The sequence below is a fragment of the Varanus komodoensis genome, unplaced genomic scaffold (assembly GCF_004798865.1).
Source record: "Varanus komodoensis strain SLA01 unplaced genomic scaffold, ASM479886v1 scaffold8, whole genome shotgun sequence".
NCBI lineage: Eukaryota > Metazoa > Chordata > Lepidosauria > Squamata > Varanidae > Varanus > Varanus komodoensis.
In genome coordinates this window covers 38327678-38616035 of record NW_025336481.1, presented here as the reverse complement: position 1 = coordinate 38616035, position 288358 = coordinate 38327678, and the positions used below count along the sequence as shown (strand labels likewise).

Genomic DNA, 288358 nt, shown 5'->3' with positions numbered 1-288358 from the left:
CTAAAAAAATAAAGCTGATTCCATCAGTGAGTGGATGACAGATGACAGATAACACCTGGCATACCACTGAATGCAGATGGAATGTATTTCCCAAAAGTTCATAACATCACTGATTTGGAATGCTGTCAGAAGACTTTTTTATTTGAGGGTGTGTTCTGTTTGAAAGGCTTTCCAGTCCAAGTCCAGTTTAAAGGTCATGTTTGGTTCCAGATGAGGGTTTTTTTTTTTTTTTAAACCATGCAAGTCCCTTGCCTCCATCACAGAATTTTCAGGTGAGGACAGAAAAGGGTGCCTTCCACTTGTACCCCTCCTGTGTTCTCATAAAACTTCTTTCCACCTTCTTTCTTATTAAAGAACATCCATTCAGGAGGTAAAAATGAAATAGTTGTAGAATGTCTTTTGATTTGATAGAGCTAGGAGCCTTCAAATCTAGAAGCACTCAGAGAACTGTAAGAAGAGAGAGCCCAGAAGCTTGGAAGCAACCCATCAACAGTTGATGGTGGAGAGAGGATTCCTATCTTTGACAGGGAGAGCCAACTTCAGAATGTCTCTCCAACCTGCTACAGAAACTTCTGTCCCCCTGAACATTTTTTCCAGCTTTGAACCTGCCATCTCCTCCTGCTGAGATCTGGGAATTGCTATATCAGTGAGGAAACAGTGATCTCACAGGTGACTCCCAGGGGAAGGTGGGAAGGATTATCCCAGCAGTGAAACTGATTTGCTTGGCTGTGGAAAAAGGTGGGTGGGTTCCTCACAGCTCTTTGGGTCCTTCTGGTGTTTAGCCAATGCAGGTGTATGTTGCAGGAGAGTGGTGAAAGGCTGAGAAGTCAGTCTCCATGAGCACAGTGGGAGTTCACTGTGTTGGTGTATTGCTAAGAACTCTGCCTCTGAAGCTGCTCCCAAATCTATCCTGAAGGTTTGTCAAAAAGATCAGCAAGCATTATCCCTTCATTATTTGCATGAAGTTATAGAAGTGCTCTTATCCATTTGCTAGACGGGTAAACAAAGGGATAAGAAATGTAGGCATAGTGAGAAGGCAGGCAGGGGGATGCAATCTATCCTAGATCAGCCCCAGAGGAGCACAACTGAAATAGCTGCAGGATTTCTGTTTGACCTTGTGCTGCCTACTTGGCATGCTAATGCCACGGCCTTTCCATCTAGCTGTTCCATTCTGTGGCTTGACTAAGAGTCCTTCTACACATTGTGTAGAATGAGGAGGTAGAGCTCTGGCTGGAGTGTTCCTGTATATCCTCATTTATGTGCATGGCATTTGTGTGTATAGAAGGAACACTTGTTGAATGGATCCTTAGCCTAGATCAGGGTGATGTGCAGAACTATGCAACACGACTTTCCCCCATAAAGCATTCTTCTTCTATCTGGAAGATCCAATCAATGGCTTCAGTCAGGGATGGGGAACCTCTAGCCCACAGAGCTGCCTGAGCAGCTCCTCTCACTTTCCTCAGGTACCTCTGTTTGTCTCACATCTTTCTATTTGACCTTTTAGTTGGCTTGGTTTCTCCTTTGATTCTTGAGGTCAGAAACAAGATTGCTGGTTTTCTCATGTGTCCTGACTTTGTTCTGACTCCATGTGACCTTCTGGAAAGTGCTTTGATCATTTCCATTCCCTTCCCTTTGTTTCCCCCTGCCCCACCTCAGAGCTGGATTGTGGTTCCTCATTAATCTCTGGAACTCTAGTGCAACTTCAGATTGTCCCCCTCAGCCATGGCAGACCCTTCTCACTGGGACACCACTGTAACTTAGTATATTTGCTCTTTCATTCTGAATGGAAGGCACACTTGGGCATGACTAAATCTTCTGATAAATCAATGAAAGAAAGTGGGAGAGGAGCTTCCGATAGTATCTGAAAGTTTAGTGAGACTTACTTCTGAGTAGACTTGCATAAGACCATGCTGTGCATTTCTGACAAGCAAGCTTGAGTCTGTTATTTTGCTTGGATTTTGTGTCTGCAAAGTACCACCAAGATTACAATGGTAAACATCATGTTGTTGGCCCTGCCTACTGCTGGAATGCAGAGAATGAGAACTTCCCACTTTGGAATTTCTTCTTTGGGCTGAAAAAGCAACTGCTGATGTGTAAACCATGGTGGGATCTTTCTCTAATCCCTTGCTTCCCACCCTTGGGTAAGTGCTTTCCAGTTAGAGTAAGTAGCCTGGAAATTGATTGCTACAGAGGACTGAAACAGTATTTGCAATCCCTAGACATTTGGATTAGCTCTCAGAGAAATGAGAAAAATAGTGCATGACTTATTCTAAGTGGTCATCTTACAATATCATGATAATAAATGTATTTGATACTGTGTAGCTTCACCTGCTTGCACATTCCATTATTTAATTTATTTTACCCTTTTCAAAAGATGTCATGCCTATCTACATCCAACTGGGTTTCCACCCGATCTGTGTTTTTTCAGAAAATGCTTCTTTGTAGTGCAGTTACATAGTGTATAATTTACTCTGATACTGGCAGAAATAAGTGTCATCTCTCTCTTGTTCTGTTTTTGTCTTGTTTTTAGATGCTGATAGGTCTGGGTAAAAGCTAGGAAATAAAGGGAGAAACAAGGGCTTTGGAAGAAAAATGTGACATGAAGATCATGAAATAAATAGCAAACATTCTCAAGGAACATCAGAGGAGGCCTGCTGGATGAGACCAAGTTGTTGTTAGTTGCGAAGTCATGTCTGACCCATCGCGACCCCATGGACAACACTCCTCCTGTCCCTCACCATCCCCCGGAGTCCACTTAAGCTCACACCGACTGCTTCAGTGACTCCATCCAGCCACCAAGACCAAGTGGAGTGGAATCAAAGTTCACAGGAATGTAGAGCCAGCACTTTTTTATTAGTGGGATTACTGACATGCTCTGCCACCTGTTTCCTCTAAGTTTAACAGCAAATCTTCCATCAGTTTGGGGGAAATAAATCTTTCCAAAACCAGCATTTTGCTTTCTGCTGCAAGGCAGTATTTTAGATTATGTGTTCTTGAATGGCCAATTAAGACCTAGTAGCTTACAAACAACCTGTTTCTGATGGAGATGAAAATTGCTCAAACTGGTTTATTAACATGGATCAATACAGCAGCCTAACTTTTTGAGCGTTCCTGGGTCATGACTATGCAGATGGTCATGATGAGTGCCTGCATTTAAAAATTTACCACTACATCACTGGCAAAGATCCATCTAGCCCAGCCTCTTATTTCCCAACCTGTCCATGTGATGCTCACAAGCAGAACTTGGCCAGGACACAAGCAGGACTAGCCTCTTCCTGATGTTGTTTTCAGTGACTCATATTTTAAAAAATGCTGCCTCTGATCCTGGAGGTAGATTATAGCCATCACAGCTCAAGGACAGTAATACCCTTCTCCAAGAACATGTCTGCTCTCCCTTTAAAGCTAAGTTGGTGGCCATCAACATAATTTGCAGTAATAAATTCTACAGTTTATGCCAATTGTGAAGAAGAGTTATCAGGAGAAAACTCTTTGAAAAAAGAACACCATTACCAACAGACTGTCTCTAACTGCCTTTGCTGAATAAGCCAAAGTAAATAGGTAAAAGTCTGAATATTGCTATAGCTTCTCTTTCTCTTCCAGACCTTCCCAAGCACTTCTTGGAAACTTTCTCTCATTGTTAACTAACTAACATCAGACTGCCAGTGGTGAATCAGCTGATGAGTATAAGGGAGAAGGCCCTACATCTCTCAAACAAGCTTCTTCAGGGGTTCAACAGTTTCCCTTCTTCAAAGGTCTTCAGGAAGTCTCTGAAGACCCACTACTTTTCATCAGCCTTCCTGTAATGCTGATTTTATTGCTAAGTTCTGCCTTTATTGATTTGTATTGGCAATTTTTGTTTTATGGATATTTTTGAATGCATTCTTATAGATTTTTATTGAACCTACTCTGTGTGGTTCATATCTTGTAAGCTGTCTTGCAAGAGTTGCATCCTTTTAGGTGGCCTAAAATAATGTTAAATAATTCAAATTCTTTATTTAATTTACATGGAGCAAGATTAATACTTCACCTCCAGGCAGAGCAGAAATTTGATGTTATTTTCTACATCTTCTTTATCAAAATGTCTTTCATCCCAAACCATGAGATTCTCCCAGTAGGGAAAACAGCTTTTCCGTCAGAATTAAAACACAGAAGATACACTATAATCATCACAGTAAAGTTGTTCTTCTTGGTGCCTTATTCAGACACTCGTGGTGACTTTCACAACCTTGTTTGTTATTCACAATTCTGTTCTGTACCATAATTTATTGATAGCATCACTGGGACTAGTTAAGGCATCCTTGCTTTAGAATAATGTCTGGTAGAAATAATCTGTCAATGTAGTACCACACGTCTACTTGTTCATACCCTTTTTGCCTTCAAGGGATATATGTATATGCTTTTGGATTAGAAAGGTCAAAATTCCAGGAGAGTTCTTCTGCTTCATTTTGGGATTTAGATCATTTTGTTTGTCTCCTTGGAAGCTCTACTGAAATATTTACAGCAAATCCTATTGCCAACTGTTGCTTCTTTCATTTAGATGCACATGTCCATGTGAAAATGGCTACCAAGCTGTGGTCAGTGGACCCTCAGCTATATTGAAAATGCTCTTCTGACTTTTGGAGTGTGCCATCAGAAGTAGATCCTAGGTAGCAAACTACCTGATGTTTCAGGTGGCCAGGGCATCTGTCTGGAGGTGGAATGAATGCTGGTCTGGCCCTACCATTAGGCAAGCCAGCCACTTCAGACAGCAGATGTTGGGGAGCAGCAGTGATGTATGGGAGAACAGAACTATGGAGGTGACTTAGCCTGCTCTTTCACCCCTGTGCAACATGGCTGGAAAGTTTTGCTTTTCCTATAATTTTTATCTAATATTTGATTTTGAGGGAAAGTACTTATTTCAGCTTATTTCTCTTTTAAGTTTCTTTTGGGCACGTTGAATGGGAAAGCGTGTGAGAGACACACAATTATATTAAGATGTAGTTATGGCCACCAATTCGGATGTCTTTAAAAGGGGGCTAGATAAATTTGTAGCTAATGGTCCTGATGGGTATATGCTACTGCCAATATCAGAGGCAGTGGGACTATGAACATCAATTGCTGGGGAACTTGAGCACGAAGGTTCTGTTACACTCCTATCCTATCCTTTTTATGGGTCAGCCAACTGGCTGTTGTGTGAACAAAACAGGCAAACATGTGCAGGATTTCAGCCTAAAAGTATCTGCCTAACAGTGATGTCCATTGGCCTGCGAGACCTGCTGTGCAATATTTGATGTTTAAGGGTATGGTGTTAAGGGTATGATTGAATGGTGCTGAATGCCCAAGTAACATTGATTTTGAAGGGAGGAACTAAAGGCATGTGTAAAACTAAAGGCATGTCTCCCACTATCTGATGTATGTCTACTCAGAATTAAGGCCTTCCTCCCACTGCCTGCGCTGATCCTAATCTTTGATTCTCGCGATTCTCATGGCATCTGTTTACTTCCATCCAGGGCCAGCCCAAAGCATTTGTTGCCTCCTGATATAACCCCCCTCCAAAAAACAAAAAAACCCAAATCAGGATGGAACACCTTCACCATTGCATATCATGAAGGCATCCAGATTGGCAGATGTATCTTACTTTGCTTCTGCATCTTCCAACATTTCATTGCAGTTCTCCATGTCATGGTGACCTTTACCTGAGGAAAATGCCTCAACATGCTTAACGGCAGGACCAATCCAGCTTCTGACCTAGTCCTTGCCAAACTGCTCTGAATCCTGCAAAAATTCCAATACTGAATCCACCAGTATTGATTTTGATCATTCATTGTCTAGCTTCAAAAGTTTGGGATCATCTTCTCCCATATGCATCTCTCTGTGAATTGATATCAGATAGTGAAGTCTTTTCGTGAGTGCCAGCACAAAGTAGACCTCTACCAAGAAGAGCGGTTGTTTGGTACTGCTTTTTTGTTTGCTGAATTCCCTCCCCAAGGGATACTTTCAATTCTGCTCCCTTTCAAAAGTCTCTCCCTTTGGGAGGAGAGGGCCAAGATTACTGGGCCATAAATTGTTGTGGTAAGAAGGAACGCTGTTTTTTCTCTTTACATTTATTGATCTTTTCAGTTTGCCATTCTAATTTTAAATTGGGTTTCATTGCCTTTAAACAGGCTGTGAATTGTTTTAGAGAACTTGTAGATCAAAAGTGAGGTCTTACTAGGGAAAAATAAATAAGCCTGAACAACTCTTGATCCCGCCAGCCGAATAGAAGGTCAGAAGGAACAGGACCTAGGAAAGAAGAAAGGGAGGGAGGACATAGGCTTGCCTTGTAAATGGACAGATGGTAATACATGCTTATTTGTTTTTACTGCACCAGAATATTGGGCATAGATCAACAAGACTGAGGACTCAAGGGAGTGGTGCAATAGCGTGAAAACGACTCTTTTATTTGTATTTGCCTTGATAAATTAGATGCAAGACCTGGCAACCTAGTTTCGTAATTATCACTGCTATCAGTGCTAGTGCTCAAGAACCCATGTGAGTGCCTTCGTTTCATAACAGTTCACTCAGTAGACTAAATGGTTCACCTCTTCTGCCTTTTGCCAACTTGCCATGCCTCAGAGAGAAAGCAAGAGAAAGCACGTCTTATGTTTTTCAGACTCATGCTCAGCCAGCTGTCCTTAGCACAAGAATTTGGCTTTCCCATTACTGTTTTTGTGCCCTTTCTAGATCCCAAAGCACTTTAAAAAATAATGATTCCTCTAACGAGCAAAGAAGTGAGCAGAAATGGGGCTCTGATCTTTTGTTTCAGCAGATCATGGAACCTGTCTCAGTAGAACTTACCATAGCTACATTCTGAACAGATTGTAGCTCTTCTTGGGAGGAGAATGTGGCTAACGCTGGCTGCATCCGTGTGAAGGCTTTCTTCACTACTTGTTCCCTCCACCCAACCCTGTCCACATACACACAACATGCACAGCCATATGAAAACTATCCATGCAGAGCTGGTAGGACTGGGAAGATGGTTGTGGGAGGAACCCTCTGTCAATGACCCAGACCCAGCAGGGTTGGTGCCCTCACTCACTGGAGCTGAAGGAATAGCAAAGGGCCAGCACTAGAAGAACTTCCAGGTCAGCGCCCTTTAAAATCAGGTTGCTGTCAAAACAGCACCACGCCCATGTTTGAAGTGTGGTGATAGGAGTGTGCTCAGCATTGCACTTCGAGTGGTGCCGAGACCGTGGGGAATCTGCTTTGAACACACAAAGGAAGAAGTTGGAAATCCAATAACTGCGCAGAGTTGCTAGAAGTCATAAGAGGGCAAGCTCGGTCTGAATTTTGCTTTCTTCTTGGAAGAAAGAAGGGTTATTTCTTGTACAAGACCATTCTAACATTGTTTTTCCCTCTTCTAATGATTAATCCTTTATAAGAACTGCTAATTTAACAGCTACAGCACCACTTTAAGATTTGGCACTCAAGTTTGCTTGGGATTTTTTTTTACATCCTCTCCCTTTATTTCCCCTTCTTTCTTGTCCTCTCCTTTTTCTTCTTCTTAGATTGTGAACCTACAGACAATGATTGTCTTATTTTATTGAATTGTTGCAAACCACCCATCTTATCTATTGGGCAGAGCAGAAATGGGATGAACAAATGATCTTACATAAGCCACTCTGGGAAAGAGCAGAGTAAAAAAAGGCTATAATAAATTAATACATCAAGAAAATCTGAAGATTAAAGATGCATTCCTACACATAATTAGACAGATAAAAGGCATACAATTCCCAGCATGCCCCAGTCAGCCATGCTCGAAGAGTTGCAAGGTAGAGCTCTACCTTATGACTGAACAGGAAGAAAATGGCAGCTGTTCTTCTATTGGTGGTAGCAGGTGAAAAGTCCCAAAACAAGGCAATGGGGTAGGTAGGAGTTGGCTTTGGACCCACTGGCGCCCTTGCACAATACTTGTGCACCAAAATACTCTCAGGTACTGAACCATTGCTCTACCTTGTTGGCTGTTCAGGCTGATGGCTCCAACACCCCCACCTCAAATGGGTGCAGCACCACAGACAGCTCCTTCAACTGTCCAACTGTGACCCAGTGTTCTTGAGCTGCCCTACTGATGCTGGAGTCAGCAGCCCCCACCGCTTGTTGCCTTATATGCCAATCCTCAGTAGAATGATATTGGTGCTCTCCAGCAGGCGGGGAGTGTATATGGCCAACGAGACCAATGGAGAAACACTGGCTACCTCCCATTGTTGTCGCTTTAATAGTCTAAAGATCTACACTCCTTCTCTGAGCAAACTAGCCAGTGCCTCCCTTTCATGCATGGATGGTGCTGTTCTGGATGCAGAGGGCTCCACCATCAGAGGCTGGCTCTAATACCCAAAGGACTGCCTCTCCTTCTAATTAGATCTAATGTTGCAGTCCTGCAGCTGATGACTTCAGATGAAGCCCCATCGATCCCAGTTGGGCTTACTCTGGAATGGAGATTCAGTCTCTCCACCAGCAGGTTAGGATGCAATCCTGTGTGGGTTGAGATGGGAAAATGTCCCATAGCTCCCAGCATGTGCCCCCAGCCAGCTGTCTCCGCTCCAGCCCATATGCTACCTCTTCACATATCTGGTTTCCTTCCTAGAAAGGCTGCATTAGAATTGTGCACATATTTTATCCTGCTGTCAGTCACTCTCTTTGCACCAATATACCACACTCCTCTCTGAGTACAAAGATCTATCTTTATTTGTAGCTAGAGCTGAATACATGGCCCTATAGTCAGAAATCTGAGTCTTTTTCTGCATTTTCATATTCTACTGAGTGGCTACAGGAGGGAAAGCAGGCTGAGCTCCCCTGGTTGGAGCCTTGCTGAGGGTTTTCTCTTCTCTAGAGAGTGGTACAATGGTGTATTTGGTTAATTTTAGTATCTGGACTTAGTCCTCGTGTACTGATTGGGGAAAAAAATATCTGCCCCAACATGTTTGTGGAGGTATTTTATTTGTTGTTGTGATGTGCCCTCAAGTCATCTCTGGCTTATGGCAATGAATGCCTTTGAAAGGAGTCTGTCCTGGCAGTGCCACTCAGCTCTCACTCAAGCCTGTGGCTTTCTCTTATGGAATTGATCCATTTTGTATTTTGGTCTTCAAGAAACAAACAACCGTGCTGCTGCAGCCCTAGTTTTACTGATGGAATGAATGTGTTTGCTTTAAGGAAGCAATTATATGTATGATTACTTGGAAACCATGGCCAGTAATGCAGTGGACTTACAGCTGAAGAAGTGTGCCTTGGATGTGGCTGAAAGTCCATTGGCTTCCTAAGCCCTTCATGCACTGCAGGGGATTCAGCTGAAGAAAGAAACCTAGGCATCTGTATTCAAGCGAAGGGCTGCTTCACCATGGCCCTGTTGCATGGTCGAATTCTGGCAGCGGGTCCTGCAAGGGAAGCTCTTTAGGATAGGCTCTTTGTTAACACTAGAAGAGATGAAGGGCTTGTTATTCACACAGGGTGCGTGTGTGTGTGTGTCTGTGGGTGCGGGGGGGGGGGGAAGAGCAGGATGGTAAATGCCACCACTCTGTCTCCTGCTGCACACCAGTCTCAGAGCTGCCTCCAACTGCTACCGAAATCACAAGGCAAGGTAGCAGGATGGAGGAAAATGATCTGAGAAAGGGATGAAGTGGGGACCCATGAAGCGAGGGGGTGTCAGCAGGCAGGTCATACAGATGGCAGGTTGGCCTGTCTTTCCCATGCGACTACTCTAAGCAGAACTAACACTGGGTACAAGCCACTCTTTCCTCCCCTTTGCAGCAATCCAGACCCCAGCCACGAGAGCCAGTCTTAAGTATAATAGCCATGTGTCCTACCTTGCAGAGGGCAGTCCTCTGTTTGAAAGACAGGCAAAAGATAGTTATTGATTTGAAAGGCTGCCCAGGCAAGTTCTGGTTTAACGACAACCCTAAGAAGGGAGAACAGTGAGAAATCTGAAGTTGCCCATTGCACTGAGCACCTGGACGGCAAGCTGAGCAGGACACACAGGTCACCCAGTCACAGTCTTCTCCATAGTGGTGATAATTAATGCATTTCTGCTTAAATTAGGGTGACAATGGCTTAATTCGAACTGCTGTATCAGCATGTGCAAATTTTACATGCATTGCTATCCTCTTTTTTTCTCCCCTCTTTTTGGCATCTCTTCTTTGGTGATGTGTGAGAAGGACAACCTAATTTTAGGTAAGAGTAAGTGACATGGCTGAGGACTTTTTGTATCCCTCCATCACCTCTGCCACTCCGAGCAGAGTTCTCCAAAGCACAAGTTCAGGACCTTCTTGCACAGTCACACAATCAGATAAAGCACGACATGACTAGGCCTGAGCTGAAGTGAAGTGAAGTTTGGGTTGAATTAGAGATCACTGCAGTGGCAAAAGGGAAGTCAATGCTTCACTTTGTTATCTTATTTTACCACCCCTGTATTTTACTATTGCCTCCTTTTAGTAGCAGCAGTGCTCCTTCTAGTAGCTACCAATTGGTGTTGCCATTTTTACCCACAATCCCCTCTAAATTACAGCATATCAAAGTATATCACTGAGGAGTGGCTGCTGCTAGTTATTATGACGAATTCCATGACTGCTGTTCTCACCATCAATGAGCTTCAAACACCCTGATTTTGTGTTCCATCCACTCTAAAAGATCGCAGGAATGGTCTCATCCCGGTTCTCCAATCCAAGGCTGGTTCAAACCCTAAATCCCATTCTGCATGTAGTTTGACTTTCTTGGTGTTTGAATTCCACTTCTGTGGTGAAATATATTGTATGAACAATTTTCCATGTTCTTTTGATCATATGAATTTTCAGCTTTCTTGTTGGCTTAACAGTACCGTCGATATTTTAAGGAATGGTTAAATTGGTTAATTGTCTTCTGTGTCATTTGGTAATTGGAAGGAGAAATCAGGAAACACAATCTATCTTGATGGGCTATATAGAATATGGACTAATCTTAGTAACAAACACTTGGGGTTTGTGCCGGCCTGTGCACACTTTGCTGGGAGCAAACCTCGTTGAGCATATTGAGTAGACAAGTCTTTGGCTAAAGCAAACAAATTATACCAACCTTCCTGGAGTGGAGAACATCACTGGGGAAATGTAGGAAATATAATTTTAGGTGAGTTTGTACAAGAACTCTAAGAATTAATATGCATATGCAAAATGAATAATAACACTGCATTGCAATTATATTACATTTTATTATGTCTTATAGCTGCTGTAACCTCGAATATAATGTGCGGCTGCTATAGGGTTATTTGTGCATTTATTATTGGTATTTAAGTAACATTTTTGTGCATTATTTATGCTTGATTTTAATTGCTGATTTTTGTGAACTGTTCAGAGAGTTGGTCTGACTAATGGGCAGTATAGAAAATAAATAAATAAACTGACCAGAAAGAATCATGGATCAGAATAGGCTTATATATTGAGATATATCATGTATACTACATGGATGAGACATAAATTTGACATCAATGGTTAAAATGATTAGGATTTAAGATGATTCCATGCCACATAAATCAACAGAATTGGATTGAATCCTTACCATTCATGCTGGTTTATTTGTCCATGATGCCATCAGCATCCCTGAAACATCTGTGCAACTTTATGGGCTGCTGGTATTAGCATGTTGTTTGTAAAGACTTTCCAGTCTGTTAACAATTAAACCAATTATCGGAAAGGTTATGTGAGCTTTGCAGTCAAATAAGCAATTTGATAGATTGGATGATGGGGGTGGGGCAGGGATAAGAAAGTGGGGTGGAAAAGACTCCTACAACCTTTTCAGGCTGTTACCACATTCTCTGGAGCTAAGATAAGTGGAAAATGTCAGGCAAACCCACTTATTTCTTCAGTAGTGGGTGAAAATCAACTGAGGGGTGTGGTGTCAATGTTTCCCAGCCACCATTGGTGTGATGTTGTGTAGTGGTTGATGTATCAGACTAAGTTTCAAACCACCATGCAGTCCTGACATTCAGTGGATGGCATTTGACATGTCACTCCCTCCTCTTCCTCTTCCTCTTCCTCTTCGTCTCTTTCTCTCATTCTGTTCCACTTCATGGGGTTCTTGTGATGATAAAAGGAGGGAGAGCAGGAAGAACCATGTTGTCGTCACCAGAGACCTTGGAGGAAAGGAGACCTGGAAATGTAGCATCAGCTACCAGCAGCCATGATGTGTGTGATGTGATGGTGGCTTGTCAGCCCAACTTGAGTGCATAACTATAAGTTATAAATGTTTTACATGATAAAAATGAGTAAGTGAATCAAGTGAGTAGCTTAGGGCATTCTTATGCCACAAATATGAACTGGATGGATTATCATCATTCCTGCTTTCACAGGAATGGCTTATATACTGGTATATAAGCTATACTGGCTTTCTCTCGCTTGAAATGTCAGGGTTCTCCCCAAAGAATCCTGGGAGTCTTATTTTCCAAAGAATCCTGGGAGTGCTCACAGTTCACAGAATACCAGGAACCATTTTCAGACTAAGGCCAACTGCAAAGGCTCTGAAGGAACGCCATGGATTTCGCACCTGTAAAAGGATGCACATGAATTCAGCAAAATGGTAACTGCAAAAACAGGACCATTAGGCCACTCTTGTTACTCTCTGGCATTTTCTCTCCCCCAAGCCCTGCCCTCCCCTTTACAGTTGTTTCCCTTTCCTCCACTGTCTTGCTGCAGCATTTGTGGTCCATTCCCTTCTGCCTTTCTTGTTATGAAAACATTCCTTCCCCACCCTGCCTCACTCCAGTTTTGCAACATCTGGAGTCTGCAATGCCACTGGCATTCTATACCGGTCTAACAGATGATATCACCAAGATGCTGATTACAGTGATGGTATCTGGTCCTAGTTGTTGCCATACATCATGAAAGGAGCAGCGTCTGGATGCTGAGTTACATTCTGAGGGCATCAGCCTTCAGCTGCTGCTGGTTCCCACAGCAGACTTTTCCATCTAAGCAGTGCAGTAAATGTTACGTACAGTAAAAATGCTGGAAACACAGAAGGAGAGCTAATTTTCGGCTCACAGTTGCTGGTAACTGGTCAAAGACAAAAAGGCAACTATAACAGTGAGGAGAAGAACAACATTAATGAAGGTTATTTATTTGTTTGCTTGCTTTTATTTCAGAGGATTTCTGTACCACTTTTCATTAAAAAATAAAAATCCCAAGTCAGTTTGTGTTCATTTTATTGCCAGATGCTGCCAGGCACAAAATCCTATACTGACTTTTATGAATGAAAAACTGGGACAAGTTCCAAATGTCCTAGTCAAATACCAACATCTGGAGAACCTCAGGATGTCATTGCTGAGAACATTTATGGTCTCTCAAGCTCACAGCACAGTCCTATGCATGTTTACTCAGACATAAGCCCCACAGTGTCCAGTGAGACTGTCTCATTGCCACTCCAAGGATCACATTCCCTTGTGGGTCATTTTCCAGGGGCTGCATAGCCATGGTGGGCAGAGTCAAAGCCATAACTCCACTGTGTTCACCCACATCCATCCATCCACCTGTGCCAGTTCACATTTAGTGCCAGCCTGTATTCTTTCCACCTCTCGCACGTACACCTTGATCTATCCACTTACAGCATCTATCTATCCATTTCAGAGATGGGAACCTGTGGCCCTCCAGATTGCAATGCCAATCAGTCCTAACCAGCATAGCCTCAGGAGAGGGATGGTGGAAGTTGCACTTCAACAACATCGGGAAGGCTATATGGTCTCCTTTCCTATTCTGCTCCTTTTTTCATCCATCCACACACTCCATCCATCCATCCTCCCACCTATCCATCGAGGTGCTCCTCTTACCTACTCTATTCCCAACAAAAAAACTGCTGCTAGAACTGCTACAGCCTCTTGGTGAAGACTGGAGATGAGGAAATGATGGAGCAACAGCTACTTCTCAGTCTCCTTGGCATGCCACACGTGGTCCATTCCTCATCACATCCATGTGCTCCCAGGTCCCATTCCCCCAAAGAGTGTCATGTGACTAGCTGTGCTCCCTGCTGCTCTCTTGCTCTGAGTCCCTTGGCACTCCCCACAGGCCAGGCCTTTGCTGGCACACCGTTTCCTTTTGCAACATCTCACAACTTGCCACCATTGCAAACATCTTTTGATTGATGAGTTGGGACTCCCCAGGGGCTGTGGGGAACTATATTGCCCCCCAAATCCAGCCCTAATGGTGCCACTGAAGGATGAGGTAGCCTACACTATAAATTTATTTTGGTATGTTATGCTGGGAAATCTCCATTAGCTTTTGAGATGACAATGAAGGTTTCCATGTCAAGGAAGGAAATGAGGTTAAAGATGATGCACACATTTGTCCAGGGAAGATTACTCCAGATTAAGACAATTGTCTTACAAGGCTTCTTGCACCAGTAACTCAGGCTGCCCCAAATCCCTGGCTGCTATTGTTTTTTAAAGGGGCATTGCACTGGGATGTTCTCTGCCATTTCCCTCTCAACAGCTCCACCAATCGGTCTCAGGCTGTCTTTGGTGACTGTGTTCTTTCTTAGCCAAAGGCATCGAGAAGACTCAGGACCATCTGGACCCTGGGCAGGGTGTAGTAGCTCTCCAAGGGCCTTGAATAGCTGCCAGTCAGGGAGAAGAGCTGCTTGTAGCACCATCAAATATCAGCCCTCGCATGTCAAACGCAGCCCACTGTGTCAGCTCCAATAGCACCGCCTTTGTGAGAAGAGCATGCTTTGAGTTTCCTGTTAAGATAATGACTGCCCACTCTCTGGAAACATCATTTTTCACCTTGACGCTCACAGGAAAGAGCCTCATACAAATCCGTCTTGCTCCATGAGAAACAGAAACTGTCTTAGCGGGATGTTCCATGGTGCCACGATGGAAGCTCGAGTGACACAAAGGGGCACTGTGGGAGCCACATAGAGGCTACTGAGAAATAATTAAGTGGGTGGAGACTCCATGCCAGTGAGAAGACCCCATGTGCTGTGAGTGTTGGGCGGCGACTTAGGAGGCCTGGGTCAGGGCTGTCTTAACAGCATTATGGGCCCTGGGCAAAGCAGTGCACTGGGGCCCCTACGACAACTACAACTACGGTTAATTTTGGAAGTTTTCCAACTTTCCAAGGGTTAACATACACAGATTAGTATGGGGCCCATGGGCAAGTGCCCATCAGGCCCATGCGTTAAGACAGCCCTGGCCTGGGTTCTAGTCTGCACTTGAGCATGATGCTGGATGATCTTGAGCCAGTTACTGACTCTCAAGCAATCTCAACTTACATTATCAACCCTTCTACTGGTGGCATTGCCCTGAAGCAAAATCAGAGTGAGGGCAGGAGTGGGAAGTGAAGCTTCTTGGTCGAAGAGGAAGGCATTGGAGGAACATCTGATGCAGGGTAGGGAAGGGATTGGTGCCGAGAAAAAGGAGGAGAAGGGGGATGAAATGAAGACAAAGATGAAGTCATCCTCACTCAGCTTTCAGGAAGCAGAAAAACCCAAGGGAGGAAGTCATGGTTAAGTTCTCAAGGCAGCTTTTCAAAAAAAGCTCAAGCAACCAGAGAGGCTGATGGCTCAAGCACCATCTCTCAGCCACTTCCTTACAGCAAAGGAAACATTGAAATTCTGCACCTTGAAAAAAAAAATCCTCCAAAATTCTCATGCTCAGCATTTTTGGGTGCAATTTCTTTTTGGCTCCTCGGTAATGGACAGTCCAAAAATAAATAGATTAAAAAAATTGACACAGTGTTAATTAAAATGAGTTAAGGCTACAATCCTGTACATTCTTACTTGGCAGTAAATCCCATTGAACTGAATGGAGACTAATTTCCAAGTAAAGAAATATACCCTTGCATTAAGAGGTTTGTTTCACAAATGTTGCTTTTGCTCTTCTTTCATGAAGTACATTGACCAGAAGGTAGATTTGAATCATTTTTTTAAAAACAGCTCACAATTGTTTCTTTGCTCACATTAAATATGTGTCCAGAACTGACACATTCCTGGCTTAAAAGCTCATATGAAAATGCATGGATATTCTGCTCACTCAATGCCCTTTGGATGACAGTTTGTCTAAACCTGCCCTCTCCTTGTAGTCCTCTATACTTTGGATGATGTGGGTCATTTAGTAGGGCTGGTTCGTGTCATGCGCATCACTTGGCTTTCTCTGTGTTTGCTTCCTGTCATGCAATGATTGGTAACTCAGGTCCAAATGACAGAGCATTAGGAGACACAGGGGTGTCAGTTCCCCTGTATCTCCCCTGTAGTAGCCCAGCAGCTCAAGAACTGCATTCAGTTTTGGAAATTCCCTTTACAGACATTTGCACAAGACACATGGATGTCAGGGATGGGGGTATGTGACTCAGGTGATTTGGAAGTGGAACTGCTGGCCATAGCCTTGTTCTGGCTTGTGCCTTCAGCTAAACTTCAAGCAGACCATCTGAACTGAAGAAACACTACATTTGCAGCTTTCCCCCTTCCTACTTCCCTTTATTGGCTGCTGCATGCAGGGAACAGAGAAATGCTAATACAATGCCATCATGTCATGCTTTTCCTCCAACTACATGATGCAAAAGGTCAGAGGGGCTTTATGTAACGCATCAGAACTTGAGGCAAAGGACATGATGGCACCTACTCCCATCCAATGTACAAAAGCAACTGGGCTGGCAGTGGACTACAACTGCAGTACTCAGAATGGGACAGCTTCCCTTCCTACCTACCCGTGAAGGCAGCCGGCTTGTCTAGGGGGGCAGGGCAGGCATCGTAGCCCACAGCAACTCGCTCACCATGTGAGGTGACACCATCCAGCTGCCAAAGGGAGGACCAGCTCTATAAAGCCCTAACAGTGAGGACCACCAAAAAGTATTTTGTGTGAGGTGATGAGAGAACGTGATTAAAACTGGGCTGGTCCATTTGCACTTGCGACTCAGTTGTCACCACTGAGTGACGGTCCACATGTGCAGACCAGCTCTGTAGCTAGATGATATTTGGACACTGGTGAAAGTGGGCAGAAATAGATGAATACTAGATACTGGGAAAACTTTGTGGAGTTCTGGCAAAAATCCATCCACTTATATCACTGAGCTTAGAGTTGCAGTGTTGGCATGAGGATATGAGGACTAGCTACACTATGCCTAATTTCTATAGCAATTTAATTGTCATAGCTTTCTGGCCCAGCTTTAGCACATGGCATTCTTGGGCAGCCAGCAGGGCCTCAAGAGGACCACACTTGACACCTGCCCTGGGCCCTCTTTTCAATGCCAGGCAGTTGAGTCTGAGGAGCTACTGTTATAACTCAGAAGATCCATTGCAGGTCACTGCTTAAATTTCCCACAATGCCCTGCAGTGGCTGCATTGGAGTGACTGATGGAGTGACTGATGGAAATTAAATTGGCAGCTGATGCTTATGAGAGAATCCTTCTGCATGGTTGCCACCAGGAAAGTCTCTAAGTGTGTGGAGGGGCCCACCAAACATAAGATCATGGGCAGAGACTTGCTGTAGCAGGGCAAAAGTCCATCTAGTCCAGTACCCACTCAGTGGCCAGTCAGAAAACCTACAAGTAGTACCTGACTACAATGGCACCCTCCCACCCATGTTCCCCAGCAACTGGTATACATAAGCGCACTACCACTGAAACTGGAAATAGCATGAAGTCAGCAGCTCTAGTATCCACGGATAGCTTTCTCCTCCACAAATGTCTCTAATTCCTTTCTAAAGCCAGTTAAATTGGTGGCCGACACTTGTTCTTGAGGTAGTGAACTGCATCCTTTAAGTATGTGCTGTGGGAAGAAGTACTTCTTTTTATCGGCCCTGAATCGAAAGGCACTGGGCCAACCCTGTCCCTTCCCTCACCAAACCAGAGCCTGCAGCTATGGCTACTCTCAAAGAATCCTGGGAGTTGCAATTTGGTAAGGTCCTGAGAAGTGCAGCAAAAGATTCTTTGCCTTGTCCACAGCACCAAAGTACCAAGAGTTTTCTGGAACAAGCCCATGCCTTTTACATATTTAGAAGATGCAGTTCCTTCCAGGACTAGTCAAAATGAAGTCAGACCACATGTAGAACTACAAATGTGGAGAAATGTTTCCCAGTGCAAACAGAGGGCTAAAAAGGAATGAGAATTCTGTGCAGCAGCTGTATTAGAATTAGGGGCTGCAAAGTAGAGTTGTCAGAAGGGGTGTGTGAGAATCATGAATGTTTGAATAGCTAAAAAATTACAAAGAAGAAGAAAGGAACTCGGGAAAAACTAAACGTAAAGAGCATGAAAGTTTAACCACACAATGTTCCAGTAACTGTGTTGATGCATCTCCTTTACCTTTCGGCCTGAGGGCCAAATTCAGTTTGAAGAAATGCTTAGGGACTGCATTCCACAGCTGTATGGGGCTGAAGGCAAAGGGTGAGGGGCCAAAATAGCATAGCCAGCAACATACTGTAACGTAAAGCTCTTAGTTCCAGCTACTAAGCCTCAGGAGAACCTTTTGGAGCTGAAAAATGTTCAGAAGTTGGGAATAACTGGGGGAATGAGGTGTCACCTCCGAGGGCTGGAGAGAAACCCCAGTGGGGCTGGGTTGGGCCCCAAGGTCTGAGGTTGCCCTTGCTCACCCTCACCATATACACTGTATGGCTATCATATTTAAGGGACTGTTACACCCCAGAGCATGTACAGCAGCATGACCAAGAGATGGCATGATCCCTCCATGAAAAGTACCTCACCAGTGCCTAGAGGAAGGCTGAAGCAAACTGATTATGGTCTGGAAGCCAAATGGTCCATGGGAGTAGCAATGCTTGAAAGGGAAGACACACACAATCATGAGGACAGAAACTAGAACTGGGACTGCAGGTTGGTTGCAGTGTGTCTCATTGCCCCCAAGGTCCAGTGCAGTGTACTGAGTAGAGTTTGGGGTTGGGACTGCAGAAGCCCAGGTTCAAGTCCCTGCTTGGCTTGGAAGCTCCCCGGGTGACTTCAGGCCAGTCACCGACACTGTCAGCAGCCTAACCTATTTCATAGTTTTGTTGTGAGAATAAAATGGGGAGGAGGAGGGGGCCATTCAGGTACACTACCTTGGGCTCCTTGGAGTGAAGGAAGGATAAACCTTCCTTCAAAGGATAACAAATTAACAAAAAAAGTTCACACAATTAGGTAACAGCCACATGACATTTTCCCCACATAAAGTTTGTAAACTTGATGTTGTGGGCATTCATCCCTCCTTTGGAGAGGAAGGGAAGAGCAGCAGTGACCTTTGCCTTCATGCCCATCCTGTTCTGCATTGGATGCCAACAAATTCTGAGTGTGGACAGCCATGTTGGATGGTTGCCTAATATATTTAAAGTGTCATAGTTGTACCATTACTAATAAAATGTGATTTTACTTTTGGAAAATTTGAAGAAAATTGCTGAGCACTTCTCAGTCAGTTCAAAGTCTTGGTCAAAAGAAGGAAATGTAGAGCCACATTTCACTGAACAATTGCGTAAAACCTTATTTCCATATTTTTCTTCATATAACTACTACTAAAAGGACCAGGGGCTTAAAATAAAGCTGAGAAATTCAAGGGGAGATCCTAGAATATCCTGGGGGGATCCTATCCCCCCACAGCCCCCTGTGGCTACAGTCCAAGTGTTCTTGGCAATGCAGAATCAGAGCATCTTTGAGTGAACCCTCCTCATTTGTATAGCCTGAGCATCTGGTCCTGAGAGGTATTTCCTCTAAATATGGAGACTCTACGTGTAGTATTACAGCTACCCTTGAATAGCCAAGTGCTCTGCTTTACAGAAGGGCAGCCTGATAAAACAGGGGACTGTTTGAAGAGCAGTCCAGCCCAAATCCTGCTTAATGAGTGGGAACCATAGACAGAACTGGTGCCTTGCAGTCACCCATCCGTGGTGGGCACTTGCATAGCTGATGGAGCAGGCATGTGGGTGATGGTGAGATGGATTGCCTTACAGTAGCTACATCCAATCTGCATTCTCTATGGAGTATATATTAGCATATGCAGATTTTATGAAACCCTGTGTTTTCATTTTCCCTAGATATGCCAGTAGCTACAGCAATCTGCTGAAAGCCTATGGACAGAGCTCTCCCACTCCCTAAATAGGATTAACCTGTTTTAAAAGCTGTTTAGAGTCATGACAGTCACTGCATTTCTTTTAACAGGCTCCATGGGTTAATGGCATGAAGTAGTTTGTTCTAGGGGAAAATATGTTTGTTTTAATAATATGTTTGTCTCTCCCATCTCCAAAGTGCTCAGGCTAGTGCACATAGTCATCCCCACTCTTACCTTCACAACAACCCTCTGAAGTAGGTCAGGCTGAGAGATGGCCAGGCTGAGAGACTTTGTCACTAGATTTGTGTGAATCTAGGTCTGACTACTGCACCGCAATTGCTGATTGTTACATGCATATTACATTTCAGCTAAAGGCTACCCCTTGTAAAAATAGTTACCTTTTCCTAAAATGCAAACACAATGCATGATAGCAAAGATGTGGACCAACCTGGATGTATTTTGAAGGACAGCAGAAAGACCTATACAGGTGTGAGCAGGGAGCATCTGTTATGGACAACCTGGAGTGGTCTACAGGTGCTCCAGCCAGCCAGACCATGCCAACATCTTATAAACCTCTTAGACCAGGAAGTGGAGGGGTTCCCTGCTCTTATTTTAGCAGGCCCAGCAGTGTGGACTGTTTTCAAAATGCAGTTTTTAAGGTTTAATGTAATTCTTGGGATGCTTTATTGTTGCTTTAGTTTTTGTTGTATTTTATTGTATTTATTAATTGTTCACTGCCCAGAGAGCTTTGGCTATTGGGTGGTAAAGAAATAAATACATACTTTTTACAATCAATTGTAGCAATCTGCTAAAAATAGAAGAGATACTAATATCTACATGCTAGAAACTGGCATTGCGATGCAAATACCTGGCTGAGATAGTCACTGAGCAAACCCAGTGGCTGGTAAATTGCTCAGGTACCAAACAATGAGGAAACTTCTAGAGCCAATCTCTGGGCCAAAGCTGAGCATCATGCAGGCTAAAACACCTGATTCTTTTGGAAATGTCCAGCCAGGTACAGAGAGGGAGTGTGGAGTCTTTTGTTGGGTACAGGCACTCAAATGTAGGTCTTCCAGAAAGAGAGGGAGGACCTTGCAGAGATACCAGTGGAGTTGCATAACATACATGGTTTTTCAAAGAACCATGTGGACAACTTAATGCAAGGCCGTGAATAGCTAGATTGTGTGTTTCTGTTTTTTGTTTTTTATCCCAGAAGAGGACAGCTGAAGCAATTTCATCGTATTCTTCTAGTCATGATATTAAAGGTGTTTTAAGCTACAACACCCATATGTCCCAACCATCAAGGCCAATGGTCAGAGATTATGGAGATGTAGTCAAAAACATCTCGTAGGCACCTGATTGACACCTGTTTCAAAATATGATGAGACTGCAACTTTCTGCTTCTGCCCTCCAGTGCTATATTTCAAGGGCTTCCTTGGGAGCCACAATCTTGACAATCTTGGTGCTCTTAATTCAGCCTTGGGTAAAAACGGTTTTCCCACCAATCATTGCTCCAAAAAGGTGCATAGACCTACATTTGAATTAATTGGATTTGTTCTGAGTAGATATGTAGAAGGTTCTACAGTCAGTTAATTAAGGTATTTAATAAGCCAGTACAAGGACAGCCAGCCCATATGGTTTGAGAAATGGAAAGCTGCCCTTCCTTTTCTCTCCCAGAATTCATTACTAGGTGTAATCTGATACTTACAGCACCTGCCAATAACTCATTCATTCAGTCTGTAAATATCTATTTTGGGATAGGGTCTCAAACCTCATGGCCACAATATCTTTTTTATATCTTTTCCCACCACCTGCCTTTTGTACCATGTAGACTGATGAAAAGTTTCATGGAGAGCATGAAAACTTGCACATTTTTGTGTGATTCCTTCTTTGTGTAGCACTGTGGAAGTCCGCGTGACTGCCATGGTCTCTGTAGGCAGTCTCAGGCTGCCATCTATGTGCTCTTTCCTTAATGCACATTCAACGATGCTGCATGGCAAGTTTCTGTCTTTCTGCCTCAACTTCCCACCTAAATAATGTAGGTCTTCCTTTCAGAATTTCTGAGATAGAATAGGAATTACTCTGAACACCCCAGAGCACCATAAACAAGAAATATTATGATGGTAGAGCACATGGCATGGCGACACGGCTGGTTGCTGCAATATGGGAAGGCAGTAGGGGTGTCTCCTTCACACTGCTCAAGTGGTTCCTTTGCTCATCTTGTTTCTCACTGGCGATGGGCTGCAGCTCGTGTCCTGCTTGCTATAAGGGCTGCTTCCCAGAGGGTATATATCTGCTGTCACTCTTCCCAAGCCAGAGCCCTCCAGATGCCCAGCACCTTCAGCCAACAGGACCAATGTGCAGAGAGAGGGTATCTGTCATGGGTGGAATGAAAATGGGCAGATCATGGGTCCAACTCCTTTGCCAGGCTTGGTGGTGGTGCTGAGGGTGGTCTCACAGATTTCAGCTGCAATTAAGGTGTGGCGTATATGCAGATTGTCATGCATGCACAATGTATTATGTACAGAAACTGCAACCTACAAGTTGCAAAGAAGGTAATTATTCTTCCTCAGCTAGCACATCACTGTGGGAATTTTGGTATGTGTGAAGCAGTCCTGAAACAGTGTCACTCAGTGGGATCACTAAAATCCTCACATGAGTGCCTGCTTACTTTGGTGAAATTGCATGGAAATTAGCAGGGCCCCTTCTCCTTAACACTATCTATAAATACAGTATTGGAGGCAAATTGATCATGTTCTATTTTAATGTTTATTGGTGTAAATGTTTTATTGCTATATCATGGTTAGCCACCCTGAGTATGGGAAAGGCAGGTTATAAATGACTTGCTGTAACAATTGCTAATTTGCTTAATTGCTAAATAATTAACTAAATACATGACAGAACTCCTCCAGTGAAAGCAGAGTAATTTAATCTGCTCTAAACAATGCAGACCTAGTCAAAAATAGGCCTCATTAAATTCAGTGGGACTCACTCTTAAACAAATGGGTATAGTAAAAATGCTATCAGTAGGATTCCCAAGTTTTTACCTGCCTGTCACATTCTGGCATCAACAAGAATTTAACATGCAGAAATTAAGCAAGCCCATACATGGACTTTAAGGGTGCAATCCTATACTACTTTAGACAGAAAAAAGGCCTACAACACCCAGCATGCTTTTCTTTCTTGTTAAACTTGCATAGGATTGCACATTAAGTGGTGCAAGAGCAGTTTCTGCTGCCCAGGCTACAATCGCAAACTTGCTTTCAATTATGCCTACATAGGATTACACCGTCAATTTCTGCCCAAAGCTCGTGCAGTTAAAATGCTAGGATTGAATCTGTTAATGTTGCAGCTGTACTCTCTAAATCTTTATTTGCTCTCCCCACTTAAACATGTCCAGAATTGATTAAAATAAATTACATAAGTTTAAAACGCTTAAAATAAATGCAAAGACAAATATGTATTGGTGCACCTCTCCACTAGATCAGAAAAGATGTTCTAATTATTCATGGGGGGACCAAGGTGACCCTTCTAGCTGGGAAAGAGCCTCATTCTCTTCTTATGAAAATGTCTTTTCTGCAAGAGACCTGTGATCCTATTTTGAAAGGCATCCTTAGCATTTCATAACCCTGTTTTAAGGATGCTTTTGGCAATAGCTTGCCCCTGGTTTTTCTCTGTGGAGGAAGTTCTACTGAAAATACTGAGTACAGGCAGAGGGAGAACAAGAGGACCAGATCCTATTTTGAAACATTTCCTTAACATTACATGATACTTTCTTCCAACCAGCCTTTCTCAACCTTGTGCATTCCTAGATATATGGCAAACTGTAATTCCCATCACCCCAACCTTGCTGGCTGGGGATGATGGAAATTGTAATCTGACCCTCCCCTTCCCCCAGGGAGGAGGCAACATTCAGAAAGGCTGTCCGAAGCTGTAGATGCCTGTGATGGGTCCTTCCTGAATCCTCCTAGGCTTGATTCCTGATTTAGAAGCTTCTCTCCCCACCCTCTCTTCACTACAGGCCTGTGTGGGCGCGTCTTCTCTATTTATGGAAAGCCAACAAGCAGACAGCCTCCAATGTCTTATTTATTCAAAACCTGCTCCCCCTCCGCCGCCGCCCATCCTACTTTCAGGCTCTTTTTCTACGCACAGGAAATTAGTATAAACCTTGACTGGTAGTTTTACCCAACGTTTCGACATCGACATCATCACCAGCACCATCTCCTCTTTCTTTTAAAAAGGGGAGGAGAGGGGACAAGCAAGAGCTTGCCAATGGAACAAGCTGTATTTGCATGCGGTGAGGATGGAAATAGCAGCGGTACGGAGTGATTTCCCCCGAGAGAGCAACGTTACTACACCTTGTTAAGGAAAGGAAAGGAGGAAAGGAAAGCTTTTGGCCTTCAAAACAAAACAAAGACTCTCCAGGAAGCTTGAAACGAAGATCGAAACCATTTACGATCTCCTTGCAAATGCAGGCATGAGAACGACCCCGGCTTCCCAAACTAGCCACTCCCCACCCCAGGACCGTCCCCACAAATGCCCGCCCGCCCCCGACGCAGGCAAGGTTCCCGCACGCTTCGGCCGCGGCTAACCTCACCGCCCCACGCCGCACCGAGGCGCCCTCGAAACCCCCGTTGGAAAGGGCCCTTTCAGCCAGCCGTTTCGTCCGTGTTTCCATTCAATTCCATTTATTTATATGTTCGTTTGTTCTAAAGACCCCGAGACACGAGCCGTAGCCGGCAAAGGCGAGCTCGCTAATTATAGCCGAAAGAGAGGGAATGATTCATAATTCATGGGCGCCAGACATGCACCGAGGCGGTGGAAAGCGGCCCGTCACCGAAGAGAGCGGTGCTTCTGGTTCTTTGTACAAGCATGGGGAGGAAAAACCCCGAGAAAAGGCGCCTGGAAATACTTGTAGCCCAGTGTTGACGGTATATTTCCATAGTTTTTAAAAGAGAGGAAGCTGGTGTGAGGGTAAAGAAAAACAAATCTCGCCTTGCTGTCACATTAAAAAGAATATCCGTCTATTTATCACTACAGTCCCATGAGCGGAAAATTGGGGGTTTAATCCCATGGAACTCAATGGAACTGACTCCCAAGTAAACATGCACAGGATCCTCCGGAAATTCGCATCCATTGTTCAGAGGCGCCTTTCGACTCCTCTCAGCAAACTAATCTAACTCTGTCCCTCGAATTCGATTCTCTGCTCCAACATCAATGTTACTCATCCATCACTATGCCCATCCTTTTTCCCAGCCAGCCACCCACCTGTTCAAGTTATACCTCCTTCCCCCCCAGATCCTCTGTTTCTTTTCTCAGATGAGTTCTTCCTAGAACTGTAGCCGCCCAGTCCTTGCTAAACTTGGCAGCGCACTGAAGACCCTCCCTGGCTTTTCTTGCCAAGAGAGAAACCAAATTTCATTGAAATCGCTCCGTGTGTGCATGTGGAATTAACCAATCAGAGTACGATCATCTTATCCTCTACTGGTCATAATCATGCTTTTAGAAATAACTGTATACATATAAAAACAACAGACTTTCGGGGCACCTTAAATATGACTAAGACATTTATTGTGGCATAACAATCCGTGGACTTGAGTCTACTGTCTCGCTCTTTCAAACTATTGCTGGCAATAATAATTATAATAACGACAACAACCACAGTATTGACATAAAATTAGTACGTATACCAAGTACAATGTGACATCTTCCATTTCTATGGCACCGGAACTGCAACCCTCATTTCCTCGCTCCAATTATCCCTTTCTTTACAGGGGTTCTTCTCATTTATACGGAATTACCCACGCGTGGTTTTGCGCGCACGCACGCGCGCACACATCCCTGGCTTTAAACCAACGCATCGGTGATTTACAGCATGTCCGATGCCTGGTAATCTAGGGGAAACTCTAATCGAGTTCAGTGGGACTTGCTGCTCCATAAGTGCGTATGGGATTGCAGCCTAACAGTTAATTCTGCATGGGAACAAGTGGAGCCGGGGCTGAGGTGGGGGGGAGGTGGCAAATCCACGTTGCCACTCGCAAGGAGCCTGGTCTGCGAGTCCAGAAAATATTCCACGAAACCCCAGACTCTCTTGGCACTGCGGCTGGGCCAGACGGTCCGACTATTACCGGACGGGCCCGGGCGGTGGGGCTGCACCGGTTTTCTAAGGCAGCCGGGGCCCGGCTCCAGAGCCTGGGAGCATGTGTTGGCTGGGCTGGGCGCCCCGCAGTGCTTGACTTATGGAGTCTTAGGCCCAGCTGTGGCTCATGCATTGCACAGCCTGGCCTGGTTAGAGGCGACAACCCAGCCGGGCCTTCCGGCGGCTTCCCGCAACTCCTCGCCGGGGGGCGCGCGTGCGCAGAGCCCAGCCCAGCCCAGCCCAGCCCTTCCGCCTCTCCCATCAGAGTTCAAACAGGCGCGCGACTGCAAGAGCAGAATTCGATAACTCCGCGACGGGCAACCCTCGAGCCTCGCGCAGAACTTTCCCTTTCTTCCGGTGAAGAAAGGAAAAGGCCCTTATTTACCCTTTGATGTTGCCTTCATGAGAGAGGCACCGGGAGGCTATAAATAGACGAGGTTACTGCCGACTCTGCTGTCGGATCGATAGAAGCTCTTCTCTGTCCCCGGGTTTATTAATTATGAAAGGCCTCGCCAGCGCTTCCTTTGCAAGAACTGCTAGTGGCGCGCCTTGCGCGCGCGCTCCTTCCCCTTCTCCGCACAAAAGCTTATAAATTCCAGGGTGGGGCTGAGCCCAAAGCATCGGAAGAATGGTTTCTTGTAACACACACGCGAGGCAGAGGAGTTAACTTTAGGATACACGAGAGCTAAATTTAACGCACCTTAAATCTAAATATAGGCGCTTAGGCTGCAATCCTATCCACGCTTACCCGCGAGTAAGTCTTATTGAACTCGGCGGGGCTTACCTCTGAGGAAACCTGCCTTGGATGGCATTGGGAACGGCTCTGCCCCTAGTTGCACAATCGCTGGAAGAAGCAAGTCCTGAGAAAGGCCGCAGAAACAACTGCTAGTTAGGTATAAAACCCCCAGCCCGCATGCGCCAGTCATTGAACTGAACAGGGCGCAGTCCTGTGTGTCCTTAGCCCCCAAAAAGAATTATATATGCCTGATGTTTTTAACTGTGCTTAAAACATGTATGAATTGCGTTCTTAATGCCGCTCTATAGAGACAGATGCAAACGACCTTTAGCGGGCAGCGGGAGGGGCAGAAGCCTATCTATACTCGCGTGTGTCTCAGCACGTCATAATTTCCTTGCTTCTGGTTTATTATAGGGTATTTTAAAAGAAACAATGCAAGCACTCTCCAAATTCACTGCTCCGAGGAGAGGTTGCTATATATCCAAGCGCAGCTCTTTGCATGTGGCTGCAATCCCGCCCTCGCCCCCCGCTCCCCAATCTGTCACGATGCCCCGGCATCTATCAACACAATAGATTTGAGGGAACGGCCTGCTTTTACTGTTCTAGGGTTTCCTCTCACTCTCCCAGCCCCCCCTTTAAAAGCAATAGCTGCGCAATACTAGGGAGCATTCTTTACGCAGAAGCAAGCCCCACTGAAATCAAGGCAACTTATTGGCCCCCTTGCCTCCGCTCATCAGGACGCTGAAGGCTGGTATCTTAGTAGGAAGTCAGTGAAACGAAGGAGGCTCTCCTCCCGGTGCACCCGCTTTAGGATTATTGTATGCATTGTACCCAGCTGGGTCATGGAATAATACCCTCCTGGGAAGTAAAGGGCACATAACTTCTGGGAAGGACCTTTTTATTCAATAGTATATAGCTGGCGAGCGTGTCCTCTAGCCTTACCTGATCTGGTGCCCTTTGGATGCATTGGACTATAACTCCTATGGCTGGATGGAGGTGATGGGAGTTGTAGTTCAACACATCCGGACAGCAGCATGCTGGAGACTACTATACCCACTGACCTGGGAATGAGCACCATTGACCTTAATTGGTTGTATCCAAGGTTAATTCTAATTAGATTCCATTCATTGCAAGGGAAACTAACTTAAATATGGCTAACATTAAATCCCACCCAATGCCACTTCTGAGTAGACATGCCTAGGACTGAGCTTTTGCATCCAAGGAAGCTTGCTTAGGAAACACACACAAAAGAAGACAAATTTTGGGGGGAAAATATTTCCCTTTCATCTTTTCACATTTTTTAAACTCAAGTGCATCAGGCGCAGGGTCTTTTGGATGTCGTGGGTTCCCTTTTCCGTTTGATAGAGAAAACTGCTTTATACTGTCAGTCAAGGAATCACTTAAATATTAAACATAAACATATACAAAGCTCTACATTTATTTCCATGAAAACGTACCATCAGCTTCACTCACAGAACTCAGTGAAAAAATGCCAGAGTTAAGCCTTAATTGTTTAAGTATGACCGAATCCACTGAAAGCCAAGATGCTCTACTGAATTAGCTCATGAATCTGACATTTCCACCTGCCAGACGCCCATTGGTTGTGCCCAGCCACGTCATTGCCTGGTTAATGCCGTGATCCATTTCACTAAGTCTCCACTCTACATTAGATAACTGGCCCACTTACTTGAAGAAAGCACCTTTCAAAGACTATATATAATATAATCATTATATATTATATATACTGTTCTCAAAACATTATATATAATAATTTACATTGACATTGTTAAAAAATAGAGCTACTTCCTCATTTCAAACAATAATTTTATTTTATACTTTTTTCTATACTTTGTACTTTTTTCTATACTTTGTAGCAAATCTTTTATATTATTTTTTGCTGAATCGACTTTATAATAAACTTTCTTAAAGTACATTTTTCCCTTTCAAAATCAGGGCTCTTTTAATATTATCCCCCACCCAATACTGTGTGTTTTTCTTTTCTCTTCTTTAACGTTAACATACGAACCCCCCCTCCCTTTCCCCTCCTGTGATCTACACTGTTAGATGGTCAGATATTTTACGGTAATGATAGTATGCAGGAAAAAAAAAAAAAACCAAAGAAGAGGGGGAACTAATAAAAATAATAACAGTAAAAGAATTAAAAACTGAAAAGGCAGTGAAACGTGACAAGATGCCTCGACAGTTAAGTAAAGCTCAACTCTCAGCAAATGTAGCAGCATTCATTGGGTCGACCCTTTAGCTAAATCTCCCTTTTCCCTTTCTTGTGCCCTCCCCGCTTTCATTCGTCCTCCAGTTTCTCTCCCCCTCCACGCTTAAGGAGGGAGGCTTCAGTCTTTGAAGTGGAATGACCAAAAAATTCTCGTTCAACCAACCAACCACGAGAGTTTCCTAGGAAAGATGATCGTCTCTGTGTTAATTCACCATCGAATGCTTCTTCACACACGTGGCCAAGTTAAGGGGGATTCATTTCCGGTGCCTTCCCCCCTCCCCCGTTCTCGTTTCGATTCCTTTGCTCAACTCATCCTTTCTGCTGATGTTCCCCAGAAAAGCCCCTCTTCTGTTGCCGTGAGCAGTATAATCAATAGTATCATCATCATCATTATTACTATTATTATTACCTATTAACGCTTTATTAATATTCGGTGGTGGCTCAAAGCCGTTCCTGAGATTCTTTTTGCGCACAAAAAAAAGAGGGCTCAAGTTGACCTTGATCTGAAGAGAGGAATAAAGCTGAGGTCCGATTTTGGCTGTTGGTTGCTCACCGTTTGGTACCATTTGGCAAATCATCAGAACGCGAACAAAAGGGGACTGAGACGAGGGGCGAGAGAGACGCGCGTCGTGGCGAGGAGTGGCGGTCGTTTCTCTCCCTTTCCCCACCGTCCTTCCTTCAGATGGATGTTGGGGCAGCTTCCCGGAGAATTCACAACACTTTCCCTCCCCAGCACCCTCCCCCGCCCACCCGAAGACAAGGGACGGAGACTTTTCCTCTATAAATCCAGTTCCTGGAAAAAGAGAGAAGAAGCGGTGGGAAGTGGAGGCGGCAGGATGGGGCGGGGTGGAATCGTGTCGTGTGGATGCGTATGCTCTCTACACGAAGCAAAAGTAAGTCGCCAGCGTGGCCGAGAGAGCCAGCAGCAGCAGCAGGAGGGAAGCGGAGGCCGCCACGGACGAAGCTGCCCCCTTCGTTTTGCTGCAGAGGACGAACAAATTGCCTTCGTAGTCGAGCTTTTTGGATTTCTCTTTCAGTTTTTCCCAGACGTCTGTCACCCCTTCTTGGCAATCCGTGAGGGCTGTGAGGGTGCAGGCGTGGAAATCGTCCCAGTACCTAAGGAAAGGGTGGGGAGGGAGACACAGGACAGAAGCCGGTCAGGAATGCTTGCTTCCCCGAGGGCTTTCCCCTCCCTCCGCCGGCTGATCTCGAAAAGGACAGGTGGAGGTGGCCGCAGGTCCAGCTTTCCCGTCAGAGAGGCCCTGTCTCGCCTGCTCGCTGGTCAGGATCCCAGCCAGCCATGCCCCGTCCCCGCGGTTCCATTCCGTTCCCTTGCTGCCCTCCCGCAGTCATCAGCCGGCAGCCCTCGCACACTGTGCGTGCTTAGCGCTCATTGGACCGCTCGGGTCCCCTCCTCCTCAGCTGCCCCCCTCACAGAGACTATTCGTAAAATCCTGGAGATCCCTGAAACCTGCTCATCCCAGCCTCTTGTCTATCCATGGTGCCCTTTTGAGCATACAAGGATTCACTTTCAGAAAAAGAGTTGATGCCTTCCCTAAACAAAAGTGTTGGATTACAGCTCCCACCATCCCCAGTCTATGCTGGCTGCAAAACGGTCCAACATGTCTAGAGGGCACAGGTTTAATGGATGCCCCCCTTCCATAAACCAGTCAGATGCCTTTAAGGAGCAATCCTATGTTGGGAATTGTAGTTCTGCCTAAACTTGCATAGGGGTTCCTTAAATCAGACAGTATATTTTCAATCAGATTTTAAAATATAAATTGAGAAGCATTCTGAGTCCAGTGTGAGGACAAGTGCTCCTAAGATAAAGTTTCTTAGGGCACAGGTGTGCATAGTTTTGCCTGCTGGGTGGTGCAGAGTTGTAGCAAATGAAAGGAAGGAAGGAAAAGGTTTCTTTCTTGCTTCAGAAGTATAGATGTTGCATGCAAATATAACTGATGAAACTCAGATGATCAATCTACAACACTGTTCTAAGTTACAGCCCCATTTATATGGGAACATATCAAGGATAGTTCTATAGGTTTTTTGCCAAGGTAAGTGTACATAGCAGCATTCCCTAACCAGATGCCCCTCGGATGTGTTGGGCTATAACTCCCATCATCCCCAAAGAGCATGACCATTCAAGCTGTGCTGTCTGGGAATGGTGGGACTTGTAATCTAACACATCTGAAGAAATGACTAGCCCAGTATGTTACTTCCTCCTCGGTGCCTGCTACTGAGCATATACTAAGAGTATATGCTAGGGAAGAGGGAGGTCTACCTTAGCCCAGCATCCAATTTCCCAAAGAGATCTTTTAAACTAGACATGTCAAGGTCTGACCATCTGTGTACAAAGCACTGATGAATTATGGGCATTTCCTACCCAGGGATATTTCCCCCACCCGCCCACCCACACTATTACAAGTTTTTTAGGAGAAGAGTTAGCTGTGAATATATAGAGGTGATAGAAAAACATTTTGATGGTGCCCAAGGTATTTCTGCACAGTGCTGATTTCAGGAAATGTGAGGTGTTTGGAAATCTCTGCTCTAAGCTGTGATGGCCTTCCCCTCTGAAATGGCAGTGGAAAGTTATGATTACTCGGGTGTGAAGGGAATGCACTTGGCACATGTTCAAAGGACATTCTTCTCCATTATTTCCCATCTTCGAGGACTGAGCTTATTAGTTCAGAAACGCAGGTCACAGGCTTTAATTATGCCTTAATTATACCTCCAAGGTGTTGGAGGGCTGAAGAAACCCAGGTTCAAAAGCACATTCAGATATGAAGCTCACTGGATTATGCTGTGCAAGTCACTAGCTCTCAGAGTAGCCTTCCTTGCAAGGTTGTTGTGAGGGATAGGGAGCCACACAAGCACTCCTGATCTCTCTGGTAGAACAATGTAACGTAAATGCAGAAATATAAACACACAGTTTCTTCCTTTCTTTCCATTTAGCAGATACTGGAGCTGAATCCAGTTACTGAAAATAGCTGCTGGATCTGAGCCCTAGAAAGCTTGGACTATAGTGGCTGCTATTTTTCGCATTACTTTTGGAACAAAAGATCACAAACCCCTCACTGTCAATGTTAAATTCTCTCCCTCCCTCCCTCTCTCTGTGTTTGTGTGCGAAACAAGGCAAAGAGGGAGTCAAACACGGTAGTAGAAAATACAAATAATGGGAGGCCCTAAAATAAGAAAAAGTGGCCTCTAAAATAATGCGGCACTATAACAATGCAGTTGCACAGAGAAAGTCAAGTGCAGCAAAATGCCGTTCTATCAAGTAAGATACAGGTATAACATCTGCACAATAACAAGACATGACACAAATGCAAGCAATTACAGGCAATCCATAAACCTTCAGCCCAGTAATGCAGTCACATAGCTCCCTGGGAGACTAGTCAGAAAATGCATTAAATGAAAACTTAGGCATGAGCATCAGTAGCGCTCGGAAGGTCTCTGATATAGAAAAATGCCATTTATTTTCTAGCAGTCTCTACCAGGTATGTGCCCCATTTATTAACACTTGAGCAGACTGCTTTAACATGTCCAATAATGGTGCTAGCAATTCCTTTCTCCCAACCAAGCCTGGCTACTCCTTCATGAAACCCTGGTAGCTCCTTTCCCCTTTGGTGCAAATGGACATCTTGGGCCTTCAGTACTTGACACTACAGTACTTGGAAGTCCAAGCTCAGTCAATGGAAGTTCCTCCTAAGCCATTGTGTCCAAACTCCAGCAAGAGGAAAAGGCTGGAGGATTTGGAAGCAGTTGAAGGCATAGCACTGAGTATCTTAGCGGTCTAGTTGCGTTTGGCCTCATTCACACTGCAGAGCTATTGCTTCAGTGCCTCTGTTTTGGTCTGCTTTGGTGAGCTTTATGATGGAAGATGATCTGCTGCTTCTTATTTTGGAGGGACTAGATATTAAACAATTCTTAGGATGCCTGTGGGAAGCATGTGATCAGTTTGTACTGTAAGCTGCATCCATGGCACAGAGAGGCAGAACTTTTCAATGCCTGGAGGTGTGAATAGCCAAACCCAATAAATGAATATTAAACATGAATAGCATTGACCAAGGGCTTCCTAGGAGCCTGCATTCACCATGGTTCAGCCCTAGAATCTCCTTTCAATTCCAAGGCTGATCCCTGGAAATGTGGCATTAATAATAATGTGCCTCTCTCCATCAATTGGTGGCTTCTTGTAAGTTGTATAAACACTCTGTGTGGTCTGATGCCAAGATATCTCACCAGCACATAATTATGATCCACATGCTCTTTCCTGTGACTGGTGCTATTCAGTTGTCCTTTTCACTTCACTTAGCCCTGGGTACATGCAATCTCAACTTCTCAGGGGTGGCCCTACCATGAGGCAAAGTGTAGCAGCTGCTTCAGCCAGATGGTTTTGGATGTCCAACAATTTGTTGGAGATCTATGTATAATTGTCTTTTTACAGCCAGGCTGAGAAAGAGGCACCAGTGGGAACTTCTGCCTCAGGTTCCAAACAGCATAACCTGCCTTGGAGCACTTACCATGGAACACTGGGCAGCAGGGACAGAGGGAAGGCATGTCTGCCTCCGAGAACCATCTGGCTTGTGGCAGCACGGGTGCTTCCTTTGTGGAACTAGTCCATGCCTGCACACCTGACTCCAGCTCGGATGGCCATCTCCCATTTTTGTAGCAGGACTGATAATAATGCTAATAATTTATACCATTTTTATGTTTTAATTTTTTAAATGGCTCTAAAGCAACCAGAGAACTTCAGCTGTTGGGTGGTATAAAATGAAAGAACGAAAGAGTCCTGCTCTAGCTTCAGTACAGAATTCTAGTCACAGAAGAGAGCCACATATGCGAATGCAGGCAAGCACAGGAGTCTTCCCCAACCTAGTGCCCTCCGGATGTGTCAGACTACAACTGCCATCATTCCTGACTAACACCATTGACTGTGCTGGCTGGGAATACTGGGAGTTGCAGCCTGACACATCTGAAGGTTGAGGAAGGCTAGCCTGCATTGGCTGTTATGTCTTCTCTTACTTCACCTCAAATAATTTAAACAAACATAATTTAAACAATAATTTAAACAAACATAATTTAAACAGACAAACAAAATATCAAATAAACCCCTAAGTCATCTATTAGGCTTGGCTTAGTGATGGTTCTGGGTGTTTTGAAACAGATTGTGGCGCTGCTCCACATCCTAACTTAGGAGAGCTCTGAAATGGTTACGGAGTCCAATGCAGAACTGCATTTGTAATAAATAATGAGGCATGGAGATGGCAAGAAGGCTGAGAGGGCGCCTCTCCTGCTGTGTTTCTGCTGTAATTGCGTCTCCCAAAGGAAAACTAAATCTTATTTCAACACACATAAGAGCAAGCGAGCAAGAGCAGAGAAGGAGCGGCAGCATGCAGGGGTGATGGGGAGAAAGGATGTGTTATCCAGTATGCTGCAAGGAACTCAGCCCAGGATCTGGGTCAAGGCCTCCTCGTTTGGTCTCCCCGAAAAATGAAGCATATTTTGCTTCTTCCTCACATGAGGCATGCTGCAGCTCTTGTAGCTCACCAGTTGTATATTCCACTAGGATGCCAGGCAGACATTTTTCTTTTTTCCGGGGGAAACAATGGAGGTTTCCAATATCAGGGCAAAAGCGGGAGATGGGAGCAGGCAGGGGGTTCTTTCCACACTTTAGCAAATGTATTCTCTGCTCATGCATATTATTATTATTATTATTATTATTATTATTATTATTATTATTACTACTACTACTACTACTACTACTACTACCACCACCACCACCAGGGGGTAGTTTGTATTTATTAGGTTTCACACAGAGGATGTTTAGGTTTTTGTTTCCCATCCCTCTCTACCAGCATGCTGTTGTCCAAATCCAAAGGCAAAGATCTAGCAGAAATGCAAGGAAATCAAAGGAAGGGTTTCTAGGAAACAACTCGAAAACAAGACAGAAATTCTCACTACCACATTTATGTGTATGGTGTGTGTGAGGAGGGAGAAACAGATGAAGATTTCTATTTAACGTTTTTGTGCTTGCACTTGTTCAAAAAATGCTGGCATTCTCAATTTTAAAAACACAAGCAAACTCAAATCAGTAATACCGTCTTGATGCAACCCACTTCTAAACACAGCTATTTTAATGGGACTGGCAGCCAAATGAATGGATTTTGCATTAAGGTGTGAAAGTGTAGCAGCCAGATTCACTCCCTGGATTCAAACTGATTGGTATCTGGAACTTCAGTGCTTTTAATGAGGAATTCTGCTTTCAACAGAATTTATTTCCAGCTAAGTACAGTAGGCTTAGGTTCATCCCAATACACACTGGACAGATTGCATTGAGATTTGAACACTAAAGTCCTAAACATGTTTACAGTTCAGTTCTACACAGGAAGGCTTACCCAGAAGTAAATCCCAGCAATTCCAATGGGTGCATTTGATGCCAAATAAATTTGTTGGAAGATTGCAGCTTTGGCATTGGAAGTATTTGGAATCTGCTTCAAGGTTAACAAGTTGTATTTGGAAATAAGTCCAACTGAAATCAGAGGGACTTGTTTCCAAGTAAACATAAAACACTTTTGGCCATACATCAGCTTTTCATCTGAATATTGGATTGGATTAGTACAATCCATTTCAAAGTCATTTGCACAGAATTACATTTTATTGTTCTCAATCCAATCCTCTCGCATATTTGGAATTACAGGCTTTTAAGTCTGCCTAGCATATGTGGCACTTTTGCCAATTCAGCCTATAGACCAAGTCAGCATTTCAGAGTTAAAATTGGGCTGTCCCTCTCAAAATGTGTAATATCCCATCAGTTTAAGGCAAACACAATGACTTCTATTCACTTTAGAGCAAACTGCTTCAGAAATGGTTTGTGGCTTGCAGGACCACATCAAAGTGCTCAATTGCAATGCAAACCCTTTGAATGGCTTCATTTTGAATGCCCTGAAAAGTCACATTGGATGCAAAGGGTTCAAATCCACATAAGGGGAAGTGCAGGGGAGAGAAATCCCAAGATATTGCTCTGCCACACCACCATGCCCTGCTATTCAATTCAATAGGGACAGCGTTACATTATAAACACAAGCAGAGCACATGTCACAACACATGGCAGAGGCAGAAATTGTATTGAAATGAAAGTGCCCCGTGATGCCACGTTGCAATATTACATCCCATTCAAAGGCATTATCAGTGCTCAAGAAGCGTTTTAAAGCATTATTGATCCCCCTTGACTCATTTTGGGGAGCTATTTCCTACTGCTACCTTCAATGAGCTATTGGGAAAATAGGATAAATCCAGTTTGACAGAAAAACTTCCCAATGGACTGCAGAGAAAAGGGGACAGAGAAAATGAAGCAAGCCACCTTCAAGTCTGTTGGATGCCTTGTTCTTAGTGATCCATGCATTAAAAGCCACCATTTCAAAAGAGGAAAAGTCAGTGATTTTGATGGAGGGATGCATTTGACTATCCATGGGCAAGAAGGACCATTAATATTATCCAGTCAGTTAATTTTTAAAGCCCCCACATAAGAAAAAGAAGGAAATAAAAGAATCACCATACAACAATTTCCTAATTGTAACAGAGTTCTGTGAATGCAACTCGGGGGCATTCGGGTTTTTTCTTGACTTTAAAAGAAATGTGAACTGCATGCACGATCACATATATTGGGAAACAAAGCCCACTGACACACTCATTTGCAATTCCAGGTTTAGCACTGGGGAACTGAATGTAGATCTTTCCATCTACTTTAATAAGATGAAGTCTGCATTCAAGTGTTCTTGCTGGCTTTTTATGACTATGCTTAACTTAGCATTTCAGTCTGCTTGGAATGAAACTTGTGGAGTGTGGGCAAACCACATACAAAATAACTGCTATTCTGGGGAGCTGGTAACTCATGTGGCATCAGGTCGATGCTACAGCAGTATGGAGAGTCCTAATTCAAGCCAAATGCAATTAGAAAAAGAAAAAGAGACCCTATAGGTACATTATAAAGGGCAGAAGCTTGAGTGACCATGAGCCGGCATAACAACGAAAAACTGAACCTACCGGCATATTGTTTCAAGATTTCTCTTGTCGTCCAGGTCTTGCGGATAGTTGGCAATGTTATGGCCCATCTTGAGCACACAGTCCGAGAAGCCCTTAAAGACCGCATCGCACTTGCCCGCTGCTCTGACTGCTTGCACCAGGTATGCTGGGGAACAGATCAGCACCAAATCAGCCGGACAGCTCCTAGCAAGGTAAACCGCACGTAATGCCCAACCCTGGTTTGACTTGAGAAAACGGTGTGATCGACGGGACTTTCTGTCCGCACCAGGCACTCATGTGCATCCAAACTGTAACAGGGTCGGGATCCGCTCTGCCTTCAGCTAGGCTTACCCTACAAAAACCATTCGCACCCCACTTTTTGAGAAGTGGGATGGAAAACATTTTAAATGAAACAATGTCACCTCAATTCACAGAGAGATCGTCCTATCTTTGGTTGTTCTTCTTAAAGTGTCCCATACATAAATAAATTAGTAAATTAAAAATAATAATAATTCTCCATTTCATGCCATTTTGCGCTTAAGCATTGTCTTATTTTTATTGTTATATTTCTTCGGAAAGATATAAAATTTGGAATTATTTTTTCAGTGCAGGCTGTAACATTTTTTTTCTTTTGTTTCATTTAATTAAAAAACAAAAGCAAAATGAAAACTTCGAGAAAATGTCAGAAATGCTAAATTCATTTCAGCAAACGATTTAGAAACATTTAATGATTGCTATGGTTAACCCTTAAGTCTGTTGCGCCCATCTGCAAAGACGGAGGAGGGTGAAATTCTAGGATGACTCCCCCCCCCCCCATGTGTGTGTGTTTATAAAAGCCCATTTCAGAAAACTAGAGTTGCAGTGAATTTGTCCATAAGAGTTGGATAAAAAGGAAGAAAGGAAAGAAAGTCTGAATTACAAATCGTGAGACACAGAGGTGGGGGGTCTTCGCGTCTACAGTTTGCTTCCCACGTACATCTCCCCGCGGCCCCCGCGTTGCAGCGAGCGGACTCGGTTAGCGACTGGCTCCGGAGGGCCCGCCTCCTTTGGAAGGCGATGCAGTGCGATCGCCCTCACGAAAAGTTACTCACATGAAAATCCCTGAATGTGCAACTTGCCTAAGTGAGAAGCTAAAGAGCGGCTGGCGTGTTCTGTGCATGCTTAATCCCTTCCCTGTGGTCTCTCTTCCTCCTCCTCCTCCACGAGGGACCCACCCAGGTTCTCCCACTGAATGCAGAAGAAAAGCATCGGCTGGGCTTCCCCCGCCCCACTGAATCTCCTCACCAGTCGCCTTCCCGTGTTCCCCGCCGCCCCGGCAGCGCCTGTGCTGCCGTCCCTATCGGCCACACGCATAAGCGGCGCTTGTTCTCCAGCTACCCATTCCTGCCTCTCGCAGTGAAAACCCCAAGCCGCTAGGAAGGATCTGCAGGAAGACTGGAACCAGTACGGTCCTCCCTCCCCCGCATTTCCCATCGGGAAGGCGGGCTTCCAGACCTCTCTTTCGGGTGCAGCCTCCATCAAAGTCCAGGGGAAACTCCCATTCATTTGAATGGCTTTGTTCTTCCTTCCACATTTCCCCAAAGACTAAGGTGTTGTCGCCCAAACCGTGAAAGGGAAGGGAGAAAAGCGGTTTGATCAAAATGGATCTGGTTTGCTGTGGAAGTGAAATCCCACCCCCGCCCCCACCCCCCGCCGTGCGTGTGTGTGTGTGTGTGTGTGTGCGCGCGCGCGCGCGCTTGTATGTGAGAGAGAGACACAGAGAGAAATTGTGCTATTTTGGCTGGCGTGTTGGCCAATTGATTCCATTGCTCAAATACACAAATGCTCTAATACAACCAGCAGCCGCAGCTCCCACGTCTCTGGCTTTGCAAAAGCAGGTGGATGGATAGAGAGCAACATACGGGGAATTTATCCCTATCAATCCTGCAGCAAATGAAAGGGAATTAGCGACTTGTTGGTTTAATTGATCACTGGCTTGATCCCGAGCAAACCCTTCGCTACTGCTCACATCCGCGCTCTCCTCCCCTCCCCCCCCCCCCGCCTCGCCTCGCCTCGCCTCGCCTCGGCAACCTTCAGCAGCGACCGGGGAAGGGAAAGTGTCCACTTTCTTCCAACAGGCCAGTGCGCTTGCCCAGCCTCGGGGACATACAGTAGAGACCGGGCTTGCAACTGGAAGCGGGACGTTTTGTATTCAACTGCGCTCGAGAATTCCGACGTGAACGCTTCGGCTGGCTGAGAATGCGCGCCTGTTTAAAGTGGAACGGGGAAGGAGGGTTCCGTCGCAAAATAAAAGGTCTCCTCCCCCAAAATCTAATGCGGGCAGATCACTCCCCCCCCCGCCCCGCGCTATATTGTTAACCTGATTTAGCAACCTCCCCCTTTCTTCTCTAACCCACTCCCCAGCACGTCAAAACACGCAGAGGCTGTCGAGATTGGCTACCATACGGAACCTACAAACAAATAACAGACACGGAAGACGATCCCTGAAGTAAAAGCGTGTCCTATAAAAAGGCGCGCTTCAAAACCGCCCAGGCTTGTCGGAAACGCTGTGCCGAAGCAGGCACGTTCCTAAAGGGAAGTCTCCGGGCCGCGGCTCCTCTTCCCTCCCGCCCCTTTCACGCTTTGGTGCAAAGGGTGGGGGGTGGCGAGGAGGATGAAGATGAGAGGAGTGCTAAAAATAAGCGCCTCTCCCACCTGTTCAGGTGACCTGGCCAGCGCTGCCAGAGGAAGAGAAGGGCCGTCCCAGGAAACGGGCTGAGCTGCCGGAGCGCCCCAGAGACGCTCCTCGCAGCGCTCAGAGACGCGCCTTTGTGCCTCGCTCCTTCCCGCATCACACGGCCAGCCACCTGCGCGGTGAAAAGGTGACAAAACCTCATTCACGGTAGCGCACACTCGCGCGCGCCCGAGGCCGCGCGCGCGCGCGCCCGGGCGCACACACACGCACACACGCTCGCACATGCACATGCACACACACGTGATTCCCCCTCTTTTAGCTGGTGATTTTTGAATAGCGCTTAAGAACGCGTAGATAGGAAGAATTGTGTGTGTCAGTCTGCATGCACTCTCTCTCTCTCTCTCTCTCTCTCTCTCTCTCTCTCTCTCTCCCCCCTTTCGTCCTATTTTCAAACAGCTTCCGTTCCCGCAGTCCTTATTTCCTCCCCCTTCTCTTCCAACAACCTTGTTTGCCCCTATTCCGGACACATTCCAGCCACATTAGTGGAAAGAAACGCATGCATTTTGATGGGGAAAAGCAATCATGGGGGATTGCTCGTTTCCAACCCAAATAATCCAGAAACTGCAGAACATTTCGCCCGCGCCCATGATCTCCAGATGTTTAAAAATCCACAACAACAGTGCAACCGTGCTGGCCAAGCCCTTGAAAAAAAGCTTTTGAAGGTAAATAAACTGGAACCGAACGAGCTGAAGAATTTTAGCAGGGCTTAATGATCAGTGTGTGTCATCAGTCCCTCTTGATGCCCTTCATTAGTATGCCCGTCTTCCATCCCAATTTAACCTTCCCAGTTTCAGCATTATCGGTGTAAGAAAGCACTTGGATGCAAAGCGTGAAAGAAACAAAAGGGCAAATTCATTTCGAGGACAGTCCCGCTTCTCTCGCAAAAGAATTACCTCGGCTCACAGAAGCAGAACCAGAGCTAATGTCTAAATCTAAGATGCACACCTTTATTTCATACAACTGAAATTCCGGCATAGTCAGGGCACAACCGGGGTCGGGAATCGGGGAGGGGAGCGTTATCCCCCCCCCCCCCAGTCCCGGGATGGTGCTGGGAACCATGCGGCTGTTTGCCCAGTTCTCATTTTCACTGCAAGGGCCGATCATGCCTCTGCCGTATTATTATTTTAGATTGTAAAGGTGTCTGTGATTCTCGCGTCTCCCCTCTCCGCCCTAACCACCTCTGTTCTCAGAATGCTGCAGGGACTTGAAGATTTGGGACAGGAAGCCTCTGGGGTGATGGGGGTAAAGCATTTCCAAAAGGATGTTTCGTTCTTTAAACCGACCTCCTTGACAAAACGCTAGAAGGACAGTCTTCTTATGAAGGTCCCAAGCAAATTTGCCTTTTTTTCTTTTTTAAATCACAGAGGTAAAGTAGGCTTCACCCATAAATTTACTCAAAGCAGAACCAAAGTGGTGTTAACTTCAAAGGAGCCTCTTCCTTGCCTTAAACTCTCAGCAAAAGAAACCTCAAATCATATCAGAGAAAACCAGGAACAGCTCAAGCCCCCAGCCACCAGTGTAGAAAGAAAACGGGCTATTTTTAGCAGCCCCCCAAAACCGTTCCCTATTATTATTATTATTCATAATTTTAGTAAGACTTTTAGTGAAACAGACACGGAAGACCAGACCCAGCTTCGCCCAATTTGCTTGCCTTTTCCCTCCCTCATACTCTTTTAATCCAACACAAAATGCTTCCTCCTCGTCCTACAATATTCCTTATGAAACGACTGCAGTTGGGACAGAAACTTCAAACTGCCTCGAATGGGTCTTGTCTTTTGTTTTGCAAATCAGCATCCCAGATTGACAGACTAGTTATTCTGCATTTCTTTTCCCCTGTCTCCCCACACCTCCTTTCTTCTTATCTCTCCGAAGTCGGAGAAACACACACACACCTTGATCTTTTGAATGAACCGGCAAATCCAGAATTAGACTGGATTTCTAAAAGAAAAAAAGAAGAGTCCATTTTACAGACAAGTCTACTTCATGCCTACAAAGAAAGCCGCATATTGCACAGCCCTGTTACCGACTAATGACAATCATTTACCATCGCTGTAGTCATTACTGGTTGGTGTGCGTGCTGTTTTTTCTTTCCTTTTCCTTTTGCATGCATACAACGATGCATTAAAGACAACAACCCCCAAACGCGTGTCCCCCCCGGAAATCTCCAGCCTGCTCCCATAAGAAGGCGTGCGTCCACTTACCTAGTTGTACTGCAAGGACCAGAGAAATGTATCTGCCGTTCAACTTAAGTCCCATCCTATAATTAGTACAACCATTTGCGATTGCAGATCTTGGTATTTCTTTCTCTCTCTTGTTCCTAAAGTGTGAGTTGGGGAAATGTTGGGGGCTGCTGCACACCAGGCATTGCCAACAAGTTCCGAGCAAACCGGGAGACTTTCTTCTTCTTCTTGGCGTGCGCACACACACGCATACGCACACCCCAGCTGGAGGGACGGCTGGAGAAGGAGAGATGGGGGGGGGAGGGCGGCGAAATAGAAAGAGAAGGCAGGGAATGGTTCACTCCATTAGGAGGGGGCGGAGGAAGTACAGCCTCACGCCCACAGCAGCCCTGACGTGGGGCATGACTCTGAGTGATTTTTTAAAAAATGTTTTTGTATTATTATTATTATTATTATTATTATTGATATTATTATTATTAGGGGAAAAGGTGCCTTGGAAGAGAGAAACGCCACGCACAGACATGTCAGGCCGGACCAGCCAGGCGCCTCTGCTCCGCCACGGTTCGGGGCGCGCTCTGCCCCCCCCCCCCCCCCCGCGGCTGCGGGACCCGCGGGGAGCGCGGCGGCCTCTGGGCGCTCCGCGCAGGGACCAGCCCCGGGCGACGCCGGCCCAGCCCTGCCGCCTGCGCGCCCGCCCGGCCCGGCATGGCCTTGCCGTCTGAGCACGGTCCCACCTTCGCCTCCTCGGCCAGGCTGCAGACGCCCCTGCAGGGGGCGCGCTCCCCGCTCCCCCGCGCGGTCTGCCCGCGTCTGGCGAGCCTGGTGGGCCCGGTGGCCAAGCGGCAACAGGCGCCGGCGCTGGGCTCGACCGGCGACCCCACCGCCGCCCCACTGCGGTGCCTCAGAGCCTTAGATTCGTGGGGACTCAGGCCGGGGAAGGAGCGCTTGTACTTAGGGCGCAGGAGAGGAAGGCGCCCCTGGCTCCGACCTTGGGGGGACATCTTTCTATTAAGTAGATATATATCAACGCGTAAAAGAAAGAAAGAAGCCACCCCCTCCTTCTCCGCCACGCCGCCCCGAGGCCTGCCCAGCATCTATGCCCTTGCTTGCTGACTCCGAAAAGGCTGCATTTGCCGCCGCCCGCCCGGTTATGCAAGGCACGCAGCATCCATAAACGGGGAGGCACAGATGCGGGGGAAGCCTAAGCCCACTACAGGGGAAGCGACGGGAGGGGTCCCTCGGGGCGGCTAGCCGTGTTGAAGGAAACCCCGGGGGAGGTGGTTGCCCCAAGGCACGCCTTGCCTACTCCAAAGTAAGCCCCATCGAGTTCGGGGGCTCTTTCCTCCGGCGAAGTTTGTCGGAGGATTGAAGCCCCGCAGCCGGACTTGCTGATGAAGCACGCGCAGGAGCGGGCGGCCGTCCTACGAGTGTCTCCTCAGAAGTAAGTCCCTGTGAGTGCAATGGTACTTGCTCCCAGGGAAGTGAGTACGTGTAAGTGTGTTACGGGTCTGCGTGTATTTTAGGGCAGGGTCTTGGCCGAGAGTGTTCCCCTCGGAGCGGCGACGGGCCGCTCTTCCGCTCTGCATGCATAAATCAATGGGGGAGTCCTCTGAATTACGATTATCTCTCTATCCATCTATGTATCTAATCGATCACGTTGCGACAAGCAGCGGAATAACGCCTGCTGTGGCGGGCGCCTGGGCTGGTGCCGGCTGTGCGAGCTCGGCGGCGTGGCCGCAGCTGCTGCAGCATGGAGAGAGGCGGCGGGAGCTGGGATATCAGGTGAGGCTCCGGAGCGCCTCGGGGAGGGGGATTACAGAGGAGGACCGGGGGGAGCTTTGCGGAGAGCTCCAGGAACCACAAGGGAGGAGCGGGGGTAGAACACGAGCGTGAGCGATCGCCCGTCTTCCCCTTCCCTCGCCGAGGTGGGGAAAGCACTGTCGAATCCCCGTCCCCTCCCCCGCCTCTGCAGCAGCTTGCGGGGGCGGCCAGTGCCTGCCGCTTTTTGCAGGATCTGGCCAAGTCCGGCCCCTGCAGTGAGGAAGGAGGAGGAGGAGGAGGTTTCTGGAGGCTTTCCCCTCCCCCACACGCCTGACGATGACGTCACCCGCAAGTGGGAGCGAGCTGGTTTGTCCCGGCTGCGGCGCCTGCTCGGAATTTTAATCGGCCTGCTTGGAGCCGCGGCCCGCTCCGCTGCCTCTCGCTGGCGCTGGGTCCTCTCCCTCTCTGCGGCGCGGGGCTGCGAACCCCCCGGAGGGTGCCGGGAGCCCCCCCCCTTCCGCTTTTCCCCGCAGGAGGGCTGCTAAGGCCTGGAAAAGGGGAGCGCGGCTGCGGCGGGGGCCATCGCCTGCCAGGAAATAGGGAACGAGCAGAGAGAGAAAGTCTTCAGAGCAGGTGCATGATGCAACCATCTTGCCTTTCCCCAGAGGCGGGAGCATGCAGAACCGCAGCCTTCTGGATGTTGCTGGACTCCAGCTCCCATGTGCTGTAGCCGGCTTAACCAGCATCAGGGCTGATGGAGTTGGAGCACAGCTGCATCCTATGGGCCAAGTCAAGTGAAAGGGGTCTGGAAGAGAGGCTGTCTGGCACGGCTTACTTTCCATGCATGGCTCTACCTGCCCAGCAGGGCATTTTGTGGGGGATGACGGGGAAGGGGCAATTGCAGGGCTCAGCACGCATGACTGGTGCTTCCTTTGGACTGAATCCCCCCCACCCACCATCCGCAAATCACCATGCAATCTTATGCAGTGTGCAGTCTGGCGAAGACAGAGGTAGTGCAGTCCCCTTAGCATTCATACAATCACAGAAAAGGAATCCTACAGGCTCTGCAAGGAGGAATTGAGTACTTAGCACCCATTCTGCATAATGCAAGAGAGGGGCCTAAGTTAGGTGCAAGCTGGGAAAGATGCACAATTTGCAACTACAATGGAAGAAAAGCTCCCACTGATGCCTAGCCCCCCACATCACAAGCCTGCTGCTTCCTTTAAAAAAAAAAAGGCATTATTTTTAACCATTTGAGCCTACAATGAAACTGTTTTCAGCATGGCAGTTATAGGCAGCCTATAAATACACACACAAACCAGTTGCACAGAGAGTTGTTCATCACAAGTGCAGGTGGTGATTTTGCACACTGCACCATAACTAGATCTTCCTTCCAAGATTCAGACTGTTGAGGCACTTGTGGGTGTGTGGGTCTGCAGGAATAGAAAGGAAAGCTATGACTAGGAATACACATGGACTGGAACAAAGTTTGAATAGAAGCCAGATTTTTTATTGTATTTATATCCCACTGTCCTTTTTTTGAAGGAACTCAAAGTGGCTTATACAATTCTCCTTTTAATCTTATCCTCACAACAGCAACCTTGTAAGGTAGGTTGGACTGAGAGGCGGTGACTGGCCCAACATCACCCAGCCACTCCATGGCTGAGTGGGGGCTAGAACCCAGATCTCTAGCCCCACATTCTTAACCACTGCACTAGAGGATAAGGATACTTCAAGCCATGAAATACCAGCCAGTGGCCTGCCAACCTGGAGGTCTACTTTGGTCTGGCTTCCCAGAAGCTCACTGATCATTTTTGCCGATCCAGTGTGAACACAAACAATGCGCCCTCTAATTGTATGGGAACCAATGTGAGTGCTCCAGGGACAGCATTGCAGATTGTGTAGCAGCAGGGTGGCCAAACATTCAGGATTGATTTAGCCCAGCCTTCTCCAACCTGGTGCCCTCCAGATGTGTCAGACCTGCTCGTTGGGGAGGATGAGAGTTGTGGTCTTCCATGCATCCAGAGGGTGGCAGGTTGAGGAAGGCCTGTTTGGCCTTTGCAAGAACCAATTGCTCAAGGAGCAGGAAGATGCTGGCTACCAAGTTCTCTGAGCCACCCTTTCAGCTTTGTCAAGGAACCAGCCAATCTGTCAAGAGGAAGAAGGGAAAAATATTATTTCACTCGGCTGTTTTTCTGCTTATTAGGTCCTGAGCTGTGATCTGAAAAAGCCCCAGCAGTAAGATGTCTAACTAAGTAAAAGCCCCATTTTGGCTACTAGAAAAATTAGGCCAACCATGTCCAAGGTCTCCAAGGTCCAAGTGTTTAAGATGTCTAGATCTCTTAATTAAGAAGCAAGTTACAAAAAGCAGTTTGGAGGGGAATGGGAACTGGAGGGGCTATTTGTAACATCTTGTTTGATTAAAGAGATCTGAAGGTCTCACAAGTTGGCATGTTTTTGGCAACCTTGGTATTAGTTAAGATACATTTTGGAGTGCTTAGTCAAATGTGGCTTGAAAGAATAATACTAATATCTTGGTGATAGCACTTGTTTTCCTGTTTTAATAGTACTTCTGTGTCTTCTTTCTCTAGCAGGCTGACATCCAAATGTCTATGGAGATTTCCTCTCCTAGTTGCAACCCTGTCTCGGCTATGGGTTATAACCTTTTGCAAAATCCTGCTGCATCCAGAGTCCATTTTCACCATTGTACATCCGAGCTCCCCACAGTTCCCTGACTGTCATTGCCAGCAATTACCTAGTTATCACCGCCACAGCATAACCACTTTCTCCCAGGGCTCATGCTACCAAATTACACCCTTCTCCCTCTGTTTCCCTACTACAAAATTACCACCTGTACTTTCAGCTCCTCCCTTGGCTGTATAACACTGTACACATAATTATGGCCCTTCACTCATATCCCATGGTTTAAGCAGCAGGTTGCAGCCTCTGGAAGGGCTGCTGCTGCTGCTGCTGTTTGCCAGTCCTTGCCTTCCTAATGAGTAAATATAATGAAGTCGTGCTACAAAAGCATCAAGTGGCATGCAATAGGTCCCTGCCCTAGATGCACTGAAAAGAAGACTAGTGTTGCTTTCCTGTTCTTTTTAGCTTAAGAAAGAAGCAAAATAGCTTTACAAATCCTGAGAATGAAATATCAGCAGGTCAGCTGCAATCCTGCATGTTCTTGCCGTGGGAGCAAGACATGCTGAACACTCACTCAATGCAATGTAGTTCTGTGCAGAGGTGTATCAGATTGGACTGAAAGACCAGAGTCCAAAATGCACTTGCTAGAGAAGTAAGTTTATTCAGATTTATTTCTAAGTAAAAATGGACCAAGTTGCGCTACAAGGCTGCTTTATCAAGTAATATTTCCCCCGATCTTTCTTATTTATTTATTTGTTTGTTTGTTTGTTTAAAGCATGTTTACCCCTTTTGTTGGCAACCAAGCTTTGCAGAGCAGCTTACAGAGCTTACAGAGTCCCTGCTTTGATATCTACAGGCATGACCCATGAGAAAAAGATGGGATAGGGAGGAAGCAAGAAGAAGAGGGGAAAGCATGCTTAGGCCCCTGTTTTAAAATTACTAAAGGGACATTCCTGTTTAGCAGAAGTAGTCCTACAGTTATGCTGGCTGGGAAACACTGGGAACTGTAGGACGTTTTTGTGTTGAAACATGCCTACCTTTGTGCTCTGAGTGCATTTGAAATTTGCATGTAATTTTCACTTTGGCCAGAACGGTCAGTCAGCTCAAGATTTTGCAACTGTTGGATAGAACACTGGAAGGAAGGAAAGTGGGGTTCTTGATCTTGAATAATTTTATTTAACTTGAACATGGGCATGAGTGCACACCACTTAGAATCATAGATTAGTATAGTTGGAAAGAACCAAAAGTCCATTGGGTCCAACCCCCTGCTATTGCAGGGCACTAAGTTACACCATCCCATTTAGATGACTGTCCAAATGCTTTCTGAATGTCTCCAGTGAGGGAGAGCCCACCACATCCCCAGGTAATAGGCTCCAAAATGACACAACTGATTGTATCTCCCATGACACAGGTGATGTGATGGCTGCAGGGAGGAGACTTGGGACAGGGACCAGCTGACCAGGCATCTACACCTTAGTAACAGTTTTTCCCTTTGAATGCCAGTGCATAGCTGGTGTGAAATTCAGGAGTCGGCTTGCAGCATGAGCTCTGCTAACTGGCAATAAGCCCATTGATGGCACTTGAGAAACAGATATGACCTGTAACAGTAATCAGTAAACTGGGCCATTTTATATTTTATGGATTTATTGAGTAACTATTGCCAGAGCCAGTTCTGAAGTCAAGTCAATGAAAATCTAAAGACCACAGCCTGAGTTTTCTTTCTGATGGTCAATACTGCTCTTACAGAAGGCACCTTATGAATACAGCATGGGATTAAGGTATAGCCGGTCCCCAAATGCCTCGCAGACAATCAGTGTCCCCCCCCCCCTCAAATTCTTGCCTTTTGTATCTTCGTTCTTTAGCAGTTTATCAACACTTGCAGGGAAACTTCAGACTGCTCCACAAACCCAGATCTACAGTGGGACGACTGCCAACATCACAAAATAGTGAGCTAGCTTTCAAGTTCTTCATAATCCTTCATCAGGCTAGATGTTGAACTAAATGAGGAGGGGAGATCAAAAGCTGGTGTTAGATTAGAAGTCTGTAGTAGTAACAATTTAAGGTGGAGCCTTTGGAGTGTTCTGCAGGATTATTGTGCAAATGCTGGGCAGGTCTACCAGCAGTAAAGCTCAGCGAGTTCAAGACTGTGTAAGACTGAAGCCTTCATTATACTGGCCCTATGCTAGATCAGGTGCTAGCAGATTTCAGCTTGCACAGAGGACTGCTGAGAGGCAGCCATGGCAGCTGCTTTAAATTGCCCTACTGCAGAGTTTATATGTGTTTTTAAATAGCTATTTCCTTGTTTTGTTCTGTTTTTTCCCAAAAGAAAAGAAATTGAAGGGTGGTTAGTGGCCAGTGCAAATGCACCCATATTAGCGAAACCCAGAGACCTCTTTAAGGGTCCAGGCACATTATATATGATAGTACAGGCCTTCTGGACCAACAGTTCCCATCATCTCTCACCAATGGCTATGCTCACTAGGGCTGATGGGAGTCGTAGACCAACAGTCCAGGGGGCCACAAGTTGCCCAGCCATGCACAAGACCATTTGAGTCTGATGGATCCTAGACAGCCAAATGGACACTCAACTGCCACCATGAATAAGTACCCATGGGCCCTGGCCAATTTGGCTACTCCATATGCATATTTTGGGCTCTTCTCTCCCCAAACAGGTTTCCCCATGTATTCTGTTACAACAAAGCAGCCTTGTCCAACCTTCAACCCTCCAGTTGTGTTGGATAATGATGAGCATGAAAGGAGTGTTGCAAGCACTTGGTTAGGGGAGGATGAAATAAAGGATGAAATAGGTTGCAGAGCTAGTGGAGGGAGTTAAGCACCCAGCTGACCTGAGCTCAGTGGAGACCTCTTTGTGAGTTGAAAACTGGGGCTCCACTGCAAACCTCAAGCATAAAAATAAGGTCAGATGATCTATTGCAAGGATGCCTGACTTGGGGTCCAAACAATGGTTTTGATCTAATTCTGAATCTTGCCTTTTTCCTTGTTGTCTTCCTTTGTGCCATGGCTCTTCCAAGCACATGGGAGACTCAGTCCTTATTGGAATGTTAGTCTGGCCACCAGAAGATCTCTTGCCCAAGGTCTCCTCAGGAGGCAAAGAAAGGCCCAACTGCAGACAATGAGAGAGCAGACCCAAGAAGAGAGACATCTGGCTACATATATATGCATGTGCTTATTATTCCATATGTACCCCACCTTGATTTACTCCTGCAAGGAACTGAAGATGGCTTACAGGGTCCTCTCCCTCTCCATTTTATCTTTACGGACTGGCCCACAATCAATCAATGTGTTCCATAGCTGAGCAGGACTAGAATCTGGAACTTCTGAGTTCCAATCTAACACCACACTGGCTGTCATAGTGGAATATAGGCCCTCACTCTCTGCTCAGACCTTTGCTGGATTAAGAGCTTCCATTGAACTCAGGAGGAGGAGGAGGAGGAGGAAAACAATTACTTGGCAATGTGCTGTGTGGCCCAAAATCTGGTTAAGAGAGGCCAGAATGGAATCACAGAATAGTGTAAAGTTGGAAGAGCTCAGTAAGGTCACTGGGTCCAACCCCGCTGCTCAGTGTAGGACTCCATTAACGCATCCCCAGTGAATGGCTGTCCAGTTGCATCTTGAATGCTTCCAGTGTGGGAGAGCCTACAGCCTCCCTAGGTAGTTGGTTCCACTGCCATACTGCGCTAATAGTCAGTTTTTCCTGATGTCCAGCCTGAATCTGGATTTATATAACTTGAGCCCGTTATTCCATGTCTTGTACTCTGGGATGAGTCGTCCTTCCTCAAGGCCAAACATGCCCTCACAGGGCTTTGTTTCCATTCTCTTAATCATTTTTGCAGCCCTCCTCCGAACTTTTCTAGTCTCTTTGCATCTTTATCAAACTGTGGTGCCCAGAGCTGGACCTGGTACTCAATGCAGCCCAAAAATTATTGTGGTTTTATTGCAGCCGTGTCACATTGTTCACTGTTTAATTCATGATTAATGCCTGGAATTACATTTGAGTATAACAATGCACATGTTTTCTTGCACCAACATGCCCACCACTGAATGCTATGCAAAGGAAATGGGGCATCCTTTCCACTAGGTTGGTTACCAAATCTTACAACAATATATCAGAGTTCCCTGTAATTAACTCCAGGTTGGCCCAAATGTACTAATGTGCATTGATCCTAATCCTACTGACTCCTATCTCTGCCATATTCCTTCACTCGAAGTAGCTGTTAATTGCAAGTGGAATATGAGTCAGGAATCTGATATGGCAGCAAAAAAGGCAAATGCTATTTAAGGGTGCATCAACAGAAGCATAGCTGTAAAATCACGAGAAGCAATAGTTCCACTCTACTCTGCACTCTTCAGATCTCACCTTGAATGCTGTTTCGTGTTCTGAACGCCAGACTTCAAGGCAGATACAGATAAATTGGAACAAGTATAGTGAAGGGCAACAAAAATAATAATGGGAGTAGAAACTAAGACCTACTGGGAAAAATTGAAGGACTTGGGTATATTTAGCCTTGAGCAGAGAAGGCAGAGAGGGGATATAAGTGCACTTTTGAAGTTGTCACAAAACAGGCAACCTGTTCTCTATCATTCAGGACTGAGGACACAAAGTAACAGGCCTGTTCCAGGAAGGAAGATTTCAGCTGAACAGAAGAAACGCTTCCTAATGGTCAGACCTATCAGACAATGGATTCTTGCACTGGGTGGGTGGTTGGACTTCAGGGTCTGAATGGCCCATTCCAGCTCTATGATTCTATGACTTCATATCTTCCAGTTATGAAGTGGCCCTGCCATGAACAAAATGAAGCAGCTGCCTGAAGAAGTAGATCTGGGATACCATCACGGAAGGCAGACACCTACAAGACACCCGCAGAACCTTTGCTGGGAAACTCTTGTTCTTTTCACATTGGCCTCCACTGGAGAATGTCCTGGTGGAATGTCCCCTGTTTGCTTCTGGGCTAGGATGACAGTTGCATTTTCTATCTTAGGCTCTGAAATTATTTCTTCACCTTTGATTGCCGTTACACTTATATCCTGCCCATTTTCCTCAAGTCAGCTTATGCAGTGCTCCTTATCTTCACAAAAACCTGGTGAAGTAGGCTAGGCAGAGAATCAGTGACTGGCCCTATTTCTTCCTGTTGAGCATCATGACCAAGGAGGGCATAGAACTTGCATCTCTTGAGTCCAGCATTGTAACCATGAGGCCAAACTAGCTCTCTCAGGGCTGTCTGGCATGTAACAGTAGTGATGGGTGCCCCAGCAATGGCCTGTGCTTCAGCAATAAGGTATGTGCTGGTGTTACCTTGACAGAGCAGTCTTACAAAGCACCATATAATGAGTACTACTTTGTTAAAGTGACATCCCATAGGACTGGGCCAAAGAGAGCGAGAGAAGGGTAGGAAGGGAAATGACGAAGATGGTGATCGGCACATTCTCACTTCATTATAGGCACATCCTATAAATATATCTCCCTAATATCCTTGTTTCTGGGTTAAAAACTGACTAACAGAAATGCCATAGTTAAAGTATGACAGCTGCTGCTCAGGAGGTGGCAGGCAGAAATTTCAAGAGTCGTTCAGCATCCTGTCATCTATCTAAATTGTCTGGCAGCCTCCACGGTTTGTGTCTGAATTTTTTTCTTTATGGAGTGAATCAGTACAATAATGATGTAAGAGGATGGACATATGCATGGATCTTGCTTGCAGCTTTTAAGATCTTGGTTAAGGTGTGTGGTTTCACTAGCTGACTTCCAGAGATCTCTTCTCTGGAAAAGCTGAGGCAGTTTGCAGTACATTCCAGGTGGAATCTGCAACCTGGTTTCACAATAGGAAAGATTTCCGCCTTAAGAAAAGTCGTATTCCCATTATGTTTATTTACTTATGGGCCACCTTTGAGCCACTGTGGCCCCCAAGGTGGTGTATAATAAAAAGGAGGTCCAATGATTTGCAATTACAACAATTCGAGTCTGCTTTTTGAACGATAGGCCAAAACTCTATAGCAACAGCAGTGGGACAATTGCAACTAACAAAAACAGCAAAAATAACTCAGAGTTATTCATCAGTTTCACTAACTGATGATGATACAGTTAAAATGTAAGTCTTCAGGCATACACAGAAAAAGAGAGGAGGTTCTGTAGGAGATTAACAGACTGTTCCTTGTGGAGGACAAGCCCTGTAGCATCCACAACTTAAAGTATTCAGATGCTGCCAAGGAGCACCTTTTCTGGCAGGTGTTAATGGTGGGTTGGGCTCATACAGGTATGCTTTCTGAAACTGGTGCACTGTGTGCAAGACTTCAACATTGCAATACAAAGTATAAAGCAGCCCCTCTCAGTCTGGGGTACTCCAGAAGGTTCAAACTAAAACTCTCAGAATTTCTGGCCTTTGGTCATGCTAGTAGGGACTGATGGGAATTGAATCCCAAATCATCTGGGGGGAGGTACCAGGTGGGATAACACTGTTATAATGCTTAGGCAACTAGCTAATTATAGCAAGAAATAGGCAATGGTATGATATTGTTAAGGAACAATGTAGGAACTTTTAAATGGTATGCTGGCAGTCTGGAGTTACGAATGGTTGAGTTATGAACAACTCATACTTACAACTGAACTGCCGTAAAGCCTGTTAATTTAAAAAAATACTGTGGAAAATTGCCATTGCCATAGAGAAAGAGGAAGTGAAAGAGGAGAGAGGGAGGCCTCCAAAGCATTGTCTTCCTGTCTTGTCTGGAGAGGGAAATCTCTCCAGCATCTCCTTGCTGCAAAGAGGAGGTGCTGGTGAGTTTGGAGAAGGGGGAACTAGAGGTATTCATGGTTTTTCCATTTTCATGGGGGTCCTGCACCCCTAACCCCCATGAATGTGGAGAACCGACTATACGTGATCCAACTTAAATACATATTTGACTTAGAGATGGATTTCTCTGAATTTTACAATTAATTAATTGTAATTGTTATTATTTTGTATTTATTTCTGTAAGCTGTCCCGAGGCTATGTAGCAAGGGGACGGCATATAAAAACTTTAAATAAATAAATAAATAAATTCCATTTTCTCAGGAACACAACTTGTTCATAATCTGGGGAGCACCAATATATGCAAAGGTGCTTCTCCAGAAGCTTTGCATTCTTTAGCTTTCTGAAAGGGTAGTATTCAAAGTCACATTAATCTATCAAAACTATCTATGGTCCATCTATGATCTATATACTTTGGTCTTGCTGGCTGTCACTTTTATCTGCGCTGAGAACTGAGCAAACTCCCAGACCGATTGCTATAGGAGATCACATCTAGGCAAAGAAAGGGCCGTATTGAACTGATTCAACTGAGAGTTGGCCCAGCTCTCAAGACTCTGCTATTGGACAAGGGCTCTAGCTTATTTTGTATAATCGCTGGACAAGTGATATTTGAGACTGAAGCAGAAATACATTTCTATGATTTGCAGAGTAGGCAAGCAAAGCATGGCAGAGTAGGGTGACATGTGAAGGGACACCTGTTTATATATGTTAACTTATAGGGAAGCTGAACATTCAGAAACTATTACATCCAAGCATGGATGTGACCCATGTTCCTTGCTCAGTCTGCTGCCCAGGTTTGCTTGATGAGCTGGCTCTCTCTCCTGATTAAATTGAGGATGCCTTCTAAATTGAGGACAATCCTCTTGCAGCCATTCAGATAAAGGACAGCCTATATAAGAGAGGACTCATGGCCACCCTGGGTGGGATTATCAAACAACCCAGTTGGAAATAGGAGAGATGCCAGAGCAGTCTTCAGGCTGAATTGTCTAAGGTAGACCTGACATTAACAACGTCCACAGTGGTAACATTAGCAACTTCGTATAAAGAAAACTTGTATAAAATGTTTTATAGATGGTATCTGTCACCAAATCGATTAGCTAAGATGTTTCCAAATATGTCAAATGGGTGTTGGAAATTTAAACATAAATTGGGTACTTTTTATCATATGTGGTGGACTTGCAATAATGTGAAAAAGAATTGGATTAAAATACATAAATGGCTCGAGGAAATGTTACAAAAATCCTTAGCTTTTAAACCTGAAGTTTTTTTATTAGGCATTATACCGGAGGACACTAGTAAACAAGAAATGAATTTGATTTTACATGTAATCACTGCGGCGAGGATTGCATTCGCTCAACACTGGAAAAGTGAGAAACTACCCACCGATGAACTGATTCTAAAAAAAGATTCTGGACTGTGCAGAAATGGATAGATTGACATTATCACTGAAGGAGAAAGAAGATACTGACTTCTATCAAACTTGGGACTCTTTTTATTATTGGCTAGAGAAACGGGACTTGGCTTAGATTTAAATACGTTTTTAAGTTACCATAAATGGAAAAAGAAGGGTGTGGGGGCTGACCCAGCGGGCTTGATGTTTTTGATGATAGATGTTGTTTGCAGTTTCCTTTTGTTTTTTTAGGATTATAATTTCAAATAAAACTTTTTTTTAAAAAAACAATGTCCACAGTATAATACTGTTACCTGAACACAAGGATAGACACAAGGATAGAAATAAATAAATAAATAAATAAATAGACTGGGCTAACTCACAAAGGGGAATGAGAGAGAGAGAGAGAGAGTGCATTGGCCCTCTGGGGTTGCCATCAGAACAGAAGAAGGAAGTTATTGGTCTTGTCCAAGGTAAGCAGTGCTAGTCCAGCTCACAGGGTACTTGCATCAAACAACAGTTGAAATGCAAAAAGCAGGAACCATTAAAGAACAGTATTGTGCGACATTCTCAGAATAACATGCAGCCATGCCCCTGGTGACAGGCTTGTGTGTCTGCTCCTTTCTCCACAAATAGAAGTTCCAGCCAAACCAAAGAACATACCTCCTGCTCTAACTGAAACGTAACTTCAGCTACCAGTGGGTATAACTTCTGCATCAGATGTGGCCATTTGTGTTCTGGACCTCTGCTTGAATACAGTGGTGGGTTGGGTGAAGTTCAGTAAACTGAATTTGAGCCCTGGCAAGGAGGGAACACTGTGTGGGTAGGTGGATCTCAACTTTGGGAAACAAGTCAGAGTTGTCTCTGCTGGATGGGATTGCAGTTCCCCTTGAAGCAACAGCTATGTGGTCTGGGGATGCTCCCAGCCTCATCTTGACCAGTGGAGGCTCAGGTGGCATTGGTGGCCAGTCCTTTTCCCAGTTTTGCCTGGTAAGGCAACAATCATTCCTCGACCATGATAGCTTAGTTATGGTGGTAACCTCAAGACTGGATTCCTTCCTTCCTTCTTATATTTACATCCCACTTCCAATTGCATTTCCAACTGTGGAGCTCAAGGTGGCTACATGCAGTTCCCAGGTGGTCTCCCTTCCAAGCTAAAGCCAGCCCAGACCTGCTTAGCTTCAACATGGTGATGTCTTATGTGCCTTCAGATCATAAGACTCTGGGCCAGTAATGCACTGTTTTCTCTTGGTCTCGGTCTGGAAGCTACAGCTGATGCAGAAGATAGCGATGAGGCTGCTAACTATTCAACAAACATTTTCATGATTTTGCCTATGTTGGAAAATGCACATTTAGAAGCACACTTTCCCTGCTCAGGGTAACAACAGCATAAACACCCCATGTGGAAACAAAGTCCATCTAACAGGGTAGTGATCCTAGAGACACCCACTTCTAACAAAGCCACTCTGATTCACTAAGACTTGACAATCAAATAAAGTGTGCATGGGATTGAACTGTCATTGTAGTTCACACTTGGCAGGCCATGAGAATGAAACTTCCTAAAGTCGTGACACCACTCAGGCTTTCTCCATCAGGATACTGGCCTGTGGACCTTCTCCAAAGGGAGCAAATGTTGCACAATGCATGGGACGTGGGGTCTAGTGCAGGCAAGAAAAAAAGATGTGTAAAAAGACAGCTGTAAGTGTTTTCATCTAGATAAACAGATTCATTCTAGAGCTCCCCTTCATATTGCCCTCTATCCACTCAGCGACGGCCCACTTGAAGACTGATTCATGTCTGGGTCATTGGTTTTTTCCTTAATAAGGAAGCAAGTACTTTCTCTGTGTCGTTGTATTGGAATAAAGAACCACCTGCCTGGCATGGACTGTGCAGATCTGAATGAATGAGCCTCTGCCTTCAGAGGACTGATGGTAATCCTAATCCTTTTACATTTTGCAGAGTAGGCAAATGGTTCCGAATGGGGATGTATGAGAATTTTGTTCTGCTTCATTTGCAATTTGAATTTGTCTGTTCAAACCTATGAAGATGAACTCATTGTTGGGGGAGAAGTTTGGATGTTCCTGAACTTGCATTTGGAAACTGAGCACTTTAGAAAATGAACGTTTTCCATACAACAAGCATTTTCATGCCTGTCAATGTTGCAAAATGCACATTTAGAAGACATTTAAAAATGCACCCTTTTCCTGCTCAAATGAAAAGAAAAACAGATTGCAGTTGAACACAGGAGTGATCCTAGCTTCAAGGTGGACTTTGGGGGACCTCATTGATTTCAAATAGGACTGATTCTTCCGTCTCTAGTTCAGAATGACAATTAACTGAGTGAGAAATGCTGTGGGTTTACTCTCTGGTCCTTTCCACCATTCCTAGTCTAGAAACGGAACCATTTGCCCATTATTACAAGCAGGCTCAGTGTATGTGCAAATGTGTGTAGATATTTCAAAGTGCCTGGGCTCGGAGCCACTGGCTTTGACAACCTGCAACAGCACTGTTTTGGCGACCTCATCTGGGGCATTTCACACATTTCAAAGGGGACACCCCCAGGTTTGCCCCCAAGTGAACACTCAGCCGGGTCTCCCTGATCATGCATGTGTTTTCAAACTTCTTTCACACTTTTTAAAAAACTTACAGCACCACACTTACATTCTCTTCAGTGTACATCTCAAAAATGGAATGTGCGACATGACCCTGAGAACTGCCTGATGTATAAATCCTAGCACAGGTTATGACTGTGAATGTTTGAGTGACTTGATATGACCAGCTTCCATTTTAAAAGAATCCAGTACCATTTTCAGAGACCACAAAGGGTGCAAAGCAGTGATATGTGCTGTATATTTAATTTCCTGTGTGGGGATCCTGCCTGTCATACAAAGACAGTAAAGTTGTAGATTCTCTTTAGTCTACATTTATCCCTTGGGAGTCTCAATATAAATGTTAATAGGCTTTGTTACCTGGTGGAGGTGAGATTACCCAGCTCTGCTGTAGTATGTCACTCATGACCTACCCAGTTATAATTGACTCAGTGCCCTGAAGCATGGATGTCTCATCCAGTTATCAAGCTAGAAGATCTCAGATTTAAAAAGTACTGAAATTTCTTGCAATCTGTTTCTCTGACCCTTTGGTTCCTCCCTGGTTTCAGGGGATATTCCTGAGCTGCTTAGGAAGGTAGGGAAATCCATTGCAAATTGCTGGGATGCTTTGAATGAATAATTCTAGGAATGACAATTCATTAGCTGCCCTAGATAGCTACATCTAAGCCAAACAGAGAAGAAATGCATTAGCCCAAGCATACAATATCTGTCTCTCCCAGAGTCCCAATCTGGCTCTGCTGAAACTTCCCTGATGTCACATCCCTTCCTTTGGTCCCACCCCTTCCCCTCATCATTGATTATTGGATGTTTTTCTGACCTTTGCAGTCCCTCCCCGCCCAAGTTTACAATGCCTTTTCTAAATCGTCGTCAATGCCTGTAAGAGCTTTCAGCCAAAGTATGTTGGCATTTTTAGTATTTCTCCTACAACCTTTTGCCTTGAGCCTCACCTCTGGAAAGTGCCTGCAGAAGCTTCTCCAAAATAGTATTCAGCTCTAAGGCTAAAAGAGTTTCTGCACCACTGCATTATCCTAAATAACTCCCTGTTTTGCTACTTCAAGTGTAATTTCCCTCTACAATAGAATATTTTTGTGCAATAAGCATATTGTCCCAAGAATATCTCATGAGAACTCACATTTTACACAAGAGACTGCCTAGATTGCATTTTCTTGAAAGGGGTCTGTGTTGAGAGCTGCCAAGAGGAAAACAGAATTCTCCCACCTCCCATAGCAATGAATTGTTTCATACTTTCCAAGCCTAACAAATGCATTAAGAAGACAGGAACATCCCTGCAAGATAAGACTAAAGACCCATCTATCTGAGCATTCTGTTTGCAGAGTGGCCAACTAGATAGACATGAGAAGTCTAAAAGCAGGCTTGAGAGCAACAGCACCCTCCTGCCCATGTTCCCCAGCCACTGGTATACAGAGACACAGTGTCTCCAGTACTGGAGATAATATAAAACCTTTCATCACCATTTCCCTTCCTGAATATATAAGGGTCTCTGCCCTATGCCTTCAGCAGTGAAGACAGCACCTTAACAAATGGGTGATGGAGTTTTTAGAAAAATAGCTCTGGGGAAGAATTTGCGCAGAAAAACAATGAGCAGGTATTTAGCCCTCAGTCTGAAGCTTCACTGTTTGCAGAGTCCCCATGGGGTGGGGGAAGCAGCTTAGAGGCTTGAAATGCGCTTGCAGTGGGCCAAAAGAGTGAGCTGGCTAGAAAAATCCCCCTTATCCTACACTTTTTGAAAATGACGATGGTGGCATGGCTGTATCAGCCCCCAGAAGGTCTCCTGGAGAAAGGTCATCCTATGTTAAAGGGTGGAAGAATCTTTCCCCACTGAACTGTTTTGAGTGTTCACATGACTTAACAGGGAGTGGAGAAATCCAGGACAGAGGAATGGGGACATGAAGGCCACCTCCACCACAATGCCCACCCTGCACAGAATCCTCACAAAGCTTCAGGTTCAAGGGTGTGCAGTAATCCAGGCTGCAACCCACAGGACTGAGCCCTTAGACTGCAATCCAGTATCCACTTACCTGGGAATAAATTCCATGGATTTCAAGTAAGTAGAACTTACTTCTAACTTGTACACATTAGTTGCTGCACAAGCTTGGACACAAGTGTTTAATTATGGTGCAAATGTACCTGTAGGCATTAAAACAGGAAAAAGAAGAATAAAACATTTATATCTGATTTTCTTTAGACAGTGTTCTTGGGTTTACTCATATGTTCGATAATTCTTTTTCTGGAGGTCCCAGAAAGCAGATTAATTCACTTTTACAGAAATGGGTGTGACAACTTAGGATGCATCTTGTGCCTGCATGTGTGGAAGCCTCAGACTGGTGATAAACTTGACAAGCTATCCTGAAACACCAGGAATCTTGCAGAAAGAGTAAAGGTAGGGCACAAAGTCACCTCAGGGTTAGGATGGTTTCGCACAGTGGTGACTGCACAAAGCATTTATGGTGGCAACTGCCAAGGAACCCTGAAAACACATCCTCAGAGGTAGAGCAGACTCACTGAAAGGACTTTGGCGAGTTGAGGTCTGGGTATCCCAATTTTGAAATGTCATACTTTTGAACTGGTACAAAGATAAACTTGAAGCATTACAAGTACAAAGTGACTGAGACTGAAAAATAACTAGTATTCTGAGGAATTGCTCGGAGCAATCTTGCTTTGTCTGCTGGCCATATTACTGTACCTTCAAGGAGCTCCAGAACTGAAATATGCCACTTCAGCGGTTCTCAAACCTTTTTTTCTTTCTTTCCACAGACCACTTGAAAATTGCTGGAGATCCCAGTGGACCTCTTAATAAACTTATTTTTGTTCTGCAAATCAAAGTGCATGCATAACTCATCTTTTAATAACCACAGTCTTCCCTTGCTAATGCAATGGACGTGCCAGTTTTTGTGAGCAAAGTTCTGCAAAGTGGGGTGTAATGTTGATCAAACTGAGTCTCAGGTCAAGGTCAGCAAAGTTACCATTCACTGGTCTTTTTCAAAGGGAAAAATGAGCAGATATCACCAGTACCATGGTATGAAAAGCACAGCAGTAGACCAGAGTCTCATTAGCCCGTTTGATAATCTGGCACTGATCAAAATGATCCTTCTCACCATGGTGAGAAAATCAAGTGCAGGACAGGATTCTTCTGGACCAGCAAGATGGGGCTTGCAGTCAGTGGTCCAGGAACCCCTCTGTGTCTGTATAGCCATGACGTCAGCAAGAGAGTCTTGTCTGCAGAAGTCAATGCCACATGGAGATCCTCTTGCTGGATTAGGAAGTACATGCTTATGACTGGCTGCAGAGGTCCATTCAGTACACATCTGGCTGTAAGGCATAGTTGGCTTTGTTCTCATAAAAGTTATAGTTTATATTTTGGAATACAGAAATCTTTGCCTCTCTTCCTACCCACCCCCCAAATCCAGGGTTTTTCCTTTCTGTGGGAAAAGGAGATGAGCCCCACGATTTGCATATAGATAGTGTTGCAAATGTAATCTTGCTGCAAATCACAGACAGCTGCTTCTCCAAGTGCTATTCAAATACTGGACCAGTTCCCTCATTGTCTTGCTGGAATTTCCTACCTCAGGCTGTAAAAAGCAAACATTGAATCCTGTTAAATTCTGTAACTTCTGATCCTTTTATTTTTTTATCTGCCAATGCATCATGATGTTTTCCTGATGTTTTCTGATGATTTCTCTGTGTGTCTGTATTTTCCTTTTGGGCTTTTATATTGTTCTTGCATATCATTCATTCAAAGCGTCCTTCCCTTCCCTGCAATGCGTGCATGACACCAACTCATAAAACACTTGGTGCATGCTTTGTTTCCTTCTAGTCAATCTTAAACTGGCTACTCCTCAGTGCTGTGGTAATTTACAAAATACCTGTTCGCTGTAAATAAACTGTTGAATGCTTGACTGTATGCTCCCTTTTGGATTCAGACATTCATTCTTTGCAGGTCTGAAATCTTGACAGCATTCACTTGAACTGTCCTGACATGTGCCAAGTGTGTGGCATGCAGAGGATGCTAGTGCCTGTGAATTTGCTTCCCTCATTGACCCGTTAGTAGTGACCAGGTTTTGCAAAACCTTAGAGGGAGGCTTTGCACCAGGGTAAGCTACCATGCATGCTTCTGATGATTTGGACTATAACTTCCATAGTCTCTGAGCACTGGTCATGTTGCATGGGGCTTATGGGCACTGTAGTCCCAAACATCTGAACATAGAAACAGAGTGAGTCAGACGGGGTCTCCCAGGCCATCTAGTCTGACCCCTGGCTCCAGCTGGCTCTGCTCGTGAAGGGCACCAAGTTTCTTGTCCCTGCCTTGTGCAATAGGTCAGCACACCTTCAGACCAATTTTTGGTAGGTGTTCATCCCTCTGTTCTCATTCACGTATTTATAGATTTGCTGTTTTTGTTGTGACTGTGTAATGATATATTTTTATGGTTCGGTTTGATTATGTCTTGCTCTACATTTTCTGAGCCACCTCAAATCATGGGGTTGGCATCACAGAAGAAACACAGTAAATAAACACAGAATAATATGATCTGTTTTTCCTGCCTCAATCCCCCTTAAAAAGGTAGAAAAACAGTGTAAAAATTGGAGAAGCTTCATGCTCCAAATCTTTGACCAGGATGGGGAGGGCGGGGGAGAGAGAGAGAGAGAGAGCACAGTCCCAACCTAGTGATAAATTCTTTGAAAATCACCTCTCCCCGTCTTCCAGTTCCTAAGGCAAATCTTTGGAAAAGGCATTTCCCCTTGGGATCCAGCAGGCTCTTATTAAGCAGGAGTTTAGGGAACTGCTAAGCATGGGCTGCGATTCTCAGTGTAATATAGCCATAAAACAAGTGCAACTGACCACAGGAGGATTTCCCTTGTAAAGGAAAGGTATTCCCCAGGCAGCAATGAGCAGCAGTTTAAAGTTACATTACTCAGCGTTAGGGATGGATTGGTCTGCTTCCACACCATGTCAGTTCTACATGCATTCCATCAAAAGTCTGTTCTGCCCCTTTTTCTGTAAATATTTTAAACACACATCTCCCCCACAGATATGCTTTTGTACAACATTCCCCTGAGCTTCCCCAGGTTTGGATGCCAGCTTCCAGCCATCAACCGTATCACAAAATTGTGCAATCTGAAAGATGAAAATGAAATTAAAATCTCGTACGCCCCTTCCAAGGGTGTAGTGGGGGGGGCTTGGGGGGTCAGAGTGCTCCCACTTATTTTGGAGTGGGCCCTCGGAGGGGGTTGGTGGATCCCTGAAGCCAGGTCACTGCCCCTCTCCTACCACCACTCAAGAGACTTAATTTCGCTGGTTTGTGGCTGGCAGCTGCCACTGTCTCCAAGACCTGAATTTAACGGCTGAAGAAGAGGGTTGTTTTTTGACAGTTCCCAACAGTTCCTGGGAACTCCCTATCCGGAGGGGCCTGCCAGGCATGCACAGGTGTCTTCTGCGACTCTTTCCCTCACGGGTAGCCTCTGCTGCTCAGCAAGATGTGGCCAGCTTGCCCCTGCTGCTCCAAAAACTACCTCCCCTCCCACTTCATTCACACCACACATTTAGAACACTTTCATTCCACTTTAAATGGTCTTTCCTTCCCCAGAGCATCTTGGGGACTGTAGTTTGTCAAGGATACTGAGTGTCATTGGTGGACACCTATTCCTCATGACGAGAGGTGCAGTTTCCAGAGTTCCTGGGGAACAGGGATTGACTGATTAAACCATTCTGGGGAGTGTGGGGTATCCAACTGTTACAATGCTTAGGCAACTAGCTAATTATAATACAACAAAAATAGGCAATGGCCTGATATTGGTAAAGAACAAAATAGGAGGTTTTAAATGGCATATATGCAAAGGTGCTTCTCCAGAAGCTTTGCATTCTTGCACTTTCTGAAAGGGCAGGATAGGTACAAGCAGGTACAAGCCTGCCCAACCCTCCTCATCAACTGCTGTATATAGGCATGCTGCCTCTGGTAATGGAAGTAGCATGTAGCCAGCAAGCCTAGTAGCCACTGATAGTCCTTCTTCTCCATGAATCTGTTCACTCCCCTTTTTAAGCCATCCAAATTGGTGACCATCAACACTTCTTATGGCAGCAATTTACATAGTTTAACTATGCTCTGTACAAAGAATTACTTCCTTTTATCTGCCCTAAACTTTTCACCAATGAGCTTCATGGGATGACCCTCGTTTTGAGTGGTGTGTGTGTGTGTGTGAGAGAGAGAGAGAGAGAGAGAGCCCAAGTTCCTTGCACCTTGTCCATACCTGGTCCTGTTCTCCAGGCCCTTTCCTCACCTGCTACAGAAAATAGGGCTCCACAGATGGTGAACAGATGAAATGGTGGTATCACAGAAGGAATGGTGCCTTGTTGTCCACAGTAGTGGAGATGTAAAAGACTGTTCCAGCCTCAGCTTTCAAGATGGCAACTCTCTATTTGCACCCAAAGCAAAGAATCAACACACTCTCTCTTTTCCTTAAAGCTAAGCTCAGTTGCTCATAATGGCACAAGGAGAGACAAGATAATGGTACTGTCACTAAAAAGTGCTGCCCAGAAAGGCCATTTCATCTTGCTTTGTGGAACTGCTGATCATGTTCGAAATAGCTCTCTTTTGCTCCGGAACAGGGGTGCCATTCAGTGAGTTACTGCTGAACATAAATAAGGGATATAAAGAGCCTTCATTGGGGCCCTGTCAGATCAGCACTACAATAGCTACAGTCCGAACTGGTCTGCAGGAATCCAAGCTGCTCTTGTTCCTATATAGCTCAGTTCTTTCAGATGGGCTGTGACTTTGTAGCAGTGTCTTTCCTCAGGCTATGGTTCCATGGTGTTCTTATGTCCTGGCTTGCCTTTTTCATGACCTTCAAGGTCCTAAGAATGTCCTCAGGCCAGTCCTCTCCTGCTAGAGATGGACGAGGCCTTCAGGGAAGTACCTAAGGCGGCCATTAATGAAGCAACAAAAAATAGGGAATGCATTGCCCAAGCAAAGGACAAGCAATGCCATCCGTTTCCATAAACCCACATCTGCTAATAGGCATACATAGATGAAAATCCGGAAAGAATTATTAGGATCGAACTAGAAGTAAAGTATATCTCATTATAGCAACAGTTGGTGTGGTACAGTGAGTAGAGTGTTGGACTGGGTCTCTGGAGTTCTGGGATTTGATCCCCACTCAGCCACAAAGCTCAAGATGTATCTTCAGGCCAGTAACTGACCCTCAGCCTAGCCTACGTTTTTGTGAGGACAAAATGGAGAGAGATGGGTCATGCATGTAACAAGTGAATCATAAATGAATCGTTTGTAGGGTGGAGACCAAGTGACCTGTGTGTCTTGCTCAGTCTGCTATCCAGGTGCTACTGATGGCCCAGCAATTCCTTCCCACTTTTCTTTATCTTTATACCAGACTGGACAGTCCTTCAAATAGAGGGTGCCTTCAAAACAGAGGATGGTGCCCAGTAAAAGAAGGGATATGCCCACTTAAACCATGAGCTGTGCCTGACATGCTTTTATACACCAGGGACATTATTCCTAGATTTCATGACACCTCTTCACATTTTCCTGGAAACTTCTGGAATTAACACTGGATCCATTCTGGATTGTTTGATGGATTGGAACCCATTTTTTCCATAGCTCAGGAAGGCAATCCAGAATAGTACTAGGAGTTTCTGTTTATCCAGCCAGTTTAATGTGATGTCTGTGCTTATATCTCCTGTGCCCACAGAAGCCTACTTCATCTTGGGAAGCTCCTTGTTGAATCAAGATGTTATTTGCATTGATTTGAGTTGAATCTATTAAGGTGCAAGTTTCGAGTACAAAAATTGGTGTGGGTATGCCAAGTGACAGGATGTACAATTGTGTGATCAGGGATTGCTTGAAGGTTTTTGATATCTGTTCTCCCAAGGACCTTGCACAGATTTGGTGGCTGTCAGAAGACAGCAGCAGGTGGCGTGTTAATAGCTTTTGGAAGAGTTAACAATCCAGGGGTAGCATTTCTTAATTGCAGGGGTAGCATTTCTTAATTGCCACTGCATTACCTACTATTATCTGCATGGAACAACAATATCCAGAGCAGCAACTATGGGTAAGTTATATCACAGAACATCCCTTTGAAGCCTAACAATGTAGCATATGTCATGGAATGCAAGCAGCCCGGTTGCCACACACAGTGCTTTCACAAAACTACCGCTGATCTTTCTGTTTTTTTTTTGCCTCAAGCTACCTGACAGATGATCAAGTGGTTTCTACTTTATCATGGTTTCCATCTTCCCCACTCAGTCCTCCCACTGTAGGCACATATCCCATCCACCACTGTGCCTGAAATTCAATCCCAAGATGTAGTATTCCCTGCCTATCTTGTCTGCCTTTTCCTCATTGGTCTGCATATAGAGGCTGGATGGCAAGAGTGGATCCTGCAGTTGAGGCCCTTTCCAAGGGACTCTGTGGAAGTTACACACCAGGACCATGGAAACCATGACAATAAGAAAAGCCATGGTGGTATGAAGAAACCATAGAATAAACTATTATTTCTTATCATGGTTTCTAACAACCAAAACTTACCATGATTTGGTTCAGACAACATCACAGACAGCAACAGTAAAAAGCTACCATGGTTTGTTGTGTTGTCTGAACCCAGCCACTGATTCTGACTGGTTTGACCTTAGGAGATAACACCACCTTCTGTATTTATTTTGCAATTTAGAATTTTCATCCACAGCACTAACCTTGTAATTGCTACTTTGAAGGCCTAAACTGTGGCTCTAGTGTTGTCAGTGATGGAGATATAAGACAAAATGCTTAATACAAATTAAAGAATATATATTTATTCCCATTTCTCTCTCTCTTTCTCGCTATGTTTGTGTATATACTTATAACAAAATTTTCCCTGTTATGTTTTAGCAAATAAATCTTCAGATCTGGAATACATTTTTGACACTTTATGCTCTAAATAAAGACTAGTAAGGATGGCAGTCTGATAGACTTTACAAACACAATACAGGAAAACACTGAGCTTAGAAATAAAAATTACCAATGCATCATGGCATCTTCCGATAAAATGTGACAGCAAAATGTACTTCTTTCTATGAACCAACCAAAATGATAGGGACTGTAACCTTTAATATGATAGCTGAACGAGTATCAAATATAAGCAGTATAATTTATTATTATAGCCCAAACAAACTAGCGAACTAGTGAGGTGGAGGAAAGCACTGTCATTTTATAAAAGCAAGAAATTCTTCTTATGGGTGGAAACTACCTCTATTTGCTTTTAGCAAATCAGTGAGATTTTTGCCATAGAAAACTATGTTGTAAGTAGGGATATGCATTGTATTTGGCTGAAGCCCAAGCCAAACTGGGCCCTTCAAAACCCCTTCTAGTGCTTCCTGTGATTAAACAGGCTTCCCTCCAAAGTTTTCACAGCTGAAGCTGGACCCTACATGATGCGTCACTGGTAGCTTGGCTTTGGAAAGGGGGATGGTGTGTCTCCAGAAATAGCATCTTTTGCTTTACGTGTTTTAAACAGTGGTGTGTGGGGGAGAAACAGATGGGCTTGAGTGACTGGCTGATCCACCTTCTAATCATAAGGTACATTTTACCAGCAACCCACTTGTCACTGTGTTAGGAACTCTGAGACTGGCCATCCTTCCCATGGTGTCATTAGGAAAGCGTGCACGCACACACACACACATTCTTTTCAACCACCCCAATTCCCTAGTTCCTGCATCTATCCTTCTGAAACTTTTAAGGTCTCTAACCTGGAGACACCTCTATGAAATGTGCCCCCCTCAAAAAAAAAAAAAAAAGGCACCTGGAGTGGGGGAAGGGAAGGGGAATGAAAGTCATTTGTGGACTCCCTTGATACATAAACTGACGCACCTATCCTTCCGAAGTTATATACTTTTCTTCTTTGCCACCTGTCATGTTCAGAAGAATGGCCCACAAGGAACACAGGGAGATAGGGTAGATTTTAAAAATGTAGTCTGCTCATGCATAGGACTTGGCAGAAGTCACATCAACTATGCCTGAACATTTAATTTAATTCTTCCAATAAATACAAATATCAAAAATAACAAAATATGAAGATGTATAGCACAAACAACACTGTACCTACTTGCCCATTCAGAATGCATAATGCCCTCCCCTCCAAGGGGCTGCCTGCAACATTAATCCTATTCTGACAAACAGAGCAAAAAAGTTACAGTTGTGTGTTGATTTTCCATATTTATCAACAGCAGATGCAAAGCATTCAGTTTCCAAAATCCACTCAGATCTGGTACCAAGTTGAAATGGAGAGCCTCCAAATCAGTATGAGCAGAACTGGGACATTTTCCAAGGCACTGAACTAGGAGACTGTGCACAGTCTTGTACAATACAGTCTATGTTTAACCAACAGGGAGAAGAAATGCCCCTTAATTTTAAATATAAATGATAGATCCATATTAACAGTAATTTTCAATCTGTGTAAAATGTCACAATGTCAATGTCAATAGTAACGAATGATTTCCAGTGCTCTTGATGCTACACAAATACTGAAATAATTATTTTTTTCATAGGCGATCGCACTGTATTCATTAGCAGGCGCCTGAGAGCAGGAAAGGTGTTTTGCATAAATATGGCTCCCTCTGTCAGAATCTGGGGGGCTCTGGTAGCCAGAACCAGAACAACTACCTCTGTGTTCACAGGATCAGTCCCAAGCCCTGCTGGAGCACTCATTCTACTGAGGAGCAGCAGCTGGGAGTCCTGGGGGAAGAGCTATATAAGAGTAAGCTCTTGCCTCTAGAATTGGCCTTAGCAACATGGGTCTCCTCTGTTGGCAGCAGTGCCTGCACCCTGCCTCTCCTGGTCCCTGCCTCTTGGCTGACCTCTATCTTACCTGACTTGTGTATCCTTGCTGTTGCTAGAAAAAGGCCAGCCATTCTGTAATGATGCTTGCTTGCTGTAACTTGCAAGCGGACCATACACGGACTGTTTCTGTGACCCAGCAACCATGGACCAAAGGCCTCTGGGTAGCCTGCCTTAGCAATAGCGTTGGGGCTGTTGAAAGCAGCTCTTGATTTAGGCTCTCTGTGTTTAAAGCTGTAGATCAATTGATCAGTGAAAGCTTTACATGTCGAAGGCTGCAGATCAGCTAGTCAGTTAGAAGCTAAATTAAGACACCTAGATGCTTGGAAAGTAACACCTGGCATAACCTCAAGTGTTAAGGGAAAGCAGTTATCAGAAAACCTTCACTAACTCTAATGACAAACTAGGTCTGGGAGACATCTAGCAAGACCCCAAATGTCACAGGAAACAATTCTTAGAAAATACCAGCAAAGCAGCTAGCTACAAGACCCCACTAATGACTCTCTAAAGGTGCCATGACACAGGAGGCCAGGACTGGCCAATCTGGAGCTGGAGAGCACTTGGACATGTGCAGTCCAAGCTACTTGCCAATCTAATCTATAAAGACCATGCCCAAACCTTTGCTTTTTGTCAGCTCTACTTTTGGGCATGAGCCACACTGCTGACCTCTCTTGCATGCAAAATAAATGGTTTAAGTCTCTACTTGGTGTTGCTTCCTTTTTCCTGATAATTGAGACCCTCCAGGAAAAAGGCCAGTGGCATTTTTGCAACACTGCGTGGCCTCAGTAACTCAGGACTTACCTTGAGCTGTGGTTCAGCGGCTGCATCTTGCCCAACCCGTGCTGCGTCTGGTTCTTGTTGTCTCATGTATCCTGTTGTGAGGTGCCTCCCACCTTGTTATGCTACCCAAGGTGCCTGCACCTCTGTTTGTCCTCCTGGTTCTTGACCCCTGGCTCGCTCCTGACCACGTCCCTGTTCCACCTTTACACAGTCCCCTGGTTCCTGACTATTGCCTGTACCCTGACTATGGTTTAGGCTTGCCATTCAGCCCTGTGTTTGGACTCTGTCTTGCCTGAAGTTCTGCTGCCCTAGTCCTGGGACCTCTGGTCCCTCTTGTCTTGTCTCTGGCTGCCCACAGCCCAGCCACGGACATTGGCACCCTGAACAGAAGGGGCTCTAGTCTTGGTCTGCCCTTTGTGTTTTGGTCCTACCCCATTTTCCTTTGGCTCCACCCAACGCTGGGATGCAGCCCCCAGAAGCTTCTCCAGAACCAAATGTGGCCCTTTGCCTGAAAGACAACCTTCACCTGTTCTAAGACCCTCATGCCAAAGCAGAGATACAGGCATGGCTCCACCATGATTCTTTTGCAGTCCACCCAGGCCCATCAAGCCGAATCCCACTCTGAACTCAGGCTAATACTACTAATAATGATGTTAAATGTTTAAACTTTGCTTTCAAATGTCCAGGCTGGTGCTTCCATGCATTACCTAGCCGCAACACTTGCAGCCCTCCCCAAGTTCCTATTAATTATCTCCCATATTGCAAATGACAAGGGACAGAAGTTGAGGAAGAAGAAGGCTATGGTTTCCTAGTAGGTTCCTGGGCGAAGCAGGATTTGAACTGGGCATTTGCTGTTCTGTGGGTCAGGCTCAGAAGCCACCGTCTGATGCCCCTTTTGTGCCTACAACTCCAAGGCCTACAACTAGCTGGGACACGCTAGCAGTTATAGGCTTTTAAAAAAATGTGCACATGCACAAGCTTACCCTCATCATACTGCACTATACCAGTGAAATTTTTGAGGACTTCTGGCACGGGTGTAAAGCCACATTTTCTCCTTACTCTTATCTTCCTCAGAGATAATGTCAGGTTGGGAGTTCTGCAGTGATGCAGAATGCATACATCCATGCATAATGAATTTATGTGCTAAGCAAGCATGGATGCAGATATTGGGCACTCGAAAGAATTGCTGCAGCTCCTCCTTTGCTCACTTGGTGTTCTTCAGTGCACCTGCTTTGCTCGCGTCTCTGCTGTTTTCTGGGTGGTTTGAAGAAGGCCCTGTGCTTTTGGTGCCAGGAGCACACCTGTGCCACCCACTTCCTTCTCAAACAGTTATCTCTTTCCTCCTTTCTTCCTCTGCTTATCTATTAATTTGTCATGTATAGATTGTTGCCTAAATCTGGTGGGATATGCTTACAGGGCCATGGTTAGTTAACTGTGTGCTAAAAACCCACAAAAACAACCCTCTTTTCCCCCACAAGACCCTCACCTGGCAATTGGAAGCCAGCCACCAGATGGATTGCAACTCCCATCACCCCCACCTTGCAGGACAAATGGCTGTGAAATAGCACGAGGGCAGCCCGTGTATCCCCCGAGCATGGCTTTCTGCAATATTGGCCATGCTGGCTGTGGATAATGGGAGTCAGACTCCATCATAGCTGGAGGCCTTCAGGTTGGGAAAGGCTGAGGAAAGCCACAGGTCTTTAACAGAAGAATCATAAACCACCTCCACACAAAATAGTTTTCTCTCTTGCTTGCTCTATTTCCGTGCCTTGAAAATGATGGTAAATCCATACAAAGCACCCCATGTTTTCAGGACTTGACTCTATAAACTGAAAAATAAAAATAAATCAAATTGGCCCAATCAGAAGCGAGTGGCAGTTTCTGTTTCAAATAGATTTAAATGGTGACACTGATTTCTTGCACCTTTGGCTTGCAACTCAGTTGCTCTCAGAGTAATTTTGTTTTATTGACTATTGGATGGGAAATCTCCTCCCCATCCATTAAATGGGGAAAAACATTAATCTAGCTGTAAATAATTTTCTTTTAAAAATGCAACAGAATTACTAGGTGCTGGTGAAAGTCAGCTTGGGGGAAACGTCTTTCTTGAAGAAAATTCTAATGTTGATCGTCAAAGGAGTCAGTTTTCCTACTTTAGTGCTTATGAGGACTTTATATGCACTTTGAATCCTAACTTTGTCAATAATAACCAGCCCTAATTTGGACTGATTCAAATCCACAACAGGAAAGATATTAATTTTAAAGGAATGCTATGTTTTCATTGGATTCTTAAGTCTAAAAGAGTGAAGTAGGTTAGTGTGAAATGTCAGCTGGGTAACCTTTGATTTAAACCAAACTTCAGCAGTCTCCTTAATATGGTCCTAAGATAAAACTGGCCTGCATAATGTGAAATTAAGAGTTGGTGCTAGTTTTATTGTTCAGGCGCAGCAGCAGTTTATGTTTTGCCACAAACTAGGAAGTAGCCATATTTATTTTGAAATAAATCCTGGGATTCAGTCCCTTAGAAAAATTATTAGGATTACAGCCTGTAAGGGAGGGAAGCCCAGTTGATCCTAAGGTAGAAGGCCACCTGTGAATTTCTATTTGCATTTTAAACCGAGTTTTGTATGTTGTTTACTGCTGGGTTATTGATTGATAAAGCAGTATATAAATTTGTGAATATAATAACTCTGTAAGCTTCCTTGAGCTCCCTAGAGAAAAGGACAAATATCAATCAATAAGCTGATAAGTTTGGCAAAACCTAGTGGAACAGATTCCTGAGAATGACTAATACAAACACCTGTTCAGGACCCATAGGATAGAATTAGGGAGATCGATGGAACTGCAACCCAGTGCTGAAGCATGGTGAAGTGCTCATGTTTGGTGCCCTAGCCGGCCTGACATGGCCTCCTGAACAAGGTTCCATTCCACATGCTTCCAACCAGTCTCCCATCCTTTCCCAAGTCAATCAGTATCATCTAGCCACCAAGCCTTCTTGGCCTTCATTGGGCGCCTTCTGCAGGAACTCCCCACACTTTGAGGGCTTTTCTTCCTGAAGATGCCTTTGTATTTCAGCAAACTCTGGGGCTCCCCCAGACTTGCCGATGCCCTCCTCTGGAGTAGGGGCAGTGGTCCCATTTTCACTAGGAACCCCACTGTCCTGGAATCTTGTGGAACATTTATTTATTAAATGTTATAGGCCGTGTCTATAGCCCTGTTTATGGATGGTTTCTACATTTAATTAATGCAAGAATAAATAAGTAAATAAGTAATTTTAACCCATTTCCATTAACCAGTTATAAGGAAGCATCAGGTTGCAGACAGAACTATCCAAAAGGTAGCTGGAGCCCAGTTCTAAAGACTGACACCTTCTAACATTGATCTTTGTCTATTATACTTCTCCTTGCTTGCTAAATTCCCAATTATTTTGAGTGAGGACTTGCAGCCATAAATTAGCAATCTGGATGATGCAGTTCTCTGGAATGAGTGCAGGACATCCAAAGAGGAGCAGGTTGAGGTGAGCAATTGCTGAGGACCACACCCCAGAAGGCAGGATACTGACAAGAACTCACTGGACCAGTGCCTCTTCCTTTTTTTTTTTAATAAGTTTTATTCTTAATAAACCTAACAAAAAAGAAACTAAAAACATCAGTCATCGAGAAGATTGGACCTGCTGGGTCAGCCTCCCCCCCCCCCCATTTTTTCTTTCTATGTTAAACTATAAACATATTTAGGGACTGCTGGTGGCGCAGTGGTTTAAACTGCTGTGCTGCTGGGCTGGTTGATCAAAAGGTTGCCGGTTTGAATCTGCACAACGGAGTGAGTTCCCGTTGCTCTGTCCCAGCTCCTGCCAACCTTGCAGTTCAAAAGCATGCAAATGCAAGTAGATAAAAAGTTTCCACTTCGGTGGGCAGGTAACAGCGTTCTGTGCACTTCACTGTTTAGTCATGCCGGCCACATGTCCACGGAGACTGTCTGCGGACAAACACTGGCTCCCTCAGCTAGGAAATGGAGATGAGCACCACCCCCTAGAGTCAGGCATGACTGGACATAACGTCAAGGGGAAACCTTTACCTTTTATAAACATATTTAAATCTATGCATAGTCCTGTTTCTCTAGCCAATGATAAAAAGAATCCCAAGTTTGAAAGAAGTCTGTATCTTCTTTCTCCTTCAGAGACAAAGTCAATCTGTCCATTTCTGCACAGTCCAAGATCTATTTTAGAATCAGTTCGTTGGTAGGTGGCTCTTCATTCTTCCAATGTTGAGCAAATGCAATCCTTGCCGCCATAGTTACATATAGAGTCAAATACATTGCTTGTTTGTTAAGATCATCAGGTATAATGCCTCATAAGAAAACTTCAGGTCTAAATGTTAGAGATTTTTTTCATAGTAAAAAAATCTGCATTGGCAGATAAAAAAAAAAAAAAAGGATCAGATTTTTTTAACATTTCTTCAAGCCATTTGTGTATTTTAATCCAGTACTTTTTTTGCCTTATCACAGGTCCACCACATATGATAAAAAGTACCCAGTTTGTGTTTACATTTCCAACATCCATTTGACATATTTGGAAACATCTTAGCTAACCTATTTGGCGACAAATACCATCTATAAAACATTTTATACAGGTGATGAAGCGGGTTGGGAGATGTCTAGAGCGTAGGTGGAGGAAATCACGGGATGAATTTGACCGAACACACTTGAGAGCTCATTATCGAGCCTATGCTGTGGCGGTGAGGGTGGTGAAAAAGAAATTCTTTTCTGCTTTCATTTCCTCCTCACAATGCCATCCAGCGGAGCTCTTTCGGGTGGTACAGGGGCTGGTTCATCCGGGCCCCAAGAAGGATCCCATGCCACCCACTGTGATGACTTTGCCAAGCATTTTAAGGAGAAAATTGCTCAGATTCATCATGAGCTGGACTCCACTAGTGACTCAGAACCTTCTGGGGAGGTGCCAATGTTGCTGTCTGGGTCAAAATTGATGGATGAGTTTCAGTTGTTGTGGCCTGATGATGTGGACAAGGTGCTGGGACAAGTACATCCCACCATCTGCTTACTGGACCCTTGCCCATCGTAGCTACTTAACAAAGCCAAGCACGGGATAGGGGCCTGGATCCTGGAGTTCATTAACTCCTCTCTGAGAGACGGCTGGGTACCTGCCCCTCTAAAGGAGGCAGTAGTCCGGCCAGTCCTAAAGAAGGCATCCCTGGATCCAGAGATGACCACCAATTACAGACTGGTGGCCAACATCCCGTTCTTGGGCAAGATGTTAGAGAGGGTGGTGGTGGGACAACTCCAAGCACTCTTGGATGAAACTGATTATCTGGACCCATTTCAGTCCGATTTCAGACCCGGGTATGGTACTAAATCTGCCTTGGTCGCCCTGTATGATGACCTGTGCAGGGAGAGAAACAGGGGGAGTGCATCCCTGTTGGGCCTCCTGGACCTCTCAGCAGCTTTCAATACCATAGACCATGGTATCCTTCTGAATAGGCTAGCGGGATTGGGAGTTGGAGGCACTGCTTTGCAGTGGTCTGCTCCTATCTCAATGGTCGATTCCAGAAGGTGGTGCTGGGAGACTATGGCTCCGTGCCATGGCAGCTATGCCATTGAGTTCTGCAGGGATCCATTTTGTCCTCCTTGCTCTTCAACATCTACATGAAATTGCTGGGAGAGGTCATTAGGAGGTGTGGGCTGCGGAATCATCAGTACGGTGATGATACCCAGCTCTACCTCTCGTTTTCCACCAGTCCAGGTGAGGCAGTGGCTGTACGGAACCGGTGCCTGGCCGAGGTAATGGGCTGGATGAGGGCCAATAAATTGAAGTTCAATCCAGACAAGACAGAGGTCCTGTTGTTAGGTGGTTCGGGCTTTGGAGCAGGGGACCTGGACCTTGTCCTGAATGGAGTTGCACTCCCTCTTAGGGACAGCTTGGGAGTGTTCCTCAACCCTGAGCTGTCTTTAGAAGCCCAGGTGAGGACGGTGGCGAGGAGTGCTTTCCTTTAGCTTCGGCTGATCCATCAGCTGCATCCCTTCTTGGAGAACGCTTGCCTGGTGACAGTGACACACATGTTGTTAACTTCCCGATTAGATTTCTGCAATGCGCTCTACGTGGGGCTACCCTTGAAGATGGTCCAGATACTTCAATTGGTGCAGAATAGAGCTGCCAGGCTGCTGACGGGAACTGGGCATTGTTCTCATATAACCCCAGTTCTCCGTCAGCTCCACTGGCTCCCAATTGAAGTCTGGGCCCAATTCAAGGTGTTGGTTATGACCTATAAAGCCCTCAACGGCTTGGGCCCTAGTTATCTAAAGGAGTGCTTGCGTCCATATCTGCCCTCCCGCCCCTTGAGATCAGCGACAGAGGCCCTTCTCTGGGAACCCTCTGTGAAAGATATTAGGAGGGTGAGTACCCGGAGGAGGGCCTTCTCTGCAGTGGCGCCCCATCTATGGAATGCACTCTCCAGAGAGGTCTGCCTGGTGCCATCATTATTTGTGTTTTGGTGCCAGGCCAAGACCTTTTTATTTAAACGTTATTTTAATTGTTGAATTTATTTTATATTTATGCCGGGATGTCTCCTGTTTTTAATGTAATCGTATGCTTGTTTATTTGTATTGGAAGCTGCTCCGAGGCTTTTGAGAGTGGGGACGCATATAAATGTTCCAAATAAATAAATAAAGACCAACAATCACCACAAGGTGACTGTTCTGAAACAAATACCATGGAGGATTAGAGAAGGATGAAAGAAATATTTATTCCTCACTACGAAGCTAACTAAGAAGGGGACTATGTTCAGGTGGCTAACACCAGAAGGAATATTCTTTACCTGGAACTCTACAAGATATAAGTTGGATTCAACTCTTGGATTCAATCACAAGAGTTTTATGAAAAATTTAGAAACGCATTTGAAGATGAAGAATCGAACATACAAAAAGAAGAAGGGAAAGGTACTGAAGCAATGGAAGTAACAACATACCACTCTGAAGAAGGAGAAAGAGCGAATACAGATGTACAAGACAAACAGACATTGGAACCAAAGAAAAAGAGAAAAGGTAGAAGTGTAAAGGCTAAGCAAAAGTAGATAAATATATACTCTTTAAATATGGCTCCTAAAATGGAAGGAAGAATTGAATTGCTCTCTTTAAATGTAAATGGACTAAATGAACCCTCTAAGAGGAGAAGGACCTTCTCTCAACTCCAAAAACTGAAGCTAGATATAATTTGTCTACAAGAAACACATGTCAAGAAACAACACAGTAAGCTCTTGGAATGCCCAAAGCTTGGAAAGCTATTTATATCCTCCGCTACTGAAAAGAAAAGAGGTTTAGCATTATACGTCAAGGAAAAATTAAACCCTAAATATATGTTAGCTGACGAAGATGGTAGGATTTTGATGGTTGAAGTCACAATGAAATCTAAAAAGGTGCTTTTGGTGGCGATCTACGCCCCAAATGATCACCAGGAAATGTTCTACCAAAAACTACATACTTTACTATCGTAATTGGATTATCAGACCATTAGCTTAATGAAAGACTTCAACACAATTGTGGACAAGAAAATGGACCATAAGAGTGAGACGAAGGAGAGAAAAGGCAGGAGGATACTTCCAAAGTCTTGCTTTAATATAATTGAAGAATTTAGACTGACAGATGTTTGGAGACATAAAAACCCAACTTCTGCTAAATACACCTTCTATTCGAATAGACATAGGTCGTGGTCCAGAATTGATATGATTTGGATAACCCCAGACTTAGTACCAGACCTATTAGAAGCTGAAATAGAGACAATGTCTGGGCAGATCATAATCCTGTAACTATGACATTGAAAGGGATGGTAAAAATGCCCGGATGGATGTTAAATAAAGCCTTATTAAAGGATAAAAAATTCAAAGAAGAGATAAATAAGGAAATGGAAATATTTTTTCAAATCAATAAGTCTGAAGAAACCTCTTTGTAAAATGTTTGAGACACAGCTAAAGCCTATGTCAGAGGGCTGATAATAACATACTCAGCAGAAATAAATAAAATGAGAAAGCAGGAACGATCTAAGTAGAGGAATTGACGAAGCTTGAACAGGAGCTACAGAAAGATCCATCCAAAAAATACCTTAAGGTACAAATGAATATTTTAAAACACAAACTGAATCTCTTGGATTCAAATGAACTTACCAAGCAAATGAAATTGACGAAACAGAATTTTTTCAAAAATGTTAATAAACCAGGGAGATGGTTACCTTATAAAGTAAAGAAGGAAAGAGAGAAAAGACTAATATGCAAACTGAAGGATGGAGAAGGACGACTGCAAGTACAAAGTACACATATTAGGAAAATGATGGAAGACTTCTTTGCAAAGAATAAAGAGACTTCAACTGAGAAAGTTAATGAGTATATCCGAAAGGGAAATCTACCAAAACTACCGGAGAAATACCAAAAGCGCTAAATGAAGAAGTAACAATGACAGAAGTAATTGAAGCAATTAAGAGACAAAAGAATGACAAAACTCCAGGTCCAAACGGGTTACCAGCAGAGTTCTTTAAAACTTTTGAAGGAATCTTGTCTATGTCTCTTAAGGATATATAATGCAGCATTGCTAGATGCTAAAATACCAAATACTGGGACAGAGGCAAATATTACATTAATACCGAAAGAAGACACGGACTTGACACAGATCCAAAACTATAGACCTGTATCACTATTAAATGTGGATTAAAAAATTTTTGCCTCTGTAATGGCAGAAAGACTAAAGAAGTATTTAACAGACTTTATACATCCAGGCCAAAATGGCTTTTTACCTAAAAGATGAATGAGGAATAATATGAGAATTACCTTGGACATTTTAGAGTATTATGAGGTACATTCTAAAAAATCAGTGGCGTTGTTATTCATGGATGCACAGAAGGCCTTTGACAATGTTAATTGGCAATTTATGAAGCAACAACTAGTTCCTATGGAGTTTGGTGAAAAAATTATTTATGTGATATTAAACATCTATCAAAAACAGTTTGCTAGGATTATAATTAATAGAGAATTTACAAACATGATAGACATACAAAAGGGCACAAGACAAGGATGCCCTTTATCACCACTGCTGTTTATATTGAACTTAGAATTGTTAAACAGAAATATTAGAGATGATATGGATATTAAAGGCACTAGAATCAGAGATGAAAGCTATAAATTGCAAGCATTTGCAGATGACTTAGTTTTTATAATTGAGGAACCTTTGGTAGCAATGTCTAAACTTCTACAAAGGATTGAAGAATATGGTGATTTACTGGGATGAAAATAAACAGAGATAAGACGAAATTATTAGTAAAAAATCTTACACTGGAGCAGATAAAAACTCTGGTAGAACAAGTGGATCCTCAAATTGTTAAAAAGGTTAAATATTTGGGAATTTTTCTTACAGCTAAGTGCACTACATTGAAAAAAGACAATTATGATAAACTATTTAAGGAAATTAAGAGTGACTTGGAAAAATGGGCTAATTTGCAATTATCCTTGTTGGGAAGAATAGCGCTAGTTAAAAGACCAGTGCCTCTTCCTCACCACAGCAGCCTGCTTGCCAGCCTACTTGCTCCCTGGTTCTCTGCCTGCAAGTGGTAGCAAGGATGAGAAAGTGCGGGGAGAACAACGGCTGCTGGTACGATGCTGGTGAGAAGGTAGACTCACGAGGAAGGCAGTGCCTTGGCCAAGGATGCTCAGATGCTTGGAACTAGCGCTCCATTCGGGCAAGGCTTTCCCCTCAGTTTCAGCTCACGCTGCTTCTCTTTTAAACCTGCATTTCTCTCATTCGTAAACAAGGAAAAGAATGGGCAGGATCGTCCCCTTAAGGTACACCCAATCTCCAGTGATCCAGATTCTCAGAATTCAAGGCAACTCTCCTTGGGTTGCTTGTCTTTAGATTAGTGGTGCCCTTCGTGAGACCTGCAAATAACACCCCCCGCCCCACCGCAAGGGTTGTTACTTACAGGAGTAATTCTGATGAGAAAGCCCTGTGTTGTCTCTGCCAGGCAGGATGGGTCCCATCAGCTCGAATGCTCCAGTTCACATCAGTGTCTCATGGACCAGCTGAAACAGCTGCAGCACTCTCGTGGCTTTCCAATGGCAATCATGCAGGCTGCAAACTGGAGACTCACTAGGAAATGAGTCCATTTGAGAGGATGAGCAAGGCTGGAGAAGACACTGGGGGGTGGGGAGCAGGTGACCCTCCCCTTGAAGATGAGGGACAGTGACCCTGGACATGGAAAAGGGAGCTGCTTATTCAGATATTCTGACACTCATCCACTCTTTTTTGAACAGGATGGATTCATGCAAATCTATTTGACTCCTGACCTCTCATGTGGAGATTTGTGAATGAGTGGGTGAACGACCGTGACTGACCTGTTAACGGGCTGGTTTGAATGTGAGAGTCTGTTTGCCTGGTGTTTGCAGCTGGATTCAGTTTGTTTTATTCATTTCATTTCATTTCTGTACTGCCCAATAACTCAAGCTCTCTGTGCAGTTCACAATGAAGACTCAAAATGCAAAAAAGATACAATAACACACAGTATAAAATTCCAATATACAAATTTAAAACAGCTTAAAATGCTACTTTGGATAAACTATGCTTGAACAGATGTGGTCTTTGCCTCATTATCCTTCCCACGGGAACACTTCCAGATTCCTGAAAGCACTACACAGAATCAGGAGACTATGCCAAAGGGGATTTGCTGTGGCATGAGTAGAAGAGGGTCCCCCAAAATCTGGAGACCAAGCACAATGAGATCCCTTCTTCTCCTGGAAGGCAGATTGTGGATCCAGCCCTTGATATGCCATGGCAATTTTGCACATACCTGTTATCATCTGGCATCAAGTCATACCTACATTCATTTCCATATCATCCTTCCCACAAAGCCATTCACAAAATACACAAACACAATCACCATGTTTACAGCACATTACAGCACAACATTAAGCCAATAGTAGTTCATTAAAACATACCAAACATAAATAGTGAAGCATAGATAACTTAGATGCCATCAGAGACAAAGACCGGTACACAGCCCTTTCTGGGACCACAGTTGCAGGCAGCAGATCATAAGGCGGATTGGATCTGGCTCTTAGTTAAAACCCAGGTGTGCCTTTTTAATGTTTTACTTGCATCAATTTGTCCACCTAGGACCTTGAGAATCTGCATTTCTGCATCCCCTTCTACCTAATGAACTTATACTTGCTAATGGAAACAATGCAGTACATACCAAGAAAGAAAGCTTTACAAAAATATTTGCTTGACAAATTGTAGCAAGCATGACTGATCTGATAGGACCGGTATTCTTAATACCAAGTTTCTCTGCAGAGCTTTTGCCACTCAGACACCTCTGCAGTGCACCAATGCACACACAAAAAAAAGTGCAGTGAAGCTAATCAAAACTGAAGTTAAGAAGTGAAGGAAAAGATCATCTTAAAGACTGATGTCCCTGATTGTTGACTGGTGAGGCTCAAAGCCCACAATGCAAAAGAAGTGGGACTCCACCCTAGACATCAGGTACAGGCAATCTAAAGCCCTTCAAATGCCTTGAACTACATTGCCCATAGCATGTGATCCCATTGGCTATCCTAGCTGGGGCCTATAGGAATTGTAGTCCAAGACAACTGGAAGGTCTCAACCTACCCACCTCATGTTCTTCATCTTCCCAGAGAGCCAGTTGCTGAATTTCATTGCCACAGATACAACTTTCATTTCTAGAGTTGGTAGCTGGTAGGCCAGATTGAACCTCTCTGGGTCGCATATTTGACCTGGAGATTACTAGTTTCTTGCATTTACTTACATCAATAACTAAACCAAATAGTGCTGTGGTTGCTGGTCAACTGGGCATTGCTTTCTACTCCTGCGCTCCAGGTATAGCAGTGGGTACAGCCACTTGCAGCCCTAAGCTGTCTCTGAGAGCCTTGTCCTCTACAGGCCTATTTCACAGAGGACAGTTCTCACTCTTAAGGGTTCTCTCAAGGGTTTGCTGTTCTATGCAAATGCTGGCCTCTTTGGGCCTCTTTTTTGCTGCTGCCTTTCCTCTTTTTTGTGAGGGGAAGAGGAGGAACATGCAAATGGCACTCCCAACTCTGTTACCCTTTTATGTCATGGGTGGGATAGACCTGCTGCAGTGAAGAAAGCCGAATCATCACTGCTTCAAATGATAACAGCTGGTAGGACTTCCAAAATGAGAACACACCTGCATCAGTCCCTTTATCATAGCTGCTATTTTGTATCTTTTTTCATATATGACACTCAACTAGGATAATCAGTGAAGTAAGATGCATATAATTAGAACATAGATTTAGGGCCTCCTTTGTTATCATACTCAAGTGTATTACAGCTTTTTAAAAAATTATTTTGGAAACATACCCAGAGCCAGGAGCAGGGGGTAAGTAAGGAAACAGCATATATGACAAAAACTAGTTGTTTAACATTTACCTCATTTGTCCTTAATTATTTAAAATATTCACTCAATTTTTCAAAATACAAACAATACTAAATCCCTTACTTCCCACCATGGCGACCCCTTAAAATTATCAATCAAAATGCAAGCAAATTATATTAAGCTGTGCAACGTAACGGCAGACCTCATTAAGAGTTAATGATAGAAAAATGAACTTAATTTAGATGTAGATCTTTCAAATGAGGGATATGAATCACTCCACTGACCATGTAAGGCTTTGACAAGGGGCGGCATAGAAATGTTCTAATAATAATAATAATAATAATAATAATAATAATAAAATGTAAGATTTTGATTGTCCAACACAAAGGGCACAATCCTTCTCTAAGAACTCAAGCACATACTCCAAGTCCGATTGCTCTTGCCGCTCCATGAATCTCTGCAATTCTACTTGAAGATGGGTCGCTGCTAGTCATCCATCCCAGATTGATGTTGTGAGGACAATAGTGAGGCTTGGAGTTCCTTGGATCCATTCTTTCCTTTGTGGGTCCAGGCTTTGAAGAACCTGAGCATTAACATGCATGTACTCATGCATTCTGTTTAAAGCATACTGTTTTAATATACTAAAGTAATTAAAACATCACTCCAATGCTCATTTCTAAACCTAAACTGAACTCCACTACACCAGGAGTCTGACCATTTTCTTTTTTACTTTATGTTTTACATTTAGAACCCAAGCTTAGAATGTAACCCTAACCCTAAAACATAGCTATTTGTGCAGCCTGAGTCTTCCCACATCTGCTCAGAATTATGTTCTATTGTTCTCAACCTCAGTTTTCACAGTCTTCAGGACTTAAAAGTGATGAACATTTTGTCAGTACAGGCTCTGTTCCTTTTAGGGATGACTTACTCTGCCAGTGCTGGTTTTTCTCAAATTCTTTCTGTTTTTTCCAATGTTTATTGATGTATTTTCTATTCTGTCTATATTTCCATAGAAAATCTCTAGATGATTTACAATAATAAATACATCAAAACAATTTACAGTACTTGATTAAAATAGAATTAAATCATTCTCATATATATATATATATATATATATATATATATATATATCCATTAAAATAATGGTTAAATAAAAAGGTATTGGTCTGGTGCCAGAAAGAATAAAGAGTCAGCTCTGGATGAACCTCTCTGGGAAACATATTCTACAAATGAGGTACCACCACTGAGAATTTCCTTCTTGTTAAATTCAGTTTGTCTTGAAGGTTTTGCCAGTCTTAAGTGGTTTTCCCCAAATATTGGAAGGGGGGGGGGAGCATTGAAAAAAAAAATTCTGCACACATTTGTCAGGAAGCACTTCCTGACAGTCAGGACCCCGAGGGTGTGGAATGGGCTTCCACGAGAGGTCGTTGAGGCCCCATCGGTGCGGGTGTTCAGGGATAGGCTGGACGTCCACATGGTGGGCATGTCGTGAGCGGAGCCGGATGTTGCCGGAGATCAGACTAGATGGCCCGGGAGACCCCTTCTGACTCGCTCTGTTTCTATGTTTCTATTTCTCCTAATTTTTGCCTAGTTTTTGTTATCAGGAAAATCCTAATTAATGCATTTTGAGATTATTTTCCTCAAAGTACTACTACTAGTACTATTATTTCTATGCTATTCCATTTCTATACTGTCCAATAGTTGAAGCTGCCTGGGCAGCATAGGACTATTGATTAAATAGCGCATAAAATATAAAAAACAGTGAGAACACCATAAACATTCATTAAAGATTTAAAACCAAATTCAAACAACTTGAACATCTGAGACAGGTTTGTACAGCTGACATTTCCTCCTCCATGCATTATTGGAGCTGTTAGATGCCTTGGTATAGCGTGTACTCTCAACCAGAAGCTGAAAGGATAGTAAAGTGTGCAGCAAGTATTTTTGTATGAATATGTTTTTCTCCCTGGGGGACTCTATGGCAAAATTTGGAGGCATACCCAGCTGAAGGAGAGGATGGGGTTATCCTGAAAATATATCGCTAGATTAGGAAAATGGCCTGATGGGAAGAGGTCAAACCCTCTAGGTCAGCACAAGTAATGTTTTAACTGGATCCTGGGTCCTCATGACTACTTTTCCCTTAACAATCCCTCTGCAGGAAATTTTGGCCTTGGATCTTCTGCATCACATGTCCTTTGGGCCTCATTTTGGAGGAACAGCATCAAAAACTGGTCCACAAACTGAATCTAGAGTTAATTTTTAAAACTTCCCTTAAACTTTTGCCCTCCATCCCCAACTGTATTACCCTTTGCTTAGCTTTAAGTATGAGAGGATTTTAAATAAGTAAGCAAACAGCACTTAGTTTTGCTCCCACAAGACAAAGATGCTCAGCACAGCAGCTGAGGCCTATTTGTTATGAATGAATGCTGGTGCTCAGAAATGCTCCTACTCTCCATTTAGTAATACCTTGACATTCTCCCATCCGCATCAGGCCCTGGAGGCACAAGAGGAGCACCGGGACCTGACACAGACTATCTGGAGGCACAATCAATGCAGACACAATAATGCAGAATTTATTTTTCCCTATAGTGCTTTTCTATGAGGAAAGCTTCCTTCCTTTTCTTTCTTTCTTTTTAAAGAAATCCTTTGCATTAACTGCTGGAAGTTTGGTCAAATTAGCTCATAATACAGGATAACTGCATTTATGCCAATGACTTGTGAGCATCCACAATCTCATGATAAATCAATTTGGATCAAATACGACTGCAGTTGACATTAGCATCCCTTTTTTGGATGTGTAGCTCTGTATCATCCTAATGAATAACTACTTTTATACAGATTTTGCTAGTATACATAAATAAAGGTTAATATTTGCAGTGAAGCAAATGGGGGCTCTTAAGGGGTACAGCAACTTAGGCCCACAGACAACCCAAACTGGACCTTTGGGCTTCCCCATAAGCTCCCCTCATCCTGCCCACCCTGTAGCCAACTATTGTTTTGTGCTTCCTGGCTTGCATGCAGCTTTTCCTTTCTATTCCAAAAGGCTGAAATAATGGCAATCCACAAGTAGGTGTGGGAAAAGAACCATTGCTAGGAAGACCTTTGGAAGAAAGAGTGGAAAGTACAGGCAGCCCCACAATTTGGGAGAACACAAAATGCCCACCCAAAGCCGAAAAGTCCCTGCTGTTCATGGCAGGGGGCTCAAGGGGGCAGACATTTCTCTGTATCTCCAAAGTCACTTCATGTGATGGGCCAAAGCGCACCCTTGGACAAAGCCAGATCCACCCCACAACTCCAAATTCCACCTCCATCATCAACCCAGATGTCTGGACAAAATCAGACATCCATTTGAACTCCTTTGGCCTCTCAGGATTAGGCCAACTGTAATGTGCTACAGTATGCAGGTGGAGCAGTGGTTTAAACTGCTGTGCTGCTGGACTGGTTGATCGAAAGGTCGCCGGTTCGAATCTGCGCAACGGGGTGAGTTCCTGTTGCTCCGTCCCAGCTCCTGCCCACCTTGCAGTTCGAAAGCATGCCAATGCAAGTAGATAAAAAGGTACCACTTCGGTGGGCAGGTAACAGCGTTCCGTGCACTTCGGTGTTTAGTCATGCTGGCCACGTGACCATGGAGACTGTCTGTGGACAAACGCTGGCTCCCTCAGCTAGGAAACGGAGATGAGCACCGTCCCCTAGAGTCAGGCATGACTGGACTTAATGTCAAGGGGAAATCTTTACCTTTACCTTTTAATGTGCCACTGCATGTCCCTCCCATTCCTGACAGCTGGGATCACAGGAGCACTGGGATAGGGAGGGATTGTTGAACCCCTTCCCTGCTGGCCATTCTGATGCTCAGAATAAACTCCCCCCAATTCCTTGCACGTCTAGTTTGACCCTCATGTCATTTAATTTACTCCCACAGGTCAAAGGAGAGTGAAATCAAGGAAGGCCATGTGTTGTCTTTTTGGATTGCTGACTTGTCTGAAAGTGATACACAGCTGTTTTGGTTTATGCTTGCACCAAGGAAGAAACAGAGGAAAAAAAGTGAATGGACTTCAGCCCTATATAGCAATATTTTGTTCAGTTTCTGAAAGCGCTGCTGAACAAAAGGAAATCCTTCAGAGCTAAAACAGTCAAACTCTGCTAATGTGAAAGACAATGATTTTAAAGTCTTCTGTCCAATTTCCTCTTAGATTTGAAAATTCTTCTCTTCATTAAAGAGGTTATTAAGTACTGTAACAACACCAGATAGAAATGAAGCAATATTTAAGTGCCAGGCTAGGGGTGGATTCTTTGCTGAAGAGAGTTTTCTTCTACTAGAGGTGACACATATTATGTTGGATCCAGACTTTGTTGCAGAATAGGAGGATTAAATCAATGGGATTTCATAACGACTAACTTGTTCTGTTGGTTTTGGTCTGTCCAAAGGGTGCTTCCAGATGAGGCTTTTATCACACCATCACCTGACTGGCAGGTGAGACATGTACATGATGTAAACGCAAAGGTAGACAGCTCCCCTTCTCTGCAAAACAGGTGCAGGGTCAAGATGGCATCAAACTTCCAACAGAGACTCCTGTCATAAATGTACATGCCAAGTTTCATCATGATGTATCAGTCTTCAGGGGGGTCAGCATTTGGCTTTTATATCTTTCTTTGCCTCTTTGGAAACAAAGATGGGGGAATCAGGTTAGACCAACCCTGACTTGTGAGTGTCATTCACATCACCTTTCTTTCAGACCTTTTCAGCTTCGTGGCATTGCATTGTGTTTTATACCTTCCCTGACTCGTCTGCCTATGGATGTGAAGTCAGCCTGGGGCTGAGACATGAGATGTAGAAGGCGGTCTTTTTGCAAGCCTGCCTCCTTGATCACCAACATGCCAGCGTGCTTTTACTATCCTCTTGCTTTCTCCTTCAGAAGCAGCTAAATACTATTGTGGTGCCATTCTTATTCGCCCCAGAATTGCGGCATGTCTACAGTCTGGATCAGACCTGTGATCTGGATTTGCAACCATTTCTTCATTGTTCAGCAGAAAATCAATTAACCGGGAATGCTCATAGATATGTCGAAGTTTGGGTTTCAGAACAAGTAATTTGCATACCCAGATTATTGTGGTAACATGGTAAAAGAACTAACCTCTCGGGAGTCACTAAAACATGCACACACTGCTGTTGAATATGTTTGCTATGTGCAGGAGGTTTTGAAACTGTAAAGGGTGGAGAGAAGTGAAGGAGCTGTGGAGAAACATCATGGGTGGTATCCAGTGTTAGTCAATGAAGTCCAAATCATTTCAATGGATCTACCATTTCCAGTGGGTCAGTGGGTCTACCATTTTCAGGACTGACACTGGAAACAATCCCATAACAGTTCCTCTCCATCAACAGGCCTGGATATCTCAGAATCAGCAGATTCATGAGAACATCCATGTTGGTGGGTGGTAGTTTGGACAGTGTTGCTTTTTCTGCCTTCTCTTTTCCAGTTGATCCTGCCTTTGTTTGTGAGTCCTTTCTGGTTTGATCCACTTGCTCTGCTAAAAAGTTCAGTATTTTAAAAAAATCAAGAATAGAACTGTTTACAGGGGGAAGCCAGTGCTAGTGGGATTTCTTATCCATGACAGCTATTCTTTTCAGTTTAGAGAAGATTTAGAAGAGCTCTCCATGGTTCTGAACCACACCACCGAATAGATTTGCCACCATGGAGCACCCTGGATAACTTCTATCACATGAAAAGACAAAGCTGCCATGGATAAGTTACCCCTCTGATTTAGGAGTCAGAGCTTCCCTTGATTATATGGTGTCAGCCCTGTGCTGCTGCCTTCCACTCTGGCAAATACTGTTGCTGGTTTCCCATCCATTCAGCCATCCCATGATGAGGCTGGAGGTATACCTAAACACATCTGGGCAGTAGTTCATTCCTGGGATCAGTTTATAGCTAGCGTGTAGGCCAGGGTGGTCTCCAAATCACCAAAGTGGTTGGCTCCCACTTCCTTAGAGTCTTTGAGAAGAAAGGCTTCTGTGGTATGAGTCTTCTTGTAAGTGCAGAAAGTGATTCCAGCTTCAAACACCATAGAAATATGGGAAAAGAGGTCACAACTCGTGTTATGATTTGATGAGACCTTTCTTCTCCTCCTCACACCACCAAGGACCAGAGCTCCACTGTATGCTTTTATGCTACTCTACAAAGTATTGATTATTATAATTATGCCCTTTGAAACTTCTGAAATCATATTCAATAAAATTACAGTAAGTGTAAATGCTATTATACAATATAGGTTCTGGTGCTAGAAAACTGAAATCAAATTAATTGCAGTGAACCACCTGCGCTTTCCAGTAAGACATTTTGTGCTGTAGAAAGCCGAGCTGCATTCATGCTTCCTCCTTCCACTAGTTATGCTCCTCTGAAATCCCTTTGAGCCTGATGAGATTCTAGGATAGGATGTCCCCACTTTAAAAGAGAGAAGAGAATCAGATATTCTGTTCAGGCTTTCAATTTGCCTTTCACTGCTTTTGGAAAATGGCCGAATGAGTCCCCATTAGCTAAAGTCTGGTAATCTTTCTTTGAAATGGGTGTTCATCCATTACCCCATATAGATTATCCCACAAACATGCACGCATGCGCACATGCACAAGGTGCTGAGATAAGTCAGGAATAACTCAGTGATAAAGCACCCACTTTGCATACAAAAGGCTCCAAGGTCTGTCCATGGCACCTCCAGGTAGGTAGGGCTGGAAAAACTCTGGGGAGCTATTGCTAGGGAGTTTAGGCTAGCCTTCCCTAGCCTGGTGCTCTCAAGATGTGTTGGACAACACATCAGTCCCAGCCAGTGTAGCCAGCGATCAGGAATGCTGGGGGTTGCCACCCCCAACATCACTGGTGGGGTTCCAGCTTTCAGAAGGCTCCTATAGGCATACTGAGTGAGAGAGATGACTGACAGCCAGTGTGGTGTGGTGGTTAGAAGGCTGACCTGGGGATCTGGGAGAGCTGGGTTCGAGTCCCCACCAGGCCATGAAGCTCCCTGGGTGCACACACTGCTCTCCGGTACTGGACTGGATCCCTGACAAAGTTCCTGATAAGAGGTCACTGCTTACTGGGAGTGCCCCCTCTGCTGCTGTCAAGCCCACTCTGATCCTTAGTAGGTTGGGGAGCTCCAGTTGATGAGGCGAGCTTGGCAAGAGCACAAATGGTGCAAGACTCAGAGCAGAGATGACTGAAGAGGCTCTGGAGCACATTATCGTGCTGTTGTGCAGCTTATGGAACTTCTTTGCCACCTTCTCTGTGTCCTTGAGGTGCTGTCCAGTGTATCTCCTCTGGGTGGTCTGTGGGCTGTTAATACCCCCAGTGAAGGGGGCCCTGGGGTTCCACAGGATTCTACTTTGCCCCCCATGCTCTCTAACATCTACATGAAACTGCTGGGAGAGGTCATCAGGAGGTTTGGGCTGCGGAGTCACCAATATTCTGATGACACCCAACTCTACCTCTCATTTACATCTACTCCAGTGAGGCAGTGGCTGTACTGAACCGGTGCCTGGCCGAGGTAATGGGCTAGATGAGGGCCAATAAACTGAGCCTCAGTCCAGATAAGATGGAAGTCCTGTTGGTGGGCAGATTGAGGTTTCAGGTAAGTGAATCTGACCTGGTCCTGGACAGGGTAGCACTCCCTCTAAAGTATAGGGTCCGCAGCTTGGGAATACTCCTTGACCCAGAGCTGTCACTGGAAATCCAGGTGGTGGCGGTGGCAAGGAGTGCTTTCCTACAGCTTCAGCTGGTCCATCAGTTGCATCCTTACCTGGACAAGCAGTGCCTGGCGACAGTGACACAAGCACTGGTTACTTCCTGCTTGGATTACTGTAACGCGCTCTACATGGGGCTGCCCTTGAAAATGCTCTGGATACTTCAGCTGGTACAGAATAGAGCGGCCAGGCTGCTAACGGGGGCCAGCTGTTATTCTCACGTAACACACCAGTCCTCTACTAGCTCCACTGGCTTCCATTTGAAATCCAGGCCCAATTCAAGGTGCTGGTTTTGACCTAAGAAGCCCTAAACGGCTTGGGGCCGGGATACCTGAAGGAACGTCTCCTTCCTTATATGTCCTCATGCCCTTTAAGATCTGCAGGAGAGGCCCTGCTCCAGGAACCCTCCCTGAAGGAGGTAAAAAGAACATCTACTCAGAATAGGGTCTTCTTTGTGGTGGCCCCCGGTTTGTGGGATGTGATCCCCAGAGAGGTTTCCCTGGCACCGAGCCTATATTCTTCTCGATGCCAGGTCAAAACCTTTTTATTCAAACATTATTTTAAAAATTAGTATTTTAATGTAAGCCATCCTGAGAGCTTGCGCAGAAGGATGGGATACAAATGTTGTAATAAATAAATAACTAAATAAATGGGTTAACAGTCACTTTTGATTCAAATTATTTTTATTGGTTATATATTGTTTTATTATATTGGTATTGGTTGTTTTATTGTATTCTTATTTTAATGTAAGCCATCCTGAGATGTCATACATAAAGGATGGCACATAATTTTTTTAAATAAATAAATAAAATGGTCTAGCTAGATGGCCAACTTTGAGGTCCTGTTAATCTCCCTTGGGTCTCTATTGATAGGAGTGGGACCTTTGAGAGTCTCCTGGGGTTATACCACCAAAAGAACACTTACAATTTATTCAGACATACAGGAAATACATGCAGTAGGTAGGCAGCTCCCAAATAGACTACCAAGATGGAGTCTGTACAAGATGCTTTTATACCCTATCAGTTACATACACACTTGGAGGAGGGGTTGGGGGTCAGGAGGGAGCTCAGGTGGGCAGTATGATACAGGCACATCAGGGTAAAACAGTAGAGTTGAACACAATACAAAGAGAAGAAGAACCTTCAGGAAAGGTAGACATTAGCATGTCCAAGGTGTGCCCCAAATGTCTTCCCATTCCAAGTCTGGTTTAAAGATAATGTCAGGACTAAATGAGCAAAAGCTTTGCCATAATACGTCTGCTAAAAGCCTGGCACCGTACACACCATTTTAGAGTTAAGATAGGATCCCTGATCTGATCAGGAATCCATGTTACAGGTCTGGCTTCCCATGTACGTCTTAGAAATGCTAACGTCCCTTTCCTGAAAGGCCTCCCCTTTGGGGACCTCAAAGTTGGCCATCATCAGCATCAGAACAGCAGACTGAGTACCCATGCTGGTCAGGGGTTCACAGGTATCCCCATGGGTGCAAGACATAACATTTCTATTGAACTCTTAATAATTATTAAATCTAACAGATACAGATGTTCAGCACATATGCTTATCTTTGGGAGTGAACTTTCTTTCTCTCTTTGGAGAAGTACCACCTTACTCTAACATGAAGAAACAAATCTGGAATCTTTTGCATTAAGGCTACATAGGCCCACCACATAATGTATAGCCCTCAGTGGTTTGGTTCAGAGCTGTTGTTCCATTTTTTTCTCAGCTCTTATCTGTCCTAATGAGGTCCAGGGACTTACCCTTTCCTCTTTTGCTCAGTTTCTCCCCAGCTGAAATGAACTGGTGGGAGCAAGCCTGAGTGACAGCCAGTCTCTTCCTTATGCAGAACAAAGCCTAGGTTGGGCTGTGGAAGTACCATGGGAGTAGACTGTACCATGTCCCTGCATGTAGAATGATTTAGTAGAACTTTCGTCCCTGATGTGCTAGTTTACTGTATGCAGGGAGGTATAATATGGAGGAACACTTCAAAACCAGGATCCTGCATCTACTATCCAAAATAGATTGCCACCAGAATTATAGTTAATCTCTAGGCCACCACACTTTACTCCAAAATCAAGCTGGCTTTTTCTCAGCCGCTCTTGTGTTTCCTGGATCTACACAACCTTCCAAACTGGACCTATTTCATCTCTTTAGATTGTAGCATTTCTTCTTCATACCTCTTGCGTTCTTGATCCAGGATGAAAAATATGTGTTTTTCTCACTCTTTAATTCTTCTGGGGCTGCAGAGTGCATCAAAGCCATCCATTATGGCATCCAGGAGTGAATGCTGCATTGTAGCAGTGTCTGTTCTTGGCATCTCACTAATCTCCTTTCCTCTTGACCTGAAAAGCACCAAAACTGCTTCATCTTCATAGTCGGCTTTTTATCTGCCATCCCTGCAAAATTCATATAAGGTTTCATTCTTCTCTCCAGATCTTTCATAGCAGAGCAAATGAACCTAAACCTTTCAGATTTAAGTTTCCCAATGACGGTTTTCTTTCTGCATTTCCAAGTTCTTACTTTGTCTTCTGCTACTGCATGCTGCCAGTATGTGCTCAGGACCAGCCCTATCATTAAGCAGGGTGAAGTAGCCACCTCAGGTGGCAGGTAAAGCGAGGCAGCAGCCAGCTGTTTGAAGAGAGACCTGTCTCACTGCTTGCCCAGTGCCCACTCAGCTAGCCCACTGCCTTCTAGTACTGTTCTTCTAGCACTGAGTTAGCTCACTGCCTTCTAGCACTGTGTTGAAGAAGAAATCCAGCTGGGTTTGTACAGGAAATGGCAGGGAGTGCCATCTTCTCCTTTTCCTCAGGCAGAATGGAAGGGCAGGTGCCATTTTGCTCTTCCTCTCAATTGTCCCTGGCCAGTGCTGTCTGCTCTCTGTGTGTTGTTGAGAACACTCGTTGCTTGACAATAAATGATCTGATGCCTTCTTTCAATATACCATCCAGTCATTCACCCTCAATGTATTCAGCTAGTATGCTAAGGAAGGTCCCCCAGAAATTCCAGACTTGGCACTTTGTAACCCAGTTTTACAAGTTATATTACAACTGCTGGTGTAATAAAGAATAGAGACTCTTTTTGGTCTCTGGTCTCATGTAGGGATGGATTGATCTGTTCATTTTTTTTCTTCCTCATTTTGTTTTAATCCCCAGTTCTTGCCATCCTGTTTATGGAGAAATTTTGGTAAAATTGACATTTACCAAGTTTCGAATTTATTGACAAATAGAGCAAAGGAAAATGTCAAGAATCCCTACACTCATCACCCCAAAGTATGTTGCGTTTAAACCAGTGGTCCCCAACCTCCTGGGACATAGGGGCAGCATTAGAGTGCCCAGTGGCTAAAGTGGGCCGCATCTTGAATTAAAATGTAACATAATGATTAACCTTCTGATTTAGATTACAAGTAAACATTCAGAGGTCAATGAAGAAATGTTAACTTGACTGGAGTCCATTTTGGAACAACATTTTACTGTAGAATCCTTTTATCTGTTGTGTTTTTGTAAGAAAGGGCCAGCAGGAAGTGGTGCCCCTTGAGGTAGGACAAACAGTGTGGGTCTGAGGGAAATAATTTGCCCAGTATTCATGTACCCTTATATCACCCCACCCCCAGCACCCAAAAACTTTCATTTGTCATGGAGAGGAAATCTTAGAGGCACACCTCTCTTCTCCTTCTCAAGGTTGGATTTAGATTACAAGAAGTATGAGCTCCTTGTGCTGTTGCTGCAGTCAAAATCCCCCTCCCAGGGGCTTCTTTTTAAGGAAGAAAATTTGTGGAGAAAATTGTGGGCCTCTCATGTTCAGTCTCACCTAGTCCTCTTCCAGGTTCCTCATACAAAGTGAGATTGCCTGCACAGTTTGGCAGGGGAAGGGGCTCTGGGCTCTGATTCATGAATGCCTTAGCCGGCGTTTGGCAATGGCCATATTGGTTTTCAACCCATTAACTGACTGCAATCTTGTTGATTGTCCCACTGCTCCTGGGGTCGAAGCTCTTGCAGTCTGAGGGCCAAATTCACTTTCAGAGAAGCATTTCAGTGGCTAAACGCAGACGAATGAGGCTAAATGATAATAATAAGAAAGACCTGGCATATCTTAACTTAAAGCTGCTGTAGAGTTACTTTGAGAGCTTTACTCTTTATAACTATCATGACTTAAGTCATTTCAATCTTTTAGTGGTGTGGGGGGAGAGAATACAGAAGAGCTAAAATCACAATCAATAGGTGGACAGGGGAAATTGGGTGGGACATGGGAAAAGGCCATGGCTCTCTGGGAAATTCTGGAAAGGCAGATTTGGCCAATGGACCTGAGGACTGGCACCCATGAATTAACACATGCAGGGCTAATCCCAGTGGAAGTGGAGGGCTCCAGCATCAGTAAGGCAGTTTATCCATGCCAGGCTTTGTTCAGAATCTTTAAGTCTCTGTCCGTGGTGCTGAACCTGTTTTTGGCTATGGTGTAGTTTTCAGCACCACCCTCAAGCTCTTGGGTTAGATGAGGTGAACATTTTAGTGAACACTCCAAGTTCTGATAATCAGTGCCTCCATATCTGATGACTGATTTCTCCCTATGAATGCTTGAACTAAAGTCCTTTACAGAAACTTTGAAAAAAATGATGCAATCAAATGCTAGCTAACGTCAGACCAAGTTGCCTTTCATCATGCTCTTCCAGAAATATTGGCAGTTTCCTAATGGGTCTGGTCTGGTCCATCAGTGTGTGAATTTTAAATTCTTGTCAACTACATTTAAAAAAGAGAGCATGTTATTGATTTGGAAGTATTAATGCGCATACACACACACACACATATTTCCCAGCATAGAAGCAATTCCTTTTGGTACATTGCATATCATATAGGCAGTGCACTTTCTAGAATGAAAACAGGAACCCTCTAAATTCAAATCCCTGTTATGTAAAGGAGACTCTGCTTCATTTATTTTCATTTTCCAAAACATGAACTCTCTAAATTTGAGAGCAGATGGATCTGAAGAGTAAAATAATTTGCCACATCCTAGAGGGATGGTCTAGGCCTGCCAGTTATTTATTTATTTTATATTTATAGCCCTCCTTTTTTCTTCCCAAGGCAACTTACATAATTTTCCTCCCCCTCTCAATCTTATCCTCAAAACAACAACCCTGTGAGGTAGGTTGGGCTGAGAGTCTGTGACTGCCCCAAGGCCACTCAGTGAGCTCCAGGGCTTGAGGGAGAACTAGAATCCAGATCACATGGTCCCAGCCCAGCACTCTTAACCACACCACCACACTGGCTCCCAAGTTCTGTTCACCAAGCCTGTCTCACTAACTGACTGGTTGACACTTCCAGTAATGATCAGAATGATCATCATTTCATTTGTTTGTATTCCCATTTATTGTCTTCTCTATTGTGAATGAGCTGGGGAAATGGCTTACAGAATTGGAAGGACTGATTGATTTCCATCCCACCAAACTGTGCATAGTACAGCAGGCATCTATTGGAGATCACCAGATCTTTTTGCAGTTTGCCAGTTACTTTGAAACCAGGACTATCAAGCCCCAGAATAACAGCATTTAGAACTGAAAGGGATTCTGGAGGTCATCTGTTTGAGCCTTCTTGGTACCCTTAGGAAGTTTTCTCCTTCAATCCTTATCAATTTCCGACAACATGTTTAATGGTTAGGGATGCTGGTAGATGGCATTTGAAACATCTGAAGGTATTGAGAGCTGGAGAAGGTCCAACTCTCCTATTCAATACAGGAGCCAGGAGTGTGTCACAGTATCTGTAATCGTTATCTGCCAGGTTAATTATTCGAAGAGAAGCAGATCTTCAACAAAGATCCTTTCATAGCTCTGCCTTTTAAGAGCTTCACAGTCAGGAGAATTTTAGCAGTTTTCTGCATGTGTTGGAAATGAGATATTAAGAAATTCTATAGAGACTCAGAACTGGTTAATCTCCTGTAGAGATAATATTTCACAACTCTCTAAGGGTTTGCTTTAATTTTAGTTCTGTATCTTTTTCTTTGTTACTATTATTATCTAGCATTATACTTAATAAATAACTTTGTTATAAATTATTATTTTAAAAGAGAAAAACAGCAACAAATGTCCAGATTTTGTACTTTGGAGTAAGAATGAATGAACCTCTTCTTCTGGTCATTTTGAGAACCATCCAGAGAACTTTGGCTATTTGGTGGTTTAGAAATGTAAAATGAACAAACAAATGTCCAATTTGCTTGGATTCAATCCTAACTCTATTTTATCCCATTTTTGCATCCATGTGCCAATTTTTAAAAAATGCATGAAAATGTGCATTGATTTCTGTTCAGTTTCCCCCAGCCTTATTATTTTGTATGCAGCTTTTCTTAAGTCATGCATTTTAGAATACAGCATTTACTAATACGTGCATGTTTGAACAGTTATTGAGCAGAAAACTCCATTGCAACATTCAGAGAAGCACAGTCCACAGGATAACTTTTGTCCTGATCCACCTGCTGGTTCAGGAAGTGCTCATAAGGTTAGTTCACTTAAAAATTTGGACCAAATGAAATCCATCCCTTCCCCATCTTGGAGGGCATGCAAAAGAATCCATTTGTATGGAAGGCATGACCAATAACTGGGTCTCTGAAGTCAAGCCCATGGGTGTTTCTCTTCGCATGCACCAGGCCAGACCCAGATTTAGGAATTGGACAGCAGGGCAAGAAATCTATGCACAAAGCAGCTATGAAAAATATTAAATTGCCTCCTACCTCCTGGCACCAGGCTTGCACTAAGCTTCCTGCTTCTCCTTGTTCTTTGTTTTATTTCTCATGAAACTGGCATTTTGCAAGGTGGAGTAGCCCTCCAGCACCATCTGCATTTTGATTCAAAAGAGCAGCTTAACCTGTTAGAACTCAGGCCCACCTCCGTCTTGAACATAGGTTCTTAGGCAAGCACCTTGGCTGGCTTGCTTGCTTGCTTGACCACTTGGCTCACTGGGAAAAGAGCATTTTCTAGCGAGGCATGCTGGCTGCCATTTGATGAATGAGCAAGCCCTGGCTTGAGAGCAGCCATTTTGTGAAAGTGCCCACGATGCACTCACATTTTCAAATGTACCCACCAACTCCCAAAGGGCTGGATACTCTTGCCTTATAATGAGTCGAGCTCAGACATTCAGGGATCCAAAGAACAGAGATGTGAGAAAAGATGCAGCTGCTGGGTGGAGGCAGGCAGGGAATGGAGAGAAGCTGGCTCAGGACAGAAAAACTTATCCCTGTACCCAGGGATGGAGACCTCTCCCAGTTCCAGTTTTGTGTTTTCTCATTTTTTTTCAGTCTTAAGTTCAGTGTGTCCCCAGTCTTTTCAAATTCACATTACAATATGCATGCATTGTTCTGCACGTTCCCTGAATGCATACTGTTCTGCCTAATATATACATTTTCCACACAATTTTCCTAATACAATGCCGATTTGAATGTGATTTCCCCTCGAGTAGGGATTTTTGCCAAAGACCCTTGCTGCAAGTCTCAGAGAAGCATGAATTTTGAAGGATAATGGAGTTTAGGTTTCCACTGTGCAGAGCTATAAAATCTCTTTCAGTTAAAGGCCTAATTCCAATTTGGAGGGAGTCCCAAGGGTCACTAAACCAAACAGTGCAGAACCAAAAACCCCCCCCCCCCCCCCCCCAAACACTAGCAGATCTTAGATTAAAGCTCTTCCTGCCAGAAATTAAGCCTTGGGAGCTGCATTTTAACCATTTAGAATGAATGGGGAAAACTGCACAGTCCCTAGGAAATCACCCAAGGATTGGTGACTGAAGGAAAGTGGAGAGAACCAGTGGAGGGGCAGGGAAATTTCTGGATAAACCTGAAAGGCTGAATTAGGACCCACTCAAAGGCCCAAATTTGGCTCCTGGGCCTGAGATTCTGTACCCCATGCATAGTGGCTCAAACCTAAGAAAGGAGGCTTAATGTGAACTGAATGATTCCCCCCCCCCCCACCTGCATTTTCCATAAAAGAGAACTCCAAATAGGTAGTGTTTTTGTTTGGTAACTTCTGAGGAACATCCAGGGCACAGGAGAAGGAGCTCAGGAAAGCCAAACAAGCCCACACCATCATGCCACCATCTTCCTTCTATATTGAATGAATGTCTTCCCCATTCTTACCTGCTTGCTCCCCATCTTTGGAACTCCCTCCCTAGGGAAATTCACCTGGCACCATCTTTATTTTCCTTTCAGCGCCAGGGAAAGAATATCTTTTTAGGATTTTTTTAACACTTAGCTTGAATACTGTGGCCTTTTAAATATTGCTTTTATAGATGTTTTAATTCATTGTGTTTTAATTGGTTTTAATGTGTTTTACTTTGTTAATATGTTTTATGCATTGTAAGCCACCCAGGAAGGCCTCGGCAGTTATAGGCGGCCTATGAATACACATATAAATCAAGCAAGCAGGCAAGCAAGCAAGCAAGCAGCACCCTGCTTTTGGGTATGTTGAAGCACACTGTCCTGCATAAGGACCAGCGGCTTGTCTGGCTGGCACCTGTAGGTAGCATGCAGGGAAAGATATCTTGCCCTTCCCTTCAGGGAGCCAAGTGTCTTGAACTGGCTCTGGTAACACACACACACACACACACATGCAGGAGGTAGGGAAGGACAGAGTCTGGTTAGAGACAGACCTCGGACTGATTTGTTAAGAGCTCCCTACAGCTGGCAAGACACAAAATATTTGCTCCAGTATGGCTTGCTGGTGCCACAGATGAACCTGCTTGTTTCTCAGGCTGTGCTTTGGGGATGCTTCCTTCTCTGCTCACAAAAATCATTGCACTGCATTGCACTGAGGACAGAAGCCACGCAAGATCAGCCTGCTCTAGCAGGATTCTATTTTGCTTGCTATTATTTCTGCTAACAGCTCACTCTTGTGCTATTTTGGCCCAGCCACCTGCTCTGCAAAGCTGAGCATGTTGCTGAGTGTCACAGTACCCTAAATCAGAAGTGGAAACTCCGCCAAGTCTCGTGCAGCAGCGAGCGCTAATGAGCTCTCCACATAAGTTTATTTATTTGTGTGCAGACATCTCAGTTTCTGGTATTAGTATAACAGTACATAGAGAATCTATTAATCTGGCTAAATGTGGCACACTTTTTCAAAAAAAATTGAATATTCTTTGACATTTTGAAAGGAAACAACAGTGCCTGGGTTTCTCAGGCAATTTCTAAACATGTTCTGCTGAATTATACTCTCTCAGTGATCATCCTGTATCAGCCGAAGCTTCCATGTAGAAATCATGGGTCAATACTAGGGGTAGGGAATCTCACAGGCCTTCCACGGCCAATCCCTCCTCCAGGCCATGCCCCATCCCCAGACCATACCCCCTTGCCTCCTCTGCTCCCATGGAAGAAAATCTCTTATCCCCCACCTCTGCAGGTGTGTTGTATGGGGAGTGTGCATGAGAGCAGGTGAAAGACTGTGCAGATGGTATTTTGGCAATCATATCAGGAACCACAGACCAGTCCAACCCACTTTTGGATATGACCCCACCTTCTACTGGCATGTAGCCCCCCACCCCACCCCAACATGCTTGCCCACAGCCAATGTGGCTTTCGGGCCAGAAAATATTCTCTACATTCTGGTTTATACTTTGACTTGTAAGGTCAAATATCTCATTGAAGACAGATGTTACATTTTATTTATTTATTTATTTATTTATTTATTTATCGATTTATATCCTGCCTTTTTCTTACAAAGGGCTCAAGGCAGCTTACATCATCTCTCCTCCTCCATTTTATCCCCACCACAACAACAGCCCTGTGAGGTAGGTTGGGCTGAGAGTCTGTGACTGGCCCAAAGTCACGCAGTTGGCTCCATGGCTGAGTAGGGACTAGAACCCAGATCCTCTGAGTCCCAGTCCCATGCTCTTAATCACTACACCACACTGGCTCTCCAGATACTGGCTCTCCAGACACTTTAGATATTAAGTGTCCTGATGTGAGCTTTTAAAGCATCATTGATGCCTTGAAAACATGTTTACTTTTTCTGTTCTGGATTGAGCTCTGGAAAAAACTGCTTAAAGGCTAGTATTTGTCAGTCCACCAACGTACCGCCTCATCTGCACCAAATCGCACGTATTCTACAATCATTTCTAAACATTTGCATGAATGAGAGGAAAAAAGGCAGTGGGGAAATAAAATATAAAATAGATAGATAGATAGATAGATAGATAGATAGATAGATAGATAGATGCTGCAGCTTTCAGAAAGGAAAGGTTCACCTGTGCACATGCACAGTAGAATCTCAGGAATGGGTGGAAATGTTGGAGCAATGGAGCCTATGGGGGAACATTCAGAATGCTGAGGAACTTTCAGCGAGGTACTTTATCTGCTGGCCACATCCTTCCATAAGCAATGATCCTCCATGGCTTTGCTGTTGGTGTGTTGCAGTTGTCACATCACAGCAAAGGTAAAAAAGTAATAATTTGGAGTCTCTCTGAATCAATGTTCAAGATTGCTACCTGCTTCAATTTGACAGTAGGTAACCCCTTAGCACCATGCCCAGGAGAAACGCCCTGTTTTCAGACCCATGGAAATACACACCTGTGCACTTGCATATGTCCAACAAAAGTAGTCATTTTAATCATTACAAAATATGTGCACATTTGAATAAAATAAAATAACTCAGTAGCCAACCAGTGACAGTCCCTCCAATGTGCAACTTGGGCACTTCAGAAGGGTAGCTACCGGCTGTGAATTTGGAGGCAGTCCCTCTTGGATCCTATTGTGATCCCTGTAAGAAGGGGTCCAAGGAGAAAGGCAATAGCATGTGAAAATGGGCTTGCAATTATGGCAGGGAGTGGAGATAAGGCAACTCCAGCTATCAAGTCCCCTAAGATACCTTCTGGAAGAGCAGAGGGGAAGGAGGGGGAAAACAGTCCATCATGATCCCAGTCATCTATGGGGCACACTGGGTGTTGTTTGCACAACTGGGAAGCCACTATGGCTTATTGCCAGGTATGTTATCATAATGGGCAAACTGTCCACTGCACCAGGCCTGGAAGTAAGGTTAGTTATATACACTTTTCCCTTTAAAATGCTCTGTCACTTTTTTTCCTTTCTGTTCCAAATTCTTCTACATTTCTTTGACTATCTTCAAAAAGTAAAGTGTGTTTCATTTTGCTAACTACTAATAGGAGATGGGGGTAGAGTGGAGAGCAAGAGATTCCAAATTTCTCAGTATTCTGCAAGCATCTTGATGATAAACTGCCAACCTGTGCAAAGGAAACATTTTGAGTCAACTACAACCCAATAGTTTCTGAGCTGAACTTCTCCTACTGGAATCAGATTAGATTTATCAAAGCTACAGTTAGGCATTCCAAGTATTGATTACAGACTAATCAAAAGCAAATACGTTTTCTGGCATTTAGCGGCTCTGGGCTAGTCAGTAAGGTGGGCCCAAACTCAGGCCAGTATGCTTGACCAATACTCAGATGTCCCCAGGACTGCATGTTGATGCAGTGTTCTGCTTTTGCAGGCTAAGTGGTTTTGGTCATACTTTGTGCCAAAAAGCATAACAACATGGCATGTAGTCTGCAGATCAGGAGTGCTTTAAGAACCCATGAAACCGAAGGCACTGCTGGTGCCAGTCCCTGGATGCCTTTCAAGGCCACTAACACATCCCTCTGATGAAAACTGAGTACGGTAGGAGTACGGTAGGAGTACCGTAGGAGGCTGCCCGCAATCAATGGCTTCTTGACAGCCCTTCATGCTGCAGAAGTGAAACCATTGCAGACCCAGTCAGCCCCTTAAGGGGCAGTCCTATGCCATTTTAGATTGTTCGGGGGGGGGGTAGGTGGGGCTAGTGACTCCTCCCTTGGTGGTATTCCTCATCCATGGCAGCTTTTCTTTCCATCTGTGCTCCATGGTGGTGCATCTATTTTGGAGATGGCATTCAGCACCTAGAATGCTCCAATATAGCTGAAAAGAAAATCTGCCATGAATGAGGAACACCACTGAGAGAGGACTCCCCTGTGTTCAGAGAGAAAACATGTCGGACAATGCCCAGTTAGCAGTGCTAGTTGGAAAGTGCTGGAAGTTGTGGGACTCAGTTTCCTGCTGCAACAGGCACAAGGTTGCCTCTATTCTTAGAGTCTAATCTAAGAACAGATGGTATAAAACATCTCAGCTCCCTGTTGATGAGTCTATGATGGCCTTGTTTGAAAACATGCATGTTATCGAGCCAATTGATTAATCAATTAATTATCCCTCCTCTTTTCCTGGAAGGAACCCAAGCTAGTTTATACAACCCTTCCTCAGTTCTTCTGTGATGGCTATATTTGCAGGTTGGGGTGATGTGAGCCCAGAATATTTCCTTAGGGTCAAACAACAGATTAGTTGGGAAATCTGTGTCTGGGACCTCTATCCTGTAAGCCAGCATTCCTCATCCTGGTGGACCTGCTACCAGAAATTTTGGGACTAGCAGTCCAACCCATCTGAAGGGCACCAGTTTTGGAAGGCTGCTGTCAACCCATAATAGAGTGAGAAGCACTTGACTCAATATCTATAGCTTCTGAGGACAAACCCACAGATGCACCTTTAGAAATAATCACTACGATTTCATCAGAAAAGTGATGCTTCCCTCTATAGAGGGACAACTGTAACCAGGTGAGCTGGGTACTGTGCACTGGCTAAAGGTGCACTAGCAAGGTCCTTCTTTCCTTTCATATGGTTCTTGCTCTTGAACCACCCAAATAAAGTATCCATTTATAAGGGAGATAACATGACTGAGGGACCTCTGCACACTGCATAATTTCCCCATGAGGCTTCTGAGTGCTGGAATGTCTACATGTTTGCCCCAGGGAGGTTGTCACCGTTTCTGGAAATGGGCCAGTTTCTCCCACTAGGAATACAGGAAGTTGGGTGTGGACCAGGTAAGTCAGGATGATACAGGGCCAGCCTTCCCAAAGTGAGGCTGGTTAGGCTGCTTCTCTGTCTCTGGAAGGCCACTGCCTTTCCTTCCTTTCCTTCGGCAGTGTGTCTAAATGCAAGCACCTCGAGGTAGAGGGCCATCATTCCCTTAATTTACTTTATAAAGCACTGTGTACAAAAATGCACCTCTATGCCTGTCCTAGCATCATAGGAACATAGGAAGTCACCTTAGTTCAAGAGAAGCTCTCCGTTCCTCTTGCCCAGCCTTCTCCAGTATGGTGTTCTCCAGATGTGTTGGACTATGAGGCTTCCAGTCCAGTGCATCCAGAAGGCACCAAGTTGGGGAAGGCTAAGCTCACTCTTTGTCTGCCTGGGGTCTTACACAGACGTCTTTCCCATTACTTGGTGCTAGATCCTTCTCATTGAAGATGGCAGGAAACTGGGAACCCCCTTGTGTAATTTGGTTCATCCCTGAGGCATGGTATCATTGCTTGAGGTCTATCTACAGCTGCAATCCTATACGCTGGGAGACTGCTGCATGGAAATCCACATGATTTCCTTCTGTGTAGACCTGCAACGTTAATCATCCTGCAGGACTGACCACTGAGAGCAGCCCTTTGCCTATGGTTGTTCAATTTGTTTTTATATTTCTTTAAATTAGGAAGGGAGGCAACTTTTCACATTGTCAAAATGTTTCACCTTTTCTTTCCCTGCTGTTATTTTCAGGTTCAATTTTCATTTGTCCCCTTAGGACTCTTCAACCGTAGCTGAGAAAGGAATAAGAGAACAAGAGCAGAAATACAAGATCATTGACATTTGTGAAAAATGGAGCCACCCCCTAAAGGAGGAAAAGAAAGCTCAAGCTTTGACTCAGCAGAACATCCCTTGCAAAATAAGATGGATGAAAGGGACAGGTGAAAGTGCAGTAGAGATGCGGGTGGCTTGGAAAAGGGAGGAAGATACTTTAGCCAGCATCTTTCATGTGAACCAAAGATGCTTAGAAGCAATCTGCTGCATCACTGAAATTGCTTTTACAGTTTTATTAACTCCATTTAGTTCCGCATGGCTACAATAAACATAGAATTGTTAACCCACTCTTTTTGTTAGCCCTTTTCTTCCTACATGCTGCACAGTTTCATCTCTGTCTGCCAGTGGCATAGAATGATAAAACTGAAGTGCAGGCACTCATCCTGACAGTCCTTACAGCCATGCACCCAAGCAGAGGCCAGAAATGCAAGCAGATGTGTTGGTCTGTACAACGAACTGGTTCTAGCACTTTTATTTTCTCCAGGAACAGGTAATTGTCTTGAGAAATTAATGTGTCAGTGCCCATTCCAGAACAAGCTACTGCAAAATACTGTGGATTGCAACAAGGAAGAATAGACTGTTGCTAGGAAAATGCCTCCTCCCCCCCCCACCCACACACACACAGAGCTACTGCGTGAAACAAAGAAGTCTGAGGGAGGTGGCAGATGAGGTCAGGGGCCCTGCTAATAAAGAAGTCCTGGCATTGCATCCTGCCGAACCCCGACTGTGCTATAGCTCTTCTCATGTAGCCCATCTGCTGCCATTGTCTTATCCCCCAAAGACCTTGCCATTTCCCCAGCATGCTGTCCACTCCTCACTCGATGAGCCCAAATCCCCTCGCTCCAGCTTCTCTGATTGTTATTAGGAACCGTCTGCCAGTCCAGTGTTAGGGGATGTCATGCTAATCCAAATTTCCCCAGGACTCCAGATGCTTTGGGCCACACGTCCCGGCATTTCTGAGCATTGGCCATGCCTGCTGGAGCTGATGGGATCTCAAGTCCAAAATGACTGAAGGGCACCAAGCAATCATTTGTTCTTTCTGCAAAAAATTCTGATGAAATAGCACTGGTATTGAGCTCTCCTGATCTTTGCCAGTGGGCTCATTTCCTCAGTCGACTTGAGAGCAGCTCATTCCACCCTGCTGCAAATGTTCTTAGTAGTGAAGAGCTGCCCGAGTCCTTGTTCAGAAGCAAGTGGGCCCACATGTGGAAAGGGTAACGGGGGCAGCAGCCCTGGTAATACAAGGAGAGCTTAAAGAATGGTAGCGTTGGTGCTTGAATGATGTGGGGAAGCAGGGCAGGGCCTCAATAAAAGGCACACAACCGGAAATTTCAGTTAAAGCATGTGAAAGCCTTCTAGAAACTAGCTGAGGGTCCAGCCTCCCTCTGTACCTGTGTAAGGTGAGCACAGCCTGGGGCAGGACTGAATCTGGGTTCAGCAGTGATGTGAGGGAGCAGCCCAGCAATATCAGTCCCTCAACTTGCGTCCTGCGTCTGGGCTTTCCATGGGCAGCTGGAGGGCCACTGTGTGGACAGAAGGCTGGAAGGGAGGGTGCCTTCCTCTGTCCCAGCAGGACTCCTGCATTCTTATGGATGGAGATTGGCTTCGGGGGCACTGATGGAAATTGACTTCCCCACCTCCTCTTCCTGTGGCAGCTTTGCAGAGAGACTAGGGCCAGCACTGAGGATAGGGGTGGCTGGGCACCCTGAGGACCCTGGCCTCTGCAGGGCCCTGTGGCCAAGAACCTTCTGGAGTGCCTCCTCTTCTTTGCACTGCAAGCTGCCTGCTCCCCCGGCTCGCATGCTGCCCTGTGAGGAAGAAAAGCAAGAGACGCCTCAGCCTCTCTTGTCTCCTTGCCTGTCAGTGCACTAGTGGTGGCAAGGTTGAGAAAGGGGGTGAAGAGCAGGCAGGCGGTGACAGTGGCTGTGAGAAGGAGGGGCTTCTCTGGAAGGGGCCTTGCTCAAGGGCTGCAGCTGGGACTGACAGGGACAGGGCAACCCACTGAAGGTGGTGCTTGTGGTGTGGGGCAAGGAGATCCTCCCAAATCAGGCAGAAAGATCCTCTTCTGGAAGGCAGACCCTAGACCCAACCCAGTATCTTGCGGTGGGGGTGATCAGAGCACCAGTGGCAGAAGCATTTTCCACCCCGTCGCTAGATGATCAGGAAGGAAAACTTCCTGCGCAAGGTGTTCCTTCCACTGCAAAATGAGACGTTCGGACACAGCCCGACATTGGCGCCGGTCTTGCAACCAGAGACTCTTTAGCGCCATCTAGAGGCAAGAGGCCTGGGAAACATTTCTGCACAAAGCTGGTCTGACCTATATAAGCACAGAGAGAGCGCTGCTCCCTCACTCCCGTCAGTGAAGGAAGTGCCTACAGGATGGAGGCTGTCATTCTCCGGCGCAGTCTGTGTCCGCGCTGCTGTCAGAAAAGACTCGCTCTCTGCTCTGAATCCATTGATCTTGCAGCACGGAGCCCAAAATATGACACCAAACGTCTCCATCAGGGGAATCAACGTTTTCTAGAACCAAGGGCAAAACACATCCTTTAAATGTTGCTGAGCACATCACAACTTTACTTTGCAGTGATGGGGACCTTGATTTGCAAGCAAGCAAGCAAGCAAGCAAGCATTGTGTTGGTGAACTAGGAGCTCACATTTTGCCCGCTGCTATGCCACAACTAACCCATTCAGCAAGTTCTCCTGTCTCTGTCAGTGTCTGCTTTAGCTTTTGGGCAGGACCCCCCTCAAGAGGAAGCCCTCCTTTCGTGAGGCTTTCTTCTCAGTTCTCAAGTCCATTGGCACCACTGGTGCTGCTCCACATTCTCCTCCTCATCCTTGTGGCCACATTCTCCTCCTCATCCTTTCTCACCAGCATCCTTGCCTGGTCCAGAGAGAGAAACATCTTTCAATTGAATCCCCTTTCAATTTCACTTTCCTGGACATGCAATTTCAACTTCTTTGCAAAGGAGGAGGAGGAAGATTTGGGTGGATTCAAATTATCAAATGGAAACCAAACTTGCACTCATCTGCCCTGGGCAAATTCACTGGGAATCTGTTACCAATGGGAAGAAGACCATGATGTCCCTGTCAGCCATTGTGGCTGTTAAAGATGAGAAGATTGCCAGAAAAAAGAGGTGGCAATCCTAATTCAGGACTGACATGGTTGAACGCTCAGGAATTCATCCCCAAGTTTTGAAGCATTCAAATATTTTTTAAATCTTAAAATCCTTTTTAAACACTCAGTTTTGGCAGGGAGAAGAGCAAATGTTATTTGTATTATAGAATGATAGAATAGTAGAGTTGGAAGGCCAGAAGGCCATCAGGCCCACCCTCCTGCTCAGAGCAGGACTCCCAGTTAAACCAGCCCTCTCAGATGGCTGTCCAGTTGCATCTTGAGTGCCTCCGGTGTTGGGAGGGCCCACCAACTCCCTAAGTCATGGGTGCAATTGTCACATGGCTCTAACAGTCAGGACATTTCCCCTGATTGTCTATTTGGAATCTGTCTTGGTGTAACTTGAGCCAATCATTCCATGTCCTGCACTCTGGGATGATCAAGAAGAGATCCTTTCCTTCCTCTTTGTGACAGCCTTTCAGGGACTTCTAGAGTGCTCTCTCATCTCCCCTCAGCCTTCACTTCTCCAAGCTAAACATACCCAGTTCTTTCAATCACTCTTCACGGTGCTTTTTGTCCTTTACAACTGAAATAATAAATATGTGTGATCTTCAAAAGGGCAGGCTGTGGTTAAGACCAAGAAATGGAGGGTCTAAAATTAACTCGCTGCACCACTTTCACTATTCTCACTGTTCTCTGGAAATATTTTTGTCCCTTTCACTGGGAAGCATCTGACATGGGCCCAGTGGATGGGGCGAGGAGTTTTCTGTGAAAAGCAAGCAACGCTGCCTATCCCATGGATAAGGACTGATGCGTGGATTACTCATATGTCTCTGTGTGCTTACTGTGCTATGAAATAGCCCCTGGAATTCCCATTTTACTCTTTTCCCAGAAGTGCTTTGGTAAGTGTGGAACTCGAAGTTACTCGAGATCTGAGCCTGGCTCCTACCCTGCATTTCTTCCTCTACTCTTGCTGGTAAAGTGTGATAAAACGAAACTGAGAACAAACTCTCCATGCTCCAGTTTCCACTCTTCCTCACCCCTGCAAGTGGAAACAGTGCAGAAATGTAAGATGGGTAAATAGAAAGGCTGCAGACAGCCAACCTTTCTCCATAAGGCATTTATTGTGCAGTTCTGATTCCTCACAGTAGTTTGTGAGTGCTTTATACAACATCGCCATCCTCCTCCAGGGCCTCTCCCATGCTTTGCAAATGTTTTCGAGCTTCTTTGTGTGTGTTGAGTCTGGTACACCCCTGAAAGGCAGCATGAAAGCCTGGTGCATTTGCAAATTGCAGTGCCATCTAGTGGTTGCAAACTGGAACATCTAGAAAGACTTGGAAAGGAAAACCTTGTGGAATCCGGAAGCAGAAGCCATGGTGAAGTGTTGGGCTAAAAACTTCATTTAGGAAAAATGCAACATTTCACCTGTTTGGAGGAAAAGATGAAGAGCTGTTTTCAGTTGAATCAGCACAGTATTACCAGCTGGCACCTTCAGCCCAAGGCTACAATCCTGCATGGCCTTTCTAGGTGCATTCTAATTCAATTCAATAGGATGCACCTTTGAGACAAGGGCTTTAAATTGTACATACAGTTATGCTTGAATCTTCAGGACTGGAGGAAATGTTGATGCAAGGGATAAAGGATAGATGCACACTGACAATTTGACATTTTGGCGCTTGAGAACCTTGGATTTCCGATATGTTTTGCTTTTTAAAAAAGAGCTTCTTAGTTTTCCCTGCTGATCCCACCCACACCCTGCCTGGCTATGTCATTCATCCCCACATGGATCACCAGAAGTGGCTGGTGGCCCCTGGAGCAAACAAGACACTTCACTCTATCCTTCACATGCCAGATGCATGCGCCCAGCAGGCAACAGACCTCCCTCGCCTCAAGGTCAGGGCGGCACACTGCTGCCTCAGTGCCCCTCAGCAAGGAGACCCCGACGACTCTTCCAGGTGGTGGCAGGAGGCCTTGCCCTGGCCTTTCCTGCAGTGGCTGCGTTTGTATGACATTGCATACAAAGGCATGTGCCAAGTCTGACTACAGACTACAGGAAATGCAGAAATAAGAGGGATGGTTTGGACAGAGAAAGAAGATGGCAGGATGCCGAGATGCCCTGGAATTTGGAAACTGAGAAGTTCAGAAAGTACCCCATGCTTTCCTACTTCTCTGCTACAAATAGCCCCCTCTCAAAGCTGCAAGAAATACTGGATGCTTGCCTATGGAGACCCATGTTCAGCTATAGAGAGCCCAGCCTTCTATTTGAAGCTGTCCCGTTTGAAGCACTGTCGGTTTCATGGCTGGCTGAAAGATAAAGCACTGTGATGTGGGGAAACAGCAGGGACTTCAAAGGCATTCACCAACCCTTAGCACCTGGATGGCAGTCGCACAAGTCATGAGTACTTCCAGACAGAAGGTCCTAGCACTACCAGTCAAAAAAGCACTCTTTTCCATCTTACTGGGAAGAACAAGAGGTTTGCCAGTACAGGGTAAGCCATCTGGACCACCCAGAAAAAATTTCATGAGGTACACAGGCCATCACAAGGTGAAAGCCCCACCTGGAAATACCAAGTCACAATATTTAAATTATATGAATAATTCTTAAGTTACAATGATACATATAAATTAGCACATGCAAATATGCCATCTTGTCTTGTCTCTTTTCCAGGAGTGCCTTCCCTCTTCCTTTGGCAATGTTTATGTGACCACTGTAGGTTTGTGGCAGTCCATTTCAGTGTTTGGCTATTAGTAGTAATTTCTATTGACAAACATTAAGGATACCAAAATAAACATAAACAATTTCAGCTGCGACAGCTGGCCAATCCTTGGCATGCAATCGATGGGAAAGTTCAGAGTCTAGTGATTGGTATGTCTTAACATGGTAAAGTAGCAAATAAAGGTTTTTTTGTGGCTTCAAAATCTCAGGGTGTGCTTCTATGTATATTTAGACAGAAAAAGTCCTACAGGTCCAACATTCTCAGCCTGGGAACTGAACGTGCATACTAAGGGTTTAGCAACAGGCACTTCACCTTTTATTTAAGAGGGCATGCAACCAAAATGAAGGATGGTGAAGAAAGTTCCTTCATCAATAAAGAACCAATTTCAAGTTCTCGTGGATTTAGAAATTGGAAGTGGACCAGCAGACACAACACAATCAAGAGGCTAGAAATGGAAATTCTAATAATCTCTTCTCTTTTCCTCCTTGCTGGCTGGCCCAGAATCCTTTACCCCTTATTTATATTTTTTGCCCCATTTCCTATCTGCATTCCAGGTACCAGGCAAAAATGCCATACTTCTTTATGCACTGACTGTGCAAACTGAAAGCATCTCCCACTGAAGTAATTTGAAAGCCGGGATGAAAAGAGAACTGGGATTTCTAGCTGAAAAGCAGGGCGGAATGAGAAATATTAGTGCTGAAATGCACAATATGTTCCCAGGGAAGGGATAGGAGGGCTTGCCTTGTTGTCTGTCTGTAATAATTATATCTTCAGCTATATGCTCAGTAGTTACTGACGATGGTGGTCTGAAGGCAGACTCACTATGGGATTGGGCCCATTGAGGGCCCTGGGAGCAGCATTATGTAAAGGGATTTACTGAAACCAGAAAGGAATCTGTGTGTCAGCTGCACCACCTGAAATCTTGTTGCAGTTGTAACGTGCTTGTGTGCATAAGGAACAGGGAGTATCTGTAGGAGTAAAATTGGAGTATCTCAGAGCAAAAGGGTTTACAAATTACCATGCCCTTTGAAACAAACATGCCTGTCATACCTGAACCCATGTGACCTGGCTGTCACTCCAGTATGGTTGAGACTACCTTGTGTAAACCTACCAAGGGAAAATAAATTGCATGCATCAGTTCTGAAGTTGTCATACTGCATTTATTGTGTGGGTGCTGTAAGAAAGCTGCTAAGGTAAGCATCGAGACAGAGTGGAAGAGGCACAACCAGGTGAAGCAATTCTTTTATTGCGTTAGCTTTGGTTGATAAACTAGAGGAAAATGGATTTTCTAGGCTTGCTTCAGACAGAAGTGAAAAGCAGATGCTGCAGTGCAGTCGGGTAGCATAAACTGGAGCTCACGTCAATGTCAATGAATCTGCTTCATTATCAGTGGACTTTTGGTTATACGGTATCTCAAGGCATCCTGTTCTTGGCTCATCACTGAACAGTCTAAGATTTTACTCTCTGTCTACGAATCTCTACATCGGGGTGTCCGACCTTTGTTGTGGCCACGGTGAAGGCTCACATGCTGGCATGGAAGAGGAGCCAAACCAAAAGTGGGTCCCCTTTTCTCTTTCTGCTCCTGCTTTCTCTTTCTTCTTCTTCCTTCCCAAGCAGTGGCCTGTCAGGGAAGGAACAGTTTGCTCTTGTCAGATGATGTGGCTTTGATCATAGGAAGAGGGACTTTTGAAATTCACCTACCTCTACCTATATGTCTAATAGAAGTGAGACCCATTGAAATAAAGCATGAATCAATGCCTTTTCAAAATGAGAAGAGGGCACCATTCTTTCTCATTCAACTTGCAGTGTCCTCTTCATATCAGCCATAATTTTCAAAAGGCTTTGAACTCTAGGAACTCACTTGTCCTGAAGGTGTGCAAGAAGACCCAAAAGTTTAAAACTTGCTTGTGCAACCAAGCCCAACTTGCCAACTGGCAAGCTTGTTCTGAGATAATGTCTACTTAGTTAAAAAATGCATTTTTATTGCACACTGTGGCTTCTGTCTCAGCTTCAGAAGTGTGGAGTATCATATGAACAAGAAGTAGTGATATGATTTGCCACTCCATTATCTATGCTGATTAATTTTCTCTGTCTTGCATTGTGGTTTTTGTTGGAATCCAATTACCTCCTTTTGTTCGATGCATATAACCAATTCAGGGTTAAATCTAGACAAAGAAAATAGTCCACAAAGTAAGGGCCCCATATACAGAGAATCCAGCTACTCTAACTTCCTACCCACCTGCATCTTGCTGGGATGGACATAAAAAGAATTCCCAATGCATTGTGCCATATGTGTGTGTGTGTGTGTTAAAGGAGTGATTAAAAAAGTGAGTCCAGGCTACAAGGTGAGAAAGCTACAAAAGCAAAAGCAGCTACTGAAAAGTAAGATACAAAGAACAGTAATTCACGTATATGCACAGAATGTATGCATGTACAACCTCTGGATTATAGCCCTTGGGAGTATGACTAAGGTTTCCAGTAATAAAATTCCTAAAAGACTGAGTTTGAGGGTGAGGCTAAGGAATGGAAGAAGAAAGAAAAATCATTATGCAGCATTCTGGATATTGATGTCCAGTTCTCCATAGACATGTCGCAAGGCATCACAATTCAAGCTTGCAATCAGCTTCCGAGCTCCAGCCCGCCTGGGAATGCATTTCTCTTCCATGTTCAAGGTTGAATTCTTTGGAATCTCTCTGCAAAGAGGGAGAACATAGTCAGCCATCCAATACATGGCACCCTGGCAGCAGCAAAGATAGTTTAATGTTAACTTTTAAAGGAATACCCTAATCAAAATTGTGAAGTTGGACCCTTAAAAATGACTAGACCATCAGGACATCTCAACAGAATTCACAGCTGTTGACCAAGGAAAGGTTACAGTTGGACAAGCCCTGAACATGAGCTCTTGCTTGTTTTATGTTTAAAGTAGCTGTAGAAGATCAGGGCTGTGGTGCTGGGAAAGAGGGTCCCCGTGTGCTCCAGTGCCATTTTCCTGATCTAAGTCTGCTCTTTATTCCACACCTGTTTCCCTGCACAGGGAAAACACCACCTTCAGAGGGATGCTATCAGAAAAATGATGCCAGGGAAAGGGTTAGGTACCATCCTGCGTTGTTGTAGGGTCCCAGTCTGAATATAAATGTTTTTAACTTCATGAAAACACACACACACAATTGGTCCAGGATGTTCCTTTTGTGAGAAGTTGGCCCCTCTGTCCAATTTTTGGAGATCCTCTGCGGCCACGCCACACCATGCCACGGGTCACCCCAGTCAGAAGGGCTTCCTGGCTCTTTGTAGCACTCACAGGGCCTGCAAGGGCAAACTTGCAAACTTCCACTTCCACCAGCACGATTGATCTGATATAAATCTGGATTCAACCTATGGTGGGGGACTCTCTATCCCCATCAAATGAATCATACCTAGCCTGGCCTTTTTATCATTGATATCTCTTAATGGTAATCCATTTTGAAAATGTTTCTGCTCTGTGCTGAAGCATACCAAAGTCCAAGCCACCCAATCCTAGCAACGTGGCAAGAAATGCCTTTGTCAGCGTGGCTTAAAAGTGGTCTTCAGCAATCTCATTTAACAATGAAAACAAAGCTCCATTGCAGAGGACTGGAGGCGGCACTTCTAGTGGGCCCTGGTCTGAGATAATTAAAGAAAACCAAGCCTACATCCCAGAGGAAAAGAACATTATTTTAATTTTTTTGTAATGGAATAAAATTCAACTAATTCCATTTGCCTGGAGTAGACTTAGTGATGGATGATTCTCAGTAATGTGCTAAGCCATCAACGCAGATCTATCATTTATCATCTTCAAAACATGGAGTCAAGCGGGATTAATATTTAAATAATCTGCAATGAGTTGTTTTCTAGGAGTAAAATATACCACTTCTATCCAGTCAAATGAAAACTTGGTTAGCCTTGTTTTATTTATTTGCTAGTTTATTTTAAAACATGTACACCCTATATTATCTCTGAAGAGTTCCAGGCAGCTTACAATGAAGTCAGTAATAGTTCAGTGAAAAAAAAAATCCATTAAATTCCTAGAGTAGTAGGAATCTAATAATGCAACCCAGCTAAGCAAATATTTCAAATGCCCAAAAGAGAAAAGAAAAAGAGACTAAAACAGGATGATTTAAATTATCTACTAAATGTCTCCCTAAAAAGGAAGGTATCTACTGCCCATCGGAAGATTATTTATAAAGAAGTCTAGTGGCTCCCTCTTGGAAAGCAGTTCCAGATCCTAGGTGCAACCACCAAAAGGGCCATGTCGATGATCCCAGCTAGATGTACCTCAATGGTTTGGGGAACATTCAGGAAGGCTTCTGAAAATGATCTTGGTTGGTGGGCAAGTCTTAGTTTTTTTAAAAAACCTCTTTGAAAAGGCAGTTTTTAGTTCTCCTAGTTTCAGAGAAAGGCCTGGAATTTTACCAATTCAGAATTCCATGCAAATTATTATTCAACAGGGTTTAAAATAATTCTGCAGTATTCCAGTATCTTATTTAAAAATACGAAATCTACCTAAGAAAAAAAAGAAGGAGTAGCAGGGGAATGGCAGGTATCAAAGGAAAGGTCCACAAGCAACATGTTGAAGGCCTCAAATTCAGATGATCTCAAGAAGGTATCCCACACTTGGTGTCCATGTGAGTGTTGCTATTGCTCCAACACCCCATCTGGGAAACCAGTGCTATTATAAACAGGAATATTCTCCTTACTTGAAATGCTTTGAGGTTGGTTTCAACAGGCCAGGCCCATCAAGCCGGACCCAGACGTCAGTGAGGTTCTGTTTCAGTGGGTTGGTGAACTCCAGCAGTACTAGCATTTCCTTCCCCACGACTTTCTCACCAGGAACCTTCCAAAAGAATACAAATCAAAATCAGGTAACAAAATGCTTGCAGTTTTCCAACCAGATATGTGGAGCTACAACTTCCACTGTCTCCAGTCAGCATGCAGTGAACTTCTATCATATGTGTCCTGGTTATGTGCCCACAGAGTACAAAGTTGGTTTTGAGAACAGCTGGGAAGCTTCAGGGAGTGCAGAATGAAGTTGTCCTGTTGCTTGTGGGAGAAAACATCTATTCACTTTTATTTTGTATTGGTTTTCAGGCCCAAATTAAACTGCTGGACAATTTGGAATCAAGTTATTTGCACTGATACAAACCTACCTGGGTGTTGGCATTTACTTCTGAGGCCTTGCTTATATGCCCACTTTCAAAAATTATTAGATTTTCAGGCACCCCAGATAGGGTCTTTTCATTGGTGGTTCCATGCTTCTGAAATATGGAATTCCCTCCCCAAAAAGGTACATATGGCCTCCATGTTAATGATTTTGCAACAGGCTCAGAAGACATGAGGTTGTTACAGACTGCTAATGGTAGTTTCAACTCTTCTGCATTTTGCTGCTTGTTTTTCACATTCATATTATCTTCCTGCTGATATGATATAGCAGCTGCTGATACAATACATTTAGATGTTCTTGTGGTTATAGAGTGCAGTTTAATGGTTTGCAATGTGTCATAATGTATGTTACTTTTGTCATGCATTGTGAGCCTTGTCAGGATAGTTAATCCCTGAAAGACAGTCCGATAAAAACCAGAAATAAATAAATATTACATAAGTCCTATTGCTAAATGTGAACTAAGCACAGTTTGAGAACCTTCGAACACAGATGGAATTGCTAAGTGAGGAACTCAAAGTTTTAACTAAACAAGGTCTTGAGTTTCAGGGTGGTGTTTAAATGTCCATGGTATTGCTCACCAATACACTTATGCCAAAGAAGTGCATAAACTTAGCAGTGCCTTCTTTTAGGAGACTCATTTGCTCACAATATGCTCTGCTTGTATATTAAACAAACAGTTATTCGTTAGTTCATTCATTCAAAGCATTTTTACCCCACTTTTCAGCCAAGGTTCTCAGAACAGCTTTTTTCAGAGTTCAGAAATTAAACAATTTCTGCCCTCTCACTAAGAGACACAACACCAAAGGAATAGGAGCTGGGATGAAGGAGATAAAAAGCAAACTCAGGTACCAGATTCTTAGCTGCAAAAGTTCAGCAGATAGTGGAGCTGGATCTAAACACCTACTGCTTCCTCTCCCTCCAATGGACCCAGCAGTGGCAGTTGGCAGCAGGATATTACAAGAAGCCACAACTCTGGAAAGTGGCTTTGGTGCCCCCTAAAAGAACCGTGTGTGTAGCTCACACACTTTTTCAGCACAGAGGATTCTTTTGTCCCTGCATAGCAGAGTAACTCCTTCATGGATCACTGCCTTGTTTTGGCAAAGGGGCTTGCATAGCTCAATGAAGCTATGAGCTATGCCGTGCAGGGCCACCCAAGATGGACAGGTCATAGCAGAGAGCTCTGACAAAACGTGATCCACTGGAGAAGGAAATGGCAACCCACTCCAGTATCTTTGCCAGGAAAACCCCATGGACAGTACCAAAAGGCAAAAAGATATCACACCGGAAAATGAGCCCCTCAGGTCAGAAGGTGTCCAATGCGCTACTAGGAAAGAGCGGAGGGCTAGTACTAGTAGCGCCAGAAATAATGAAGCAACTGTGTCAAAGCCGAAAGGATACTCAGTTGCTGATGTATTTGGTGGTGAAAGGAGAGTCCAATGCTGCAAAGATCTATCCTCCATAGGAACCTGGAATGTAAGATCCATGAATCAAGGCAAGCTGGATGTGGTCAAACAAGAGATGACAAGACTGAACATCGACATCTTAGGAATCAGTGAACTAAAATGGACAGGAATGGGTGAATTTAATTCAGATGACCATCAGGTATACTACTGCGGGCAAGAATGCCTCAGAAGAAATGGAGTAGCCTTCATAGTCAATAAAAGAGTAGGAAAGCAGTACTGGGATACAATCTCCAAAAGGACAGAATGATCTCAGTTCAAATCCAAGGCAAACCATTCAACATCACAATAGTCCAAGTCTATGCCCCAACCACTGGTGCTGAAGAGGCTGATGTTGACCAGTTCTATGAAGGTCTACAACACCTTCTAGAATTAACACCAAAAAGTGATGTCCTTATCATCATGGGGGATTGGAATGCTAAAGTAGGAAGCCAAAAGATAACTGGAATAACAGGCAAGTTTGGCCTTGGAGTACAAAATGAAGCAGGGCACAGGCTGGTAGAATTTTGTCAAGAGAATATGATGGTCATAGCAAACACTCTTTTCCAACAACCCAAGAGACAACTCTACACATGGACATCACCAGACGGTCAACACAGAAATCAGATTGACTATGTGCTCTGCAGCCAAAGATGGAGAAGCTCTATACAGTCAGTAAAAACTAGACCAGGAGCTGACTGTGGCTCAGATCATGAGCTTCTTGTTGCAAAATTTAGGCTTAAATTGAAGAAAGTAGGGAAAAGCACTGGACCACTCAGGTATGACCTAAATCATATCCCTGATGAATATACAGTAGAGGTGACAAATAGATTCAAGGAATTAGATCTGATAGACAAAGTGCCTGAAGAACTATGGACGGAGGTTTTCAACATTGTACAAGAGATAGCAACTAAAACCATCCCAAAGAAAAAGAAATGCAAGAAAGCAAAATGGCTGTCTGAGGAAGCTTTACAAATAGCTGAGGAAAGAAGGGAAGCGAAAGGCAAGGGAGAAAAAGAAAGATGCACCTAACTGAATGCAGAATTCCAGAGAATAGCTAGAAGAGATAATAATGCCTTCTTAAATGAACAGTGCGAAGAAATAGAAGAAAACAATAGAATAGGGAGGACCAGAGATCTCTTCAAGAAAATTGGAGATATGAAGGGAACGTTTCATGCAAAGATGGGCATGATAAAGGACCAAAATGGCAGGGACCTAACAGAAGCAGAAGAGATTAAGAAAAGGTGGCAAGATTACACAGAAGCAGTGCTTTTTTTGTAAAAAAAAAAAAAAAGTGCCAGAACTCATGTTGCCAGCAGTAAGTGCACGACCACACACACCAATCCCAAGCCGAGCAGCAGAGCAGAGCCCCAAGCTGAGAGCAGTGCTCTCACTATCTCACTATTAGATAGCAGATAGCAGACACAAAAGCAGCCTGCAGACACTATGTTAATGATGTTTGCTGCTGATCTGCTACGATTCAAAATCACTTCGTAAAATCCATTGGAAGAAAAGGTGCCGGAATGCTGTTCCGGTGTGTCCTGTGACAAAAAAAGCCCTGCACAGAAGAACTATACAAGAAGAGTTTAACATCCCTGATAACCACAAGGGGGTTGGGGTCACTGACCTCAAGCCAGACATCCTGGAATGTGAAGTCAAATGGGCCTTAGGAAGTCTGAGCAACAACAAAGCTAGTGGAGGTGGCAGTATTCCAGCTGAGCTATTCAAAATCTTAAAAGACGATGCAGTAAAAGTGCTACACTCAATATGCCAGCAAATCTGGAAAACTCAACAGTGGCCACAGGATTGGAAAAGGTCAGTTTACATTCCCATCCCAAAGAAGGGCAACGCCAAAGAATGTTCAAACTACCGCACCATTGCACTCATTTCACATGCTAGCAAAGTTAGGCTCAAAATCCTACAAGCTAGGCTCCAGCAGTATGTGGACCGAGAACTACCAGAAGTACAGGCAGGATTTCAAAGAGGGAGAGGAACTAGAGATCAAATTGCCAACATACGCTGGATCATGGAGAAAGCTAGGGAGTTCCAGAAAAACATCTACTTCTGCTTCATTGACTATGCTAAAGCCTTTGATTGTGTGGATCACAACAAATTTTGGCAAGTTCTTAAAGAGATGGGAGTACCAGACCATCTTATTTGTCTCTTGAGAAACCTATATGCGGGTCAAGAAGCAACAGTGAGAACTGGACACGGAACCACTTATTGGTTCAAAATTGAGAAAGGAGTTCGGCAAGGCTGTATATATTTAACTTGTATGCAGAGCACATCATGAGAAAGGTGGGGTTAGATGAATCACCAGTTGGAATTAAGATTGCTGGGAGAAATATCAACAACCTCAGATATGCAGATGATACCACTCTCATGGCAGAAAGTGAAGAGGAACTAAAGAGCCTCTTGATGCGGGTAAAAGAGGAGAGTGCAAAAGTTGGCTTGAAACTCAACATTAAGAAAACTAAGATCATGGCATCCGGTCCTCTCACTTCCTGGCAAATAGGTGGGGGAAAAATGGAGGTAGTGACAGATTTTATTTTCCTGGGCTCCAAGATCGCCTCAGATGGGGACTGCAGCCAAGAAATTAAAAGATGCTTGTTCCTGGGGAGGAAAGCTATGGCAAATCTAGACAGCATACTAAAAAGCAGAGACATCACCCTGCCAACAAAGTGTGTATAGTCAAGGCTATGGTTTTCCCAGTTGCAATGTATGGCTGTGAAAGCTGGACCATAAGGAAGGCTGAGCACCAAAGGATTGAGGCCTTTGAATTGTGGTGCTGGAGGAGACTTCTGCAAGTCCCTTGGACAGCAAGGTGATCAAACTGGTCAGTCCTAGAGGAGATCAACCCTGACTGCTCTTTAGAAGGCCAGATCCTGAAGATGAAACTCAAATACTTTGGCCACCTAATGAGAAGGAAGGACTCCCTGGAGAAGACGCTAATGCTGGGAACAATAGATGGCAAAAGAAGAAGGGGACGGCAGAGGATGAGGTGACTAGATGGAGTCACTGAGGCAGTTGGTGTGAGCTTGGGTGGACTCTGGGAGATGGTGGAGGACAGGAGAGCCTGGAGGAGTGTTGTCCATGGGGTCGCGATGGGTCAGGCACAACTTTGCGACTAACAACAACAAAGCAGAGTAAAGGGGTCCTAAACCAGCACCGTTGAACATGATGCACAAAGAGTCAGTCACCTTGAATGGGGCTGTGCATCTCCATCCTCATCTGCATCCAAGGTACATCAAGATGGTCCATGAGAACACAGACCTCGATGGCATTGCAGATGTGATGCACACCTCCAGATGTGTCCCTGCATCTGAATGAACTGGAAAGCCAGCACCTAGCTGTAGATTTCTCTTGTTGTGTCAGGGCAAGAGCTGATGGCCCTTTGCTTCTATCACCAGCCCTAGAAATCACTATAGAATAAAAGCTACTTTCCACTCTCACCTTGAGCCTACAAAAGTCAAGAGTAAGGCAGCTCAAGCTGGCCTTCCCTGCTGTAGAGAAGGGGAAAGCTTTGCGATTAGACTTTAATGGGAGCTGCGTGGCAGCCATAGCCATCATTGCGGCAAAGTCTCCAGGGAATGGATGGAGCCTTTTGCCTGGGAGGGACACAAGGAATTAGCACTTTAAAAATAAAAGGAAAGGAACAAAACCCCCACCGTGCCACACAATGCATAATTCATGAAAACATCTGTGGTATGTCACATTTATCTTAACACACGAGAATGAACCAATTCAGCCAATGCTTGTTAGGATTTTATGAATTATATTAAATCTTGATTTCTCTCTCCTAGGACTTTATTTTTTTAAGAGAGGGATCATAGTCTTCTCTCAACTGAATGAGAAAGTTGCTCCATGGAAAGTAGTTGGCAGTATTTTGGATTTACGTATATGTTAGATTTATATCCCGCCTTTTTTTCTTACAAAGAAGTAAAGGCAGATTACATAATACTCCTCTTCCTGCTCTCCTTGCCGCAACAACCCTGCGAGGTGGGTTGGACTGAGTTTCTGTGCCTGGTCCAAAGTCACCCAGTAGATGCCATGGCCGAGCGGGGACGAGAACCCAGATCACCTGAGCCCCAGTCCCGTGCTCTTAACTGCTGCACCATGCTCGCTCACACAGGATTTACCCCCAGCTTTATGAAAATGGGATTTGGTCATTAAGTGTGCACTGAATTCTGTGGGTAACCTGCACTTGAAACAGAAATGCAGCCCAGAAATGTTGACTTGAGGACAGTTCAGATGCAGTGACCAGTCATTGTTTGGCATTATGAGAGCAAGCTTGGTTTGGAGCTATGAGAAAGAGGCTAATCTCTCCTTAGCCCACTCCCTATTCTGGCATGCCCACAAAGAGGAGTACAAAAATGTCCATGTCTATTTTAGATTAACCACAATTTGTCATACTGTGGTCAGCCTTAGTTCTGAATAGTGGAAACAAGCCAACCACAAATGAGAGCTGTCTTACTTTCACAAACCACAGTTAAGAGAAACTATTGTTTAGCTAGTACACTAAACTGTGGTTAGTCTGAAAAGAAACAGAAGCTTCATTCTGGGAAGACTGAACCATGGTTTAACACAGGGGTAAAAAATGAAAAGAAAATGCTATTATATTGTAGTTTGAAGCTTTTAACACCAGTAACAAACCTTAGGAAAGGTATCGAACCGTTAGAATGGGTGGAGAGAATGCACAAAAGCCAGAGGGCCACCAAAGGATCAGGGGTCAGGAGAAACGGGGTACCTGGGAAACCCAAGGGCTGGATTAGAACCTCTCGTCTGTTGGCCTGAGATTCCCCACCTCTGATTTAGCACTATGTCTGAACGCAGCCTTTGCATTCAGATGGGGCTGTGGCAAAGCTCTGCAGAGTCCACCTCTCTTGCTCTTGGGGACTTTCTCTCATGCTCAGCCCTGACTTAGAAAGGGAACTTTCACAGCATGAAGGTTGCACAACTAGAGACCTTCTTCCACTTCATGCGCCACGTCATGTGTGAAAACAGAGGCTGCTGAACAGGACGTGGAACGCTGCCACATGTGCAGCTTTCACGCAAGACTTGATCTTTGGTGACCACCACACAAATGCTGGGACTCATAGCCAAGTCAAAGTAGACCAGAGTCCAGGGAGCCAAACCCAACATAATGGATGAATTTTCAACGCTAAACAGGTTCCTTGCACACCCCTTTATTCAGCTTTCCTTACCTTCCCACATGCTCAGAAATACCTAATAACTCATTTAAACAAAGAATGTAGGAATGCCAGAAATAATTTCCTTCTCTAAAACAAATGGTTTCCTAGGCCTCACGACCGAAGGGAACATTATTCATATTCCTTTCATATTTGAAAAGGAGAAACTGATCTTGGCTTCATAGGCACCATTAGCCTCAGGCAGTAACGCGTCCTGTGAAAATGAATATCTACACAGCGGGTCCCTGATCTAGCCGATCCACAGAGAGTCTCAGGGCAAGGCAGACTGCCCTTCTCCCAGTTACTCTGCTAACGTGATCACCTTGGCAGCAAGGGAGCATTGCAGGACAGGGCATCTCAGCACACCTCCCTCTGTGCCATGCTAGCTGCGCTCCAGTCCATAAACTAAAACCAAGTCCATGCCTCCAGTGGGGTGTCCCAACATGTATTTCAGCACCACTGATAATGACCTCTGGAAAGCAAAGGGAATGGAAATGGCGAAAGTGGCCACAGAATCCAGGGAGATTCACTTTGCTTGAATTATGGGTAAAAGAGTAAGGGTGCTTGAGCGACAACCACCAGCCTTACCCCCCGGTTCCCCCCAGTTTAACCAAAAGAGTAGGTCATGAGAGATAAGGGGACCCCCTCTCCCCATCTTCCTATAATTTGAGCAGTGATGGAAGGACATGGACAAAACGAGATCCTGCCAGAGCACATTAAATGGGTGGATCTGATTCACCAACCTGAGTGCACCAGGAATGGCAAAGCTAGGATCAGACTGTCTTCACGAGCCTCAGAAAGACGTGGAGAAGCCATGCAGGGTGCCTGGAATGGAGGCATACTGTCCTCAGTAACTAAGGGGGCTGTCCTAGATGGTAGGGGGCTTTTGCTGTCCTGTAAGCACAGGGCAGTAGTCCTCTTCTGTGAGCTGTGCTAGCCTGTCCCCTTCTGGAAGCACCAGTTTCCAGTTGCACGAGCAAGCACTATTTCCTCATTGCACTAGTGTTCACTTCCACTAGCACTGCAGTTGCACCAGATACAGTTGCCCACTCCATCCACCCTTCCGTCTGTCCTTCCTTCCTTCCTTCCTTCCTTCCTTCCTTCCTTCCTTCCTTCCTTCCTTCCTTGGAGGCTTAAAATCTGGGCTTCAAAGTGGTCATTTGCTTTTCTCAAAGCTAAAAAGTACATGCAGAAACAAACAGGCGGTACAATTTGAACATTTCCAAAAGAACCCACTTGAGGAAGCCACGAAAAGTTTGACCGAAATACAGATGAAGGTTCAGCCAGCTGGCAGACATCTGCATTCAAGCGATGTCATCCTGGTCACCAGCTGCTTCCTTCAGAAATATCATGCTAATAAAACAGAATTGCTGTAATACAGTTTTTGGCTTTGTGCTGTGTGGGGTTTTGATATTTTAAAAATCCGATAAACTTCCATGAATTTAAAAAAGCAATACAAGGCATAATCTCAACTTCCAGAATGTATACAGCTTTCAGTGGGGCCTGCCTCCTGCATGTTTAATATTCCTGCTTCACAGCAGAAAGGAACACCTAAGTAATTTAGGAGGTTTTTAACCCAGGCAAGCTGGGCTCCGCTGTTCGGCTCTGGCAAAGAATTGAAAGGATTATACATTTTTAAAATGTGGTTATTGAAGATATGTGCTTGAAGCAACGTTTATTTTACTTATTGACCTCCTCTGAGGAATGCTTGGAAAAGACGTAATCTTATTTGAGGACACTGCTGATAAACAGTTGCCCCAGTTAATTAGATACACAAAAGATGGGGCCACTGGAGGAGAACTTTTCAAACAAGCAGCAGTGGTTGAGGAGAGAAAGCTCTTTTCCACCAATTTCCTCTCTCTTTATTTTTAGTTTGGGTTTCCATCCCATTGTTGCACCTTTTGCTGCAGTACATGCCTGTCCCACGGTTGTCTGGACAAGGGGTGTAGGCACTTCAGCACCCCTGAGCACAACCTTCCCCAACCTGGTGCTCCCCAGAAGCATTGTGGCTAAACAATGAACAGATCCAAGTGAGGGCTGGCAGCTTTACTGTTTGGGCCGGCAGGAACATCTTTGCCTCTCTCAGAAAATCCACATAATAAACAGAGATTTCTTTAACTGGGAGGCTGCAAAGAGAAGGCTTTCCCTCCCTCCAGCACCATCTTGATTTCATTTCAAAACAATGGATTTTGAAATCCATTGGAGCTCAGGCCTCACCTCTGCCTTGTACTTAGAATCTTCATTCTGAACTCACTTTTCTTTTAGTCCCACTAGCTTCCCTTCTGGGAAATGAGTGTTTTGTGACAGGATGCAACACATGGGAGCCATTTTATAAATGGGCACACGTGTCCTGGCAGCCCTTTTGTGAGAGCAGCCATGACACACAAACAAAATTCTAAATATGCCCACTGTATCAAAAGGATCAGGAGGCTGATCTATGCCTGTGAGGGTAAATATGACTAAAATGCGGCCAAGGGAGCAAGACAGACTAAGTCACATGATACACTCAGAATTGGAGTAACTTTATCATTCTCTTTGCTTGTTGGGCAATATCCCTGAAACTGACCTTCAAGAGCAGCTGTGGGATTTTCAGGGCAACACTCTTCTGCTGGGCCAGAATCTTTTCTGTTTCGTTGACACGGGCCGTGACGAAGAAATGCAAGTTGGCTTGTTCCACCAACTGGCTCATGTACTCGCTTGACTGGATTAACACCTTGACAGTTTGAGCTGTCAGGAGAAACAAACAGAGAAACACAACTGAAGCCTGAAGTCCAGTTATTTCTTCCAGGCCTGATGAATTCATCATACCCACCGGCCATCATATGCAATAAGCTGCTGTTGCAAAGAGGACCAAATTTTCTGAGGCACAAGCAAGCTTCCACTGTTTGAGCGGTGCCCAGTTTCCTGCTCCTTTTCCCTCCCAGCTGCAATACAAATGTGCTACTGATGTTGGGGGACTTGGATTAATCTAAAACATTAAGATCACTTCCATCCATACAGGTAAAGGTGCTTGCCCTCACCGCTGCTAGAATAATTAGAAACAGGAAAACAACAGGCCCTCACACAGTAATCATTTCATTCAAAAAATATTTCCGCTTGCTGTTTTAGGCATTGCTGAGCCAAACCTTATCAAAAGATGTTTTGCTTTTTTGAGGAAAAACTCCATGGCTCTTTATTTTCCCCTGCCCTCCTGAGAAAAAAGACTGCTGCACTGAATTTACACCAGATATTCTTGAAGCGGTGGCTAGATAAGAGTCACTGAAGCAGTTGGTGTGAGCTTAAGTGGACTCCAGGGGATGGTGGAGGACAGGAGACCCTGGAGGAATTTTGTCCATTCACGATGGGTCGCGATGGATCGGACGTGACTTCGTGACTAACAACAACAAAATTCTTGAAACATTTGTTTTTCTGTGTGGTCGCTACTATTTCATGTTGGTTGGGGATGCTGGGAGTTATAGTTCAACCCCCTGCCAAGTTGGGCAAGGCTATTGTAAGGAGATGACAGGCAAAGTGAATGGGCCAGTTGACAGTAAATGGACCATTTTGCTATCTAGCCCTCAAGTATCCAGAACCACCCTGACAGCAGGGTCACAAACTCTTCTAAAAGGGAGGGAAGAAGAGGAGGTTTTTATTTAGAGTCAGCTCCTTACATGGGCAGATGCTTCTTCCCATATTGAGGAAACCCTCCACTATTTGATTGATACTTTTGTGTAACCTGTGAAGCTTTAATAAAAGGACTGTGCTGCTAAATCCTCACTGGATTCTGCTAGAGCAGAAAAGAGGAAGGAAGACCCCCCACAACAGCTAGGCTAATGCTTATGCTGACAACTAGTGGCCACCCCTGGGAAACCGTTGGACAAACCAAGTGGAGAATTCAGATGGGCCATTTGCACACAATTCTAGTTTTGGGATGCTATTCCTGTCTTCTTCCCTCTTGGTTCATGCAGACCAGCAGCAACTGTAACCAGGATCCTTCTCTTTCCCTTTGAACGTGCAGCTTCTGGCACTGATGAATGCTATAACAGTGCAGTCCAAAATATATTTACTCAAAAGAAGCCACCGCTAAGTTCAATGGGACTTACCCCTTTGCAAGTCCATTTAGGATTACAGCCTAAATCATTGCAGCCAAGCTGAGAGTAATCCCCTTCCCTCCGATTGCACTTGTATGTAATACATATTCACAAGAGCACAACAGGTTAGCTGTATTTACTCTGGAGTAAGTGGAAGATGATTAATTTCAAGGAGCATGCTGATTTATTAATTAAGATGTTGAATAGCTTCTGACCAAAGAACACCACATCTATTCAAATTGTGCTGGGGAATGAGAAAACCTGTTTGCTAATGAAGATTTCTTGCAATCGTTGGTTTTGCATCGCTTCCTCGTCTGCCTGAAAAAGACTGGCATTGTAAGCAGCCTCTAATGGGCATTTGAGAGAACGGTTGCACCAGTATCCCACAACAGGAGTGGCTTTCTCCAACCAAACACGTGGGCATTGCAGGGCTTTCTGCCAATTTCCAACTACAAAAAGCATTTCCAGTTTCCTCTTACAACAGAGGCTTGGAAGTACTCCAGAACTTTGTCCTTCCACCTAGCAGCATCAGGTGGACCAGCGGCAAGACTGGACATGGCTCCTAATCCTACAATAGTTCTGTAGGAGGAGGATTTTCGGCAGATGTAGCCTGCATGCCATTGCGGCAGGTGTAACTTCAACTAGAGAAGCCATGTCCTCTTTTAGAGCTGGCTGCCCTAAGGAGCTTCAGCTAAAGCTATGAAGTGACTCTAGCCCTAATAAAACATCATCAGAATTAATGAAACCTACTAAAAAACTGCTCCATTTGGGTTTGGCTGCTTGGTGGTGAGGAAAGGAAATACAGAGCAGATAGCCATGAAAATAAATTTGAGCTTTTGCACGCCTGCCTTGCTTTTGTTTCATTTGGCAATGCCAATATTCTAACACCTCACTTTTTCCCACATGTGAAAAAGATATGCTGCGTTTCCTCCTTTTGGTGCAACTACATCAAAACGGAGCCCTGGCTTTCATTCTTCTTACTATTCCCTGGCAACCATCTGACCCGGATTTCCAAGACCTGTCAGAAGTTGTTTGAACTGACCCCTGTGCTGCAAAGGAATTACACAACATGCCCTTAAGTCTTAACCTCAGATAAAACTCAGGAACAGCCATTGCAACCAAGGGAAAGAGAGAGAAAGAGAGAACTTAGTTCTGTGATAGGCAAATTATTTTACAATTTGAAAAAGAGTGTGAGCAAAAAGGGAAAGATCAAGTTTGCAGTTCTAACCATTCTATGAGCTTTTCTACACAAATACATCAGTTGTATTTTCTTTTGGTTTCATGAGGTCTGGAATACGTTTGCAAGCCAAGACACTACTGGCCTCTTCTTCTCTCCTAAATGGTCCCCTGATGGAACCATCTCCCCTCCTTTCACAAGCTAAACCGAACAATATAGAATTGGTAGTCCCTTTGAAGACACTTAAATTATGCAGATCCCCAAAGTTGTTTTCTTCCTATGCAACCCCTTGAATCAAAATTTGGAGGGTCACGGACCCCTTTTCTGATCGGATACCTGCTGTGTTGGTGGGAGTGACACTTCATATGCAACGTCTCAGTGGCACATCTTAGCCACTGCAGCTTTCTTTTCAGCTTTACAAGAGGCATCCATGATGCTGAACTCCATCCCCACCACCATGGAGCACCATGGATAGCTCCTATAAACCTCAAAACAAAAGGTGGAGTAGCTGAGGATCCCCGCTTCTGTAGGCATCTCAACAGCCTCCCCCTTCTGTGTACCTCCGTTCATAAGAGCACGAACACATGTGCAATACAAATGCACACTGCGGAGCAGTCTCATTGAAAGCTTATCTAAGGAGCTCACCAACACATCACAAGTTCACACACTGCCCTGCATGTATAGACTATGAATGTGGTGAGGCTTAGGAGCAAGACTCAGGGCAGAATTACCTAAATGGCGAGAATGCATCTGGTCCACATCCCTTCACTTACCTTAATGTAAGCATTTGGGGAGCTGATCAGGATAACTCCACAAGCCAGCCACTTTCCCCTTCAACCCACCCAGCCGCCCACCCACTGCAAAGGCTATAAAAAGGGAAAAGGCTTTGGGGGGCAACTAAAATGGGCAGCCAGAGGCAATGACAGGGGAAGACCTATGAGGGCAGGGGCTCCAGAGTCCCAAACCTTCTGGATGGTCATTGGCCCCACCACCCTGTCACTCATGGGTATTTGCAAAATCAAAATTTGATTATTTATCTATTGAATTATAATATTAGTTACTTATTTGTATTATATATTTAATTTATTTTCTTCTAATTAGTTATTTTCCTGCTATTCATTTTATTGATATTATTGTTTTATTGCATTGTTGATATTTCTGTGTTTGATTGTATGCAAGCCGCCCAGGAAGCCTGTGGCTAATCAGGTGGCATATAAATCAAACAGATAAATAACAAAGGTGCTAGGACACTGATGATCTCTGCTGCATCTGATTTCCCCTGGATTTGTTGGCTTTTCCCCACCTGTGCTTCACTTCCTGTTGCAACAGCTCCTTGAATCTTTCTGCTTGAAGGTTTGCTTGCTCACTTGCTGGTTTGCTGAAATAAAATTACTTCTCCTGTCCTGTCTATTTTTACAAATAGAGGTCCTTAGGAGACAGGGTTCTTTAAACACACACACACACACACACACACAGACGTGCACACATGCACAGATAGAAATTTTAGAGTCTACATCAATTAGTATATGCAAATGTGTTCCTTTTTTTTTCCCAGGTTGAGACCAGATCTGATGGTACCCAACATGGCTCTACCACTCAGAGCACTTTCTATTTCTAGTGCTGCAAACCTCATGCAGCAGGACAACATTAGTCAACTTTTTGAGTCTGGAACTGGCCTTGCGGACTCCGAGCTACAAAGCCAAAGGAGTCTTTGCCCTGGATTTCTGAAGGAGCAGCTATTCCCATATGCACTAATCCAATTTAGTCAAGCCATCATTCTTGGAGCCCCACCCACCACTTTCTAGAATTAAGGGGGGGGGCGGCTGGAGTGGCTCTGAACCTCTGCAATGGTCTGCCCCAAAAATCCACATGGCACCAGGTGAAGGCTAATCAGTTTTAGCACTAGCTAATCACTCTGTTTCTATCATTTTGCTGCTGTTGTCCCTTTTTTGCTACTATTTCTAGACATTTTAACTACTTTAATAATTATAATAATTTAAATATAATTCTAATTCTAATTATTCATATATAACATTTAAGTCACCCATCCAGATTTCAACCAGGCTCGACTCTGCTTATTCTTGATTTTGTTATTGTATGTGTATTATTGGCAACTTTGTAATATTTATAAATCACCCTATATTTATCAGGGATCCCAGGAAACTGTACACAACAAATAAAAGCATATATAAATGAATTATTCAAACAAACAGGCAAGCAAACAAGAAGGCAATCCTCTACTGCTTCTTATCCAACATGAGTCTTTTTGAATAGGCACAGCTATACATTTTGGCATTCCTTACCTTGCATAGGTTCCAGTTTCACCTTAAAATTGTGGTTCTTGAATTCTGCCTTTGGGACTCCAGTATAAAATACTATGTTGCCTGAAAGGTAGGATGTCAGAGTGTAGTGGTTTTCGGTACTGTTTTGGAAAGTAACATTGACATTGAAGTTGCTGCCCAGTAATGCATCTTCCACTAGGAAGTCCATTTCAATGTCTCTACTGGGTATGGCATCCTGTGGGATATTCCTTTTGATCCCATACATCAGGGCAGTCTCTAGGGCCAGTCTTTCTTCTGCTGTGCCTGCAAAGAAAAGGGAATCTAGTTTGAAAAATAGGCAAACCATTGTTGGGCTAAATGAACCTCTCCCAAGCTGAGGTCCTTCCGGATGTTTTAGCCTTCAGCTCCCCATAGCTCCAGCTGGCACAGCCAATGGTCAGGAACTCCTACAACGTAAGATGCATTCAGAGTGCCAGCTCTGAAGTGATAGGACCGTGCTTCCCTGGCAACAATGTGAAGAGGCCATAGGATTGCACCCTAAATAGACAAATAGGCAATAAGCTGTGATGTGAGAAGACTTGAGGAAGAACATGAAGCCCCTTTTGTGTGAGTGAACAAGCCAGGAAGTCTTCAATAAACGATAATTTCCTGTTTCATCTGAAATGTGGTTAACAGCTTCAGAACAAGCCAGGGAATTAAGCCAGTTTCAAACCATGGCTTCACTTCCCGGCTTGTTCCAAAGCTGCTGACCAGAGTTTCCCAGTTTGGGAAAATGGGAAACTATGGTTTGAGACTGCTCAGTTTGTTTGCTTACATTGTTCAAAGCCTCCATTCTATACCAGCTTCTAAAGAAGAAGGGTGATTGTCCCAAAGTGGTTGTCAAGGGAAGTTGATCTGAATAGACCATAAAGGAAGCTACCCTGTAGCTGTGCGGGGCTAGATAAATGCATTTATTATTGAGTTTTGCCATGAAATTACCTTCTCGGAATTTGTACTGGTCAGTGATGTCCTTCATCTTATCTGTTCCCACCTCTTTAGTCACGATTAAGCTGCCGATCTGGGTCTTGTCAATATGCTGAATCAGCCTAGTTCCATTTGTCATTGCTTTTGAGTAGACGACATCACTGTTCACCTCAAAATGGAAGTAGACAAAGCAAACAAAGCCTGAAGTCATCTGTTGGGCTGGCTCAAGAAGCTCTGTAGAAGTGGTTACCAAACTGTAGGCTCTAAAAGAAGAGCTGCCTCACCATGAGAAATACAACAGTGGCAGCAATAATCCAGTCCAATTCTCCTGTGATCCCCAAGCCATCAATCAGTGGAAGCTTCCTGATGGGTTGCTGTGATCTCCTCACCTGGCTTTGCCCATTTTGATAAAGACATCCAAGTCTTTTTCACTGGCCCTGGATTAACTGTATGGTCTCATGCAGCACCAAACACAGAGTGGGTGGGATCCAGAATCTGCATTCTGCCACAGGAAGGGACAGTCCACAAGAAGAACAGCTTCACTCACAAAAGATCCCTGCACCAAACTTTGGGAGATGCCCTCTTCTCCATCACAGCAGCTCACTACATTCAGGGGAGTCTCCCAACTATGTGTAGTGTTTTTAGGGGGTTGGAGGGGCTGCTGTAGGAAGAAGCAGGGGAGGAAACCAACCACCAACAATGGAGTTGCTCCAGCATAACTCTGGATGCAAGCCACTGTTAAATAGTAGCAATACTCATGGTACAGATAGTACAGATAGCATAGAGCAATAGTAGCGCCTAAATTTGTTACAAGCTACCCTGCAAATATTTTGAAAGAAGAGTAGGACATCAATGAATTAAAGACAGCTTAAATATATTAAAGTTGTAACAAATGATATGAATGTCTTACAAAGGCCATTTGACAAATAATATTCAGAGAGATTCATACCTCTGCATAAATAAATGGTGTATCAAACTGGAAGCAGACATGTCCATGCTTAACAGCTTGAACTGAAGCTGGACCACACCGATACATGCCTGGATGAGAAGAACCAAAAGGGGATACATGTCTTGAAGCTTCTGTAGGGTTACCCAGTCTCCTAGCCCAGTTTGCCAGTTCCCTTCACATTTTGGATCTTTTAATCCTATCCACTCAATCAGCTGTCAGCCAGAGGCCATTGCAAAAAAAGCAATGTTGCCAAAAGGTTATGTCATTAAAATAGAGTCAATACATATCACACTGGCAGGCCCTGGTAGCAGTAATTTGATAGCAATACACCGTTATTCTTTGCTTTCCTAAAGAGGAAAAAACATACCTCCAGAACATACCTAAACTCTAAAATGTATTTACAGATGAATATATTAACTAACATTTGCTCAGGTTCTAGATGGTATAAATGGAAAAGATACGGCCTAGTAATAAAAGAGTACTCTTTCCTAAAAGCCCTATAGGAAACATTTTGCATAACAAAATTGCAGTTAGGACATTTAGTTTGCCTTAGGATGTATGAGGAAGTGCAAAAGATCATGGGGCTATCCCTCCACTTCCTCACCTCTGTAAATCCGAATCTTTAGGGCATGGTTCAAACGAGGGATAGAAAATGGGCCCTTGTGAGCTCCCTGTGGTTGGCCCCTGTGGCCAAGAAAATGAGGGTCACAGGGCACCTTCAGTCCAATCCAACACCCTTATCCTCACGTTATTTTACAGCAAAGTCACTTGAAAAAACTCCTTTTGACTGAAATGGATCAGACTGCATCACTAATTTTAACTGCTGACAGGAAGCTAGGTGTTCTTTTGGAGTTAAATTGGTCTAATTGTCTACCATTAGCAGCCAGGAGAGTTTTGTTTTGTCTTTCTCTGCATGACTGAATTGCTTCTTAGATTTGGTATAATATTGCTTGATTTCCATGCCTTTGGCTCATCTCTGAAAGGGCATTTAATATTTTCCTAGCATCCTTGAATAGACATGCTGAAATCTAATGTGGCCCGCTAGTGGTAGATATGAAGAGGAAGTCTTTCCCCAACTTGGGTTCAACAATCTCCTCTTTTCATCCTCTGTGCGGATTGTATTGACCCTCTTTGCTGTAGTCTTCCACTGATTTCCTTTGTTGGGAAGGTGGCTATAACGCTGTTTTAGGCAAAATGTGTTGGATTACAGCTCCCATCATTGCTGATTGGTGGCCATGTTGGCTAGGGTTGATGGGAGTTGTAATCAAGCAATATCCAGAGGGTAGGTTGCCCAGGCTGCCTACTGCTGGTGTAAGGTCTGTCTAAGGACGTAAGAAGAGTCCCGCTGGATTAGACCAAAAAGCCTCTGACGAACCTGGCCTGCAGTGTCCACACTTTTTGGCCATCCTTGGCAGCCAAGCTAAACCTTGTGGCCACTTGGACCCCACCTACTCTTGGTCACTAATCTCACACTGCAGAGAATCCTGGGACATTTCCCTATTTCCTTACCCGTCTCCAAGCTGGAAAGAGAAGATGGTTGATGGTTTTGCTGATGCTTGGCCAAGAAAGCCACCATTACTCATTTGGGGTTTGGTTGGGGCATGTTGGTTGGCCCCCTTTCAGAGGAAGCACTCCAGCAGCCCTCACAATTCAGCAGCCAAGGAAGCTGCCGCAATGCTGTACAGCTCCAGGTGGTTGCTGGGTCTGGCTATTCTAAAGCACCACCACAGCCAAGAGGACAATCTGAGTCCTTTCCAGATTTGGAGTTGGAAAAGATGGTCAACTTATAGCATCTAGCAATGCAGGAGCCTTCCTTCTGCCCTTGGAGCTGGGAAGAGTCCATGCCACTGAGCCATGGATGGAATGATCCCCACTCAGCTTTCCTTCACATTTGGGAAGAAGACGGTAACATGCCACGCTCAGCAGAAGGCATGGCATATTTACCATGGAAAGCTGCACAAGTGAATGAATACAAGACCATTGACTGACAGGGGCTTGCCCTGCCTCACATGGTTAGTTTCTGTTTACAAAGAGAAAAATGCCCCTGTAGGACCTTACAAAATAGCCAGCCATTCAGGTCATATGGATTTCATGCCTGTAACTAGGAAGGATCCCTTGGCTCTTCAAATATCACCATCTTTCATCTGCATAGTTAAGAGCTATTCACTCATTCTTTAGGTCAGGGATGGGGAAACTCAACTCAGGCCCTGAGCTTTGCTTCTCCTCAGATCGCAATCTGAGGTTCTCCAAACTCCCACACCCATCCTCCTCTGTCCCCAACTATGGATCATTTGGCAGTATCCTGGCTTTTGTGTAGTGTCTGCAGTTCTGAAAGGCTGGATTACATCTTCAAAGGCTTGGAGATTGGCAATAAAAGCATTGAGCTAGGCTATTCTTGGGATGTACCCTTGGCCTTTTACATTTGGCCCTGTCTACCACTAGAAAGCGGCCCATAAGAGTGTCTCCAAAATTGCATTCAGTCACCAGACCAATATAACTCTCCACCCCTACACAAAGTGTGTGCATAGACGGATCAAGGTTCCTCAGACTGGTGAAATTGTAAATTCCATCTTTTCTTAGCACTAGAAATGAAAATTTCATATCATATAATCATCATCATGTCTCAAAGGATGAATAAGATATTGATTCTTTTATGCACAAAGGGTGGGTAGAATTCTTTTTCTACTCTGGAAGAGAAAATGGATGTTTAAATTTGATTTTTGTATTAATTTATTTATTGCATCTAAATCTTCCCAATAACAAGTATTATCTGGCCAGATTACAACAGTTAAAAGATGAAACTACTGTATGATATAGGTGTAGTTATATTTCTGTTACATTATATGATAATGAATTCCAAGAGAAAAATGAGTGTATGATCATGTGGTAAGGAAGAAATGACCCGCCTACCGTCACTGTTTTCCTGTGGAGTGCTATCCACAATTTGCCAGCCTCCAAAACCAACAGGGAGGTCAGGTCTTGCCATCCAGGCTTCATTCCAGCAATGGTAATTCCTTAACACAAGAAAAAGAAAAGGAACCCTAAAATTTCAAGGGAAAAAACCGGGGGGGGGGGTAATATTTATTTTTCATTGCAGCAGTTCCATTAATTGGCATCATGGAAATAAGAGTGGCTATTTATAGGAGGATTCAGCAGACCAGAGTCTGGGATCGTATTCCAGGTAATATATATTCCTATTTTGCACGAGTCAGTATTGTAATAGTATAGAATATCTCCAAGCTCAGTTTTTGTTAGTGAGGCCTTCAATCTCCATGTCTGTTATACACCCTTCAACATGCCAGGTTTCTGCTTCAACTCAAAGGGAGCAAGTCTGGTGTCTTGAAACACACTCTCTGCTGTTGATGTAGTGTAACCTTTCCCAACAGGATGTCTCCCAGGTTGTTGGCTCACAACTCCCATCATTCCCAGCCAGCACATGCCTCTTCTAGGTAGTCTTTACTTGCCTTAGGACCATCTGCCCATCACTCAAGAGAGTTCTTTCTCCCATCTGTCTTTTAGCTCTGTCTTTTCCTTTTATTTTTAAAAATCAAGACAGCATTTGGTTGCTGAATGATCTTACTTGTTTTGTTCATTCAGCAGGCTTGTATTTGGATTTCTGGATGTAAGACTGTTATTTAATTGTACTGATGTGTCTGTATACTAGTGTTTTTGCACATTACCCTAATGTTAACAGGAAACTTTTGGTAATTGGGAACTCTGCCAGCAAGACTCAGTAGGCCAAATCTTATATTTCGTTTTCCAATAAACATTTGCACATGAATCAGTTGTTCAGATTATCTGCTCATCTGGATGGAATCAGCTGCCTCTTTTGGGATTTCAACTTCAAGCCATTAACAAGGTGAGTCCAGCTATTAAATCATTTTCTAATTTACTGACATCAGAAATAAACCTTATCATCCCGGTGCTACAAACAACAGACAGTCTCTACCAGAATCTCCAATTCAGATTTCATTGTTCTCAGTTTCATATAAATTGGTGCTTTTACAATCAGACCCATTTTGCAACATCTAATCAGGGGACAAAGCTGCTCTCTCTCTCTCTTTTTGCAATGAACTCTGTATCAGTGCTGAAATCAAAGATTATCTGCAAGCATGAAAAGATATACTAGCTAAAGTAGAATTGTATGGGGGGATATTTGAAAGGCTCCTTGTTTGAGTGTATGTGTAATTGTTGCCTCCCCCCCCCCCGCCCATTCTCTTGCACACAGAAAGATAGAAAGAGGCAGAAACATTATTTATATATTGGGACATTGAGCTGCATTGTTTTAAAAGGGAAATTCTCTGTAAAACCTTCCTCCTGAGCAGATTGGCAGAGTTGCTGACCTACCTCATTCACTTGTTCATAGCATAGTTCAAAAGGTTTTGTTAAATTCTGTGTTTATTGAGCTTTGACCAAGTATATCTAAGCATCTTCCTTTTTTCTTAGAGCAGGACTAAAAGGAGGTCTTCTTGGCAGAATAGCTTAGGATTCCCCAGGTGTACAGACAAAGGTGCTGAGAAAAGAATTACTGACAAAGATATTGAGAAAAGTTAGAAAAATGAAGAATTTGTTTTTGCAGAAAACTCCACCAGGAACAAAAGTCCCCTCTCTTCTAGATCCACAGAAACAGCGTATTAAGGATTTGAACAAACAAGCTAATTAAATGGTAGTGAGGTGAACAGTCTCTGTACATGCTCAGAAACCATGATTCCTTGCAGCTGCCAGAGGGGATGGCAGAGAATTGTCTGCTGTCCAAATAGTCTTGCCCCCCACCTGGTCAGATTCTGTGGTCCAGCTCCATGCAACTGTGCACTTAAATAATGGCTAGTCTGGGCTAGCACCATGCCTGAGAAACAAGGTTTTCCTTGTTTCACACAAGGTGCATCCCTGTATGTTGCTCAGCTCTGATTCTCTCATTCTGGACCTGCAGCTCAGTTTTGACAAAAGCAATGCAGGGTCGTTGCATATAAAGTCTGCGGAGAAGAACCCTCCTTAAAACAGCAACAACAGTGTGTGGTCTTGCAATTTTCATTCCACTGGCTTATTAGGGCTCATGAAAGAGTGAAACGGGAAAGAAAAAGCCCAGAATATATATTTCAGACATGCTTCAAGAGATTTGCGCCATGGCAAAGTAAACAAGATGAAGAAATGCAGTGGTTTTCTCCAAAACAAAAAGCAAAAACCTGCTCCCTGACAGTTGATAAAAAGCTAATTATGTTGCTGCAGCCGCTGTTGCCGATGCTCGGTGCGATATTAGAAATATCATTTCAGCAAACAGGAGGATTGTTAGACTCAGACAGTTTCATTCATAATGGATCGGGAAGAAAGACACAATGAGAAGTCCGGAGGGGCAGGTAGATCTGAGGCTCGTCTAGCAAGACATTTCAAAGAGGAAATGAAAGCCAGGATGTGGAAGAAGCTTGTCAGTTATGCAAGTTAATGCAGCTGGATGTCAGGAAGAGGGGAAAAACATCCCAGAAAAGTGCTTGAATTGTTGGTCTTGCTTGAAATGTTACAATGTGGAATCGTTCTTGCCAGGCCTTACTGGTGGGGCTAGCAGAGCAGAAAGAAAGACCATTCAGACTGGGTGAATTTGGGAAGTTTGCTACTGAAAGAAGAGGAGGAAACTTCAAGAACTTCATGACCATGGAAGAGAGCAACCCTCTTATTTCTCCAAGGCACACTAGAAGCAATTCGCTCTTTGACTGCACAGGGTTGAAGGGAAAGTGCCAAAAAGCATGGCTACCAAGATGTTTTGAAGATGGTGTGAAATTCTAACGCCACTCCTGTATTCTGAATTGCCCTTATCCAGACCTATATTACCTCCTCCTGCTTCAGATGTGGTTTGTACTCACTGATGGACACAAGCAAGGAACTCTCGGCCTTGGTTCCAGCCCCCCAGTCTGCAAAATGGTATTATTAACAATACCTTCCTACCTGATTGAGATTCTGTAGGAGTTACTGAGATGATGTATAGCAGTCATCCCCAACCTGTCGGCCTTCAGAGGCATGTGGACTGCAATTCCCAGAATTCCCATCCAGCAGGGCCATTGACTGGGAATTCTGGGTGTTGCAGTCCAAACGTATGTACAAGGCTCAAGGTTGGGGAAGGCTTGAAGTGCTGAGAAGGTGTAGTGTATTCCTCCAGCTGTCATAACAATTCCAACATGAAAGGCATGGAAAGAGATCAGGCTTGGGCTTGATGGGTATCTTTCAGCCATCATTAAAATCCAGGTATGGATTTCTGTAGTGCCTGGCTTCTGCCTTCAACACCATGTGGCCAGACTCCCTATACTATTAGTTTTCCTTTAGATCCTGCTTGGAACAGTTTATTGATTGGGTTGAAGAATGTATTGGTCTCCTGTCCAACACTCAAACTGATTGGTGTAAGGAGACAAATAAAACAACACTCCAGAAAAGCAGTATGAATATGTACAAACCAACAATTGTCAGCTGAAGAAAAGGCTAAATGGAAGCCTGATGGGGTGGAATGGGCTCAGAGTCATGCAGTTCCTTGATTTGCTTTAAAGTCAACTCCTTACTCTTGCTCTTGCAATCCAATTATCTTTGACTTTGTTAATCAATATGTGGCACCATTCCATTTCCCCCACACCTGCTCTGGTGCAAGAGGACATGGTGGCAGTCAACTCCGATGCCCTTCCAATGTGGTTTTTACCTCTGGCTCTGGCTTGCCAAGCAAAACCCTGAACTTACCATCCAGTTGTGACTTCTTTTCATGTACACTGATTCAGATTATTTGGAGCAGATCACAGTCCATAGAGAATTGCCAGTTGCAATTTGCAAGGTGGGGTTTTTGCAGACATTTTTTAACCTGGCTATGACCCTAATTTGCACCAGTCACAACCCTGTGGGTGTGGCATTTGGGAAAGGCTTGTATGACCCACACATTTGCAATCGCATTTGCAAAATGCATCTTTGAGAAATACTCTGCACTTTAAAAATACAGTTAAGTATTTTCACGCTTTAGCCTTTGAAGCAAGTGCCTGTTTGTGCACTTTGCATACTGAAATGCACTTTTTCCATTCGGTCTCAATCAAAACCATGAGCCAGAACATCTGAACATCACAGAGGACTTTGGAGAATTCCACAGGCTCAAGCAATGCTGATTTCCCCTTCCCTATCCTGTGTGCCATATCCCATACTGGTCTGGAAGGAGGCTTTGGAAGGAGGCTTCATGAGCGGTTGGGAGGTGGTGGATGAGGGTGGGCAGCCAAAATCAGGGATCTTGCCAAACTCAAATGCAACTGTGTTTTGCCAGCACAAACGCAACATTGGTTGCAAGCTTTTTTGCTTTATAATCTAGATCATTTCTGTAGGTAGAGAGGATCAGAGTTAAAATCTCCAATGACAATGTTCCTGAAACTGTATCTGCATGAAATATATCTAGATATTTTGGATGAGCTTCAGCTTTTCATAGACCAAACAACAATTCAATAAAAGTGTTTATCAGAAATAAATATTTTTGGAGAAAATGTATAGCTCAGAAACAACAGCTCATTGCACCATCTATTTCTGGATGAGAGAAATGTTTAAAATAGTGTTGATGATCTTAAAACTGTTCTTTAAAAAAAACCCTTCATTGAAATCATGGCAAGCTTATGATCTAAAATAATTTAGAGCAATGCTTTCATCCAATGCTAGAAAGGACATGAAGAGAAAGGACACAGAGGAGAAATAGAGAACACCGTGGGTTAATTTAACGCATGCCCCATGAGATTGTGTCGATCATGTAGCAATAAATATACTACTAACAGAGGAGATTAAAGGTGAAGTTCAAAAAGTAATCAAGCCCCCAAATGGAAGCAGAGAGGCAGCAAGTTTTAAAAAGCTATGGAGCTTGCTGTTAGCCAATGTAGAATTGCAAGTTCCATTTACTTACATTCTGGCATAGCTTAGAAGAGGTGCCAGAGAACAAAGGAGTCCGTGAAGTAAAAGCCATCCTCATTTAATTAAATGAATACATAGGGGGAGGCACAAACCCATTCCCCGTAGCTTAGAGGAGGTCTGAGGACTTCTGGCATTCCTGGTGGCATTGGCCTCCAACTCCCATCAGCCCCAATAGCCTGAGCAATGGTCAGTAATGATAGGAGCTGTAGTTCATCAACATTTGGAAAGTCATAGACCTCATGTCCCTGGCTTAGAAGATGGTTGGATAGTACATGGCATATCAGCAAAACTCAAGCTCATCAAAATTCCACCTAGATGTTCATTCCATAGTTATTTCAGCTTGCAAACTTATTTATGTGAACATTCATGGGTATTTTCCCAGCTGCACACATCCATTGTGTACAGCTCTCAAGTGTATGCATTCTTTCTCATGGATTAAACAAGGCTTGTGTGCATTTTTCAGAAGGATGTTGTGACAGAGATGGAGCTGAAAGGAGCCCCTTTATGTAGCCACTGCTTCCTTCCAGGACTCAGGACAAGAGCCTCAGTGATATTTCCAAGTGAGGAAAGAAAACCTCAGCCCTAGAAAGCCCAGTCATGCACTTCCCATGGAACATTTATTATCAAAAGGAATTTTACAGAGACAAAAGGAAACAGAGGAGACATAACACAGAATAACAAACCTACAGCTTTAAATTCTCTGATGCACAAACTCCAGACTTACCCTGCCACAAAACTCACCAGAGAATACACCTACCATCCACCTCCTTGTGGGTAGGGGTGCCAGACAGGGTCTAAATTATAACACCACCAGCTATCAACCCTCCCTCCCCAATTCAAAGGAATGGGATCATTCCATCCTTTGACCAGGATTAGCCAAAGGAGGAGGAAAAGGAGCCACACAGGCCCTACCTCATGATTTTCCAATCAAGCAGCAGATGGTGAGTTTAGGGGGAAACAAGAAATGGACCAACTAATAATGAAGAGAAAGATATGTGGACCAGTTCCAGCAAGAGAGGTCTCAACCGAGACTTGGTAAGTTTATATTGTTGTTGGTACACTATATGTTGTTACCCACCCAGAGAATGTTTTTTTGGCTAAAGTGGTGGGATAGGAAGCTCATAAATAAATAACTAGATAAATGAATGAGACCAGATTTGGGAAGCCAACCCCAGACCACATGCGTATTTTCCATGTGCATTGTACAACTTTATGCATGCTCCGAACAGCATCCTTTTGGGGGGGGGGCACAAATCACATTGATAGTTTAGAAATGTGCATTCAAGTCCATGTTTGGTCTGGAAGGTGTGAACTCAATAAAACTGGATGAAAAGCAAATAAAAACACATTTCTCATGCATCCCTAAGGTGGCATAGTTCTGCAGATGAAAACAAGCAGGCCAAACCCTAAAAGTTACCAAAATTGAGGGCCAGCAGGGAACTAAGTAAGTGGAAACTGCAACTTGGAGGAACAGTGGATGACAAATTAATATATAAATGAGGTGCAATCCTGTTGTGATCATTGTAAGCCTCCCAAACTCAGAGGAACAGCAGAGACAATGCCATGTACTCGTTCCCTGCATGTTTCACCAAATGGGTGTTTCTGTCCATCTAGCAGCGGCATTTCGGAAGGCAGGGAGGTGCTGGAGAAGCTTTGGGATAGCCTGCATTCCACCACCAACATGCCCCCTTTCCATTCCCAACCTTGGAGAGCATCCAGCATAGCTCTTTCTGCTCCAACACTGAGTGGGGTGGAACTCCGCTTTTCCAGTCTGAGGTCAAAGTGCTGCCTCCACCTTCAGATCTAGAATCTAAAAACTGGTCAGAGACATAGGATTACTCCCTAAGAGGCAAAAAACTAATCAGTGCTCCCACCAAGGGAGGTGTGATGAGAGGCTACTGGAAAATGGCTGTCTCGGTGGCATTCATCAATCAGAGAAGCCTGCCCAGTGCCTACACCGACATTATTTTATCTCTCATGTGTTCCAACTCTGAACAGTTTTATCTTTGCCAGTTGCATTCATGCTATTTGTAGGCTTCCAAGTGGATCACCTACACATGTGGGTCCACCAGTAATTGTGAGCTCTTGGTACAATGTATGCTGATGCTACTATAGTAATTGCACCCACCCTGTATTTTACAAAAAGTGTAGTCGCACTTAAAGAAACATACCAGATTGAGTCCTTTGTCAGTTTGGAATCCACCTTTCCATTTTCATCCACAAAGATATCCAACTGGAGATTGGCATCGTTATCATGGGCTGAGGAATAGTTGGTGATGATTCTTGCGGGAATTCCAATGCACCTCAGAACTGTCAGAAAAGAAGATGGTGGGAGAAATGATCTGATCTAGCCAGTATGGAGGCATTTGCTTGTAAAACTGTATGAGAATAGATACAGCTTGTGCTTATTATTGGCTTATTAAGGTTATTAAGGTTAAGGTGAGTAGATGTTTTGCCCAGAAAGTTAGAAATATATCCTGGTTGCTTTGTTGGATTGTTGTAGGAAGGCCAATATTGTATATCTGATTTTTGGTGGAAGACCTTAGAGACAGTCAGAATTTTACCACCAGAATAAAGGCTCATCAGAAACATAATGTTTCTATGTTGTAAGCCGCCCTGAGGCTTCGGCGAATGGGGCGGCATAAAAATGTTTTACTAAATAAATAAATAAATAAATAATGGAATGATCAAGATGCCAACTCCTTAATTTTTTGGTAGAATTCAAACTGCTTGTCTCAATCTTTAAAAATGCTAAATAGTCTGGGACTAGGATATGCAAAGGATTTCATTACCAGGGGATACAGGATGTTAAGCCTGGGACTACGTATGTGCATGCAAGGATGTGTACAGGCCCTTCAATTAAACACCAAAGCATTCATTCATGCATTCATTCATTTATAGCTTTTATAACCCGTCCAACCACTGACATCTCAGGATGTTTTACAATAAAAGCAACAAATAAAGCACAGCATCTGACACCTCAGTATAATAAAACCCAGATTAAAATCAATTAGACATTAAAATAATAGGAAAGTAGAAAGGGTTTTGCCTGACACCGAAAAGAATAAAGCATCAATTCCACCTCTGTGAAAAACAAACTTTTACACAATGTATAGCGATAAAGGATATTACTCTTGATGAGTGAGCGATGAGAATGTCTTTTCTTAATAAATTATAGCATTCCACTCTCATATCAAGGGTGGCCAGGTGCCTTGTTTTATCGGGGACAGTCCTCTCTTTGATGCAATATTTAAAGCCAAAGGGTGCCAATTCTGAAATCACCTGTCAAGAACTGGCACTTCCATAGCAGACTGAGCAGAAATGTAGCTCACCCTGTCAATCTTCATCTCTATGGTATTTCATTTGTATTATAATGATAGTTATTATTTCTAAATTTGCACTCATGTATATAAATTAATATATGTACATATTTTATACATTCTTTTGGGGTGATGCATTTTTGAGTTCTTCTATCCTTTTTATACCCACTGATGGAACCTCATAAACATTTCCACTGGGAATTTAGAGGAGACTAAGGAGGAAAGGTTGATGTTGCCACTGGTCAGTTAGCCTGTGATTTCTACCCTCAATAATTTGTGCAGTGAGGTACAGGATGGGACCCCCTTAAAGGGCCTGGGAAGACCTCTTACAGTGGTTTATATGTTGTAGCTTCAAGTAGCAACAATGTAACATTGCTCATTCATTTTAATTGTTCGATGACAAATTACCTGGATGCATCCATTACGCATATGCACCTATTGATTAAGCTTAATTTAAATGCTCTCCCTGACTTCCAGTGCACAAGCAAATGGGGCTCACTGGAAATAATTCTACTGACAATTTCAAGATTAATGGCTTGGTTCCTTCTTTTTCAGAATGTTTTAGCATTTTTAACAGATGACTGCCCCAAAATATTCAATATGGTAACCTTGGAAATCTAAACAGTTGCAGACATAATGCGTTCAAAGTCTTTAAACAGCTGAAATTAAAACCAAAAGTAATTAATGTAACATGTACACATATTACAGAAGTGTATGTTTTAAAAGCTGAATGTAATTGCCACAGAATGTGATTTTTATTGGTAGGCTGTATGCAATCTTTTTCCAGAGTTCTGTGAAAATGAAGTTCTAGTTAATTGAGATTTTTTATAGTTTATGTGTTCTTAAGTATCCATGGTATGTAGTAATAGGAGAACAAGAGATGCTCAAATTTGTTTTTGTCTGTGACCTGTTTTTTGTTTCCATCACATGAGGAAACCACTCATTTTGAACAAAAAGGGTACACATTTCTGTGTGCATTTTCTAAAGTACTATTGGAGGCCAACTGATGCTAGTGCCTAAGATAAAGCTCTCAGCTCTGGTAACTTCTCTCAGCTGGAGCAACTTACATCTAAGTTTAAAAAGAACCAGGTTACCTTCCCAAGCTTGCCTGATCTCAGATTTCTGCTCACACACCCCAAGTACTGAGTATCTGCCATACATAGGGACTGTGGCCTTCTTATTTTTAATTTTTACACGGACTGTTCCCTGCTGGTCCTGTTTTGTGCAACAGGAAGTGTGAATATAGTTCAAGACAACAGTGGGCAACTTGTGGCCTGCTAAATACTTGGGCCTCCGACTCCTGTTAGCCCTATAGCCAAGTGTGTGGGATGACGGAGGTTGTAGCCAACATCTGGAAGCCCACTAGTTGTCAACGTTTGCTTCTCCTTTTCCTACTTCCTGCACCACAGTAGCCATGATGCAAACAACACAAGTGGAGCATGATTGTTTAAGTACTGGAGATGAGCAGAGTCCACAGCACAGCATGATCATTTCTTTGTAGACCAGCCATGGCATTTCGGAACATAGCTAGATCTTTAATTTACCTTTGTGGCATTCAGGTAAATCCATCCTATCAAGTTCTGGGTGCAGATATGAACAGCTCTCTCCCTGCAAATTTAAGGGACTGATTCTTGACTGACTTCATGGCAACCTGAAAGGAAGTATGGACCATTTTGCCTGCTTTTGGGCTGTTCAATGAAATGACTGTTTCATTGAAGAATATCAGAATACCACTGCATGTGATGGATGTGTTTTTTATATATGTGATCGTGGGGGAAGATAGATTAGTCAGGAAGTAGATATGTTTTTAATAGCTGGCAGTACCTACTAATATTGGCATATATGTGTGAAGTGGCAGATAGGTTTGCATTGGAGTTCTGCCAATGGAGACACAAACAGGATGTTTGTTACAGTATGTGTCTCCCACATGAAGCATTATATATCTAAATAGAGATGTACATTCCAACATCTCACACACACATGCATGCACTAAGATCTTGAATATTTATCTCTTGGTCATGTCAGTTGGCAACAACAGGAATGAAAGATTTCCAGCTTCTGCCTTCCAGGGATTTTTAAGCATCATAATGTTTTCTTTCAATGAAGAGAGTCAGTGGATGAGATGAAAGGAAATTGATCCTTGCAAGGAATGCTTGCCATGCCACCTGAAATGATTCAGGAACAAACTCAGTGTTCCTTACCCGCTGTTAAATAATATTATACCACATTGAGATATGCTGTCCAGGGTTTATATTTCTGTTTGCCGTAAGACTCAGTACATGACCTTCAGCAAGCCATTCGCTCTCAATCTGAGCCTCCTTCCCAGTAATTTTAGGGTAATAATATTAGGGTGTTCTTCCCTGCACAACCTGAGACTGGTTGGCCCAGTCCCTGCAACTGCTTTCTGTGTCTCTTTGCTTTGTTGTTTTGCACCGGTGCTCACTCTCAGCAGGAACTCTCTGGATTTGCCTTCTTCTCTGCTTTCTTGGTGGACCAGTTCCTGAAGATAGCCCACATCAGCTCCAGCCAGTTGGTCAAGGATGTTGGGACTTGTAGTCAAAACATCTGGAGGGCATCAGCTTGGGGAAGGAGTCTATAAACTGCAGCCTTAACTTCAAAGGGTGACTGGAACTTGATGTTGTGTTGAATTTGTGCCACCTATGTCGCATTTCCAAGCAAGTAAGAAGACACATGCATGGGGTTGCATGCAATGCTTGCATGCTTAGAGTAGACCCATTGACATGGCCATGGCTTGTTAGACTAACACTGGATCATACAGACCCTGCTGTGATGTTGACTTGTTATAACTTGACCTTCTCCCACTGGACTTCCTCAAATTCAAGGAATGAGTAAAACAAACATAATTCATTTTGTTCTTTGCTGGCTACAGAGAAGGAGGAGCCGAAGAAGTAAGGCTGCCATACGTTTCATATTTCGTCATCCCATTGTGCATTCAGATTTTCAGATTCACTTTTAGTGCCATAATGTACATGTACCTGAAGGCTTAAAAAGAAGTCCTGTGTAAACACTCCTTGTTATAGATTAAGCGAAGATTACATTTTTGGTATTAGCGGTAAGTTCTTGATCTTAAATAACCAAAGGTCCTGGGGGGAAATTCTATACCCACATCATTGTTTCACCACAAAATGAATTGTGCAAGCAGAATACCATTCTTCGTGGCATGTTCTACCTGATACTTACATGTGTTGAAGACTCCAGCAAAGACCCAACATTGACCATACCGTACTGGCTCTTTAGAGCTGTAATATTCCAGCAGAATGTCTACACTTCCGGTCCAAGATGAAGGCGCCACTCCATACTCATAAATGTTGTTCCAAGACCCAACAATCACACCCTCATCATCTTTAGCATTGACCTGAAAGAAAGATAATTTAATAAACAAAATGGTGCAAGGAACTGCACACCATAAAGTTCCAGATCCCCATCACATATTGTGTGATTGCCTGAACAGAAACTGTATCAATTTTTCTTCCTGGACACTTGAGTGTATTGGGAGCATTCCCAGGTCATGCTATGTACCACAAACCTCAGTTCCGAGTGGGTTCATCATCTCATCAAAAAAGTCACAGAATTCTGTTCCTGACTTACAGCATTTCCTGGGAAGTGAACATGTTCTAGAAAGAAATTAATATTTCACAAGAAAAAATGAACAAGCTTCTTCTGTTTATTCCAGCTTTATCTTTTTGCAATTCCATGCATTTTGATCTAATTCCTCCTGAGCAAGTGATCCATGAAAAATACTGGGGTCACTGTTTGCCTATCATGGAAACAAGAAAGATTTTTGTTTGTCTTATTTGTGCTTGGTAAGGCAGTAAGAAATAAGATTTTGCTGACTAATGTCTAAATGGATAGCTATTAGTGGGCAATACATTTCCTCCCAGCAGTTTGAACCAAATCAGTGGAGGCTATGCGGAAAAGCTCCTTTGCTCTGCACCTTGTAATTATGTTAATACCAAGCTGCTACACTCTTGCCAAATAAATCACGACTCTCATTGAAAAGCCTTTGGCTGGATTAAGTACTGGTTTCTAATTAGAAAATTGACTACCTGTGAATCCTGAGACTTAGGTACGAATTCAGGAGATCTAAAGAGGTTTCAGCAAGACTCTAAGCAGCTGTGAAAGATATAAAAAGGACCTTGATGGACCTAACCGTAGTTTGATATCTACACATGTTGCTATCAGTGCAAATCAAAAACCTGCAGATTTGGTGGACTATAGAAGGAATGGGAAGATAGTAGATCTCCAGATGTTTTGGGCTTCATTACTCAGTATTCCTGACTGGCAGGGGTTTATGGAAACTGAAGAATCAAACATCTGGAGATCTACTTAAGCTCAGTTCTAGACTAGCGAAGTCTATGGACATATCTTGAAAAAACTGTAATAATTATCACAAATCATCAGGATTAAATCAGTCATACCTTGTCAGAATTCAGCATAATAATCCCAACATTTATATTTCAAGCATTCAAAGGATTTTACATTGCAATCCTTAGAAAAGCCCTGTAACGCAGATGCCAAAGGCCACCTAAAGTAGACATCAGGGACCCCTTAAATCACAGATACATATCCACTCAGAAGTAAGAGCCATGGAGTTCAATAAGTTTCACTCCCAGGTAACTGAGCATAGGATTGTGCTATCAGGATGCCAGTAAGCTCTGAATTCATCCCCACACCTTGCATTTTTGCTGGGTGGGCCTTTTTGCATGTCCATATGGGGTTTGGGGGGTTTTGGGGGCGGTTTGTGGAGATGTTTTCTGTTTTTTTGTGGAGAATCCAACGTTTTATACAGTGCTCCATTGTCATCTAGGCAGAGTTTGGAATGCTGTTGAGGGCATCAAACTGACAATTATCAATTCATCCAACACAAGCTTGGACAGCAACACTTTTTTATTATTCTTATTGAGGTAGGGTGCTATCCAAATTTTCTTCCTCAGTCTCCAAAGTATTTTGTGCCATCTTTGATTTGCCCTACTACTAAACTCTCTCTTTAGGGCCAATTACTATTGCAATCCTATTTTTTTAATGGTAAAATTCCTCTAGGTTAAATGAAAGGAGAAATTGCTGCATGAGCTTTGTATTCCAAAATTCTATGCTGTAATCATCACACTCTTTTGCATATTACAGAATAAACTGATTATCGGCCTATATCAAAATATACAGTGAAGCCACCAAGAGTGGAGGTCAATTCTCTAGCACTGACATCTATTTTGTAATCTCCCCATTTCAAATAAATATAATTGGTTGGTACAGAAGGTATTTTCAAACAAAGCACTTGAAACTAAAAAAGCAGTATTTGAGCAGCTGTGGCTGTATTTGTTTCAGGGGTTGGAGTTTCCAATGAAGGTAAAGAACACAGAAGAAAGAACACAATTGCATCTTCTAGATTTTATAGTCACTTTACAGAAGCTGTCAAGACACGGTGCTTCCAGATCGAGGGCTCCTAATGAAAAGTCATGGTGCAGCTATCCCATAGTTCCTTCCTGATATGATATTTGCTTTCTTTTTCTTTTCTTTTTTGTCTCTTTGGCTGAAGGGATGCTAAGAAAAAGGTCAGAAGAAGCATTGAGAAAGCATGGGAAGTATACAAATGGAAGATGGCAAAGAGGAAGGAGAGGATCTCTTCTTGATCATCCCAGAGTGCAGGGCACAGACTAATGGGCTCAAGTTACAGCTAGATATCAAGAAAATTTTCCTGACTGTTAGAGCAATATGACAATGGAGCCAATTATCTTGGAAGCTTGTGGGCTCTCCCACACTAGGGGCATTCAAGATGCAACTGGACAGCCATCTGAGGGGGGCTGGTTTAACAGTGTGATCCAGGTGATAAAGTCTCTAGGTTGGAGAGGTGAGAAGAAACCACTGCCTCAGGGCAGACTTCCTGGACAACCTTGGTCAAGCCATTTGGCTTTCAGGCTTTCTTCTGCTGTTTGCAAACTGAGAAATTCAGGCTGTAAAGTAGCGTCCCTGCACTGAGCAATGGCATTATTGGCCCCTTCTAACTCTAATTTTCTATGATTTTGTGATTCCGTGTAATCCTATGCACATCTAGCTGGAGGTAAGCCCCACAGAACTGAGTGGATCTTACTTCTGAGCAGCTATGCAGAAGATTCCACAGTGAGTGATTCACACTAGAAATTGTTGGAATGATAAATATTAATGGACTGTGGAATACTTTATGTACAAAGGTGACTCAACACATCTGGCCTCTGAAGTGGAATATTCAAATGTCCCATCCCTTATATATGGTGGTAAAAATAAAACAAGCTGCATATTTATGAATTAGCTGCTTTTTAATGGTACTCCCAAATCTGTTGCCTGAGGCACAAAGTCATTTTGCATTTCTTAAAGGCAGAAACTATCCTTGTGTTTCATAAACACTGATGAAAGAGATGACATGCCAAACCCTTGTATATTGCACCCAATTTGTGTTGATTGCATACCACTGCAGAACCAACGCGGCTGATTTTGACTGGATTCCCTCTGCCAGAGAGATCCAACTGGGCTCTATCCATCAGATACAGGCAAGCATCCAAAACACCCTCTTCAAACTAAATAAAAGAGGAAAGAGAGAAAATGAATTCAACACTCATTCCAGAAAGCAAACAATAAGCAAATCATTGTTTCTCATAAGAGGATCTAGAGCACTGGTGGCAAACCTATGGCATGCGTGCCACAGTGGGCAAGCAGCACCCTCTCTGTCAGCATGGGAGCCAAGTCGCCCCAGCATTGCCCCAGCAGCCGAGCACCAGATAACAGCGCACATGGGAGCAACACGCATGCTCAGAAAGGAGTAGCGGTGGCAGGCGATGATGTCATGAGCCTTGACTCATTAGCTGCGACTCATTCGAGCTTTCACATGGCTGGTCAGTGCACTGCCAGGGTGGGGGAGAGGGAGAGAGAGAGAGAGAGAGGGGGAGATGCATATATATGTATATATGCATGCATGCATGCTTGGACTGGCTGTGAGTTGTTTTTTCTAAACTAAAACCTCAGTTTTCAGTGTTTTATTGAAGTGTTGGCACTTTACAATAAATAAGTGGGTTTTGGGTTGCAGTTTGGGCACTCAGTCTGTAAAAGGTTTGCTATCACTGGGTTAGGGTTAGAAAAACAAGGTGTCCTGGCATGATTTTGATGGTTGCAGTGTGTTTAGAATGGGCAGAGATGATGAGCTGTGCAGAAAAAGCTACTCAAGGAAGGCTTTTTCAAAATCACATTATTTTCAAAGGACCTTTAGCCCTATGTTAGGGTTAGAGGAGCGCACCAGGGTAGGGTTAGGGTTAGAAAAACGAAGTATCCTGGCATGATTTTGATGGTTGCAATGTGTTTAGAATGGGCAGAAATGATGAGCTGTGCTGAAAAAGCTACTCAAGGAAGGCTTTTTCTAAATTGCCCTCTTTTCAATGGAACTTTTGCCCTCTACTAGGGTTAGGGGTGTGCTCCAGGGTAGGTTTAAGGTTAAAAAAATGAGGTGTCCTGACATGATTTTGATGGTTGGAATGTGTTTTGAATGGGCAGAAATGATGAGCCATGCAGAAAACGCTACTCAAGGAAGGCTTTTTCAAAATTGGCCTCTTTTCAATGGAACTTTTGCCCTATATTAGGGTTAGGGGTGTGCACCAGGGTAGGATTAGGCCAGTGATGGTGAACCTCTGTCACATGTGCCTCCGCAGGCAGTCAGAGCCCTCTCTGTTGCCATGCAAGTTAAGTCGTCCCAGCATCACCCCAGCAGCTGAGCATCGGAGAACAGTGCACATAGGGGCCATGCACATGCTCCTTCAGCTTCGGCTGATTAATCAGCTGCGCCCCTACCTGGAGTACGACTGCCTGGCGACGGTGACACACACGCTGGTGACTTCCCGCCTAGACTTCTGTAACGCGCTTTATGTAGGGCTTCCCCTGAAGACAGTCCGAACACTTCAATTGGTGCAAAATAGAGCTGCCAGGTTGCTGACGGGGCGTTATGCTCACATGACTCCAGTCCTCTGTCAGCTTCACTGGCTTCCCATTGAAGCCCGGGCCCAATTCAAGGTGTTGATTATGACCTACAAAGCCCTAAACGGCTTGGGTCCTGGCTACCTGAACGAGCGCTTACGTCCATATATGCCCGACCGCCCTTTGAGATCTGCGGGAGGGTCCCTTCTCCGGGAACCCTCCATGAAAGAAATTAGGAGAGTAAGTACCCGGAGGAGGGCTTTCTCTGCGGTGGCGCCCAACCTATGGAATTCACTCCCCAAAGAGGTCCGCCTGGCACCGTTGTTACTGGTTTTTCGGCGCCAGGTAAAGACCTTTTTATTTAAACATCATTTCAATTGTTAAAACATATGATCTGGCCAGGGCAACTTCTTCTTCCTTCTCTTTCTCCTCCTATATTTTTATTTTATACTGATAATTTTAATTTTATTTTTGTAAATCAATGTATTTTTTGTATTTTTATATTTAATGGTAATTTATTATGTACTTTTGTATTTCAATGTACTTTATCATGTTGTAAGCCGCCCCGAGGTTTCAGCAAGGGGCGGAATAGAAATGCTATAATAATAATAATAATAATAATAATAATAATAATAATAATAATAATAATGATGCTTGGAAAGTAGCAGTGGTGGCAGGCGATGACGTCATGAGCCGCGGCTCATTAGCCATGACTCTCTTTCACATGGCTGGTCAGTGTTCTGCCGAGGGTAATAAATAAATAAATAAATAAATAAATAAATAAATAAATAAATTGCTTTGACTGGCTGTGAGGTGTTTTTTTAAACTAAAACCTCAGTTTTCAGGTTTTATTGTAGTGTTGGCACTTTGCGATAAGTGGGTTTTGGGTGCAGTTTGGGGACTTGGTCTCTAAAGGGTTCACCATCAGTGTTCTAGAGGAAGGTTTCAGTTCCAGGTTATAAATACAGATCAACCTGGAGATAAATTATACAGTTGGGTTGCTGTGGATAATAACAACAATCAGTTCTGAACAAGTTACCTGAAGATGCCTGAGAAAAAAGTCTTTAAATCTTTATGTACCACACCTGGAATTGGAAACAGACTGGATCTGAAAAGGCTATGCCAAAAGCATTGCGAACTTTGCTGTACATATTCATACATCCATCCATCCATCCTGTCCAGCCACTTATCTCTGTTCACAGGGATAAATTGCTGGACAGAATGGTTTCACAGGATTTTGAAAATCTTGCAAAACCTGCTTACCACAGACGACACTGGGACGCATAGCTTCCAGGGCATGTGTTTCATGCCGTTAGCTGTGTTCACCATACTAAACCATGGTTTACTGTGGCTAGAGTGAGTCACAGTGAATCTCAGGCATGTACATGCCTGTCTCCTCTCTCTTCCTACAGCATTGCTGTATGGCCAAGATCAACACTTTTCACTTCCAGTTGACCATCATTTATTATTTCATAAACCTACATTCATGCTAACTATGGCTTTCTTAAACAAGCTGGCCATATAACCCAAGGCTGGAAGCTGATTTGTTTCAAAACGTAAGGTTGGGACAAAATAATAAGGTGAGGTTCATCTAAACCAGAAGCGAAGCCTTCCTCCATTCTTCTTGCAGTCATACTGGAAGAGGAGTAGCAAGTGTGAGAACCCACAGATGGCTTCCATTCATTGAACAATGGTTTGGTGTGCCATTCAATTGCAGCTATTATCTGTCTTGAACCTCTCACCAGGAGAGGCTGGTGACTCCTTATCCGCTGAAGCTTGCATTCAGAGCTTTATAGGAGATCCATGGTGCTCCATGGTGGTGAACCTATTTTGTAGATGACTCAGTACATGGATAGCTCCAATAAAGCTCAAAGTGAAAGCTGCAATGGTAAAGAGCCCTTCTGCCTGTAACTACACCTATATCTCTCTAAGTCTTTAGGCAGCTTACACCAACAATAGAAAAAAACATAACATTATAATAAGAAATTGTACCCTATTAATGACCCACAAAATAGATGCATTTTGCCAGTAGCAGCATAAAGCCTTAATTCAAAATGTTAATTGCCAAAGGCTTTTAAGAAAAAGTTAAAAAGCAACAAAAACAATTCTCCTCCACTTGCGGAATGGGAACCTAATGGAGCTGGGCCCAACTTGCAGATCATGAATAGCGGCAGAGCTCAAAGGAGTGAAGGCAGACGTTGCCAAGGTTAAAATACTTTAATTTTTGTCATTAAATTTGTGAAGCACAGTGCAGATTGTGGCAAAAGGTAGTTCATCCAGAACCTTAGAAGGTTGACAGCCATTGCTTAACCCCATTGTGTGAGTATGGCTTAATATCATTTGATTGTTTTTCATTGTACACTACTGTGATCATCTTAGCAAGAAAGCATGAGATATAAATGGTTTTAAATGAAATAAAAAGATGACAAAGTCATTGCTATACTTAACCAGAAGCATGATTGGACAGGCAGGGTTGCATGTGAATAGATACAGAGGGAATGTGTGCATAATAGAGATTATATAGGCCATTTTCACAAGACATGTACACAGAGGTTATTCTTTTGTCTCTTGCATGTTTCTCTTGCCTCTCCTAAACAACTCCCTTTTGAAATGGTCAACACAGCTTAGAGAAGCAGTAGCCATTGTGAATTCAAAAAGGCATCCAGCATTCCATTAAAATATTCTGCTGCAATCATGTACTCCAGCATTGATCTCTGACGTTACAAATATGCTTTTCTACAACACAGATGAATACCAAATAGATCTCCAGATGTTTTGGACTTCACCTCATTCATGACCATTTGCCATGGTGGCAGGAGCTTCCAGGAATGGAAGCCCAAGATCTCTAGAGACTGACTTTTTGTGCACCATTGTTCTAGAGGACAGCACTAGCTCAAATTCAATCTAATCCAGATGGGCAGCTTGTAGTGCTCCAGAGGTTTTAGGTTACAACTCTCATTGGCCCTTGCCATTGGCTATGTTGTTTAAGGCTGATGGGAGTTCTAAGCCAAACCATCTCTAAGCCAAACCATCTCTAAGCCAAACCAGGATCATAACTTGCCCACCCCAATCGAATCCCAACATCCTCTCTTCTATCCCTCCAAATATAGTTGGTCATTTCTTGCCTGTCCTCCTGAATACAGCCTAGAAATTCTCACAAGTGCATTCAAAATGAACTCCAATAAAGGATGTTAAATTCTGGAATCCTATGACAACAAGGACAGGAATAAATAGGGGGCAGAAGTGCCTAAATAGAGCAGAATTTATTATGAAGGAGCCTGCCCTGTGATACAGCCCAATTTGCTGAAAAGAAATTGCATAGCAACCAAAAATGACACTGTCTCTGGGAAAACAATTGCCAGAATGGTGGCAAAGGCACATGAATTTAATTACAAGCCTCTCTAAGCGGGGTAAACAAATCAGGTGATTATATTTCTATTGCAAGCTGGACCGTGGCAGCCCTGAAAGCCTTTGTTTGTGCATTCCAGATGGTCTCTGTTTCTTTAAAAATGCTGACTGGATAAAAATAGCAACAAATTTATCATGCCACTGATCAGTTAACATAAGTGACATGATGTGGAGCTATCCAATGCCATTGCATTGGGCATTTATCATAATTAATTTCCTAGGCTTAGTTACCTACCACATTACTTTTCTCCACTTTTAGAATGAAATAGAAGTTCCTTAGTAAATAATAAGTTATAAACCTACAGTAGGAACTTGAGTTCATGTTGGAAGTCAAGACCTACCCAAAGAAAACAATACCAATTTCAAAGAGCTGAATGTTTATTCAAAGGATTGGCCCAATCCAGGAAGAAGAACAACTCACTGGAAATGGCTTCTGCAAAATGGCTCTCTCACCATTGGACATATGTATCTGTTCTAAGCTTCTGAGGTCACATTCCTATGTACATCTGGACAGCTACAAAGTCTAGAACCCTCAACCGCCCTCCAGCAGCCTGCGATGCACTAACTGCAGGACTTTGTTCTGCCTAAGCATGCATAGACAAAGAAGATGACTAAGTAGAAAAGTGATGCAATTTGTTTTTGGAATTCTTAATAAATAGAGTTTTAAAAAGGGCAGAAACTTTTGGAAGAACCCTTGTATTTCTGCAACCTGTGGTCTATAATGCATTGATGTTGCTACAAGAACAGCTTCATTTTGATCACATACATGGAAGGGAATAGAAAGGGAATTATTCTCTTTGAGAAACCAATGAACCAAAGAACTACGTGCATGTCTATTTGGCAGGACGAAAAGCAGAGTTGCTAGGTTGGTCTGGATCTTTAAATTTCCCGACACAGACACATGGACACAGCCTCTCCTGGATATTCCTCCTGTGATTCTACTGTTTATCAATCAGAACAGAGGCATATATGGGCCTCCAAGAGTAATGATTGCAAGAAAAAACTGATGTTATATCAAAAAGATGGTTTCACACATTAAATAGCTCTACAGCTGAGCTTGCTTTTGAAAATACAATCAGCAGGGAGCCACTACCAAGCCTAGCTCTCTGATGAGGGTACCTTAGGAAACCCTAAGATTAGAACTTATGGTCTGTTTGCGAAAGGCTGGGGGCTCCTTAAAAAGGTTTAACCACAGCTTTCATCCAAGGCCAAAATATTGCTTCTGCTTTGAGAAAAATAAATTTTAAAAGGAGTGGCAAATGATAAGTTGAAACCTCTTAGAATCTAGTTTGCTACCTCCTCAAATGCACAACTTTATCAAGAGGTACAACATATTAAATTTGAATTGAATATATATAAAATAATCATGTGTGCATGCACGCATATATTCAATATCTATATAAAAGTGTGTGCGTGTGTGTGTGTGTGTAGGAGATTAATGTATGTGTATGTTTTTCTGGTCAATTTTCCCAGTGTAGAAATGTTCCAATGTAATGGTACCTTTGCAGATTGATGAAATTACAAATGACATTGACAGATAAATAATATGAAAATAAAAATCACCTGGTCCAGATGGATTTCCATTTGAGTGGTATGAAACATTTTCCAGCTCTTCTAGTTCCCAAATGCTATCATTTGTACAACTCTATTTCTGAATTATTCATCAGCACTCAATGTTATTATATTATTACAATGCTGATATTATTGTAATTTCTAAACCAGATAGAGATCATACCCACTGTGCTAATTATTGACCTATTTCATTGATTAATGTTAATATTAAAATACTAACTGTACAATACAGTTATTGTAAAATACAATAACAAGAAGTTATTGCAATGTTAGTCCAGTTGGGATTCATTAAATATAGAAAGAGAACTGATAATCTTAGATTGGTTGTGAATCTGATTGCATTAAATAAGGGAAGAAGCAACCCATCTGCTGTCAGCTCTCTGAATGTGGAGAAAGCCTTCGATAAAATGTATTGGAAATTTACCTTTGCCACACTGAGAAATTCTTAGTTTTCCTCCAGAATGTCAGAACTGGGTTAAAATCGTATATGAAACTCTTAGAGTTAGAATCAATAGAGTCTTGTCTGAGTTTTTTGTTTTGTTTTTGTCTTGTTTTTGTTTTTACTTGAGAGAGGGACAAAGCAGAGATTTCCTCTTTCTCCATAGATATTCAATTTATGCTTGGAACCCCTGACATATGTTACTGGACAAAATCGTAATAGTCATGTATTGTGCATAATATGGAAAATATAAACTTATTCTATATACTAATGATCATCTTTTGTTTATTTTGGAATGGCTTTCATCTATTCCAGTTTTGATACAAACAATGATTTTCAGCGTATCTGATGACTCTGTAAGTCAAACCTTACACGTATTGGAGATAATATACTGTGTTATCTAATTGTCATTTCAGACTTTGTACTGAGTTTATAACTTATCTGGGAATACTTGTCCCAAGAAACATATCACAAATGATTAAGTCAAATTTGAATAAGTTGATGGATGCAGTCTCAAGGACATTGACAGATAAAGTTAAATCAGTGGGGTAGGGTAAATATGCTTAAAATGAATGTAATACCTCAAATTGATTGTATTTTACATTATGTTCCTTTATTTATATCTAGCAAATATTTCCAGATGCTTAATATTTTGTACCATAATTTTATGTGGTTCCATTCCACCATGAATAGCCTTAAAAAGGATGCACCTTTCCATTATTTATTTATTTAAAACATTTCTATGTCGCCCCCATCGCAACAAAGCCTCAGGGCGGCTCACAACATTAAGCATCATAGTACCAAGTTCATCTGAATTATTAGTTTTAATATTGGCACAAATAAATTTAAAAGATCAACTTATTAATGATTATTATCAATAAAACGTGCATTTTAACCACAACTGTTCATAATTTTAAGAGGTTCTTCTAAAAGTGTCAGTTATTCATGCCAATATGAATCTTAACGTCAGCAATAACCATGCTTGGAAATAACCATGATCCTCCATCAGAGAGGGTGGATTTGGACTCACTGACCTTTCCTCATAACATTGGGCCTATATGTTAACCTGCACCAGGTTTGGGTCTTTTCCACTTAGATTACATTCCTTTCCCTGGTCAGCTTTGGAATCTCTTTTTCTTGTTCCTTTTTCCAAGTGGAAAGTTGACTTGTATTCCTGCCTGTTCAGTTTGTTGTCCCAGTGCTAAGTGCTGATAAGCAGCTCCAAAGCCATGACTTTCCCTCCCTATGGCCTATCTATAAACAGGACTTGGACCAGATGGCTTTTCTAATACAGGGTGCCTTCAATAAAGCACTGTCCTCAGGCAGCCCTTCAGATGGAGGACTGTCCTCTATAAAGATTGCCTAAAGGCAATCCCTCCCCTCTCAGGTAGTCCCATCATCTTTCTACCTTTCTGGCTCTAAAAAGTAAATATTGCATTCAGACCAGCCTTTCCTGATCTGGTGTCTTCCAGATGTTTTGGACTACAACCCCCAGAAGCCTCAGTCAGCATGGCCAGCATGGCCAGTGGTCAGGGGTTGTTGTTCTCCAAATACTGCCTACCCTGGCTCTGAGGAAGGGCTCTCCCAGAGCCAAACATTTCAGCCTAGTGGGCTCTCCCAAGAGCCATGCCATGTGCTTCCTTGGCCCGTGAGAGGGTGACTGTCCAGAGGGTGACTGCCCTGGAGAGTCCATTGGCTCTCTCCCTCTACAGTAAATGCCACCACAAGAGAGTGTTTGGTGGGGCTGACTGCAGTGCCCACCGAAGCAGCAACAGGGCTTGGGGAGGACAGGAGGTGTACCTTGCCACTCCTCCCCGTCTGCCACCTAAGGCGAGGGCTTCAACCCGCTTCATGGGTCCGCCAGTCCTACAGAGAAGGGAACTCCTCTTTCTCCATAACTGTTGACCTTTCCATGCTTTTATATGGCAGATCATTTAATTTATAAGCCTGGTGTGAGCAGCTTGAAGGGATGTCGGATCTGCCTGTCAGACAGTGCCTCTTTTGTCGGAGAGGACCCAAGGGGTCTTCACTGCTGAAGCCCCTTCGGCCCCCTGGCAGGTGACATATGAGGCCTGGTTTTTATCACTGATGCTGCTTAACACCCATCAACTATAATTTCTGCTGACAGAAATCATCAAGAGCTTTGCTGATGAGTATCATAAATAAACCAATACTGTTTCCCTCAAGTTCTATATTTCACTAAGTAAGCATCGAAGGGAAGTTTTCTAAACGAGAGTCTTGATGCTGTGGCTGAACGAATGAGCTAAGACAGCCTGAAATTGAATCTAGGCAGGATGGAGGCTCTGCTAATAGGAGGCCCTAGCACCTCCGTGGTCATCTTTCTTTTGACAGATGGATCAATAAACCCCACATCCGATCAGATTATGAACCAAGGGACCTCCTTTGCTCCTGGATAAGCATGTGTCTGCACCAGCTATGCTCATCATTACGGGTGTATTAACCTTCTTGGACCTTTGCTAATCCACATATTTGTAACCTTGCAGAGTGACTACTGCAGTGTGCTCTACATGGGACTGACCCTGAAGATGCTTAGATGCTTCAGCTGGTGTCATAGGTTGCTATTTATCTCCTGCTAATTACAGGGGGAAAGGAGCATGTTCAATCCACTCTGTGGCACCTACCCTGGCTAGTAACTAGCTTTGATACCCAATTCAGGATCCTGCCTTGTTGTGTTGGTTCTTACCTTTAAAACTCCCACAGCTTGGCAATTACATGCCTGAAACTACCTGGAAAGGAATGGCCCAAGAACAAAATGTTTGCCTCTTGAAATCAGATGGGCCAGGCACCATGGTCGAGCATTCCTACTATGGAGGAGCACTTCCCTATCACATTTTATATATAGTGTAGTAACCTACCTGTCATATTTCCAGTGGTGACGCCTCCCAGGGATACCACAATCACTACAATTATCACTGCTGAATTCCAGCAGCAACTGGGCAATGAGAAAACCACTGGTTTTCACTTTGAAATAACACACACGTCATGGGTGCACCTTGTTTTAACACAGCACTGTACTCCTGGAAGCCCTTAGGGAAGCACGAAATTGCATTAAAGCAAAGTTTGTATTCCTCACATCCCTTGTTCTAATATAGAAATGTGGCTTTTTCATTGCCCTGCAGACCCCCAGACTTCAGTGGCAATTTAGTAAGGCAGTGGCAATCTGGGGGTGGCAAAAAAGGACGTGTGCCTATGGACTGCATGTTGCTGTCCCCTGATTTGAACCCTCAGTTGCTGCCTGAAAGTTGCTGAGAAGATAGCCCAGACTTTCCCAACCTGATGCCTCCAGATATTTTCATTGCCAACTCCCATCAGCTTCAGCTAGCATGTCTACTGCTCTGGATTGCTGGCAGTTGTGCCCAAAACATCTGGAATTCACCAGCTTGGGGAAAAGACCAATAGTTCAAGTACGTCTCATGAGTCTGTGTTACTGCTTTTATGGGGTATCCTGGTGTTTTCTGAACAACATTTATAATGCTTCTCATTGCCGTTTATATTTTGTTAGTTTCTTCTTTGTTAGAAGTTGCATTTAAATTAATCAATTAATCAATATTTTCAAGCTCCTGTCTGTCATAATCATCTCAGATGTACGGCTAAATAAATGAGGAGGAGTTGAATAAATCCATACATAGTAAACAAGCAGCTTAGGACTAAGCTACCCAACAAGATTTTGCAAGCCCTTAACTCTTGAGTCATTCCATTAAACCTTAATGTGACTGTGTTGAGAATTTCAGCCAATACTCCAGTCTTTAAAAGTTGTACCAGTATGTCTAGTGGAAGCCCAAGATGGCATATTTCAACAATATTGCACAGCACCATGGCACAGAAAGTCTTTAAAATGCAAGAAACGTGATTGGAAAGCTCTACTCACTTCTTTCAAAAGGACTCACCTGACCATAATTCCAGGTCCTGGTTTTTATACATTTAGCGTCTCCATAGTAAATAACCCCAAGGTCATTTAGGACATATTCTTGCCTTTCTTGTTCATCATCCAGAAACACAGCATCCTCTGCATCAGAATTGTATTTATAAAAGCACATTAATTACAAGTACTTTGTTTATAATGTACATCAGAATTTAATGCTGCCAAATGATGTGACATTAATTAAAAGGTTGCCTTTTGTTCATCTCGCATTGCAGTACAATAATGTTTCTCCCCACACGAAGTTGTACTTTAACTTAAGAACAAAGAACAAACACAAAACATGATAGCAACTGTTAGCTATTTTGAACAGGATCTGTAAAACACAATTAAAATGTCACTTCTTGTCTAGCCTTTTATAAGTATATGTTGCAAAGCTGAAATGTCTGGTGTGCATGATGCAATTAGACATCAGCACAGCAGATCAAAGGACACTTTTGAAACCTCATCATGATGGGATGGGAGGCCTCAAAGTATTTAAAGGGAAAACTTGTACTGGGCTTACAAGATATCGGAGGAAGGGCTGTACACTCTGGTCACTAACCATTTTTATATGAGACTCAGACTTCTTGGTAGCTACTCACCTGGTAGGATGAGAAAAGATGGACCCAGGAAACTAGACAGGGCAGCTTTACAGAAGTTTTCTATTTATTAAAATACCTTGCACCACGAGAAGAGCAATTCTATGCCCCCTGGACAGCATCTACAGGACTACTGGGAAGGTCTGAGAAGGAACGTCAACATTGGCACTGTGGATCCATGTTCCAATCCCCCTCCTTACAGCTGACGTGGAAAGAACACAGCTGCACTTTCAAGGTCATGTTTCTAGCCATGTTTCTATGGCTAAAACTAGCCATGTTTCTATTTCTCACACCAGCAGTGCTTTCTGGCAGGTGGAAAGGAAAACTCCTTGTCCGAGAAAACTCTCCAACTAATTGCTGATTTTGCCTGTAGACAGCCGAGCCTCAGCTACCTATGTGGGTCTGCTGGATGGGACAACTGCAGCTTCTCATCAGAATCCTCCCTGCCTTATAATGTCAGGGAGAGGGGAAGAATTTGTTTGAGGCATCAGTATCTCTTTGGCCACAGCAGAGGGCTCCATTTGGAGGGCTCCATTTCAAGCCAGGGGCTGGAGGCCTCCCAGTCAGCACATGGGAAGTTCCCTGCACTCAGGAATAACACAGAGCATCACAGGGGCATTCTCCCCTTTTGCAGACATTCTTTGCAAGCAATCCTAAAGTGCCGCATGGAACAGTAATCTCTGAGCAAATTTCCAGATGCTGATCCACCAAGGACATCTTCCAGGACAAATTGGCACAGAACCAGCCTAAATCAAGATGTATATGAAAAGATGAAGCAAGTCACATTCTCTGAGGGCTAAGTGAGACCAAATGTGAAATGCATCACTTCCAGTCCATCAAGGAGCTTAAGGCAGCTTCTCCTCCTGTCCATTTTTAGCCTCTTGATGGCTCTCTGAAGTCAGTTAGGCTGAGAGCCACCAACTGCTGCAAAGTGACCCAGCGAGCTTTGTGGCCAAGTGGGGACTAAAATCTGCATCTCTTGAGTCCTGGTCCAGCAGTTGAGCTACTATACCACAGTGGATCTCTTGATTAACATGGAGTCATCTGACTGGGGTGGTGTAAACTGGTGATCTGCAAGAGCAGGGGTTGGACCTGATGGCCTTCTTGGTTCCTTTCAACTCCACTATTCTATGATTCTTTGAACAGGGACAAGGAGATCTTCACCGGGCCACAGCACCAGGGAGGAGGTTAACCCTTCTCTCCTCAATGAATATTTTCCCCAAATGGATATTAGCTGTAGGGACGCCTCCAAGCAAGGCAGAAGGCACATTTCATCATGATTGCAGCACTAATGGAAAGGGCTAACCCTTCCTTCCGCACATGCCCCTTAAGCCTATATGTCATCCTAAACCAGTTGCTGGGGAGCTTAGGCAGGCAGAGGTCTTGCAACCACCCTGCTTGAGGGATTTCAAGTGGATGCTTTGCCCCCATCAGTAAGAGTGCTGGACTAGATGGACCTTGGGTCTGACCAAGCAGGGCTCATGCTGATGACTGATATGGTCACATTACGTCCAGTTTGGCCCCAGCTTTGGGAATGACATGGTAAAGCTATCAGATTACTGGAAGTGGATATGGAGAGACAAGTGGAGGAGAAGATGCAGCTGGATGGACGCCCACGCACTACAGACAGGCAGGCAGACAGACAGTCATCAAAGTGTATTGTGAAAAAGACTGGTGTGCACATCCATAGATGGTACCATTTATGCACTAGGCATCTGCCTGCACGTGCAAGTATGTATAGAATTCTACAGAATTCAGTGGAGGGAGCTTTTCAGGTGATTGTGGTCAATAAGGAATTTGCTATCTTTGAAAAAGAAGAAGTAAAAAGTTAGTTAGGGCAATCTAAATGTAGGCCTCCATAGTACATATGACCTGCTACCACTCAAATGTGATTATGAATGAACTGGACGTTTCTGTGGGTAAATGCTTGACTTCTGCAATCCATCTACTGTGGGGCATATCCTGAACTATTCTCTCTCCCTCCCCCCCTCCCTCCTTCCCCCTCTTCCGCTCAGAAAATTATAGGTGCTTAAATCTGTTTGTATCTCGTTGCTACTCCTGCTTCATAAAGATTTGTAAAACAAGATGGCAATGAATGCATTTTCTTTGTTCAAGTGTGCTCTATTTTGTCTCAAATGAAGTGCTGCTGAAGCAAAAAATGAAAGCGAAAAGAGTCAAAAGGAGCTTTCAATTCTTGCTGAGGAAGGGAAGCACATTGCAGAAAAGAGTGTCCTTGATTTTTGACAGCTATTAATGCATTTGGTTTAGACAGAGAAGCAAATGCTACAGATAGTTTTTGTGTGCTGCAGTACCGATGATGAAGAAATGTTTTATGGATCTCAAACGCGTTGTTTTAAGAAACAAAACTGATTGCTTTCACCTATGGAAGCTAATTCGGTTGAAAGCACATGGTGGCACCAGTCGAAAGACAATTGTTAAAGGAAAAGCTGGTGTCATGAGGATCTTCACTTTCTCCATAGTAGCTCTTCTGTGCAACATCAAGAGCTCCTTCTGAAACCCCAAGAGAAAGTTGGTGATGCAGCACAGAGAAGGTGCACCAAAGAACAGAGGAGAAAAACAGAGTAGGTGATGTCTGGTGAAGTGGGAGGCACAAAATAGAGGGTGTGGGGTGTGTGGGTGGGGGGCAAATAAGGATGACCACCCCGGGGTTTCACTGTGGCACCCATGACACCTGTGTGTCTGTGGAAACCACCTGCCAAAGTGCCTGTGATCTTTATTTTCTTAAAAAAAAGATTTGCAATTTTTTAAACAGGGAACCTGGCATGACAGGAAGCAAAGAGGTTTTGCTTTGGCCTCAAACTAAGGGCTTTGTGTTTTAGAGCCCATTCCCTCCTTTGCTACTCACTCCCTACTTAGGTTCTTGGGGAAATGTGTTGTGCTACATGCCATTAAATTGTATCTGACTTCTGGTGACCCTATGAATGAATGCCACCCAAGATCACCTGTTCTTAACCTGCTTAGCCCCTGCAAACAAGCATTTGGGAATTTTTAAAAATATATCTATAATCTCACCTGTTTGCCTTCAGGGAAAGGGATGTTTTGTGACCAGCCATGTCCCCCATGTCTGACATGTTATGAAAAGACAAGCCCCTCCTCTCAAAATGGCAGCCATTTTGTGAAAGTGCCCACACACTTGCTCAAAATCCCATATATGCCCACCAGCCAAGAGGCCTGGGGACACCTGAACTACACAGTGCTGTTCTAAGATGAGCAAGGTAATGGAGATAAGAGTCCCATTAATGGAGAAATCACATTCAGTTCAACTGGTCTTTCTTGAAGAAGCCATCAAATCACAAATGCAGATTCAGCTCCTAGGAACAGGGTTTTCCTGCATGTTGTAGAGGGCCAAGTACATCGATGACACTGCTTTCTCTGCCACCACCACCTGTAAGCCATCTCTGCATTGCATTTTACTTACCTGCACACCAGGGATTAAACAATATGTATGTATCCGTATCTGGGTTTCGTCTTGTCCTGAGAATGCCAATCTTAGTCAAGACTGCCACGTACATGCGGAATTTTCCCACAATGCAGTCTGCAGCTGGCATGATACGCAGGGTAACTTCCCTGCTGTCTCTGTGGGTGATTTTAGCTCCCCATTTCCTACTTTCAAGCTCTTCAACCAAAGGCACTCGGATGTACGTGCCTTTATTTTGCTGTGGGTATCGTCCTGCAGAGACAGGGAGAGAAGAGAGGAAAACGGACGAGTGCAGGAGATGATCAATTATTGCATGTTTTGACTGTACTGCAAAACTCGGGCTAGAAGAATGCCAGATGTTAGTCTATTGTGTCACAATAAAAATAAACACTATAAGTGACTTCATGGTTAAGGTTTGTGTCTTCAGCCCCTGTTTGCTCCTTAAAACTAAATCACTCTTGTGTAGAATTGTCTATCATTTGCAGATAAATAGCATTCCGACTGAAAGACACAAACACTCTAAACCCGCTGTCAAATGCAGAGCTGGTATCAACTTCTACCAAAAACACACCATATGAAATCAAGCAAAGAGGGTTGTATCCTACCTCAAGCTTCCAAAGTCATTTGCCCATAAAATGGGCCAATGGGTTCCTAAACTACAGCTCCCATGATGCACTTCAATATTGTATGTGCACAAAAGCTCATTTTGAGTTCAGTTTAAAAGAAAACTCTCAGATTCGTTTTCATTAGGATCCCAGGAAAGAAACCATTCAACCCGTACAACTCATAAGCTTCCCGTGCTTTTGCACTGGCTCTTTTATCCTTTTTTCTGTCCATATGTCATCCATTAGGGAGGAAAAGTCAGAGCAGCTGCACAGTGACTTTTAACTGGTTGTGCAGTTAGGGATGTGGGAGGAGTCTCTTTTTGGTGGACTAGCGGGCTCCTGACGCTCAGCTCCCCAGACCCTGGCCCATTTCCTTGAGGTTGGGAGTCTTGACTTCTTGGCGAGGACACTGAGCGCTCACCTAGATGCCCACCAGGGATTGCGCTCCCACGAAAGCTTGTGAGCCGCCCCAAGGCTTTGTGAGCCGCCCCGAGGCTTCGGCGAATGGGGCGGCATAGACATTTTCTAAATAAATAAATAAAAGCTGCAGCACCAGCACCCTGTTTCTATGCATTGGTCTCACAGCCATTGTTTGTGCTGCATGTACTGTAGAAGCATGTTGCTGGTTGCACAGCTGGAGCTTTGTGAGCATTCGCAGACTTCCTCTTGGCCCAGCTCAGTTCCTAAGAGCAGGCTGAGCACAGGAAGAAGCCTGGAGGATCAGGGGAGGGCCAGATCCCGGGGACGGTCATTGCCACCCCAGTTCTGCTAAGAGTCCTCTGACTGGAGGTACCCTCTGATGTTGCACTTGGCACCCAGAAAACCAGGAGTTGTCCCTTTGGACATGCATTTACAATTCTGTTTGAATTTTTGTTTGGCTGCTTGTTTTCTAAGGTTTGTGTGACAGAACCACCTACATTGTCCATATAGCCTAAAATACTTGGGCCACATGGCAAATGGAGAAGACCTTTAAAAGAAGCAGCATAGGGAGGGCGGGAGACCAAATCAATAGCACACTTGAAAAGGGGGGCTTCAAAGTGCATTTAGTTATTTATCTATCTATTTATTTATTTAAAACATTTCTATACAGCCCCCATTGCAACAAAGCCTCAGGGCAGCTCACAACAAAAACAAAAACATACAAAATTATGCAAAAATAAAGTTATACGCTAAAAATATTAAAATCCGGTGCATCTCGGCTTAAAATTTTTTAAAATCCTACATAATAAATTAACACTTGAAATAAGTTTTAAATAAAAAGGTCTTAGCCTGGTGCCGAAAAACAAATAACAACGGTGCCAGGCGGACCTCTCTGGGGAGCGCATTCCATAGTCAGGGCACCACCGCAGAGAAGGCCCTCCTCTGGGTACTCAGTCTCCTAACATCTTTCACAGAGGGTTCCCAGAGGAGGGCTTCTGTTGCTGATCTCAAGGGGCGGGAGGGCAGATATGGATGCAAGCGTTCCTTTAGATAACTAGGGCCCAAGCCGTTGAGGGCTTTATAGGTCTTAACCAACACCTTGAATTGGGCCTGGACTTCAATCAGGAGCCAGTGGAGCTGACGGAGAACTGGGATTATATGAGAACAATGCCCAGTTCCCGTCAGCAGCCTGGCAGCTCTATTCTGCACCAATTGAAGTATCTGGACCATCTTCAAGTGTAGCCCCACGTAGAGCGCATTGCAGAAATCTAATCGGGAAGTTACCAACGTGTATGTCACTGTTGCCAGGCAAGAGTTCTCCAGGAAGGGATGCAGCTGATGGATCAGCCGAAGCTAAAGGAAAGCACTCCTCGCCACCGTCGTCACCTGGGCTTCTAAAGACAGCTCAGGGTTGAGGAACACTCCCAAGCTGTCCCTAAGAGGGAGTGCAACTCCATTCAGGACAAGGTCCAGGTCCCCTGCCCCAAAGCCCGAACCGCCTAACAACAGGACCTCCGTCTTGTCTGGATTGAGCTTCAGTTTATTGGTCCTCATCCAGCCCATTACCTTGGCCAGGCACCAGTTCAGTACAGCCACTGCCTCACCTGGATTGGTGGAAAACGAGAGGTAGAGCTGGGTATCATCAGCGTACTGATGATTCTGCAGCCCACACCTCCTAATGACCTTTCCCATGTAGATGTTGAATAGCAAGGGGGACAAAATGAACCCCTGCGGAACTCCATGGCATAACTGCCATGGCGCAGAGCCATAGTCCCCCAGCACCACCTTCTGAAATCAGCCATTGAGATAGGAGCGGAACCACTGCAAAGCAGTGCCTCCGACCCCCAATCCCACAAGCCTATCCAGAAGGATACCATGGTCGCTGGTATCGAAAGCCGCTGAGAGGTCCAGGAGAACCAACAGGGACACACTCCCCCTGTCCTTCTACCTGCACAGGTCATCGTACAGGGCGACCAAGGCAGATTCAGTACCGTACCCAGGTCTGAAGCCGGACTGAAATGGGTCCAGATAATCAGTTTCATCCAAGAGTGCCTGGAGTTGTCCCGCCACCACCCGCTCTAACACCTTGCCCAGAAACGGGATGTTGGCCACTGGTCTATAATTAGTGGCCATCTCTGGATCCAGTGACGCCTTCTTTAGGACTGGTCGGACTACCGCCTCTTTTAAAGAAGAAGGTACCTGACCGTCTCTTAAAGAGGCATTGACCACCTCCAGGATCCAGGTGGCAATCCCATCCTTGGCTTTCTTAAGTAGCCAAGATGGGCATGGGTCTAGTAAGCAGGTGGTAGGGCGTACTTGTCCAAGCACCTTGTCCACATCATCATGCTGCAACAAATGAAATTCCTCCATTAATTGTGGACTCGACGGCGTCATTGGCATCTCCTCTGTAGAATCTGGTTCAATAGTAAAGTTAAGCTCGTGGCGAATCTGAGCAATTTTCTCCCTGAAATGCCTGGCAAAGTCATCACAGTGGGCCTTTGAGGGTGGTATGAGATCTTTCTTTGGGCCTGGATGTATCAGCCCTTGCACCACCCGAAAGAGCTCTGCCAGACAGCATTGTGAGGAGGCAACGGAAGTGGAAAGAATTTCTTCTTCGCTGTCCTCACTGCCACAGCATAGGCCCAATAATGGGCTCTTAAGTGTGTTCGGTCAGATTCACCCCGTAATCTCCTCCACCTATGCTCTAGATGTCTCCCAACCTGCTTCATCGCCCGTAATTCAGGTGTATACCAAGGAGATGAATGGGCTCTGTCAGGTGGGAGAGGATGCTTGGGAGCGATCATGTCAATAGCCCTGGTCACCTCCTCATTCCACAATTCAACCAGGGCATCAACAGGATCACCAGCCTTGTCAACCGGAAAATCCCCCAGAGCTTTCAGGAATCCATCAGGATCCATCCGGCTTCGGGGGCGGACCAATACAATCTGGTCTGCACCCTTACAGAGGGAAAGGCCACTCTCGAGCTCAAATCTTATGAGGAAGTGATCTGACCACGACAAGGGCGTCAAACTTAAATTCCTCACCCTCAGATCACCCTCTTCCTGCCCCGTCGAGAAAACCAGGTCCAGAGTATGTCCACGTTCATGGGTCGGGCCACTGACGTGTTGAGACAGCCCCATGGCCACCATGGAGGCCATGAAGTCCTGAGCCTCCCCGGTTAGAACCGTCTCAGCATGGAGATTGAAGTCCCCCAGGACCAACATCCTGGGAGTCCTCAACACCAGGTCCGAGACGATCTCTGTCAGCTCAGGCAGGGAGTCTGTTGGGCAGAAGGGTGCACGGTACACCAACAGAATCCCCAATCTGTCTTGGTCACCCAACGCCAAGTGGAGGCACTCCAGCCCCGGCCTCAAGAGGACAGGAAGCCCCACAAAGGAAATAGAAGCTCGATAAACCAGAGCGACATCCCCCCCTCACCCGCCCAGGTCTCTGTGATACAAGCCAGGTCGGCCCTCTCATCCATGATCAAATCACGGATGAGTGTTGCCTTATTTTGGACCGTCTTGGCATTAAGCAACAGCACCGACAGGTCCGGGGGGCAGCTGACAAGTCTACTTGGAACCCGCCAGTTGGGGGAATAACCAGAAAGAGGGACAGGTGTTAACCATCTGTCCCTCCTTCTTCTATGCAGACCCGCTAGACCCCCAACGCCATAACGTCCATTGCCCATCACCACCCCAATGGCAGCGCCCATGCTCCCCAGGCAACATCATAGTAAAGCACGAGATGCACCAATTAATAGCAACCTAAAACCGACAATTAAAATTACTAAAAATATCCTACTTAAAACCATTGCTAGCCCACAAACGAACGAAACCAAGGCCAACCACCAAAGCTCCCGGCCAGCCTAGCCCCCTACTCAGCCCCCAAATGGCTCCCAAACGGCGGCGTCACCACCCTTAGGCCGTTGCCCTTCGACCGCTGGCCCAAGGCTGCCGGCCCCTGGACACCACCGGCGCTTTGTAGGCCGCAGGACCCCTCCCCTTGCCCCACCCCGCCCCAGCGCGTCTCTCACACACGCCTGGGGAAGCAGGCCGGAGCAGGGGCCTGGGCCGGTGGTCCTGGCCTCGGTGCGGCAGCGGCAGCAGCAGGCGGCGGCGGAGCAGCGGCGGGGTCCGGGCGGCGCGGATGGAGGTAGGGCCATCCAATGCTCTGGTTCGCTCCTGGGGGCCGGTCCCAGACGCCACCGGCGTTTTGTGAATAAGGTGTAGAAGACTGTGAAGATGCTGCTAACCACTGGATCTGCAATTTGAGTGCAGACTTGTGCTTCAAACAATTGCTAGATTTGACCTTTCCTCTTTGTTCAGTAGATGCTGGGCTTCAATTCTGATATAGCAGATTGGTAAACCAAAGTTAAAACACAAACAGCTGCTAAAGAAATGGAAATGCCAAGGAAAGATTAACAATGAACACAGATATTTTGGTGAGGACAGGAGAACCCAGAGGAATGGGGTCGTGAACGGTTGGGCATGACTGTGTGACTAAATAACAACAACAACAATTTGGGAGCAGGTTGAGGTATTTTTCTCTTTTAAGGTTCGTGGACTTCGTGGACAGCAAAAGAAGAAGGGGATGGCAGAGGATCAGGTCGCTAGATGGAGTCACTTGAAGCAGTTGGTGTGAGCTTAGGTGGACTCCAAGGGATGGTGGAGGACAGGAGAGCCTGGAGGAATGTTGTCCATAATTTTTTAAAGAAATTTATTATTTATTTATTTCTAAAATGTATTTAGAAATAAAAATTTTAAAAGACTGTGATACAGAGAAAACACTTGAAAAGTGGAAGCTTGACAGAGGTGGCACAAAACCTATGCAGATTTTATGTAAAGTATCAAGGAAAAAATTACTTATGCAGCCAGTTATTTCAGTCCCTTCACTCAAGGGCCAAAACAGACATCAGCTTAAATGTGAGTCAAGCATCCATGTCTTTTTGTTGGGCAAGTGGCAGTGGTAATCTTTACTCTCTCACAAGTGCAAGGGCCCCAGGCTAGATTAGGACTTTAGTGTGGGGAGTAGGAAAACTTAAGATCCAGATTGGAGGCCCAGTTCCTCCTAGAGTAAAATGGGTTGGAGGTGGAAAAGGTGGCAGATACACAGTTTTGGTCCTTAACCTCTGATATTTATACTAATGCAGTAATCCAGAGCTGACTCAGGGGAACGTTTAAAAAAATACTCCTACCAAATTAGGGCTCTTGAGTCAAGTGTTCAGCATCAGTCTTCAGTTTTCTTTAAATTCAAGCTGCATATGCAGTGAGTCCTGAACTCCACCTATTTATGCCTATCAAGATAAAACCTCTTGTGTACGTGACATTTCATTGATCCGTTGCAAGCTCAGATCCCACACACAGCACGCACATTTCTAAAATAAATATTGGTGTATATTTATATTGGCTAGGAAACAAGCTTTTAAATCCCTGGGGAATTTCTTCTAAAAAAAATCCTTTTCTCCACCATTGCCTTTTATCCCAGGCAGGCACACTGCAAAGTTGATGCCCTCCTGCCTGAACAGCATATTTTTAATCTATGGCTGTGGTTCTGTGGCATCCGACAGGCACCTAATAAATGAACTACGATCCCATTGGGTTGTAAACCATCAGTCGGATATCTCCAGTTATGCACAAGGATAAAAGCTCCAGGGAACAGAAATACCTCAAGGAAAGATGGCAAACGCTTTATAAGTTTCAAAGTTCAAGAGAAAGTAGTATTATGGGGTGGGGTGGAGGGCGGCCTGCAGAAGCCTTGGCTCCTGATCCTTTTATCCTCTAAAGAGCATGTGAGAAGAAAGATGTTCCGGTGTTGAGCATATTTTCCTTGCGTTGGAGGGAGGGGAAAATCTAATGTTAGCAGTGGTTGATATAGCAGCTCTGTGCCCAGTTCAAATTGATATCCCTTTAGGTATTCATGGGGGTGATTGTGTCCCCTGCCCCTGTTAGCCTGTTCTTTTAATCCAGAGGTTAGGAATGTCAGGCCCTCATTCCTGCTCCAGTCCTTTGGGGTTCCTCATGACCACACCACTCCTCCCAGCCTCTCCTCTTCCCTTCAACCATCAACAGTTGTGTTTTCCTAGATTTTGTACAGCTTTCCTCCTTTCCAAAAGGTTGAAATACCTCTCCTAAGGCTCAATTGCAGGCAATAAGAGCTTCAAGCCACACTACCCTAGATTGAACCAAGCAAACAAACAAACAAAAGTGGGGGGGACATCTTGTTTGCCTTTCCCCTGTCCCACCACCAGAATGCAGCACCAGACAGCTTCTCCAAAACCTGGGCTGAAGGAACTTCCCCACCTTTCCTCATATGCTTTATCTTCTATAATCCTATCCTCTTTGCTGCCCTCCTTCAAACCCATTCCAATTTGTTTCCATCCTTCTCAAAGTATGGTGCCTAGACACAGTTTGCTTGCTTCTGATTGCCCCCACCTTTTAAACACACTGACAACAGTTTCTAACCCAGCTTCAACTACCATGTTGCTGTGTGCATTTCCATAGCACAGAGACAGACAATAATTTTTAAAGACCATGGAGGGTGGTGTGATAGACCATGGAGGCACATTGCTTCCCGTACCCTGCTTTGCTTTGCTTTGCTTTGCTTTGCTTTTTTGGGGCTATTGGTCAAAGAGGCTTTGCAGGTTTTTGAAGCACTTCCAAAAAAGCAAATTCAACAGCCAAACAAACCAAACCAAACCAAAACACCACGATCCATGAAGAGAGATGACAGAGGTTTGAACATATATGCCTCCCACCCCATGATCAACAAGGTGTCTGTAACACAATCTTCCATCATACCCACTTCATGTCGCAGTTTATGAGTACAGTTCAGGTTGGTGAGCAGAGCGCACCACTTCACACGACCAGCAGAGGGAGCACCAAGACTCAGAACTTCAGCTCTGGGCTGGGTTCCTGTTTTCCTCTCCAAGTGGCAAATACTCCTTAACGTAATATTTTGACGGCAGAAAGGTATTCACTGCTGCAACACATTACACTTAAAAGTATAGCAGGGTTTTCTTTTTAATTATTCCATGCGGCTGCCTTTTAAAAATCTCATTTGCTTTTAGGGTTTTTCCTGCCTTTGGGGAAGGCATTACACATGGTGAAGTTAATGCATTCACCAACTCATCCCCCACACAACTTGATTCATTTATTTTACTCAGATGGACCCTTCCTACACAGCATACAGAAAACACACTAGCTTCCAGGCATGTCTGGGAAATATAATAATTGTGACAAGATGATAAATAACAAGGCTTTCTTTGTCAGGGGGTATAAGTCCAATAGCAGGCGGGTTGCTGTACCCAAATCTTTGCAGGAGGCTGTAAAGTCCCACTAAGAGAAATCTCAGATGTGGGTGGTGAATAAGGCTTGAGAATAGCATCTTCCATTTGCAATACTTGCGGGAGTTGTACTCTTGAGCCTCAGCCATGAGGCAAAAGATCTTAATCTCATCTCAGTCTGGGATCAAGGTTCCAGTTCTGTTCCTCTAAGGAAGCTGTTTGCATTTCTTTCAAGGGAAAAGGATATATTTTAATAGCTTTCATACAACTGACATCACATCTAGCTGAGACCAGAGCATGTTGGCAAAGCAACTTCTATGACAGGGTGAAACGGAAGCACAGGCAGAGCAGTAGGAAGCACTCGATAGTCAGAAACACCCCACACAAACAGATGCTTCAAAGACAGAAATCTGTTGTGGGATGACATGCTTAAGGTCATCAGGTAGACAAGTAGGCAGGTTACCCCCCCCCCCCTTATTGGGCCTGGGTGCAACTCAGCTCAGATCCCGTCCCTTTTGGCATCAGCTCCCACTGCAGAGACCATGAGGGGCAGAGGAAGCAGCAACTTTCCATCATGCTTAGGTCTACTTTTACGGCCTCCATAAGTTGGCAACTGAAAATCTAGAGGGTGTTTTCCTCTTTCCTCCCAATCTCTTTTCCATTCGTGTTGTGTCTTTCAGCTTGCAAGCTTGGGAGGCAGGGAGTGTATTATTTTTGTCCTTTGCAAAATAATCCAGGAAGGAACCATTCTGGCCAAAGGGCAGGGTAGAAATGCTTTAAGTCAATCTTTTAAACTAATACACTGTTGGCTTCTTCAGAGACAAAATCTATTCCACTATCCTATTGAAACAATTCATTGACAGCTTGCTGCACAGAGTAGGAAATGAAAAGCAGATGTGGTTCCTCTCACCCTTGCAGTTCTTTGTCCCAACAAATGGCACTTGCCAAGATGTTACCTTCTAGACAACAAGTGAAGGAGGACCAATTCTGCTCTCCTTCTGTGATCCAGTCCATGCATGACTGAGCAGCAAGCCTGAGTTTACCTGCACATACAATGCACATATAGTGCACATGCTATACATTCAAGTGCATATGCTTTCAGCCCATGTCCACTCACAGTGACAATGTGTGGGTTGTGGAGGCCTGCCAACTCCACCTGGGGGGCTAATTTTGCCCCTGCACTCTAGCATCAAATTCCGAGATGTTTGCTGGATGGTTTGTGGAAACAGGTGATAAAAATACACACCATGAAACACAGTGCATTTCAAAAACCCAGTATTTTCAGTTTAGAACTGGGCCATAGTCTTTTTTCAATCTTAATACAAGTCAACTGGAAAGATCCATTTTGTTGAGCACGGTACAGCCATTAAAAAAGACTGGCTTTCTAATTATGACATTTCTGGTTTTTACAGATAATCAGTCCAACTGCAACTTTCTGTCAAATGAGTATTTCTAATAATAATACAATGGTAAAGGCCTGTTAACCTGAAGACTGTCATAGCAATTTGAGTAAATTGCTTCATATTGTTCTCATTTTCGATGAACAATTCCATCCCTTAAAGAAAGGATTGTTTATGAGTGTTAAACCATGTTTCATAAAATCAGTGGAATGCATTCACTCAGGAAAAACTTGCACACCAGCTGCTAAGCTAGGAAAAACAAATATGTGAGCTTTTTTGTGAAATTTATGCTTCCCAATCTAGCTAGGCAGATCTGTGCACAGAGCCCTGGCTTTCACACTGAATTCTCTTCCTAGATTTTATATCCACATTTGCACTGGATTGCCCATCCAGGCCAGAATGGGCTGATACTTGTTACCTGAGAAAGGACACAGCTTTGCATGGGTTGGAAGAGCAGTCCAGCTGGACTCAGCAGAGTCTTCAAGAATACTTGCACAGCTGCCAGAGGTGGCAACACTGTGATCACTGTGTCTAGTTGTGCCCACTGGCAGCCCAAAGCAGTCCCTATATTGCCCCTAGAGAGCAGGGATCCGACCTCGCCATACTCTGCAAAAGGGCCGACCCATCGCAACAGGCAGGGGTAACTCCTTGGCCTTCTCCTAATAGCTTGAGACTTTATGGAGTGCAAAACTGTGTGCTGGTTGGAGAAATTTGGCCGTAGTGGCTGAAGAGTTTACTTCAGGGCTCAGTCATGCCTGGCACAATCTATTTTTTCTTTTCAGTGCCTGGTGAAAACCTTTTTATTTTTCATATATTTTAACAGATAATTGTTACTTTTAATATTCTTTTAATCATTATGGCAGTTGCGCCATGTGTCAACTTGACGGCAGTCACTGCGGGTTGCTGTTTTTGTTGTTGTATTGGTTTTATTGCTTTATTACTTGTTTATATGCTTCTTAAGTTTGTAAAGCACCCAGAGAGCCTCTGGGCAATTGAGAGGTATAGAAGTGAAATAAATAAATCAATCATATTGCAACATTTAAATTAATCTAAATGAATGGATGCATTTTAAAAAGAAAAGACCCCTGATGTGCATAACCCTCAGGTTGCCTTAATATGGATTCCAAGCACAGCTGTCCTCTATTGTTACGAACAGTGTGTTATGAACAGTCGTGATGAACTTCATTCAAAGCCTGCCTTTCAATGTGTCATTTAAAACAATAGAATACATTAGCATCAGAATTCCCTCACAATCCACCCAAGAGTGGCAAGAAGAAGCAAGCGCCAGCCAGATTGCCCCAGATATCTGACAGGATTAAAAGGGACTTCTCTGCTTAAGTGGGTGCAGACATCTCAAGAAGATTCTGCAGGTGCATCTGTGGGGGGAACTACTGGTGGCCCTAGGGATGTTCGGGACCCATGCATGGTGTCACCTTGGTGGAGGCCAGAGTAGAAGGAGCAGCTAATCTGGCCCTGCTGCTCTAAGCCCAACTATTTTCCGGGACTGGAAAATGGTGCCCTCTCCCCATGCCTCCCCACCTGCTGATCCATCATGTGAGAAAAGAAGAAAAGGAAGTCGGGCCCGGTGTGCTAGCAGATTATAGAAATATGGAGGGAATGCCAATGCCAGCTTTCTCTCAGATGGTTTTGGACTGCAGTTCCTAGCATTCCTGATCACTGGCTCTGCCTGTGGTTAGTGATGGGAACTGAAGTTCACAACATCTAGAGAGTTCAGGTGGGGGGAAACTGGGTCACTGTCAGTGTACCCAGGCACAAGAGTCAGCTTTCAACCTTGCCATAAGGCTTTTTATGTATTGTTACCAGCTTGATAATCTGATTAGCTTTATTTTAGCTTGTTGTCAGTGATTTTCCATTGGCATGTTTTGAAAGAAAACGAATGCATGCTAAAGAGCAGTGGCTGTGACTTGGGAAGATATTATTTATTTATTTCATTTCTATGCCACCCTGAATAGAAACACAAGGATAAAACAAGACAATAAGATGACAGAATCAAAGAAGCATTAAAGCTTTAAAACAGCTAGAAACAGGCCACAAAGAATGGTCTTGTAAAAGATGCCTGGGATGGGTCATACCCCCCAACCGCTTGGTATCCAAGACAGCGCTGAAGGGGTGCTTTCAAGTACCACTTGCGTTCAGTCATGTGCCATATATATGACAATGTTGACCAGACTATGGGAAGATCAGAGATGGCTTGTTTATACCAACTCATGGGTACCGCTTGATTTTTTGGGTCAGTTGCTTTCCTTGTGGGACTAATAGCAAGTTGGCAGGGAAAGGAGTAGTGAAACTGCTTCATGTTGCCCTGAAGAAAAACTAGAAACATTAAATTCAGTCCTGCTTCCTTTTTGGCTTTTACTTAAGACTAGAAACTTAGAGCGAGGAGCATTTCCTTGTTTTTAACAGTTCTGTTTTTCTTTTCTTTTCTGATTTATATCCTGCCTTTTTCCTACAAAGGGCTCAAGGCAGCTTACATCATTCTCCTCCTCCATCTTATCCCCACAACAGCAACCTGTGAGGTAGGTTGGGCTGAGAGTCTGTGACTGGCCCAAAGTCACCCAGTTGGCTCCATGGCCGAGCGGGGACTAGACCCAGATCGCCTGAGTCCCAGTCCCATGCTCTTAACCACTACACCACACTGGCTCTCTGTTTTCCCCAGTCTGTTCCCCTTGAGATGGTTTGGACTACAACTTTCAGCCTTTCTGACCATTGACTGTGATGGCTAGGGCTGTTGAGGTTGAAACTCAAAAATCTAGGAAGCACCAAGATCGGAAAGGCAGGTTTTTAATGTAAGTGACAGATGTTCAGGGACATTTTTTGGATATGTGCAAACATCTGGGGAGCTGAAAAAGTACTGTGGGCACCAGCACAAAATGGCAAATCAGTGGACTGCCACTGTGGCATCATCCTGCCATGTCTCTGGCTCTTAGACTGTGTCTAATTCAGCAAAACGGTCCCTTTTGCAACTACTGGGCACCACAACATCTCTTTAATAAGGGATTGACTGTTCACTGGCACTGCAATACGGAGAATGCTTCTTTTAACCACAGGCTGGGCAATATCCAGAAGCTGCTTCTTTTTGGAAAGAAGTTACTACACCGCTATGTTTTATATTCCCTGACTACTCTCCTATGTTTACATACTTCATGGAAATTAACAAATCGTTGGTGTAAATGGAATCTCCCTGACCTTTTGACACCTAAGATGCTGGTATAACAACACTGCAAACCAGTGTGGAATAGTGATTAAGAGCTCAGGTCTGGGACTCAGGTGATCTGGGTTCAAGTCCCCGCTCAGCCATGGGGCCAGTCAGGAGACTTTGAGCCAGTCACAGACTCTCGGCCCAATCAAACCCACAGGGTTGTTGTTGTGGGGACTAGACTAAGAGCAGGAGGAAGAGAAGGATGTAAGCCACCTTGAGTTCTTTAAAAAAAGAAAAAGGTGGGAAATAAATTTAATTAATAAATAAACCCTCACCTCCTGTAACACTTTCCATATTTGAATTGCTGTCATAGAGATGCTACCATCAAATGATAACTTTTCAGATGTTTGGAGGAGGCCTGTGTATAATTACTAGAAAGTTACCTGCATTTCAGAGGTATTCATTGCTATGGCTATTGATAAATCTAGATACATATATCTACAAAAAAGGAAAGAATTTTAAAATGTGTTTAAAGGTTCTGCAGGAGTCTGTGGGCAGCTGCGGCCATTACAGACACCTATGGATACTTTAGAGGGTGGGGTTATGAGTTCCCTAAGGACAAGAGGACCCCACAACCTATCCGAAAGTGTCTGTGCAGGGGCTGGGCCTGGCATTCAGACATCTCCACATTTTATAACCCTGTATGAGTATTAAGAGCAATAAACAGTGAATAATAAACTGAAAGGGGAAATCACCAGTCCTCAGATCACCATCTTAGTCCAGGGAACCAAGAAAAGGTTGAATTTAACCCAAAGAGCTCTTATGCAGATGTTTGAATGTGCATCAATCAATTGGCATATAACAAAAGTGTTTAGGGGCCAGACCAATATATATGGATTTTACGAAGCTGTTTTGGCAGAGGTCAAATAGCCCCAAAGATTTATAGCTGTGCATAGAAATAGATCATTAATGGAAGGGGGTGATATATAAATGTATCAACAGATTTATTGTTGTACCCAGGAAGATGCTATTAAAAATAAGATTGAAGGGCTCATTAGTAGATGTAATCATTTAGCTGCTTTTTAAATAAGCCATTATTAGAAGAACTCCTTATTTCAGTAAGGAGGCAAGCTCATCACATGATTGTCTGCCACGCTGATCAGTATAGGCAGCGGCTTTTTATCAGCCAAGTTGACAAGTGCAGCCCAATCTGAAGGAGGCAGACCCTGCCACAGGCATGCTTGCCTAGATTATGTCCAGACTGGAGTACTTTAATTTACTCTGGGTGGGTTTGCCTTTGATGACAGTAGGCAAGCCTTGTCTGGCAAAGCATATAAATGGTTTAGGGCCTGGGAATCTGCAGGAACATCTCCTTTCATATACACCTGCCTGAATGTGGAGATCTTTTGCTGAGGTTCCTCTTTAAAGGGTTAGAAGAGCAGCTACCCCAGGGAACGGCCTTTTCTGTGGTAGCACCCCAGAGAGGAGCACCTCGCACCGATGCTTGATTCATCTTAGTACCAGGTGAAAACCTTTGCAGTCACCCAGCATTTTAATGGTAGAATGATTTTATTATCTAATACAGATTTTTTTAACTGCATATTTTTATATACTGAATTTATGTTATCTAATGAGCTGTTACACTTTTGGGTATGTAAGCTGTCTTGAGATCCGCCACATATACAGATGGGATTAAAATGTTTTAAATAAATCTGTAAATACGTAAATACCTCTGTGCAATTGTTTCTGGGAACCAGGTGATTGGAGCATATCATATCAGCTATGCTGGTTGCCAGTTCATTTTCAGGCTCAATCCAAAATGCTGGTTGTAAACTTTAAAACACCAAAGTTGGGACCAGGTTATCAGAAGGACCATCTGCCCCTGCATGCACCTACACAGGTCTCATAGGAGACAGTGGAGGCCTTCCTCACTTGCTTTCCAGCAAGATCAATCAGGCTGACCAGATCAAAAGAGACAGAGACTTTCTGGTGGTGACCCCTTTGGGTAGGGTGCCCTACTTCAGTAAATATATTTAGCCTTTCACTTTCTGCTTTTAAAAGCACCCTTAAGATTGAGCTGACTGAGTTGAAACTGTTCTTAATGGATTGCCAGTCTGTAGTTGAAGAATCCTAATGGCCACTGGTATTTGATTGCTCATACTGAATGTTTTTATTTTTATATAACCAATATTTTATATTTGAAATTGTTTATGTTCTTTAATTTTGTACAGCAGCTTCCCAGTATTTTCTGTGTTGAACAGCCATATACAAATATACAAAGATTAACCACTGCTCCACCAGCTTGACCTTAAAATGGGGCTGTGGGAACACACTACATGTCCCGAGAAACTGGGTTGCACCTGACTGCCCTATACATGTTAAAGAAGTGGGATCTGTCTGGAAGGGAAAAAAGCCATTGGCAAACTTAATTCAGCCCTCACATGGCTGATTATGCAGGGGATCAAATACAGACTTTTTTTTAAAGCTATGCACTCCAAATGAATGAATCTGTTTCATTCTCTTCCACATGCCATTTTAATATCTCCAGCTCTTTATATATCTCCCAATATATCTCCCAAATATTTCTGATCTTGGATCATTTCTAATCAAACCTGAAGCAATACAAAATTCTCACCCATCCCTATTCCAGGCTACGTGCCCATTGCCATTAGGAAAAACTTGTGCATTGTGCTCGAAGATGTTTGTGGAGCCTGTATGGAGATGGGACTTCGGGATCTTGGGAGCTTTTCTGTGAGCGGTAGCAGCACGGAACAAGCAGCTGCTGCCCTGTTCCAAATAGTGAGAGCTTGCCTAGGACTTGTACTTTGAAAGATGGAGGGAGGCATGACTGCCTCCTGAGGACCGCTCCCGAGAGCCACAACACCCAGAAGGCCCGTTCTGTGATTCTCCTGTGGCACAATTCCCGCCTGCAAGAGGAGAATAGCACACACTGTGCTGGAGACTCATCAGGGATTTCCTGCCATTTGTGGTGAAAACCCACAGCCAAATATATTGTGAATGCCAGGAGTGGCCAAGCCAAAGGTGACTTTCCCTGCTCATGTTGCCTTAGACCTAAGAACACCCCCTTTATTTAGCCAAATAAGTTTTGTCCAATTTTCACTGGAATCCAAGGTCATTGAAAAGAAAAATGGAAAACTGTACAACTTCTCACAGTGTACCAACCTATATGCTGAATGCATGCTATTTTACAAATAGGAGATCTAATAAATGACTATGTGATTATTATGCAGCAATAGGAAGTGGGGAGAGAAATCAATGATACAAATGCAAACATGCTGCTAGTTCCCAGGAAGATAAATGAAATGTCAGTTCAGAACCAATTCTCAAGGTGTTTGTAACAGTAAGCTGGGGGGCGGAGGGGGAATTAGCATCAGTAATTCTCATGGAGCAAACAGTAGATCGGCCACAAACATGACACAGGGCATCAGCTTACTCTAACCTGTCCTTCAAATGTGTTGGGACATAATTTCCATCAACCCCAGTCAGTATGGGCATATGAATTCTGGTGCAAATTGCCAGATCTGCAGCTCTCAGACTAATACGCAGAACAGAATGTAATTTCACCCTCCTCTAAATATTGTGCTGTGGTTCTTAGCTTTAAGAAGCTGTCCATTTTATGATAAAATACATTCATAAACTGTATATGTAAAACAGCTATATTTAAAAATCTCTGTTAACTTCTGTGAGAGAAATATGTTCAGAAGCAAGTATGTTGCTAAATGTTTCTGTATGAATTTTCATGTAGATCTTTTTAAAAATATACCACATCTTAATGCAGAATTAGGCTAGAACAAACTTAGAAATGAAGTGGAAATAGTCCACCCCTAGCAGAGACAGAAACTGAAAGGAATTTCCCTCATACATCTCATGGGTGTGATATTCATTGATCGGCTGCATGTGTGAATAAACCATTACAGATTATTCACTGCACGCAGAGCTTTCGTATCTACGGCACAAACCTGAATGTAACAGGTTTGTATCAAGAGGACATTTCTTCTAAATGCTTTTCAGGAGAGGGCACTTCTTCCATTTGGCCAAGAGTGAAATGTTGAGTAATCAACCAGTAATCAATTCAGTGTGTGGCAAGTTTGGGAAAGAGAATAACAATTTTTTCTTTAAACAGTGCGTCACAAACTTGGGCCAATGCATTCCATGCGACTATTAGTTGCATGTGCAATCCTTCAGATGGAAAAAGTTCTACAACTCCCAGCATTCTGCAGCTCCCTATTCATCCTTACATGACTTTAAAGAGAGGCATAAAACACCCATTTATGAATGACAGATCCCTTCATAGGCTTTACCTCCATGTTCAGAGGAGGCATACCAAGATGCTAGACCTCTCTGAGGCCAAGGGCAAGTCCAGTTTCAGAAAAAATCTTGGGGATGCATTCCAAAGGTGCGTAGGGCTGAAGACAAAATTGAGAGTGTGTGTGGGGAGTCTAAGATGAAGAGAGCAGGAGCAAAATACTAAAAATACTAATATATGTTAGCTTAAAGTACTTACTGCCAATTACTGAGCCCAAGAAAGGAACATTCAGCCTCTTAGTTTGGGGGGAAAACTGCACAAGAACCAGGACACCACCAACTAATTGCTGGTTGGAGACTCCTGGATAGGTCATATTTGGCCAACGGCCCAGCAATAGACGTTTGATTACCAGGGGTAACAACAGGGATTAGCATCTTTTTAATGCCCTGTTTGTGAGAGTTTCCAGAGGCATCCAGCTGACCATTCAAAAGTTAGTTAAAGTTGGCTAGTCTTAATTAAGATTGCTGTATTCACTCTATGGAAGTAAGAATACCCAAAGAAACATGCACAACTTCTCACTTTTTCTTTATAATTTATCACACATATTTCTGAATTGCCCCTCTAGTCAATGAACATTCAAGCAAATTCCAATAAAACCATAAAAACATTAACATAGAACAATTCCACACACAACAAAATAAAACTGATAAATTGCACACACTGCAATAAACACTAGACGCACATTGCATATCGAGGTGCCCCTGAATATCTGCACGTAAAAATATAAAGTGTGGCAGCAACTCACACATGCAGAAGTGCACTCCGTGTTTTTCAGTTATGAATATTGTCTTATGAGCTTGAATTGGACATAACATGACTAAATCCTGATTTAGTGTTGCAAGAATTATCCTACGGGAGTCTCAACTTACGCGCATTCTTTCTTATATATATGAGGGGAAAATCAATTTTTTTCATCTCCATTTGTAGATATCCATCCTTCCCTATAACCAGCTTAGAAACTATGGTTTCTCCTCACTGTGGTTAGTCAAGAAGCCAGAATATCAAACCATATTTTGAATTCGTCATTAAAAATTATAATTATAAATTAAAAAAAGCAAGCAAAGAAACCTACAATTCCCTAAGTCTGGACATCATAAAGAACAGTGGTTCATTCTAAAGAAGAAGAAAGTTTTGAACTCCTCCTCATGAAGTACTTGAGAAAAGCACCTGAAGTTCCTCTAAACTCATTTCTGCAACACTAAACGATGGTTACAATTATGTCTGCTGCAGAATTCTACATTTCTTCCTTTTTTTTAATCACTGTTCCTTTTAATAAGCAGTGACACCCTATGCAATGTGCCGGTCCTTCTTAGGAACTAGTTTTCTGGCTTTCTGACTGACAGTCAAACTTTTCACCCCTGTTCTGTTATCCCTGCCATTGCATCCATGTGCTATTCTTCTGCTGTTGCTTTTTTCCATTGTCCATCTGCCACCCAAAAATTTCCCCAGCTTTTGGGGAGTGGATTTTTATTTTGTCTCTGTTGGTATGTGTTGCTTTTTTTTTTTTTTTTTTTGCAAACTGGCATTTTCTCCATATCTCAGGGTTCGTATCACCCAGGAGAACATACTCTGTCCCTCCTCAGTCCATTTTTATACTTCATGCTCTACCCAAGGCACTTGCCCAAAACCGTTATGCAAATATTAGCAGAAGCCACTGTGTTCCACTCACCTATGACATACTCCAGCCAGAATACATCGTTTGCTGGGTCATGTGGGCGGTTGAAGGAAATCCTGATTTCAAATGACTGGCCACGGCGCACAATCAACTTCGAGTTGTGGTAATAGTATGTGTGATGTTCCCGTTTATTAATTTCATATTCAGTGTTTAACAAATTGATTCTCTGGACTTCCAAAACATCTGGAATGAAAAAGATGGAAATGCATTAGAGCAACGGTTATCTGTAGTTGAATCAAGTTTTGCATCTCTTCACAACATTGGCTGAAAAAATCATGACTACTGTGAATGTTATTATTGATACATAAACCTGACATTATTTAATGTTGGAAGAGTTTTGAATCTGGATGACAGTTGTCCTGTTAAAAACCTGGAATATTGATCAGTTTCCTGAAGGCTGAAAATACAATCCTTTGAGGAGGTAAATCCTTTACTGTGGAGTTGAAGAGAGAGTCATTGAAGATTCTGTTCATACAGTACTTCTAAAAATATTTTAACAGAGTTTCGAAATGAGTAAAATGCAGGTACTCTTATCAGTTTTATCACCTATCTTTTGTCTTACATTCTGTATAATAGTTTCTGATGTTGCATTAGCAGCTTTGGGAGAAGTATGTCTAACCTATTTCTTCTAAGCAAGGTGATATCAGGAGTTGGGGAGATGGATACTTCATAAATCATAAGACTTATATACCTTGATCAAGTTCCCACAATTGATTCTTTTAGCATAACCTATTTATTTAGCAAATGCAATACCCCATCCTTCCATTCTAAAGAACACCCCCTGCCACCTGGAAATCAACAATAAATAAAAAGAAACATACTAAACAGGATTATTGAAACATTATAGCAGCAAGCTTCCAGTTTAAACACCAGTTCTAAAAAGAAAATGCAGGGCTACCAATTCTATCCGGAAGTAAGCCTCACTGAGTTGACATATTTCTGAGCAGATGCGCATTGTTAAAGTTCTTCAAAGTCAGGTCAAGGAAAAAGCTCTCCATTTGACCCAAAACATGAGAATCATCACGGCATTCCAAAGATGGGGTGCCACAACCAAAAAGGCCCCACCCATAGTCTTCACCAATCTCACCTCAGAAGACAGGGTGACCTGAAAAGCTCTTCAGCAGATAATTTTGATAATCAGGCAGATTCATATCAGAGGTAGCTTTCCTAATCAATGAAGATAAAAACATGCACTGTTTGTGTTTGAAAATGGAGAATATGTTGCCAACTACCTCATACACTTACTTGAATCTTGATCTTCCTAAATCCTGCTCTGGATGTCCCACCATTTGCTCCACTGGGGCAAAAGTGCAGCAAACGGTTATTTTATGATGCTGTGATTTTAAATTGTACTTTATCCTACTTATGTTGTGAGCCACCTGAGCAGATTTTATAGGAACAGGCTTCTGAGCCATGCTGAGGTGGGTGTTTTTTAATAGAACTCCAGGCTCCACTGACAGGCTCCAGGGACAAAAGAGATAACCTTAGAACTCCAGGATTATGAGCCCAACAATTTGTTTTAAATAGCAGAGTGCAAAATTGAGCCCATAGCAACCCACTCTTGTTTCCCCCAACTTTTTAGATCTAATCGCATAGAGGGCAAGGGCGGGCGTGGGAAGCTATGCTGGCAGTCCTTTTGGCAATCAGAAATCCTTCCTGTCCCCTGGAAATCTACCTGTATTTCCTGACCAAACTACCTGTATTTCCTGACCAAACTTCTACCCTCCAAAGAGCAGCTGGCCTTGTACAAATAAATGGAAAGCAGATAATGTTTAAGACAATGTTTAACAACAACAACAACCACCACCATCACCACCACCAAGAGATGGATTGCAATCAAGGAAGAACAGAGGAGACTCCTCTTAAGTAAAATGGCCCTTCTCCATCTCCTCTCTGGAATAATTCGTTCTGGAGGGTGTTACCAGTATAAATCCCTCTTTGTCTTTCCCAGGATGCTTCTGGCTATGGCAAAAACAAACAATGCAAAAAGAAGAATCCTCTTAGGAGCTGCAAACACAGTAAGAGTTGGATGAAATCTCAACCCAGACAATAACCAATGACAAGTTTTACAGTGTAAGAATCAAAGGAAAGTTCCCTCTCCTTCCTTCTTTCCACAAACAAGGTGGGCTTGGACTCTAGTGGTTGCATCCAAACAGGGGATCCCACACCTCTAGTCTGCAGTGGTACAGTCCAGAAGAGACTCCATAGTTGAACAGTTTCTCCAGTTGTGAGCCAGTGAAGGAGCATGGATCTTGAAGAGTAACACTGCACAGCTCTTGAATCGCTCTAATTATTTACTTATAGTATCCAATAGACAAAGCTTTCTGGGCAGTATACAAATCCACATTAAAAATACAGTATACACTTTAGTATAAATACAGTATACATTATACTGTATGATTACTAGTTTTACTGCTGGCTCCTCAGTTTTAATATCACATTTCTTTGGATACTTTCTCCTGTTGCTTTGGTTTTGGTTTTTGCTTTTGATGCTGTTCTGTTTTGGTTTTATGTCTGAAAACCGCACAAGGGCATTTGTGGGTCAGGTGTATACAAATTAAGTAAAGAAATGGATTGCTGCATTGGACAGAGCAGGGTGGCAAGGATGTTGTCAAGACTGCACCTCTCATTTCCCTCACCATTGCTAATTCTGGGTAAGGCTGATGGGAATTGCAGTTCAACTCCACATCCTGGAGGTCCACATATGTCCCACTCCTGACAGGAGTCAATGCATCAGCTAACGCATCTCACCAAAATATCTGTTTAACTTGGGAACTCCAGCAGTGCTTGTATATAGTTTCTACACAGTGGGGAAGAAGGTTACTTCCCAGCTGTGCTGTAGTGACCAACATTAAGAAATAGGTCTCAGGACATCACATTATATTGGTTATTATCCTCCGCATCCCCATTAAGAAAGATATTTCATCAGGAATATTTATGGTTGGGAACAATGTGTGCTGCTTTTCTCCTTGGCATTCTCCTCAGCGGTGCCTCAAGTTTTAGCATATGATGTAAGTTGGCTCCTTTTTAGATCTGTTTTTAATTCTGCTGCAAAAATGCCATTGGGATGGAAATCAGCAACACATTTTGGCTCAAGATCCAGTGCTCATTGAAGTGGTATTTGATTTAAAGGGTGTTATAGGATTGCGCTTTTAATTTACATTTAGCAGACTTCAACTTCAATGTAGGCAAGGAATCTACAAATGCTCATCCAAATGTTTGCCCTGTGATCTTCAGTAAAGAATTGAATAGCTACCATGGTGCCCTGTTCTTTCATCTTGAAGGAGGAAAAGAACCTGACAAGTTTCTAGGCCTTATGACATGGGGAACTAAAAGCCCATGTGATATAGTGGTTAGAGCAGTGATGGAGAACCTTTTAGAGACTGAGTCCCCAAACTGCAACCCAAAACCCACTTATTTATCACAAAGTGCCAACACTACAATAAAACCTGAAAACTAAGGTTTTAGTTTAGAAAAAAAATACTCAAAGCCAATCCAAGCATCTGTCTGTCTATCCTTGGCAGTGCACTGACCAGCCATGCAAAAGCTCAGATGAGTTGTGGCTAATGAGTTGTGGTGCGTGACATCATTGCCTGGTGCCTCTACTTCTTTCTGAGCAAGTGCATGGCCCCTGTGTGCGCTGTTATCCAGTGCTCGGTTGCTGGGGCAATGCTGGGGCAACTTGGCTAGCATGCCGACAAAGAGGGCTCTGCGTGCCCACTGTAGTACGCAGGGCATAGGTTTGCCACCACTGGCCTAATCCTACTCTGGTACACTCCCCGAACCCTAATATAGAGGTAAAATACCATCGAAAGAGACGGAAAAGCCTTCCTCAGGTAGCTTTTTCAGCACAGCTCATCATTTCTGCCCATTCTAAACACATTCCAACCATCAAAATCATGCCAGGACACCTCGTTTTTCTAATCCTAACCCTACCCTGGTGCACACCCCTAACCCTAATATAGGGTTAAATTTCCATTAAAAAGAGGGCAAATTTGAAAAAGCCTTCCTTGAGTAGCTTTTTCTGCACATCTCAACTTTTCTGCCCATTCTAAACAGATTCCAACCATCAAAATCATGCAAGGACACCTTGTTTTTATAACCCTAACCCAGTGATGGTGAACCTTTTAGAGACTGAGTGCCCAAACTGCAACCCAAAACCCACTTATTTATTGCAAAGTGCCAACACCGCAATAAAGCCTGAAAACAGCCATTCCAAGCAAATATATATATAACCTTGGCAACACACTGACTGGCCATGCGAAAGCTCGGACGATTCACAGCTAATGAGTTGTGGTTTGTGACATCATCTCCTGGCACCACTACCCTTTTCCAAGCATGCGCATGGCCCCTGTATCTGCTGTTATCCAATGCTCTGCTGCTGGGGTGATGCTGGTATGACTTGGCTCGCGTGCCGACAGAGAGGGCTCTGCGTGCCCACTGCGGCACGCATGCCATAGGTTTGCCACCGCTAGGTTAGAGTGTTGGCCTGGAACTTGAGAGATTTGTGTTCTAGTTCCCACTCAACTATGATGCTTGCTGAGTGCCTTTGACTCCTGGCCTAGCCTACCTTACTGGGTTGTTGTGTGGATAAAATGGGGAGGTTTATGCAAGCTGTCTTGGGCTCCTTGCCAGAGAAGGTCAGGATAATAAATGCATGAGCAAGCAAATAAGTATGAATAAAAGTTTTTTTTATATACCATCAGAAGCCTTGATAGGGTTGCAGTAGAAACTTGTCACTCAGTTTAGTACTAGGTTACTTCCCAATGAATCGGAACCAAAAGATCAAGTTCAAGGGTGGCTTGAGCCAAGATTTTAAAAAGAGGAAACAATTGGTGGGGCAAACATGTAAGGACCATTACAACTGGGGTGCAAAGCATATCTCTTGCTGCTCCTCTTCAAAATTCTTTTATTTAAAATGCATCTCTTCTAGAGATATCCTAGCTCATGATAACATAGCATCATTTGGGAGTCAAGTCTGAAAATGTTTTGTAGGGGAGGGCAGAAGGGGAGAGAATGGTACATCCCAGTGGGGTCTGTCATTTCCTCCCCAGAATGTTACAACATTATGAGCTTTTATTGATTTCCCAGAATCACAGAATAGTAGAGTTGGAAGGGGCCAAGAAGGCCATCAGGTCCAACCCCTGCTCTGTACAGAACTGCAAGTGACACCATCCCCCTCTCCTACGGCTGTCCAGCTGCATCTCGAAGTGTGGAAGAGATTGCAGCCTTCCTCAGTCATTGACTCCAGGGCTGTATTGCTCTAACTGGCAGCATTAAAAAGATTTGTATGTCATTTTTAAAGATGGCAAGGAAAAAGCAGACCTGCTAGCAGCTGCCTTCTGTCCTACCTGCCTCCACAGGAAAAAAAAAAACCTTCAGAAATATGCAGTCACAGTGTATGAGCTAATGCACTATGAAGCAATCATTGCCCCCCACCAACACCACCTCCATTTCCTCCACCTCCATCCCATCAGAGCAGGAAACATGAGCGGGCAAAGAGAACAGCAGGACTGGTTGGACCACCCCACCATGCACACCCACACACACACACACAAACCCATGCACAACAGAGCCAACTGACATCACATACCCTGTGGGAAAGAACAGGAAGCATTTTTGCACAATTGGAGCTGGTCAGGCTGTTCAGTTTTATTTTCTGAGCATGTGGTTCTTCTTGTATCTGTTGTGCTTGATAAATATCATAAGTCATTTTGATGATGAGGGTGGCCACTTATTAATGCTCAGCAAAGAGGCATCACCAAGGAAGAGGGTAGTGATCTGCATCAGTTTTGCATGTGCTAATGTATATGCATAGCTACAAATTTTGAAATGACTTCGTAATTTAAATAAAAATACAGTGCATCTCACCATGGTGTGGAAGACTGTGGCCAGGTGATCAGACCATATCTGGCCAAAACTTGTGATATAGTTCAAATAAAACCATTCCAAGGGCAGCTGCAACTACCCAGTGCAACAACCAAATGATTAAAAAAACAAAACTCTAAAGGAAGCTTCTCTCCCTAGTTAGCATTCCCACTGTAAAATTCTTTGAATATTTTAATTCTGTCCTTGTGAAATCAGGGAAATACCCTTTTCATTCTTCACCCAGTTTGAAAGAGCTGGTGAATTTGGAGGCCATCCTGTCTCCTGGTGGAATTCAATCTGGAGCTTATGGTCCCACTGAATCTCTTGAACTCTACCAATTCCACTGCTTGAGTGGGACCCACCAATGGCATGCCAGAGATTTAGCTTGTCTTAGAGGAAGAAATTAACAGAAAAGCTCTTTTCTCAATGAAACAGGTTGGCAGACCTCCATATGTGTGTTCCACCAACCTGCCTCATTTCTGAAACGACAATTTTTCCCTGTTTCCAATTGCCCTGGAAGTACTAAATCTTCATTACATAAAGGTAGGGGCCTCTTGCACATGGGAACTGGTGGGGTATAAGAGAACTAGATCATACCCTCAGACTACCCATCCATTGGCCACAGTAGCCAAAAGATCCACACTGAACAAAACACATTTACATTCCTTGATAAACTAGCCAATTAGTTAAGGGTTTGATCCTATGCGTGTTCAATCTGAAAAAAATCCTACAACTCCCAACACACCCCTGCTGGCATAGGACAAATTAAAGTAAAAAAATTCTGCACCTCCTTATACATAAATCTTACTGAAGCATTCCCAGCACATAACTAAGTGCAGAACTAGTGACTGATTGGATGTATTTGTCTACTGTATAAAAAAGTCCTCATCAAAACTCTTTGCAAAGACATTCCCTGCACAATCCACTACCTGATCCAAGCACTATACTTGCTATGTTGTTCTGATGCTTGTTAGTTTTTGTCTTTATTTTTTCCAATTCTCATCACTGTCCAAAAATACAGCTGAGTGCATGTTTAACATGGAAGAAAGTGTAGAAAGTAGGGGAACAAGCTCTTCACGGACAGGCCACCTACCACCAATCTGGGTTAGCACGACGGGGGTTACAGGCACCATGTATTTGCTAATGAACTGACTATCTATAAGTAGCATGGAATAATGTCCCACTTTACAGGGGAAGTCCTCTGTTTGAAGACATCTGCTATTTGCAGGGCTTCCAATCCAAGTCCCATTTAATGATTCCTACGAAGGAAAATCAAGCATCTGGAAGTTGCTCGTCAACAGCCCGGCCCTGGACAACAGATGGAGGTTAGTATCTAACATTAGTTCTGTGTAAGCTAGACCCACTGAAATGAATAAGGCTTAGGTCAGCCACAACTACCGTATTTTTCGCTCTATAAGACGCACCTGACCATAAGACACACCTAGTTTTTAGAGGAGGGATCCATGGAAAGCTTCCTGATAATCACAGGCACATTCCCCATCACTTCCCCATGGGCTTCATTAAAAGATGGGTTGCCATTTGAGAATCCACACCGATCTGTGATTAACAGCTCTCACCTGTGCCGGAGGAGGGGGGCGGAGCAGGGTGCGCTGAGCGCATGCCAGCCAGGTGTGGTGCAGCCAGGTCGGCAGCATGCTGGCAGCGGTCTTCCAGGCGGTGGGGATGAGCAGTCCATCTCTCCGTGTGTCCAGCGGGTTAAAGCCCGCGGCTCCTCCTCCTCCACACCGCTCCCCCTGAGCGGCACAGCTCTCACCTGCGCCGGGGGGGGGGGGTGGAGCAGCATGCACCGAGCGTGTGCCAGCCAGGTGGTGCCACGTGCGTCGGGCACACACACATTTGCTCTATAAGACGCACAGACATTTCCCCTTACTTTTGGGGGGGGGGGAGTGCGTCTTATAGAGTGAAAAATATGGTAATTTACATTGTATTCCTTTTGTTGGGTTTATTCTATGTAGGATTAATATTGTGCTATGCAGGATTAATATTGGGTTTATTCTATGTAGGATTAAGGCACACAGCTCAACTTTACCACTTTGATGAGATGCATTTCATTTCAACTTTAATTGTAGTCATTGTATTATTTCTGTTTGCCTCTATAGCTGTGTATTAACATAGTCAAATTTTATGCGATCGAGGTCCTTTTTTGGATGGCGCTTTCCAATGCACAAGCAACCAGCCTCCATATACAGCAGCACCTCAGACCTCAACATAGCCAGGAAAGGGCCTAGCCATCGGGCAGGTCAAAACTCCCACAAGATACAGGACTGGACTGAGAAGCTGCACACACTGCAGGATCCTCCACACCATGGTGCCATTTGTTCAGGTTCCAGACATGCAGTTCTGCAAGGGGCAGCAAACGTGGGATGCTTCTGAAGTTGCTGGACTGCAAGTGGCAACAGTTTGAGACACCCTAACCAACTGGACAGATGCTCACCGTGCAGAAGCTGTAGCCTCTTGCAGGATGCTGCATTCCTTTCCCCGCTACTCCTGTTCTCCATTCCCACCACTGCTGCAATAGTGAATATTTGCGGGTGACCACTGAGTATGCTGTCACAGGACTGACTTTGGTTCTCTGCCCCCCACTTAGGTTTTGCTTCGTTTTACTTCTGCCTGCCTCTTTGCCTGCTGATGTGTCCCTCTTGTACATAAATGATGTCTAATATTAGTATAAAATAGACAGAACCGCTCTCCACAAGAACAAATAGGATCTAAATACAGTGTTGGTGGGAGGGGGGTACATAATAGCAATGGGGAATACCAGTATGCCATATACAAGCAGTTCAGGTATTTACACTGCAATGGCCCTTATTAAAAGCTGCCCGTCTTAGCTCAAGTCATTTGAATTTCCCGTTCCAAACTCCTGAACAACCTGACTTATGACCTGACAGGCCATAAATGAGGCCTCATCAAGGATGCAGGCACCGCAAAGCCACAGACTGTGTAGTGGAGGCAGCCCTACCACCTTCAAATTAAATTTTAATTCAACAGCTGAGCGCCCTTCTTGTAACATCAGACCAACCAGCTCTGTGGTCGTCCTAAGAAAATATTTGTCCCCTTAAACTGCAGGCTATTATAGGAACACTTTAATAAGGCTTGTCCTTGGGTGGGACTAGAGAAAGTCACACTGGTTGCTCTCGGAGGATTAATCACGCAGTATCGTTGTCAAAAAGCCACGCTGAAAGCAGGTTTCAGCCTCATCATGCAGAAGTCCCAGCAGACTCTTTCCACAATGCTAAAGCATCATTTGAACTTTGTTCTGCCACCCGCATCAGTGCATGAATCAGATCTACACAGAGAAAAGCCCTTTGTTTTCCAAGGCACAGGAGGAATTCTTAGTAACTCCAGTTCTTTAGGATTTAAAAACCTCCATTTATTACAGTAAGGCTGTGTTCCCAGGCACGCTTACATGCTGATAAGTTCCAGTGGTCCCAGGGAAATGTGCAGGCACCTACAGGAAGGAGGGGAGGGCAATCTATGGCTTGAAGGCCTTACCTTACCTGTGAAGGTTGCATGTGTAGCCAGTTGCCTTCCAGATTCCTCCAGGGGCATGTCTCCAAATGTGAGAGGTTCAAGCACAGCAAAACTAGCTCCAGCAGATGGGTCTGGAGGGTCATCTTTCCGATACACACGATACACGTCAGGGACGTGACCAGGCCTCTAAGATGGCGTGGCCATGCCGTGTGATGTTGTTTTGGTCCCCAACAGGCTAGGTGACCCTCCTCAGGCCTGTGCATACTTTTGGCTGTCTTCCCCTGGCACAGAAAGCTGCAGGGCAGGCCTGACTATTTTTCTGACTAGCTGGCTGCTTTCTACTCTGGCTGGAGGCTTCAGCAAGAGTCATCATGACCCCAACCCCTCCTTCCTTGCCTGAGGCTCCAAGATGCCAGGCAATGCCGATCTTTATTGGCACTTCACAGCTAATGCAACGAATGACAGTTGAACCCAAATGGAAAAATCTCCCCAATTCATTCCACCAGGTTGCACCGTGGTGGACAGCTAGCCAATAAGTTATATGCAAGCCCTCTCAATTAATGGCTTGTCTCTTCCAGTGGCTCATCACAGGATCAGGAACCAGGAATCATGGCTCTCCCTCCCCTCCCCCCCTCCCCTCCCCTCCCATCTCTTCCGAAACTTGTCTGGGAAGCTGTGGGCAACAACCTTGATGGGACTTCAAAGACTCCTGCCCCCCCCCCCTGGATACTCCTCCCCTCTTTCATGGTGTCCTCTGCTTCAGAATCCAGTAGTGGCAACTCTTGGAAAGTTGGCAAAGAATGAGTCTCAGGAGGTCCACTTCTTTATGCTTGTAAAGAGGCAGATTTAGATATAGATACTAGGATTGGAGGGGGGAAGGGTAACTGTATTGTCAGAAAAGTGGCCATAGCTCAGTGGTAAAACATGTGCTTTATGTGCAGAGGCAAAGGGCTCAATCTGTGGCATCTCCAGGTAGGACTCAGAAATCATCTTGCTTAAAACCCTGGAGAGCTGCTGCCAGTCAGTGTCACACATACTGGGCTGGATGGACCAAGGGTCAGACTCAGTGTAAGGAAGTCTCCTATGATCTTAAGCCTGAATTTGGAGAGAGGTGTGTGTGCATGTCAGTGTGACTGGATTGAGACAATACAATTCAGACTCAGGGGTTGAGGATAGGGTGAGTACAGGTTCTAATTGAACCTTGGTTGTTCTTTGAAATGCAAGTTCTTGTATTGTCTGAACTGTGTTGTCAGCTGCACTGGCTTTGAACAACCCACAAAGAGAATACATGGTTTATTGTTGGATTGTGAACCATGGGTTGTCCACCATGGTTTGTTATCTTGGTTGGCTTCAGGTGATAACCCACATTTCAGCAACAACTTACCCTCAACCTATGCTCAGCCACTGAGTGTGAATTAACATGTTGTCAGACTGCTGTGTGTGAGTGTGTGTGCATGTGTGTGTGTGTCAGCCTTCTGCAAAGTGATACTCTCTCCAGTTTTGTTGAACTGCAATTAGTAATCATGGACGATGCAGTCCAATGCACCTGCAGGGAGTCAGGTTGTGGGAGGATGGAGTAGATATTTTCTTCCTTCTACCCAGATTTGTTTCAAGAATATTTACCTCTGATTTTTATTAACTGATTTAACTTATGTTTCTCCTCACTGACAAATGCTCTCAACATGGTTTACTGTCATTTTAAAGCATTAATGGATAAACAGAGAATTTTGGAGATGTGTCAATATTATGTCAAGGAAAACTTGACCAGTCCTTTCTCTTCCATGATCTGCTCACTCACTGGAGTGAATGTTTTGTACTGAAAGACAGTTGATCTTCTGCAGGAACCCAAAGCCATGTGTCCCCCCACCCCACCCCGCCATGCTCAGCGTTTGCAGGGTTTCCCCATGGCCAATAATGAGCCTCACTCCCTGACAGGGACCTGCTCTTGAGTTGCAGAATTAGTTGGCTAATTAGTTCTGAAGCAATTCTTGATTGAAAAATGCCCACAGAGCTGAGCCTGTTGCACTATTTCACGACTAATTCACAGTGGAAAGCAGACAATCATTACATGTTGAGGATACGTGATGAAAGTGCTCAGATGCCATGGTGATCCATGTGGGATGAAAACCAGACAGAACTATTTGTGGATAATTTGCAATATACAGAAGGATTAGGAAGTGCAGACCCCCTGAGGGTTATTTTTCCTGCAGTTCTGAAAGGGATGCTGACTTAAATAGGAACCAGAAGTGATGTATCTATAATGTTCTTCTGTTTTTCATTTCTCCAGTATTTTATGATCTTTGCACTGTTCTCCTCTCTAAAATTGTGTAAGGGTTTTCTTAGTAAGCTTGCCTATCAGCCGGAACATGGATTTTCCTATATCCAAATGACTGGTAGCATCCAGAATTTTTAGAGCTTAGCCTCTGGCCATTGGACATGTTAGCTGGGGCTGATGGTCAGAAACATCTGGATCTAGGTGAGGATATTCATGTTAAGAATAAAATGTTAATTAATGTTATGGCATAAGCTTCATGCCCACGTTTTGACCATTAATAGCCCTAAAAAGGCCAAGGAGTACAGAAACCCACACCAGTCCACTCATTGGCCATGTCTGGATGTGCATCATGGTTTATGTTGAACTGCCAAATTTTGGGGTTCCTCCAGTCAGAGAACCCCTTGTGCTAGCAAGAGAAGGCACAGTGCAGCTGTTTTGTCTTTTTCTTCTTAACACATTTTCTGTGTTAAGGAAAAAGACGGAAGAAGCAGTAAGAAGACATGAAAAGGTCATGGATAGAAGACAATAGCATCTGGACCTCCCATAAACTTCATTCTCTATTAAAGCCTCATCTGGAAGAGATCTGTTTTGTTTTTGTTTTTTGGAGGGGGCAGCTTTTATTCATTTCCTCTTTTCTTTTATTGCTATTTTTTAAATAAATTGGCTCCTTTTTATTGGCTTCATAAGTGTTCTCAGCTTCTTTGACAGAGTGAAGCTGCCACCTCAGGCAGCAGATGCTGGGAGGTGGCAAAACCTTGTTGGAAGAGAGAACTGTGTACCATTCAGCCTATTCTGAACCTCTTAAAATAGCCAGCTTTCTTGAGGTGCGCTGGAGGATGCTGTCCCAACATCAGTGCTGAAGGCAGATAATTCTGCCAGCCCATTCCGTTTTTGCAGACAGAATGCAAAGAAGTGCTTTATTGCTCTTTGCCACAAGCAACAAAATAACTTGGGCTGGCCCTGTTCCTTGAACATTTTAATAGGAACACAGGGTATCTTGGTTTAATAAGAAGTACACCACATGATGTGTGTTCACTCAGGGATGGGCAGACATCCAGATTTCAGGATTTACTTTGCTTTTTTCCAGAACATACAACCAGAGTCTTGTATCAAAGACACATGCTCATAATTAAAGGTTTCTGGGACCCAGAATTGGTTTCAAGTACTAAAAATTAATGGAATTCACTGCTGTTCCGTGAAAAATCCATTTCCATTGTGAGCTGAGCCTTCTCCATTCCAGCAGTAAGATTTAAGGCAGGGGAGAATGATTTTGTGGCTGCAATTGTCAAACAACTGAAAGTCAGAATCCTTGCCAATCTACTGCAAATCACCCAGAGATCTACCAGTATGCCCCAATCCACCTTCTGCCCGTACCTGTATTAAGCAGTACTACTCAATGTTACACAGAAGGCAAGAGGTTGATCCAGAAACAGTGACTTTTGGTAGCAACCCCATTTCTTTGGTGACATCTACCCCTAAGAGAACCAGTATGATGTGGTGCTTATAGCAGGGACACAGAAACTCAGACCCAGGTACCCACCTACTTTCCTCCAACCACTGGCTGGTTACTTGTGGTTTGTGCATTTTTCCCATTCTAAAAGATTGAAATGTCTTTCCCAGTACTTAGTTCCCTGGCAGGAGATCCTGTATGCTAAACATTGCTGGCATTTTTGGTATGTTGCACTGTCCTTCTTTTCCTTCCAGCCCCGCACATCACCAGAATGAGACCCCATGAGCTTCTCTGAGGTGGAATTCAGCCACCAGGCTGAAAGAAGTTTGGTACACCTGGAATGTGACTGGGAAACTCTGATTCTAGCCTGGACTTGGCCAGGACAGTCCTTGGATGACTTTGGGCTGGTCACTGACTATCAGATGTGCCAGCCTCACTTGGTGCTTTTGATGATAAAAGGAGAGGGCAATTGCCTTAGGCTCCTTGGAGAAAAAGCAAAGGTCACAAATACTGAATAAACAAACCAGCCTCTGTTGCAGTAAAGCAATGCAATCCATTTTCAAGGCCATCTAAGGATTTGCAACAGTTCTTTTTTAAAAGGGGGAAAGTGGAGTAGGGGGGCTTGGGAGTCCATCAACTTTGACCCCAGTGTGTTAACTCCTGCTTGGCCAGAGTTCCAGGTGGTCCTTCAGCAAGACAGAAATATATCAGCACAGCATCTCCGGTCACCCAGCCCTCTGGTCTATTCCCCATTTCCATGGCAGCAGATTTTCATGAAAATCACACCCCCATTGAGTCCTCACGCCAGGACCATCTGCTCACCTCACTCACTTGCACACACGCCAGCAGCCAATTTACAACAAGCCTGACAAAATTGTTGATAATTGATATGAGGAAATCCCCGTGGGGCTTTCTACCATGACTATGGCAGCACCTGGAATAATTCTTCTCTCCTTCATTCGCTCACTCGCTCGCTCCCCCCCCCCACCCCATACACACAACTTCTGTACCAGCACAGGCAAAATGCCAGCAACCAATGCACAGAATAAACTTCCAAGTTTGAGCAAAAGGAGAAATGCTGACCAGGGCCAACACATCAGTCCGGCCTTCCTTAACCCGGTGTCCTGCAGAGGGGTTGGACATCTCCCAGCATCCCCATCAGAGAACAGTGCTCCAACCTGTCTGGTGTCAGAGAAGGCTACTTCAGTCCCTGAAGCAGAGCTGAGAGGTTTGACAATTTGGTGAGAGAGGTATTTTTCAAGACATTAAAACGGATTTTTTTTTCTGGGTGACAGTAGCCTGCACATTCTCAAGGGCTGAGGTGTCTGCACTACAGCAGTGCACTGGGGGAAGTTTCTTCAGGATCGCAGCAGGAGGAAAATGGGCTGAAACCTGCCTTGGTGATGGCTGCACCTTGGATCTTCTCACCCACTGCTCCAAGCTTGATGGGATTGGCATCTTTGTGACACTTGCACATTATTGTGCAGGGGGACTCAGGGAGGAGGCCTTCTCAGTGGTAGCCCCACAGTTGCAGGATGACCAGAGGTCCACTTAGGCCAACCTTTGTCACCTTTTTAGCACTAGGTAAGGCTGTCCTTGACTTCCAGGTGCTCCATGCAGTTGATGGAGCATGCCAATTGCTTTAACAGGTAAAGGTTTTTAATTGAAATTTGAAATTTTGAAATATTATGGCATAATTTGATGGAAGCTGCATTTGATGGAAGCTGCATTTTATGCTGATTTTATGCCAATTTTTATGATCGTATCTGTGACTTGCAGTGAACTGTGCAGAAAATTTTAGCTATGGAAATTAATACTTATGCTAATTATACTAATACTAATACTTAGACTGCAAAGATATATTCAATGATATATCTAATTTTGCCAATAGTTTTCATCATGAAATAGCCAAGGCACCTTCCTAAACTGGGGAAAGGTAACCACTGGAGTCCAGCAGGGTTCAGTCTTGAGTCCAGTGTTCTTTAACATTTTTATTAATGATTTGGATGAAGAAGCACAGGGAACACTTATCAGTTTTACAGGTGACACAAAACTGGACGGTATAGCTAATACCCTGAAAGACAGAAAGAAGATTCAACGTGATCTTGGGAGGGCTGAACTGAAAACAACAGAATGAATTCAAGAGGGACAAATGCCAAGTTGTGCACCCAGGAAAAAGAAATCACATGCATTGTTACAAGATGGAGAACACTTGGCTCAACAATACTGCAAGTGAGAAGGATCTTGGAATTGTTGTATATCACAAGCTGAATATGAGTCAACAATGTGATGTGGCTGCAAAAAGTGCAAATGCTATTGTAGGTTGCACTGATAGAAGTATCACTTCCAAATCCCGTGAAGTACTAGTTCCCCTTTACTCAGTGCTGGTTAGGCCTCATCTGAAGTCCTGTGCACCACAGTTTAAGAAGATGCAGACGAGCTGGGAAGGGTTCGGAGGAGGGCAATGAGGATGATCCAGGGAGTGGAAAGTTCTGTGAGAAGAGATTAAGAGAACTGGGCATGTTAAGCCTGGAGAAGAAAAGACTGAGGGGAGATGAGAGATCACGCTAAAAGTAACTGAAAGGATGTCACACAGAGAAAGAACAGGATCTCTTCTTGATCATCCCAGAGTGCAGGACATGGAAAAATGGGCTCAAGTTACAGAAAGCCAGATTCTGGCTAGATACCAGGAAAATTTTGCTGATTGTGACAGCAGTACGACAATGGAACCAATAACCTAGCGAGGTTGTGGGCTCTCCCACACTGAAGGCACTCAAGATACAACTGGACAGGCATCTGAGAGGGATGGTTTAACTTGGAGTCCTGCACTGAGCAGGGACTGGACCTGATGGCCCTCTGGCCCTTTCAACTCTACTATTCTATGATTCTATGAAGTTCAAATATGTGCAACCAGGTGGTGTAGTGGTTAGAATGCCAGAGAGGGACTTGGATGATCTGGGTTCTAAGTCTCCACTTGGCCATGAAATTCACTGGGTGACTTTGGGACAGACACTATCACCCTCACCTACCTCACTGGGTTGTTGTGCAATGAAATGGAGCAGAGCACCTCCATGTAAACTACTTTGCGTTCCCAGCAAGAGGGAGCATATAAATGTAACTCTGTGTGTGCATGCATGCACATCTTCATTCTCTGATTTTGGGTGGGCTACTCTTTTCTCCACTTTCTTTAACAGAAAAACAGAAATAATTTTGATCTACCTTACCTGCTGAGTGAATGAATCATGTAGGACCCCCAGGGATGGAACACGGGCAGCCCCCATGGCCGGTTTTACAGCACAGGGAAGTGGGCTGGGGAATTTTCCAAAAGAGGGATTTCTCCAGTGCTTTATTTCCAGAAAATTTTCCCTTTCATAAGTTCATTAATGAAACTGAATATAGGGCAAACACAATACTTGGAAAGCTTTGCAGTTTCAAATTTGTAGTTAATGGTTTTTGAGTAATTATTCCTAACAAGGATGAGATAATACACACGAGTCATTGAAATACATACAGAGTGAAATTCAGAGTTAAGTGGAACTAAGGAATAATGACAAAAACAAACAAGCAAGCAAACACCCTGCGCCGGCCACCTTAGTGGGAGAACCTGAACTCATGGAAATAGATGAGTTCTTTCTAGAATACATTATCTCTGGTTAACTTTAATTTGGTCAAATTAATATCTGTTGCAGGGCTTTTTTTCTTGTACTTGTCCTGCCACATGCAGTGCCACCTAAGTCCTTCCTAGTACCACAAATGCTGGAAGTTGCAAGACTTTTTTCCATTTAAGCCTGCACAGCACTTCACCTTTAGTGTGAACAATTCTCAGAATGTTTCATTTATATTTTTAATTTTAAATAATATAAGGAAACTGCATGCTATATTTACAAATATTATAAAGGTCTATACAACCTACAATTTAAACCAGATTAAGTATGTGGGTATTTCATATCAAATACTTGTGGTGTATCAGGACAAAAAGCAACATAAGTTACTTTTTAGAAACTTTGTTTACTAAATGCAAATAAAATAACAAGGCCAAATTAGTTCTCTGTAAAGTATCAGAACATTTTTTGAAATAAATAAAAATGTCTCTATGAAAAGCACCCTTATTTGCATTAGACATGACTGGCATGCAGTATTTTTAAAAGTTGTAAAACTTTGTATGCAGATTAATTTTATGTTGTTCAGAAAAAAAATTCTGGGAAATTTTCCTGTTGATATTCTTCTGAAAAACCTATATCACTATTGCAGCTGCCTTGTCTCTGCACACAGTTTGCCACCATGGCAATTTTGCAGACAAATAAATACTTGCAAATGGGAAGTTGTGCCTTGTTCTGGTTGCCAACAAGGAACAGCCTGTTGCCACACCTCAGTTTTTTTGGCAAGCTGGCCACTTTTGTAGCCACAACAAGTTCACCACCCATCTGGGTGGGATGGGGGAACCCCCAGTGGAGCTAAAGTTTCCCACCTCTGAACTATACAGATAAAAGACATTACAGGGCCTTATAGAGAGGCAGTCACCTCCAGATATGCTGCCTGATCAGTGCTTACTCAGAGACATCAAGGTATTTTTTTTCCTGGGAACATCTTGACAAAAAACTCTGTGTATTCAGGAGCTCATATAATGCAGACATTTCATTGATTTCTCTCTCTGTCGTTTTTCTTTTTTAATGATAAAAACCCTTACATAATGCATTGTGAATATCGGTTTGTTCTGGTAATATGAATAATAAAACAGTATGTCATTAGCCAATCTATAAAATCAGAACAGAAAATGTCTCTCTGTGTGTCAGATACTTTCCAATGGCATCCATATGCTAAATAATGATTAAACAGTTTGGGTGATGTAGCACCATCTATTTGGCCTGGCACTTTTCAGGGAATGACACAAATTCCTGCCCCGCAAAGCTGACTTCCAAAACAGCCTTCCCCAGCCTTGTACTCTCCAGATGTGTTGGACTGCAATTCCCATCATTCACAACTATCATTTCCTCCCAGTGACTGTTGCAGTCTGGAGTGCACCAGGTTGGCGAATGGCTGATGTAACCTTCAAAAGAGGGAGAACCAAGGAAGACGCGGGAAAGGGAGATGGGCTCAAGCAGAGAAGCAACACGGACTAGGTTCTTTGCACACGCTGGACTTAGTTGCGGGATGGCAAAGGTAGTTCCTACCGTGGCCACGCCATCTTTTTCAACTAGTTAAGGGTGACGGACCAGGAATAAAAACAACGCTTCCAAAATTAGGAAGCAGCTACAATTTGAAGGCCATGCTCTGAAATCCCCTCAGGCCCAGAAATTCTGCCTGGACTCATATGGCTACCTGAGGGCAGCAGGTGATGAAGCACTCCAAGTCCCACTAGAGTTAATATTGTTTGCTGAAGCACCCTTCTGTTCTTGTTTTTAAAAACATGTCATGGTCAGACAGCAGAGGGGTGGGTTCCATTTTATTCTTGTGGTTGCACTGATGTGTTAAAAGTACAAAGCTGCTTTTTCTCTTGCAGTCATGAGAGTGCAGAACAAGCAGCCAAGTGCAGTTCTCCTGAACAGGCCTTCTGGTGTTCTTCAGATGGTCACACATCTTTAGTTAGTAGCATTTGCTTACTACCAGTAAAAGTTTTAAGTAACAACATGCTGATAGTTTTGGCATTTTGGCCTTGCCTCCATTGCTTTTTGGTTCCATCAGCCACTGGAATGTGAACATCTTAGAAGTGGAATCTGGCCCTCAGATTGAATGAAGATGACATATTAGGAATGCACAAGCAGTTATAATGTATGGAATAAGTGGGCAGAGTGACAAGAAATGTTAATTTTGTGCTTCACAACAGAAGTAAATGGGGGTATTAAATCCCACCTTCAGCACTGCTTCTGCATTGAGGATTCATTCCCATCCCACTCAAAAGGCCCTGAGTTCAGATTTTAAGGAATACTGTGGAAGACTGGATTCTTTCAGAATGTCAACACTTTTCATTAATACTAGCCTAGTTGTATGCCCAGGGCAGGCGTAATTTGCTATTTTAAAAAGCGGTGATTTTTTCCATACCATCCAGTTGAAATCCCCTGGGGACGAAACCAGTTGCTTCCATCGTAGGGATCTCATCTTCTTCCTCATTGGAGACATTGGGTGGGAGCGCTCTTCGCCCACTCAGGCCAGCGGGGACTACCTTTTTCTTCGGTCTCTCAGCAGCCACAGGTTCAGTCATTGCAATTATCTCACTGATATCTTCTTTAAAGAAAGAAAGTAAGGAGGGGGAAAAGGGGGGAAATGCAAGTGAGTCAACACTGTATCACACATGTGATGCTACCAAGCTGGGATTTGGGTAGACTTTGAAAAGATATAGAAAAACAGAAGCCTAAAACTTCCATCCAATGTCAGATTGCTGCCCTAGGGGTGTGTGTGGTTTTTTTCCTGGTGGCTGTTGCACAATAAAACATAGCATGGAAGAAGATCAGCTTTTTAAATGATCTCTCAGAAAGTCATTGAATGCCCAACTTTTCAAAAATCTCATGCAATACAACATCATCATTTTTATTGATGATGATGATGGGGGAAAGGTTATTAGGAAAGTTAAGTGATAGGCATTTAGATACAAACCTACAATTATCCTACAACCCTGGATAAGCTAGTAAAAAAAGCAATATATCAATATATATTTCGCATTTATGCATTAACTAGATGGAACTTGTTATTCCTGTATCAAAGCAGGGGTGTGACCATATGGCATCTTTCTGGAAATTCCTCTGGAAATCTCTCAGAGGATGCATACAAATTGAGAGAAAGGTCAAGCTCCTTTCAAAAATCAAGTCAAGCAGCCATACAAAACACAGACAAAATCCTTAAGAGCATTTCAACATTCAGCTGGCTAGATGAGAGATACCTTGTATTTTGATGATCTCCTCCTGGTTCCTCCCCGGTTTCACAAGTGCTGCAAACTCTGGCAAAAGATAGGGTTGGGCCCTTGTTATATATGGCCTCTGTCATCCCCACCCCTTCCTCTATCCCCTCCCCTCCATGCCTGCAACAGCAGAGTTACTCTCAATCAGCAGCAGCAGTATAGGTTCTTTTCCTACCCTCCCTTGCTTGTCCTTCCACCACAGCAAGAATGTTCAGAGGAGCTGGTGAGAAGTCCTGTTCTCAGAGGCAATTAGAGCAAACCTCAGAGGCACACCTGGGAAGGGGGTTGGAAGTCTCTATAGCCATGCTAAAATACAAAGAACAATGGCTTCCTGAGCCATGAAAACAGCTTTTACATCCCTGTTGGATGATGCGTCATCTATAGAACAAGACAGTCCCAAGACCAGCATGTCTTCAAGGTGAGGTCAGAGGTAGACAAAGCAGCTCATGAATCCAATATAAAAGTCGTCAACCTGACAGTATGTTTGGCTGTACTTAGCAGCTACCTAACAGAAAGGGAAGTGGAATCTTGAGTGAATAGGTCTTTAAGTACCTGTGTGAACACCTTAAAGCAAAGCAAAACAGAACAAAAAAACACAGATGAAGGTTGACCATTGTGATGGAGAATTCAAATCTGGATTTTGATGTGATATTTGGGGCTCACATTTGAAATTCACATTTTTAGACTTTTGCAAACTTTCAGAGGTGGTGGATTGGCCATTTCTTAGTGGCAAAGCTCTGCAAGCTACTTTGTCCTACCTTTTGGCACCAGGAAAATACTGTTTTTATTTCCTGGGCTTCGAAACCTTCAATGATCTTTTTTATTCTGCTTTGCATTTTATTTTTGCTGTATGATCTTGTAATGACATTGATGGGAAGATTCCAGAGCAGAGCCATTCCAAAGTCACCTGGTTCCCTCTGGGCAGGGCAGCTTTTTCTATGTTGGTTTTCTTCCCTTTTATCTCCCTACACACTCACACTGACAATGGCAGGCCCTACCTAGGATCTTTTGCTGCTTCAAGCAAAGGCCAAGACGAGATTCCCACCCCATTCAAAAGTTGACCCAATTGGGGGTTGAGTCTTATTGCATCTTAAGAGGGCCACATGGCATAAACAGGTTTATCCATTGACATTTTAATGCCCCCCTTTCTTTGCACCCCTGCCCCAATATCTGCCACTGAGACAGTTCATTCATTCTGCTTAATAACAGGGCTGGCCCTGTGCAATGAGATGGACTGGGCATACTTTTGATAGATGGGGGGGATTCTGGGGAACATGGGGACCCTGCATCTCTACAGCCTCTTCTTCAGCATGTGGAGTACTACATTCTGTTCCACCTCTCCCCACCAGCAAAGCACTGCTAGCTGGACATCAGTGGTGGCTCAGCTTTCTGCCACCACTCCAGGAGAACCTCTGAAAACACACATGTTATCCTTATGGTTAGCCTCCCTCTTTGCCAATGGAGCTGCATTCCAACTGCATCCTAAGGCCCTTCTGCTGCCCTTCTGGGGACCAGTAGAATGATCCCTTGAGATGTTGTTGCAAAAGTGCAGAAAAGGACTAATAAAATTATCACAGATTGGATCTGTCTATATGGGATTGTTTGGCTTTGAAAAACAGTGCGTAAGGGGAGACATGCTAGAAGTGTACAAATTTGAGCAAGGCATGCAGAAAGTGGAGGGAGAGGCATTTTAATCCCTCTTCTAGAATACTAGAACCTGGGGTCAACCCATGAAACTGATTGGTGGGAGATTTAGGGGAGATAAAAGGAAGTGCTTCTTCATACCATCTATGGAATTCACTTCCACGAGATGGCTTGAAAGGAGGATTAGACAATCCATGGAAGAAAAGGCTATCAATGGCTCCCAGTTCTGATGGCTGCATGCTACCTCCAGTAGGAGAGGCAGTGTATCCAGGCTGGAGAACGGTCCTGTTGCAGTCATGCAGTCATGTCCTGCTTCTAGGTTTCCTATGGGCTGCCAATTGGCCATGGCATAAACAGAGCACTGGACTGGATGGACCTGGCATGGATCTTCCCACATTCCTGTGCTTGTTATTCAGTTTCTGGGTTCAGTTTATGTACTGGTTATTGTACTCTGACATATTTTGCTATAACTCACCCCATAATTTAATGGAAAGCCCTGGGCTTAGTCCCTGGCTTATCTCAGATTAGAAAAGTCTCTTCAATTAGTCACTGTAGAAGCACAGCCCACCAAAATAAATAACAATGTGGAGGATAACTCCATGGTCAGAGCTGGTTTAAGGCAGTCCATATATTAAATCTTATAAGACATCAGCTGTCTAATACATATTAACAATGCATGTTTTCCATCAGATGATGTGTGTTTTATGGCTGTCAAATACCATCAAGTCAGTAAATGCTATTGCATGCCAACAGTCCAACACTGTCAAATAGGATGTCTGTTGTTTTCAAACTGCCTTCTGAAGAAAGCATGGATTTTACAGAAGCTTATCAGGAATTTCTGAATAAGTGAATCAAATAATAGCAGCCAAACATTTCCTGAAGAATGACAGTCAGTTCTATTATGGCATAATGAGAATTGCAAATGCATATTGCATTACACAGGGAATGTTTGCTTTTCCATAATGTGAGATAGGCCTATATTTCTCCTTTATTTTCCTAGTATCAGTGGTAACATTGATACTAGGAAAGATGGTTGAAAGATCTTCAGATCTCCTTTGAAGCTTATCTAAATCCTGCAATGTACAGCTTTCCATTTCCCAGCACAAGTCATGTCAAAAGGACAACCTCCCTAAGTCAGAAATTTTGGGCTTCCCATCAACCCTAGTGACTGTGACCAATGCTCAAGAATGCATGGAGTTCTATCTGGAAACATCTGGAGGGCACTAGGCTGGAAAAAGTTAGTCTGCCATGTTAGTCTGGTTCTGTCTGCAAAGCAGGCCTGAGCCTAAATCAACAGTATTCAACACACATACTCGGAAGCGTGCCCAAGAATAGCAAATTTGGCTCTGTGTGATAATGAGTATACACCACTGGTTCAAAAGTAAATTTCTTTAGTGGCATCACCACCACTCCACAACCCCCTTCCTCAAAGGGTGGGGGGGTCCAAATATCCAGCCCAGCAGTATTTATTTATATTCTGCAGAAGATCAGCTGGAGAGCAGCTATATTGACTCCATAAAAATTTGTCAGCTGAGTTTATTCTGTTAGAAAAGGCCTGCTGCTCATACAGATCTTTGTTTGCTGTAACTGCAAAAGGCAACAATTCACAGACTGTTTCTGTGACCCAGGTACCCCAGCAATGCCCAGACTCTGAACTCAAAGGGCTCTGAGTAGCTTGCCCTAGCAACAAGTAGGAGTAGAACAAGGCATGCCCTCCTGAGCTATAGCTGATAGTGACCTTTAGAAACCTCAGGCCTCTACACTAACCTGGCTGAAGCTGCCTAGCCTCAGCACAGACATCAAAACAGGGACCACTTGGCCTAACCATAAATGTTAAAGGCCTAAGCTCCCAGTTTGTTCTTGGAACTATAGGCTGCTTACCTAGAAAATACCAGCCACAAAATTTCCTTGATGTGAGCCAGAATAGGCACCATTAGAATTAATGTTCAAATCAATTGTTAGCCTGGAAGTACTCTTGACATGCACAGTTGTTAACCTAAAGACTGTATGAAGGAAAGACCCTGACAGGTGCAGTGAAAGCTGATTGTTAACCTGTACCTGTATAAGAGACCATGCCCAACTCTTTGCTTTCTGTCAGCTTTCACTTTTGCTGCTGACCTCTCTTGCATGCAAAATAAGCAATTCAGATCTCATCTGGGTGTTGCTTCCCTTTTCCCCTGGCAATTGAGACCCTCCAGGAAAAGGAACAAGCACATTTTTGTAACAATTCCAAGGCTCAGAATGAAGATAAGTCATGGGGTGGAGTCACACATCACACTGAACCTACAAATAACTTACTGAACAACCCACAGCAAGCTGGTGGATTCTGCGGCTTGTCATGGTTTGTTCTTCCTCTTCTTCCCCTTCAGTCTCCCAGCCCGCTCAGGCACATATACCAGAACCATCTTATTTTCTTGCCCCTGTCCCACATCTCTGGTTAACCCTTTTTGTTCCCCAGCTTTAAAAAAAATATTTTTCAGGGCCTCACAATCTGTTTTTTCATTTCCTTTTATTTTATAATTGCTCTCTTGCAAGGGCACCCTTAGAGCAGTCAGAGAGGTGTTGCTTTGCCTGATGAATTTCCTTGTACATTTCAGCTGTGAAGTGTATGGGCTAATACACTAGGGGACAAATAATAGTAAAGGGAAGGAGGGGGCAATTTGTGCAATTCAGAAGCATTGAAAATACAGAGGGGTGAAGAAGTATGAGCACCAAAAGGCCAGGCAAGACCTTCACCTTGTTTCCCATTAAGTGTCGAACTGACACTTCTCAGCACCTCCGCCTTTGCAACACTATTTCAAAAAGGGGAGATAAAAACCCTCAGAAGGTTGCTGAAAGTATGAAGGCCATCTGGGGGCCAGGCATAAATACTGGTGCTGTCTGCACCTCATTTATTCCGTCTTATTATGCTACCTCTGAAGGGTTAAAAAAATTTTTTCAGGAATATCTGTGCAATTTTTTTGGCCTGGAAAATATATGCAGATTTAATGACTGAGAAGGAACTGGAGGAGAAATATATGCAACTGTGATGGCAGGGAACTGAATGGAAGGGAAATTTCTGCTCCTGCAATAACTGCTCATTAAAAAATTACAACCCCTGTTGCACATTTTTGAGGCACAGAAAAAGTGAAATAAAATGCTGGGGAAGAAGTGATGATCTTTGAGCATTGGTGGAAGGGCAGTCACTGCCAAATTGTAAAAAGTGAGTGAATGGCAGGAACTTTTTGCTGTTCTTACTGAGCCAGTCATGGCAACACTTAAAATCAGTTTCCTGAATACAGACAACAACCTTTTCTGGGAAACATCCACCCTATAACAAGCCATGGCTTCTAGCCAGACACAAGAATCTGCTCTGTACTAAACATTCTGCGTTCAGATGACACAACAATCCATCATCCCATGGTGAGTTCTTGTGTCATGAGATCCTGGCCTCTGGCCTGTCTACTGAATGGAGAGGGGAGATTCTTCCCTGCAACTAGAGTAGGTGCTTAAATTAATCATAGAAACATAGAAACAGAGTGAGTCGGAAGGGGTCTCCTGGGCAATCTAGTCTGACCTCCGGCACCAGCCGGCTCTGCTCATGACATGCCCACCATGTGCATGTCCAGCCTTGTAGAAGTCCATTCCACATGTTCGGGGTCCTGACTGCCAGGAAGTGCTTCTTGGCATCCAAATGGAACCTTGGTTCCCTGACTTTGCTCTGTTGGAGCACGTCCTGCCTTCCTCTGCAGGGCAGAACAGGTCTCTACCCATCTCCATGTGACATCCCCTCACATACCTGTATGTCGCCAACATATCCCCTCTGAGTCTCCTCTTCTCCAGGCTGAAGAGACCCAGTTCCCCCAGTCTTGCCTCATACAGCATCCCCTGCAAACCGGCCACCAACCTTGTGGTCCGATGCTACACTGACTCTAACCTGGCTATATCCTTTCTGTAATGAGGGGCCCAACTGAGCACAATACCCCAGTTGCGGGCTCACCAGAGTCGTATAGACTGGTAGTAATACCTCTCTCCTGCTGGCATACAGTTACTTTGTTTTACTTATTTGTGTATTTATTTGCTTTATTATTAAATCATACGTAAATACAGAAAAAACACATAATAAATGGGAAAGGGCCAAAAAGATGCAAAAGGAAGTTGATATTCATCTCACCTACTGAAGTAAGTTGTTGGGTTTTTACTTTTTGATAAGATTATAAGTTCTGACATCTCACTATAGTATTCACCAACCAATTAAAGGTGGACTCCGTGGTTCCATTAACAAGGGATCAAATCAGAGACACCATATTTATAAGGGAACCTGAATTAGTCAACAACACCAGATGATTAAAATGGGATGTCACCACAGTAGAAGCCATTAGCAGTCTGCTTTCCTCTGATGATATGTTACAATTATGTGTCTCATTTTTCGGCTCACTGACTTCACCACAAAACATTTTCCTACTTTTGCAATAGACACTTAATGAGATTAATTTGGTCCTTGCGAAACCAAAGAGTGTTGTCAAGACAAACAGTAAATCCTGTTGCATGGTTTGACTGGGGCTGTAGGGTTTTATTCATTCCCTCATTACCCAATAATCTCTCTCTCTCCCCCCTTCCCCATGTACACACACGCACATGCATTCACACAAAAGTCACATAGCTAGAAAAATTAAAATAGTCAATTCTGAATCCTCTGCTAAATTCTTGATACATTTGAAGAAGGGAAAATACTGTTCTGGGAGAAACTGTTTCTAAAACATTGATGGATTTGGTAGTCAAATCTTAGGGAAGTATTACATTCCAGAAATTAATTACAAAAGCCTGACATGTTGTTAGTAACTCTGTGACTGCAAATATAACAAATACTCCTTGGGTACCACATTTGCAACGAGATAGTATTTTCAACAAGATAGTAATTCACTCAGAATCTCAGAGTATTAGCTGTGAACTCTTTCAAATGGAACTGCGGCCCGTTCTTGACACCAGGGTGGCAGAAAGTTTAATTGCTTAAACTTGCTATTAATAAACACCAGGTGAGGGTGGCATATTTAGCAAGGTCTTTAAATGCAATTCAGAATGCTGGGAGCCCATTATTATTAGACTTCTTGATCTCATCAAGTTAACAGGATCCATTACTTTATGATTGTCTTGGGGAAGAACTGAGTGGTGGCTTTACATAGCAAGGTCCCAATTGCAGCCTCTAGTTTCTTCACTGAAGGGGTGATCCAGTGTTCTTATTGTACGGATGGGTTCAGTTCTGCCAGTGGAACCAGGAGGGTAATAATTCCCTCTCCTCCTGCAGCTGGCCCCGACACACAGCCTCAGAACCTACTCTGTTCAGCTAGGAACCCTCCAGAGCAGAGTTTTGGGTGACATGTTGGGCTGGTGGCTGGTGGGAGGAGGAGAAGACAAAGACCCACCATATTACTGTTCTTCCATGAGCATGATGTTGGATTCAACTGAAATTGGAGGTCCATTGCTAGCCACCAAAACTTCTCCACTTTGGTGTCCTTCAGATTTCTTCAGGCTACAACTTCTGCATCATGCCCAACCTGCATGGGCAATGGGGATTTGTGGTCCAGTGCATCTGGAGGATAGCCAGCTGGGGAAGGCCAACAATGCATACAGCAGAGAACTGACTCAATACGTATATAAGCACTCTAGTGCCTGTATTTAAGAAAAGTTACATGAATTGCCCATCCAATAACAAAATGATATGTCAGATATATTAGAAAGTTGCCTATGAATAGCTTATGTTGACCTTAATGCTGTCTTTGATATGATCCACAGAAGGACCATGGGAGAACATGTTCATTCTATGGTGGATCATTGTCTTCTGTTGTTATGGTTGAAACTTCTTTTCTACATTATTGACAAAGTAGCAATCCAAAAATAGAGGTGTGAAACATGAGTATGTATTGTGCTGTTTTTTGTGAATTCTCTCTTCTTCTCCATAAATATAGGAGCTGAACTCAGTGGTGGCAACACACACACACACACCTCCATGGTTGGATCTAGGATTGATCTTCTTCAAGCGGAAGGACTCCACTCATGGAGGGACCCTCCACCCGGTGTTTTAGGAAACACTGTCCTTGGGAGGTTGCTTCACCAAACAACAAGGATAAAAGGAGGTGGTAATTTCCATTACAGTTACATAGATACCAATGGAAAGATGCAGATTTATAAATGATCACTATAATTTAAGTAGAAATACAGTTTGCATTGTAAAAGATTATGGATAGGTTACCTGTGTGCCCACCTTTTTTGTCTGTTGTTCAGATTCTGTTAACAGGCAACAGCTTTTGTCTTTAAGTTGGAATTGGACAGGCCTTCAAATAAGAGCATCTTCAACTAGAGAACCATCCTCTGGCACTCTTTCAGAACCCAGCAAAGGACTGTCCTCTGAAAATGAGGACACTGGGCTACTCTATCCCTTGCCCTCTCTATGTAGCATTTCTAGGAACTGGAAGGGCTGCCATGGGAAGGAGGGAGCAGGAAAGTCCACTTCTACCAGTGCAGTGGATCCAACCCATGGTAGCAGATGAAAACTCTCCTTTTTATTTTAGACAGATAGGATATTACACAGGGGCACTTTTGTCCCATATGCAAATTATTTTACTTGCATTTATTTCTTGCATTTCTATACCAGGCAATAGCCAGAGCTCTCTGGGCAGTACACAACAATTAAAACTATGAAAATACTACATGATGCAACATAAAAGTTTAAAATTTTAAAACTACAATATAAAATAATAAAAAGCAAAATGAAATCTAGCAACAATGAAAGATTTGAAATACAGATTTAAAACAACAGAAACTGAAAGACCAAAATGCATAGCAAAAGAACAAGGTCTTTACCTGGTTCCAGAAAGAGTAAAATGCGAGCAGCAGGTAAACCCACCTAGATAGCTAGCATCCCTAGATATTTATTGCTTAAAAGAAAAGGAAAAAGAAGCTGTTAGATATACACTATGATAAAAACTAAAGTAGCAAAGTAGCAGTCTTCACACATAAATCTTTTCTGAATATATGGCAAATTTATTCTCACAGGCATGAACAAATTAAATCATACAGTTAGATAGGAATTTCCTTTAGTATGACTAGGTGGGAAAGGTATCTTGATTAAGTTAGCTCTAGAAGGAATGGTCTGCTATGGGAGACCTAAAGTTCTGGGAAACCCAATGGGGGTGAACAAATTCAACTGCTCCTGAAAATATTAGAAACCAAATTATGTCCACAAGCACTGCATGATACTGAAATATTAGGCTACATAGGAATCACTTGAGCTGTATTTTTTTTTCCAAAACAAAATCTGAAAAGATTAAAAACTCCTAGGGGCACACTGTTTATTCCATTGGGTTCAGAAATGTCATTTTTCCCACCCTGCCCAACATCACTCTGCTAAATAAGGGTTTGTTACATCAAAGTTCCAATTTCATTAATGGAACAACACAGTACATTTAACAGAATACAGACCACTTTGGATTTGTTGACGTCTGGGTGCAGAGCCTTTTTCAGTCCAAGAGCCAAATTCCAGTTCAGAGAATCTCTCGGGGGCCAGATTGCACTGGTGGTCAGGCCAACAGCACAGGGGTAAGGCAGAAATATCAAAATAGCAGCACATTTTAGTTTACTTCTCTTACAGCCACCAACTCAGCCTAGCCTTTCAACCTTTTTGCATGGGGCGGGGGGGGGGGACTGCACAAAAGCTAGGAAAGCACCAGACGATTGTTCGGTGTCTGGGGAGAAGACGTCAAGGGAAGAGGCACTCCCCAGAGCCTCAGGGGATGGATGGATGGATGGATGGATGGATGGACGGACGGACGGACGGACGGATTCTCTGCCTTTCTATCAAAAACTGGCACTCAGAATGGCAAACTCAGAAGCTGAGTGCCTCCAGGACTGGTGGCTGGGAAATTCAGAGATAGATGTTCACTTTGGGAAGTGTAACTTCCCTCTAAAACAGGCAACAAATAAAGCTTGGCTGTGTCCTTGGAGCCAGCACTGTGCCCAGTAGCCAAGATTACTTCTTAGATTCGTTTACCCTTTCAAAGATAGGAACAACCGACCTAGTGTAATTCATTCCTTAGTGTCATCTAAACTAGACTCAGACTTTAACATTCCATGTCATGTGCACAACAGCCTTTGAAGAGTTCTCAGAAAGTTCATCTGGTTGAGAATATTGCCCACTAGAGAACTGACTGGGTCGAGCTGTGTAGTGTCAACTTTAAAACCACTCCACTGGTTTCCAGGCCTGGTTCAAAGAGCTGGTGTTCATTTTGTGTGTCCTGTTCTGAGCACCAAGATTTAAGAAAGATGCAGGTAAATTACAAAGGGCAACAAAAATGAGCCAAGGTTTGGAAACACCTATGAGGAGAGATTGAGGGAACTGGGCATGTTCAGCCTTGAGAAGAGAAAACTGAGGGGGGACATGATATCCCTCTATAAGTACCTCAAAGGCTGTCACAAAGAGGAAGGTCAAGATCTCTTCTTGCTAATGCCAGAATGTAGGACACAGAATAATCAATTCATGTTGCAGCAACCCAGATTCAGGCTGGACATCAGGAAAAGCTTCCTCACGGTCAGAGCAATACGACAGTGGAACCAACTGCCTAGAGAGGTGGTGGGCGCTCCCACACTGGAGACAATCAGAAAGAAACTGGGCAGCCATCTGAGTGGGATAGCGTGACTTGGTGACCTGCAAAAGCAGGGAGAGGACCCAATGGACTTTCATGGCTCCTTCCAACTCTTCTATGATTCTATATTTTTTTAAATCCTGCGTGATAGGATACCTCAAAGATCATTTCCTCCCATACCACCCTACCCATTTTTAAAGATCTTCTTCTGGAGACTTTCTTCAGGGCACCTACTCCAGGTCAAGGTTTGCTTGGGACAGTCATTTCCACAGTGATGCCATTGACATGGAACTCTCTCCCTGGGAATTCCAGGCTATGCCTTCTTTGTCAGCATATTTTAGGCAATGGAGAAAGCTGTGGCTTCCAAGAAGTCCTTTGGGGTCCTGCTGGCTCAAAGGTGCTTCTTTGCCTGACAGCTTCTGATGGTTTTATTTTACTACTGCTTGTTTAAGAATTGTGCATTTCTGTTTTGCTGCTTGCTTATTTTCAAATGTATTTGGGATTTACCTTGAAGATTTGCCTTGATTCTCTCTCTCTCTCTCTCTCTTTCTGTGTGTGTGTGTGTGAGAGAGAGAGAGAGAACAGAGATGTATATGCTGCACACACAAAGATGAATCAGATACTATTCAAATGGTGAGCCTAGGAGCCTTTGGCATAGGGAAAGTGATGCATGTGGAAGAGTTTCCATTGGGGCAGGGCACATAGGGAAAAGGGGCCGAACATGACAATGCAATCAGGTTCCATCCCCAGTGCTTCACCACACAGCATCCATGATTGTTCCTCTCTGCACATTCACAGTTATCCAGAGGCCACTGGGGAACTTCCATAAAAAGCTGACAATGACAATTGAAAGCAGAGGAACTCTGAAAAACATAGCCAGGGCTCCAATTCCTGGGAGACTTGTGTTCCTTAGAATGTGATTTATTTCTGTGGGGGAGGGAGGGTGACTGTAGCACTCTCAGTCTTTTGACAGCTCCAGATGGTACGGGCTTTTCTTCTCCTTTGTGGCTTTGGCTTCCAGGCAATGCCATTTCTTTGCCTCTTAACCTGCACTGAGCATTGTTTCCCTTTCCTGTGGAGCAATACATGGATGGCTCAATGCCACTGTCACCAGAGAATGAACTCTTGGTTGGCTGACCACTCACACATCATCTAAAAGAAAAGAGGAAGCACAACAGCAGAAAGAAGAGGGCAAGGGAGTTCCACAAAAGTTGCATGCGCTGTTTTATCTGCATAAATGCACAGTCTGAAATAATTGTTATGGTTTAAACGTGACCACATAATGCTTCATCTGATGTCCAGATGTCAGGTGCAAATGGGGAACTTCAAAGGCTATCCGTCCATTCTTAAGGGGCCTGATCTTTGAAGCAGGCAGGATGGTCAGTAGTGATGGCCCCGCCATGACCCAGAAGGGCTTCAGAAGCATTTGGACTGCAACACCCAGAATTCCCATCCAGCAGAACCATTGACTGAGAATTCTGGGTGTTACAGTCCAAATGTGTCTGGAAGGCACAAGACTGGCACAGACACACAGCTACCCTACCTCTATAGGACACACAGCTACCCTACCTCTATAAGAAGGACGCATTGACAATACATGGTGATGATGTACCAAAGTCCGGGCCAATGCATCCGAACTGGCTCCAGGTTTTTGTGGATCCTTGAGCAAGACACACTGAATAGAGGCCTCCCTTGATCACTCTTCCTGTTGTCCACCTTTACCAGCACTACCAACTCCCGATCCTTCTCCCTTTTCTCATGTTTGTGATCATTTGCTTGCTGCCAGACAGAAAGCCAGTGAAGTGGTGGCAAGTGCTGCTCTTCCTCTTCCTCCTCAACATGGTCAGGGTGACAGCAAGAGTTCAGTGAACACACAGGTTGGATGGTAAAGGGAGAAGCTCTGGGCAAATGCCTCACCATGCTGACCCTTGATGTTAGCCCTGCAGTACAGGGATTCCCAAGCACAGAAACAAAGCAAAATAGTCGCTTACATTTATAAAATGGAGATCTTTTCAAAGAAGGACCCAAAATATTTGCACAAAGCCATGCCCCCATTCACATATGACTGATCAAAACTGATTTGCACAAGACCTGTGAGATTGCTTCTTGGTTCATGGTTGTTCTGCCAGCTGTGTAGTTTTGTTTCATCACCTGCTGGATCAGGGATTTTTCCTAATATGTAATGGCATCGAAACAGTACAAATGAATAAACAGATTAGTTTGGACAAATATTTCCAAAGTATTTCCTAATAATAAGTATGTGCTAGATATATAGAGGCTGTCATATCTTGAAGTCAGCAGATTTTTCACTGTTTCATTTATCTTCCTGATCTGTGCAGTTTGCTTTCTTCTTTAGCAAAAAAAAAAAAAAATTAAATGGTTTCACTTCTTGTTCTCCAGGACAGTGACAAGTTCATTATAGGAAACAGGAATGTTCTTGGAAAAAAAGCGAGTAAATGAGCAAGCAAGCAAGCAAGCAAGCAAGTGAATCTTCCATTCTTTTCATTTCAGGATGCAGTCTTATCCCAGTGTGCCTTGCTTCCTCTTGATGCTTTGAACATGGTTACTTGGAAGTGTGGTTTTGATGTGCTATCAAGTCATTATGGAAATCCAATGAGTGCAAACCCTCCAAAATGTCCCATTCATGACATGCCTGCTTAGCTGTTCTGAATTCAAGGTTGTGGCTCCCTTTATGGAGTCAAACCACCTCTGATTTGGTCTTCTTTTTTCTTTCTGCCTTCAAATTTCTAAGCATATTTGCTGTCCTGCTTTTAAGCTACATAACCTCTAAGTGGCACTAGGATATAAGAGAATACCACACATGGAAAAGGCATTTTCTTTCACCTTCATGAATAATATCACATTTCCCTTGCCCCCTCAAAAAACCAAGCATATTTCTTGGCTGAACAATGTCATGGTTATGTTTTTGTGGGCAACTACGTGCAATAGGCCATGAAGCTACCTGTGGGGGATATGTAGAAAAATGATTTTCATGAGAATCTTCTGGGAACTAATTAATCACTGCATTTTTGGGGTTGGAAGTTTGCAAGCAATAGACAGGCTTTAAGTTAACAGCTCTCTACAGAATTTCCTGCCACTTTTGGATAGGACACACTTTAAGGAACAGCCTTAAAATTAAATTGTGTAATGTTCACACTTTTAAAAAGCCCTAGAAGGCTTTGCAAAATGTGAAGATTACATAGTTCCTAGGAGGTGACTACAAAAACACAGGGTCTTACCTCGTGATGGCCTTTTAATTGCACATGCATTGTGTCTAACTTCCCATAGAAAATGTAAAGACTGGGTTAAGACTATATTGATGAAAATGCCTTTATATTCATTGGTTCTTATTGTCCTTTTAGGATGCTGCACTAACAATACACTCCTATACATGGTTACTTAGTTGTAAATCCTGTTGAGTTCAGTGGGTTTTACTCCCAGGCAATTGGAGATTTTTTCTTTTTCGTCAAAAGCCATCAAGTATAGATATCCTGCATGTTCAGCCATCAGAGACAAAACAGTAAATGGTATGGAAATGAGGAAAGTGCCTGTGATTTCACAGGTACTAACCAACAGATGCCCATGACATGCTCACTTCTAATAGTGAACCACACTCTAAAAAGAGTACTATCTGGGAGAGAAAGTTTCCTTTCATAGAATCATAGATTAGTTGAGTTGGAAGGGGCAGAAAGCCATCGGATCCATCTCCCTGCTTTTGCAGGTCACCAAGTCACGCTACCCCACTCAGATGGCTGCCCAGTTTTTTCTGAATGTCTCTAGTGTGGGAGAGCCCACCACCTCTCTAGGCAGCTGGTTGCACTGTTGTATTGTTCTGACAGTGAGGAAACTTTTCCTGATATCTAGTCTGAACCTAGGTTGTTGCAACTTGACTTGATTATTCCATGTCCTCCACTCTGGTATCAGCAAGAAGATGTCTTGATCTTCCTCTTTGTGACAGCCTTTGAGGTTGTCTTCTCTGTGCCTTCTCTGAAGTACCTTCGCTGAAGACTGAACTGAACATGCCCACTGCTCCAGGTCTCAGCTCACAGGACAGTGTTTCAAAAGCTGGATCATTTTTGTCCTCCTCCTCTGGACCCTTTCTAATTTTTCTGCATCTTTCTTGATGCTTGGTGCCCAGAACTGGACACAGTATTCCAGATGAGGTCTGACTAGTGAGTATAGGGGAACTACTATTTCTTGTGATTTAGAAGTAATGCTTCTATTGGTGCATCCCAAAATAGGAATTGCCCTTTTTGCAGCTACATTGCATTGCTGTCTCTTATTTAGCCTGTTGTCCACTATAATTCCAAAATATTTTTCTTTTTCAGTTCTGTTGAGTCACCCATCTTGTATCCCCATCTTGTATTGATGCACTTGGTTTCTTTCGCTTAGGTGCAAGACTTGGCACTTGCCCCTGCTGAATCTCATTTTCATGCTTTCAGCCCAGTGTTCAAACTTTTCTAGAGCTTATCTGCTTTCCTTGTATCATATACATATCTCTTGAAAAATAATAACAACTTACAGTGAAAAGCTTTAAAATTGGTCTCATCCCACAAGTGTCAAAAATACATTGCAATTTTGGGAAAAAATGAATAATAAAAACTGTGATGATCATTACATTTTTGTAATGATATACAGAGCTTAGCTCCACTTTTACAGCATATGAATCATGCAGAAAGCATGTCCTTTGCTTCTTATAGAAAGCCTCATAATTATTTTTAAACTGAGCTCAGACGTGACTACCGAGAGCCCAGCAATATCTTCCAGCCTCTGCTCCTTCACTCTAGAATAAGGTACATATTCAAATGAAATAATTTATTATTTTTATTAATTGCATCTATATACAGCATGTAGCAAAGTTCTCTGGCCAGTTAACAACATTTAAGTCACCCATCCATGTTTCAATCAGGCCTGACCCTGCTTAGTTTCCAAGATTAGGAAGGATCAGACACTTCTCAGGCAAAGGTGAACAAAATTGGATGCTTCTTCAGAGAAGAGTCTCCAGCAAAAGGTTTTCAACTGTTTTACACTGAGGGAGACTGTCAACGCCAATTGTGACTCAGAAACCAAAGACATTGCAGAGTATTCTGGGGTAGCTTGCGGCATTAGGTGTGCCCTCATTTCAGATGGCCTGCTAGACAGGCTGACTGCAAATAAGCCATTTCTTGCCTAACTTTGGCACAGACCATACTCAAACCAGCTCTCCCACATTGCCAAGTTTCTGAAATCTTTTATAGGCCACCCAGAAACGCTTGTAGTGGGCAGCCTATAAAAGCTTTTAATAAATAAATAAATAAATAAATAAATATATCTGTTGAGCCATTATTCTGTGCATAGAACCTGCTCCTCCCTCCCAGTGGCTGGTTACACTGGCATGATGTGATTCAGCCCACTCACCTTTAACACAGGGCCACAATGATGAACTCCCACTGTTTTTCCTCTCCAAGGAGCCCAAGGTGGTTTGCAAAGTTCTCTTCCTCTCAGTCCTATCCCCACAAGAGCAACCCTGTGGGGTAGGTTGGGCTGAGAGTCTGTGACTGGTTCAAAGTCACCCAAAGAGCTTCATGGCCAAGTGAGGGCTAGAACCCAGATCCACTGAGTCCCAGTACAACACTCTAACCACTAAGACCTGTTGAGTCCAATGGAACGTACTCCAGGTAAATATGTTGAGGAATACAGTCTTCATTCTCACACTCACTTCCTCCCCTAACTTTGTTCTGAGGTTGCCAAGATTGCTACAGCTGGGCTGCTACGTGCCCAAGCAATCCCAACATGCACGGTTGATGACTAGGCAGCTGCCACTGCCAGTCCAGTCTGCCTCTTCCATCCTCTTCCATCCCTGCAGATGAGGAATTGCCACTGCCACATCACTCACCCTCTTCTTCCTCCAGACCAATTCATGAGCAAATGGGAAAGGTAGCATGCATGGAATTCTGAACTCAGAGAAATGGATATGCCTGACACTGTGGCTGGATGACAAGCAACCCTGCATAGTTTCCACAGTGCATGGTTTTTGCCTAGATGGTACTGACAAACAATCAAGTGGTTTCTGTTCTAGCATGGATCCTACTCTTCTCAATCAGTCCTCCTGCCGTTGACCCATATCACATCAGCCACCACACCTGAAATACACTCCTTACACTTGATGGCTGGAGTGGCTCCTACGGCTGCTGCTTTTTCCAGAGGACCCGGTGTTAGCTGCATACCAGGATAGTGGAAACCATGATGCTGGGTTCAGATGACTGAAGAAACCACAGTGAAGCATGGACATAGTAGAACATAGCATTGTTTCTTAGCATAGTTTCTGAAAACCAAAAGTACCATGCTGAAATACCACAACATGGTTTGGATGACTTGATAGACTATCCAGTGAGAGAAACCATCATGGCTTGTCATGTTGTGCAAACCTGCCCAGTATGTCTCAGTGCCAGTCAAGCTACTCCTGTCTGGAGATTTGGGTTGCTGGCCCATAGTTGGGACTCTGAACTCAGAAGTTTGAAGTTAATGGGAGAACCTGAAAACACTAAAAGAAGGGCAAGGGAAAATGCTAGAGACCTACTACTGATAAAAACATAGTACTGTCAGTCAAAATAATATAGGTCTTGATGGCCATTGGTTTACAGGGCTTTTGCCAATCTGTTGCCCTTGAGACGTTTTCAGCTAAAGCATTTTTGCAGCCATGTTGCAGCATTTCTGGCCATCGACCATGCTAGCTGGTACTAATGGGAGCTGAAGACCAAAATATATGAAGACCACCGGTTTGGGGAAAGCTGGTCTAACACATCAGGGAGTGTTGTGTATGAGCCAAAACAACTTCAGCTTGGTAGGCCAGATTATGCTTTTAGGTGGATTCCTGCTTGATGTGGCAAGCTGTGGAGTGAAAAATGACAAATCTATAACTAATCCACAGGCCAAACTTTCTGTGGTCCAGTTACCCTGAATTGCAGAATACCTTTTCAGCTGTGTTCCAAGAGTCCATCTACTCCTTGAAAACTTTGGTATTGTTCACACATGCAACTAAGGCGCTTGCATTCATAAAATAAAATAAAATAAAATAAAATAAAATACGGGATGCCAAATAGGTGCCCTAGCAAATAGGGAGCAACAACATAACAGTGAATTACAACCCACAAAACCCTAATATGTTTTCAGTGAAAAATGACAGTCTCATCCTAAACTACTTTACCACAGTCGGTGGAACATGTGTGATAGATTCACTTGCAAGTGGATTTTAAGAACTGGCTCCAAGAAGCTGCCGTCTGATGTTAAATATTTGTGCTTGGGATTTGCTCAATTTACTTCACATGGAGTCTGTGGGTGCCAGCAGACAGGAAAGGAAGGACAGCAGACAGGAAAGTCAAGTAGGTGATAAAAAGAATTCTGCCTTCAGGTTAATGAGAATATTAAACATCGCTTTGCCTACAATGTTTCCCACTCACCTCTTGTGAAAATAGAAGTTGAAGCTGCTCAGAAAAAGAACTCCTACACAGAAGCAGAATACACCACTGACCCCGAAATAAGAACTGGCTGTCCAGGTTTGGATGGAAATAAGAATAACTTGAGTTGTCCAAGTTAGAAACCTTCAAGATGATCCACAAATTCTCCCCTTCAGTAAAACCATGCAGAATTCCTAATTGGAGTAGTTTTTTATTTATTTATTTATTTATTTATTTATTTATTTATTAAAACATTTTTATGCCGCCCCATTCGCCAAAGCCTCAGGGCGGCTTACAACAATAAATTAAAAATAATTATAATATTAAATTACAAGAAATATAAACATCAAATTAAAAATACAAAAATACAATATAAAATAAGCCGCCCTGGCCAGATAAAATCCAGTAATATTAACAGTTAAAATGTCACTTAAATAAAAAGGTCTTCGCCTGGCGCCGAAAAACCAGTAATGACGGCGCCAGGCGGACCTCTCTGGGGAGCGCGTTCCATAACTTAGGCGCCACCGCAGAGAAAGCCCTCCTCCGAGTACCCACCCTCCTGATTTCTTTCACGGAGGGTTCCCGGAGAAGGGCCTCTCCCACAGATCTCAAGGGGCGGCCGGGCGTATATGGATGTAAGCGCTCCTTCAGGTAACCAGGACCCAAGCCGTTTAGGGCTTTATAGGTCATCACCAACACCTTGAATTGGGCCCGGACTTCAATGGGAAGCCAGTGAAGCTGACAGAGAACTGGAGTCATGTGACCATAACGCCCAGTCCCCGTCAGCAGCCTGGCAGCTCTATTTTGAACCAATTCAAGTATCCGGACTGTCTTCAAGGGTAGCCCCATGTAGAGCGTGTTACAGAAGTCAAGACGGGAAGTCACCAGCGCATGTGTCACTGTCGCGAGGCAGTCGTACTCCAGGTAGGGGCGCAGCTGATGAATCAGCCGAAGCTGGAGGAAAGCGCTCCTCGCCACTGCTGTCACCTGAGCTTCCAGTGAAAGCTCCGGGTTGAGGAGCACTCCCAGGCTGCGGACCTTGTCCCTAAGAGGGAGTGCAACCCCATTCAGGACTAGGTTCAATTCACCCTCTCCGAAGCCCGATCTGCCAACCAACAGGACCTCCGTCTTGTCTGGATTGAGCTTCAGTTTATTGAAATTGGAGTAGTTGTCTGGATTGAGCTTTCAGTTTCATTGAAATTGGAGTAGTTCCATTGGATTTAAGTTAGTTGCAATTAATGTAAGTCTCACTCACTTCAGAGGGTCTCCTTACTGCAGAACTCTGGGGTTCTCCAGCATGAAACCACTTTAGGTGTTTCCCTTTATGGAAGGCTTATATTTTTTTTCTTGTTTGTTTAACAAAAACACACAGGGACAAAGGACACTGTCTTATGCTGAATCAGGCCACTGGTTCAGCCAGTCCCATATTGGGTACACGAGCTGGCAGTGGCTCTCCAGGGATTTGGGAGGGATGCTTTCTTAGCCCTACCTGGAGACTCCAGGAGTTGAACCTGAGATGTTCTGTGTGCAAAGCATGGACTTTATCACTAAGCTACTGCCCTTCCCAAAAGATACTGCTGGCCTTTACAGTTGCATCACTTCCCCCAGCCCAAAGCATCCAACACACCTTTGGTCAACTGCAAAAAATTCTGCCACCCATTTAGGCTACATTCCAACTTCTAAACCCCTTCTTTCCAAGCCCTACCCAGGCAGGTGGACACGTCCCTGAATCCTGCCTCTAGTAGGCACAAAAGCCATTCAAGTTGCATGTGTGCTATTAATTAAACAAAAGTCTACTGATGAGTATCTCTTCACTTGGCACAATACAATAGTGCTCTTGTTACCCCATGACTTTTTTGGCCTGTGTCTTCCAGCAATTAACTCAGCAATGCAAGCAAGCTGCCCGGACAAGCAAGGGAATTTTGCCACCACTCTGCAGTCACGATGAGCTTGCTTCTGTGAAGGAGGCAACACTGAAGGAAGGTTCTGCGGATCACTGGGAAGCAGTGTGTGGAGAAAATAGTTCATTAACCAGCCATGGAGGATAAATGCAGAAAAACATCAGCAGGGGATTAATGACCTCAGATGCAAGCTATTTGTGCTTACTAGAATTATATATTGATTTATAATGTTTCTATCCTGCTCCCAGCATCTGTCAAATGACCTGAGTCTCTGTTATGGAATTCCCATGGATCCTTTCTGTCTGTCCTATCCTGTCTCTTCGGCACCTCCACATGAAAGGCCCCCCTGACCGGTTCCAGGCTGTAAGTCTCCAAAGCAATCTGAGATTGAAGCTCCCAGCAGTCAGGGGTTGGCCCCTGACCTGGTGTGCCACCAGCACTGTTGCCTTATTGCAACATCAGATAGACCGAGCTGAGGCCTCCAAGGGTGCAGCTGACCCCAAGGCCAGTCCCAACACACAAGCCCTGAAGCGCTGACCCCAGAGCCAGTTCCTCAGTCTGACTCTCTGGCATGGGAAGTCCTTCTGCTGCCCCAGGGAGTCTCTTCAATCTTGACCACTGCATGGCTTTGACCATGCACTTGCCTCTCTGGCCACTCTGGTCCTCTCATCCACTCTTAAACCCGGCTAGCTTCCTCTTATGCCCCTGCCTCTGACCCACTTGGCCTTACAGCCCCCATCAAAGTACCAGTTGTTGTGACATCTGCCCATGATGGGTGGAACATGCCAGCTGAGTGGCCATCACTGGATTGGATCCTCCAAGACCATGTGATGTTATACAAGTATCAAAACCCTACTACATTTAGAGCAGGATCCTATGGCCTCCTGCTGTTGTGTGGGGGAAGCCATAGGATCTGGTGATCTCAATCGGAGGCTGTGATGGCTGAGACCTCACTCCCACCCCTCACAGCCAACACAGAAAGAACCACACCAGCTGTCTCCACAAGGGCACAAATGCACCTTGGTGGGGAGAAAAAAGGGCATGCTGGGAGGGCTGGAGGCTGCAGCCAATTCCTAGCAATACCCAGCCTCCTTCCCTCCCCTTCCCTAGTGCTTTATCTGGAGATCCTAAAACTGCCATCTAGAAAAAGATCAGGATTTGGGATATGGTGGAAAATGTTGCCGTGTCTCTTTCAGGGCATAAGATACAGGTAAGATTTGAGTGCAGAGGCTTCTGTGCAGCAGGGCGGGGCTGATGTGACTGTGCCCAAATACCTGTGAAATGGCTTTTCTGCACAAGAGCTCAAGATGAGAAACACTGGCAGAAGTCTGTCAGGATGTCACCATTTATAGCAGCATCTATATTGTTTCTATGCAGTTCACTCCTTAAACATTTTCATGAAATAATACATCTGTTTTCCCGGCAAATAAAATAAATAGATGCCCTACTGCTCTCAGAGGCTTTATTAAGATAATAAAACCCAGCATCTGTGGCTGGGTATGTGTGACAGGGAAAGAAGACCACGCGTGAGTCACTTTACATAACGTAACTTTTGGGTTGACTCCCAGCAGGTCCATCCATCAGACCGTGAGGGCAGCCTATCACTTTTTTGGAAGTTAACATATTCTGGCAACTGACTTGACCTTTCTCTGTCCTCCAAAGCATATTGAGAGTTTTGTTGGTAAAATCACGAGTAAAATAAAATTAGGACATACCTTGGTCTAACATTCAAGGACACAAGCCATGCTGCCAAAAGAGGACATTCTCCTGTGTGGTCCCCATGGAAATCCATAGGCACAGAGCAATGGTCAGGAATCTGGAACTCACCAGCTTACGTGCCAGTTCCCTATGTTGTGCTTGCATTCACACATGCTAAAAGAAGAGAGGACAAAAGAGGGAAATGTAAAACTGGCTCATGCCAATTGATATATATAATCTGTAATCTAAATTGCTTTTCAAATAGGGGATTGTCCTCTGTAAGTTAGGACACATTCCCCCCAAGCCCCTTTAATTATTTTTCTAGTTTAGCATTCCTCTCTTTCAAGGCATCCTCTATTTGAAGGGCTGTTGGGTCGAAGTTTGGTGTAAATATGAAGGACCCAAAGAAACTAGGAGAGCAAAGACCCTGAAGGTCTTTGGGAAACTGAGCAGGACGGCATACAAGTCACTAGGTCTTTCCCATTATGGTGAGAGATGTTGCATTTCTATTTAAGGTATGTTGATTCTTTCTACATGCAAGTCAAGGAGCATGCAAAGTCTGGACAAATAGATCTTCTATTTTCTACTTGTTTTCGAAATCGTGCATCCTCCTGGGTGGGTCTAAGAAAAGTCATCAGAGCAGTGAGACTGCCATGGATGCCAGAAGATGCCAGATGCTGCTCGGGTTGGTAATTATGATGCAAGGTGGTGGTGGTGAGGCTCTTAATCACAGCACCGCAGCCTGAAAAGGCCGCACCTTCTTGGTGCACTTCATTTATGGTCCTGGTGTAGAGAGCTCCAGGATGCCGTCATCAGAATATGGTCTGCAAATGTTCCGCCCTTTTGGAAATATTGAAAAGGAAGCTCTTTTGAGAAAGAGCCCAGAAGCTGATCTATGCATGTGGATATCTCAGCAAAGGAGATGTGGTGCCGCAGAGCATCCATGCAGAAATAGAAGCAAAGCAGTGTGCTGTTTTGAAAAATATCAATGCCCCAGAGTCAGGGAAACTCAGAGTTATGGTCCCCAAAGCAACTGTTACATGAGGCTCTCGCAGCATATGGAGCACTTTTGTTTATAATAGCAACATTATGTTTCAGCACATGGGTGAATTATGGAAGCTGTGAAAGCCAGCACTGCAAATCCCATGAAGTCCCTACGTGTCATACACAGTTTCTTTAATCTGGATGTTTGCATGCAAGCAGAGCTTACCACCTAGAGGCCCGATCTTTGGTAATAGGTGGGGTATAAACAAACATAAACATTAATAATAATAATAATAACAAGAACAACCTATCAGATTTCAGATGCATGATGAAAGGAGAAAGAACACCAGCAAGCATGTACAAAGTGCTTTCCCCCACTATTGAAAAAGGCAGCTTATTCACAGGAAATTGGCAGTAGGGGAAAGAGCTATGTAGATAGTAGCTGCAGCACTTCCTGGGCCATCTCCCAAAGACCTGTAATGAGCAGAGAGGGACTGGGAGATGATGAGTTGTGCAATCTGCATATGGGCAGAAAACCCGGGAGGCTTGTACCTAATCTGAGGCCCATTCTGTTGGCGACATACAGGTATGTGAGGGGATGTCACATGGAGATGGGTAGAGACCTGTTCTCCCCTGCAGAGGAAGGCAGGACGCGCTCCAACGGAGCAAAGCTCAGGGGGCCAAGCTTCCATTTGGATGCCAAGAAGCACTTCCTGACAGTCAGGAGCCCGAGGGTGTGGAATGGGCTTCTACAAGAGGTTGTTGAGGCCCCATCGGTGCAGGTGTTCAAGGATAGGCTGGACATGCACATGGTGGACATGTCATGAGCGGAGCTGGCTGGTGCCGGAGGTCAGACTAGATGGCCCGGGAGGCCCCTTCTGACTCGCTCTGTTTCTGTGTTTCTGTGTTTCTGCTCCCTCCAGGATACAGTTGTCACATGCGTATCTTCCAACGTTCCACACTGGAAGATAAAGGCACTTGCTTGACACCCCTGTCCCCATCAGCAGTGCCTTGGAGGACTTTTTGGAGAGCTGAAACAAGGACATCAGTTCCAGCACGAGATGGAGAACAGAAGCAATGACATCATCTGCTGGAAGAGAACTTGTTTGGTTGCTGGGACTGCCCTGTCTCAGCAATGGAAACTGATGGGCTTTTAGGTTTTACTCTTGTTTCTAATAACTGGCTCAACTTCAGTTGGTGTTGCAGATAGAGGGAACTGAACCAGTTGCTTGACAGAGTGAGTGCTGGCCCAATTACCACACCTACAGCAATCAAGCAGGGCAAATAAAGATTCCAGCTTAAAAGCAACATTTGGAGTGTGATCTGCTCTTCCATTTTTTGCAGTTACTCATTTGGAATATTTCTAAACTTGGGCAACAATGGATTGAGGCTAAACACCAAAAATAATGAGACAGGAAGAAAGAATGAAAAAGAATCTCCAAAGGCCAATAAAGAGCAAGAAAGGAATAAATGGATTCTAGACAGTTCTCTCTTTTTTGGAGGGGTTTTCTACTTCAAGTTTTAAAATGTCTTTTTAGGATAGCATTCATCTCCAAGGTCTAAAGCAGGGGTGGGCAATGTTAGGCAGTCCTAGGACAATTCTTCCTTCCCTGGATCTACTATGCCCTGTACTCCCCCCATTGCAGTCCCAGACTAGAAAAAGAAAAGGTTAAACAAGAAGGAGAGAAATTAGATTTGTCCACCCTAAAGCTCTGTACCTGCTATAGAAATTGAATAAAACTAAGAAATACAGATAAGCAAGTCAAGCCATACACATTGATGAAAAAGACAAAGACAGAAGGAAATTGTAATTTCTACCTTCATACTTCTGAGTGAACTTTAGTAAAAACAACAGGTCAGTTTCATAAAAGATTTTAGCTTCCCCGCATGTGCTGCCTCCATGACAGGGCATCCCTTTTGCCAAGAGGAGAGGAACCAAACTTTGCCCCCACCCCCCATGGATGTCCACTTAGTAGCATGATTATCTGCAGAGGTAAAGCTCTGGGCACCATTTTATTTGGTGGAAAAGCAAGGCAAACATCAGTTAAAGTCTACACAGGAGCAATTGCTTGCATGTGAACTTTATACGTACAAATAAATTATTCCTTTGCACATGGGTCAATGTCAGCAGATGTGGCTGGACAGGAAGAAAACATCTCCACCAACATTACCAGTGAAATTTCTCCTTTAACCTGAGCAATGTGTGAAATCCTCTAGGACTTCTCCTGTGAGTTCCCAGCTAACTTAGTAAAAGGAAAGGCAGGATGGAAAGGCTTTCAATAACTTCAAATTAGAAAAGGTGCTACAAAGAGATTTGCAAATATTTTCTGCCTGCCATTGTTAAAATCCCACCTCTGTGGAAATATGAGGACTCAGGATTATTGCTTTGCTGCTGGCAGAATTTGCAGGGATTATTTTTCCCTGTAAAAACAAAAAATCAAAGATACTTAGGAGCAAATCATTTTTCTTTGCAAGACACCAAAGTAGAAGCTAAAGACAGGAATTAGCAAAGAAGGTTTAAAGAAGCTGAAGCACACATCTTCTGAAAAGTCAAGCAGATAGCCAGATCTGCAACTTTAGTACACATGGCCTATTAGTCAAAAATAGATGACCAGACATTCCTAACAAGTGCTTGAAGCTCACATTTCTTTGTCACCCTTGACCTCTCGCCCTTCTTGCCTCTTCACTCCACAGTATTAACTTCTCATGGGCCATTGCTACCTCGCTGTTCCACACAGGATTGTGAGGTGTAGAGGGAAAGCACTCCAACTCCATTCAGCCTGAAGATATGGAATGATTTCTTAGGTTCTCTGTGGAGCTCAGGGGTGATATTCCTTGGCAGGGGAGGGGGTGGAGGAGAAAAGAGCCTGTGGCAATTGATGATTTATTAGAGGAGTGTGATAAATCTTCTTGCATCTGCAGTAGAGGGCAATTGCCCTTTCCCATGTGTTTGCAGAATCTGCTTATTTTGCTTGCCTCCTCAGTCACTCTCTCAAGCAGGAAAAAAGGAGAAATAGAGTAAGAGTAGAAGAACAGTGCATGGAAAACAGTTGAAAGGTTCCGATAGGGAGGGGATAGCTCCTCAGACAAAAAGTTTACCTTCTGTTATGTGGCTCAGGTGGCCATGGGTCCTCTTTTATCTGGGACCATCCTCTATTTGAAAGGTGGTCTAATTCTGAGTTAACCCTAAGAACTGTTGCCCAGCAGCACTTAGCACCTGGACAGTGGACCAAACAAGAAGACACACAAAGTGACCTGGTCACAATCTTCCACATTTTGCTGCAATTGCCCGTAATGAGCAAGAGAAATGAGCCTACACAATCACCTATAAGAACTCAACAGGCAGATTTCATGAGCAGTTGGTGCTGAACCTCTTAGCCCAAGGTCCATCTCAAAGGAGATCTTATGGGTTGGATTCCAACAGTGGGTGGGGTGGAAGGAAAAGTGAGGTGGCCAGAGGCAAAAGAAGTGGGAATAAAATACCTGCCCGCTGTAACTTGAAATAATAACTCCCAATAATGATGCTTCTAGCCTTTTAGAATGGAAAATTGAAAAAAAAAGCTTGGGGGAAACAGGCAGAAGGGGTGCAGCCATCTGGGAAGCCCTGTTGGAATCTGGATATAGTCCCCAGTCTGGAGGTTCAGCACCCCCAGATTGGGTTGAGGACATGAAGACTGTCAGAGCTGAATGAAAACAAACCCATTTCTGTAGAACATCATTTGAAAAAGGACAATCTGCATCTAGGTGTGCTGGTTTAGTGCAAATATATACTTTTAATATTCTGAATATTAGACAGAATAAATATTCTGAATACTTGAATACTTTTACCTTGATTTTTGTGACCTAAGAAGTTCACTATTCTTTAGTTGAATGGTTGTATAATCCTGAGATCCTGAATATATATTAGTGGTTAAATATCATTTATTATGAGATGGATGAAAAGCTTAAGTATTTAAAAAGCCACTGTTTTGAGAACTGCCATACTTACTAGAATTTAGTATTGGATGTGTTGGATTTTACCTGCCTTTACATTTGGTGGAATATATAGAGATATAGTTTGTTTTATTATTATATCATTGCTCCTGCAGCCAGCAACTTTATTGATCAAAGCATAACTGGAAAGAGGAGCTGACAGTGAGTATTTTTTCCATAAAAAACAGAAACGCTGGCTCTACAACTTCAAATATTTTTCCCCTCAGAATTTCAAATAATAGGAAAATATTGAACAACTGTTGTAAAATGTATGTGGGAACTTTCCTTTTATTGTGTGTGTGTGTGTGTGTTTCTACCCACTGTACTTTATAAAGTACAAGGAAATGGCCCTGTCCCAAGGAGTTTGCAGTCTAAAATTCAATGCAGAAGAAAGAATTGAGGAGGGGGAGAAAGCAGAGGGAGAGCTAAACAGGGGAAGAATACTTGTTTATCTAGAAAACCTGATCTTTTCCTTTTCAGTGGATATGCATTGGCAGGGAAGTTTACAATAATTAGAATTCAAACCCTCTCAGAAGAGAAATAAAAATTACAAGAGCATGATTGGAAGGCCTGCCACACTAAACAACACACAGAGAAACATCTGTCCTTCAAAACAAAGACCTGGTTTGCATAACACAGCAATACATCAGGGGTAACAAGCCACACTGGGTTGTCTCTTGGGCAATTGCTCCAAACCTACCAAAACAACCCATGGCTCACACTAAGAGTTGATGGATGCACAGTGGCTGTTGCATCATCAGATCTAGGCCAGCTGACCCCATTGTGACTTGTGGGAACCAGCCCATAAGCCACCTTACAGCTCTTAAGTAACTACCAGAGGCCATCACCAATTTCAGCCTGACATGGTGGAGCAACTGACACTGGATCAGTTCCCCCCACCATGCTTATGAAGATTTTGTGCTCATCAAAAAGGCTTTTTCCTTCTCCCTACCTCCTACCCCACCCCAAAGATTACCTTTTGCAAGAGGCCTATTGAAGGAGTTGCCACAGGTTCATTGCCCCTTGTTTCTAGCTTTTATTTATTAGCATGAAAATGTGCTCATGTTTCATATTTATTTTAGTTGGACTTGAGCTCCTGTGCAGGTCCAAAATGGCAAGCCTGACCTGGACAATGTCCTGTAGGGAATGCCTGCCAAGAAGATGCAGCAGATGCCCATCACGGGAACTGGCTCAGAGAGGCTGCAAAGATCGCTCTTTTTCACTTTTCTTTCTCTAGACAGCTGTCAAAAGGTCAAGAAAAACCCAAGATGCAAATGAATTTTGGTCCTGGCAGCAGGTGAATCACACTATTCATGGCTAGAGCATCTAGCTTTTTCGGGGAGAACTGACAGTTCCTCAAACTTTTCTGCCCTTTCCCAAGACTCTCAGTGCTCAGGGAAGTGGAACAATAGGAGGCACCCTTCTATGGAAACACAGAAGTTCGACAACAAGCTCCTATTCCTCATGAAACTTCTTGTGGTTATTGTTGTTGTTCTTTTTCTATCAAAACTACCAATTGTTTTTTGACAGGGACATATGTATTTGTGTCACTGCATAAAAAGCCCACTTTTGAACTAGCTGTCAAACCTCCAAGATCCTATAAAATGGATGGCTCACATGTTTCCACTTTGCAGAGTACCTGGAGTCTTGGGAAACAGTGGGAAAAGGTAAGGAACCTGACAAGAGTTGTGTTCAAATGAAAAGAATGGAAGGGAAAGGATCTAGAGCAGTGATGGCAAACCTTTTAGAGACTGGGTACCCAAACTGCAACCCAAAACCCACTTATTTATTGCAAAGTCCCAACACTACAATAAAACCTGACAACTAAGGTTTTCGTTTAGAAACAACTCACAGCCAGTCCAAACAATTATATATATACAATTATATATTTCCTTGGCAGGACACTGACTGGCCATGCAAAAGCTCAGATGAGTCGTGACTAATGAGTCGTGGCTCATGATGTCCATCCCCTGGCGCTGCTATTCCTTTTCGAGCATGCGCATGGCCCCTAGGTGCCCTGTTATCCGATGCTCAGCTGGTGGGGCAATGCTGGGGCAACTTGACTTGTATGCCAACAGAGAGGGCTCTGAGTGCCTGCTGCAGCATCTGTGCCATAGTTTCACCACCACTGCCCTAACCCTACCCTGGTGCACTCCCCTAAACCTAATGTAGGGGTAAAATACCATTGAAAGGGGCGATTTAGAAAAAGCTTTCCTGGAGTAGCTTTTTCGGCACAGCTCATCATTTCTGCCCATTCTAAACACAGTCCAAGCATCAAAATCATGCCAGGACACCTCATTTTTGTAACCATAACCCAGTGTGATGAACCTTTTAGAGACCGAGTGCCCAAACTGTAACCCAAAACCCACTTATTTATCGCAAAGTGTCAACACTGCAATAAAACCTGAAAACTGAGGGTTTCGTTTAGAAAAAACAACTCACAGCCAGTCCAAGCAATATATATATATATATATATATATATATATATATATATATATCCTTGGCAGTGCACTGACTGGCCATTAGAAAGTTTGGACGAGTTGTGGCTAATGAGTTGCAGCTTGTGATGTCATTCTCTGTCGCCACTACAGCTTTCCAAGCATGCTCATGGCCCCTATGTGCGCTGTTATCTGATGTTCAGCTGGCAGGGCAATGCTGGGGTGACTTGGCTTGCGCGCCAACAGAGAGGGCTCTGTGTGCCCCCTGTGGCACGTGTGCCACATGTTCGCCATCACTGATCTAGAGGATCTTACTATAAAGATGACCGCCCTATCTCATGATCATTCATGGCTTTAGTTTCTCTTGACAGCTCTCCTTTTAACAGCTGTCCAACAAAACCCAGAGCAGACACTTATCTGACCTAGAACTTTGCCCAAATGAGGTGTTCTATTTCAAAACTGTATATGTATGCATTTGTGCACTTGTGTAAGTCCAACTAAAAAATAAAGAATGTACAATATCTTTTGCACAGATTTCTTCTTTTTTTTTTTTTTTTTTGAGGGGCAGAATGAGGAACCCCTTAGGGACTATCAAGGGTATATCTCTAGCTGTCAAAAGAGTGGTAGTGGTGAAAAGGAAAAAAGCTACAGCCTCTTCAAAAGCTGTGCATTCCCTTAGGATACCAGCAGGAGAACTGAGGGGGAACAAGGTGAGGGGAAAACCATGGCTAGCCAGATTGTCTGTTTGGCTCAGTTTGGGTTGTTTTGTGAATAACCCAGCCAGTGTAGCTTATTCACAGGAATATTTAAGCAGTTGGCAAAAAAACAGTAAGAGAAACAGCCTAACAATTCTTGTGGTGTAAGGCAGAGGTGGGCAGAGAATACTGCTAGTTCTGTAGATAGTTGCAGTAGCTCAGCAAGGAATTCTGACTCTGAACTGTTTAATAATAGCAATGACAAAATGACTCCCACACCCAATTTATATTGCCAACATGAAGAAAACTTGGAGTAACCAGGAGTGAAATTTGTGTAGAACTACACATTCTACCTTCTGCTACTCAGAAAAAATTCTTAGACTGAGAATTTTTAATTTTCAGTATATGTCTTCTGCAGCAGACTTTGTTGTTGTTGTTAGTTGCAAAGTTGTGTCTGACCCATTGCGACCCCATAGAAAACATTCCTCCAGGCCTTCCTGTCTTCCACCATCCCCTGGAGTCCGCTCAAGTTCACACCAACTGCTTCAGTGACTCCATCTAGCCACCTCATCCTCTGCCGCCCCCTTCTTCTTTTGCCATCTATTGTTCCCAGCATTAGGCTCTTCTCCAGGGAGTCCTTCCTTCTCATTAGGTGGCCAAAGTATTTGAGTTTCATCTTCAGGATCTGGCCTTCTAAAGAGCAGTCAGGGTTGATCTCCTCTAGGATTGACCGGTTTGATCGCCTTGTGGTCCAAGGGACTTGCAGAAGTCTCCTCCAGCACCACAATTCAAAGGCCTCAATCCTTCGGTGCTCAGCCTTCCTTATGGTCCAGCTTTCACAGCCATACATTGCAACTGGGAAAACCATAGCCCTGACTATACGCACTTCTGTTGGCAGGGTGATGTCTCTGCTTTTTAGTATGCTGTCTAGATTTGCCATAGCTTTCCTCCCCAGGAGCAAGCGTCTTTTAATTTCTTGGCTGCAGTCCCCGTCTGCAGTGATCTTGGAGCCCAGGAAAATAAAAGCTGTCACTACCTCCATTTCTTCCTGATCTATCTGCCAGGAAGTGATAGGACCAGATGCCATGATCTTAGTTTTCTTAATGTTGAGTTTCTAGCAGCAGACTTAGGGGCTCCCATAAAAGAAAAGAGGGGCAAAGGAAGAAGATGGCATAAATCTAAAGTATGCCTAGTCTGGATCAGAGCACATGTCCACCTAGACTGGATTAGATCGTAAGTCCACCTAGTCTGGCAGATCCCACAAGGGCCTTTGGGGAAGCCCCAAGCAATGAGGGCAATGGCTCTCTCCTGTTGTTACTTCTGAGCTGGACTATTGGAGCAGGTGACCTAGGAAACCTGGAGGTTGCATACAAGAAGCACTTCTCTTAGCTGCAGACACACAAACTCTGGGTTGCAGCATCTAATAAAGTACACTGTCGCCCTGGCTGGGAGTCAAATTGTGCTTCCAGAGTGGCAAAGTAGAATCTTACCAATCCATTGTACTTCCAAGCAGAGCCCCAGTTTGCTGTTGTTCATATGACAAGGAAGGGGGTTTAAAGACTTTGGGGGCAATGGCCAGACATGCTTGGAGGGCTGGGTTTGATCCCTGGGTTTGTAATCACCTGACTTGACAGAACTGTGTTTGAAATTAAAGCACAAAGCAGAGGTTTCAAATATTTACCTCCCTTTGTAAAAGGGAGCCTTGAAGAAAATATAGGCTGCCATCTTTGATACATCCTTAGCCATTGGCTATAAGAGCTCCCCAATTCTGAAAATTGGCATGAGCTCATCTCTAGCTATTGGCTGAGCTGTGGAGGTATTTACTGAACAATCACAACTTTTCCGTACTGCAGCTGCTCAAAAGGCATTACGTGTCGGCAGAATGTCCCTGAAATAGAATTTGATGCTCAGGATGAAGGTTCTGCAGCCATGGTATGAACCATCATGACCAGGAGGTTTAAAGGCATGGCCCCACGTAAAACAGCTCATTTTGTCATGAGCTGAGACAGCTGGAGCTGGGGGTCAGACTCAATGGTCCAGGAGGCCCCTTCTGACTTGGCTCAGTTTCTATGTTTCTGTGGTTGCCTTCAAAGGTGACCTTACATGCTTCACTGTCTTCAAAAGGTGTGTGCGCATTAAAAAAAAGACACTTTTTGAAAGTCATTCAGATCAGGTCCTGCTTCACTTCGGCTGGCTTCAGGTGAGGCCTACTCCATTTCAGACCCAGGGTGCAGGCAGATTGGTTTTATGTGCAAAGCGGACAAATGGCAGCTGCCATTTTCACTGTGAAGAGGGACTACTCCAGGTGGGCTACTCTGAATTTCCTCAAGCTGTTGATAAAATAGGGAAGCCATTTGATCAGGATGTATGCTCCCTGTGCTGATGGTTCTTCCTTATATTCTAAGTTACATTGACCAGGTTCAACAGTGAGACAACACAGACCAGAAAGCATCCGACGGAACTCTTGTGAAAGGACTCTGCTGTAAACCCAAAGAAGTCTGACGTGGTTCTTGCTGCCATCAATGCCATTGTTATGTCCAAGCAGCTAGGACTCATTCTGCACTAAGTCACAGGCACCAGAGCTGTATCCTACATACAGCATCCTCAAAAAGGGAAATGCATGACCTAGAACACAGGGAAATGTTTCCTAAGACTGCACATAAGTATTCCAGAAATGCACCACAATATCATCCACCACAAAACTTTTTATTAGCCATTATGCTGCCCTGAATATGGAGAAATTGCCCCAAATGCGGTAAATGCAACCATTTTTCACAACATTTCACTGTGTAACTGACAAATTTATGGCACCATAAAAGGAGTACATTTTTGAAATCCCTGTGGAGTCCTGGATGTAATGGGGTCAAATATGGCTCTGCTTTCATTAGTAGCCAGGCCATTGCAGAGTTCAAGCCAAGTTCATTTATCTTCTGTCCTCTTTCTTTAAAGTTGGATGCTTGCCTCTCTTATTCTAGCAGGAAAAGAATCACCAAGGCCAATGACCTGTGACAGTGGTAGAGCTGTCCCATTCTATGTGGGTTTGCCCTATTTGTGTGTAAAGCAGGGATGCCCAAAGGGTGGTGTAGGTGGGAGATGTTGGTCCCATGGCCCCTTAGTGAATGGGGAGTGAATTAGAATAGTTAGTAGCAGAAGCCCACTCCCACCAAAAAGGGCCTCCAAGGGTGCCTGCAGAGGGGAAGTTTCCCCTTCCAGCAACCCTTGGGAGTGTAGCCTTGGTCCTCCTCCTCTGAATCATTATTTGACTGCAGTTGCAGCCAGTCTAAACAGAGACTGCCCCCCGGGCAAGCAAAGGGGCCTTAGAGGCTGTTCCAGTAGCAGACCTCCAAAGTAGTCCACCATCACCCTAAAATGACAGCTCCCATATAACCATTTTTCAGGGAGGCATCTGTACAAAGCCAGGATACCACCAAGGGGTGGGGACAAGGGCAAGACACCAAGACCTTCTGGGGAGCTCCCCAGAGCCACTTCAGGACGCCCCCCAGGGGCAAGATTTAGCCCCCAGGATAGAAGTCTTTCTTCCTGGTATAGTAGCCTTGCCCATCAGGTGTCCCTGTCAGGCATGGCTGGGGATGTTGGGAGCTGCAGTCCAAGGAGGCCCACGGGTCACCCACCACTGCTTTACATTTCTGGATATTCTCCCTCAAGTGTTTAAGTGCATGGCAAGGGAGCCAGAACTTTTGCAAAATAAAATGGGAGCAGAGACAGGTTTCATGGTGGAATTGTATGCATGTTCACTCAGAAGGAAAGTTCAACTTATTCTCATATACGCTAGTTTGGACTGTAGACCTAACCATCTATTTTTGGCTAGTGGGAATGCACTGGATCAGCTTTCAGGCCTAAAGCAGATACAGTATGACTTTAACTTTGTGTCTAGCATGCACAACTCTCAGTCCCTGAGTCAGAACTTTGTCCATCTAGCCCAGAATTACCAACATGAGCTGGCAGCAGCTTTCCAGGGTTTTAGGCAGGGTTCTTTGCCATCCTTACCTGAAATACCAGGAACCAAAACTGCACCTTTCTACATGCAAAGCATCAAGTCTATCCCTGAGCTTCCTCCCAAGAGCTTAATTAAAGGTGTCCCAGACTTAACTGCCCCCATCCCCAAAGTAGAGTCCAAACCTACAGCAGGCTGCCTATGCTTACTCTAGAGTAAACATGCGGAGGTGGGAGGACTTAGGTCTCCAAGCTCAGAGGATGGTGGACATCCAATCAAGCACAGGGGGATGCAGAGAGAAAGATTGCCTCCACATTTCCAGCATCCTGCAGAAGCCGTAGATGGTCCATTTTGGCTATCTGTGTCTGTCTATGATGTGCTCAGGAAGGGCCGAGGGATCACTGAGATCCCCCATGTTTGGCAGAGCCTGACTCCATCTCCCCATCCCTCAGAATGGCCCCTTTCAATGCCAGCTCTAAAATTTCTGCTGATGCAGAAAGAACAATGTCAGCTGCAAGGGCAGAAGGAAAGGACTCCATGGCCGGGACTCTGACCTCCCTACCCTGTGGCCTTTTAGACAGCATTTGCAGATGCAGGATTGCAGCCACAGAAGCTAGATATGTCTTTCAAGGAATGAGCTTCCTGGACCTCCTGGACCTTTGCTTGGCAGGATTTCATCAAATCACTGAACCTGACTAATGGCTAATACCTCAGCCAGTTTGTCTATGCTGTATTGAAAGAACACACAGTTTTACCGAATCCTCTTATTGGCCTCCTGGGCATGCTGTTCCCTCCCCTGCAAACAATTTCCATGCTTATCTTTCTTCTCATCTAGAATTTAGTCATCTGTAATCATCATGTATGAATTTAAGACATTTTCTCAGAGCTCCATAAAACATTTTATATAAATGACATCCAGTAAAACTTGCTTTATTTTAGTGTTCACTTGTTAAAAAAAAACCAAGAACATTGTTGCATAATTTGAATACCGAAAAGATCAACTACTGGAGTTGAATTCAGTTGTGCGTGCCAGTCTTTGCATATTTTCCAGGTCTGGAAAATGTCAGTATAGCACTTAACATGGAATCTATAGGAGAACATTCCTCTGTCCTCGATAAGAGCAGAGTAACACAATTTCTGACTACTCTGGGAATCATTATCATTTTGCTTCTTAACAGCCTACATCCGAGGATGCTGATAATTATCTATTCGGAACCTACACATTTCAGCCAAAATGTACCTTCTTCAGAGGTTCTACACACACCCACCCACACACACATAGAAAGAGATTATATAAACATACTTGAAAAGATTTCTTGATGGTATATATTCTTCACAAATCCAAATGCTGCCAGTTTGCATGCTCTTGTTGAACATTACTAAATATATTTAGCCTCTGAAGGCCTTTTTGGCTGAAATGCATTGGGCCTCCAAGGAATAATTATTTACTGGGACATCCCAGGTCTTGGCTTTTTGGTAGCTGCTTGCTAAATGCTTTTTTGGGACATGGCTGTTTTTGTTTTCCCAAGAAACAAAGAAGTTGATAAGGGGATAATTGAATCATCTTCTGCTTGTTTTCACACCATACAATCACCAACATTACATCATGCAACAGGAAGTTTTATCTTGGTTGCTCAGGGTGTGTCTACACAGTGGGCTTACTGGTTTAAGAGGCAGGCAGAGGTCACAACCAGCAGTGTAGCTTCTGCCCAGAAACAGAAGGGTAGCCAGTAGAGTGTTGTAACACAGGAGACATGTGCTTCCTGTGACTGGTCCTATAAAAGTCAAAGTTCTCAAGACAGACCTCTGGATCTCTTCCAAAGCTCAAGCAGCATCTGTACTTTGATTCCTCACACATAAGTCATGTTTTCCCATGCTAGCCAACCTGCAAGCCCCAGTCTAGTTTTAAAAGCTTTCTGGTAAGAACAACCCCTCCTTTCCAATCTACAGGCATTGGTAAGAAGCCCAAGACTTGCAGTTACAGGTTAATATGCTCCTCTCTGCCTAAAGTAATAATTTCAGGAACTAACCTACTGTTATACATTGAAATATGTTTAATATTTCAACATTTTAAAAGGAAGAGGCAAATCAATCTTGGATTTGAGCAGTCTTTGGTAATGGTCAGTAGTGGTGTAAAAGACCAGCTCAGAAGCAATTAAATTTTAAAAGGATAGGGTAAGATATATTGATCCCAACCTTTCCAGCATGTAAAATATTAACCAGAGGGCCTTTACTTTACACCAGACAGAGCTGTTAGATCAATTAAAAACAAGGGAAACTTGGCTGCAAACACATGGAAAACAGCTTTGATTGAAGCCTTAATTTCACCTTTTTTATTGATGTCCATTAAGTTTGAGAAGATTAATTTGGGTATTTAAACAGGAAAGGGGAAAGATGTTTTACTCTACTTTTACATGTGCATGAAATGGGACCATCACTAAGATATCCTAGCCAAAATAGCTGAAATGCTGCTTCTCCTGTGCCATGAACAGCGCCCTGAGGATAGTCCTCTGTTTGTGCTTAAGCTGTTGTGTGGTCACAGTCTGTGAACTCATATGCAGGAAACCTATAAGGAAACTGATCTTGTCCAATCAAGAATGTTAAACTAAGATGTGACTTTGAATTCATGTTTAACCACCAATTCCGTTCTGACCATTTCACTAAGAAATGGTTCGTTATCTTGTTATAGAACTCTTTTCAGAGTGTCTCAGTTCCTTCCATAAACTGAGGATAATGGCAAAAATACTATCCCAGTTCCCATAAACCCCTGAAGTATGAGGCTTATGGGCATCCTATGCAAAGGAGAAATGGAGGCAATCTTCATCTCCTGGTCCTCTCATCCTGCATCTTTGCTAGAGACACTGTTTTGCCCATCTAATGGAGTGTCTTGGAGGAACTGGACTCCAATCTTCTCTCCTCCATGCCCACCAAAACCCTTTTTTCCTTGTCTCCTAGATCACTTACTGACCAGAGAGAGCAGCCAGAACAGTTGTTTCCACACTAGCTTCTGGGGACAGGCTGGAGCTCTGATTCCCATCTCAAAGGTCAGAACACCAATCAGATCTGAATATCTAAACCAGACCTGGGCATTGTACGGCCCACGGGCCACATCCGGCCCGATGGCTGACCATGATTGGCCTGCATGAGGTCACTGGCAAATTAAAAGTCAATGCAAATATATATCGTCGTTCAAGCCCCAAACAGACTAGATTTCTCTCACTGAACAACAACAACAAAAAAGAACTGAGGTAATGCAAACAAACAAAGCTGGATGCATTTATAGGGAATCCAAAGGCAAGTTGGATTGTTGAGTTTTCTGTTTCTCTGTTCTGTTATAATTCGTAAGGTCTGTACCTTACTATGTTAAGCACTGGGAGATTACATATGTTGTAAATTTGTGCTATATAAGTAAAATTGAATTGAATGTATTGCTTTTCATGTAATGTTAATGTTTTTGTGAATATTCATTAAATAGTGTTGTTCTGTGCTCCACATTTTCATTGTATCATTGTAATGTTTCATTTACTGTTTTCATAGAGATATATATGGAGCAGAGCTGTAAGTGTATTGGTCCAGCCCTTAACAACTGTCGAAGTTTCTCATGTGACCCTACAGGGAAATTAATTGCCCACCCCTGATCTAAACTATCCTTTGGCCCATCAGATACTGTCTGCAGCCATAGGATTGCTCTCTTGATAGTTATCATCTTCACTACAGACTAGAGCATTGCATAGGTAATCCTTCCAGGAAAATCCATCCATCCCTATGAAAAACACTTCTGAATGTGCTTGGGAATGTTGCCTCTTCTCTAAAAGGGTCAAATGGTGCAATATATTATAAATATCTACTCACAAGGAAGTGCCATTCAGTTTAGTGGCATTTGCTCTATGTGAGCATAGAATTGCAGCTCCAGCAATTAACAAGGTAACTAATTCCAGTCCTAATTCCTGTTGAAAAGACTAATGAAATTCCAGATGGCAGGAAATAGTTATTGGAGGGTGTATTGAAAAGAGAGAACTGTAGCCAAAAGCAATTATGATATTTTCAATTTTTGTTTTGTTTAGAAAAATCAATGGCTGTTCTACTCCTACTCCCTTTAAAATACCTTGATCCAGTATTTCCATTATGTAAAAGTTCCAACACATTCTGTCCAAAGCTGATCACATTCTCATTACAAGGATAAATGTGTCCAAGAAACTATTGTGCCACTTCTACTTGCTTCCACATATCAGGCATATCAGATTTCACATTTTGACAAAACAAGGTTGAAACTGATGCAAAATGAAAGGAAGCACTTCTGTTAGCAAACTGAGCACTTCCTAAAATACTAGTGTCTTTATGAAAAAGTAAAGGGAGTCACAGTTGTTTCAACAGGCCCTTTATATGTTGTTCTTGGAGAAGGACAGAATACAAATGGGATCATACTTGTCAAAATTATATTGCCACCTTTCTAATAAGATAATTCTGGAATCTGATGATGCCTCAGAAGAGGAGAATCTTGGTGTGTGAAAAAGTCAGAGAAGTCGAGGGATGTTGCTTCCTGTTCCAATTGCACAGCTGGAAGCTTTGCCTCACTCAACGAGGCTGTGGCTGTGGAGAAATCTAAGCACCTTCTCTGGCTATGATCCTCCACCTTTGGACTCACCAAAATCAACCCCAGGAACAAAGGGGGCAGCCGGTCCAGGCAAACACTCAGAGATGGAGATGCAATGCCTGCCTGGCAGCACATCAGATAACTTCGAACCCACTCATGCTCTGGATTAGGACCCTACTGAAAATCCAAGAAGGGGAATGGGGGTGTCAGCATGTTCCATAAAGCTGCTCTGTTGACTTTTGGTCCTTGCTGCCTCAGGGCCTTTCTCATTGTGCTCCCTGTTGGATCATTTCCCTTTCCTGTCCAATTGTCAAGTTACGGAATGGTTTCTGCTAAGGTTGGGGGGCGATTTTTATAGCAGGGGTGGCAAGAACAGGACATATATCTGGCATGATCATAGGAAATTCCACTGCTATATTGAAAGAGATTATAGAGAGGTTTGCCGGTACTGGTGATACCTCCCGTTGAATCAATTCAGGGGAATTGCACACAAGAACATAAAACAGCATTTTTCCAAATTAATTCAACTGGAAGCACCACCACTACCAGGAGTCACTCCTGAGTGGAGGTCCCCAACATGGCCTTGGAGGCCAAACCATCTGGAGGATTACCATCATTCCTCCTACCAACACCCTTCATTGGCTATGCTGCCTGGGGCTGATGGGAGTTGTAAGCTTGCCTAGCAGCAGCTCCCCCAGGTTTCAGGCAGGAGTCTTTCCCAGCCTTACCTGAAGATCCTGGAAGATGTCTAGATGCAAAGCAGGTGCTCCGCCAAATGAGCTACAGCCCTGTCTTCCTTGTTCTATCACTTGGGAGCCCGTAACTATTGGCAAGCCTCAGGACCCAGCTCAGCACAGGTACTGCTTCATACACCTGTGCATGTAGATGACCAAGATGGATATGCTCCATCCATCTTCTCTCTTAAAAAAGTGGTTTTTATGCACCCGAAATGGACACACACTTCCAAATCAGCCTCTTCCTCAGTTTCACCACAGCAAATTTGGCACCAGCAGAGGTATCAAATTCAAGGTGAAAATGGACAGCACCAGCAGCTGCTGCCAATTCTGAGTGCATTGAAACAAATACCCTCTTCTGGACTTTTACTCATTGTTTGACATAAAAACACAAAAGCAATAACCAAACAATTCACAACAGGGGGAAATTACTGGAAGACTTTATAGACCTTTTCCAGGAACATTGTTCACTCCTGTACCAATAAAGGATCTTAAACTTTATCAGACTAATTTGCTCCAGAAAAACTTACATTGGCCTGCATTTTATTCCAGCCATATCTACGGTACTGATCTTATGTTTTGGGATGCTCTGGGCAGGAAAGGATTGGTTTTTGGAGGACAACCATACACTCTCCAGAAGTATGTATTTCATTTGCCCATCATGGGTAGCACATGCTGTTGTGACCTAAGAAAGGAGAAGTACTGAAATGTTTTAGGTGACTGAAATTTTCAGTATGACAGAGAGGATTAAAGTAACTGGAGGCTAAGAGACCCTGGCAGGCCCAAACTTAATAGCATCTGATCACGAGAAACAAAATCTCATTCTCTTCTTTATCTGCTCAGTGAAAGCAGAACACTGCTGAAATATTAGCATTGATAAAGATTGTTTATATATTTATAACCCATACTTTTACAAAAGTATGGAATTAATGAAGACGTTCACACAGAACATTCATGGGGGAATCATAAGTATTTAATACCATTACACTATATACAAATTCAGAACAGTTTGAGCTTTTGTTGGAAGCAAAAGTATCTATTATATCATTAAAATCAGTTGCAGTTAATCATTTTCTATGCAGAGAATATTTAGATCAAATGACCAATCTTGGGACATTGTTGACCATAGATGATTTTTTATTCTTTTTAGTCTAGAAAATTATCTTTCGCCTAAGCACACCCCTATTATGAGGCTCTGGATTGCAGTCCGCTCAGCCCATATGTAAATCCAGCAATAGGTACATGCTATAATTTTTCTCCCTCCCCCAGGCCTTCTCTCCTTGGCTTATTAGTATTTCAAGTTTCAATTCCTATTTACTTTTTATTATTCCTACTTTTTCCCTCTAACCACTCCCAACACACACACGCGACCCAAATTCTTTCCTAATATACAGAGGGATGTCAAAACAAAACACATGTCAGTGGTTATGATATGTATTGTGGTGTATTTTAGTAAATGAACCACTTAGAGATGTTGTTAGATTAAGCAGTGTATAAGTACTATAAATAATAAATACAAATAAATAAATATACTTCCAATACACTGGAAGTATAATGCTATGCATGGTCAGGCAAAAATAAGCCCTTTCTACTCCTAGCAATCTCTAGGCAGCACTACTGGCTGGGATGTGCCAGGCTTTTTTTGTGGTACAGATTACTAACACCTCCAGTACTGCTAAGACTCAAGCTCCCAGCAGAGCCTTCAACAGTGCGAATACCCATTTATCTAGCAGATTACCCTGGCTGCCTGTATTTGCCTGGTTGATAAGAGACACTCCAGCCTCCTGAAGAGGGGGAAGAGAGAGGAAGACCTGAGCATAAATCTTTTCTAAAATGCCAGCCCCCAAGTGCTTCAAGGAGAGTTTCCAACTTTTTATTTCAAAAATATGTTTTGCTAGGCAGGGCTGGGATGAAATCTGGAAGACTGGGGGCTCAGCCAGAGAGAACCTGGCAGCTATGTGGGGGTCCTTTGGTTTTCCAGATGTTTCTGGACTTCAGTTCTCATCAGACCCAGCCAGCATAGGTAGCAGCCACAGGTGATCCAGCACCCAGCAGCATCCAGCTCCGATCTTGCAATGCAGGGCAGGGAGTTACTTTCATGATGAGAAAGAAGGGTGGTGCCTTCTTAGGGACTAGCTGCTTTTCTTTTTGGTATCTGAAAGCTCAATAGCCTAGAATCTTGGCCTTGGAATCATTGATTTGGGTCTTCAAACCATGGCTAATCATGTTTGCCAGTTCTTGAAGACCTTCTGCAAATTTGCTACATCCTCTATGGATCTCCCTGCCTTCAAGATGTTAAGATATATGTATTTATTTCCCCTGCCTTTCCTCCAAAGTGCTCCAGGCAGCATGTACAGTCCCCCACACCCCACTTTTATCTTCACAGCAGTCCTATGGGATAAGCTCAGCTGAGCAAGAATGACTAACCCAAGGTTGTATCTGATGGCAATTGCCCATTTTTGCCTTTTGATGTTTTTTAACTGCTGTTGTAAAATGCTCACTAAAAAGACTTGCTTTTTCCATGGAAATATGACTGACTTTTTATTCTGAGCATTTGTTCTAGAATCTATTCCAATCCAGATGTCAAGAAATATTTGAATGATGAGACCTGTAACTGTTGTTTTCTGTGAAAAAAGGAGCTCATCTGGTATGCTTTATGGACATCCACATGTGACCAGAACAGAGGGGGTCACATTGTGAAAATCGTTGAGTCACCATTCTGGATTTTTTAAGAAGGTGCGAAATGTTTGGAAAGAGTTCATACATTGTGTTTGGTTGGGAAATTGCTAGCCCGATTAATTCCACACACCCCTTTTTCTACAAGAAAGAAGATGGCATTTCCACTGGGCTCTTTTATTTTTAAAAATTGGACAGTGGTAAAGGCAAAAAAACCATTCATCCACCTGAATTTCAAACAGGTTTGTGCACACTAAGATCTTTTACAGAAGAGCCATAGGTGACCATCCTATATGCACTTACCTGGGAGTAAATCCCAGTGAACTCAGATTTATTTCTGGCTAGACATGCAAAGTATTTTGCTGTTAAACACATTTAATGGTCCTTTCTAGGAGGGGGAAGAGAGTTTGCTAACAGACTGGACCTATTCGTTTTGCATTTAATACCAGTATCACTGTATTATATTTATTGAGCAGGGAAAATATGATACATTATACTTAGTCTTACTTTTCAGCAAGGCCTAGCAAATAAGAGACACAAACCAGGGAAAACAACACAGTTTCCAATCATGGGTACTTGCTGGGGAACAAGGAAAACTAGTCCATGAAGTTTATTCCTTAACAAACATGTTGATCTTGAGGGTGCCACAAAGCCCTTTGGGTTTTGCCACAGCAGACTACCACAACTAGCATGCTGGTTAGCAATTCTTGGCCTTGTTTGGCAGAATAAGAGCCTGAATTAGAAAGATAACGCTATAGAAATGGTAAGGTGGCATTTACTTTTTTTCCTGCTTTCCAATTGTGCAGTTAGAAAAATGTGTGAATTGGGTTTTGCTTAAATTACCTCTGAAGCCCTACAGTAAAGGGATCCCCAGCTACATATGGATTGCACAAGTGCATAACCTCAGGTCTGCAGGCCAAAGCTGACCTGCCCCAGAGGGCCGTACCTCCTTCTCCTGGTCCCACCTTTGCCCTGACCTCCAATTCTTTGATAGCTTCATGACTTTTGCATATTCCCCATCTCCATTCTGTAGGGTTGAAATGTCCCTCCTTCCTTTCCATTGGTAAGAGCTTCAACCTAAAAATGCACTGGTACTTGTGTAATTCAGCCCCAGCTTTTGCTTCTAGCCCTGTCCTGCTTTGCTTTCAGCCCTGTCCACAACTACTTTTTTTCCTCTTGCAAAGAACCCACAATGGCTTAGAGGGTCCTTTTCATTTTACCCTTACAACACACCTGTGGAGTAGGTTACACCAAGAGTCAGTGACTGGCCCAGAGTCGCCCAATGAACTTTGCTTCTCTCTCTCTCTCTCTCTCTCTCTCCAATATAGTTCAAGTGCAAGCTTGTTGCCCGATGTTGTCTAGGCAGCAAATATTCCTATTGCATCTCAATCTTGCTCTGTACTGCATTTCTGAAGAAATGAACAGCCTCCCACCCAACAGCTTTATAGACAGAGAGAAGCTAACCGAGGGAGGAGGAGGAGGCACCCAAATCTACTACCTGTCTGTTGGTTGTTGTGCACAGTAGATGCTTGACAGCAGTTCCTTGCATGGGCAGGAAGGGTGCAAGCAATCCATATTCCAGGCTGGGTTGTCAGGTCTTTGGAGCTTGCCTACTTCCATTTTCTACACCCCTGGTTCTTATGTTCCTTCCCTCTCTGCTTGCTGCTCTGGGAAAGGGAAGGCTCCTGATGACCTCACCTACTGCTGTCTGCTATATTACCAGGTATGTTTTCTGTGAGTAAAAAAGTGAGTTCTTTATCTATGTTTGCTGGATGCCATTGATGGGCTGATTTCCAGGTGTCTTGCTGTGCTTGCTTAGGATAATGGTGGTCACCCTTGCAGGGTCATTTTCCTAATCTCTTTAAGGGGAAATATCTTCAGGTTATTCCTGTTTTCTCCTCAAGAATCCCAGCGTCTGTTATTCATCATTCATTCTTCTCTCATTCACACTGGCTAGCCCAGGTTATTAGGTCACCCCAACATAAGCTTACCCCAACATGGCCCATGGCCCAGGAGCCTCTGCCTCATGCAAGCCTGTGTTTGTGGCATCACTACTGGTATTAATTACATATAGCACAACCATAGCACAAGAGAAACAAGCACTCCGTAAAGCCAGAGTTGCAAATGTTGCAACAGTGGTGCCCACACATGTCTGCCCGACAGGTGGCAGAACACTCCGTGCCCATATCGGCCTTATCAGCCACCTGTGGACGCACCATGGACAGCTCACAACCAGTTAGATGTCAAGGTCCTCATCAAAAACGATGGACAAACATCATCAGCAATTACATATACACGCTACAAAGGTCTATTTTAGTTCACCATTTGAAGCAAATTGGGATGACCCTGTGGAACCAATTACCCACATTGCTGGAAGTCTTCAAGTGGAGGATAGACCGTCATCAGTGGAGGATGCTCCAGCTCTTGATTGCCTGCATTGAGCTGGAAGCAACTTCCAAGGCTCCCCTCCAACATTACAGTTCTGCACGTAATTTTGTTTCCTCAGCCTGCCAAAGGAGATCAGATTAAACACATGCTGCATTGTCTTAACTCCTAGAAATGTTCTGCAATTACTTTACCTTGTATTCCTACCCCATCCCACCTCGCTATCAGAACTGGGGCTTTAAATGGGACAGCAGGGCTTCCATCAAAGAGAGATTGACTAGATTTATGTTTCATAAAGTGAAATCAAATACCCTTCAGTGCATCAGCTTGGGGCTGAGCCTAAACAAAGGTATTCTATCTTTGCAACTGAAATTCAAACACAGGCCTCCTGGGTGTTGAAATAAAACCACTAAAATCCTACTTTTAGCACAGACATATAGAAAAGTACACCCACCCCCATCTCTGCCACCCCACACAAAAGACTGCAGCAAGGGGAGGGGGGAAGAAATATATGTGCAGCTGTCTGAGGGGATGCACGCAAAAAGTACTGGATTGGACACAGCCTCTCACGCCACCTCAGTTGCTCATTCTCACATCTGATTGACAGTAAATAAGGTGAAGGTGGTATGGCTGATTTGCTGCCTTTCTGAAGTCAGCTTAGATAAGTGTGACAAGGAAGATGCACAATTTAAACTTTGTGTCATCGTTGCATTAAATGTGGGAGTTCAAAGACACCAAAAGCTTCTTTATGGTAGAATGATTCAGTGTGACTAGAAACACGATTCGTTAAAGGCTGAGACCTACACAAATTGCCTTTATGGAGCAAAATTCACCACAAGTACGGGATGAGAGGGAATAAGGGAGTTGCCCTTCCTTTAACTTCAAGCATTAGTGGGGGAGTGAGCTTGAAGTCTGTGGCTCTTGTTCGTCCCAGTGCACAATGCCACTTCCGTCAGGCAGTCCAAATGACACATGGAGGAAGGCAAAAGGGGGACATTCTTGCAACATTTCCTTGCAACAAGGAAATGCTGCATGTACCTCAAGTTTCCAAGAGTGGAGAAAGAAGCTCAATCAAGCCTAACTTGCATTTTGTAATACTTGCATTCTGCATTATCATTCCCATAAACTTCACGGTTCCCATATCAGGCTGTTTGTGGGAACACCCCACATCTCCAAACTGCTTCCACCAACTCAGGCTTTCTGACTCTGATGATTTGGCCACTCCATTCTCTTTTCCCACATAGACTGCTTGATACATCATACCTACTAAGAAGTGGAGAGTAACACCCTCCTTTCCTATATTTCTTACACATTCTTAAGAACCATTCTTACTTGCTATCCATCTTTCTACCAGTGTGGTTGGACAATATAAATTAGTGAATTATCCTAGCACTGGAGACAGGCCAGGCTAGACCTCCTGAGCAGGCCCAAGGTGGCCATGTCCCCTTTCGATAGAGGACAATCCTCCATTTGAAGGCCTGCTCTGTTTTTGAAGTGCCCTTTGTATGAACAGCTATTTAAAGGTAAAGCATGAAGAAAGGAAGACATGCCCATCAGTTTGGACCACAGACTAAACACGGCAGGTCATCATGTCAGTCTTGCCCACTACAGTAAGATGTGCTGCATTTGTCTTTAAATCATTATAACCATCCCTCCATTTGCTTCCAAACATACAAACCAACATGTACAGATTTTGCACAATTTGTGGTCCCCTTTTTCTGGGGATGGAGGTTCATAAGGGGACACCTTAAGCAGCTATTCCTTGACAAGCACAGAATCCCAGCTGTGAAAGGGAGCCCAGGAGCTCGCTGGGACTGAATCAAACCCAATCCCATTACACAAACATGGTGCTTGACTGGTAGGATGTGCCAGCAACACACTTGTGCTGGCTAATGATGAGATTCATTTGTTAGAAAAATTACCAAAGACCTGAAATCAACTATTTAAGGACTTTGACCTCTTTAACATGTTGTAGAAGTTCTTCCTGGACCAAGTCTAATTCTCCAGTCCAACTAGACACTGTCTTCAGTAGGGCTTAAAGAGTCTTGTCTGAAGGAAGCGGTGGAGATCCACTGCCACTCAGCACAGACAATGCTGAGCAAGTTGGACACTGGTCTGACTCAGCATAAAGCAGCATCCGTTGTTCATGGCCTGTTTCCTGCTCCTCCATTGTGTGGCTTCTAAAAGCAGCTTCCATGTTGGAGGAAATGCAGAAAAGGGGAAACAGAGGAAGAAAATACAGGCCAGGACCTTTATGAGATGAAGTCAGGATCAGCTCAAGTTGCAACAACCCAGACTCAGGCTAGATATCAGGAAAAGCTTCCTCACTGTCAGAGCAATATGACAGTGGACCCAATTGCCTAGAGCGGTCATGGGCTTTCCCACACTAGAGACTTTCAGAAAGAAACTGGGCAGCCAGTGGGATGGTGTAACGTGGCATCCTGCAACAGCAGGGGGTTGGGCCTGATGACCTTCTTGGCCCCATCCATCTCTACTATTCTATGATTCTATGATCCTTGGGGGAAAAATGTATTATTCCACCCAGAAAGAACAGGAAATTTATGTAAATAAAATCATTTAAATAAGAAGGTAAGTCTTTTATCTAGTCTTTTGTTAATATAGTTAACAGCAGAGTATTCCCCAACCCTCAGATTCAGCTTGAATAGCAAACTTGAGTGGAGATTTGGAAATCCAAGGCTTCTTGGATCTCATTGATTGCCATGGGATGAGATGGCAATAACTTTATCCCTTTGTCAGAATTAGTTAATATCTTCAAGCACAGTAGCCCCTTCGGGACACAGTAGCCCCATAAGTCTCTTAGATTGTATTCATTTGTATCCACCAGTGGCCCCAGCAGAGGGAGTCACAGCTTGTGCCACAGAGATTCGCACTTCCAAAAGAAAGGCCTCAAATGACCAGAAACACTAATTTCTGGCTCAGGACAGGTTAGCGTAGCATCCCTCCTAGCAATGAGTGTTTCTGTTCTTTTCCAGTTGCAGCGAGAAACACTAAATCTCCCTTGAACAAGCTTCTTCCAGGACAGAATTGCTTGTGTGTAGTGGAAAGGCACTGCCACTGAACACTGCCTGCAGGTGATGGTGAGTGTGTGCGAACAAGCCCTAATTCATGTTTACCGCATCATTTTTCTTTCTGTGGGTTGCTTCATAGATGACATTTTTTCGTACACGGAAATAATCATAGGAAAGGGCACATGCATCATCCAGGATGAAGTATGGCATGAATAAACATTTTTTTTTCTTGAATATATACCACCTCTGTGGAAGAAAAACTTCATGTAGAAAACAAACTAGAGTGGTTCAATTGGGATTGCATGAAAACACTGATAATATGCACAGAACTTGCTGTAAGGAGATGGTTTGCTCAATATTTCAATTTTTGTGCCCGAGGGATCAACCAGCAGACCATTCTTGAAAAAGGTGGAAAAAAATCTTTTTGCTTCATCATCTGTTCTTCTAAAGTTGGCAAAGGAGGGAAAGGCTAGAAAAGTGGCTGTTAATGGATAATGACAAGTAGTTTCCTGTGGTCTTAAAACAAGCCATCAATTACACACAGCCTTTTAAATTCTAGAGGCTGAAAAAGAAATTCAATATCATTCAGCTGGTTTCATTTTGCTGAGTGATTTGAAATCCAGGAGGAGAAAAACATGTATTAGAAAAAGGAAACAATACTCCTGTACTTTATCTATATAATAATTCAGTTTGGTAAGCATTCCACTGAGTCTTGGTTAAGTTTCATGTAGGATAACAGAATGAATTTCTGAAATGCTGCAATAATGCATTCACACTTTGGTTCCTGCATCCCTTGTTGTTTGAAACATGAGAAAAACAGGGTCTGTATGTCTGATATGAACAATAACCAATATCAACAGTGAAAGTCCGCATGCATCACTAGGATTCTTTGATTTGGCCTCTGTCTTCCTTAAAATGCTCCATTTTAAACTGCAGCCTGCAAATGTTAGCTGATTTTCTTCTAGGTTTGATTGAGACTGCTGGTGCTTGCACTGAAAGCCCTAACCCAGGAGACAATCTCAGAATCATAGAATAGTAGGGCTGAAAGGGGCCAAGAAGGCCATGGGGTCCAACCACCTGCTCTGTGCTGGACTCCGTGTCAAACCCTTTCTCTCAGAGTGTTGTCCAGTTGAATGTCTCTAATGTGGGAGAGCCCATAACTTCTTCAGGCAATTGATTCCATTGGCATATAGCTCTAACAATCTGGAATTCTTTCCTGATGATCCAGATTTATTTATTCCATGTTTTACACTCTGGTCTTCCTTTGGGTGACAGCCTTTTAAGTACTTGAAGAGTGCTATCATATCTCCCCTCCATCTTCTCTCCAGCTTGAACATGCCCAGTTCTTTCAATCTCTCCTCACAGGGATTTGTTTCGATCCTTTTTGCCCTCCTTGGAACCATTGCCAGCTTGCCTGCATCTTTCTTAACTGTGGTGCTCAGAACTGGAGAGAGGAGTCCAGATGAGTTCTAACCAGTGCCGACTAGAGGGGAATTAGTATTTCATGTGATATGGAAATGATACTTCTATTAATGTAGCCTAAAATAGCATCTGCCTTTTTGAAAGCAAATCACATTGCTGCCTCATATTCAGCTCTACAATTCCAAGATCCTTCTCACCTGTACTATTCTTGAGCCTAGTGTCCCCTCCATCTTGTAACAAAGCATCTGGTTTCTTATCCTAGGTGCAGAACTCAGCATTTGTCCCTATTAAATTTCTTTTGATTGCATTCTCCCCAGTGATCTAGCCTACCAAGATCACCTTGAATTTTATTTCTATCTACCAGGGAATTAGCTATCCCACCTAATCTTGTGTCACCTGCAGAACTGATAAGTGTTTCCTGCACTTCCTCATGCAAATCATAAATTAAAATGTTGAATAACACTTGGCCCAGGACTGAACCCTGTGATACCCCACTCATTACCTCACCCCATTTTAAGAAGGTGCCATTGAAGACCACTCTTGGAGTCTGATTCTGTAGCCAAGTGTGAAATCACCTGATTGTTGTTTCATCAAGCCCACTTTTAACTAGTTTGCTAATCAGGAGATCATGGGGCACTTTGTCAAAAGCTTTCCTGAAATCAGGAGAGATTATGTCCACAGCATTACCACAGTCCAGCAGGGGGATTACCCGATTTTAAAAAAAATGAAATTGGATTAGTATGGCAGGATTTGTTCTTTAGAAATGTTAGACTGACTGGTTTGTAGTTCCCAGGTTCTTCCTTTCGTGAAGATGAGGACAACATTATCCTTTCTCCATTCATCTGGCACTTGCCCTCAAAGGGAATAGACAGTGGTTCTGAGAGTTCTACCACCAGCTCCTTTATGCCTCTAGGATGGAGTTCATTAGGCCCTGGAGACCTGAATTCATTCAATCCATTTAGATGATTCTTGACCATATCAATCTTCAGCTGCCATCTCACTCCTTCAGCCTGTACTTCCCTTCATCTGAGCCAAAGTAGGAACTGAGCACCTCTGCCTTTTCTTTGTCTTCTATTATCATTTTGCCATCCAAACTGAATAGTGGAGCCCCCATTTTTTTCCCTGTCTTTTATTTTGCACATATCTGAAGAAGGCTTTTAGTTGCTTTTAGCATCCCTCACTAGCCTCCATTCATTCTTAGCTTTAGCCTTCCTGACACCATCCCTGCAATTTTGTACTACGTGCCTGTAGCTTTCCTTTGTAGCCTGGCCTTCCTTTCACTTCATATTCTTTTCTGTTTTCACATTGTTAAGCTTTTTGTGAAGCCGCATGGGCTGAATGTGGCTCCCAAATGTTGTTGGACAGCAACTCTCGTTCTCCCTGATCATTGGCCGTGAAGGCCAGTGCTGGTGGGAGATGGAAACGTATGGGTGCACCACCCATCCTGAACAGTGTGAGACCTAAATAGCTGAAGGAGCACCTCTTTCAAATGTCTTGCCTTTGTCTTTAAATCTTCTGCTGGGGCCATGCTCCAGCGCATGGAAGTGCACTGCACACTCTACCAAGAACAGGGCTTTTTCAGTAGGGTACCCAGCTTTGGAAAACCCTACTTAAATAGGAGTTGGGTCCAACAAATAGCACAAATGGGGGGGGGGGAAGGAACCTTCATTGAGCTTCTCTATCAAGTATCTCATTAATCATAGTAGGAGTTATAAACACAGGTATAGTTATATCCTGGTCACATTAGTGGAAATCTAGTAATTTGGGTTAGGCTGGGTCACCACATTATGGCTGGAATTGGTAAACTGGAATGGTGTTACATTTGTTTGTAAGAGCAGGTTCCATATATGCCACTCAGAGATCCTTGGAGGAAGAGCCAGATATAAATAAATACTATGACCAATGCATTTTCTGTATTATCTTGCATTTCGGAGCTCCAACTACAAGACATTTGCAAATGGATAGAACCCCTGCTTGGACCACAACAGACAAAGGACTTCAAGATATAAGATAATGCCTCCAAAGCCATTTTCAATTGCTGCTAACCTCAAACGAGTATTTCCCCACCACCACCCCAAACCTTAAATGTATATTGTTTCATTGAGATATGCTAAGTGGTTCAGACAGTATGTGATAAGCTATTCTTGCTATAGTCTGAAGCCACCAGCAAAATGCTTGCTCATCATTTAAATGTTTACATAAAAGGTCATCATTGTATACACAGAAAAAAAGAATTGCCTTGTGGATCATAACTTCACATGAGCACTGGAGATGAGAATGTATCAGAACCAAGACGTGAAAACCATAGATTGCAATCAAAGTTCAACGAGCTTCAATATCCAATTTCAATAGAATAGTAAAATTGTTATTGGCTAAATGTAAATGTGTGTGTGATTTATTAGTTTATTACATCTATATATACCGCCTTTTTTCCTTTTGCAAGGAACCTAGGATGGCTTATAGACTTTTCCTCCTCTTCATTTTATCCTTGCCACAACCATCTTGAGTTTTACAGTGGAGGAAGGACTAAAATCCAGATCTCCTGATTACAGACCCAACACTCTACTACAAATACAGTAACATTTCCCAGAGGGGTAGCTGTGCTAGTCTGTTGCAGAAAAAGGCACTTTAAAAATGAATGCATTGAAAATGGCATAAGATTTCATGGACTACAGCCCACTTCGTCAGATGTGAATCCCAGTTGAATATATGTACACAAACAGACACACACATGCATACACAGTTGGGGAGGGGGTTCGTAAATGGTGAGCACAGAGTCATCTGAAATGCAGGAAGTACAGACAGTGATAGTTGGTTTACGGTGGCCATTCACAAACCAGTGCAAAAATCTGCCCTGTCTGTCATACTGCAAACAGCATTGCTGGGAAATGATGGTCTTGTAAGACCATCAGAGCAGTCACCAGAGCAGACACGAAAATGCACGGAGTTGGCATTTGGATCTTCTCCAGGGTCTGGTTCCTGTGTTTGTATCTTCAAGAAGGTACTGTCATTGTTCAGTCAAACTTATCACCATGGCACACTCCATGGTGGAGGACACTTCCTTTCTCCTAGGCCTTGAATAGGCCTGAACGTGCATCCAGAAACACTCCCAACAGAAAATAGTTACTAAATAGGAATGACTATGTAACAGAGATACAGTCTCCGATCCTGTGGCAAACCCAGATTCCAGCGCTGTCCCCATGCCTACTTTTTTGCAGTCATCCACACTATCTCAGTCCATGCACTAGCTTGTCTTCAAATATGATATATGCCGGCAATGCCCTATCCTGTATTCTTCATTAGACAAGTCAGCCTCTATACAAAGGAAAAATGGGCGCCAAATTCACATCAGAAAATGCAATGTCTGATGAGGAGATATTTCAACTTCCCAGGTTGTTCTGTCTATGACCTGAGGGCAATCATTCTCAAATTGCCGTGCCTGACGCCTCAACAGAGGTGGCACCTCATGAGGAAGAGTCAAACGCCCAAAGAGAGAATCAGAACAGGAGGACTTATACTTGAGGCCCTGTGGCCAAGTGACCCTTCCACAACCTGGCTTGGGAGTAGCTGAACAGGTAGCCGTCCCTCATCCTGACCCTTTACCCCTTGGGCAAACAGTCAAGCCTCTGTCCGACCACGAGGGCCCCGAGGGAAAAGGCAGTACAAGTTCTGCTCCCGAAGAGCATGGGCAGGATGCCCCCCTTCCTCCTGATGCTGAGTCTCCTGAACAAGATATAGAAGACACAGGAGGCGGGATAGATTTGTGTCGCACGACTCTTAGACGTAGCTTACGCCATGCCGAATGGAACAAAAGGAGGCTTTGTCCCACCTCAGGGGGGAAAGGTGGGACAAAGAAAGCTAATCCCAAGTGGGTTCCCTGAGGGATGTCACTAAGAAGATAGCAACTAACTTGTAAAGGTCATTGCAGTAGAGCTTATTCGTAGCATCGTAAATCTTGTAGAAAAGTAGCAATAAAAGACTTTAGTTTTATTGCCTGCATAAGTGTGGGTCATTTACAACTGTGAGCTGACACCTCACAACACAAATAAAGGGATTTCAGAGACAAATATTAGTGTACAACATCTGAGCTACAGTTCCACAACAGGTTCAACTTCTGTTTTCGGTAGCTTGAAAAGTGCAGATGTTTGGAGCAGATGTTTTCATCCTACTACATGTGTTGCTCAACTTACCAGTGCAAAGATCAGCTATCAACTGTTTTGTGAGTGACCACTGTAAATAAAGTAATTATCACTGTCTGTACTTTCTCCATTTCAATTCCTTCTGTCCATGCATGTGTGTGTGCATGTTATACATACTTGGAATTCAGACTAGCATTTCATGCATCCAACAAAGTGGAACATAATCCACAAAACTGTATATTTGCAAAGGATTCTTTGCAAGGCTAAGGCTGATTACGAGCTGAGACTTGCCAAGAATATCAAGAGCAAGAACAAGGGCTTCTTTCAGCATGTAAATAGGAAGAGGAAGGGGAGAAAAGTGGTGGGACCACTAAATAAGGAGGAAGGAGATCCAGTGCCTGATATGAGGGAACAGGCACAGATGCTAAATGACTATTTTGCCCCTGTGTTCTCCCCAAAGCAGGATGGGGGATATCCGCATAGGAGATTAGATGAGGCTGGGAACTTAGGGGCACAGATTAGAGTCACCCCCCCTTGAAGTCGAGGGGCACCTCAGGGCATTGGACATTACAAAGGCACCAGGCCCTGACGGGTTACACCTGAGAGTACTTAGAGAGTTGGCAGGGGTTCTCTCATGCCCGCTGGCCTTCACTTTTGAGGCCTGGTGGAGAACGGGTGAAGTTCCAGAGGACTGGAGGGTGGCATCAGTGGTCCCAATTTTCAAAGAGTGTAGTAGAAGGGACATGGGGAATTACAGACCTGTTAGTCTTACATCCATTGTAGGAAAAACAATGGAAAGGCTCATAATAGAGAGAGATCTAGTGATGCTAGATAGGGAAGGGAGGCTGACAGCCACACAACACGGCTTCCACTAAAACAGACCCTCCAGACAAACCTTGTGGAATTCTATGACAAGGTTTCGAGATGGCTAGATGGAGGGGATGCAGTGAATGTGGTATACCTGGATTTCAGCAAGGCCTTTGACTAAGTGCCCCATGATATCCTGGTGGAGAAACTGAGGAGTTTTGGGATACACCAAAGCACTGTCTGGTGGATTAGGGCATGGTTGACTGACCAAAAGCAGAAGGTAACCATTAGTGGGGAATCATCGGGATGGCGGCCAGTGACAAGCGGGGTCCCCCAGGGCTCTGTCCTGGGGCCAATCCTGTTTAATCTTTTCATCAATGACATGGAAGAAGGAGTGAACAGTCTACTGATCAAATTCGCAGACGACACTAAAACTGGAGCAGTGGCCACAACTGAGGAGCAGGTACTCCAGATCCAAAAGGATCTGGACAGACTATGGAAGTGGGAAGGAGACAACAGGATGGTATTCAATGTGGATAAGTGCAAAGTCTTGTACTTAGGCCATAGGAATAGGTGTCATAAGTACAGGTTAGGTGACAAGTGGCTGGAGAGCAGCACTTGTGAAAGGGACCTCAGGGTACTGGTTGACTGCAGGCTAAACATGAGTCAGCAGAGTGATGCGGTGGTCAAGAGGGCGAATGCCACCCTTGGTTGCATAGCCAGAAGTGTGGCTTCTAGATCAAGAGAGGTATTACTACCACTCTATACAACTCCGGTGCACCCGCAACTGGGGTATTGTGCTCAGTTTTGGGCCCCTCATTACAGAAAGGATATAGCCAGGTTAGAGTCAGTGCAGCGTAGGGCCACAAGGTTGGTGGCCGGTTTGCAGGGGATGGGGTATGAGGCAAGACTGAGGGAACTGGGTCTCTTCAGCCTGGAGAAGAGGAGACTCAGAGGGGATATGTTGGCGACATACAGGTATGTGAGGGGATGTCACACGGAGGTGGGTAGAGACCTGTTTTCCCCTGCAGAAGAAGGCAGGACGCGCTCCAATGGAGCAAAGCTCAGGGAGCCAAGGTTCCATTTGGATGCCAGGAAGCACTTCCTGACAGTCAGGAGCCCGAGGGTGTGGAATGGGCTTCCACGAGAGGTCGTTGAGGCCCCATCGGTGCGGGTGTTCAAAGATAGGCTGGACATGCACACGGTGGGCATGTCGTGAGCGGAGCCAGCTGGTGCCGGAGGTCAGACTAGATGGCCCGGGAGACCCCTTCTGACTCGCTCTGTTTCTATGTTTCTTTGTATGTCATAGTAATCACGTTTGTCTTCAATGTGTCACATTAGTAACAAATTATAAGCAAACCAGTGAAGAACACATGGGCCCTGTAAAAAAGTAATTTTTTTCTTTTAAGTATTGAATTTTGTTGCTTTTAAAGTAATACTTTTAATGTGTTTATTAATGGTTGTCTTGTCTTGCTTTTATTGTGTATGTTACTCTTAGATCTTTGTGCCTAGGGTAACTCATAAATTTAATTTATTAATATTAACAACAAGAACAACAGCAACAGTAAGGAAGCTGATTCTCCAATTCCATGTTCTAGCCTGTGAGCCATGCCTTTTTCCAGAAAAATCCTTTCCCTTTTCCCCATTTACCTCCCACTGCCAACTGTCAATTGGTACAGGTCAATTGGTACCCTCTGGTTGGGGGCAAAACCAGAAGTAGGGACAGGTGTCAGCCATCTGTCCCTCCTTCTTCTACGCGGACATGTTAAGCCCCCTCCGCTGTTACGTCCATTGCCCAAGACCACGCCAATGGCAGCGCCCGCCTGCTCCCCAGGAAACACAAGCGGCGGTATGGCCAGGGACGACTCCATAAAACAACTTAAAATTATAAAAACAATTAAAAACTTACACTAACACGCAGCGTGGCAGAAAGGTTAAAAATCGCGCAGGCAAACAAAGCCCCCTGGCCAGCCCAGCCCCCCGCTCGGTGCCCAAAGGGCGGCGAACCCGCCATTCGGCCGACGCCCTTCCCCCGGGCGCCGCTGGCGCTTTTCAGGGCGCGGGGCTTCCTCCCTCCGACGTTCGCCGCGCCCGGCCACGCCTCTCACAGGTGCCGGGTGTGGCGGCAGTCAGGGCAGGTGGTGGAGTCCGGGGTGCGGCGTTTGCTGCCTCTGCCGCTGCCGCGCACGCAGGTGGGGTGTGCGCGGCGCCTCTTCTGCCAGCGCTGCTGGCGCTTTTCAGGGCGCGGGGCTTCCTCCCTCCGACGTTCGCCGCGCCCGGCCACGCCTCTCACACGTGACGGGTGTGGCGGCAGTCAGGGCAGGTGGTGGAGTCCGGGTGCGGCGTTTGCTGCCTCTGCCGCGCACGCAGGTGGGGTGTGCGCGGCGCCTCTTCTGCCGGCGCTCTGTCTGTGGCTTCCCTATTGGAGTCAATTCATTTCAAGAGGCTGGCAGGATGGGAGTTTTTCATCTCCATAATTTGTTAACTTTCATCATGAGGGGTGGAAAGAGCTGGTCCTGTTCAAAGTCCAGTTCACAGTCCACTGAAAGGACTATACAGATCTACTGCTTCAAAGCCCTCCAAGGTTAACCAGCAAGCGGTGGCCAGATGCAAAATCAGATGGGGCTTCTGCACCTTTAATAGCTAGCTGACAGGCTTCACCAGTTGAGATTCCCTCTTCATCAAAGGTGCAAGAGCCCCATCCTCTTTTTTGCCTGGTTGCTATACTTAACAGTAACACTCAAGAAGGAAACCAAGTAGGGACTCCACTGTCTTTTATTATTCCTTTCATATCATCTGAAGCAAATGGGACTGGAAATAATCGCAAAAACGTGGAACAAAATCTCTCCTAAGATTCCATGTTAAACTCTTCACGAGATGGTTTTCTTGTGTGTGTTTGCTGTAAGTGTGTGTGTGTGTGTGGAGGGGGTGTTAGTTAATTGAAATAAATCAAACTTCCATTATATTACCAGCTAGCAGACCTCCAAGAAAAGAGAATACATTCTTGGGGCCGGGGGGGGGGGGGGGCAGTTCTTGTAAGAAACAGCCAGAACAATGGACTCTCTTTGCAGACAGAACATAAAACACATCTACTTTGTTCTTCCCATAGACACAGGATGAGGAAACACCATGATAAATGGCTTTAAATGCCCAGGAATCTGTTCCGTGGACAGATTTGTTGCCCATATGCACAATGTACTCCAAGGCAAGAAAATCACAGGATTCTCAAAAAAACAACCACCCCATAAAAGCTAAATTACTCCTTTGCAAATGATGTGTATTTGTTACTAACCATAACTGTGGAACTTTGCAGCATGAATGGAGTTTGACTACCCAACAAATGTAAACTAGTTTAGCTGTTGTCATGGCTCCCAGTCAAATAAGCTTGAGAATGGCAGATCTAGGAAAAGATCTGGGTTCCCTAACAAAACATCCCTTCTCAAGAATTTGCACTATTCTTTGGGGAAAATCCATTCCAGTAAAACCAGCATACAAGGGGATGATTTACATTTGGATTGTAGATGTAGTCTAACTCTTTAAACCAAAGTATATGTATTTGTTTTTACAAGCCTCTGTACCAGCCAGATTAGGGAGCTGAACCTCTTCAGCCCATGGGCCAAATCTCTTTCAAAGATCTTGGGCACTGTATTCCAGTGGTGGGTTGAAGCAGGAGTGGTGCTGGGCATTGAAAAGCTACAAAGCCCCACCCACAGGATAAAAAAACCCCATAAATGTGCATATCCTGTTTTGTATTTGCACTGCAGTGAATGTGCCTTCAAAGGACCCGTTTGTAAAAGAAATGCATGGGCAGAGGAGAGGAAAGCATTTAATTTCAGAAAAAAGCCTCCGGCAGAAAATTCAAGGGGAGGGAAGAGCAGGAGAGGAAGTACTTATATGCAAAAAGCGAGCTAATTCAGAGGGGTCAGAGGCAACTGAGATCCCCTGGCCCTGTATTTATGCAGCTGCCCATGGACAGTAGGCTGGTGGGCCAGATGGACAACCAGAGCTTCAGAGCTCCAAACACAAGATTTGGTTGGAGAGCCCGCCCTAGTAGGTGCCCCTTAGCACTACCTTTGGGCTGAAGGCAAAGGGGGTGATGTGAAAAGTGTCAGCATATTTTAATTTAAAGCTTTTCCTGAGATTCAGAGGGCCATTTCCACCTTTTGGAATGGGGGATACTTAAAAGGAGGGAATAGACCAAATAATCAGTCACTGGGGCAAAGGGGAGAAGAGGCCATCATGGCAGCCCCAAAGGGTCAGATTAAGAGACCAGCAGGGCTGGGCTTGGGCCTGCGATCTGAAGTTCTGCACTAAGAGAATATGCCCATAAGAAGATCTCTGATGGATCCTTCCAAGCAGCATCAAGATTCTCCCAGAGATTCTTCAAGCCACCCTTTCACTTGCCCCAACCCTTGTGTGAACAATTAGTCTTTGGGGCATGCTTCTTTCCACTAGTTTAATCTACCTCTTCTGCCTTGTTCTGGTTCTTTAACAACAGCCTGACAGACAAAAATCCAGTGGATGACACTTTCCTCCTCACTTTGTTGCTATGTCAGGAAAACCCTGGCAGCGACATTTCTGCATGCTGCATTGCTGTTGAAGTCAGGAAGCCCAATCAGGTGGGGCTGCAGTGGGGGAAATTTGTTTGCTCGTTCTGTCCAGGACTAGAGGGGCACAGTCCTTGCAGAGTGAAGAAATACTTTGCATTGCAACTTTTGCAAGGACAGGAAAGAAACAGTAACTCCCCACCCCTCAGAATCCCCAACAACTCTTCCAGGAAGGAAACTCTTTCCCTCCACCACCCCTGGCAAATATCCTGTGCAAAGGACAAGCTTGCTGCATCACCACAGGCTGAACAAAAGAACTTTGGCCGGTTATTAGATATGGCACTAAATGAAGAAAATGACAGCGGAGAAGCCGGCTGTGCTGATGTGAGTCAGCACATTTAATACCTTTTGCAAATGCAATGGTGAAGAACACATTCTGTCATCCAAGCCAAGAGGTTGTTGCTATTACTATTCTTGGGCAAAAATAAATTATAGTCAACTGCCTATTTTCATAGAGCTTGTTCCCAGTTTCAGGGAGATACGATTGCACCCAAATCTCATGGGTGGGCTGACTAGCTTATCTTTTGGATGGGCTGCAATGGTAGGCAACCTAGGACCTTCCAGATGTTTGTGCCACAATTTCCATAGGCATGGCCAACTGTTGGAGAGCATGTAAGTTGTCATTGAAAACTTCTGGTGGGCACCAGGTTGTCTATCTGCATGTCAACCTGCAAAAGGTCCCAGATCAGAGCCCCAGCTTGGATCAAATGTCAAAGGGGCCCTCTCTGAAATCCTGGGGAGTTGCCACCAGTCACCGTGCTGGATGGACCGGTGGCCTGGCTTGGCACAAGGAAGCCAACTGTGCTTCGCGTGTAGCAAAAGAGGTGGCCTTGCCGATTCCCCAGACCTTCTTCTCCAGACTGCTCAGCATGCTCCCAGATTTGCGCAGACAAGCAGGACTTCCAGGTCCTTCCACATCCCATCTGGTCCCCTACCAGATCCCAGCACATGGGATGGTGGAAAAGTAGAGCAGGAAGCCAGTGGACAGGGACAGATCAAAGCGACCCACACGTCTTGCCCTCACCCTCCTTTTTACGGCTAGATTAGCTCCCTCCTCTGGGTAAGAGGACATGCATCGCAAAAAGGAAGTGAGAAGAAGGCACCGATTTGCATATAATTTGTATGTGTTAAAGCAGTGGCAGGGAACTTCTGGCTCAATTTTGAAAGTCCAGGGGCTTCTTAGAGTGCCATTTCCAGGTAATCAGACTCTCCTCAATCTAGGAAAAAATGCCGTGCATGTCATTGCAAAGTACAGGAGCTGCTCTGGAGGATGATGACACTGTGTAAAGCACCTGCAAGCTACCCTGAGTGAGCAATCACACGCTCACAACAAATGCCTTGTGTCAAGAATAACTCCTATTTAAGTTATAGTTATTCTTTCCAAGGACAGAATTCTATACATGCATGAAAAAAACGACACACAACTCCCAACATTCCCCAGCAAGCATGGGTTCACATGCGTAGGATTAGACCCCCAAATGTGAATCTATATTAAAATGTCATTCTAATTGAAGTCTTCTTTTTTGGTGTCAGGGTTTGAGAACAAGGGCATCATGTAGAGACACTTGCCAGAAAACTGCCCTTATCTCTGAGTCCCTGCTGCACACACTCTTTTTGGCATGCTGGGTTTTGTTTTGTATAACATGCCACACATCTTGAGCTACACTAAGGGAAGCTTTCTCCTGTCCAGAAAGACCAAGACGAGACATTCCAGTGAAACATCAGGTTCCCAACCCCAAGTGTCCTCGTAATGCTCATCCAAGAGCAGAGGAACATTTTCAGAGGATAATTCATAGGTGGAAGTAGGGTGGCAGCTGCCCCCATTACCAGTCCCCCTCTGCACCCTATTTGCTTTTAGTTGTTCTTGTGTTTTGCTCTACCAAGCATTAACACAGGGAAAGAACCAAACTAAGGAGGAAAAATAGCCCTGGGAGAAAGCGAAAATCACCAGGCCTGGGAAGGGTCAGTACACCCTGCTCTTCCTTATAAACACCTCTTCCCCCAGAATCTGTCACTCTGGGAATGAATTTTGCATAGATCCTGCCTGGTTTATCCCAGATTCTGGGCAATTTCTAAGAAACTGGCAAGGACAGCTAATTCTGTCACACTCGTGTCCTCCAAAGAAGGAGATGTTCCTCAGAGCGTTCTGAGCTTTATCTGTTGATAATCAGTCAGGCACTGAGTTAACCAAGTTTGGAGCGGCCAGGGAGGCATGTGGGAACGGTACTCACAGTGTGAAAATGGCATCATTTGATATTATTTCATTTCGAGCAGACAGTTGGGAATTAGACATTAGTTCTATTTGCCAAGGCAGACACTCTAACAGTTGTAACATTTATGAGAGTCCAACTTAATGATTTTTGTCTCACAAAAATGTTACCTAACTGTCCTGTTATTCAGGTTGAGATTTAGGAGATAAGAACTTTAAAGAAATAAAGATGAACAAAAGCAAAACACCCCACTTCCTGGAAAAAATAGCTTTAGTGTGTGTGCAAATGTTTCTCTCTCTAGCCCAGCCTACCTCACAGGGTTGTTGTTGTGAAGATAAGATGGAGAAAAGGATAATTATGTAAGCTACCCTGAGACCCTTGAAAGGAAAAAAAAGGTTATCTAAAAAATAATAACCATCATCATTGTAGGTTATTATAATATATAAGTGAGTAAATAAAGGCTACATAATAAATAATAAAGGACTGTAGTTTACCTTCCATTTAGATCTCCTGGAAAGGTAGAAAAGAAGAGTTGTGCTCATGACAAAAGGCTCAAATCTGCACAACTTTGAGACACAGAGTTGGGCAAGTTGCAGAGCCCAACATTTGTGCAAGCTCCACAGTTTGCACCTATTTCCTGAGCTTTTAATATAAACTTGTGCAAAGGGCTGTGCATTTTAAAAGTGAACATCCAGGATATTCTGATACTCATATTCTCATTCGTGGGAAACAGAAAAGACTCTGGCAGGCCAAGACAGGAAAATCCAGCTGATCCCACCCCTGCCATGAATTTCTCACACCTGCCTACCTGAAGATCCTGGAGGACCGAGGGGGTAGCCATGGGAGGAATGGAGCAGCTTGTCCACCACTTGCCCGTCAGGCTCCCTGAGGGCAGCTTGCCAAGCAACCAGGCTGCTGTGGGAAATTGCCATGACGGCTTGGCGGTGTGTGCAAACCCACCCTGGCCTAAGCCAGTTGGGCATTCCTCCCTGCTCATGTGAGATATTAGAACAGGAGCACGGTGCATCTTTTAGCCCGGAGGCTGCATTTCACTGTATTCCAGGGTTGGGTGGGGTCATAATACAAAAAATACATGCATGTTTTAGAATAAAGCTCTTATTGTACATAACTAAGCCATAGAAAAAGTATTTCAACCTTTTAGATGCAACATGTAAACTCTGGAAAACCACTCAGTGATTGGGGGAAAGTGGGTGTAACCATCTGGCAAACCCTAGAAGGCCAGATAGGGCTCCCACGTGGGCTGGAGATTCTTTGAAAAGAGGTGGGATATTTGGCTTTGGAGTTCATCTCTGGCCTGTGAGTCAGTTGCCAGGTTCACACATAACCAAGTGTCATGGTGGTTTCTACCATAGGATGGTCTCCCATCTTGCCTGAACTCTATCATGGAATTAAGATGTGGTACATTTGGCTTCTGTGCAACCCCAAAGAGAAAAGACTGCCTGTTGTATGTTGTTTTCACACTTCACTGTGGCTTATTTCATTGTCTGAATCCAGAAATGTGGGTTCTGGGTGGCTACCATAGAGTCCAGTAGAGAAAGCAACAATTACAGGAGCCATTCCAGCCATCCAGCCTCTATATGCAGACCAATGAGGAAGAAGCAGGTGATGTGGGCAGGAGCAGTGCTCCCTGGGATTGAATTTCAGTCACAAAGGCTGATGGGATGTGCACCACCAGTGGGAGGAAGAGACCCATGTATGCATGGAAGCCACACACTCATCTGACAGTGGAGAGTGAGCCCATCTCTTGCTTATTACAGACTATTCAGATAGATTCGTCCAATTCTCAGGAAACGGTGGAGGTGCAAGGAGGAGTGAGTGAAGCTTTTTGGGACACCCACAAGAACTGGCTTGCTTTGCGAGGGGCAGCAGATGCCAGACAGTCCTTAAATCAGTAAGGAGGTGACATGTCAAATGAGCTGCCCAAATAGAGGGTCTCTGGTGTTCCTGCTCTCTTGCCGTGAAACAACAAGGACCACCCTGAGGATGGAGAAAGAAGATTTGCTGAAAGGGAGAGACAGAGGGGAAGGTTCCAGTTTGGACACAACTCTTTACAGGGGCAGATGCTTGTCCCTCAGCTTTAGCATAAGGCTATTTAGAGTCCACGCTGTTGAACTTCAGTAGAAGACTTCTACTTCTTCTTCAAAGGACTGTCTTGAGTTTGATAACCAGAAGGAAAGAGGGAAGGGGCCAGCTCACGACAGACAGCTTCACCTAGACAAAAAACTACAGAGCACGGAAACCATGCCGCATGGTTTGGCATTACAGGCAAATGTAGCCTGTGTTTTTCAAATGGTGTCCTACAGAATCCTAGGATACATCACTCCCATGAAGTGCAAATTAGGTGTCTCCATCTCAGCAGAAATAGAACCACTGAAAGACCAGAGGAATATCCTATCAACCATCAGCAAAATTTGCAGAAGTCCAAAACAATGTTAAGCCACACCAACATCCCAGATGGGGGGCAACCCCTCCCCAAAAAGACAACCAAGTAAGAACTCAACATACCACCCTAGTGAATGGCCTTGGAGGCATAAGCTGCTTCTGAAATGGGAACAGATATCCTGCCCCCACGGCCCCACTCACAGAGGCCCCGTGAGCAGGAAAGCAAGAGGATGCCAACTGTTACCACCAACATCTCTTCAAAGAAGCTGTTTGTTTGTTTGTTTGTTTGTTTGTTTTAAAGTTCATCATATAAATCCTCCCTGGCCCATAATCCTTATATGTCATTTCTTCAATGCAGATTGTAAGCCTTAAGGCAGAGACTTGCATGCTGCTTGTCTTTGCATCCCACTCTAGGAGTCTTCCTGGCTAAAGGGAATGATGTGAATGCTGCAAATAAATACATGAATGCCAGATTAATTCTGATCAACTAAAATTATGCACCGATAGCCTGGCAAAAGATGCACAGATTTTGCTAAATCTGTTCTGTCTGTGTAACATTCTATCACCCATTTGTTGATGGTACTCGACCTTTTTAGTGCTGGAGGGAATTTCATTCCATTTGCACTAGTGTGCATTTGTGCAAATCCTCCCCAAAGAAAGGTAAACTCATCTGGAAGTCCACAGAATCCAACTCTAGGGAATCTGCAGGTCAAATTCAAAGAAAACCAAATACATGTGAATCCATTGTGGATTTCTCCAGCATCACAATCCTAGCATAGTACATTGGGTTTTTGTGATGATAACAAAGTGTGTACGTGTGCTGGGGGAACATACACTGCCCTGAGCACCTTCAAGGAAGCATGCGACAATAATTAAACAAAATATAGAATAGGACTCACCATCAGAATTCTAGGTTTAAATAGGTAAGGAGATGCTGTGCATTACCTCTACCTTTAACTATGCCTGCTTCTGATTGTGTTGGCAAGCTACTCTTTCCACACACTCTTCTGGCTGATCAGACAACTAAGCTGTGGTTCAGGGCGTGTGAACAAAGAATGGGAAGTTAGTTACTATCATCTAGGACAGCCTTGAGAGACTGGAATGGGTGCCACTTTGGAGCCCCCTGGTGGACTACATGCAAATCACATCTGCAATCTGGGGTAACAACTCACCCGTTAACCTGAAAAGTCACTAAATAGGGAACAGCGGCCATAAATTGGTTAGCAGATTGATCTGTGCTGAGAATTAAATATTCTGTAAAAGAAGGAGGTCCTTTTGGAAGGAAGGGTCCAATTAAGAAGGTCAAAAGGAACTGTCATGCTGGGTTGTTCCACTTCACGATATTCAGCAAAAGCAAGTTCAAAAGAGAGATCTGTAATTGCAGAGGAGAAAAAAGTTTAGCACTTGGGTTAGCCTCTAGTGGCTTGACAAATGAAAGAAAAAAGGTATAAATGCTAGAGTTATTACACTGAAGCTCATGCACTCACACAAATAAAATTACAGTGTTTCTCTCCCCTATAATTTAAATTCTTATTTCCCACTTCTACAGTGCTTTTTTTTGGCAAAAACTAAACTAAACTAAACCATGAAGGTCAGGTAAGCAGAGAGAAGCTTGTTGAATGGACTCCCTGTGGTCATTTGGGACCAATGTATTCAACTCCTACTCAGCAGGGCGTGGAAAGCTTGGAATAAGGCATGACCTTCAACTTTGAGGCTAGCCTAGTTGCAGCAGCAGACCCACAGGGAGAGAAGAGTCCTATTTGATGCCTTTCAGCAACTCTTCTCCATAGCCTCCTCTCCTAGGTGGCCCTGTGTCCTACTGATCTGAGAAAAGTCCCTATCTGGGGGCAGTCCTCTGTTCTGAGGAACCCTTTATTTAAAGTGCTGCACCCAGTCTGAGTCCTGTTTGAAGATCAAGAACCCTAACAGGGGAGAGCACCAGAGGCCTTGAAGTTGCTCATCAGGTCAAGAGGACATGGCCTTCCCCATTTGGGTGACATGTGTGCCATTTAAGCTCTTTAAAATAAAGCCACGTTGCACATTTGCACCCATGCCTATAAATGAATGTGTGCCAATGTTATGCAACCCTGCATCCCATTTGTTCCTGTCATAGAATCATAGAAGAGTTGGAAGGGGCCATGAAGGCCATCGAGTCCAACCCCCTGCTGTTGCAGGAGACCATGTTACACCATCCCACCCAGATGGGTGGATAAATGCACGAGGGGTGCTTAAGTCTATCATTCAGTCTACATTTTGAAGCAAACGGACCTAATCAGTGCAGACCGACACACAGTAATCCTTTGCATTTCCAAAATTTTGGAGATGCCACTCTCAATTCAAAGAGCACACCAAAGTGTATCTGAAAATACGTATTTAAAATGCATGCAAAGAAAGGACATGCATGCTGAGAAAGTGTGCGTGCTAATGAATCCTGTCCCACAAGATCCTATTATGCCAGTCCTCTGTCCGCTGCACTGGCTGCCAGCTGAACTCCAGACGCAAATCAAAGAGCTTGTTTTAACATTTAAAGCCCTGAACAGCTTAGAACCAGAATATCTGAGAATAGCCTGTTCCATATTCCCATATGTACTTACCTGGCCATTAGCTACAGAGGTCCTTCTCAGAGAATGTCCCCCACCACCATAAAATAGTAAGGAGGGTGGTGAACAGGAGAAGGGCCCTTTTAGTAGTGGCACCCCATCTATAGAATATACTTCCCAGAGAGCAATATTGTTATTTTTGTTGCAGTATTGGCAATTTTTTAAAATATGGAAGTATTGCTACATAGTATTTTCAATGCTTTTTGTTGTATGACTTTTTTTAACTTGGGTACTTTATTGTTTGCATATGGGTTTTAATCTTTGTAGACCATCCAGAGATCCATGTGGGCTATGGGGCAGGATGATGATGATGATGTGATGATGGCATATTTTGTTGGAAAGTGCACTGAAAGCACATTGGCTGGATTCGCATACCAATGTGGCATGGTTATGGCAATTTGCATTTTTTGCTAGCTTGTTTCAATGTGCCTGACATATGATAAGGCTCATGGTGTAAGCCTTCCCAATCCCTCCCTTCCCTTTGCTCTCCGACCTTTTGGTGGCATCCCAGAAGACACTGAGGGAAGGAATGAGCTCTTTGGCAGCTGTGAACAGGAGCCCGCTTCAGCTCAGCACAGACAATCTCAGCTGTACAAACAGGTTTCATGCCCTGGGAGGAAGCAGAGTTGCAGAAGCTGACCAGGCACCCTCCCCTCCTGGGGGAACTGTGGGAGGAGGGGTGGGATGCCTGACCACACTCGGGCCATAGTAATGGGTGCTTCCCCTTTCAGACAGCTGAAATTGGCTGCCTGAGTGTTTTGTAGGATGGGAGAAGCATGAAGACAAACCATCACCTTCCCACTTCCTCGGACCTCTATAGCATACCCATAATCTGAGTTCAGCAGGCTACAGGCCTATGAATTCATCATACCCCTAGAGAAGTCAGGATATTCAGCAATATAAAAGTATAAATAACAACATATTTAAATGCAAATGCATGCTTAGGTTCATCCCAATCTGTTTCCCTCTCCTTCTGCTTCCAACTGTTTGATGGTTTCCCAAGTTTGGCACATTTTTCCTCCATTCTGTTGGGCTGAAACGCCTCTCTTTCCTACTTGGCAGTAAGAGTTTTAAGCTAAAACATGCTGGCAGAGTTTTGGTAGGCTTCAACCCTGCCCCTCACCAGGAAGAGCCCCAAGAGTTTCTTCAAACTGACTATCTTATCAGGCTAAATAGAGTATGTTTATTTATTATTAAATTTCTACCTAGGAATGTATAAGGAATCCATTTTGTGGATGGGAATCCACTGGATTCCACAGGTTCAGCTTCCTAGACTCTAGCCCACTTTCTCATGGCCACAAGCCCAGCTTGCTGGCAGGCACACCAAGCGTGTGCATGGATGCCCATCAGGAGGTGAACCTGCACAAACACTGCACTCATGCCTTGCAGCCTTCATTTGTGCTGCACGTGCTGGGGAAGAAGGTTGCCGCTTGTACAACCAAAGTGCTGTGAGCATGCGCAGAGTGCCTCTTTGTTTCGCTTGCTTTCTAAGAGAGGGCTGAGCACAAGAAGAAGTCCAACAAGCAGAAGAGGGCCAGGTTCCTGGGTGGATCATCACAACTCTGTCTCCATAACCCTGGGAGTTAGTGTTGGAGTCCAAGGCATGGCAGCGGGTGACACTTATGAACACCAGGACCCAGACGCCTCAATGCAAAGCATTAGCCAACGTCCACGCCAAACTCCAAGCCGACAGTAGTAAGCACAAACCAGGAGTCAAGAGCCAGAAAGCCACACAAGGAGAGGGTACCTTTGGAGCAGAAGCAGGAGAAGAAGCAAGGCCCAGAGGCAGTGACAGCAGCCAAGGATTCACAGCAGGTGCAGAGGGCACATCCAAGGTTTCACATAGCTACAGGAAGCACCACAACAGGCCCTCATTGTTGGGGCAGCTTCTGGAGGGAAGAACCAGTTCTTATATAGCGCTTCATTCAGGGCTCCCAGGTAGAGCTCATAAGTGACCATACACAGGCTATGGGTCCGATCCTGCAGCTACCAGGGCTGTTATTCTGGCTTGTGGTCAGAAGATGGAGCCCTGAAGCTGCCTCAGATCCTGACAGTTCGGTTGGGTGGTGAGTCAGCAAGTAGCCCCAAATAACATTTGTGAGCTTGCCAGCCCAGCAGGGACTAAAACCCAGATCTCCTAGGCCCAACATCCTGACCAGTATTGCCACACTGGCTCTCAGGCGAAACTGAGACAAGCGAGAAAGTGACTGCTTTGACCATCCCTACCGTGCACACCCGGGCTCAAGACTGGAGCTTAGATCTACAGGCTTCCTTTTCCATTTTACTCTAAAAGTAAGTCTCAAATGCACCGATCAGCAGAAAAGACCACAATTAGAATCCCCCCATGGAAGAGCATGCCTGGGCAATGCTCTGCTGCCTCCCCTGCCAGTAATGAGCCAGTGTCTGGGAGGCACAAGGTGGAAGGCAACCCACCTCTCTCGGGTTGAGCACTCAGCTCACGGCCGCACCGCCACGGAGCCGTGCTCGGGAGGGATTCCTGGGGAACGTGATGAAATATTCATTGGCTCATATTTGTAAATGGCCCCGGCAACATACTGAGGAAATGACCTCTGATGAAACGTCCGCATTAAAATGGAATAGGAGCCAGGCGAAACGGGAGCTACAGACGATGCGTGTTTTGTCAGCACCGACAAGCCAGCAAACACAAACAGAAGGACTGCTGCTTCAAAGCTATCATGTTGGCATCCAGCTACAAATGCGGAGATGGACTGTTTACTTCAGAGATCCTCGACTGGTGGGGCTGCCAGTACCAGATGCTTCTTAGCATCAGGATCCAGACCAAGAATGTGTGAATGTATATACCAAGAATGTATATACCAACATTGTGCTGTTGCCCAAAATTAGTGCACAGAGCAGAAAGGAGAGGATACTACTGCATTCCTTTTTTTCAGCGTGACACATTTATTTATTTATTTATTGAATTTATACACCACTAGAATAGCCCATATCTGGGCTCTCTGTGCAGCTCACAATATAAAGCAACACACCATGCTAAAAGAGTGTGCCTCCATGCATCCTTGCAAGCTTAAGGAAATTCAGGAAGTCCAAGAACCATTTTCACCTTCTTAACCCTCCCCTGTTGGCTGCATCAGGCCTCCCATGGATCCGGAAAAAAAGGGGGAAATATTTAACCAATGGCCTTTGAAGCTGCTGTGAAACACCAGCATTAACTTGCACACTTGCCATTTTGTTTGCTAAAAAGTGTGTGTGCACATGTATGTGAAACTAGAGGGGCACTTCAGGGGCCCTAGGTGGCTGCACTCCCTTGGCCTATATTCAGAACACTGAAATGTTATCAAGAGGGGGCTATCCCTAGCCAAAACAGAGATTCAGTATGTTTAGCACAGCCTTTCCCAACCTTGGGCTCTCCCAGTGTGAGTTCCTTTTGGGCAAGAACTCCTATCATCCTCAGCTCACATAGCCATTGGATGTGGTTGTCATCCAACTCATCAGAAAGGTGCTCAACCTAGGGAAGGCTGGCAGAATGGGAAAGTTTTGCAGTGAAAGTTTTTCACTGTTTTCCACCCATCCTTTCCCCTTGCCTCTCTCCTCCTTCCTTGTCTCTGTTGGAATGTAGAGTATAAGCTCCTTGGAGCAAGGAACAGCATTTTCACAGCATTGTGCTGAAAGGCACCTGCCATGGTGATGATGCTGTAGAAATAAAAGAGCCAAATCATGAAAGAGGGCCTTATCTTGTGAAATACAGATTGCCTAAGACCACATAAGAAGGAAAATTGTCCAACTGTTTCTAGAATATGTTCTGCATTTCTCCGCATCATCCTCATCATTGCACAACCCACTCTGTTGCTTGCAACCTTTCCCATTCTGAAACCTAGTTCTTTTCACACTTTTGCTACCCTTAGGGCCATTCCCCCACTTAGCATACAAAAAGAACGCATTATCGCTAAAGTGCATTATCTGCACTGTAACCTGCTATTTCTCGACAGGGATATATCCAAGGACGCAGGACTCGTGTGTCTAGACATTCTCATTTATCCTGTTCCTTTTGCAACATTTGGATCATGAGCAGGGATGGGTTCCCTCTCCCCTTTGAGCCACCATCACTATGCAGGTGCTGAGAGCTGTGGCACTGGTTCTGCAGTGCCTCGTGGCCAACGGTCCACGCCTGTGTCGGAATGTTCCACTCTAGAGACTGTGCAGGGACTGCAAAGCCATTTCAGCAACCTGCCAAAAGAGCTTGGTATTCTATGATTTGCCTCCACAGGTAAATTCAGCCAGCTTCCTCCTATCATTTCATGCATGTAATCCTGAAATCAAAGCTTTAATGACCACCGATTGATGCCCCAGGTCCTGCAGAAAAGTGAGATATCATAGCCTGAACCAAACTGAAGACACTTTTTAAATACTAATATGTTGTGTTGGCAGATTTACCTTAAGGTCAATAGTAGTGAAGAATAAAGAACCAGCCTGCAAAAAGCAGAATGTGTAAGCAGACAGCTCCATCTCGTGGTAAACAGGAGAAAACCATCTGAATATCGGCGATTCCTCCCAGGATTGCTGGGAATACTCCAGGGGCACGCATTTCTTTAGATGGCCAGTCGTGCATTTGTTTAGCTGTCATTCAGAGGTCATTCCTGACTGGTGTTTTAAAACTTACAAGCAAGAGAATTCTCCAGGATCATAAGCTGACCAGAAATGGAAAGGATGTTGTTTTATTAGGGAGAAGGTTGGTCATGATGGCTGTAGGCTACCTCCGGGATCACAGGCACAACGCTTTTGAAAATCAGTCCCTAGGGAGCATCGCCAGAAGAGGTCTATTGCCCTCTTCTCCTGCCTGTGGGCCATTCAGAGGTGTTTGGCCACGATGGAAAGCAGAATCCTGTACTAGGCAGGCATTCCATTGACTTTTTTCATTGCTTTGTCAAGGAATACGTTGCATGAGGATACAGACAGGCCATGGTCTGTTGTAGGCTGCAATCTCTGATGGATGCCCTCTTAGATCAGGCTTCCTCAACCCGGTGCCTGAGCCCAGTCAGTGAACAGACAATTCTGAGCTACACGGACTGATGGACTGACTCTGCCCACGCATCTTCCTGGACCTCTTCAACTGTCCCCTGTTTCCACCACCACAGTTTTCAAGTGCAATGCCCTTCCAAAATAGAATAGCCAACATATAAACGCAAACATGGAGACCAAGACAGGGCTCAAATTATGGGAGAAAAAACTTACGGGGAGGGCTTAATTGAAGCCACAATCTTACCCCTTACAGACAAGCAGCATGAAGTGTTGGTGGTGGCAGTGTCAGGGCTTAAGGTAAAGAATCTGGAGGGAACAACAGGAGGAAACAGGAACAGTGGAAACTGGATTGTGAATCCAAAAGCAGCACTGAGTGACTCTGAACATGCATGGAGAGTGTAGGAGACTAGAAACCTCCATTTGTGCAGAGGGATGCACACAAACAACAAACTCCACTGGAAGCCACTATGATATAAAGCAATGAGTTTTTATTTCTTTATTTTGGCAGGAGAAATTCACATTGATATATAGTCAAACTATGGAATTTGCTGCCATGGAAAGTGGTAATGGCCACCAATTAAAAGGGGATTGCACAGATTCATAAAGGAGGAGGCCATCAGTGGCTACAAGCCTTGCTGGCTGTGTGCTTCCTCCTTGACCGGAGACGGCAGGTCCCCACACACCAGTTGCTCAGGAGCTTGGGCAGGGGGAGGTCTTGCACCCGTCCAGCTGGAAGGCTCCTGTGGGCAGCTGGTTTGCCACTGTGTGCATGGAGTGCTGGACTGGCTGGACCTTGGGTCTGATCCAGCACAGCTTTCCTTATGCTCTAATGGACCTTGTAGATGTTAGAGCTGCTGTGCTGCTGAACAAACACCATTGACTCTGCCTGTGACAGGCTGGGAAGGATGGATACCGACAGTGAGCCATCATGATGTTAGCGCCAAGATCCATTAAAACACATGGACTAGCCAAACAGCTGCTCCAGCTCATGAACACACTGTTGTGAAGATGTGCAAAAGAGACAGACTTCTGACATAATGAGGCCCACAGTGTTCCCGGCAAGCCGGAGTCTGTTTTCCTCCCGACCTTAAAGACGACTCACCAGGGTGAATCTGCACCAAAGGGCACTTGCTGATGTTGCATTGCAAAAGGGAGATGGGAAAACGGCTTGAAGGGGCAGTGCGAGCAGAGGAGAACATTGATCACCAGCTTCCCTAACTGGCTGTCAGTGGCACAATGAACTTTTGTTGTCAGTTGCACAATAAACTCTTGTCAGTTGTCAGTTGCACAATAAGTTGCAACTGACAAAAAGTTGTCAGTTGCACAATAAACTTTTGGACAGAGAGAAAGAAAAGGAAATAAGGGAAGCAAGAGAGAAGACAAGTTGGGCCAAAGAGGCAACAAAACACACCAGAGGGAAGGGGGGAGGGCAGGGCAGGGCAGGGCGAATCACCAAACCAGAGGAACAAAGATTAATACACAGAGTCACATACAATGCATGTGCTAATTTTTATGTGTAGATGCATATTTAGAAATTATTGCTATTATGGTTTAATAGAAATGCTTTTCACTGTAGTGCAGAAGACTGAGTGCCTTGCTCTCTATGCTGTCCCTGCCTTCATGAGGGCCAGGCTGTTACTTCTGATGGTTCTTTATCCTTCGCCCAGGCTTGTACAGGTGAAAAAGCAGGGGACAGTCCCCTGGCAGCACTTCAGATAGAGGACTGTTCTCTGCAAAAGGGGGCACGTGGTTGCCCTGGCAGTAGAAGGGGGGTTGATAGGAGAATATACAATGTTAAGGTTCCCAGAAACCCACTTTGCAGATTGGGGTTCAGGGATGGCCCAAAGCTTTTTGTGCAGGACAGCAGATTGTACACACACACCTGAAAGGAGCTAAAAGCAAACGGTGCCATTTCTTTTCCTGATTGTACAAAAATATAGTGATGATACATTGAACAGCAAACAATCTCCTGCCCTTTTATGACACTCCAAATCTGCTTCCTCGGGCAGCCGCCATGCTCTGCCTAACAACAGGGCCAGCCCTATCTAAATCTGGAAAAGCTCAACCACCATGGCGGCAGAAGGGATGCGCAAGGTGGGCTCCCCTTCTTTCCAGCTGAGGACACTCCAGCATCACTGGGAAAGCCCTTCTCCCTGCCACCCCCACAAGGACACTAGAAGACTGTATTTGTATGTACCATCATTACTGTGGCTGCTGCTGTCATCTTGAGCAGACAGGGACAAACTCTACGACATGGAGGTCAGCACATCGGGTCAGCATGGATCTCACGAGCCTTTGCTTCTGGAGCCTTTGCCTCTGGTTTGCAAAGCTGCTGCGTTGCACCGTCAGTGGCAACCCATTGAAAGGCACAGGTCACAGTTATGGGCTGCTGAAAGCAGACCCTTAAAATTTCCAGCGAGCCCTGCACCAAGCAAGGATCATGCGACAAGCTAAATGCACTAAAGTAAGTGAACAAGGCACTTAAGGAACACGTGTGTGCAAACACTTCCGATACGGAAGGCTTCCCCAAGCTGTTGTCCTACAGACCACAGTTCCCATCACCCTCAGCTCACAGAGCTACCAAAGCCTCTACCAAATTAGACAGGGTTTTTTTCCCTAACAAGAGTGCTTAAGGGCACACTCCTACACATGTTTATACAGAATAAAGCTGGCCAGGACTTCTGGGGTGTTTTTCCATCTAAACATGGGTCTGATTGTACCGTAAGCCTTGCAGTGAAATTCATAGATCCCTCCCCCAGTTTTGCTGATCTTTGGTTGAGATCTCCCACCCTACTTCCCCCTAAGTTCCAAGGAGCAGCCAATTTAAATGAAGAGTTGAATTAGTTTGCTGTTATGTGTGTATGTGAGCTTTTCTCCTCTAACTGGGAATGGTGGCCAACGACTTGGACCTCTTTGACCTCGATGGATTGACAGCCAGCCTCTGTCTGTGTACTCTGAAGTCAGTCCCATTGGGATCAGTCGGGCTTCCTTCTGGGTGAGTGGGTAGACATCCACAGCCCCAGTATATGAAGTCTCACTTGGGGGTTAGTGGGTCAACAAAGCAGGAATGCATGAGAGTACTTTGGCAAGCAAACATCCATACTGGCCTTGCACACAATCCTCAGCTGGAGCAGAGTTTTACATTCCATCAATACTAAATACAACTTTTATACAATATTAAATACAATGACTTTTCCATCATGTCCCTTTGGATAATTGCTCTTGCTTTAAGCAGACATGGCTATTGGTATTGTTTGATCAATTGCTTGATCAAGCCAGACAGATCTATGGTCCCTCTCTCCCTTCTCTGGGGCAGTGTACGTGCCTGAAGCTTATGGCTTTGTGCAGCCTCTCTCGTGTGCTCCAGAAGCTGTGAATGCAGCTCCAGAAAAGGATGTTTCCCCAGGTCCTCGGCAGAGGAGGAAAGTGTGGAATTCCTTTACCACACCAGCTTGGGTTTCCTTAGTTCTCTCCACCCCCAACTCAGCCAGCAGATGCAATTTCCCTTTATTATGATTTTCATATTATACCCCACCAGTATATATTATATCCTACCATTTTTATATTTTATATAATATTATTTTTATATTATAACCTACCAGTGCAGTGAGCAGTGGTGCAGTGAGGACTCAGCAAGGTTGGCAAACATTCTACCATATCAGGAATGCAGCCACTGTTGCAAAGCATGGATTCGGGATTGAGGAAGGGGGACCATACATTTTAGTTGTGCTCTTCAGGCCTGAATTTATACAAATGGCTGTGCAGGACACCCTCTACCACCAGGCCCCGAGGCATGAAGGACAGGCTGTGGAAGCACCTCAGCCCATCGACTGCCAGAGTCCTGAAGAGCTCTGTTCAGAGGAACGGTCTTCTTCCATGTCTCCTCCAGAACCAGGCTTTGGCATTTGCAGGGTCTCTGGCTTCTCAGAGGACCCTGTTGTCCTTTCCAGTGCTACAGAGAACACCAAAAAAGCCAAGAACAGAGAGCAGACGTGGCCCATACTTACATAGCTGCAGTGGCTGTCTGCACTATTCCCTGCTCGGATGGCAGGCAAGAGACCAGCTCATTTCAAGAACAAGGCAGAAAAAAGAAGCAGGGAAGTACAAACAAGACCAGCATTGGCCCTGCAGTCCCCTCTCCCAGTCTCCAGTTCTGGGGTGGAGGACCAGCTGTACTGCTTCTCCTCCTGACCCCTTGAACTTTCCACCTGGATGCAGAACTTCCAACCGGCAGGCCATCCCAGGGTCCCTCCATCCAGAGCTTGGTCCTCCATCTTGTCCGGCTCACCCCGCCCCCTTGTGCAGAAATTAGGTTTTTTAGAACAGAAGCTCAGGGGTACTTGCAGTTAATTCCCTACTTCCTATGCACTGCAAACCTCTCCATACAGCACTTAGACTTTTAAAGGTGAGCTTTGACACAAATGGAGGATTTTCAAAAGCCCAGGGAACAAACCAGGGAACTATAGACCTTTCAGTCTCACATCAGTCCCTGGGAAAATACTGGAGCAAATTATTTTAAAAATCCATCTGGAAGCACCTTGAAGAAAATGCAGTGATGAACAGAAATCAACATGGATTTCTTAAGAATAGATCATGCCAAACTAACCTAATCTCATATTTTGACTGAATAACTAGCCAGATGGAGTGCAGAAATTCTGTGGACATAATTTACCAAGACTTTAGCAAAGCATTAGATAAAGTGCCCCACAATATCCTGATAGATAAAATAGCAAAATGTGGGCTCAACAGAACTGCTATTAGGTGGATCCACAACTGGCTACAAAACAGGCTACAGAGACTGCTCATCACTGACAACCTGGTGAGACGTAAGAAGTGAGGTGCCACGGGCCTGAGTCCTGGGACCAGTGCTCCTCAACATCTGTATCAATGATCTGGATGAGGAAGTCCAGGGAAGAGTAATTAAATCTGCAGATTACATAAAACTGGGTGGAATAGCCAGCACCCTGGAAGGAAAAAAGATCAAGGGTGACCTAGACAAGTGAGAATGCTGGGCAGAAAGGAAAGCAACAGAAAGAAATTCAACAGGGACAAATGCAAAGTTCTCCACCTATGGGGAAAAAAACTAAATGCATTGATACAGGATGGGGAATATTTGGCTCAATAGCACTGAAAAAGAAAAATACCTTGGAGTTGTCATGGACAACAAGAAAAATATTAGCCAGAAGAGTGATGAAGCTGCAAAAATGGCAAGCACTATTTTGAGATGCATAAATGGATCATCACTTCCAGAACAAGAGAAGTACTAGTACTCCTTTACTAGTGAGACCTCACCAGAAGTACAGTGTTCAATGCTGGGCATCCAGGGTTTTAAACGATGCAGAAAAACTAGAAAGGGCACCAAAGATGCCCTTTACCATTATGATGAGAGGCTGAGAGAGCTGGGCCTGTTCAGCCTCAAGAAGAGAAGACTCGGAGGGGATATGATAGCACTCGATAAGTGCTTCAAAGGCTGTCACAGAGAGGAAAGAAAGTCTAGGACACAGAACAACAAACTTAAACTGCAGCACAGAAGAAACTGGAGAGCCATCTGAGTGGTATGGGGTGAATTTGTATCCTGTATCCTGCACCAAGGAGGTTGGACTCGGTGGCCTTCTTGATCCCTTCTGAACCTACTATTCGAGAGTCTGTGTGTGAATAGGTGTTTGTGCAGGGAAGAGAGAAAAGGGAAGGGAGGTTGTGGGGAATGGTGCTGGAATCACACACGCCTGGCCCAGAACAGCCCACTTTGCAGCCGGCCATGTGCCAGCAAAGGTTTTCCACAAGAGAATGTGGTGCTTGGTCTGAAAAGCACTTGCTCTTCAGCCCCCTGCATCTCTGACCTGGTCTGTGGGAGGAAAGCAATAGGAATGCCCTATTTGCACAGAGTCTGGAGTGTGAGCAGAATTTTCTGAATGTCACAGAAAATGCCACACATCCGTTTGATGTGTTTTCTTGTGTCAATCCATTCTAATTAAGCCTGTAAGCTTCCTTGAGTACCAGGCAGGTGGCCCCAGTAGCCCACCTTCTCATCTCCAGTGAGCAGCGAGCTGACTGGAGTAGTCAGCCCCACTCCCAAAGCCCCACAACCACAAACTATGCCCTATAAACTTTGGCAGCTGCTTCTATGACATATCCCGTAAAAGTAACACCCGAAGAGAGCTGGAGGTCTATCTGAGTTGAGCTGTTTCTCAGGCTAGAAACAAGAAAGATGCTGAAAGCCTTGGGTTTTTTAGTTCGGCCATGTAGACCCAAGGTGCTGTCTAAGAGGATCTTTCTCATCATGCCCAGGCTGTAGGTACAGTTGTGCTTCCTCAGTGCAGAAGAAATCTACCCTCCACATATTCAAATATTCTTTTTATTGCTAACACAGGTACTTCAAGGAAGCTTTTGGCTTAAACTCTGAGTCCTATAAAGAGCAAGCGCAGACGCAAACACTCAGTTGCTCAAAAGCATGTTCTGCCAGTCAAGAACTTTCTTTTCAACCCTGTTCCTTAGGAATTAAATTCATAAGAACAGAAGCCTACTTCACTGGGATTTGGTCTAGTCCTAGTAGCTGCCTTCAAGAACGAGAGACACTATCATCATTTTCAGGCATTTACAATGTGAATGATCAACTTAAATCAAGTGAGCAAGAGGGAACACAGTCCTGTGAACTGAATGGCAATAATTTAGGGCAAAGTCTGATGCCATAAGCAACTTTCCTGTCTCTACATATTAGGGTCACCAAGCTTTGGGGGCTTCATTGGGCACATCTGGAATTTTGAGGAGGGGCTGCATGACCTGCCCCAAAATGGCTGACCATCATTGCTCCACCATCCACTCTACTCCTCCATGATAATCCCACTCCCCCAAGCTCCTGGTCCCCCAAGCTTAGCATTCAACCTAGCTCAGGCCTGGGCTGAGGACTGTCTTTTAGGCTTAGCATGAAGCCAGGGCGTGTTTTGGATCCAAGCAGTGGCTTGAAGGCACCATCTTCTTCTTTGAGAATGGCTCTGAGCTCGTTTCTAGAGCAGTGAAGATGGCAGTTGGTCAGTCACAGGGAAGGCGAGATAAGGCTCAATTTCCCTGTGATGTCTTTTTGCTGAGAGACTGTTTTATTCAACCGTTTGGCCTGTAAATGGGTCTGCTGGTTGGATGCTGCTATTTTTTAATAGCCACATTTTATTCTGTTTGATGTGTTTTATTGTGTTAATCCATTTTAATTATGCCTGTAAGCTGCCTTGAGTGCCGTATTTTTGGTAAACAGGCCAGGTACAAATGCAATCACTCAATAAAAACAGGGAGAAGGCGGCAGATTTGCAGAGGTTGTGTTGGAATTCCTGGGTTAGACTACAGGAAGGGTCTTTCCTTCTCTAACAAGGCACTTCAGTCCTGCTGATCTTGTTCGTACAGCAAAGCAGCCATGCCAAAGTAATGTGCCAGAAACAGTTGATGCAGTTTATCCTGCCATGAAGACCATTTCTACCAGGTCTGCAGTTGACATTGTTCGATTGACAAATCAATGTCAATGAAACTTTGAAAGAGCAATTTCCCAAAGTATTGATGGACCGTGTGCTGTTTATCAGTTTGGCTTGATATGTGATTTCAGTGGAGAAACATGGAATGTTTTTGAAGTTTGAAATGTGCATAGGGGAGGAGAGTTTTTGCTTTGAACACCAAATGGCAACTGCCCTTCAATATGATATGTTATTCCATGCATAAGAATAAATGTCCTCTCTCTCTAGGAATCTCAAATGGTATTTTTACTGAGGATTTGGGTTTCTTTTTCACTCTGTTGTTTTAAGAATGTGCTTAAAACAACAGAGTCTGCTGTATTAAATTGTATTAAAATGCAATCCGCTAACTCAATTATTTCATTAATTAATCAAGTAAAATAATACATGGTTACCCTGTTTAAAAATCTTAATTGATCCATGATATCAACCCATAGCTCTGTAGTATCAATGCAAGGCTGTACAGGACCCAAACAGAGGGCATCTAATGACTTAAGAACAACATTTCAGGTAAGATCTACTTTTCATGGGTGGTTCTTCCAAGGAAGGTGGTGAAAGAATGTTTAGTTCTGGGGACTACAGATCAACACGGACAGAGAAAAATTGGAATTGATTTGATTGATTAGAAAAGCAAGCAACAAAGTCAGTCCTAGGAGGAAAGGCAGAAGTACCTGAGTATGCCTAGCCCAAGAAAAGACATGGTAGTAGTTTTCAAATTCCTGAAGAGCAAGCAAATATAAGAAGGTGCAGACCTACTAGGATTACACAACACGGTAACCCATGGTGGCTTATAAGCCAGGGATAGCTTACTGTGTTGTGTGAACCCAATTGTTTTCTGCTGCCCTATGGGCTTATCGGAAAGAAGGGTTGATTGTGATTAAATATTGGGGGAAACAATGTGACAAGGCAACCCAGAGGGCTGGGGGACCCTCATTGGAGGACTTAGAGCAGCAGTTGGAGAGCCATCTGTCAGGGATGCAGACCTCTAGATGTCCTGGACTGAGCTGAGAACTGAGCTAGAGAGCCTCCAAGGCAGCTTCCAGCTCCTTGGGTTGAATCCAGAACTAGTCACCATGCCTTCAGCAGACCAGATGAAATGAATGGAACATCTCAGCCAAATCTAAATTAATTCCTGTTGATTGCAGTGGATCTACTCTAAGCACGCTGGTTTCAGTCTAATGATCCTCCCTCTGAAGCAATTCCAGGATTGCCCCCTTGCTTGTTGCTGAAAGCTATGTCAACCCCTCTGTTGAAATTAAAGATGGCATCATTACATGCAGAAAAAGCAGAGGAAAATCTCTGGAAAGGGTATGACAGAAACCCTTTCTTAGATAACATGGGGTGAACTTTCCTTATAATCAAATGAAGTACAAAGATCTTGAAATCTTGAGAGGTGTGGATAGTCAAGGTGGCAGTTCACCCTGCAGCTCAGCATGGAATGGAAGCTTCAAAGAATGAAATATTCTTGGTCCTTTCATTAGGAGTACAAACTAGCATGAAACAGAACACAGGAATCTTAAAAGAGAAACACCGCCCCTCTGATTAGCGATTTGCTGCCTTTCAAAGGATGAGAATGTATTTAATGCTTGTGTGGGCCGTCGATGCCGTAAGTTGGAGCTACTGCATTTGCTAGGAAGAGGAAGTTGACTGACTAACTCTTCAGACACTGGTTATAAAGAAGAGAAACAATTTACAGACCCTCATCAACAGATAGCATCAAGATGCTTAAAGTTGCTCTTCACATCTTTTTGCTGATTTATACTGCCACCAGCATCACCAGATGGCCTACACGCACAATCTGCAAGAACAGTCACTTGGAAATAAAGTACCGAAGCTGTGGTGAGCTGTTATAGTACCGTTTCACTTCTCTCTATTGTGATATTACTACTATTATATTGCTCTTGCAGAAAATGGGCAGTTGCAGCACAGTCAATTGTTTGTGGGGTTTGAATGTAGGACACACATTTTAGATTCTATGTTTATTTGTGGGAGTGACTCACCCAGTCCAAAATTCTTTCTGTGTTTGTCTGAATGTGCATATCAGCCTTTTCAGTGTGCAAAGATCTACATACTTTTCCACAGAGAGATTCGGTCTACATAAACAAAGAGCTGTATATGCAGATTGGTCCCTCCACCAGAATAAATGAAGAGACCATGCCGTGCAAAGAATCCCATTGCATGCATCAGAATTCCTGTGCTCAGAAGAACATATCAGTGGATTGGGGCAGGTTTTTTCCACATAGGCAGCTCCCAATGGATTATGAAGTTGTAACTCAGATAATAAACAGAAAATATTTAGCATGCTGCAAAGGTCTAAATCACAGAAGTGATTAAATATAATGGTAATAACAGCAAAGATATAAAATAACAACAAACCTTCCTGTATGCCCTTTGGAAATGTAACTTCCAAAGCATGGAAGTTAAATTAAAGCAAGTTTTTCCAAGCACGGCTCAAGATCAATTAAACTGCAATGTGGTGAAAATCAACAAAGAATTGAGAGCAGGGTGAATGCACATCCATCTAACATCAATCATCATCAACCAAAATAATGCTAACTTGCAACAATAAGATTTTACAACGGCTTATGTTGTAAGCCGTCCAGAGACACAAGTAATTGGATGGCATCCAAATTTTATAAATAAATAAATAACAGCAATTATTAGGGGGAAAAAACACTTTGTCGACTCTAATCATAAACTAAAACTCAGTTTCTCCCTGCAATAAACCATACAGGAAGACTTTTTTCTCCCACCCAGTAACAATTGTTGGCCATGGTCATATACATCTTGTATTTTTTGCTCACTCCCTCGTACTCAGCCTGACATGAGGTTTAACGTGCTACTCAGAAAGAACCTGGTTGTCAAAAGCTGTTGCTGCTTGGCCATGCAAGGGGTGCACAGAGTGGAGGCATTTCCCACGGACTGTGGGCATGCATGTTTCTCCAGTCTGCCGAAAAGAAAAGAAGCAAGCAGCTCCAAAGTGAAAAGAACAGCGAATCCGCTCAGCAGCCCTTCCTTTTCAACTCCACTGGCCTTGTGCCTCCACCGCAGCACTGATGTGCTTTTACAACTGGGGACAAAGGGAATTGGCTTTATAGACATCTCATTCATAGAAGGCACGTGATGGGAAAAGTGATTAATGGCAAATGAAAACCCAAGCGCTTGTTTCCCCAGTTCATCCAAACACCAAAGGCTGCCCTCTGGGGGCTCCCCCCGCCCACTCCTCTGAAGATCAGGCGCTGCTTTACGCATCCATTGAAGTACAACCAGTGAAGGGCACACGGACTAAATAAATATTTGGCATGAAATCTTTTACCAGCCCATTCCTGGGAGACCAAGTCTGCTTTCAGTTATTCTAAGTAGGACCCTGGTATTAGGAAAATGCAATTGAAGCTATGCGGATGGTTTGTTTTAATCCTTATGCTCTGGAGGAGAAACACACATGAAGCTGCCATTTATGGGTTCCTTGTAGCCCCCTGTGGTCGAATCTGACCACCAATATTTCTCCAAGGCCTCAGGCAGGGGTCTTTCCCAGCCATACTAACTGTAGACCTTTTCTCTGGAGATACCTGGCCTGGACAAAGGACCTGGTACACCTTCCTCCCCGCAACCTGGTGTCCAACCTGGACTGCAACTACCATCATTCTTGACTGGCTATGAATGACAGAAGCTGTAATCCAACATGTCTGGTGGACACCAGGTTGGAGAAGGTCTGCAAGTCTTGTGCTTCACCACACTAATCTTGGGCACAACTCTAAACAAGAGACTTCCTGTCTCTAATGAGCTTTGATACTAGATACACTGTTGAGGAGTGTGGTCACAGAGACCCCTCTCATAATAAGCACACTGTCAAATTAACAAAATTCATTTGAACATACAAGGCAACTGAGGCCTAGAGTGTTCAACTACAGCTGTCTTGTGATGGCAGCCAATGAATTACAACCCGAGACCTTCTTCCCAGGCTGCCTCAGGAAGATGGATGGTGCAGCTTACAGCGTTATTCAAACGTCAAATTCAAACTTCCATACACTTTACCACACTGAGAAAGAACGAGTGACAACAAAAACAACCACAATAAAGGGCATATTAATGTTTGCTCCCGAAGCAACCTTGGTCTCATCACACAGCAGACAAAAGCTTATGGGCTTACATTGGGTGGAAGTCGACCATCAACAATGTATGAGATGCTTTTTACAGCCAAGCTGCTCCCTCTGCTGCACCCCACAGAGAGGGAGAGAGAAGCTGACGGGACAGAGCAAAAAAGCAGGTCCTTCTATCCACCGTCAACACTGTTCTTTAGTTGCTATGTCATCCAATTCATTCAGCCACTAGCGAAGACAACCTAAAGCCTGTTTATTTTGAAGTGAATCCCACTGAAACCTATCAAGTTTACTTCTAGATAAATGTGGTTAAGCTCAAGCTTCCTATGTTTCTGAAAAGTGTCAACAATTCCCACTTCCTTGATTGCGCTTTCATTCAAAACTAAAAAATTAATCAATGATTCCAGCATAATTGGTTAGCAACTGGAGACCTCTTGATCCCATCTTTGCCTCCAAGAAGTGGTGCATGGCCTTTTTGCCAGTCCAGGTCCATTTTGTGATGGTACTCAGGACAGTTTCTCAAATTGTCAGATGTACGCTTGGCCCAAAAAGGTTGCCTGCCCCTGATCAATCAGGATAAATCAAGGACGAAAGGAGATGTGTAGCCCTGCCATTGCCTCTCCCAGTTCAAAATGGCATGCCAGGAAAGTTTGTCAGTGACCAGGAGTCTAGTCCCCTTTTCTTATAGAGATATACAGAAACAGACACCCTGTCCGTGATTGTCATACTTTCTGACAAAATGTGTCTTCAGTACTGTTTTGAGCAGAGAAGTGACATGTATGAAGGGGGATAATGACAACCTTTCCGCATCAGTGTTTCTTCCCAGACAGAATCCTTGCAGCAGAATCCTGTGGGAAGAAATTAGCTTGTGGAAGACAATGTGGAGCAGAAAAATTGCTTGCAGGAAAAGGGTTAAATGTGGACTAACCTCCCTACTGAATGGAGTCTTCTTTCTGTGGTGCCATCAGGACAGAAGTCCAGAGTGGGGTCCTCTCCCTCATCATGAGCAACACAGTCCCTTGAGGAACACCCTTTCCACTACCACTGTCAGTAGCTCCCCCTCTTTCTCCCCACTTCTACTCTCCTCTTGCTTGGCAGATGGAGAACCAGTGAGCACATTGGCAGAGGCATCTCCTGTTCCTCCTTTTCACCGCCACGATTGTCCAGGCCAGGGCAAGAAGCAGGCTGCAAAGGTGAAAAGAAGCATCAGCTCCAGGGGGTCTTGGTGTCCGTTGGCCCGTGCTGGGGTGTGGGCCCTCAACAGGTGATCACCTGTGCCTACCTTTGATCCCACGTTCTGAAGTAAGCAAAGCAATCCACCTTAGCATCTAAAACCATCCCCCACCCTCTGTAAGACCATTTGGTCCAGAGTCTAAAACAACCTAATTCCTGGAGCTGGTTTTCTTTGGAAAACCTTGAACAGGTTCAGTCACCTTGAGCAGTGACAGGCTCAAGTTAACTAAGTGAGCTGCAGGCCCACCTCGCCCACATACAGCTCTCTAACCTTGCACCATGTAGGCTGCCTTTGATGGTCTTTCCCAATAGTTCTAGAAAAAGCTTATTCATACAGCATGCCATTCAGAAGAGCTGGGCTTCCAGATCTTCCCTTCTATCAAATTACCAGGCAGAAGAACAAAAGGAAAGCCGTAAATGACGAGAGAAAAATCACACACACACACACACACACACACACACACACACACGGTTTTTCCTCTCTCCACATGATAGAAATATGGTGCAGGTTTCTCCCACCCACCATTTCTCTCAAGATCTCGGTGACAGATTAAATCCAGACATATCAACCATGGCGACAGAGATCAAGAAAAAACAAACCCAGAAGCCAGTCCATTTCAGATTTGTCTTTCCCAGAGGTTGCGGGCTTAGATTAAACTCTGTCATTTAACATGAAGCATAACCCTGTCCTCCTTCCAGAAATCGACACTGCAGCAGCAAGAAGAAAAATATCCACAGGCCTCAAACTACAAAAATGGCTCCCCAAGGCACATTTAAGGAGAGTCAGCGATAAAGACAGATTAGGCAGCAGATGGTTTTACAGATCATGCTAGACATAAATCAGAGTGTGTCAATACAGGGCAACTTATAAAGCACTCGGGAACCTGACACACAGGGTGGCAGGTTTCGAAGATGCCCTGCTGTCCCACTTTACGGAGGACAGTCCTCCATGGAAGGAACTTCAGAGGTTAACTAAGAGGCCACCCTACATGAGTGGAGCATGGCCAGAGCCTGCTCTTCGCACCAGAAATCCTGCAGCATTATTGGATTTATTCAGAATTCTCATACCTCACCCTTCTTCCAGAAGAAGCTATAATGTGGCTTAAAATATCAGTAAAACAATTACTGATAAAGCAACCCTAATCTCAGACAAACACATGGAATATTTGCAATAGAGCAATGGTAATCTCACCTAAAAACACCCAAACCAACCATTCAGGATTACTCCTTGTGCAAGTAAAAAGTTCTTTATCTTACAAGTGGTCACAGTATGGGGCAAATTATTTATTTTTATTTAGTATTAAATTAATATTGCACAACCAATTTGTTCACAGGACTCCCTTACAAAGCAAATAAGATCAGAATATATATACCAATGAAATAACAACACAATATACATCATATAACAATAAACCAATCATATAAACAAAACAAAACAGAGACTATGTACAACAATATACAGGTCACAACAACACACAGCTGAGAGTTAGATGGTAATGTACAAATTACACCTCTACTGGGAGGGAGTTCCCCAATTAAAGGGGACATCATTGAAAAAAGCCCTCTTTTGAGTTCCCACACTCATTTACTGAAATTGCATATATGCAAATATCATGCAAATTGCTGTCCTCTTTGTTCCCATGACGCCATCTCTTTTCTTTGGCAACGCATCTTGTTTGGCTACTGTGCTCTCATTCACTCTGCTGAGCGGGCCCTGGACCTCTGCTCCAGAGTGCTGCCCTGATGGCACCCCTGAGGTCAATGAGGTGGCAAAGGTGGAGTGGCAAGCCACATGCTGTGCCGTAAAGCAACATGCAATTTGCCAGTTGCCTAACCCCATGTGCACATTAGAAAGAGAGCCTGAGGTGCACTGACATCTATGAACCTCTTCTGAATGCACCCCTATAACCGTGCATCCGACTCTGAGTAAACCATTTTAGATGTAAGCCTCCAACTTCAGTTTTAAAGTTTGGAAGTGTGGTAGGATGGCCATATGCCCTCTTTTGCAGAGGACAATCCTCTCTTTGAAGGCGTCTTCTGTTTGAAGGACTGTCAAAGACTTTACAGATATAGAACCATCCAAGGAAAGGAAGGGAGAGGACTTGAAGTTGCTGGTCAACAGGTAGGATTTGGCCAGTGGGTAGAACAGGCAGGGGCACAGGTCACCTGGTCAGAGTCTTCTCCACTATGATCAGATGATTGTTCATCTAGTCAGCCTACAGTAACTAATTCTAGTTCTGCAACTATACATACAAATTAGTATGTGCAAATATTCTGCAAATAGGTGTGACCAGGCTAGCTGAAAGTATGCTTTGTCTATCCAGAGTTTTAGGGAGACTGCTTCAGGACAATGTTCCTTAAGCTGAAGTGACAGTGATGAGAAAGGATTTAACTATTAAATTAAAGATCATTTTGTAATCATTTCTTCATCAGGGCTGTTGCAAGGATTAATTAGAGGGGGTCTTATTAAAGGCTTTGGAGGTGGGAAGCACTACATAAGTGCTAAGAATGATTCCTCTGTGTGTTCATTTCCAGTTTCCTTTCTGCTTTGCTATTTTAGTGTGAAATGGGAGGGGGGATACGTTCAAATAATTCACTGGCTTGCCAGTGTCTGACTGTTCCCAGATGAGCAATATGGAAAGGCCAAAGGTATTGATGTATTCGGTGGAGAAGTAGGATTTCTCCCCATCACCACAAGCACCCATCCTCTAGAATGCATGAACTCAGCCAGATCAATGCTGAGAAACCTGTGCTATTAATCTGCTGGATCCTCTTTTCACAAAAAAAAATAATTTAAAGCAATCATCCATTAGAAAACTATCAACTAGCTGTCTGGCATTATTGAACCAAAATGTGCATGGATGGTAAAAGGAACTGGAGGAGGAGAAATGGAACAGTTCTCATGCATCATATTTTAATTAGTGAGTCCAAAAGGGTGGAAGGTTTTTTCTCTCTCCAACTTCTGCCATCTCAGTGCCTGGTGAATCATAAGATCATCAGACATCACTTTGGTTAGGATATCCTCCAGTTGGGAAAGGCCTACTTGTGATTCAGGTCACCAGGTGAAGGAGATGAAAGAGTTGAGAAAATAGAATTTAATGGGCAGTTCATCCTGCCCATAGATCTTACGGACATGGTACCTGATAATTAGAGAGATTTGAGTAGTTGTTTTTGGTAGGTGTAAGGCAGCAGCACTGAACATTACAACTATGGCCAGGGAAAATGTGTGTCTACTTTACAGAGGACAGTCTTTCAGAAAAAGGCATCCTCCATTTCAAAGTCCGTGCAGTCCTAGCCCAGTTAAAAGAACAAGAACTATGAGAAGGGAAAGTAGGAGACCAGGAGTTGTCCATTAGCATTTGGACAGCAAACTGAGAGGCTTCCCTGGGCACAGCCTTCCCCACTATTGCGGGATGTATTGTATTCTGAAATAATGATACAGTTCTTTCTAAATTTATATCTGTAAAAGTGTGTCAGCACATGCTAATTTTGCACACCATTTTGTGTCCCCTTTTCTGGTGCTGCTTAAGTAGTCACCCTAACTACTGCATTAAAAAAAACTGAGTAGTCTTCATGTCTAGGACAGGAGCAGTTCGCCAGAGTTTCAAGAGGTGGCAGGCACCTCTGAGCAGGAGTCTTCCTGCATTCGGTTTTTGTGACAGGGTCAAGCCCTACTGGAAACAAAATCCCACCCTTGGAAGATGGCCACCAATGTGGATGATTTCAGAGGGGAACTAGAGAAATCCATGGAAAACACCATGAATGGCAAGGTGCTATTGTACTTGTGTGCCATTGTGGGTTCCCACAAGCAGCTCGTTGGCCACTATAGGAACAGAATGCCAGATAAGATGGACCCTTCGCATGATTTGACACAAATTTTGTTATGTTCTCATTATGCCTCCAGACCCAACGCTTTTGTTAAAATCCAACCTAGGTGTGCCCCCACTGCCCAATCCACCTATGCACCTTTGTCCATTCAACTATTTTATATCATGCCTTTTTCACACTGTGTGTGGCATCCTTCATGTGAGAAAATCATGCTTATTCTCCACTCTGTTGGGTGAAAGGGGATCAAGTATGGCAAGTAAAATGTGAATTCTGAAAGAAATAACAGATTGAAGACAGTAGATGGTGGGAAACTGGGAGAATTCATAGTTCTGTCTATATTTGAATATGGTGGTGAAGTCAAAGGTTGAAGTACTCTGTAATTTTCTCTTGGAAGAGAAAAGTAAACATTTTGACTCTGTAAGAGTTCAGGATGTGTACATTTGCAGCCTGCAAATGAATGGGTGGGTGGATAGATATAACTGCTAGTGATGTACAGTGAAGGCCAAGTCAACAAACTCAGGTTCTTTTTCAGTCTGCAATTTTCTCCCCAGATCAGGGCTCACCTAGAATTATTCTGCCAGAATCTACTGCCAGAATCATGGCTCAGCATCAGACTGTATAGAATCATAAGGAAAGAGTACTAT

The 288358-nt window shown here is 44.0% G+C and overlaps 3 protein-coding genes across 6 annotated transcripts in view; 1 reads left to right on the top strand and 2 right to left on the bottom strand.

The window, feature by feature from the left end:
- Positions 1–29972: 29972 nt before the first annotated feature.
- NRN1 (neuritin 1) lies at positions 29973–42121 on the bottom strand. The gene is made up of 3 exons (XM_044455223.1): positions 42052–42121; positions 37138–37282; positions 29973–30210 (listed from the first exon to the last, which is right to left on the bottom strand). Exons 1-3 carry the CDS (start codon positions 42104–42106, stop codon positions 29973–29975), a joined length of 438 nt encoding a protein of 145 aa, XP_044311158.1. The 5' UTR covers positions 42107–42121.
- A 67481-nt stretch (positions 42122–109602) lies between these two features.
- F13A1 (coagulation factor XIII A chain) lies at positions 109603–222568 on the bottom strand. 4 transcript variants are annotated; one of them, XM_044454712.1, is made up of 16 exons: positions 209600–209618; positions 201098–201154; positions 200263–200445; positions 181133–181321; positions 162267–162518; positions 158215–158333; positions 147396–147503; positions 144136–144310; positions 139786–139924; positions 132617–132720; positions 129707–129795; positions 128773–128926; positions 127816–128097; positions 122832–122992; positions 113174–113310; positions 109603–111154 (listed from the first exon to the last, which is right to left on the bottom strand). In XM_044454712.1, the coding sequence occupies exons 3-16, from the start codon at positions 200420–200422 to the stop codon at positions 111007–111009; spliced, it is 2217 nt and encodes a 738-aa protein (XP_044310647.1). In that variant the 5' UTR covers positions 200423–200445; positions 201098–201154; positions 209600–209618; the 3' UTR covers positions 109603–111006. The 4 variants fall into 4 exon arrangements, with proteins under 4 accessions (XP_044310647.1, XP_044310645.1, XP_044310646.1 ...); XM_044454710.1 differs by lacking the exons at positions 201098–201154; positions 209600–209618 and adding an exon at positions 222430–222568; XM_044454711.1 differs by lacking the exons at positions 201098–201154; positions 209600–209618 and adding an exon at positions 222430–222457 and having other exon boundaries at positions 200263–200442.
- A 57423-nt stretch (positions 222569–279991) lies between these two features.
- LY86 (lymphocyte antigen 86) overlaps positions 279992–288358 on the top strand; it is a 21151-nt gene continuing 12784 nt past the window's right edge. The window contains exon 1 of the mRNA XM_044454714.1: positions 279992–280392. Coding sequence (XP_044310649.1) covers positions 280275–280392 — 118 coding nt within the window. The 5' untranslated portion in view covers positions 279992–280274. The remainder of the gene's footprint in view (positions 280393–288358) is intronic.

Bases quoted from the DNA above. Each gene is read 5' to 3' on its own strand.
- NRN1 (XM_044455223.1), bottom strand. From the start codon at position 42,106: ATGGGACTTAAGTTGAACGGCAGATACATTTCTCTGGTCCTTGCAGTA. The intron at 37,283-42,051 runs GTAAGTGGACGC...TCTGTTCCCCAG, and splicing joins GGTCCTTGCAGTACAACTAG to CATACCTGGTGCAAGCAGTC. The intron at 30,211-37,137 runs GTAGGTTCAGTT...CCCTTTCCTTAG, and splicing joins AATCTTGAAACAATATGCCG to GTACTGGGACGATTTCCACG.
- F13A1 (XM_044454710.1), bottom strand. The intron at 122,993-127,815 runs GTAAGGAATGCC...TTCTCCTGACAG, and splicing joins GAAACTGGAACCTATGCAAG to CTCAAACTGTCAAGGTGTTA. The intron at 113,311-122,831 runs GTCAGTTTCAGG...TTCTTTTGGAAG, and splicing joins TCCCACAGCTGCTCTTGAAG to GTTCCTGGTGAGAAAGTCGT.